Here is a 288358-nt window from a genome sequence, read left to right as displayed (position 1 = left end):
TATACATCGACCAGCTATTGATACAGTAATCCGGTATTAATATTGTATCGAATATTTATGAGTTTGTGAAGTCTTGAAGGTTACAGAACATGAGTGACGCCTCCTCACCGCCACCTTTGATAAAGGTAAGATCTGTAGACACACAGCACTCACTCACAACCAAATAACAGTGAAGTAGCTACAAGGAATGACTATGAATTAGTAGTCATTGCTTTTATTAGTGCCACAAAAAGAAGGAAAATACTTCAATCATGTGAAAATCACATCACAATGCTCACTTAAGTAAATATTATATTCAGCTAGCATTCTTTTTTGTTGTTTTGTAAGCCTTCTCAAATGCCATAATTAAAAAGTCAAATATTAATGTAGATTTTAAATGCAAATACGCTGCATTTAAAAATTGAAGCGACAGTGCAAAACTGAAAATAAAAACTGTTGTGCGTCTCAAATTTACTTTCACTTTTGCTGTGTGTATTGAGATCTCAGTGTGTTTTCATAAAGCAAGAGTTGGTTGTCTAGTTTCTGTACTTTCTGACTCATTCAAATAAACACTTTATTATATCATCGAAAACATGGATTCTGAAAGTAAAGGATTTCATTGTCTTTCATTTTCTGCTTTCCCTTCTAAGCTTCAGCAGAGTTGCAATGGGAGCGGACCCACTGCTTGCTCTCCGGTTCTGCATGAGCCTCAAAATGAACCTCCCTCCGTGTACGACACAGTGCCTGATGAACTTTGCAAGCTACCAGGAAGACTACGTAGGTTCCCACGTTTAAACCTTCTGTAATAGTTGCATATGAGTCTCTCAGTTGTTCTCAGTGTGAAAAGATGGATCTCAAAATCATACAGTCATTGTTGGAAAGAGTTCAAATACACAAAAATGCTGAAAAAACAAAGAATTTGTGGGACCTGAAGATTTTTCTAAAGAACAGCTTTAGAAAAAGCAGTTTAACTGTTCAGGACAAACTCATGAACAACTATCACTAAACAAAAACAGTTGTAGATCATTCAGGTAACAACACAACTTTTAAAGGCGGACATTTTTTATTTTCTCTTGTGGACTATATGTAAATGTCTTATTCAGGTCAGTACTAAATAAAAAAAAAAACATGAATTTTGTACGATCATTTTATTTTAGTAAAATAATTAACATTTTGCAGATTCTGCAAGGTGTACGTAAACTTTTGATCTCAGCTTTACATATATATATGCATATATAGGCTAAGTCTATATTATAGTCCAAAGCCATACAAAGTTTTGTAAGAGGAATAGACAGAAAATATTCAGTCTTAACAAAGGGATTATCTTCACCAAATTATGATCTAAATTTTGGTTTTCCTCACAGAAGCTATTGCAGGGCTAAGTCATCGATTATAGTTAGTCATGTGGACAACATTTATGGTGCTTATATGGTGTTTTTTTTATGGACATCTTTTATAGACAATTAGAGCCAATAGGCACTGTCTGCTTTCATTGCAGCCTGGACATTCTGCACAATTTGTTTCTCAAAAAATTATGAAAAGAGATATGAAATGACATGAGGGTGGGTCATTAAATGTTTAGTTCACTTCCAGAACATTTCTTGATAATTAACCCACCCCCATTTAATCATAGATGTATGTCTTTCTTTCATCAGTTGAAAAGAAATGTAGGTTTTCTCCATATAGTGGACTTTAATGGGTTGAACTTGCAGTTTCAATGCAGCTTCAAAAGGCTCTACGTGATCCTAGCCGAGGAATAAGGTCTTGTCTAGCAAAACGATCAGTCATTTTCTTGAAACAATAAAAATTGATATACTTTTGATTAGGGCTGTCGCGATAACCGCAATATCGCAATACCGCGCTATTGACGTGCATAACCGCAGAGGAATGCAACAACCGCAGCAACCGCGATATTTGCCTGTTTTCTTTTTTCCTAAGGATTTGCCTTTCTCACTTAATGCCTGTGTGCTGAATATTAAATTAGTAATAAGTTAGTAATGATAACATAATGTGTTTATTATGAGGCTCAGTAGATGTGCACTTAACAAGCCTAAACAGACAGCGAATGAGAGAGAGATCGACTGAGCTTGTGCGATTACCTGCGTCTGTCTTTCAGATCGAGTCGGGTATGTATGTGAAACTAGCTTGTCATGACCAAGGAAAGTGAAATCTGTCTTAACATCGATGCTCTGCTGGTCAGCTGAGCCTTTAAAAGTGGCGATTAAAGTTAAAATGATTTCAACATCGTTTTTCATTACGTCTCTCTTTGAATAAATAAGCGTTTTTGAACGTGCAGTTGAATGAACGGTTTAAAGACTTACTCAAAGATAGTCTCTTGCCTCCATCTTGTGGTGTAACAATGAAACTGCAGTGACTGACAGCTCGCCTAAAACACGCAGGTGAAATACTGACAGAAAGTCTCTTGTCCAGTCAGACTCGATCGGGTGCGCGCTAACTGTTATATACGAAGATTTCAGATGCAAAGCCTCTAAGTATGTCTGACATTTTTCTTCAAAATTTGCATTTCTTTCTGGCTAGGTTTCTATGTAAGTACTGTTTACTTCACTTCATGTATCAACGCGATTTGGTTTCGGTTTATTGATTTCTGAATACGACCTTACACCTTACATTGTAACAGCCTACACACAATTTTATATATATACATATATATATATGGCGGTAATACCGCATACCGCGCTACTGAGCCACTCAAAATTACCGCAAGGGAAATTCCTTAACCGCGACAGCCCTACTTTTGATTTTGAAATTGGAGGAGAAAATAAGATGGAGTTTTTCCACTGTACCCTACCTTTTTGAACCAAACTAACCACGTGTGACCTTTCCAACATGATTATGCAATGTGTGAAGACGCTCATGCACATTTGCAGAGCTAGTGCAAGATGAGCAGTTGTTAAAAAAGTGTATAAATAGTTTTTTTTTTTTTTTTTTTTTTTTTTAAAGAAAATGACCAATCCTTTCGCTAGATAAGACCCTTATTTCTTGGCTGGGATCATGTAGAGCCCTTAGAAGCTGAATTGAAACTGCAATTTGGACGTTCAACCCATTGTCCACCACTGACATCCAATATATGGAGAAAAATCTGAGAATGTTTTCTGTGACTGAAGAAATCAGTTGGGGTGATTAAATTATCTGGAAATTTTTATTCTGGAAGTGAATTTCTCTTATAACTAACCCTTTATTTTATGGTTGCAATGTACAGGCATCAATCCTTCCTTGTGGAATAAGGAGGATGTGAATCTCTGGCTGCGCTGGGCTCAGAGGGAATATTCTCTGCGACGTGCGGACCACCAAAAATTTGAGATGAACGGAAAGGCTCTTTGTCTTCTCACCAAAGAGGACTTCCGTCTCCGCTGTCCCAGCTCTGGTGTGTGATATTAAAACTATTAGTTATAGTTGTTAGTTTTGTCCAGACATGTCATACCAATTGCTCTGTGGATGGTAACTGCTGTGAACAGGTGACGTTCTGTATGAACTCCTTCAACATGTGAAGCAGCAGAGGAGATGTACCATCTTCAGTCCACTGTCCAGCTCCAACACACAGTCACAACAGATGCTCGACTCGCATAGGAAGACAGGTGATCTATCTATCTATCTATCTATCTATCTATCTATCTATCTATCTATCTATCTATCTATCTATCTATCTATCGTCTATCTATCTATCTATCTATCTATCTATCTATCTATCTATCTATCTATCTATCTATCTATCTATCTATCGTCTGTCTGTCTGTCTATCTATCTATCTATCTATCTATCTATCTATCTATCTATCTATCTATCTATCTATCTATCTATCGTCTGTCTATCTATCTATCTATCTATCTATCTATCTATCTATCTATCTATCTATCTATCTATCTATCTATCTAGCTATCGTCTGTCTATCTATCTGTCTATCTATCTATCTATCTATCTATCTATCTATCTATCTATCTATCTATCTATCTATCTATCTATCTATCTATCTATCTATCTATCGTCTGTCTATCTATCTATCTATCTATCTATCTATCTATCTATCTATCTATCTATCTATCTATCTATCTATCTATCTATCTATCGTCTGTCTATCTATCTATCTATCTGTCTATCTATCTATCTATCTATCGTCTGTCTATCTATCTATCTATCTATCTATCTATCTATCTATCTATCATTGTCTGTCTGTCTGTCTGTCTGTCTGTCTGTCTGTCTGTCTGTCTATCTATCTATCTATCTATCTATCTATCTATCGTCTGTCTATCTATCTATCTATCTATCTATCTATCTATCTATCTATCTATCTATCTATCTATCTATCTATCTATCTATCTATCTATCGTCTGTCTATCTATCTATCTATCTGTCTATCTATCTATCTATCTATCTATCTATCTATCGTCTGTCTGTCTGTCTATCTATCTATCTATCTATCTATCTATCTATCTATCTATCTATCTATCTATCATTTTCTGTCTGTCTGTCTGTCTGTCAGTCTGTCTGTCTGTCTGTCTGTCTGTCTGTCTGTCTGTCTGTCTATCATCGTCCGTCTGTCTGTCTGTCTGTCTGTCTGTCTGTCTATCTATCATCACCTGTCTGTCTGTCTGTCTGTCTGTCTGTCTGTCTGTCTGTCTGTCTGTCATCGTCTGTCTGTCATCGTCTGTCTGTCTGTCTGTCTGTCTGTCTGTCTGTCTGTCTGTCTGTCTGTCTGTCTGTCTGTCATCTGTCTGTCTGTCATTTGTCTGTCTGTCTGTCTGTCTGTCTGTCTATCTATCATCGTCTGTCTGTCTGTCTGTCTGTCTGTCTGTCTGTCTGTCAGTCATCTGTCTGTCTGTCTGTCTGTCTGTCAGTCATCTGTCTGTCTGTCATTTGTCTGTCTGTCTTTCTGTCTGTCTGTCATCTGTCTGTCTGTCTGTCTGTCAGTCATCTGTCTGTCTGTCATTTGTCTGTCTGTCTTTCTGTCTGTCTGACATCTGTCTGTCTGTCTGTCTGTCTGTCTGTCTGTCTGTCTGTCTGTCTGTCTGTCTGTCTGTCATCTATCTGTCTGTCTGTCTGTCATCTGTCTGTCTGTCTGTCATCTGTATGTCTGTCTGTCTGTCATCTGTCTGTCTGTCTGTCTGTCTGTCATCTATCTGTCTGTCTGTCGTCTGTCTGTCATCTGTCTGTCTGTCTGTCTGTCATGCATGTATTATTTGATGACTTGCATATTTTTATACAATCATTTGTTTGATTATTTAGGTTTTATTTACAAAATTCAGATAATTTTGGAGCAACTGTAGGTAACAAACTGAAAGGTCTCTTCCTTATTCAGGCTGTTTTTGCGTAATCTTCTGTTGTGGGCATTTTGATAAATGTCTGACTTCCTATTTGAACAAGATCCAGAGAATAAACGAAAATGACTTATCGAGGCTTGTAGCAAACACACCGTTGTTTTTGTTCCAATGTGCTTGTAAAGGGAAACATTTGGCATTTTATACTATATAGCAAGTCCATTGTTATTGATTCTGACTGGAAACACACTAATTGGTTAAACATGGGGTTGAAAAACAGCATTTATTTATGCCGAAGGGAATTTCCTGGTTGCATCGCAACTACAGCTGTTGCCAATAGGTGTGGCTAAATCAGACTTAGCTCCATTCAAACAATATTACACAATACGTTTCTTTCATATTTGCCCTTTTCCAGACTTCATGTTATGTTATGAATAAAATATTGAATTGTTTTGCAGTTACAACTGTAAATAGCATTTGATAATTGGTCTTGCAGGTCCTTATGTTCCCTCTAACAGAAGTGTTCCTGTTTGTTCAGTGAATCCAAACTCCTGGGTGTTAACAGCTGGAAGCAGTACAGATCACAGCCAGGAGAGGAAACCTTTGGCTGCTGATCCAGAGCATTCACATGGCATGCACAGAGGTCAGAACTTAACCCTTTATAGGGCACTCATTGAAATACTTGGAAATTCAAAAATTCAACCCCAGAGTGTTGTTGGAGGTTATTACAAGACTTTTGAACTTTTGTGACTTAAAAAAATATATGTTTTTATGATGAAAATTAGGTTAAATGAAGTGACCATATATGGTTCCTTGCCGGTCTATGGTAATCCCCCCCCCACCCCCCAAAAAAGAAGTTTATACATTTTAAATATATGGCATAAATAAATATATAAAACATGTATAATATTCATAGAATATTTATTTAGGAACAATTTACACATAAAAAAATAATATATATATATATATATACAGTATATATATATATATATATATATATATATATATATATATATATATATATACACACACACACACACACACACACACACAAAAACTTAACAGAATATTTGTTTAGGAAATTAAAAATCTGGCTGTCTTCCTTGTCAGAACCCTCGATGAGGTCAGCTGGCACAACAAAACCGACCTCTATCCATAGAATTGTTGAGTAAACAGCTGCAAAAGAAAACAAAAGGTTTCTGAGTCAGTATCAAGCCCGTGTTGATTTGTTTGTGAAAGAAAAGTGCAGATCTACTGAAAACATATAATTTTCATATAAATTGTAAATATATAATAAGAAGTGGAAAAAAATAGCAAAAAGTACTGGTGGAACCACTTATTTTAGCAGAAATAATAAACACCAATCTATAGGTACTAAAACTGACCAAAATTACACATTTATCTCTGGTTATTTCTTGATCATTTCAATAAATGGTTTAAGTTTGACACTGGATTACTGTATAATGTTATACAAGCCTGTGCAATATTCAGTGGACTAAAAACAGGCATAAAAACAGGCATACTATCACTTGCTTTACTATTACCTGAACAGGGCGTATGTCTAAAAATGGACATACTGTTGTCTTACCTGAATGGGGCGTATGATCAACTATGATCACACCATTTTTATACCACATCGTTCACTAATTTCTAGAAATCCTACGTAAACAACGTTTATATCAGCATATAACACAACTATTCAACCATATAATGTGTGAGTTTCATTGACTTACCATTGTGCATTTCGATGCTTTTTCTGTTTTTGTGGGAGTAGGTAGGAGCGTAAATCAGCATTCTCTCATTCCGGAAGCACGCTGAATTTTGAAATGCCCCGGGCAACTTCCGATTGGTCAGATGCCATGGTGTCGCTATCCGTGACGTAGACTAACATCCGTTGATTGGCTGGGACAAATCCATGTGCTTACAAGATCTCATGCAAAGCACGCAAACGCCATTGAAAATGTTCGATTAAGTGATCAAATATGGTTCTTCGCCCTATAAAGGGTTAAGCTATCTTTGTTGACCCCAAAACATAATGAATTCAAAAGCCTTCAAAAACTTGATGAAAATGTAATAACTTTCAAGTAGTACAAGACATGAATGAGATTGTCTTTCATCAGAACAGATTTGGAGCAATTTAGCACTCAATTACTTGCTCACAAATGGATCCTCTGCAGTGAATGGGTGCCATCAGAATGAGCTGATAAAAAAAAACATCACAATAATTCACAAGTAATCTACACGTCTCCATTCCATTAATTAACATCTTATGAAGCAAAAAGTTGTGTTTGTAAGAAACAAATCCATGAACATGTTTTAACTTCAGACTGTAGCTTTAGGTTAAGACGTTTTTAACCTAAAATTGCCACTTGCTAAAATATGAGTCCTCTATTCATAATATTGCATAGTACTCTCTTAAAAATAAAGGTGCTTCACGATGCCATAGAAGAACCTTTTTGTCTAAATGGTTCCATAAAGAACCTTTAACATCTGAAGAACCTTTCGGTTTCACAAAAGGTTCTTTGAGGCAAAAGAAGGTTCTTTAGATTATAAAAAGGTAAGAAAGATGGTTCTTTAAATAACCTTTGACTGAATGGTTCTCGGTGGAACCAAAAACGATTCTTCTATGGCATCGCTGTGAAGAACCTTTTAAAGCAACTTTATATTTAAGAGTGTATGTCTGAATTGGGAGAGAAATCGGCACAGAACAAGCATAAAATAATTCTGAACAAATATGTCTGATTTCAATTTCAGACGACAGGGAATTTTCACGGCACCCATTCACTACAGTAGATCTACAGTATTGGTGAGCAAGTGATGTAAAGCTACATTTCTCCATATCTGCTGATAATATATGAATATGTAGATTGTAGATGCATTTGTAAGGCTTTTGTGGTTCATCTTTGAAAGTCGCCACCTGGATTTAACTAAGCAAATAGGCAGTTGGTCAGGTTTAGGTTCAGCAACAGTATGTGCTCAAAGAATGAAGTCAGCTGACTACCTGAATATACTGAATGACCAGGTTATCCCATCAATGGATTTTTCTTCCCTGATGGCACGGGCATATTCCAAGATGACAATGCCAGGATTCATCAGGCTCAAATTGTGAAAAAGTGGTTCAGGGAGCATGAGACATAATTTTCACACATGGTTTGGCCACAGAATCTTTGGGATGTGCTGGAGAAGGCTCAGACTACCATCATCAATGCAAGATCTTGGTGAAAAATTAATGCAACACTCGATGGAAATAAATCTTGTGACATTGCAGAAGCTTATCGAAACAATGCCACAGCGAATGCATGCCGTAATCAAAGCTAAAGGCGGTCCAACGAAATGTGTATGACCTTTTTTTGGTGGCAACTTTTTTTTGGCCTGGCAGTGTAATAAGAAAGGCCTATTTTGTTTAGAATAAAAATCAAAAATCTTTTATTTTCAAACCCAGCACATGAAATGTAGAAGATTTTGTAGTTATGAATTAAGAATTTGATCCCATCATTTATTAATTAATTCCCTGGTTTTAGTTAAACTATGGGTTTTAGCTTAACTTAATCACTTAAGTGATTTTCTCTAACCATATTAAACGCATGCATCATCTTTCATTTCAAATTCTTACTAATACTTTATTAATAATTTTACTTAATTTAATAAGACACTATAGGGTTTTGCCAGTCAAATGAAATCGGTATTAAAGGAGTAGTTCATTTTTCAGAACAACAATTTACAGATAATGTACTCATCTTCTTGTCATCCAAGATGTTTGTGTCTTTCTTTCTTCAGTTGTAAGGAAATTGTGTTTTGGAGGAAAACATTTCAGGATTTTTCTCCATATAATAGACTTCTATGGTGCCCCTGAGTTTGAACTTCCAAAATGCAGCTTCAAATGGCTCTAAAATTTCACAGCTGAGGAAAGAAGGGTCTAGCAAAATAATCGGTTGTTTTTAAAAAATAAATACATTTATATAATTTTTAACCTTAAATGGTCACCTTTTCTAGCTCTGTGTGTACTCTAGGTAGAGATTAAAAAGTATATAAATTGTAAATGTTTTTAGAAAATAACCGATCGTTTCGCTAGATAAGACCATTCTTCCTCGGCTGGGATCATTTAGAGCCATTTGAAGCTTTTAAACTGCATTTTGGAAGTTCAAACACAGGAGCACCATAGAAGTCCATTATATGGACAGAAATACTGAAATGTTTTCCTCAAAAAACATAATTTCTTTATGACTGAAGAGAGAAGGCATGAACATCTTGGATGTTCAAGGGGGTGAGTACATTATCTGTAAATTTTTGTTCTGAAAGTGAACTACTCCTTAAACAAAAACAATCTTTCAACTGCAGAAGAAACAGAAGCAGCTGAAGTGCCATTTAGATGCATTTGTTTATTGAAGCTAAAATGTAGCATGCAAGCATTTACATTAAAAAACTGCAACAGTATGTTTTGAGCTTGGTGTTTAAAATCAGTTTTGATATAAAAACATGACATTTTGGAAAAAATGCAAAGATAAGCAACTTTTAAATATAAAAGTAAACTGCCAATAGGTGGCAGCAAGTGACTGTCTTAATGAATGAGTCATTGAGTCATGCCTTCAAACTATTCATTTAGACAGCTGATCCATTCAAGAATGAAGCAAGCGCCTGTCTTTATGAATAAACCACTAAATCATTGGCTCAAATGATTCATTCAGAAACACAGAATCATTCAATAATGACACACCACTGTGGTGTTGCTCAGAGATGTGTTATTTTTCTGCTGTGATATTTGTTTTGAACACTTTTCGTTAAACAAATCAAGCAAAATCAGTCAACACTGACAATATTGTTCTAAAATGATTGGGTCCCGGCTCTGTGACTGATACAGGAGTTTGTTTAGCATTAAAGTAAAATTTTCACTTCAGCCCTTGAGATTTAACAGCTCTCCTTCTATTCATATTTTTGCAGAGCTTTCACGTCATTCTCCCGAGGAAAAAAATCAACAGACATCTCCAGACAAACCCAGACAACCTGCAAATGTTTACACCACAGATGAGCCTCTTAATCTGTCCAATAAATCCGCAAGACCTACAAACAGCACACAAACCTCTGAGGCCAATGGAAAGATTGCAGGTGCTCATGCAAGTTGTTTCAGACACTATAAACTGGCATTGATCTAAAATATGATATCAGTCATTGTTCAAATTTGCTTTATTTACTTTATGCCATTTTATCTTTTCATTAGACTGCAAACTTTTATGGGACTATGTGTATCAGCTGCTGTCGGACAGCAGGTATGAGGCCTTCATACGTTGGGAGGATCCGGATACCATGATCTTCAGAGTGGTGGATCCTAATGGACTGGCTCGACTCTGGGGCAACCACAAGGTACAGCAACAGACAAGACCAGCTCACTTCTTAATTACTTTAAAGGGATAGCTCACCCAAAAATGAAAATTCTGTCAATAATTACTTACACTCATGTCTTTCCAAACCTGAAATACCTTTGTTTATCTTTGGAACACAAATTAAGATATTTTGGATGAAATCCCAGAGCTTTCTGACCCTACATAGACAGCAATGCGACTGACACATTCAAGGTCCAGAAAGGTAGAAAGAACATTGTTAAAATATCTTCTGACGCAGAAACTGGCGTTCTGAAAATATTTTGCGCACAAAAAGTATTCTTGTAGCTTCATAACATTACGGTTGAACCACTGATGTCACATGGACTATTTTAAAGGGGTCCTCTTATGCTCTTTTACAAAGTCTTTATTTAGTTTAAGAGGTGCAGGGGTAGAACATGCTCTCATGTTTGGTGGTTCAAAAAACATATTATTTTTCACATAATTTACATTATTACAATAGCTTTCTCCCCAGGCTGGCACAAATGGCTAGATTAGTTCTGGGTTTGATGAAGGTCTGCCGTCCAAAAAATTAAATGTGTTGTGATTGGTTAGCAGTCCCACTGCGGTGCAATTGGCGAACAGTTTAGACGGCGTTTCAGTCCTGCTACACCCCTTCCCAAAGCAGCAAGTTCCATGTACAACGGGCAAGCTAAAGGAGGTGTTTACTGACCCCTTCGGAGCCATGTGAGGCACTTTTTTATTATGGATCGACTTGTTTTGGACTGATGGAGAGAAACACTTTTCTGTGCCGTTCACATAAAATGGAACTGCCTGACAAAGTGAAGTAGACCAAAAGATCCTCAAAAGCTACACATCATGTTGAGATCCAAAGAAATTCAGGAACAAATGAGAAAGAATATAATTGAGATCTATCAGTCTGGAAAAGGTTATTAAGCCATTTCAAAAGCTTTGGGACTCCAGCGAACCACAGTGAGAGCCATTTTCCACAAATGGCGAAAACATGGAACAGTGGTGAACCTTCCCAGGAGTGGCCAGCTGACCAAAATTACCCCAAGAGCACAGCGATGAATCAAATAAAGGTCACAAAAGACCCCACAACAACATCTAAAGAACTGCAGGCCTCTCTTGCCTCAGTTAAAGTCAGTGTTCCTGACTCCACCATAAGAAAGAGACTGGGCAAAAATGGCCTGCATGGCAGAGCTCCAAGACGAAAACCGCTGCTGAGCAAAAAGAACATAAAGGCTCATCTCAGTTTTGTGAGAACACATCTTAATGTTCCCCAAGACTTTTGGGAAAATACTCTGTGGACTGACGAGACAAAAGTTAAACTTTTTTTTTTTTTGCTGCTTCTGGACCTGGAAGACTTGCTGTGATAAATGGAACCATGAATTCTGCTGTCGACCAAAAAATCCTGAAGGACAATGTCCGGCCATCTGTTGGTGACCTCAAGCTGAAGCGAACTTGGGTTCTGCAGCAGGACAATATTCCAAAACACAGCAGCAAATCCACCTCTGAATGGCTGAAGAAAATCTAAATGAAGACTTTGGAGTGGCCTAGTCAAAGTCCTGACCTGAATCCTATTGAGATGCTGTGGCATGACCTTAAAAAGGCAGTTCATGTTTGAAAACCCTCCAATGTGGCTCAATTACAACAATTCTGCCAAGATGAGTGGGCCAAAATTCCTGCACAGCGCTGTAACAGACTCATTGCAAGTTATCGCAAACGCTTGATTGCAGTTGTTGCTGCTAAGGGTGGCCCAACCAGCTATTACGTTTAAGGGGCAAACACTTTTTCACACAGGGCCATGTGGGTTTGGCTTTTGTTTTTCCTTCATAATAAAATACTTCAACCAAAAACTGCATGTTGTGTTTACTTGTGTTATCTTTGATTAATATTTAAACTTTTTTGATGATCTGAAACATTAAAGTGTGACAAACGTGCAAAAAAAAAAAAAATAAATAAAATCAGGAAGGGGCCAACACTTTTTTACACCACTGTACATCTAGAATGTTTTTTTATGCCCAAACATACACACCACACACTGACTATAATTCAAAAAGTGAAAAAGCATAATAAGACCCCATTAATAATGTCCTTACTACCTTTCTGGGCCTTGAACGTATCTGATGCGTCGCTGTCTATGCACGGTCAGAAAGCTCTCGGATGTCATCAAAAATATCTTAATTTGTCTTCTTAAGATGAATAAAGGTCTTCCGAGTTTGGAACTACATGAGGGTGAGTAATTAACGAAGTGTGATCAATAATATTTGGCTCTGTTTGTTTATTATTGCAGAACAGGGCCAACATGACATATGAGAAAATGTCCAGAGCATTACGTCATTACTACAAGCTCAACATTATCAAGAAAGAGACAGGCCAGAGGCTGCTCTTCCGGTAAGTGGAGGCACACAAATGCATTTTTTGTACTCAAACGTAGTAGATATGGGTTTTTCAGTATTAATTAATGGTGATGCTGATATAATTTAATATAACTCCATTTAACAATGGTAAATGAGATGTACTCTTTGTTAAAAAAAAACCGCACTTAATTATGACGATTTTAAAAAGTGCAGTTTTAATAATGTCGAACGCTTTAAAGTACATTTTAAATTATTATTTGTATTTAGCTTTAAACAAGTGTACTTATTTTGATGTGTTGACTAACATCCTAAAGCACTTGTAAGATACTTGATTAGAATTTTAACTGTATTTTTTTATACTACTTTATATAGTAATATTTATTTTTAGATAATTATGACATAACATGTAAATATCTACTTTAGTCCATTAAATTATTAGTTCACATCCAGAATTAAAAATCCCTGATAATTTACTCACCTCCGTGTCATCCAAGATGTTTTGTCTTTCTTTCTTCAGTCGAAAATAATTGAAGGTTTTTGAGGAAAACATTGCAGGATTTTTCTCCATATAGTGGACTTCAATGGGGATCAGTGGGTTGAAGTAGTGTTGCTTTCGTCAACAAAAATTATGACTAATATCGTCATCAACGAACCTTTATCACGTGACTAAAATGAGACGAAACGAAAAGTAAATGCTGGTCATGTGTCGATTATTATAATTAAATGTAGCAATATCGTTAACCAGTAAAAACGAGACTAAATGTGATTTATAAAATAAAATCTATGCTAAAATGTCTCTTTATTTTCATTGACGAAAACGAGATAAAAACGAAATGTTATAATGTTAGATTGATGTCCCTTCTAGCCTAAACCGCAGGCGACGTCTCTTTCTCAAACCCCACTCGCGGCATTATCTAGAAGACGACTACAAACTAAGTTAAGTCTGACACAGATGAAGGGACCAATGGCCAGCCAGCTGGGGTTCATCTTTGGGAAAAAAAGAAGAAACGACACACATTTTATTTGCACATTTTAGTAATGATGGGAAAATAAAGCTTTTCGAAGCACCAAGGCTTTCCCCTCAACTGTATCGTAAAAAGGTTCATTACTCGAAGCTTTTCAACATAACAGCTTTTCATAAGAAATAATACAAAAAAAAGTCATTTTACTTACACAAGGTATAAATGAATTAATCTGTAAATAAACTTATAAAAAAGAGACTAAAATACAATTTTCATTGACTAAAATGTTATCAGGTTTCGTCAACTAAAACTAGACGAAAATAGTCAAGTTCTGACTAAAATAAGACTAAAATGCTCAGACTTTTAGTTGACTGAAACTAGACTAGACTAAAAAAAGAGTATGAACGTGACTAAAAAACTAAAATGACAGCTTCACACAAAGACTAGACTAAAACCAAAATTAAAACCGGCCGCCAAAAACAACACTAGATTGAAGGTCCAAATTGCAGTTTCAGTGCAGCTTTAAAGGGCTGTACATAATCCAGTATAGGAATAAGGGTCTTTCCTAGCAAAACAATTGGTCACTTTCTAAAAAAATTTCAATTGATACTTTTTAACCACAAATGCTCGTCTTGCACTGGCTTCACAACTTCACGCATTTCTGTAAAATGTAGAGCCCTTAGAAGCTGCATTGAAACTACAAAGTGGACGTTTGACCAAAGTCCTTTTAAGACAAGTCATGTCACTCGGCGGCCATCTTTAAAACGCCTCTCGAGCATCCAAGTGCAGCTCCTATCTCTTTGAATGGGGAAACATCAAATTCTCCAAAACTGTTCGCCAAACTTACGATTAAATTTCATATTTGAAATCTCCAAAGAAATCCAACAAGAACTGCCTCATAAATATAGTTCCTTGTGCTTGAATAGCGTTAAAAAAAGCTTATTTTTCCGGCTAGATGAGCCAGTGCGCATGCGCAGTACTGAACGCACATCTTAGACACCGACTGTTTCTATAGCAACCGGGACTTCTAACTGCAGCTGCAGTGACGCGCTGACTTTACTCATCAACGATTGGCTCTTTCACTAAGAAGGCGGGGCTTCGCGGCCATGATGACCGTTGCATTTTTCCCCATTTAAAACTACACGAGTGACATGTCTTTGGTATTCTATAGTCTTTGCGTTTGACCCACTGGTCCACATTAAAGTCCGCTATATGGGGGAAAATCTAGGAAGGTTTTCTTCTTTTCTTTTCAACTGAAGAAAGAAAGACATGAACGTCTTGGATGACATGCACTCTTAAAAATAAAGGTGCTTTAGAAGCTTCTTCACAGCGATGCCATAGAAGAACCATTTTTGTGTTCCACAAAGAACCATTCAGTCAAAGGTTCTTTAAAGAGCCATCTCTTTCTTACCTTTTTAGAATCTGAAGAAATCTTTCGCCACAAAGAACCTTTTGTGAAAGAGAAAGGTTCTTCAGATGTTAAAGTTTCTTTATGGAACCATTTTGACAAACAAGGTTACTCTATGGCATTGTGAATCGTGTTCTGGAAGTGAACCAATACTTTAAGTATATCATATCTGTATCAAATTATATTACAATTCAGTTAAAACCATTGAAAACAGAAATTCTTTCTCATTAACAACAATCAGTAGATTTCTGAACTCACACAAGGGGGAGCTAAAACTGTTGATTCTGTTAAACTGGGCATGATCTCAAAATGGGCACTCATTGACACTCTCTGTGCTGCAGGTTTCTGAAGACCCCTGAGGAAATCATGCAAGGCAGGTCAGACCGTGCCGAACCGTCAGAGTCTCCCGATAGTCCTGCGTCTCCAGACTACAGAGAAGACACTCTGGAAGTATCACCTGTATCGACTCCTACTACCCTGAGCCCTAGCCCAGAACACAACTTCAGCATATCTCCAATCCCATAACATTCACTCCCACGTTCTGATCCAGGATCAGCCTTAGTAATTAATCAACATGACTTCTTAGAATGGGAAACTCGGAGCTCATCTTCTGTTAGAGAAAATGTCCAATCCAGCTCAGTGTGAAAAACCATCCGCAGAGGACTCAGTAATATTTTAGGAGCCACACCACATGATTTTGACTCAGGGTAGTAGTGTGCAGTTGTTTTCTGTTAGTATGTGTTAAAAGCTAAACGACACTAATTACTCATTACAACAATTCTGATTGATTCTCATAGTTGATAATTGGAGACATTTTCTCTCAGGTTGTAGAACTGTGCAATGTTATTTTTATAAATTAGTGAACTGTAGTGCATTACATTATACTGCATAACAGCATTACATTGTTGATTTGTACCATTAATCGAATATCAATCTGTGAATTCATTAATCAACTATTAATTGTGTAAAGGGAGTTGTAAAATAAGATGCTCATGAATTTTTTTGGTTAAAATGTAAGAATTTTATATGTGATTCAATTTTATTTTATTTTACACTTTAGTTCGAGGCTTTTGCAGTCTTCTTACAGTAAAATTTTTTACATGATGAATAATTGTTAATTGTTTTTTTGTTTTTTTTGGAAACCAGGGCCTGTATTCATAAATTATCTTAAGGCTAAAAGTACCTTTTAACCAAAACCATTAAAAATGGTTTTCTGTAGTGTGTTTTGGGACATGTTCCTTTAGGAAAAGCCACCAAAAGAAGGTGACCAATTACCAGTAGAGACCAACAGGGACTATTAAATTACCATTAAAATCAGTACAATTCCCATTATAACCAGTAAAATCATAAAAATTATTCTAAAAATGGTTTCTATTGTTTGTTTGTTTTTCAGTAGGGCTAAAATGTCTGTTGCAGACAATCTGCCTCGGAATGTAAAACTTTAAGAAAAACGCTGGATTTATTTGCATCTTTACCTTCGTTTTGAAGGTTACCTTAAATCCATATATTGCTTTGATTGGATTCTTGTTTTTATTAACAAGTTGGGCCAGAAACAGCTGTTCTTGCTTCCAGTTTGGTTTTCTTTTCAAGTTTGCATGTCTTAATATTAGCCATGATTATTCTACTCTGTTAACTGAAAGGCTCATAACTTGCCGATTTAAGAAAATCCTAGTCTCAGCCTCAGACGTCACGCCCAAGGAACGTTGGCTAAACGTCTGATGCATATGGTACACTTAACTGGAAACACTTCAGGAATGTCGAAGTCGTCATCTGATTAGTTGAATTTGATCGGATTTCCGGAACACGCGAGTGTCGCGTTTATTTTCGGTCCGCCAGGAAACAAAGCGCAGACTGATTTACTCGCGTTTTGCTAAAAGGTGCTTATGCAGACGCCATTGTTGTTATACACATTTGCGACATTCGCGAACAAATTACTGACTCACTGCTTGTTCTCCCTCTTCTTCGTTAACTTTCAATGCTGGTTATTTCAGTGACTGACTTGTTGCATGCCCGTCTGTTGTTGTAGGGGCAGAAACGTGACGCTGAACGAAACGAACTGTGATTGGTTGTTTGACATGTCGATCAAACGGCCTTATGGGCGGGCCTTGGCCAATGAAAGCTGCTATGAATACCAGACCTTCAGCCGTCAGTCTGAAGGTCTGGCTACGCGAGACTAAGAAAATCCTAAATTTAGGACTCTTACATTTTTGCTCTAAGAGTATTTCATAAAGCATTTAAGCTCTTAAATCTGTGAAACATTAGGAGAAATGAAGTCACTAAGACCAAATCACAAACAATACAAACCATCACAGAAATTCGAATGGTTTTCACTACAACTTTATTACAAACCTCACAGACCATCAACAATTAAGTAAGGCATAATTGACGACGGGCCGTAGAATTCTTTTCACCATTCCACCTCGGGTGTGCATTATTTTCGCAGAATTCTACGGCCCGAAGTCAATTATTCCGCTTATGCTACAGTTACCACACCTCAAGACATCGATCAGATGATATATTTCAAGACATTCGTCCGGTTTTTATCCTTAAAAAGCTATTGTGAGTAGGATTAATTTCTTACGCAGCTCATCCAACAGCTTCGTTGCTAGTTCCAAAACGTCATTTTAGACCTAGTAACGACGCTTGCGCCGTTGATAGCAAACTAATGCAGTTAATAATGAAGTTTAGACAGACCGACAGACAAGCAGACAGACGGCAAGAGAGGGGGGAGAGAGTTTAAGATCGTAAATTACCTCTCTCAAGTCTGTGTGTCTCTCAAAGGTGACTGGCAGCATCGTCTCTACTAACAGTTAAACTTTAAGTCAATTTTCTGTTTTGGGCTGTAAGGACCTTTGAAATAACTGAAATCGTGTGGTGAAGTGATATAGACATGTACTGCGGTCAAAAGCTGCCTGGAACTACGTTCGCCGTGCGTTTCCCTGAAAATAATGCACACCTCTAGAACGTTCGTCAGCCAATCAGATTCAAGCATTCAACGGCCCTGTAGTATAAGTAAGGGATAATGTACAGGCAGCCGGTAGTTATCGCAGAAATAAGCCCCGACAGTGTGATCAGGACCCGACGCGAAGCGGAGGGTCTTGTATCACACTGAAGGGGCTTATTTCGCGATAACTACAGGCTGCCTGTACATTATCCCGCTTATTACACGGCTACTTGCCACATAAGGAAAAAAACTGGACATGAATATGAATTTGAAATCTTTTATTGGCATATTTGTTTTAAATTAACATTTTTATCCTTCCGTGAAACGATATAGTACCACGTGACTAACATTCAAACTATGTACGTTAGTAAGACAATTTAAATAGATTAATGTCGAAATTTTCCATTGTTAATTGTGGTTGTCCAGTGTTTGTCACAAGATGGCGCCAAACGGTAATCTTTGTTGGCACGGAGTAGTACCGGCTATGCGTTATTACTTTGGAGCAGTGATTATTTGAAAAGAACGAACCTGCAAATGTCTCAACTGACCAATCAGAATCAAGCATTCCAAAGAGCCGCGTAATAAAACCATTCAAAAGTTTCCTATAGTGTGTTTTGGGACATATTCCTTTAGGATTTAGTGGTTTTAACAAACCGCCAAAAGGTGACCAATTACTAGTAGAGACCAACAGGCACTAGTGTTGCTTTAGTCAACGAAAATTATGACTAATCGTCCTCAATGAACCTGTATCACATGACGAAAACAAGACGAAACGAAAACGCTGGTCATGTGACGATGACTATAATAAAATGTATAATGCAATATAGTTGACGAATAAAAACGAGACTAAATGTGGTCTACAAAATAAAAACTATGCTAAAATGTCTCAAAATTTTCGGCGACGAAAACGAGACGAAACGAAATGTTATAACCTAACATTAGATTGATGTGCGCATGCCCAGTAGTCAGAGCTAGAAGGGATTAGCCTAAACCGCAGGCGACGTCACTTTCTTAAATCCCACCCGCGACATTATCTAGAACAGTGGTTCTCAATCCTGGTCCTGGGGGACCCCTGCTCTGCACATTTTGCATGTCTCTCTTATTTAACACACCTGATTGAGATCTTCAGCTTGTTAGTTCAGTTCATGGATCTCTCTCCTAATGAGCTGATCTCAATCAGGTGTGTTAAATAAGGGAGACATGCAAAATGTGCAGAGCAGGGGTCCCCCAGGACCAGGATTGAGAACCACTGATCTAGAAGACGACTACAAACAAAGTTAAGTGTGACACAGAGAAAGGGACCGATGGCCGGTCAGCTGTGGTTAGTCTTTGGGAGAAAAATAAGAAACGACACATACATTTTTCCTACTTTTTAGTAATGATGGGAAAATAAAGCTTTTCGAAGTACCAAAGCGTTCCCCTCAACTGTATCTAAAAAGCTTCATTACTCGAAGCTTTTCAACACGTTGTACACTAATGACATCTTGTGGTCAAAGGTGGAAAACGTTTCTTTTGCGTCCCAGATGTCAAAGTTTCACAAAATGAATCAATTTGTGCTACGAAAACCATAAGAAATATTTTACTTACACAAATAATTAATCTGCAAATAAACTTATAAAAGTACAAGCATGATTTGTGTAGCCATAGATGATCAAAGTAAATTAAGAATATTGTTAAATTGACTAATATTATTATTAATCAGAAGTGCTTTTGAAGTGGGAATTACTACTAAATGAACATGCACAAAACTACACCTACATATTTATTCATATTTTGATTTTTCTTAATAAAGAAGTGAATGGCACTTGAAACCTGCGCAAGGGGTTCGTGTTTGAATCAGAATACAAAGCAGTCACGTTTGTTAAATTTGAATATATACTTTTTTTTCTGGCATTGTCATGTGATGCTATTTTATTTTATTTTATTTATTGTTTTTATTTATTTTATTTCAATTTATGTGTGTGTAATTCTAACATGTTTGGTAGGTAAAATAAATGTTGTAATTTCAAATTAGAGCATCTTCAATGTCGGGAATGGATGTATTCTTAAGCTTATAAGGTAACAATAATATAATAAGATAACCTTGTTTGAAATGGGTTTGGCTAAAAGAAAACTTTGGTTTCTTCTATACTACTAGGTAGTTATACTATATTGACTGGGTTAAATAAAATTGCATTACTAAAAATAGACTAAAATACAATTTTCATTGACTAAAACGAGACTGAAATGTCATCAGTTTTCGTCGACTAAAACTAGACGAAAGTAGTCATGGGTAATTCTGACTAAAATAAGACTAAAATGCTCAGACTTTTAGTTGACTGAAACTTGACTAGACTAAAAAGAGTATGAACGTGACTAAAACTAAGAAAAACTAAAATGACAGCGTCACACAAAGACTAGACTAAAACTAAAATTAAAACCGGCCGCCAAAAACAACACTAACAGGCACCATTACAGTTACCAGTAAAACCATTACAAATTCTGTGATGGTTTCTATTGTTGATTTCAACAGGGCTAAAATGGCTGTTACCGGCAATCTGCCTTGGAACATAAACATTTTAGAAACACTCTGCATTTATTTGCACACGTTTTTCCCACTTATCTTTTTTTGGCTTTGGAGGTTATCCCAACTCCAAATTTTCCTTTGATTATATCCTTGTTTTCATTAACAAGTTGGGCATAAACTAACAGCTGTTCTTGTGTGCAGTTCGGTTTTCTTTTACGTCTGCATGTCTTACTATCAATCACCCATGTTTATTCAACTCTGCAATTAAAAGGTTGTTTATATGCATATCCACTAATTGATTATGAGATGCATTTAACATTTAAGAGGCTGCCAATTAGCTGGACATATACTTGTTTAATTTGTAATACTTAGGTTGCATTTAAAAAGCCTTATTTGAATGTGGCATTTTATTTTTAAACCTTTATTTGAATATGGAAACATAATATCGCACTCTACAATGTTTCTATGAATAAATCTCTGACAGAGACCCTTCCTCTATCAGCCAATCACTGTGTGCATAGTTACTAAGCATGCTGACATCATTCATAGCAACAAGGTCAACCCCGCCCTTTACTCTTAGTTTAAGACTTCTCTCTATTCCTTTGGTAAAAGTTATGCTGCGTCCCAATTCGCCTACTTATACTACACCCTAAAAGTATGTACTCTTTTTGTGAAGAAAAAGTACATACTTTTGAGTATGTAGCAGAATAGTAGGCAAGCTTCGGGACATACTACTTCGTCATAACTGCTTTTTTAACGGACGCTCTGTTGCTTAGTTACCTGAATCCTGTCACTGTTTAAACTGCCCTGTCAATCATCACAGTTAAAGTCCCCCTGAAATCAAAATTAAAGTTTTTTGGCTTTTAGTATGAATATATTATCCTTAAGATTATCTATAAGCTAGTGTGCTTCAAAACAACGACAAAATTCGCGTTTACAAGATATGGGCATTCAAAACTTACAGTCTCGTCACTTCCGCCAATATGAATCAACGATTTTGATGATATCACCGTGCACTTCAGTTTCTCATCAAACGTTCTGTCCAATCAAATGCTCTCTAGAGTCCGTATTGTCCCGCCCCCTACACAGAGATGCAATACACGGAGCAGATCATATGCGCTCATATGTGCAATCGGCATGTATTAAACTCAAAGACTATAGAATACCAAAGACATGTCACTCGTGTAGTTTTGAATGGGGAAAAATGCAACGGTCATCATGGCCGCGAAGCTCCGCCTTCTTAGTGAAAGAGCCAATCGTTGATTAGTAAAGTCAGCGCGTCACTGCAGCTACCGTGAGAAGTTCCGGTTGCTATAGAAACAGTCGGCGCTCTAAGACGCGTGTTCAGTAGTGCGCATGCGCACTGGCTCATCTAGCCGGGAAAATAAGCGTTTTTTTAACGCTATTAAAGCACAAGGAACTATATTTATGAGGCAGTTCTTGTTGGATTTCTGTGGAGATTTCAAATATGAAATTTAATCGTAAGTTTGGCAAACAGTTTTGGAGAATTTGATGTTTCCCCATTCAAAGAGATAGGAGCTGCACTTGTATGCCCGAGAGGCGTTTCAAAGATGGCCGCCGAGTGACATGACTTGTCTTAAAACGACTTTGATTAAACTACACAGCCTCAGTATGATTATGAGTTTCATATTGAATCTGTGGGGTAATTTATTAGTCTGTGGCTGTCATAAGCTACAAATGCGGCTTTACCGAACTTAACGGCTCTGGCCCGAAGAGATATAAATGAAACGCAGCCGTGATTTATTCATGATACAGCACGGCCTCTCGTACCTTATTGCTTAAATAAAGCTTGGAAGAGCCAGGACATTTTTTTTTTTTAAATATAACTCAGATTGTACAGTGGCATGCAGAAGTTTGGGAACCCCTTGCAGAATCTGTGACAATGTAAATAATTTGAACAAAATAAGAGAGATCATACAAAATGCATGTTATTTTTTATTTAGTGGCGTGGCCTAAGCTTTTGTCCTTAATGCCATTTTTTTTCCTTACATTACTTTTACTTTTATACTTTAAGTAGTTTTGAAACCAGTACTCTTACACTTTTGAGTAAAAAGCTTGAGTTGATACTTCAAACTTCTACAGAAAGCCAGTTCCAGTTCCTCCAGATTGTTCAGTTTTCCAACATCTTTTGGATATTTTAACCCTTTCCAGCAGTGACTGTATGATTTTGAGATCCATCGTTTCACACTGAGGACAACTGAGGGACTCAAAACAACTATTAAAAAGGTTCAAACATTCACTGATGCTCCAGAAGAAAAGATGATGCATGAAACATGAAGAGCTGGGGGGTGGGGGGGTTGTCCCTCAGTGTGAAAAGATGGATCTCAAAATCAAACAGTCATTGTTGGAAAGGGTTCAAATACACAAAAATTATGGAAACCGAAGAATCCACATGACCTGGAGTGTTCAGTTTAACTGTTTAAAACAAACAAGGGTCTCATGAACAACCATCACAAAAAAAAAAAAATTAAAAAAAAAAATTGTGGATTATCCAGGTAACCACACACAGTATCAAGAACCAAGGGTTCCCAAACTTTTCAAAGGGGTTATTTTAATAAATTCAGCTATTTGTCTGTCTTGTGGTCTATATGTAAACATCTTTTATGTGAAAAATCTTACTCAGGACAGCACTAAATAAAAAAAAAAATAACATGCATTTTGTATAATCCCTCTTATTTTGGTCTAATTCTTCACATTTTCACTGATTCTGCAAGGGGTTCCCAAACTTCCACATGCCATTGTACAATCTGAGTTGCTTTAAAAAATGTCCTGACTCTTCCGAGTTTTATAATGGCAGTAAATGGCTGTTGATATTTCAAAGTCCAATAAAAGGCATCCATCCATCATAAAAAGTGCTCCACACAGCTCACAGGGGTTAATAAAGGCCTTCTGAAGCTAGAGATTATGGTTTATGAAGTTTTCTTACACAAATGCATCGATTCACGTCAAAAGGCTTTTATTAGCCCCCTGGAGCCATGTGGAGCACTTTTTATGATGAATAGATGCACTTTATTTTGTTTAAAAATCTCAACACCCATTCACTGTCATTATAAAACATTTTTTTATATAACTCTGATTGTATTCATCTGAAAGAAGAAAGTCCGAATGGCTTGAGGGTGAGTAAATCATGGAATAATTTTCATTTTTGGGTGAACTATCCCTTTGAGTGAAATAAAATCTTGAATAAAATCTATACGTTTTTTTTTTTTAAATCCAAATAAAGCTATGGAAGCCCGTTTCCGCCAGGTCAGAAAAAAATCCATGCCTTAAAAAGTCGAAATGACATACTTAATTAAGTCATAATTACAAGATAAAAAGTCGAAATTATGACTTAAAAAGTCGAAATTATGACTTAACAAGTCGAAATTATGAGATAAAAAGTCGAAATTATGACTTAAGTCATAATTATGACTTACTTAAGTCATAATTATGACTTAAAAAGTCGAAATTATGACTTAAACACATTGATCACATGACCACTTCACGCCTTCCGTTTTGAATCATGATTCGCCATACGCCTTTGAAGTTCCGTTTCCAGGAGTGTTCTAATAATAAACGGGACATTCCAGAACGAATTACCTTGACTTAAAACTGTTTGGAGCTCAAGTTCAGTAGCTACACACCTTATTAATAAATGATATAACATTTACAGACAAGCAGAATATATAGTAAAATATGAACGCAACGCGCTGAGTTGCACGTTAAGCGTTTTCTTGGGGTAGAACGGGGCTTGTAAGTGAAACGTTGGAAAGGCCAGGGGCAATCATGCCTTTTAAATGTTAATAATCTGAATAGCCTACTTAGATGTGTTTGTGCCAAATTACTTGTACTTTAGGAGTAATAAAGAACCTGAACCCACCAGAAAGCCAGAGGCTCACAGCAGAACTGCCTGACAAAGAATATGCATTGACTACCAAAACATGTGCAGTTTTAGTCCTTGCAATTACTAAAAGATGATGGTTTGTGGAAAATAAGCTACCTAATGTTTTAAAGTACAAATTAATGTGAAAGCAAAATGTCTAAGATGCTGTGTTGAAAATGTGTTGAATGAAAATATTTAAATTCTAATCAATTATTAAAAAATATGAGCAAATTAAGCTAGTTTAATCCTGTCAAGTCTGTCTCCAATTGAAGGTCCAGTGATTCAATAATTCACTCAAAAACATAAAAGACATTCATTTGTCACCACCTACTGGCATAAAAATGTAATCAGCAGAAACTGTCAATAATTAATTAGAGAAAATCTCTTTAATGAACAAATTCAAAAGAAATATGTTGTAAAACGTTTAACGTATCTTAGTGGAAAGGAGAGTGATAATAAAAACACACACACATAGTATTCAGATTATATAATATAAACTGTGTACAGTGTACAGGCAAGCGGGTGAACCCGGAATATGAACGCAACGTGCTGAAATTAATATAATATTAATTAAATAAATATATAATATACTGTAGGTTAGGCCTAATAATTGTAATGATTGTCAAACAACGAATACATTATATAGAGAAATTGAGCAAAGTTTCAACGGAGCTTTCAGTAACCTCTGTTTTAAAGCGCTCCAATTGGATCTCGAGTCATTCAATTCAGAATGGGACTTCAATTATGAGCGTATCGTGAATCATTTGATTTCGATCGGGACGTATAGCGGCTTCGCAGGATGTGTGTGTGTGTATATATATATATATATATTATGTATGTATATATATATTATGTATGTATATATATATATATATATATATATATATATATATATATATATATATATATATATATATATATATATATATATCAACTGTATACAAGATTTTGACCTTTTTCATTTTCATTCTCATTCATTTCACTCTTTTTTTCCATTAAGCCACCCCCAATTTATTAATAAGGTGTGTAGCTACTGAACTTGGAGCTCCAAACAGTTTTAAACCAAGGTAATTCGTTCTAGAATGTCCCGTTTATCATTAGAACACTCCTGGAAACGGAACTTCAAAGGCGTATGGCGAATCATGATTGAAAACGGAAAGCGTGAAGTGGTCATGTGATCAATGTGTTTAAGTCATAATTTCGACTTTTTAAGTCATAATTTCGACATAGTAAGTCATAATTTCGACTTTTTATCTCGTAATTATGACTTAAGTATGTCATAATTTTGACTTAAGTCATAATTTCGACTTGTTAAGTCATAATTTCGACTTTTTATCTCGTAATTATGACTTAAGTATGTCATAATTTCGACTTTTTAAGGCATGGATTTTTTTCTGACCTGGCGGAAATGGGCTTCCATACATATGTGTATGTGCAAGTACGGTATGTGTGCTATATGGCCCTCAAAATTCTAGGGGGTGCTGTCGAGTCCCCTTGCCACACCCGGGTACCAGTGTCTGCCCGGCCCTAATGGCTGCAGATTCCAATGTGTGTGCCAATTTTCAAGAGTTTTTGAGCATGTTAAGGACCCCAAAAGCCCCCAAAACCTTGAACAAAAATAAGAGGAATAATAATAAGAAGAATATAGCTGCAAGCAGCGATGAAGGGCACAAGCCCTCTGCGCAATCGCTACCCTGGTGCCATCAGGAAAATGATGCACAGCGGAGACATGGATTTATAGTAGTGCTCTGGCAGTCTGGATTTAAGGGTTACAGCAATGAAAGGGTTACTCCATGAGATCAACACAAAGACAGACACACATATAGGGTAACATAAAATTTAAAATATTAATGATTGCTGTAAAAATAAATTGTTTATTGTTAGTTCATGTTAGTTTATGCATGAAATAATGTTAACAAAAGAGACCTTATTTTAAATTGTTACTGACACTTTTTATGACCACAATTATATTAGTAAATATTAAGTTATTTTATGTGTATTTTTCTTATTCTAATGAATTGTACTGAGCAACAAATGGTCAGACTTTGTTCTTATCCTATCAGTGAGAGACAAATAAAACATTTAATGATTTTTCTTTAAAAATTAAAAAATGATTTGGTAACACTTTCTATGAAGCCCCTATTTATAATACATTATAAGGGTATTTCTAAGGCATTATAATGAAAGCATAATGCATTATAAAAAACCTTATAATATATAATCTCATGAATAATCATAACAACAATTATAATACATTATAATACTTGAGTATTAGAGGAAAAAACTTTTAAGATTAGGATTATTTATAACACACAATGGACGCCCTATTAACTCTACTTAATTTATTGGACTATATCATATTACATTTATTTTGTACATTATATTATGTTTTATTTTGATGGTCCCCTTAGCTTATTGACTATAAGCTTAAACTTTCCAACTACATGTCAACTAACACTCCTTAGAGCATTAGTAGACTTAGGTTAAGATTAGGCTAGGTAGAAGGTTCACATACTAGCAAAGTTACTGACATGGAGTTGCAGAGTTACTTATCAAAGGCTGTCTAAAGGTTACCATCAAAATAATCAAACTGATAATACAAATGTGTCATTACACATTCATCTGATCTGATGCCTGATCTTAGGGTTCTTTGGGAAATATTATTATAATTACTTATAAGTGGTCTTTGTATGCTTTAGGTAAAGTGACATGAGTAACATGGCAAGATATGATACTTATAATACGTTAGAACTGTGAGGAGGTAATCATACTCTTAAAAGCTATAACAACAAATAAGTAAAAATTATAATATATTAAAACTGTTCTTATGAATACTCATGAGATGATATAACATATTATACGTTTTTTTTTTTATAATGCATTATGCATTCATTATAATGCCTTAAGAATACCCTTACAATGTATAATAAATACGGGCTTCATAGAAAGTGTTACCAATGATTTTAATGCTCTTTAAGCATTTATATAATAATTATGTAAACGTATTCTGACAGTACAGAACATAACAACTGGTTCTATGCATTAGTTTCATTCTTATACACTGAGAATGAGCAGAATTAGATTAGAGGTGAAAATGTTCCTTATCATACGAGGACCTCTGGTGGTCACCTCGTATTACAGTCTTCATCTCTCACTGTGACATCTTTGATACTTTTAATGTTTGTGGGGCCTCTGAGCATGATAAAATTTTGATACCAAGCGTATTTCCTAAGAATGATTGTTCTTTATATATAAAAAGTTTTGAAGAGTTAGAATAATGCACTTTGAAGAAATATGAAAATTACTGTTATCGTTTTTTACTGTTACTTTTATAAAATATCACGTCAACACCATTTGTTAATGCATTACCAATCATGTTTGTTAATGCATTAACTAATGTTAACAAAAGAGAGCCTATTTTAAATAGTTACCAACATGTTTTATGATCTACAACCATTTTTTTTAATGATCTATAAGCATCTGTGAAATAATTATAAACAAATATATTAAAAATAAATACATATTTACTTAGTTGATGTATTTGTTTCACATTCTAATTAAGTGAACTGAGCAGTATAGTGTCATACTTATAAGATTTTTTATCCTATCAGTGAGAGTGTATATATGTATGTAAATCATATAATTTTTCCTTTAAAGATTAAAAAAAAAGATTTTAATGCTCTCTAAGCATTTATACAAAATAATTATGTAAAAGTACACTGACAGTACAGTACAAATCAACTGATTCTATGCATTATTGTCATTCTTATACACTGAGAACGAGCTAAATAGCATTAGAGGTCAAGCGATTCCTTATCTTATGAGGACCTCTAGTGTTCATCCCTGGTATTAGAGCTTTAATCTGACAAACATATATGACACTTTTAATATTTTTGGGGCCTCTGAGAATGATAACATTTTGAAACTACACGTATTTCCTAAGAATTTCTTGTTCTTTATATGTAAAAAGTTTTGATGAGTTAGAATAATGCAATTTAAAGATATATGGAAATAACTCTTCATCTTATTTTATTGTTACTTTCATAAATCACCACATCAACACCGTTCAAGATATCCCAAAGCCGTTCACAATTTAGCATCTTCAGTATCTTGGCATCATGTTGACAAAGTTTGGTGTGAACTGTCTGATTCTGCTATGAGTGATATGAATTTATTCACAGCTATATTTTTTCCAAAAATACAAATACAAATCAAAATAGCCAACTTCCTGTTGGTCGTAGCTAATGGGTGTAAATTAGAAAGTTGTCCGGCTTGATGAGACCAATATACCAACTGAATTTGATGTCTGTAGCTACAACTAACCCTCCAACTTTTGTCAAAAGGTGGCGCTATAGAGTGTCTCCTCCACGCCCATTTATGAGCTTTTGCCAGTGTTTTACTGTCATTAATATTGCTGTGTGTGTTGAGTTTCATGAAATTCTAAGCATGTTATCTGCCTCAAAAACACAGGAAACAAATGTTAAAGTTTGACACGTTGCCACGGCAACAGCGTTTGATCTATCAAGGACCCCTTTACAGATTCTCATCGGTCGTGTTTTGATATTATTCTGATGAAGTTTGAAGCAAATTAAGTAAAATTAAGAGGCTGATTTAAAAGCGTTTTGCAAACAACACACTTCCTGCTGCCAGTTGGTGGCGCTATGACTCATAATAGTCACATCTCTGTGATTGGTATCAGACGACAAACAAACTGCTGAAGTTTAGTCAAAATCAGGCAAAGTGTGTCAACGTTATTAGACACTTCCTGTTTCTCATTTCTCACCATAATTTGTCGCCCCGCCAAGGCCAAACCGTTCAAGATATCGAAAATCCCCTGGCAATTTTGCTTCCCCAATGTCTTGAGGTCATGCTGACCGAGTTTGGTGGCCATCGGTGGAAAGGCCTAGGAGGAGTATTTCAAATTCCACAGCCTGATTTTTCCAAAAATCCACATTTATATAAAAATAGCCGACTTCCTGTTGGTCGTAGCTAATGGGTGTAAATTAGAAAGTTGTCCGGCTTGATGAGTCCAATATATGTACTGAGTTTGGTGACTGTAGGAGAAAGTAACCCCACAACTTTTGTCAAAAGGTGGCGCTATGGAGCACCCGCTCAGTGCCCATTTATGGGCTTTTATCAGTGCTTAATTGTCATTAATACAGATGTGTGTGTTGAGTTGCATGAAATTCTAAGCATTTTAAGTGGCTCAAAAACACAAAAATCTAAATTTAAAGTTTGACACGTTGCCATGGCAACATGATAAAAGTTATGGATAACGCCCTTCACAGATTCTCATTGGTCATGTTTTGACATTATTGTGATGAAGTTTGAAGCAAATTGAGTAAAATTAAGAGGCTGAGTTTAAAGCATTTCGAAAACGTCACGCTTTCTGCTGCCAGTTGGTGGCGCTATAACTTTGACTCATAATAGTCACATCTCTGTGATCGGCATCAGACGACGAACAAACTGCTGAAGTTTGGTCAAAATCAGACAAAGTATGTCAAAGTTATTAGGCACTTCCTGTTTCTCATTTCTCGCCATAATTTGTCGCCCCGCCACGGCCAAACCGTTCGAGATATCAAAAATCTGCTCGCAATTTTGCATCCCCAATGTCTTGAGGTCATGTTGACTGAGTTTGGTGGCCATCGATGGAAAGGCCTAGGAGGAGTATTTCAAATTCCATTGCATGCGCTTTTTAGACATCCCTGAATAGCTGACTTCCTGTTTGGCGAAGCACGGACTATGAGCGCGAAAGTTGTTCGGCCCGATGAGTTCTATATGTGTATGAATTTTGGTGACTGTAGGTCAGTTGGTGTGCACTCCAGAGCCCCTCAAAATTCGACATGGTTTTACAGATCTGGCCATTAAAAATGTGTCTATTTTCACGCTGCAGCCTGCAATTCAGCACACGTGGCCACGCGTCGGCCTGCAGGGGCTTTTTCTGATTTTTTTAAAACGTTGTTGCGCTTCATATAATATCCACCAGGTGGCGCAAGGAACAACATTCTGTGGCCAAACCCTGCACAAAGAGGGCTATTTGGACAGTATTTGTTATGTCTGTTGTTTCAATATCTGTCGCCATAATCGGTAATTCATTCTGTATGTAACGGCAAAGTATTTATAATTTCGTTTCCTTTTTATTAAGTAAATTTAGAAAAAAAAAATTTGGAGCATTTTTGTTCGTTAAACGTAAGCTTTTTGTTTCTTAAAGACCAAGCGGCAGACAGTGAGTTGACCTACTCTGTGTTTCAATTTGCCTTCTCAAATCACGAATTGGCTAAAATAAAATCCATAGATGTAAAATAAAAGATATAAATAATAATAGATATAAATATGCGCTATTAGGTGCATATCCAATCGTTTGTGCGAGAGTGCAAAACACATTTTTAGGACATGAAGGCTCAAGCTCGATCAGTTACATTTTTTTCAATGGAAAATATTTAACCGTTATTTTTTGTCAGACATGATAAATAAATATGTAGAAAGACTTAAATTACTACTCAACGAAAAAAACAAATAGAAAACAAAAACTGTTTTATTATGTAGCTAGTCCGTAGAGATGCATTTCTTTCTAAAGGAGCGTGTCCAACGAGGATATGAGGAGGACTGTTAACTGCATCATCACTGACTCAGAAAACAGTAGTTTCTAAATAAATAATTAAAATATCTCCTTACTATTAGACAGTCATGGTATTTACTTTTGCCAGTGTTTTGTGGTAAGCTTTAAACTCGGAACCCTTCCAAGCTGTGCTGAACGTGCGCTCAATGCTGCTGACAGGACCGTCCGAGCCACTCTTGAAAGTCATGGTAGCCTGGTCTCGTGTTTCCCCCAGCGCTGCAATTTTTTATTAAATCACCACTGAATGTCTAAAATATAATTTTAGCCCACATTTGATCTTTGACGGACTAAAATGCAGGGCTATAATACGTCTTCAAAGTGGAACATGGAAATATAATGGATGTACTGCGAAAAAAGTTTTATACTCGACATTGTTTCCAAATGGTTAAATGTGAGATTCTAGAAATGGGAATTAAATTTAGCGTGAAGGGTCGGGTCGGGAAGAAAATTATTCTAAGTGGGTATATATAGGCTATATATTCTAAGGGTGTACATATATATATATATATATATATATATATATATATATATATATATATATATATATATATAGCGGGAGCAGCGGAGGCGGAAGAAAACCTCGTGGGAGCGGGACTAGAAAAGCACTTTGTTACAGCCTATAGACTATTCAGATACTTCAACATCAAATAAAAAGTTATTCATAAGCAGAAGCAGTTTCATTATTGTTTTCTTTTCTTTTTTTCCTCATGAACTTTTATTAGACATTGTCCCCAACCGACAACCGACGTCGTTAAGTTATTATTAACCGACAAGATTGTTTAAATACATTTAAATTTGAACTGATTGGTGGCTGTGACACATTAAAAACAGCTAAATTCGTTTTCGGGGATTAATTTCACACAAGCAAAGAGCAGCATAAACATCAGAACGTCATGCGTAGAGCTTGTGCGCAGAGAAAAACCTAAGCTGTATATAAAAGAAATAAATATGCTCATATGTGAAATATATTTTTCTGAATGAATAATAAATTAACAAAACAAAAGAGAAAAAAATAACAAGTACAAAATTACAAAATACATTATAAATTTCAACATTTTAAACCAACAGCAAATGAAGATTTTGCATGTTTGAGAGGTAACTCGTCTTTTTCATACCATTTATACAATTTAAGATAAACTTTATTTGATTGATTTGTGTAAGAGGAGAAATATAAACTATAGTTTGGAGTGTTAATTTATTTTATGTATTAATATTAGTAGTAGTATTTTCTTTAGATTTCTTTTTGCGTTTTTTATGCTGTACATTATGGTGGCGCGCTGCCCATGCAGTTTTTTTATTTTTATTTTTATTTAAAAAAAAAAAAAATTAAAGGAAAGGAAACCATTTACATTTGGCCTTATGTCTATGTAAGTACTATTGCCTACCCTAATATTATATACTAATATTGAAAATAATGTAGACAAATAAACAGAAGGCTCATTTTTCAAAACAATAAAGATTTTTTTATTATATGACTGACAACGAATACAAAAGTATCACAAGTGCTAAGGACTAAGATATCAGGATTAAATGATATCTGTTTAAAAAACTGTTTAACATGAAAAATATAATTTTATTGCATGTCGCGGTGTTATGTGTTGAGACACGGTGTAAGACAAAGAAACAGGTAAGACAACTCTAGATCACAGAGTCTCAAGCCACCCCCTTCCCCTGGTTTGCATTTGTATAGCTCCACTCCAGTAATCATTTACATATAAAAGCTACACCGAGGCCAAGGTGACATGAATCATGGGGGGTGTCAGGTGCTAAGCCTTCCAAATCAATTTTTGGCAGTTTCCAACAATTAGACAATTTAGACAGTTTGCAAGAATATTTAGTATCACTGGTGTGGAAATGCTGTTAGATGCCGGTGGAGTAAACGGGAGTTGAGAAAGTTGAAAGTGAGGGACAGACGCATCCTCCACTGGACTGGATCGATCCAGCTATTTTAGGCTACTTTGAATTTAGAGTTAATAAGGTAAGTTGCATTGTCCGATAAAAAAAAAAAAAAAATTATCAGAACTATCAGCACAGTATATAACACTAATCTGGGTGCGTTTCCCGTACAACGACATAACTCGCTGGTTAACCTCCATAGTACGATGCATCGTTGTGGAAGTTGTGGAAGTTAGTTCAACAACTTAGGGCCGTTGTTAATGATGTCACCGAGTAATAACTTCTGCTATTTAACTGATTAGGGTCTCTCCAAAATGCAGCTATTTCAAATATTTTAGTTCCCTGTCATTTCGCTTTATTTGATCTTACGTCATACTCCGGGGTTCCCTCAGGCATTTGTGCACATGTGCACTATTCATAAACAACGCTTATAAAGGACGCACAAAAATACATAGAGTAAAACGCATTTATTTTTAGATAAAATTGAGGATATAGATTGTACTGCGTGTTAGCTTGCAAACTGTGACCAAGAACATAATTTATTAAGCCCACATGTGTTACTAAGAAGCAACAATGCTTCTAACCACAGGTCAAGAGCTGTAGTTCCAACCATGTAAGTTTGTGACGCTGTTTGTGAATGTTCGTTTGAACTATGGTGTTGGGAAACACCCAATCGTTGAACTATGTTGGTAACGACGGAACTTGCGACCATAGTTGGCTAACGATGCTTTTGGGAAACGCACCCCTGGTTGCACAATAGAAAGAAATATGCAAACACTAGCCATGAGCCGTGTCAATTTCAACACAAAAGTTTAAAGATCAGTCAGTTTTTTTTTCCGTTTTTTTTTTTTTCTCAGTTATCTTAAAAGTAGTAGTTAATGAGGCCATTCAGCGGCAGTATAAGGTGCGAAATGTTTATGAATAGCCGAATGGGGGTGGACCGGTCTTTCTTTGAAAATGCTATTGTAACAGAAACTGCTGCCCCATACATTAGGGAAAACATCGGAGCACATCACCACTTTTCCAAGACAATGACCCGAAGCACACTGCTGCAGGCAGACTCATTGAACAGGGTATAAACTGGGTTAATACTCCCGCCGAATCCCACGACATGAATCCCATTGCAATGTTGTGGAATGCTCTGATAGATTATATTCGAAAAGTAGCAAAACCAACTACAAAGTCTGATTTAATTGATGCCATAAATAAATTCTGGTTCGAGGAACTTACAGCAGTGGCGAGTTTAATGCATAAACAAACCTACGTGACCATATAACCCAGGATTATCAGAGATAGGTTTAATAATATTTTATTTTGAGTTAAGAAATTATTATATTAATTGTTATAGAAATTAATACAATATTAAATAATTATATAGGCGATGCTGTCTGTGCGCGATTTAGACTGCATTCACAAGTGTATCATGAATAAATATTACATGTACTTCAAATTAAATAGCCCTACAAGAAACATTTCATGCATCCCACACAGTCTTGTCCTTTAACTTATCCTCTTTTTTTCCGTATTATTCGTTTATATTCGTTATTTTCACCTTCATTTTGATCTCTTTACATAACATTCTGGGCTGCATTTCCCGATAACGATTAATCTTAGCGCTTAAGAGCGTTTTCTACGAGTCATTTTGCGAACGTTCGTTATTGTTTCACGTGCGTTTCCCAAAAGTGCACTTAACACAATTGCAAATTGCAATTAATAGACAAATCATTGAAGAGTGAATTATTCACGTAGTTTCATTTGGAAATAATTTAATCTTCACATAAAATAGGCCTACATTCCTTCTATTAACTGAAAGTCTTTTTTCTGTGTTTGTATTAATATTATTATAATTATCATTATTATTACTATTACAAATATTATTTTTATTAGCCTGTTATTTTTGTATATATTTTTATTTTCGTTTATATTCGTTTCCCCCCCTTAATTTGGCTCTCTTTACTTAAGGTTCATGTAAATGATTCTGTAAATGCTATATGTCATATATGTGCTATATGTCATATGACATATGCTATATGACTGATTTTTCCTGGAATGTAGTTTAAAGGTTGAATTGAACATATTTGATTTTGTTTCGTCTAATTAATACACTAGACTATATAAATACTAAACTGTTTTACTGAGGAATGAATCATTCACGTAGTTTAATTTTTAAATGAAAACATGCTCATTTATCGTCACACACGGGCATAAATACAATCAAAAAGGTCAAAACTTTATTGGCATAATTGTCAGGCGTTAAAAAATAAATAGCCCTAACCAGTTATTGAAATAATAATAACCTAATAATAATAATAATAATAAATAATAAGTGATTTAGAGCTATCTACTTTTTTCTTTATTGTGAATCGCTTAACCTAAATAACTTTCTGCATATGCTATTTGCCATATATTTAGCAAATATTGTAAAGGACAATTATGCCAATAAAGTTTTGACTTTATGATTGTATTAATGCCCGTGTGTGACCATACGATTTACAAATGGAACGTGAATGATTCACTCGACAATGAAACACTATATAGGTTATAATTAGACTAAAAAAATGAATATATATATATATATATATATGTATGTGTGTGTGTGTGTGTGTGTGTGTGTGTGTGTGTGTGTGTGTGTGTGTGTTAAATTCAACCTATACACTGCATTCCAGTAAAAATCCCAGCCATATAGCATAATCAAAGCTTTAATGGCATGTCAGCATTTATCATTTAGATTCAGAATGTTAAGAGATCGAAATTAAGGGGGAAATAATGAATATAAACGAATAATAAATTTATTACAGAAAAAAAGAGGATCAATTAATGGATAAGACTTTAGGATGCATAAAATGTTTCTTGCAGGGCTCTTTAATTTGAAATACTTTATGTAATATTTATTCAGGATAAACTTTTGAATGCTGTCTACATCGTGCACAGACAGCATTCGCATATACAGCATTGCCTATTGTTAATATAATAACTTAATATTGCATTAATTTCTATAACAATTAATATAATCATTTCTTAACTCAAAATAAAAAATATTAATAAACCTATCTCTGATAATCCTGGGTTATAGTCACGCAGGTTTTTTATGCATTAAACATAAGGATGTGGTTACCTCGACAAAATGATCTTGTGGCCACGACATAATATGACATTCCCAAGAATTAATATCTCGTGTAATATGGTAATATGATGTAAAAATGTAATATGACGTTCCCACGAGTTCATATGTTGTGGCCACGACAAACATAAGAGAACTGAAGGTGTCCCCTCCAGGTTACCGTACAAACGAGTCTTTGCAGCGATGTTTGCTGCCGCTCCAGTTCAGTGCGTTACATGACTGCCCCCTACTGATCATGTCTTTCCTGTGTCAGAGCATTTTCTAGGATCCCTCACAATACACCGGCGTCACGCGAGACCACTTTACTTCCCGCGCGCATTTTAAATGGCCAGATCTGTAGCTGTGCCACCCAAATTAATTAAAGCTGCAAGCAGCAATGAACGGGCCCTCGCACCCGGGTTCACCGCCGACCGGTGGCTTTAGGAAAACAGCAAACGGTGGGCAGTATGCTTTTAATACAGTAAATAAAGGAGAAATATGCCATAAGTCATTTAAATGTGCCAAACTTGCCGCTGCCAGCTGGTGGCGCTATGCCTATAACTGATTATTGGCATGTAGATGTGTTCAGGCCAGCACTATTATCAATCATATGAAGTTTGGTGCAGATTGACCATGGTATGTTTGAGTTAGTGAAAGATATGATATATCCTGCTGCCAACAGGTGATGATAATATCTGAATATTGGCCTTTTGGTGTCTTCAGGCCAGGACTCTTACCAAACCTGTGAATTTTGAGGCAGATCGGACATTTTATGGCTGAGTTATAACAACTTCTATGTCCATGGCGAAACAACAAACTTTGTCAGGCCACCACGGACACACCCTTTAACGAAAACTCAAGATCTTCGCAATTTAACATCTCTAAGGCCTCTAAATCAGACTGACCAAATATAATGTTGATATCATTAAATCTCTAGGATGAGTTTGCTATAAACCTAACCCCCTGCAAGGACTTCAGATAATGCCAACTGTGAACCAATATGCTACATGTTCCCTATATTCTGATGATGATGATGATGATGATGATAAGAACATGTAATTCATGATGATAACAAAATGTTATTATTGCTTGCATTACGTCCACCATTTCTGCTTAAATGTCATCGTTACCTATCTCTGTACAATTTGTGTGTGGATATTGCTTTGCTGGTGACTCCTGCTATAAGACATCACTCTTAAGCGCTACATAACTAAGAATCAATTAGGAAAACTGTGCCCAGTTGGCACATGCATTCACATTAACCCTCTGCCAGTTTGGATTTAAAGTTTACAGAATTGAAAGGGTTACACTTTAAAATCAACACACAGACACACAATATATAAAAGTTTGCCATCCAGTTTAATTTGTTAATATTAACTATATTAGTTAACATAAACAATAATTAAATAGCATTTATTAATGTTAATTAATATTAAGCTAAAAAAAGTATTCATATATTGTTTAAAGGTAAATTAGTATATTTTAACATTAGTTTATGTACTGTGAATTAACATGAACATGAACAGTTCATGTGGGTGTACAGCAATACACAATAAAGTGCTCTATAAATGCTTCATTCTTTCAAAATATCTTTAAAAATCAAGTTGAGTATTGCAATGGGGCGATATATATATAACTCATCTTAAAATGGTAAAACTTTCAGATGTTTTGAACAGATAATAGCAAAGTTTGTTTTGTTGTCAAAGTTTGTCTTGAAATTGTTAATTCAAATTTTATATTCAATAAATAACACTGAAAATAAATGTCTTTCAATGAAGATAAATCGTTCATGCTAAAAAGTTGTATTTTTCTTAATCTTTTGCTATGTGACTGAATAGGACAAGTTCATGGTACAGTTCAGTAAAAAATAAATAAAAAACAACAACTGCAAAATACAAACAATGAAAGACTTAGTGACCCTTTATATTTTCTCAAAATATCAGACTCTCAAAGATCAGACATATTTATGTCGATTACACTACATCAATGTGCATTTCTTCCTCAAAGATGGTCTATTGCAAAACAGCATGTTTCACTCTCTCTCCCTTTCACCCCTCCCCCCTTTAGTCACTCTTCAGTCACTCTGTAGTGACTCAACACAGACAGTCAGGCAGAGTGAGAGCAGGTTTCTGATTTCTTTTTTTAATTTTCTTTAATTCATAGAAGATTGTATAAAATTGATATTAACAGCACTTGCTCAGAATGATTAGATCTCTGTGTGAAAAAAAGTTTTAAAGAGTTTGGATGCTGCACTTTAAAGATATAAAAAATTACGCTTATCTTTTTTACTATATCTTTAAAAAATCACCACATCAACACCGTTCAAGATATCCCAAATCCGCTCGCAATTTAGCATCTTCAGAATCTTCTCTTCATGTTAAAAAAGTTTGGTGTGAACAGTTTGTTCTTCTTAGGAGGAGTATAAATTTGTTTACAGCCTGAATTTTCCAAAAATCTACATTTAAATCAAAATAGCCGGCTTCCTGTTGGTCTTAGCTAATGAGTTTAATTTAGAAAGTTTGATTGAGATTGATGAGAACAATATATGTACAGAGTTTGGTGACTGTAGGAAAACTAACCCCCAAACTTTTGTCAAAAGATAGCGCTATAGAATGCCTGCTCCACACCCATTTATGGAATCGGCATCATACAACGAACAAACTGGTGAAGTTTCATCAGAATCAGGCAATGTGTGCAACAGTTATTAGACACTTCCTGTTTCTCATTTCTCGCCATAACTTTGTCGCCTTGCCGTGGCCAAACCGTTTCAGATATCAAAAATCCCCTCGCAATTTAGCATCCCCAATGTCTTGAGATCATGCTGACCGAGTTTGGTGACAATCCCATGGAAATCCTGGGAGGAGTATATAATATTCCACAGCATGCGCTTTTTACACAGCCCTAAATATCTCACTTCCTGTTGCGTGGAGCCCATGACATAGAGTACATAAGTTGTTTGGCTCAGTGAGATCTATATGTGTACCGAGTTTCATATGAATACGTGTAAGTATGTGTGCGCAGTACATCAAGTTTTCTAAATGTGTTCCAGGGGGCGCTGTAGAGGGCCTGTACCACGCCCGGGTCCCAGCCTCTGTGGCGTCCTGATGGCCGCAGATTCCGATGTGTGTGCAAATTTTCAAGAGTTTTTGAGCATGTTAAGACCCCCTTAAGTGCCCGGAAGGTTTAAAAATAAATAAATAAATAAAATTAAAGCTGCAAGCAGCGATGAACGGGCCCTCGCACCCGGGCTCACCGCCGACCGGTGGCTTTAGGAAAACAGCAAACGGTGGGCAGTATGCTTTTAATACAGTAAATATATGAGAAATATGTCATAAGTCATTTAAATGTGCCAAACTTCCCATTGGCAGCTGGTGGCGCTATGCCTATAAATGGCATGTAGATGTGTTCAGGCCAGCACTATTATCAAACATATGAAGTTTGGTGCAGATTGACCTTGGTATGTTTGAGTTAGTGAAAGATATGATATATCCTGGTGTCAACAGGTGGCGCTATGATAATATCTGAATATTGGCCTTTAGGTGTCTTCAGGCCAGGACTCTTACCAAACCTCTGAAGTTTGAGGCAGATCAGACATTTTATGGCTGAGTTATTACACCTATGTCCATGGCAAAACATCAAACTTTGTCAGCCACGGACACGCCCTTTACTGAAAAACTCAAGATCTTCACAATTTAACATCTCTAAGGCCTCTAGATCAGACTGACCAAATATAATGTTGATTTCATTAAATGTCTAGGAGGAGTTTGCTATAAACCTAATCCCCTGCAAGGACTTCAGATAATGCCAACTGTGAACCAAATGTGAACATTTTCCCTATATTCTGATGATGATGATAAGAACATGTAATTCATGATGATAACAAAATGTTATTATTGCTTGCATTACATTCACCACTTCTGCTTAAATCGTTACCTATCTGTACAATTTGTATGTGGATATTGCTTTGCTGGTGACTCCTGTTATAAGACATCACTCTTAAGCGCTACATAACTAAGAATCAATAAGGAAAACGGTGCACAGTTGGCAAATGCATTCACAGTAACCCTCTGCTAGTTTGGATTTTAAGTTTACTGAATTGAAAGGGTTACACTTTAAAATCAACACAGAGACACATACACACAATATATAAAATGTTGCCATCCAGTTTCATTTGTTAACATTAACTATATTAGTTAACATGAACAATAATTAAATAGCATTTATTAATGTTAATTAATATTAAGCTAAAAAAAAAGTATTCATATATTGTTTAAAGGTAAATTAGTTTATGTACTGTGAATTAACATGAACATGAACACAGTTCATGTGGGTGTACAGCAATACACAAAGTGCTCTATAAACGCTTAATTCTTTCAAAATATCTTTAAAAATCAAGTTGAGTGTTTTAATGGGGCGATATATATATAACTGATCTTAAAATGATGGTTTTCGGATGTTTTGAACAGATAACAGCAAAGTTTGTTTTGTTGTCAAAGTTTGTCTTGAAATTTTTAATTATTATAATTTTATATTCAATAAATAACACTATGAAAATATTGTCTACAATGAAGATTATTCACTCATGCTTAAAAGTTGTATTTTTCTTAATCTTTTGCTATGTGACTGAATAGGACAAGTTCATGGTACAGTTCAGTAAAAATAAATAAAAAACAACAACTGCAAAATACAAACAATGAAAGATTTAATGACCCTTTATATTTTCTCAAAATATCAGACATATTTATGTCGATTACGCTACAGCAATGTGCATCTTCCTCAAAGATGGTCTTAAGCAAAACAGCATGTTCCACTGGTCTCTCTCCCTTACACCCCTCCCCCCTTCAGTCACTCTTCAGTGACTCAATGGTGACTGAACACAGACAGGCACAGGCAGAGTGACAGCAGGTTTCTAATTTCTTTTTTTAATTTTCTTTAATTCATAGAAGCTTGTATAAAATTGATATTTACACCACTTGCTCAGAATGATAAGATCTCTGTGTGAAAAAAGTTGTAAAGAGTTTGGATGCTGCACTTTAAAGATATAAAAAAATTACGGTTATGTTTTTTACTACATCTTTAAAAAATCACCACGTCAACACCGTTCAAGATATCCCAAATTCGCTCGCAATTTAACATCTTCAGAATCTTCTCTTCATGTTAAAAAAGTTTGGTGTGAATACCTTATTTTTCTTAGAAGGAGTGTGAATTTGTTTACAGCCTGATTTTTCCAAAAATCCACATTCAAATCAAAATAGCCGGCTTCCTGTTGGTCTTAGCTAATGAGTTTGATTTAGAAAGTTGTCCAGATTGATGAGAACAATATATGTACAGAGTTTGGTGACTGTAGGAAAAACTAACCCCCCAACTTTTGTCAAAAGATGGCGCTATAGAGTGCCTGCTCCACGCCCATTTATGACCTTTTGCCAGTGTCTAACTATCATTAATATTGACGTGTGTGTTGAGTTTCATGAAATTCTAAGCATGTTATCTGCCTCGAAAAGACAGGAATCAAATTTTAAAGTTTGACACGTTGCCATGGCAACAGCATTTGATTTATCATCGACCCCTTTACATATTCTCATCGGCCGTGTTTTGACATTATTTTGATGAAGTTTGAAGAAAATCAAGTAAAATTAAGAGGCTGATTTCAAAGGATTTTGAAAATGACACACTTCCTGCTGCCAGTTGGTGGCGCTATAACTTTGACTCATAATAGTCACATTTATGGAATCGGCATCATACAACGAACAAACTGGTGAAGTTTCATAAGAATCAAGCAATGTGTGCAACAGTAATTAGACACTTCCTGTTTCTCATTTCTCGCCATAACTTTGTCGCCTTGCCACGGCCAAACCGTTCGAGATATCAAAAATCCCCTCGCAATTTAGCGTCCCCAATGTCTTGAGATCATGCTGACCGAGTTTGGTGACAATCCTATGGAAACCCTGGGAGGAGTACGTTAAATTCCAGAGCATGCGCTTTTTAAACAGCCCTAAATATCTCACTTCCTGTTGCGTTCAGCCCATGACATAGAGTACAAAAGTTGTTTGGCTCAGTGAGATCTATATGTGTACCGAGTTTCATATCAATACGTGCAAGTATGTGTGCGCAGTACATCAAGTTTTCAAACTGTGTTCCAGGGGGCGCTGTAGAGGCCCTGAACAACGCCCGGGTCCCAGCCTCTGTGGCGTCCTGATGGCCGCAGATTCCGACGTGTGTGCAAATTTTCAAGAGTTTTTGAGTATGTTAAGGCCCCCAAAAGTGCCCAGAAGGTTTAAAAAAAAAAAAAAAAAAAAAAAAAAAAAAAGAACCCTTAGAAGAACAATAGGGCCTTCGCCCTTTTGGGCTCGGGCCCTAATAAGAATCCTTAGGAGAACAATAGGGCCTTCGCCCATTCTGGGCTCGGGCCCTAAAGAAGAATAATCCTAAGGAAAACAATAGGGCACTTCGCCCATTCTGGGCTCGGGCCCTAAAAATAAGAATCCTTAGAAGAACAATAAATTCCTAATTAGGAACACATGTGAGAGGAATAACAAAATAACATAACAAGAACAGGAAACTGACCATATAAGTAAACACAGGAACTAAGGCTGGGGGGAAAACAAGGAACATGGACTGTGACAGATCACCCCCCTCCCGGAAGGTGCATCCCGCACCGTAACAGTACTACCGGGGAGGGGGGGCGGGCGCCCTGGAGGCTGGTGCAGGGCAGGAACAGTGGAAAGGACAGGGAGCCATGGCGGAGCATACGGTTGAGGTGGCCATGGCAGATCAGGGAGTTCAGGGAGCCATGGCGGAGCATATAGTTCAGGAGGCCATGGCGGTTCAGGGAGTTCAGGAGGCCATGGCCAAATAGACAGTTCTGGAGGCCATGGTTGGTCAGGGAAATCAGGAGGCCATGATGGGTCAGGGAGATCAGGAGGCCATGGCCGAATAGACAGTTCAGGAGGCCATGGCGCGTCCGCCTCCACGGCCTTGGCCTCAGCATTCGGAGGCTCTGGAAGGCTGGGTGGAACCAGCAGTGACTCAGGAAGGCTGGACAGATCCAGCGGAGACTCAGGAGAGCTGGATGGAACCAGCAGAGACTTGGGAGACTCAGGAGATAGGATTGGGGTCGTAAACTCCATTAAGAGCGCCATGTCCATTATGTCCATAATCTCCATCTTGGCTGGAGACTCTTTTGAGCTGACTCTGGAAGGGCGGCCATCTCGTGAGCTGACTCTGGAAGGGCGGCCATCTTGGGTGCAGACTCTGGCGTGTTGGCCATCTTGGCCTGGGACTCAGACATTTCTGACTGACGTGACGTCGGAGAAGCCGGCGGGCTTGAGCGCTGAGTGGTCGGCTGGCTGGTTCTAAATTGGGGCCGGACACCAGACTCCGAAGGATCCCTTCCCTCCAGCTCAGTCCTGTGGTGTCTGGCAGGTCCACTGGTCGATTGTAATTGGCCCCAATCCAGAACAGAGAGTTTTTATTCCATGGGAATAAAAAAAAAGGAGTTTGTGAGGTAGGCTACTTTTTGATGTATTTGATGGGTAACACTCTTTGGATTATGCTTTTCCCTGTATAGGTTTAGCAGGGTGTACTTAACAGAATGCTCTGTTTGTTTGTTTTATTTTAGTTTGTTGTGTTGTATGGTGAACAAAGTTAGAGCATTGTCTTGGGAACACGTCCGTGTTTTGTAATGGTAACTTGTCACTTGGTTGCTATTGCAAACACTGGTTTACAGTGTATAAAAACTCGCTACAAGTAACTGTATGATAACTAGGGTTGAGTTTAGAAGTTTGCATAGGTAGAGGGAATCGCAAAAATTCATCGAAGAATTTTTGAAGCCTGTCAAATGGTAAATTGGTAAATCAGGACCGAATGAAATGTGTTTTTGGCCCCCGAGTGGAGCAACATTCTTTCCAATCGGGTGACCAGGTACTCGCATTGCTGCCCATTATTGGATCACCATTTCAAGCCACGTTCATGGGGCCATATACTGTTGCCTGTCAGATTTCTGTTCTTAATGTAGTGGGTTGTGTATTTTTGCATGACATCACGGAAGAATGTGTGTTGCGTAACTTCCGTTCTAATCAGTTAAACTGTGTATGGCGCCATACTGGGCATCTCGCACATGGTTGTTTGGCGTTGTACTGGTGTGAGTGTGGAGAGCAACGGCACAGAGTACATGGTGTGTTCTCTCCCGTGTCTGCGGTGTTGCTGATACTACTTGGGTAGGTCACTGATTTATTATGCGTAACAAATAGAATATGGTATGTTTTTGAGTGTGTATGTTTTGTTTTTGTTATAGTAAAAACATCCAGCATTTCGGTCATTTGATTTGGAGTAGTACATCTCTTATCGTGGCTTTTTCCTGTGTATGTGGCTGACAATACCCGGGTAGGTTGCTTAAATTTGTTAAATGCAATGAGCAGAACGTGGGTTGTTTTAGAACGAATGTTTTGTTTTTATTGTAGCAACAGACCTAATACCATGGTTGTTGATTTAGAGCCTTACGCCTCGTACTTTGGTTTCCCCTCGTTCGTGTAGTTGATGACATCAGGGTAGGTTGGTCGATTTTATTCAACGCCATAAACGGTGGTGTGTTTGTTTGTAACAATGTGTTTTGTGTATTCTATTGTAGTAATAAATTACGCAGCATGGTTGCTTAACGGGACATGATGTATTCAGTTGGATTTAGGAAACATCGTGGAGGTAATTGAATATCTTGTTTTAAGGTTTTATAAAGTATAATTCATTGAAATATACTTTGAAGTGTATGTTTTAATGTAAACGTAGGTGTATTTAAATGTGTAATTGTGTTTTGGCAGATTTATTTGGGAGTCGATCATATTAAGACCACTGTTTTTTCCCAGTACTGAATGTTTGTTTGGTTTAGTTTATTTTTCATTTGATTTGACCATTGTATGTGAATATTGTGTATGTTATTTGTTTTGAGGGTTTTTTTGTATACATGTGTGTGTATACCTGTATATTTGGCTAATGTAAAGGGGATTTATATTTGCTGAGATAGCACCTAAGCTATCATTCAGTGTGTTGTGCTGTGGTGATAACACTGTGGTTGATTTGCTTGATGGTGGTATATTGTATTACACATGTGGATGTTATGTATTTCTATGGTTGTAGTGGCGATAGCTGAGATTGTTATTTTCAGCATAAGACTTGTAGTCTAAGTAAATCCATCTGATCCCCTTATTGTTGCCATCTTGGTATTGTATGTTCCTGGTTTTGTATTTTGTTATTGTAATCTAGCTGAATTGTGTGTGTCTTTATATTTATTATATTATTGTTTTTTTTTTATAAAGGAGATAAATAAAGAAACCATGTACTGCACCAGTGCCTATATATTCATTTAGTTGAATATCCTGAGCGGATCCAGTGTCTCTAAGTATTGGTGGGTTGGCATTTTGCTGTCCCCGTAACATTTGGCGTAGTCGGCAGGGTAGAAATATTAAGGCCGTGTCTGTGTGGTGCATGTTTTCTTTGTTTGTTTTTTTCTTGTTTGTTGTGTACTGGGAAAAACAGTGGTTGAAGTCCTGGATCATCGTCAAGGGTTCTGAGCATCGGCCGGGAGCAGCAGTTTTTTTTTTCTTGTTTTTTTTGTGATTGAGAGATATTTGAATTATTATTATTATTATTATTATTATTGTTGTTGTTGTTGTTGTTATTATTTACTTCTTTTTTTTCTCTCTCTCTCAGTTTGTGTTTTTGTCTGGTTGTGTTTGCTTGTTTTTTTTTTCCTTTATTTTAGTATGGCGGAAGAAATGGCGGCACAACTGCAGACATTAACTGAGTTGGTACAACAACTGCAGTCAGAAAATGCCAGACTTAGAGAAGAAAGCACTCAAAGAGTGGTAACTGCCCCTACTAATGATTTGTTGGAGGGTTCTTCCTCTGTTCCGATTTCTTTGACTAACTCTCTTCCAACTCCTGTGTCTATGCCATCTCTTCCTGTGGTAACAGAGCGATATGTTTATGTTCCAAGGGAAAGGAAGTGTCCACGTTTTTCAGGCAAAGCTTCCCAGGATTCTTTGAAAGTAGAAGATTGGATAGAGGAGGTGCGTGGCTCTTTGACTTTACGCCATATGTCAGATGCTGAACAAGTTTTTTTTGTTTTTGATTTATTGGAAGGTGAGGCAAAGGCGGAAATTAAGTTTAGGACCCCTATAGAAAGAAATACTTCAGAAAAGATTTTTTCCATCCTCCGTGAGACCTATGGTTGTTCTAAATCTTATATAGGACTACAGACTCAGTTCTTTCAACGAAAACAGATGGAGGGAGAATCGTTGCGAGAATATTCTCATGCCCTTATGTCCCTTATTGAAGCAGTCCAGCGAAGGGACCCACAATGTTTTGCTAATCCTGATTCTGTTCTTAGGGACCAGTTTATTGAACACGTTAGAGATAACATGTTGAGACGAGAGTTAAAGCGACGGGTACGTATGGACCCCACTGTCTCCTTCTTAGATATTCGTATGGAAGCCATCCAGTGGGTAGAGGAAGGAGAACGTGTTGTGAGCCAAAGGCCTCGTGCTTATTCGTATAGCGCTCAGGGTATGGTTGGGGAGATTCAAACAAATGTAGCGGCAGTACAGTCAGTTGATGAGTTGAAAGAACTGAAGGAGTGTCTTCGTAAACAGAAAGTACAATTACACACTATTATGAGACATCTTGAACCCCCAGCATTCCATAAGAAGTATGATGGTCGTGTACGTGGCTCCAAGTTTCCTTATCAGCCAGATGGTAAACCTATATGTATTCGTTGCAATAAACCAGGTCATATTGCTAGGTTTTGCAATGTAGATTTGAGGTCATCCCACGAGGCTGTAGGAAGGGATGGTCCACAGAGTTCAAGACAGTCCACTGCTACAATTAGATCTACAGTTGGTCAATCGGAAAACTAGAACCCTCCGATGCTGGTGCCCAGGCATCGGAAGAGGAGTTTTTGGGTTTAAAAGGATACGGTAGTACCAAGCTTATAGGGAAATGTCCTACAGTGGAAATGATAGTTGGGGGGGTACCGGTGGCTTGTTTGCTAGATACCGGCTCAATGGTGACCACTATTACTGAACAATTTTTTTTGAACATCTTCAGCCGGCTTTGGGAACGGAGTTGCAGTCTTGTAGCTGGCTAAAGTTGAAGGCGGCTAATGGTCTTGCTATCCCGTATTTGGGTTATTTGGAGGTAGATGTCCAAGTATTGGGTAGATTACTCCCTAGGATGGGCATCTTAGTAGTGAAGAATCCAGAGGGAGTACAGGGTCAGGGGCAACATGGCCAGATTCCCGGCTTGTTAGGAATGAATGTGATCAATCAGTGTTATCAAGAATTATTTATACAGCATGGTGATTCTTTGTTTCAAGTTCCAGGTGTACAAGCTTTGGAAAAAGAATGGAAGAAGGCACTTGCAGAATGCAGACAACTTGACCGTGTCCTTGACACAGGGTTGATTGGCCGTGTTCGGGTTCGTCCTGGACCTGCTGTTCTGGTCCCAGCTGGCACGTTAAAGTTTGTTTCTGCTATTTGTCACACTGGTTTAGGCTCTACATTTTTCTCAGGTTTGTTAGAGCCCTTACCTTTGGAGAATTGCCACTTACCGTGTGATTTGATTATATCTTCTGCCTTTCTTCCAGTTACTCAGGGAAGGTTGGAGGTACCTGTTGTGAATGTAGGGACTCATGATCGGTGGATTAGGCCTAAGGTAGTTCTTGGAGAATTTCACTTAGTATCATTACAGCCAACAACACAGGTACAGTTTGATGCTCAGAGATCTACTGGAGAACAGGTAGCCATAGTTCAAGCGGTGGCAGTAGAAGAACTCCCTTCGGTAGATTTCTCACAGTTAGTTTGGCCGAATTTGTCTTCGCAGGAAGAATCGGAAGCCCGCAATCTCTTGAAGAGGTATAGTGATATCTTTAGTCGTGGGGAAGGTGACTTAGGCTGTACCACTTTGGTTGAGCATACAATACCTTTACTGGATGAGACTCCGGTGCGACAGCGTTATCGTAGGTTACCTCCTTCTCAGTACGATCAAGTAAAGCGGCATATTCAAGAGCTGGTAGATCAAGGGGTTGTAAAGCAAAGTTGCAGTCCATATGCTTCCCCAATTGTTGTTGTGCAAAAAAAGGATGGTTCAATTAGGCTGTGTGTTGACTATCGACAGCTAAATTTAAGAACTCGTAAGGATGCTTTTCCTCTCCCACGGATTGAGGAGTCCTTGGATGCTTTGGCCGGGGCTAGGTTGTTTAGCACTTTAGATCTGGCTAGTGGATACAACCAGGTTCCTGTAGCCAGGCAAGATCAGGAGAAGACTGCGTTTTGCACCCCCTTTGGGCTCTTTGAGTTTACAAGGATGCCCTTTGGGTTGTGCAATGCGCCAAGTACCTTTCAGCGCCTTATGTAAAGGATATTTGGCGACCAACGATTTCATGCTTTGCTTTTATATCTTGATGATATCGTTGTCTTTTCAACTACTTTTCAGCAGCATTTGGAGAGGTTAGAAATGGTGTTGGGACGTCTCCGGCAATATCACTTGAAATTGAAGCTACAAAAGTGTCATTTGTTTCAGACTGAGGTAAAATATCTGGGGCACATTATTTCAGCAGAGGGGGTAGCTACGGACCCGGAAAAGGTTAGTGTTGTGGCCCAGTGGCAAAGGCCTAGTAATGTGACGGAATTGCGTTCCTTTTTAGGTTTCGCTTCATATTATCGTCGATTTGTTGAAGGGTTTGCTTCGGTTGCTGCACCTTTGCATAAGCTGGTGGGAGCTTTGCAAGGTGGTAAAAAGCCGGTTCGTAGGGCTTTAGGCTCTTTCGAACAACATTGGACTGATAATTGTGAAAAAGCTTTTGTGACTCTTAAAGAGAAGTTGGTGCATACCCCTGTTTTGGGATATGCAGATTTTGCAAAACCGTTCATTTTGGAAATCGATGCGAGTCACCGTGGTCTCGGAGCAGTTTTGTCTCAAGATCAGGGGGGACAGATTCGGCCTATTGCATTTGCGCCCTCCTGAAACTAACATGTCAAACTATAGCTCGATGAAATTGGAGCTTTTGGCTTTAAAATGGTCAGTAACTGAGAAGTTCAGGGAATATTTAATGGGTAATAAGTTTGTTGTATATACTGATAATAACCCTTTGAGTTATTTGCAAACAGCGAAATTGGCAGCAATAGAACAGCGCTGGGCTTCTCAGCTGGCTCTTTTTGATTTTGAGCTTCGGTACCGACCGGGGGCAGCTAATCGTAATGCGGACGCATTGTCGCGTCTTCCCGCACCTATTGAGAGTAGTCAGGTGATTAGTGGTGCCGGGACTGTAGTTCCTACTGAGGTGATTGTGAACCAGCAAGTGTTGAAGTCAAATTTTTATGCTGTTGAAGTTCTAGCTGTAAATGCTGTACCAATGCGAGAGAAAGGCGATCTCTCTGTCTTGCAGGCGTCTGATCCAGTGATTGGAAATTTTTTGAGACACTGGAGGGGGGGAACACCGCCCTCAAAGGGAGAAATAGCCCAGGGACCTGAAGGTCTTAGGGAGTTAGTTAGGCAGTTAGCTCGGATTAGGGAGGATAAGGGAGTATTGTATCGAAAGGTTCAGCTTCCACCTGTAGGAGAGGTTGTCTTACAGTTATTACTTCCCATGGCGTTAAGGGCTGAGGTTTTTAGGAATGTGCATGACAATCATGGCCATCAGGGTGTTGAGCGAACCACGACCCTGCTAAGGGAAAGATGTTATTGGCCAGGAATGTGGAAGGATGTTAAAAAGTGGTGTAGTGAATGTGAGCGGTGTGTATTGGCTAAGGCCACACAGCCTAAATTTCGCACCTATATGGGAAGTCTTAGTGCATCAAGGCCGCTGGAAATCATTGCTATTGATTTCACTCTTATGGAACGAGCTAGTAACGGTCAGGAGAATGTTTTGGTGGTAACAGATGTGTTTTCTAAATTCACACAAGCCTTTGCCACCACAGATCAGAGAGCAAAGACTGTGGCTCATATACTTGTGGAAAAGTGGTTTTGTGTGTATGGTGTACCCAAGCGTATACATTCCGATCAGGGCCGTAGCTTTGAGAGTGAGTTGCTCAAACATCTTTGTGAGATCTACGGAATTCAGAAGAGTCGTACCACCTCATATCATCCCGAGGGAAATGGGCAGTGCGAACGTTTTAATCGAACGTTGCACGATTTGCTGAGAACTTTGCCCCCAGATAAGAAAAGAAAGTGGCCACAGTTCCTCTCGCAACTCTTATTTGCGTATAACACAACTGTTCATCAGTCAACACAGCACTCCCCTTATGAACTTATGTTTGGTCAGAAGCCACAGTTGCCCATTGATTTTCTTTTGGGTGTGGCTGGGGAGGAGCTGGTAGAAGGTAGTGTAGGTGACTGGATTCTTCAACATAAAGAGCATTTGTCTGTGGTCTATGATAGCGCCCGGAGGTATTTAGAGGAAAGGGCTCCATACCAGAGAATACCACCGAATGATGTATCTATCCTTGCTCCAGGCACATTAGTTTATTGTAGGAGTCATCCTTTAGGGCGAAATAAGATCCAAGATGCATGGGCCCCTAGTGTGTTTGAAGTTGTGGAATGTAAGGACGGCCTCGGTAATGTGTACGAGGTGCGCCGCCAAGATGGTGTGGGCCCTACTAAGTGCCTCCATAGATCTGAGTTAAAGCCAGTCCCTACTTCATATGTCATTCGGACCTCAGGGGCTGAGGGAGGAGTAGAGAATAATGAAGTAGTAGAGGAGGAGACTGAGGAGGAGCAAAGTGATGGATTGGTTGTGGAAGTTACAGTTTCCCATCCGAGGGCTTCGAATCCGATGAGTACAGGACAAACGGAAAGGGGAATGCAGTTATGTTCCGACCATGGTCCTGGAGATCAGGTTGATTGTGTTGGGGGGATTGGGGAACAACATTCTGCTACATCAACGGAAAGTTTGGTTTCATTAGGAGATACAGGGGGTGGTGGTTCATCAACTGTAAGCAGTAGTGGACAAGGTAGAGAGGATGGGATACCTCTCCTAATTAGACGTAGTACACGTCCTACGGCTGGACGTCACCCGAATCCATTTCGGCTACCCCAGGGGTTAAGTCGTAGTGAGGCAGTAGTGAAGTCTCAGGTTACTGTATTTAGACCATGGCAGTAAGAGTACTAAGGAGGTATTCACCGGGACGGTGAATTTTTAAAGTAGGGGTGTGTGTAGTGGGTTGTGTATTTTTGCATGACATCACGGAAGAATGTGTGTTGCGTAACTTCCGTTCTAATCAGTTAAACTGTGTATGGCGCCATACTGGGCATCTCGCACATGGTTGTTTGGCGTTGTACTGGTGTGAGTGTGGAGAGCAACGGCACAGAGTACATGGTGTGTTCTCTCCCGTGTCTGCGGTGTTGCTGATACTACTTGGGTAGGTCACTGATTTATTATGCGTAACAAATAGAATATGGTATGTTTTTGAGTGTGTATGTTTTTTTTTTGTTATAGTAAAAACATCCAGCATTTCGGTCATTTGATTTGGAGTAGTACATCTCTTATCGTGGCTTTTTCCTGTGTATGTGGCTGACAATACCCGGGTAGGTTGCTTAAATTTGTTAAATGCAATGAGCAGAACGTGGGTTGTTTTAGAACGAATGTTTTGTTTTTATTGTAGCAACAGACCTAATACCATGGTTGTTGATTTAGAGCCTTACGCCTCGTACTTTGGTTTCCCCTCGTTCGTGTAGTTGATGACATCAGGGTAGGTTGGTCGATTTTATTCAACGCCATAAACGGTGGTGTGTTTGTTTGTAACAATGTGTTTTGTGTATTATATTGTAGTAATAAATTACGCAGCATGGTTGCTTAACGGGACATGATGTATTCAGTTGGATTTAGGAAACATCGTGGAGGTAATTGAATATCTTGTTTTAAGGTTTTATAAAGTATAATTCATTGAAATATACTTTGAAGTGTATGTTTTAATGTAAACGTAGGTGTTTTTAAATGTGTAATTGTGTTTTGGCAGATTTATTTGGGAGTCGATCATATTAAGACCACTGTTTTTTCCCAGTACTGAATGTTTGTTTGGTTTAGTTTATTTTTCATTTGATTTGACCATTGTATGTGAATATTGTGTATGTTATTTGTTTTGAGGGTTTTTTTGTATACATGTGTGTGTATACCTGTATATTTGGCTAATGTAAAGGGGATTTATATTTGCTGAGATAGCACCTAAGCTATCATTCAGTGTGTTGTGCTGTGGTGATAACACTGTGGTTGATTTGCTTGATGGTGGAATATTGTATTACACATGTGGATGTTATGTATTTCTATGGTTGTAGTGGCGATAGCTGAGATTGTTATTTTCAGCATAAGACTTGTAGTCTAAGTAAATCCATCTGATCCCCTTATTGTTGCCATCTTGGTATTGTATGTTCCTGGTTTTGTATTTTGTTATTGTAATCTAGCTGAATTGTGTGTGTCTTTATATTTATTATATTATTGTTTTTTTTTTATAAAGGAGATAAATAAAGAAACCATGTACTGCACCAGTGCCTATATATTCATTTAGTTGAATATCCTGAGCGGATCCAGTGTCTCTAAGTATTGGTGGGTTGGCATTTTGCTGTCCCCGTAACATTAATTATTTGATTAATACTCCAAACCAAAAAAAAGAAGTCTAGAGTGTGTCATGTAAACATGTTAAAACCTTGCTGTTAGATCGCTGTCCCCATGCCTAGACAATTAAGATCCAGCCCCGGACACCAGATCCCATCAGAAAATACCAGTTTGCCCAGTAACAGAACCACTCGTCAGCAGTTATAGTAAAAACATCCAGCATTTCGGTCATTTGATTTGGAGTAGTACATCTCTTATCGTGGCTTTTTCCTGTGTATGTGGCTGACAATACCCGGGTAGGTTGCTTAAATTTGTTAAATGCAATGAGCAGAACGTGGGTTGTTTTAGAACGAATGTTTTGTTTTTATTGTAGCAACAGACCTAATACCATGGTTGTTGATTTAGAGCCTTACGCCTCGTACTTTGGTTTCCCCTCGTTCGTGTAGTTGATGACATCAGGGTAGGTTGGTCGATTTTATTCAACGCCATAAACGGTGGTGTGTTTGTTTGTAACAATGTGTTTTGTGTATTATATTGTAGTAATAAATTACGCAGCATGGTTGCTTAACGGGACATGATGTATTCAGTTGGATTTAGGAAACATCGTGGAGGTAATTGAATATCTTGTTTTAAGGTTTTATAAAGTATAATTCATTGAAATATACTTTGAAGTGTATGTTTTAATGTAAACGTAGGTGTTTTTAAATGTGTAATTGTGTTTTGGCAGATTTATTTGGGAGTCGATCATATTAAGACCACTGTTTTTTCCCAGTACTGAATGTTTGTTTGGTTTAGTTTATTTTTCATTTGATTTGACCATTGTATGTGAATATTGTGTATGTTATTTGTTTTGAGGGTTTTTTTGTATACATGTGTGTGTATACCTGTATATTTGGCTAATGTAAAGGGGATTTATATTTGCTGAGATAGCACCTAAGCTATCATTCAGTGTGTTGTGCTGTGGTGATAACACTGTGGTTGATTTGCTTGATGGTGGAATATTGTATTACACATGTGGATGTTATGTATTTCTATGGTTGTAGTGGCGATAGCTGAGATTGTTATTTTCAGCATAAGACTTGTAGTCTAAGTAAATCCATCTGATCCCCTTATTGTTGCCATCTTGGTATTGTATGTTCCTGGTTTTGTATTTTGTTATTGTAATCTAGCTGAATTGTGTGTGTCTTTATATTTATTATATTATTGTTTTTTTTTTATAAAGGAGATAAATAAAGAAACCATGTACTGCACCAGTGCCTATATATTCATTTAGTTGAATATCCTGAGCGGATCCAGTGTCTCTAAGTATTGGTGGGTTGGCATTTTGCTGTCCCCGTAACATTAATTATTTGATTAATACTCCAAACCAAAAAAAAGAAGTCTAGAGTGTGTCATGTAAACATGTTAAAACCTTGCTGTTAGATCGCTGTCCCCATGCCTAGACAATTAAGATCCAGCCCCGGACACCAGATCCCATCAGAAAATACCAGTTTGCCCAGTAACAGAACCACTCGTCAGCAGAGTAGTCTAATACCCAAACCCTGTTAACAGGAGGTCTTGTCTGGTACCCAAAAAAATACCCAAAACACTATTAACAGTCTTCTGTCAGCCAAGAAGTACGCCAAAATGTTATGCCATCCTGACGATTACACCAAAATGTTGACTGAGGAAAAACTAGTGAAATCAAAGAGCAGAAGCAGGAGACGAAGTTATGATGGTAAAAAGGAGCAGAGTTTATTGAATAGTCTTAGTTGCATATGTCTCAATGCTCAGACTTCGTCTGAAGAACACAGATCCAACAAGTATTGTTATACCAAACTGCTTCAAAACAGCATTCCATAAACCTTGAGGTTCATAAACATTCCCTCATATCTCTTATTATGAGGACAAACAGGCCATGAAACCACATAGTCATAAGACTAAACAACAATGGAAAAATAATAACATAATATAAATGACTAATCAATTAATAAATCAATGAAATGGATATATAAATGACTATAATGATTATTATAAATGATTATGATAAAATGCAATAATTAAATGATAAATGATAATAAATGAATGAAGAATAAATGAAGAATATGGAAAAGAAAGTAAAACAACACAAATGTATGGTTACTCTCTTGAAGCAACACACACACAGTTTGCATTTGAGGATCCTCAGATCATTCATTCCCCCTCGACAAAACTAAACGATTATTGCAAGCAAACCTTCATAATCTTAATGAAAAACATACTTTGAAAAGTTTGTTTCAGGGTTTCTATGAGAGAGGACTCAAATGAGATCCCTGACAGTTTGGGTGATCAGGCCGTACTCTTCCCTTCTACATGTTCAAAAGAACAGGTCAATTCTGTCATCCCGCGTACCAGCATCGGTTAGGGGAAATTTGTGTCTCTGACTGTTGTGTTGTCGTACAACAGTTAACAGTAATCTGACAAAGCAAATCAACACTCTTATGGAAATGTACAAGAGTAAGATGATAAACACTCCTGAAACAGGGACTAAAGCCTTTAAAATAATTGAAAAGTGGCCCCAATATTGATCCAAATTATGTGTCCTTAATGAAGTTTAGCTTGTTATCTTAGCATCTCAGCATCAAGGTTTCCATGCCCTAGTATTTGTTCAAGTTGTCTGGCAGGTTTATCAATTTAAAAGTAGAACTGTCAGGTGAAGTGCACCATTTAAAATCAAATTAGATACAGGTAATAAATGTGCATACCAATTCTATGATGTGCTGAACCAATGGAAAATTCCCTTAGGAGTCTTTTAAGATTTAACCAAAATCACATCACTATGACTTTCTAGTCATGACAAATCATTAAATTACATCATGTCATGTTTACCATATCTTGCAGCATGATGACAATAAATCACCCATGAATTGGTCTGATTGACTCTACATGACAAATATATGACTTAAAATGTCTTAAAAATGAAAGCACAAACTCAGCAATATAATATAAAATTACTGATATCTCTTTTGTAGCTCAAATTATGTGACATGCTTTTGTTTACTGATCTTAAAATGCTCTTCCAGTTGTTGTGTCAATGTTAAATATTTCATCATCTAGCTTAACATCTGACCATCTCCATAGCTGTAGAAATGATATCATCTGATCCAGTAGCTTAGCTACCCCCACGATACGTACCGAATTACCATGAAATGCCAGACAGAACACACTCACTACTTTGCAGCAGCTAAGCCAGGAGAAGACACCTGTGAGAGTCGTCCTCGTCCTCACTCGTGGCCCAGAGTCAGAAGCCCAGTGGTCTGGGACATTCTACCGTCTGGTCATGCGAGAAGCAACCCTGACTCCGCTCTTATGGAGATAACAGCTCCGTGTTATTCCATCCTGCCGACTACGCCAAAATGTTAGATCGCTGTCCCCATGCCTAGACAATTAAGATCCAGCCCCGGACGCCAGATCCCATCAGAAAATATCAGTTTGTCCTGTAACAGAACCACTTGTCAGCAGAGTAGTCTAATACTCAAACCCTGTTATTAAAAGTGAAGAGCAGAAGCAGGAGACGAAGTTATGATGGTAAAAAGGAGCAGAGTTTATTGAGTAGTCTTAGTTGCGTATGTCTCAATGCTCAGACTTAGTCTGAAGAACACAGATCCAACAAGCATTGTTATACCAAACTGTTTCAAAACAGCATCCCATGAACCTTGAGGTTCATAAACATGCCCTCATATCTCTTATTCATGAGGACAAACAGGCCATGAAACCACACAGTCATAAGACTAAACAACAATGTAATATATATATATATATATATATATATATATATATATATATATATATATATCGGGACAATCTGACCACCTTTCTTTGTTTCTCACCCCCAAATACTCACCCCTCATCAACCGTGTGAAGCCATCAGTGAAGACCATCAAGGTGTGGCCAGCAGGGGCAGACTTCACACTTCAGGACAGATTTCTACACACTGACTGGAGTATGTTTGCTTCTCAGGCCACCTGTGGCTCTCACACGGACATTGACAGATACACTTCCTCTGTTCTGGATTACATCAACACCACCATAGACAGTGTTACAACCCAGAAACAGATCACCACATACCCAAATCAGAAGCCATGGATGAACAAGGAGGTGCGTCTCCTGTTGAACGCACGCAACACTGCCTTTAGATCAGGTGATGCACAGGCCTACAGCACTTCCAGGGCTAATCTGAAGAGGGGCATCAAAAAGGCCAAGCACTGCTACAAACTTAAGCTAGAGGAGCACTTTTCTAATTCTGACCCTCGACGCATGTGGCAGGGCATTCAGGCCATCAGCGATTACAGACCCAGCCACTCCACCCCCACAGCCACTAATGTCTTCTTCCTGGATGAGCTTAATGACTTTTATGCTCGCTTTGAGAAAGACAATAAAGAGACTGCCACCAAGTTCACTTTGTCAACCGACCACTCACCCATCACACTAAACTCCTCTGACGTCTACACCGCACTGAATCGGATCAACGCGCGCAAGGCTGCTGGACCAGACGGTATCCCTGGCCGCGTACTGAGGGCATGTGCGGAGCAGCTCGCTGGGGGATTCACAGACATTTTTAACATGTCCCTTGCCCAAGCAACTGTACCCACATGTCTTAAATCCACCTCCATTGTGCCAGTGCCGAAACACTCCAACCCAACATGCCTGAATGACTACCGCCCTGTAGCACTCACACCCATCATTATGAAGTGCTTCGAGCGGCTGGTCCCTCTCACACCTCAAGAACTCTCTCCAATCCACACTGGACCCACACCAGTTTGCCTACCGTGGCAATAGGAGCACAGATGATGCAGTCTCCATAGCGCTGCACTCTGTATTCACACACCTGGACAATACAAACACTTATGCACGAATGCTGTTTGTTGATTTCAGCTCAGCATTCAACACTGTCAGACCTTCTAAGTTAATCACCAAACTTAGAGACCTGGACATTAACACTTCACTCTGTAACTGGATTATGGACTTTCTAACCAACAGACCTCAGCATGTTAGGTCAGGCCACATCTGCTCCACTACCATCATACTGAACACTGGTGTACCACAGGGCTGTGTGCTGAGCCCCTTCCTCTACTCCCTTTTCACCCACGACTGCAGGCCTGTGTATGGATCTAACACCATCATCAAGTTTGCAGACGACACTACAGTGATCGGTCTCATCAGCAACAACGATGAGACTGCCTACAGGGAGGAGATCCAGCATCTGGCCACATGGTGCACAGACAATAATCTGCTCCTTAACACCACCAAAACCAAGGAGCTCATTGTGGACAGGAAGGGAAGAAGAGGTTCACACGAACCCATCCACATCAACGGGATGGCTGTTGAGCCTGTTTCATCCTTTAAGTTCCTGGGGACCCACATTTCGGAGGATCTATCCTGGACCACCAACACCTCCAGCCTGGTCAAGAAGGCTCACCAGCGCCTGTTCTTCTTGAGAACACTTGAGAAGAACCAGCTGTCCTCAGCTATCCTGGTGAACTTCTATCGCTGCACGATAGAAAGCATCCTTACGAACTGTGTCACAGTCTGGTATGGAAGCTGCTCTGTTGCGGAGCGTAAGGCACTGCAGCGGGTGGTGAAAACTGCCCAACGCATCATAGGGACTCCACTTCCATCCATTGAGGACATTCAGAAGAAGCACTGTCTGCGTCGAGCACGCAGTATTCTTAAGGATTCCTCTCACCCCGCCCACAAACTGTTTTCTCTCCTGCCTTCTGGCAGGCGTTTCAGATGCCACAGGACAAGAACTAGCAGACTGAGGAACAGCTTCTTTCCCAGAGCTGTCTCCTTATTGAACTCTGACCCCCACTGACCCTTGGCCCCCACCCCCACCCCCACACACTCCCCACTACCATTGCACTACTTAATATTCATTGCACTACGCTGTACATACCCATTTGTAATGCACATTTCCATTGCACATATACATACTGTAAATTTGTGATAAATCTATATCTATACATGTCAATTTGTAAATTCCTGCTTCAGTAAACAGTAACCTGTATATTATGTTCTTATCTACCTGCAATTTATATTATAGTTAATAGCAACCTGTATATTGTGTTCATCTATTTGTACATTCTAATTGTAGTTAATTATCATCTGTAAATTATGCTCACAGTACTTCATCTGTAAATATTATCCATAGTTCTCCCTGTACATATTCCCTATAAGTGCACTTATAATTTATACTTTTATCCTGCACTTGCTGCTTATTGCACTCCTGGTTAGACCTAAACTGCATTTCGTTGCCTTGTACTTGTACATGTGTAATGACAATAAAGTTAAATCTAATCTAATCTAATATATATATATATATATATATATATATATATATATATATAACATAATACAAATGACTAATCAATTAATAAATCAATGAAATGGATATATAAATGACTATAATGATTATTATAAATTATTATGAATGAATGAAGAATAAATGAAGAATATGGAAAAAGAAAGTAAAACACAACACAAATGTATGGTTTCTCTCTTGAAGCAAAACACACACAGTTTGCATTTGAGGATCCTCAGGTCCTTCATTACTATGCTTGTAAAGTTCAAGTTGATACTATAAACTTGGATGTGGCTGATGCAAGCATTAAACCTGTTCCTTTGTCAAGTTCTTCTGATTAAACTATTGAGCCAGCCTCTGTTATTGTAGGTGGGGAGGTAGAGGAACTCGATCTTGGGGATTCCATTCTTCATAGGCGGTTGCGGAACTCTGAAGCATTAAATTCTTTGCATGCTCAGCTAAACTATTTAATGGTTACGCAGATTATTGATTTAATTAACTTAATTAAATAGTACACTTCATTATTTCCAGATACTCCTTCTCGCACAAATTTGATCAAACATGACATTGACGTTGGAAACTCAGCCCCAATTCGTCAGCGCTATTGTCAAGTGTTAGTAAATAAGAAAAAAAAAACTGTTAGGTGCTGAAGAATGATATTGCGGTGCCATCTTTTTCTAGTTGGGCTTCTTTGTCCTTGTTAGGTAATAAACCTGATGAAAAGTTTAGATTTTGTACAGATTACTGAAGGTAAATGCCATTATGAGGCCTGATTCCTTTCCGTTGCCATGGATTAAAGATTGTGCCGATCAGGTAGAGAAGGCCAGGTTTGTAAGTAAGTTTGGTATTCTAAAGGGTTACTGGCAGGACCCTCTAATGGAAAGGGCTCAGGAAATATTTGCTTTTGTGACACCTTCAAGATTATTTTCTTACAAGGTAATGAGTTTTGGGTTGCGAAATGCACCCACAACCTTTCAACGCTTGAAAGATGAATAGGGTTATATCCGGCTTGGAGGGTTCAGGGTTCTCACTCTTTTCCGGTGATCATTTTCCAGGACTTTTCCAGGACATTTCCAGGACATTTTTATTTGAATTATGCCAGAAATAAAAGACAAGAAGAACACCCTAAAGTAATACATTCCTTTCACAAGACGTCTTTAAAAACATCTAGTTTATGGCCACGACTTAATTATAAAATCAGCTCTTTAATATGAGCTCTTAATATTTTCAAAACCAATTTTAGTACCATAGCAAAATAAACAAAATATATTGTAAGTATTCAATTATTTTATTTACCTATTTGAAAATAAAAATTAATTAACTCAGTTCATTATTTATGCTAACAATAATATTAAAGAAAAAAATTATTTTTTTCAAATATTTTCGATTAAATGTTCCTTTAAAGGGGTCAAGTGAAAAATGAGTAGATTCTGACTAACACCTCTGATTGGTTATTGCATATCACTGTTCATAGAAAGTGACATAAATATTCACAGAAGTGTTTGAAAGCAGCTGCCTATCAACAAGTACTGAATTAAGTCTGTACTTGGTATGTTTTGCTAAGCAAGATATGAGAAAAAGAAAAGTTTCGATGGGATTTTTATTTTATCTGATAAAGTAGCATTCATGAGCGCAGTGCTGCTTTGTGTACAGCTGTTACCGGGGAAACTGATGTTTTTGCCGCTTCAAAAGTGCCTGAGTTTCTGATCTAATTTCAAAATCTGAAGCAAAAACAAAATGGTCTAACTTTCTTTGTGAAATTATGCTACATGAAAAAATATCTGCAGGAAACAAAAACAGCACACTGGTTGATGGAGAGCATAAATTCCCCCTCTGACAGCAGGTGGTGCTTATGGAACAGCAGCTATATAGTGTTTCCCTGGTTACCACTGTAAACAAAGCAACACTGTGCCTAAATACTTTAATATGGATAATACAGTGGCAAGATGAAAAAAAAATACCACCTTTATGGATTTTCCTCCAATATTTTGCACATCGTAAACAGTGAGCTCGTTTTGCCAGTATTTTCTCCTCTTTGCGTTCATCTTTAGCATCTCTGAGCTTTGTTAATGTCCCATTACATACTTCATAATATTTCCACACAAATGACATTTTGGAAAATGCTTGCAATACAGTTTGTGCACAAGTCCGGAACAGAGATCGGCTGAAATGAAATAAAAGTGCTGATTGCTAATTGTGTATTTGGAGCAGAAACTGGCCAGTAACAATTTATTTTAATAATAATTTTCCAGGACAATTACAAGATTTTCCAGGACACTTTCTATTTTCTGTCTTTTTCCATGTGTTTTCCAGGACTGGAAAGGTAGTCATACTGTACATTTTCCAGGTTTTCCAGGATGTGTGGGAACCCTGGGGTTGCACAGTATATTTAGAAGATTTTGTTGTTTTTCATACTTAGGAGGAACACTTCATATTCAAGCACTTTTTGATTGTTTTGTTAAAGCCAATTTGACAGTCAATTTATTAAAGAGTAAGTTCAGAAAAGCTACGGTTACTTATCTTGGGAAGGTGGTGGGTCCTGGTAAAGTGTGCCTCATCCACGCCAAGGTGGAAGCTATAGATAAGTATCCTACACTCACTACCAAAAAAGAATTGATTAGATTTCTGGGCATGGTTGGATTTTATTGTTGTTTTTGTAGGATTTTTTTCTACTGTTGCAGTGCCCCTTACTTATTTGTTGCGAAGGAGGAGTGGATTTTTGTTTTGTGGACTTCTGTTTGTCAGCAGGCAGTTGCTGCTTATGGAGGCACCTGGTTTAGCCACCACAAAATTTGACTGCCTTTTTCATTTGCTGGTGGATGCCAGTAATGTGGGTGTTGGTGCTGTCTCGTTAGAGATCTGAAGACAGCATCGATCATCCAGTGGGGTTCTTCTCTAGGAAGTATAATTCTTTCCAGCTTAATTATTCACTAAGAAGGTGGCTCTGATTTGGGCCCTGCAACACTTTGAGGTCTACGTAGGGTCATCTGAGGGACCTTTAGTGGTCTACACTAACTATAATCCTTTAGTCTTCTTGCATTTCCTACAAAATCCAAACCAAAGGCTTATGAAGTGGTGTTTATTTTTACAATGTTACCTAGATGTACGCCATATTAAAGACTCAGTAAATGTAACTGCTGATGCACTATCCCTTGTTCATTTGGAAATCAACATTACAAAGTCCATACAGTCCAAGTTTTGTCAACTGCCCAACTCCTTCCAGCAGCCTAGGAAGCAAAATTATGAAAGGAATAGGGAGAACAGGAGACAACCTCTAGAACATCTAGACCATGGGGTTACCGTGACCAATAAGACAAAAAGTAACTTTTGACTGGGCTTTTTTTTAAAACAGCAGCTGAACATGAACATGTTGGATTTGCTGTGTTTGGATGTCGATGCCATTGGTTATTCTGCAATTTTGTCTCTGCAGCACACTCTCTGATGAGCACCACCTGTGGGCAATTTGCAACTGCCAAGCAAGCAGAGTGCAAAAGAGATGCATGGGCGCAAAAGAAATGGGTTTCCATCCAAAGTTTTGAATTTAACTTAGCGCAAAACTGGAATATCACATAAAACATATAAGCACATCCAACGAGTCAAAAAGAAAAAAAAATCATCACTTCCTGATAAACTGGCAATACATATCACTAAGAAATGTAGAAGAAATCACTAAATCCTAAAAACAGCATCATGGAAACATAGCTAATGTTGTAAATGCACAAAAAGTGTGCACATGAACTTTCAAGCAAGTTTACATGTGATGTAGTAGGACTCCTTCAATTCCGAACAAATCCATGTTTGTGTTCTTAACCAGGAGAGGAAGAGGAGAAAAATATTTTTGAAAATCCTCTGCTTGTGTGGTTCTGATTTTAACCATCAGCCAGAGTGACACTAATAGCTTTCCTTCCATGTTTCCATTAATAGAGTGTGTAAGGCTTTGCTAAAGCTCCCAGCTTAGGGTGTACACAGTTCTGATGCATATGCAATTTCATATTTAATCTTTCAGCATGTTTTCTGTTTCTGCTGAAATACTTGGGGATTTTTATGGATCCAAAATGTTTAGCCTTCCCTAGTCAACAATAATAGGTGTATTTAATTAGAATGTTCTGGTTGATAAACATTAATTTCTATTAAATAACAAATATCCCAGAAAGCAATGTACCAAATATGGGTATCATGTCATAAAATATTTTTAATACAACTGAATTTGTACATAAACTGATCAAAATTAAAAAACAAAAATCAAAACTGTCACACATCTTTTGCTATGTGTTTGATTATGCATAGGTGAGTACCCAGTTTTAAGCTACAGTGATCTAACGCCACATTAAAGAGCTCCAAATCCGTATTTATTGCTTGAATTCCCTAATGTTTCATATCAAAAATAACAAAGCACAAAGATTAGCCTATTGCGATTTTATGGATGGGAGGTGCACTATGTATTGTTCATTCATCATCTGAAAACAGCATAGACCAAAAGAACGACTGGGATTTAAGAATTGATATTGGTTCATAAAAATGATAATCTATTCAAATCGAGAAATCTTTATTTATTTATTATTTTGTTATTTTTAGTGTCCACTGCTGTCACTGGTGTTAATTCAAAATAAATGCATAAAATAAGTTTGTTTTTCTTTCAGTGTGATGTCTGACCCTAACAGATTTTGGGGGATTATAGACAATACTTTTTTGAAGTCTTGTTCAAGGCAAGGGGCTGTGAAAGCAGAGCAAATGACATTGGCAAGGACATTAGCCGGAGGGCTGTTTGCTGCTCACAAGGAGACTTAGATGTCATATATACACTCTATAAGCAGGCATATGCAATCATTTTATCTGTGTCACTCTATTTTCCATAGAGTTTTTCTCTTATGCCATTTCCCACTCCTCTCTTCTGTGTTTTCTCATTCTGTCCTGCATCACCTGTGTGTAAGTGTGATGTTTCCTTGCATCTCTGCAGGGGTCTACTGCATGTCCTTGCCTGCTTATTATTATGCATGAGCACAGAGAGCTCCCATATGGTGAGGTGTATCACATGGAAACAAAGACCAACACTCTGGCATGTTGACGATGTCTTTCTTTCCATTAACATGCCAGCTGAAAATGTCCTGGTACTCTATCCAAGGGGCTAGAAGGCTGTCACACTTGAGAATTGGATGATTATTTAAACAATAGTAATATAATATTATCAGTGTATAAGAAAATGTACAAATGATTTTAAACCAGCATATTTAACTAGTAGATCAATACATGTTCACATAGTATGCATGTGAATCATCAAATAAAATCACAAAAGTTATTTTATATACATGAAAAGCTTTTTACATGCACGTGTCTGCTTTAATGTTTAAAATACATTTAGTGAAAATCGTCAAAATATGGGTTGAATAACCATTGTCTTTTGACATAACAGATATATTTGTGTAAATATGAAACAACATACTCATGCTGACCTGTACTGTATTAATATGTAAAATAAATAAGTGAAAATATAATACTAATTATTTCTTGAAGATTGGTAAAGCTTTTGTTTTTTAAAGTGGAAATGAAGCAGTCAGTCAAGTTTACTGTAAATACTGTATATTTAATAATAAAATATAATTATATAATTTTATATATATATATATATATATATATATATATATATATATGTATGTATGTATGTGTGTGTGTGTGTGTGTGTGTAACAATGTAACCAATAAAAAAAGGATGTTTTGTTATAGCTTTTGGAGCAAGGGTGCCATCTTGCCATACCACAGTAGCTGTGTTTCCATCCACCTATTTTTATGCGCATTTTGAAATATTGCATGAAAAACGCTGAATGGAATCGCCTAGATGTGCATGCATTTTAAAGATGCGCATAACAAAACTTATGTGCACAATTGAGTAGGATAAACTCAATTTTATCTGATAAGAAAAAAATGCACATAAATTATGATGGAAACACATTTACCGAATAAATTCCTCCATGCACATTAAAAAGTCGAGATCTTGTTGCATTGCAATTCTGTCATCAATGTATTTCTGTATAATTGTCTTACACGACTGCATTCCCAAACAGCAGCCATCCGCCTCCAAAAGCAGTGACTGCATTTATTGTGTTTCACATTCTCGGTGCAAGTAGTATAAAAATGATTATATTCAGTGGCTTCTCCTACTTTTCTTAGTGATATTTAGTGCCAGTTTTTCAAGAAGTGACAATTTTGTTCACTTTGGCTCGTTGGATGGAAACGGTGTTTTATTCGCAAATGTTTTATGCGATATTCCAATTTTGCACACCCCAATCATCTTTATCTTAAATGCAATCCTTATCCATCCAAACTTTACTAGAGAGAAGCTGGTTTGCCTTAGAAAATGTAGTTTGTGCGTCATACAGTGGTGGGATGTTTTGACATTCTGTTCAGTCTGTATTTCACACAGAGACATAATTTAGTAATTTTTGAATGAATCGCATGAGTTGATGCGCTAACACTGACAGCCCTAAAAATAATGTAATCTTGACTGACAGCTTCATTTCCAATTTAATGCCATATAATAATTCTTGTTCTAAATATGTCTAAACATGTAACTATTGTTACAGTGAATGACACTGAATGAATGTCTTCTGTAAATCATGGTAAAAATGTATGATAGTTTGACAGGAGAATCTAGGAAACAAACAAAGCAAACCAAAAGAATGATGACGAGAACAGACAACCAAGTAACATACAAACAGACCAAATGATAATCCAGTCGGCATTAATGTCACTGACAGTTTTCTCCAATTCCAGAATATCACCGATCAAACTACAGAGGATCTCCAACCAAAATCCTTGAGCTGATCTGTAGTAACATACTGTCACCTAAAAAATGCAGAGGCCAAGGATATGACAAGGCCAGTTCCATGAGTGGCATTTATTTCAGAGTGCAGATGCTAAATGGGAAAAATGGAGGCCAGAAGTGCCAAGGGAAACCGCTGAGTAAAGTCTGAGGGTGATTCATTGGTGACATAATAAATGTCCCACAATAAATTTGCAATTATTTTTTTTTAAATAATGATAATAATAGGAATGTTTCAGAAATATTTTAATAGCTCATTATTCTTAATATGGGAACAAAAAATACATCCTCTCACATTCAGCTGCTTTTTTTTGGTTGTTGTTCAAAATTCCCTTTATGTGTAAATATTTGTATTAACATAAGAAGTTCAACAAGTTAGACATAAACTGAACATTTTCGCAGACATTTAACAAACAGAAATGCAATAAGTGTCGGCAAAGGGACTATACATTTGTTGCCTGTACAATTTATGTTTCAGTTACTGAACAATATGTTAATATAAATATCTACACATTAAGACATTTATGAAAAAAGCAGCTGATTGTTAGAGGATGTTTCCTTCTTTCTTCCTTGCAAATATTAACCATGGTTTTATTATAGTAAAAGTATTGTAGCCTAACCATGTTTTTTTTTTTTTTTTTTTGCAGCAAATGGTTGATTTTTGGTTATCTTAGCTAAACTATATTCATCATGTTTTTTGTTTGTTTGTTTCATTTGTAGCAAAACCATGGTTAATGTTCGTAAGGGTTTCTTTTTTTTTTTTCAACAGGGCATGGTGGTTAAGCAGTAAATTACGTCGTTGTTTGGTAAACGCTCACCGCGGGTTCATAAAATAAAGTACGACTTTAGTTAAGATTATCTTAAGAGCTCGTAACGTACCAAGAACCTCAGCCTTGGATGACTATGGTGTTGATTATGGTTCCAGTGTGCTGAAGGAGGGGCTGCCGCTTCAGTCTACAGGTCCGCGGATGACTGAGCAGATGATAACGCGCCTCACAGCGCTGCGGATGCGCGTTCTTTTATATTATCCTTTAACGACATTCTCAGTTTATTCATGACGGGAAAAACGATGGGTTAACCTTTACGGAAGAGGAGAATATGCTCTCTCGGTCACAAACACATTGTCATGTAAGTGAATTGACATGGTAGTAACCGGTTCGCGCTCACATGTTTTAAATTGTACAGTACTTGCTTTTTTCTGGTCTTACACCTCTGATAAAAAAGTAAGGTATGTATTCTTCATCAATGCGAGCAACTGAAATGTTATAGGCTGCGTCACACTTAATTCGCGAATGCCATTTCACCATCAAATATTGCATGCTACTGAATGAAATTGAAGCTGTTTCCAAAAGAACTGTATGATTTATTTCAGAACTAGCATACGATCTATTTAAGAACGGCGTTTTATGATTATGATGATCAAATATTAAATTGTATTGAAATAGTTTATGACGCTTGTTGCTTTCGTTCTTATAATGAGTGAGGTGTTGTGATTTCAAGTGTTTAGACAACTGTTTTCTGTCAAATCACTATTGTTATAGTTACTACAGTAAAATTTTGGCATCTTAGCCATGGGTATCAGTCACCGCTGTGACCAGTCAACCAAGAAACAAACAAACAAACAAACAAACAAACAAACAAACAAATAAATATTGTTAACACCTTTTACATTGTTTGAATGATATTCCATAGTACTTTATACATGTTTTACAACAATACCTGGAGTACCTGGCATTTTGACAGATAACCACAAATGTTTGTAAAGTTTGGAAGTAAGGGTTTGAGAAGTTAATCGTGTGAAAGGCACTATTAAAGATAAACATTAAATGCAGTAATACATTAGTAACACTTCATAGCATCCAGTTACACTCAAAAAAAAAAGTTGTTGAATGAACGTAACTAAATTATGGTAAACTTTTCCATCCAATTGAATTGCGTTTCTCTAACAAAATCTAACCAGTTTGAAATGATTTGTTGTAATCTTGTTATGTGAACATAAATTTATTTAATCAAAACAAAAAACTAAAATTTGGTTATTCCTACTTGATAATGTTTTGCCATGCCTAATAGAGAAATTCTGGTCAGATTAACTACATTTAATTTCGCCATGGACTCAAAAAAAAAAGATGTTGAATGAACGTAACTAAATTATGGTAAACTTTTCCATCCAATTGAATTGCGTTTCTCTAACAAAATCTAACCAGTTTGAAATGATTTGTTGTAATCTTGTTATGTGAACATAAATGCAGAAGATCTTTAAGAATTAACAGGGGTTCAGTTGTTGATGTTTTATTGGTCAATAAATGATGCCACCATCATAGAGGTTGGTGCTTGCTGTAGTTGGACTCTTGTTCCTTATCCCTGCGCACGCTTGCATACTGTTGAATTGAAAGCTTATAGTGAAAGATTGCTTTGTCTGCTGACAAATTTTATTATATAAAGCCCAGCGGTTTTGCTTTTTTTAGGACATTTTTTGCAGTTCATGACACATCTGTAAAAGAAAAAAAAAAAATAATAAGCAAACTGCATCATACTACTTCAAGGACAAGGAATTTCAGTACAAGCTTTTAGACATGAACACTTATCATACAAACCTCAACAGTGGTGACAATAAATATTCAAACTGCAGAGCATGATAGGAGTTTTGTACCATGATGTTACCCAGCATGCATTGCAGTGTGAAGCATTTTGTTGATTGTCACCATTGTTGAGATTCATATGCTGATTCTTCATGTGTGTGTCTATATGATTTAGCTGTTCAAATAATTTGCATGTACATGGGTTGAAACTGATTTACGATAACAGATGAAATACATTACTCTGAAACTATGGTATCACAGAAACATTACACAGAACATATATATTAAAACAAAAATAACGAACATATGCAGTCAGTGATCAGAGAATTTACATTTGTCTCATCTCAAGCAATGAACAAATGCACAACATAGAGCACTGATCTCACTGTTGTACAACAATATATGTATCATTGCAGCAAAAAATCTAATATCGCAAGTTAAGGGTCAAGAGCCCAACCAAAGTAAACCCTGATCTCCACGATGGTGACATTGGTTTCTAAACAAAACATTTAAACTGACCATTCTCAATAAGATCTTCTGACAGAAATATGGTCAGACTGGTAATTAATGAGTGAAGCTGGTGCTACTATTTGACTATTTGTGGAGTGGTTTAATCCTCCTCTGCTGAGATCTTGAGAGATTTAGTATATTTTATTTCAGTTGATTTCATCTGAGGCTGTTGCTGAAGTCAGTTGTAGTTCTTGGTTCTTCGGTAATTCAGCTTGTTAACAGCAGGTGTTCATGATTAACAAAAAATGTTCATGTTGACTCAACTAGAAAAAATATTGTAAACCTATTTTTCTCTAAATTATGTTGACTAAATTAAATTCAATTAAGCTCAAATGATTTTAATCAATATTTAAGTCATATCTACTCATTTTAATTACTTAAACTGAACAAACAACAAAAATCAGTTTTTTGAGTGTATGTACTTTTAAAGGCACCTCCCTGCTGAAAAAAACAGCATATGCTGGTTAGGTATGTTTTGGTGCTGGGATGCTGGTTTTAGCTGGTTTATGCTGGTCCCTTGCTGGTTTATGCTGGTCCTTAGCTGGTTAATGCTGGTCCTTTGCTGGTTTATGCTGGTCCTTTGCTGGTTTATGCTGGTCATGTTGCTGGTCAAGGACCAGCATAAACCAGCAAAGGACCAGCATATACCAGCTAAAACCAGCATCCCAGCACCAAAACATACCTAACCAGCATATGCTGGTTTTTTCAGCAGGGCTGTATTTGTGTATGCTTAAAAAGAACAACAGCGATTAAAAAAAAGAAAGAAAGAAAGAAAAAGAAAAGAAAAAATAAGAAAGTGAGTCTTTAACAGTCATATCAATTTGTTAAGCAAACCTTTTTATCAACAAATGGCTTGGTCACTGGAGTTGTCCGGGGGACATCAAAACTAATTGTAGGAGTGGGGGGATTCATATTATTAATACACATAATAAGAAGCTTGATTTGTAAATATGAAGATGCTTTTCTGTAGCTCTGACTGATTCTGTACCTCTGACATCAGCCTACCTAAGTTCTTTACCTTAATGTTGTTGAGCTGAATGTATGAAGCAGACTATTAAAGTTGTTGTTACTATTAATAAAATCATGCTGATCCCCCCCTAAAAATCACTGTGTATTTGCACCCTACTCTTCGGCTGCATTGGCATACTCAGTAACTTCACATTTGGGTTTAGTTTAAACACACATACTGAGCAAGTTGGCAGTCATAGCAGCTGCACATACAGCCAATTGGTGGAATCCATCATCACTGTGCTTTGTGTGGTTAGAGAAAGATTGCTGTTTTTCCTTAAGGGCCTTCATACGAAAGTTAGCCACATCAACAGTTACGTTTATTATGTAAGCATTAAGAGCGGACACAACTGTTTGTGCATGTGTGTCATTCGATTTAAACAGCAAACATACAGATGTGTTAGTTTTTCCTAATTTCTTTATTGTCAGCGTGAATATTGGAAATCTGAATTTACAGTACATAATGGTCTTGTAAATTTGCCATTGAGACCATCCATCCATTCATTCTCTATATCATTTGTCCTATGCGCAGGGGAGCTGGAGCCTGTGTTAAGCCTTCCAGCCTTTTAATGAGATCAGTTAGTTATATTTGAGGTATATTAAAATACATATTATTTGAGGTGAGTTGTATTTAGAGTTAAATGAAAAATGCATATGAGTAAAATGTGAGAGACTGCAGGAATCAGTAAAAAAGGGAAAATCTTGCTGTTGACACTGCATGGTTGAGATATTGCTGTGTCTTGAGTGTAGTAGACTGTTAGATGCAGATGAAATTCTGCCCTTGAATGGCTGCCAGACATGCTTAAGCAGTAGATTATAGCTTTGAGCTTTAGGGGAAAACAGACTCCTGATGTAACATTCTTCTGAGCAGAAAAAAAAAAAATCTCAAAATGTACAGTACATTAACCTTTTGGTATGAGGATCTGTATCAATGACCTAATTAACATTTGTGCGATTAGGTGAAACAATTTGTAATGTCCCCCTACTTTTCACACTGTTCTTACACACCTGCAGTGTCCTGCATGTCTGCTACAGGTTTAGTAGAAACTTCCACGCAGGTTTTTTGGAGTCAAATGAAATCAGCATTAACAATTAATCTTTGCACGGCACAAAAGAGCACAAATGTGGAATATTTCCAAACTCAGAGATGACATTAAAACATATTATAAAAAATAATATTATGAGATTAATGTTTAAATATAAAGTTTTAAATATATAGACATTAAGCAATTTAAATTTATAATGTCACGTAATATTAGCTTTTGTATAAAATCAAAAATGTATAAAATTGTTGTATAAATTCAATTTCACTTTTGCAAACTCCCTTTATAATAATTAAAACGGTGTCACTGGTCTTAGTTCATTACAATCTCCCAAACTTCCATTTCAATGAATAAAACTCTCAACACTGCACACTGAATCTATTATTTACATTGTCTCTACACGTTGTTACATTTATTTAATCTGTTTGCAAGGATCTTAGTAAAAAAAAAAAAAAAAAAAAACAGAATTCAGAAGGGCTATGGGACAATATCATGCCAGATCGGTTTCATCTTTCCCTTTTTTAAGAATTAGAGAAATATTTGCATTATACATTGACTGTGAAAATTCCTGATTGTCAATAGAATGATTAAATAATCTGAGCATTAGAGGAGCATGTTTTTGGAAATACAGGTGCAGCTCAAAAATTAGAATATCATGAAAAAGTTCATTTTTTGTTTGTAACATATTTCAAAAACTGAAACTTTCATATATTCTAGATTCATTACATGTAAAGTAAAATATTTCTAAAGTTTTTTTGTTTTAATTTTGATGATTAGAGCTCATGAAAGTCAAAAACCCAGTATCTCAAAATATTAGAATATTTCCTAAGATCAATCAAAAAATGGATTTGCAAAACGTTAAAGTTGTTTAAAGTATGTTTATTTATGCACTCAATACTTGGTCAGCAGCACATATTACAGCAAATTGCTTGCTTCTAGCACAAATGACAGCATTAGTGAAGTGTGGCATGCTGCTGAGGCACTATTGAACCTTTAGATTGTCTGTATATTGTTGGATTGACTGTTTCTCATCTATCTCTTGAAAATATAATAACTCCGGTAAGAGCAGAGGAGGGGGGCTCTGTGTGTACATCAATAACAGCTGGTGTACAAACACAGTGACTGTAGACAGACATTGCTCCACAGACCTGGAGTATATTACTGTTAAATGCAGGCCCATTTATCTTCCAAGGGAGTTTACGGTAATTATGATAACCGCTGTTTACATTCCACCTGACGCTAATGCTTGCTCGGCTGTTGGTCTTTTACATGGGAGTATTAGTAAACAGCAGAGCATGCATCCTGATGCTGTGTTTATAATAGCAGGGGATTTTAATCACGCTGATCTGAAATCAGTACTCCCTAGATTCCATCAGCATGTTAAATGTGCTACTAGAGGGGCTAACACACTGGATAAGGTCTATTCTAACATCAAGATGGGCTTCAGGGTGAGACCACTTCCACACCTGGCCCAGTCTGACCACCTGTCTCTGCTTTTGATCCCTGCATACGCCCCCCTCTGTAAAACTGCCTCTATCAATACAAAAATCATCAAAACTTGGCCTGATGGGGCCTCTCAGCAGCTGCAGGACTGTTTCGACAGGACTAACTGGGAGGAACATAATGATCTAGAAGTGTTCACAGACAGTGTTCTGTGCTACATAAAGAACTGTACAGACATGGTCACAGTAGACAAACGCATCCGTGTTTTTTCCAACCAGAAGCCCTGGATGACTGGAAAGGTCAAGCGGCTACTTAGAGGGAGAAACACTGCTTTCAGGTCCGGAAACCGGGAGCAATATGGTGCTGCCCGTGCTAACCTGAAGAGAGGCATCAGAGAGGCCAAGATGGATTATAGGAGGAGGATTGAGGACTATCTGGACAGCAACAACAGCAGGCAGGTGTGGCAGGGAGTTCAGCATCTCATTAATTTCAAGACCAACCCTGGAGCTGCTGAGGGAGATGTTACTCTGGCAGAGGAGCTAAACCTCTTCTGTGCACATTTTGAGGTGGAGCCACCAGAGACTGCGATGCCACACATCAAGGCGCTCAGCAGCTCAACCCTCACAGTCAAAGATTGGGAAGTCAGGTATACGCTGAGGTCTGTGCATCCTAGGAAGGCTGCTGGACCGGATGGCGTCCCTGGCCGTGTACTGAAAGACTGTGCGGATCAGCTGGCTGGAATCTTCACCAAGATTTTTAACCAGTCGCTGGCCCTGTCCACTGTTCCATCGTGTCTGAAATCCTCTATCATAGTCCCATTACCAAAGAAATCTCACATCTCGAGCTTGAGTGACTATCGACCTGTTGCACTTACACCAGTGGTAATGAAGTGCTTCGAAAAACTGGTCCGCAGTCACATTACATCATTCCTGCCTCCAGGTTTTGACAATCACCAGTTCGCCTACAGGGGAAATAGATCCACACAGGACGCTGTGGCTACAGCCCTCCACTCTGCATTGTCCCATCTGGAGAAGCAGGGGAGCTACGTCCGGATGCTCTTTGTGGATTATAGTTCGGCGTTCAACACCATCCTTCCTGACAAACTGACAGTTAAACTTAAGGATTTGGGGCTTCCACATTCCATCTGCATGTGGATTAATAGCTTTCTGTCTGATCGCAGTCAGAGGGTCAGATTGGGACGACATACCTCTATGGCCCTTAGCCCCAGTACCGGCTCCCCACAGGGCTGTGTTCTGAGCCTCTTGCTTTACACTCTTTACACACACGACTGCACCCCCGCTCACCATAGCAACAAAATTGTGAAGTTTGCAGATGACACTACGGTGGTGGGACTCATATCAGGAGGGGATGAGGAAGCTTATAGGGACGAGGTGGAGCAACCTGCTCCTCAACACCACAAAGACCAAGGAGTTGATCATTGACTACAGGAGGAAGAAAACTGACATTATTCCACTTTCAATCAGTGGGGACTGTGTAGAGAGGGTAGCTGACTTCCGGTTCCTGGGAGTTCAGATAGAGGAGGGCCTGACTTGGAGCTCAAATATATCTGAGCAGTTGAAAAAGGCACAGCAGAGACTCTACTTCCTTAGGGTGCTGAGGAAGAATAACGTTACTCAGAGACTACTGGTGTCCTTTTATCGGTGCGCACTAGAAAGCATCTTAACCTACTGCATTGGCATATGGTTCACTAGCTGCACAGTGGCTCAGAGGATAGCGCTCCAGAGGATCATAAATACGGCCCAGAAGATCGTAGGCTGCCCTCTACCAACATTGGATGAACTACACAGTTCGCACTGTATTAAGAAAGCTCAAAATATAATCAAAGACACATCACACCCTGGATATCATCTGTTTGAATTGTTACCATCAGGGAGGCGATACAGGACAATTAGAGCCAGGACAAACAGACTTAAAAACAGTTTTTATCCAACAGCTATAACCATTCTAAATAATTCAAAAACATGGGTTTCGAGAGATGCATAACAAAACGGACAGATGGTGAATGGGACTGGGTACAATTTTTTTTAATGTCTATATTTACTTATTCATCTTATATACTTTTTTTATCTATCTATGTATGTATATATTTATTTTATTATTTTAGATTATTAGCATTTCTTTGTTGAAATGTATGACTGTTGCACTTTGACTGGTTGGCACTTTTAAATTTCGTTGTACATGCAAGTGTACAATGACAATAAAACTACTACTACTACTATATCCCATAGATTCTCAATGGGGTTCAGGTCAGACATGTTGGCTAGCCAATAAAGCACAGTAATATCATGGCCAGCAAACCACTTGGAAGTGGTTTTTGCACTGTGGGCAGGTGCTAAAGTTCTGTTGGAAAAGGAAATCAGCATCTCCATAAAGCTTGTCAACAGATAGAAGCATAAAGTGCTCCAAAATCTCCTGGTAGATGGCTGCATTGACTTTGCACTTGATAAAACACAGCGGACCAACACCAACAGACGTCATGGCACCTCAAAGCATTACTGACTTCAGAAACTTCACAATGGACTTCCACAATGGATTCTCTGCCTCTCCAGGCTTCCTCCAGACTCTAGGACCATGATTTCAACATGAAATGCAAAATTTACTTTTATCTGAAAAGAGGACTTTCGACCACTGAGCAACGTTCCAGTTAATTTTCTCTTTAGCTCAGGTAAGATGCTTCTGACGTTTCTGTTTCAGAAGTGGCTTGATAGTGCTTTTCCTGAAGACATCTAAACGTGAGGACTCTTGATGTGCTAACTCCGGCTTTATTCTACTCCTTGTGAAGCTCTCCCAATTGTTTGAATCGGCTTTACTTGACAGTATTCTCAAGCTTGCGGTCATCCCTGTTTCTTGTGCACCTTTGCCTACCCAATTTCTTGGTCGACTCAACTTAGCATTTAATATGCTTTGATACAGCACTCTGTAAACAGCTAGCCCATTCAGTAATGACCTTTTGTGACTTACCCTCTGTGTGGAGGGTGTCAATGATTGTCTCCTGGACCATTGCCAAGTCAGCAGTCTTCTCCATTAGTGTGGTTTCAAAGAACAAGAGATATCTAAAATGTATACTGTTTTTGGCTTTCATGAGCTGTACGCTCTAATTATCAAAATTAAAACAAAAAACATTTGAAATGTTTTACTTTACATGTAATGAATCTAGAACAAATGAAAGTTTAACTTTTTTTAAATAAATTACAATAAAAAAAATAACTTTTTCATGATATTTTAATTTTTGGAGCTGCACCTGTATTTCTTATAAACTTCAATTCCAAAGCCATCAGGTCTGGCCGCCTTACCACTAGAGAAAGATGTGATGGCTTTGAATATTTAGTCTAAAGTTATCTTTGCATTAAGGGCATCTTGATCTGCTTCGTTTAATTTGAGAAGATGTAGTGATTGTAAGTGGGATAGGGCTGTAGGGACAGTAGAAGTTCGAGATTCATACAAAGCCTCATAAAATTCCTTGAAAAGTTTATTGATGTAATTGGGGTTTGTCGTTAGTGTTCCATCCTCTTTCCTAATTTGGTAAATAGCTCTATTAGCTTGAATACTTCTCAATTGACGTGTGAGCAGCCTATCTGGTTTGTCTCCTAGCTCAAATTGCTTTTGTTTTATTTTTAATAGCATATTACTAACTTGGTTGGAAATAATTGAATTATACTCTAGTTTTAATGCTGCAATCTCTTTGAGCACATCAGGATCCACGATGTCTGCATGTAAATGTTCAAGTTGATTAAGACGAGCTTAAATTACTGACAGGCGTTTTTTCCTTTGTTTTTTTTTAAGTTGGATTCATATGAAATGATGTACCCCATATTACCGCCTTGAGTGACTCCCACAACGTTGAATCGGATACTTGCCTTATATTGGCAAATACTTCAGCGTCCTTGACTGAACTGAAGCTTCTCTTTTCTGATCCATGAGTGACAATCAGATGCATGGGGAACAGCAGTCCATACTGTATCTGACACAAGCCTCCTTCAATTTCTTTTTAACTGCGACAAGACCTCCAAGGCACTGTGACAAGACCTCCGCTGTGAAATCAGGATATACAGGAGTTCCGCATACCCTCAAACTGTAGGGGTGATTGTTGTCGGGACAGCCTCAGGATTAGTTCTTTAACTTTGTAGTGGTGGATTCTTGCAGGGGTCCAATACAATGTGCGCAATCCATATTTACTCCAGATGGAAAGTTTTGGCCTCAGGATGGCCGATATCAGCTTTTCCACAAATTCAATTCGACCATTTTCAACTTCTATTGTAGCCCCGCAATTTTTATATTTTGCAGACAGGAGCGGCCCTCCAGGTCATTAAGCTTGGCGTGTAGTGCTTTATTGGCGTCAACAATATCCTGTCAGAAAGCATCTAGCTCGGAAATGCGGCTGCCCCTTGCAAGTGTTTTATAATGGACACTCTGAAGCACTAAAGACATGTGTTTTTATAGGAGTTTGCAATAATCAGTGGTGTTTATATACGTACATATAAGCATCAACACTCACTCTGACATTCCACAGGCCACAATCAACAACCTGATCAACTCTATGCGAAGGAGATGTGTTGCACTGCGTGAGGCAAATGGTGGTCACACCAGATACTGACTGGTTTTCAGACTCCCCCAATGCAGTAAAACTGCACATTTTAGAGTGGCCTTTTTATTGTGGCCAGCTTATAAAAAATGGGGGCAAAAACAAAAGTGTTGTGTTTATAATTTTGGTCAGTGTGTAATATATTTGAGGAAATATGATGAGGAAATGCAATGCCTTGAATAGGCTACATTTAGCCTACTGTAGAATGAAATAAAGCAATAAAATCACTGTAAACCATGGCTTCATGGAGCTTATTACTTTTTTAAAACGGTTATTTTATATACGACCTATTTATTAACCCGTAGTAGATCTATACAGGTGGAGCTGGGAAAGGTGGAAAATTTCAGAGGAACTCTGAAAGCGTGCTGCAAAATGGCCAAGTGAATGCTACCAGCCATTTAAATGTTAAAGCTGCAAGCTCATTGAACGCAGCTCAACCAATCAGAATCAAGGACTGGAAATATTTTTTTATATAGTTTTATAATGAAAATTAAAATATACAAATAACTTGCACATTAACACATGAAATATTGATGTATAAAAATCTAAATAAAGTTTAATCTGGTAATTCTAGTGGTGTATAAATTACACATTTCAAACTTAAAATGTAAATTATAAAAAATGATGTTGACACACTCATGCATACTGCCAAAGCCATGAACCCATCATGAAAATAATTCAATGTGGGTGGGAAAAAAATGCATCTTAGTTAATTCCTGTCATGATCATGTCCCTATCACAAGCTAACCTTGTGCCCTAGTTTTTTCCCTCACCTACTGGTTCCATTCAACTGTTCTGTTAATTATCTTTTAAGTTATTTTTTCTATTTAAGCCTGGTTTTCCCAAGTTCATTGTCTGTGTTGTCATTTGTTAAAAGAAAAGCAAAATTGTTGTCAAGGTATTACTATAAGGTTACATAAATGTTCTGAGCAACAAACAGTTCTAGCACAACTCAGAACACCCCAATCTTCAGCTGTGTTCATTTGATTCTTCGTTGTTTTGATACAAAAGACCTTTTCTTCTTTTTCCCTCATATGTAATGAATAAAGGTCTTTGTTTTAATTGTTTGTTCTTGTACTGGTAATTCTAGCTATTGTAATGAAACAATACTGATACTTGTGAGCTCACAGGCCATAAATATTCCGTTATGGGCTTGATAAGTTGATATGCTGCCTTAAAATGAATGGCATACCACACATATGTGTGTGATAGGGTGTACAGCAGTAGGTACTGTATTTTATACTGCTTTCACTTACAACATAGATCTAGTATAAATATGCAATTTCTTTCCCAGCTGTTTACCTTCACAGACATAACCGACTGTGTTTTTGTAACTTATGTGTGTTTTTAAAATAGACTTGTGTGTATTTGACAGTAGCACAATAAGACATGACAGAAAACTTAACCTTCTGTGCGCATGCTTTGGAGATGGCGGAGCTGCCCAACCCATCTTGTTGGTCGATCCAGACAGTACATCTCGGCTACACTATTTAGTTCACGAGGCGTCCGCCCAGGTTTACAACTGTCCGCTCGGACACGGGTGCCTTTATCCTGCATGCAGAGATTGCAGTTCTCCTGGTGAAGAACGCAATCGAGCCGGTCCCTCCAGCCGGATGAAGTCATGTTATTACAGTCCTTACTTCATCGTGCCCAAAAAGAGTGGTGGGTTACGACCAATCCTGGACCTTCGAGTTCTGAACTGGTCCCTTCACAGGCTGCCATTCAAGATGCTCACTTTGAAGCGCATTCTTTCATGCATTCGTCAACAGGATTGGTTTGCAGCCATCGACCTGAAGGACACGTACTTTCATGTCTTGATTTTGGCTCGACACAAACCGTTTCTTCAGTTTGCTTTCGAGAATTGGGCGTATCAGTACAAGGTCCTCCCATTTGGCCTGTCCCTGTCCCCGTCCCCGCATGTTAACCAAACTCGCGGAGGGTGCCCTGACCCCTCTTTGGTGGAAGGGCATCCGCATCCTCAACAGCCATCTGGGATTTCGGGTCAACTGAGAGAAGAGTAAACTCTCCTCTGTGCAGAGTATCTCTTTTCTCAGCATGGAGCTGGATTCAGTCAACATGTCAGAGCGCCTCACCAACGAGCACGCGCAGTCGGTGCTGAACTGTCTGAAACTATTCAGACACAAGACAGTGATCTCTCACAAAATCTTTCAGAGGCTCCTGGGGCATATGGCAGCCGCAGTTACGCCATTCAACCTGCTTCATATGAGACCGCTTCAGTGCTGTCTACACGACCAAGTCCGAGATGGGGACATCTCGGACTTGGTCGTGTTACCCCGGGCGTGTTACCCCGGGCGTGTTACCCCGGAATCAGCCCTTGGTCAGACCCTGTCTTCCTACGGGCCGGGGTGCCTTTAGGACAGGTGTCCAGGCATGTTGTACACGGATGCCTCCATGATGGGCTGGGGTGCCGTATGCAACGGGCAAGCAGCCTCGGGCTCCTGGACGGGACCTCGACTGCAATGGCATATCAATTGCCTGGAGTTGCTAGCAGTGCTTCTCGGGCTGCATCGGTTTCTTCCGATGCTACACGACAAGCATGTGCTGGTCCTCACGGACAATACTGCGACCGTAGTGTACATCAACCGCCAGGGACCAGGTGGTGCCCCCCGGAGAAGGCAGACCCAGCCTTAGTGGTCCGTGTTTCCCCTCGTATATCTACAGATAGAATAGGTGTACTTTTCCCTCTATTCCACGTCTAATCCACATGTGCTCCGACCCCCCAACGGCTGCTTCAGTTCCAAAAGTAACTGGCACCCCTGGTGGGCCCCTTCTGGCCTACAGGGCATTGGACAGGTTACGTACTGAGACTATTTGTCCTGACACACTTGCCTGTCAGCATTTGGTCCTCATGCGTTACGCGGCTTCAGGATTGTGGCGTGTTCCATGGGTAAGTTCTCATATGTAACGTCGTAGTAAGTGACTGAAGGGGAACATCTAGGTTACATAGATAACCAACATTCCTTGAAGGAGGGAACAGAGATGTTATATCCCCTTGCCACAATCCTGAGCTGCGCTGTAGGCTGAGCTATGGCTCGGCTCCTCAGCAAAAATCTGAATGAGTGTTGCATGTTGCTATTGCTAGTGAAAACCGGGGTAAGATGTACTTCTTTTCAGATGTACCTGTACCTACCATCTATTTCAGACCTATTTCAGTGGAAGGGGATCCAAATGCTAGCTTTATTGTACAGATCGTAGTCAGGACCTGCAGGGTCAAACAACAGCAAACAGGAGCATCCAGGGCAAGGCAAAAGCGTAATCCAATGAGCAAGCATGGGCCAAAAGACTAGGAACAAAACCAGGGAAGGGAACCAGGGAATTAAACTAAGAAACTATGAAACACGGAAGCAAGGAAACTAGGAAACTAGGAAAACGCTTGGTAGAATTCGCTAGAGCAAAACAATACTTCGCAACCTCCTGTTTGGCATGGCCTGTTTATATGGCTGCCAAACAGGAGGTTGCGAAGTATTGTTTTGCTCTAGCGAATTCTACCAAGCGTTTTCCTAGTTTCCTAGTTTCCTTGCTTCCGTGTTTCATAGTTTCTTAGTTTAATTCCCTGGCTGCCAAACAGGAAATAACCAGCGAAGTAGCAGAGGGAGCAGCAACAGTCTGAACTGGGTAGGGGCTCCCTCTGCTTGCCTGGCGTAACACTAATATTAGTCTCAGACGTCATGCCCACGGAACATTGGCTAAACGTCTGATGCATATGGTACATTTAACTGGAAACACTTCAGGAATGTCGAAGTCGTCGTCTGATTAGTTGAATTTGAATGGATTTCTGGGAGACGCGAGTGTCGCGTTTATTTTCGGTCCGCCGGAAAACAAAGCGCAGACTGATTTACTCTGCTTTTTGCTAAAAGGTGCTTATGCAGACGCCATTGTTGTTATACACATTTACGACGTTTGCGAACAAATTACTGACTTACTGCTTGTTCTACCTCTTCTTCGTTATCTTTCAGTTCTGGTTATTTCAATGACTGACTTGTTGCATGCCAGTCTGTTGTTATGGGGGCATTTCCACACACCGAAATGTGACGCTGAACGAAACGAACTGTGATTGGTTGTTTGACATGTTGATCAAACGGTCTTATGGGCGGGCCTTGGCCAATGAAAGCTGCCATGAATTCCAGACCTTCAGCCGTCAGTCTGAAGGTCTGGCTATGCGAGACTACATTGATATTAAATTAGATCATCAATGACATTTTTAATCAGAGATTTTGGTTTTGTTATACAAGGCTAAAGATTAAATAAGCCTCATTTTATAAATTGTATCTCAACTATTAGGAACAATTTCTAAATGTATGGTGATATTTAGATATTTATCTTGTGTTTGTTTTTAGGTAGATGATCACACAGACAAGATTGGTATCATAAATGAGAAGAGTAACATCCTGATCACACTGTCCTGGATTGTCCTGGATCCTCAGATGTTTCGATGTGTCCACAAAGATCCTCTTGAAAAGATGACAGAAACGTATGAGATTTTTCTGGAGAACATTTTATGAATGAGGGCTCTATAATGGATACTTTTGGGGTTTCATCTTAACAAGGACTATTGTTTTAGGAATTTGGTCCTAAAATTATACGGTTACATGTTCATGTGGGTACCTGCTGGAGAGTGAAGAGTCTTTTTTTTTTTTTTTTTGTGGGAGAACAGAGAATGTGTGATATATCCCTTACTCTCCTTTGGTCTCTTTTGGGGTGAGACACAGACTTAACCTGGAAATGTCTCTCCTCACCCAGAGGAAAATACGTGCATTGACGGGACTTTTGTGTGCCATGACCTTCTCCATGTTTGTGTTCAGTTACACACTCAGAGAACCCTCGCTGTTCTTCTTCAGGTCCGTGCTGGGCCTCTCAGGAAGTACGTGTTCCTGTCAACATTGTATCAAACACCTTGATGATGAAGATGATAGCTGGTTTATGGAACGGTTTAACCGATCTTTCCATCCACTGATGTCCAGGAAAAACAACATGCTCTCAGACGAGACATACAGATGGTGGCAGGTTAGTCACATAATGCACTACTTATATCAGAATAGAACTTGGTCTTTACATGGGAGAAGTTGAAAGTGGGGAACTTGGAATCAGTGAACAAAAAAGTCAATTTAAAAGGGATGTTGTATTTTATTGAAAGGCTACAAAGAGAAACTTTTTTTCTTTAAAATAACATGCACAGTCATTAATTCAAGATCACCATGGAAGTTAAAGCAAATAATGGTGCAGCAATAGGCATTAAGTACACATAATCATGTCTGTAAATCATCTAAAATGAGTAAGCACAGAATATTTCAATGGCATATCATCAGATGATCCTGGTATAGATATGTTTGGAGCATGCATCTCATCAATTAGTGCCTATTGGTGGATTAACCATATGTGCTATTGGCATCCGGTCATTTTCCATATACTCAGTGTGGAAAACAAGAAATAGGAGCACAACATTTTAAAATTATTTAGTAAATGAAATATCAGAGAATGAGTTGAGGATGTTAGGATTCTGTCATCTGCCATTGACTGATTCTTGACTGTAAACAATAAGTCAAGTAACCAAAGTCATTTCCTCAGTCACTATGCTTTACAGGCATGATGTTTTTGTACTGATCTCTTACTAGATTGATGGTGTGTACTCCTCTGATACCCAGTAATGGCACAGTGGATTCCTCCTCCATGTCAATGAATTTTATTTGGTACAGTTTCTTGTTTACACATTTGTTCCAATTCAACATGTTCCATGATTTAGTCAGATTTTTTACTCTAGACAAATGGCTGGAGGCCATCTTAGTTCCAATGTATTCTCCATCCATGTCTATGCTCACCGTGTTGTACTCAGTCTACATGCTCTTCACTCTTCAGAAAGTGCCGCTACCACCATGTTTCAGTCTGTCTTCTACTTTTAACAGAATGGACAGTTAATGCTGACATAACTGCATATGTTTTCTCTGGCATAAACAGCAGGACTAAACTGGTGTCACACGCAATATGGTCCAACAAAACCATCACAACAATAATAACCTGATGTTAATTTTAGATTGAATTGATTAAACCAATGTGGTGGTTGTTGTCGTTGTTGTTGCAGCACCGAGCATTGTAAACAGAGATTTGTAACAGTTTCAGTGATTATAAACGGAGCGTTCTTTGATCACTTTTTGTATATAGTTCACCCACTTACTGTTATCCATGCTACTGAAAGGAACAATGTGAATATGACAATTTAGCTGATGGCTTAATTTTGCTAATGCATAAACTGAAGTAAATGATTTTGGAAAAGAATGGCAGACTGCATATGAAAACAACCATTTATCACAGATTAAGCTTTAGATTTACCTTTGTTTAGCATTATAGTCAGTAATAATATAGTAATAATTATGCCGTAGTGACACAACCATTTCCCAAATGTTAAAATCCTTGCACAGACAATGTTCTTCCAAAAACTGCACAACATTTGGAAAACTTAGCAGGTATCTAAATACTTTTTTAAATTTCAAGTGATCATGTTATAGCTTTTCTCCCTGTTTACTATTCCAAATTTAGATTTTTTTTTTTTTTTGTAATATTAATGATTTTGTTATTTATTCCTATATTGTGATCTCTTTGTATATTGAGTGTAGTGGCTACAGGCTGAAAGGAATCCATCCAACCTAACCATAGTGTTGGACAGATTATTCCAGCTGATCCCTGCTGAGGAACGCTATGTTGATGCACATCCGGATCGCTGTCGAACATGCTCTGTAGTCGGGAATTCTGGGAATCTTCGCGAGTCCCGTTATGGGTCCTACATCGACTCCAGTGATTTTGTCATACGGTAAAGGTTTGTTTATTTATTTTATTTTCCAACCATCAAGCAGAAATACAGATACAGGTAAGGGTGGAAATAAATTCAGAGTCAGAATTTTAGATGACTTAATGAATTTAAATGTTTAATGAATATGGCCATTCATAAGCAGGAAATTAAATCAAGGAACAGTCTGGGTATGATAAGAGATGTCCAAAAACTCACTGGTGTGGTCCTTGGGCGAGCGATTATCCTGGGTAAGGAGGAGGAGACGGCTGGCTGCTAGATTCATTTTGTGGTCTAGTATTCCAGATTGTTTTAGTGCAGTCAAGGGAAGCATTAAAACTTGGATCTGGTTGCAGCAGTTTATTTACAAAAATAAATAAGGCAATCCAAAGTAGCACTAATCCAAAAAAATGGCCAACATAAATGCTGAAGGTCTGCATTAAAGACAAAGACAATACTGGACAATGAATTTAGGAAAGTAAGCGGATTAAATTCACAGAAACAACCATGAACCGAGTTTAAGAGATTTTATGAAAGCTGACCAAGTTTTATTTTTACAACAACGTAAAGAAATCAACATAGCGGTTTCTATATTTTATAACTATATTCATATCCTGAGATTTTAGGCTTTTAATCATTCATCCTTGCAAATTTGTAATGTCTATAAACAGTGAAGAGAAATTCTGGCTGTCTGCAGAAAAGACATGTTTGGATATACTTCTTACAGCATTTGCTTCGAACTACTTGTGTTTGGTCCGTGTACGCACGGCTCATTAATTCGTTTTTTCATTTGTTCACAAAACGAAAAAACAAGATTTCGGCTCGATTTTTAGTTTTTTGATTCACGGGTAGAAAACGGATAAACGACTTCAAAATTCGTTTTTCACATGTGGGTGGTCACGAGACACCCCTTTACGCCGATTGGTCAACCGAATCTGGACCGGTGACGCCATCCATTGTTCGTTCAACAAAATAAAAGACTATTATTTATTTATTTTCATTCTTTATTTTCATTCTAATTGCAGTCTTTAAAACAACGAACAAGGGCAATAACATTAATTGCATCGAAATATAATAAAATAAGACACTTAAAAATAATAAAATAGAAAAAGCAATAAGAAAATCACATGTGCATATGTGTACAAATAGTTACTAATTATTTAAACAAATCATTTTAAGCTTTCAAATAATTTAAAGCTTGTGTCACGTTGTTTATTGTAAGATGTAAAAATAAGTTTAATTAATTTTTTTTTCAATAAAATTACGGCTTTCTTCTGTTCAACCTAACTCGTTTCACAGAAATATTTCTTTCATAGCTATTAATCTGCACCCTGCATGTTTTATTTTGCTGTATGGTTTATAATCTGAGAATCTGAGAATTACCGATGGTAAGTGCAAATACTGTAATGCAAATTTACGTAAGGAGGGTGGAGAATTTAATTTTTATTGTATATCATAGCCACGGGAACGTTTCATTTCGCCAGGATTTAAGTTATTATAAGTGCACAACCTTGATGCTTAAATAAAATGTTGATATTAGCTAGACAAAAAAAATTAAGCTTAGGCTTGCAAAGTCGGTGTTTCACGGTGTTCGGCCATCCACCGATTAAATTAATTGTCCACCCCCCACCTTTCGTTTTTTATAAAAATGTTATAAAGAAATATTTTTTTATAGAAATACTATCAATGTAGTTATACAATACAATCATTCGCTTCATACAGCACGAGCAACAGCGCAAGAGACGAGTGATTCAGCGAGATGATTGACACAACGATTAATACAGATAGATAGATAGATAGATAGATAGATAGATAGATAGATAGATAGATAGATAGATAGATAGATAGATAGATAGATAGATAGATAGAGTGTTATAAATTTGGTTGTCAAGTAAGATTTTTTTTATTGTAGATTAAAAAATGTACTAATTTGGTGATCCAGTGTAAATATAATACAGTAGGGTGAATAGTGGTAAAGTGGGACAATGGGTAAAGTGGGACAGTTAAGCTTAATAATTAATATCTTTGCATGGATATGTTTTTATTACTAAAAAATCAACAATGAGTTCATCATTAGCAAGTATGTGATAAAAAAAAAAAAAAAATCTGTGGCTATGACATCACTTCTGGGGTGTGGCACATCATATTTAACAACCTTGCAGTGAATTGTGATGGTAAGTAAAATGACATAGCATGCTGAGGTAAATAATGTTAAGGTTATAAAAATAATAAAACTCATGGATCATTTGTAATTCTTATATATTTTGTTATAGAATTATGGTGAATCAGAATTAGGGTTGGGCATAGATTCATTTTTTTAATCTAGATTAATCTAGATTAAATCTTGGAATTAATCTAGATTAATCTAGATTAAATCTTGGAATTAATCTAGATTAATCTAGATTAAAATGGCTAATTTGAATTCTGCTGAAGGCATTCAGAATATGTGTGCTACCCAAATAATGACTAAAAGTAAGTCTTCGAGAACGGGCCAGGTGGCGCATTAGATCAGGTGCTCATCTCCTGTTTCCAAAATGCATCACAAACAGCTTGACAATTGCATTTACAACATAATTACCGATACAAACTTGTGTAACCAAGTACTTCTGCACAAAAGGCTGCACGACGTGCGCGTTGCCGTTAAATACACAGACGCGCACGGGCATGGATTTCTGCGTGCATAGTCTTCCATTAAACTGCGTTGCTTTTAGAAGCGTCAATTCAGTTGTTGCATATAGTTTAATGTCTTTATTTCGGGATTATCAAAGTAAATTATAACTCAAACTTGAGATTTTACTGGGGCACAGCAGATTTTCACTGGGGCACGTGCCCCATTAAAAAGGGTCTAGCAACGCACCTGCCCTGAAGCGGCTTCATAGCTGCATCCATGTTTGCACGTCTCATTTGATGTGGTAATTTCACAGAAGTTGAAGACTCGTTCTCGCCCCCTACAGTGCAATTCGGCTAGGTATACATCATCCGCACTAAAATATCAAGGTGAAAGTCATCATAGCTTACGTAGTTTAGACCCAGCTCCCAACCCAACTTTGAGAATAGATTAACGGCGATATTTTTTTTATCGCCCGATAAGAGTCTCACGTTAACGCCGATAACGGCCCACCACTAATCAGAATGTTAAAAAATCACATTCATATGAATCTTTTTTTTTTTTTTTTTTTTAATGTGATTTTGACACTGTCCCAGCTTGCCAATAGTGTATTGTTAAACTGGGACAGGGTATTACTGGCAAACTGGGACAGCCATTCAAGTCATTTTAATGGAGGAATTGAGTTCCCTTTTTATATGTCCCTCATAAATTGAGTTAGTTAGCTAGATATTTCAACAAAGATTGACTTAAACTACTACTTAGTTCTCACGCATTCACCGTGAGACTCACGCGATTGACACTTTTCACACGCTCTCACACCAAGTGGCTGTTGGGGAGGATGCCACTAACAGAGGCCAAGGAGAGGTTTTAGAGGGAGTGTCTTTTGCCAGACTAATCCCAATTCCAAAGAGATAGAGAGGCAAGATGAGAAAGAGATCCAAACCACCCTCTTACCACCTAACCAGTGATGAACATTTTTCATACATTGCCTCAAAAAAAAAAAAAAAAAATAAAGCCTGCCAAACAAACAAAAAAAGATGGAGGGTACAAGCACGGATGGCCAGGATATTTGCAATATTTGTAAAGCCACATTTGGTGATGAAAATGATCCAAAGAAGACAGAGGACTGGATCATGTGCATTGTTTGCGAGGACTGGTTCCATGAGACGTGTGGCGAGGAGAATGGCCTCATTGAAGACAAGGAGGTGTTCACTTGCACTGGCTGTATTGACGTGTAGATTAACCTACTGTACCATACAGAATTGGAATTTAGCCTGTGTGCAATTAATTAGCCTACAAGAAGAGATGTTCATGAAGGTTACTGTTTTTTTTTATTTTTGTTTTTTTTATTAAATTCGTATGAAATAAATTAAACCCAGTATAAAATTTTGTGGGCAGGCAACGGAGGTGGTGGGTTGAATCTGTTGTACCTGCACTCCTTCTTAAAAAAGTGATGTTTATATGTGACCCTGGAGCACAAAACCAGTCTTAAGTCGCTGAGATATGTTTGTAGCAATAGCCAAAAATACATTGTATGGGTTAAAATTGTTGTTTTTTCTTTTATGCCAAAAATCATTAGGAAATTAAGTAAAGATCATGTTCCATGAAAATTTTTTGTAAAATTCCTACTGTAAATAAATCAAAATGTAATTTTTGATTAGTAATATGCATTGCTAAGAACTTAATTTGAACAACTTTAAAGGTGATTTTCTCAGTATTTAGATTTTTTTGCACCCTCAGATTCCAGATTTTCAAATAGATGTATCTCGGCCAAATATTGTCCTATCATAACAAACCATACATCAATAGAAAGCTTATTTATTGAGCTTCCATGTGCTGTATACATCTCAGTTTTGTAAAATTTAACCTTATGACTGGTTTTGTGGTCCAGGGTCACATATTATTGTTGTTTATACTGTAGTTTATATTGTTATTGTGTATTTAATTTATAAGGCCTACACTTGAATAACAATTGAATGGGTTTTAAGTGTCCCAGTTTGCCAATAAAGGTGTCCCAGTTTGACAGTAGCGCCTTGAAAATGTGGTTTGGGGTCATTGTGTGTTTGAGGAAGCGTCATCCATCCTGTGTTTAATGTTTCTTTCTTTTTTATTCTGTATAGTATAGTAGAGCTCCTAAGCTATTTAGAATAGTATCAAATGAGCGGCTAAGACATGTATGCATAATATACATTTTCAGAAAGTGTCCCACTTTACCACTATTCACCCTATAAAATGACAGTTTTTTTTTTTTTTTTTTTTTTTTTTTTACATTTTTTAAACTCTAATATTTTATTTCCCTGGGATAAATAAAAAGTTCCTGTGGCTATATACCTACATGCACCTATATATTTTTTCTTATTTAACAAAAGTTCACTTTGCGCTCTTGTGCTCCTGCCTCCGCTATGGTCCTGTCAATCATCTCGCTGTTGCTGTATTTGAAGCAGACGATTGTCTGTTGTCCCGCTGAACTACCTTGATATTATTTCTATAAAAATTATTTCTATGTAATATTTTAATAAAAAATGACTGTGGGGCAGTAATTTAATCATTAAATGTCCGAACACCGTGAAAAGCGACTTTTTAAACCGTTTTTTTTTTTTTATCTAGCTGATATCAACATTTAACTTAACCATCAATGCTGTGCACACTTATAGTAACTTAAATCCTGGTGAAATGAAACGTTCATGTGGCTGATATACAGTGCAGTAAAAAAATAAATTCTCCACCCTCGGTACCTTATGTAAATTTGCATTACAGTATTTGCACTTATCATCACTTGTCCAAACTGAGCATGTCTAAAAGAAAAGTTATGACTGCTGTGCATTTACACACTTGACTGAACATTGATCTGCTCTTCTTTGTGCTGTCTGTACCGCAGATACTCAGATTTAAAATCATTCAGCAAAATAAAACATGCTGGATGCAGATTAATATTTGTGAAATAAATATTTGTGAAATGAGTTAGGTTGAACACAAGAAAGCCCAGTCAGAGGACTATCATCTTGTTGACTCTCATTTTAATAGAAACAGCCAGGTATGCAATCCTTAAAAGAATCAAGAAATAACGCACGCGACACAAGCTGTAAATTATTTTAAAGCCGTAAATCTATTGTTTCAATAATTTACACTATTTGTATTTCTTGTGTACATGTGATTTTCTAATTGCTTTTCCAATTATTATTATTACAATGTTTTTAGTTATATTGTATTATATTTTGATGTAATTAATGTTATTGCACTTGTATGTTTGTTGTTTTAAACACTGCAAAAGAATGAAAACAAATAAATAATAGTCTTTTATTTTGTTGAACGAACAATGGATGGCGTCACCGGTCCAGATTCGGTTGACCAATCAGCGTAAAGGGGCGTCTGGGGACCGCCCACATGTGGAAAACGAATTTTGAAGTCATTTATCCGTTTTCTACCCTTGAATCAAAAAACGAAAAATCGAGCCGAAATCTCATTTTTTCGTTTTGTGAACAAATGAAAAAACGAATAAATGAGCCGTTTTCTTATTTTTGCTTATTTCATTTCAAATTGAAAATGAAATGAATAAAACGTACACGGACCGTGTTTCTCAAAATTTTCTTTGAATCACAAATGTCATTTGAGAGCCCAGAATTCAGTATAAACTGGAAATGTTTGTGCACGTATGGACATTTTATGGTTTTGTTACTGTATCTGGTTGTTCATTGTACCTGCTACCAGTTATTAGGTTGCATCATCCTGTGGCAAAAAAAGGCATTTCATTTCATCAAATTCAATATTATTACACAAATTTTGAGGAAGCTTTTATGTAGAAATTTTAAACAGAATTTGCCAATAATCTGTTGCTGAAAAATGTAGATGCATTGATAATTGGTCACAAACATGCAAATCATTTTTCACAAATCGTTTTCATACATGCAAGTCGTATTTTGTACTACTGACTTTAGTTATAGGAAAAGAGTATTTGTTAGAGTATATGACACAGTCAAAATAAACAGGACTTAATATATATATATATATATATATATATATATATATATATATATATATAAATATATATATATATATATATATATATATATGCCATACCTGCCTACTGTAACAGTCATACTGTAACCTACATAACAGTGTAGTACTTTATAACATAATCTTAAAGTGTGTACACTTTTGTGTATTAACAGAATGAACCAGGCTCCAACACAGGGTTTTGAAAAAGATGTCGGCTTTAAGACTACTCATCACCTTATGTATCCAGAAAGCGCCACCGATTTAGACAACTCCACAAGTCTGGTACTCATTCCCTTTAAAACTCTGGATCTAGAGTGGATCATCAGTGCTCTGACTACAGGAACCATCTCAAAGTTAGTGAATTATTATCTGATATTTTGAATGACATGTGAAATTCATCATTTAGTGCAGGGGTGCCAAACTCAGGTCCTGGAGAGCCACAGTTTTGCATAGTTTCATTCGACACACATACCTGCATTGCTCAGAAGATCATAAAGGACTTGGTTAACTGGATCAGTTGTGTTTAATTCTGGACTGCAGCACACCAGGAACTGTGTTTGGTTTATATTACCATGAAAGTCAGACAATAGTGTCATTGTTGTATTGCTTATTTAGATCATTATTCTTGCTTTGGTTTTCGAAGCCTTAATTAATAATTAGATTAGTAATAAAAATGTTACAGTGTAGGGAGCATTTTGTAAAATGCAATTAAAATAAAATTCTACTGACAAAACTGAAAACAACTTCATTGTATTGTGCAGATATAAACATTTTGATTTTGATCACTGCAACACACTCTAAAAAAGTTTGGACAGAAGCAAAATAAAAGTGGAATGATTATAGAGTATCTAAACTAAACTGTTTTGAAACATTCCACAATGAGCAGATGCATCGGTAATAGGTGAGGGTATCATGATTGAGTAAAAAAAGCATCCTCCAAACTCTTAGTCTTTGGGTCATAACCCTAACCTGAACACAATGTTAGCAACATTTTTTTTTTGTCAGCTTAGAGTTTGGCATCTGTGTGTTAGCAAATGGAGAGAGTCAGTTTGAAAGTCAGTGAGAAACGCTTAAAATTGGTACAAAATGCAGCTGCAAGTTCTTGACTGGTACTCAAAAGAGAGTCGGTATTAGCACTGTATTTAGCTCCCCGTATTTGGTGAGATTACTTAAAGGTGCCATAGAATAGAAAACATCTCAGGTTACGTATGTAACCCTAGTTCCCTGAGGGAAATGAGACGCCGCGTCTCGGACCATAATTCCCTGCGGCGCTCGCTTCATTCCTAAAAGAGCTGCCGCGGTCGTCAAACGCACGTGCTTTATACTTCCCGTTCGCTGACGTCACCGCGCCTGTGACGTCACTCCCGTCATTCATTGGTTGTAGACATGATTCAGAGTGCTGCCCGCCAATGGCGTTCCCCATAGCGTTCCATGACGCGGCTCGAGTTCCCGGAAGGGAACTGTATTTACCTTGGCATAGTTGAATAATAACAGTTTTGAAAATGGACATGACATACCATGAGTCTTAAACACCATAGTTTCCTCCTTCTTATATAAATCTGGTGTTTGCAAAAGACCTCTGAAAAATAGGTCAATTCCAACATAACATCAACATATTACGTAATAGTCGCGATCGTTAATAGTTACGCCCCCAACATTTGCATCCAATCATCAGAAGTTCTGCAGATAGGATATTGTGAAAAAAAACAAAGCGAGGACAATAGCGAAAATGGCAGATCACAGGAATAAATGTTCCAGGTTGTGCAGGAGATGTTAAGTGCAGGGATGGGTTGGTGTTTGTACTCAGAAAGGCATAGAATACAAATAACACGTTCTAATAAAATAAGGCAAGACACTAGGGACACAGTTAGCTTCTTGCTAACGCAAGCCTGTTACATTGCAGTACATAAGATTTCACTTACCACATAAACAGAGTAAGGAGAGATGACTGCGCGGACGATGGCAAATGATTTGCAGATCCTGAGCATCACTAACAAGCATCTGAACTTGTCAACTGTGGTAAGTACTGCCACTGTAGTATAACGTTAGACAGAGCACATGCGATCGTCAGTCTCAAAAGTGAAACTAAAAAGTTATTGTGCATTCAAAACGGCTGTTTCAAAGCCCTGCATATTAATAATGGCTTGAGCTCCGTAATTAAATATATATTTTCATCCATGTGTTTCCTTCCTGCTGTGTGAGAGCGAGCCGCTCTGTGCGACAGCCAATCAGAGCAGAGCTCCTCATTATTATTCAGGAGCCTTCCAAATAAGGCAATAACAGACCATTTCATTCTAGGGACAAATCCTAGGGTGCAAAACCGTTTCTGGAGAATTTTTGCCCTTACCATAACTTCTATGTAGATATCAGAGAACAATTTCAAATATTGTATAAATGCATTCTATGGCACCTTTAAGAAATGAATCAAAACTCAGCTGGCTGGTGTGCTGACCTTAACAATTCCAAGGATCAAACGTAAAATAAATGCAGGAGATTTCAAAGCTTTTAAAACTGTGAATCAATTGAACCAATTGGCTTACAAAATTATTTACTATTTCGAAGTGATTGAAACTACTGGTGCTGGTGACATCTGCTTGTCACGTGTGTGAATGCAACACAAACTCAGGCCAAATGGGCATACAGCTTTTACAAACCCTTTGGAAATGTTTTATTAAAAGAGTAATACAGCAAATGAAATTAACAAATCAGCTAATAATTAACTATTAACAATGTCTGTGTGTTGTGTTCTTTTAATGCATGCATTTATTTACTTACGTATTTGTTTGTTTGTCCAAGACTTCTATAGATTTATTTTCTGCTGTTTGTGGTTTTATTAGGGCCCGAGCACTGCAGTGCGAGGACCCTATTGGAATTGCTCCATTTATTATTAGGGCCCGAGCCCAAAAGGGCGAAGGCCCTATTGTTCTTCTAAGGGTTCTTATTAGGGCCCGAGCCCAGAATGGGCGAAGGCCCTCTTGTTTTCCTAAGGATTCTTATTTTTAGGGCCCGAGCCCAAAAGGGCGAAGGCCCTATTGTTCTTCTAAGGATTCTTTTTTTTTTTTTTGTTAACCTTCCGGGCACTTAAGGGGGTCTTAACATACTCAAAAACTCTTGAAAATTTGCACACATGTCGGAATCTGCGGCCATCAGGACGTCACAGAGGCTGGTACCGGGGCGTGGCAAGGGGACTCTACAGCGCCCCCTGGAATTTTGAGGGCCATATAGCACACATACTTGAACGTACACATATGAAACTCGGTACACATTTAGAACTCATTGAGCTGAACAACTTTTGTACTCTATGTCATTTTCTCAATGCAACAGGAAGTGAGATATTTAGGGCTGTATAAAAAGCGCATGCTCTGGAATTTAACGTACTCCTCCCAGGATTTCCATACGATTGTCACCAAACTCGGTCAGCATGATCTCAAGACATTGGGGACGCTAAATTGCGAGGGGATTTTTGATATCTCGAACGGTTTGGCCGTGGCAAGGCGACAAAGTTATGGCGAGAAATGAGAAACAGGAAGTGTCTAATAACTGTTGCACACATTGCCTGATTCTGATGAAACTTCACCAGATTGTTCGTTGTATGATGCCGATTCCATAAAGGTGACTATTATGAGTCAAAGTTAAAGCGCCACCAACTGGCAGCAGGAAGCGTGTCATTTTCAAAATGCTTTGAAATCAGCCTCTTAATTTTACTTGATTTTCTTTAAACTTCATCAAAATCATGTCAAAACACGGCCGATAAGAATATGTAAAGGGGTCGATGATAAATCAAATGCTGTTGCCATGGCAACGTCTCAAACTTTACAATTAGATTCCTGTCTTTTCGAGGCAGATAACATGCTTAGAATTTGATGAAACTCAACACACACATCAATATTAATGATAGTTAGACACTGGCAAAAGATCATAAATGGGCGTGGAGCAGGCACTCTATAGCGCCATCTTTTGACAAAAGTTAGTTTTTCCTACAGTCACCAAACTCTGTACATATATTGTTCTAATCAATCTGGACAACTTTCTAAATTAAACTAATTAGCTAACACCAACAGGAAGCCGGCTATTTTGATTTGAATGTGGATTTTTGGAAAAATCAGGCTGTAAACAAATTTATACTCCTCCTAAGAAGAACAAGCTGTTCACACCAAACTTTTTTAACATGGAGAGAAGATTCTGAAGATGTTAAATTGCGAGCGGTTTTGGGATATCTTGAACGGTGTTGACGTGGTGATTTTTTAAAGATGTATAACCGTCATTTTCTATATCTTTAAAGTGCAGCATCTTAACTATTTAAAACTTTTTTTCACACAGAGATCTTATCATTCTGAGCAAGTGCTGTAAATATCAATTTAATTCAAGCTTCTACGAATTAAAGAAAATTAAAAAAAGAAATCAGAAACCTGCTGTCACTCTGCCTTGAGTGTCTGTGTTCAGTCACCATTGAGTGACTGAAGAGAGACTGAAGGGGGAGGGGTGAAAGGGAGAGAGGGAGAGAGAGTAGAACATGCTGTCTTGCTAAAGACCATCTTTGAGGAAAAAATGCACATTGATGTTACATAAATATGTTTGATCTTTGAGAGTCTGATATTTTGAGAAAATATAAAGGGTCACTAAGTCTTTCATTGTTTGTATTTTGCAGTTGTTGTTTTTTTATTTATTTTTTACTGAACTGTACCATGAACTTGTCCTATTCAGTCACATAGCAAAAGATTAAGAAAAATACAACTTTTTAGCATGAGCGGTTTATCTTCATTGATAGACATTTATTTTCATAGTGTTATTTATTGAATATAACATTTTAATTAACAGTTTCAAGACAAACTTTGTCAACAAAACAAACTTTGCTGTTATCTGTTCAAAACATCTGAAAATTTTACCATTTTAAGATCAGTTATATATATATATCGCCCCATTACAATACTCAACTTGATTTTTAAAGATATTTTCAAAGAATGAAGCGTTTATAGAGCACTTTATTGGGTATTGCTGTACGCCCACATGAACTGTGTTCATGTTCATGTTAATTCACAGTACATAAACTAATGTACCTTTAAACAATATATGAATACTTTTTTTAGCTTAATATTAATTAACATTAATAAATGCTATTTAATTATTGTTCATGTTAACTAATATAGTTAATGTTAACAAATGAAACTGGATGGCAACATTTTATATAGTATGTGTATGTGTCTCTGTGTTGATTTTAAAGTCTAACCCTTTCAATTCTGTAAACTTTAAATCCAAACTGGCTGAGGGTTACTGTGAATGCATGTGCCAACTGGGCACCGTTTTCCTAATTGATTCTTTCTTAGTTATGTAGCGCTTAAAAGTTATGTCTTATAACAGGAGTCACCTGCAAAGCAATATCCACACACAAAATGAACAGATAGGTAACGATGACATTGAAGCAGAAGTGGTGGACGTAAAGCAAGCAATAATAACATTTTGTTATCATCATGAATTACATGTTCTTATCATCATCATCAGAATATAGGGAAAATGTTCCCTATATTGTGAACGGCTTTGAGATATCTTGAACGGTGTTGATGTGGTGATTTATGAAAGTAACAATAAAAAAGATGGAGAGTTATTTTCATATATCTTTAAATTGCATTATTCTAACTCATCAAAACTTTTTACATATAAAGAACAAGAAATTCTTAGGAAATACGTGTAGTTTCAAAATGTTATCATGCTCAGAGGCCCCAAAAACATTAAAAGTGTCATTTAAATTTGTCAGATTAAAGCTCTAATACCAGGGATGAACACTAGAGGTCCTCATAAGATAAGGAATCGTTTGACCTCTAATGCTATTTAGCTCATTGTCAGTGTATAAGAATGACAATAATCCATAGAATCAGTTGATATATACTGTACTGTCAGTGTACTTTTACATAATTATTTTGTATAGGTGCTTAAAGAGCATTAAAATCTTTTTTTTTATCTTTTAAGGAAAAATTATATGATTTAAATACATATATACACTCTCACTGGTAGAACAAAAAATCTTATAAGTATGACACTATACTGTACTGCTCAGTTCACTTAATTAGAATGAGAAACAAATACAAAAAAGCCAAAAAAAATCAACTAAGTTAATATGTATTTATTTTTAATATATTTGTTTATAATTATTTCACAGATGCTTATAGATTATTAAAATAATATTTAAAAATGCTTGTAGACCATAAAACATGGTAACTATTTAAAATAGTAACTATTTGGTAACAATGGTTAATGAACTTACAAACACGAACAAACAACAAACAATATATTTGTACTCGATTTTCTTCAAACTTCATCAGAATAATGTAAAAACACGGCCGATGAGAGTCTGTAAAGGCGTCCCTGATGCATCAAATGCTGTTGCCATGGCAAATAAATAAAAATAAAAAATAAATTCAAATATTTGTTTCCTGTGTTTTTGAGGCAGATAGCGTGCTTAGAATTTAATTTTCCATTTTCAATTTTCAATGATTTATTATATATTTAAAGTGCAGCATCCTAACTCTTTGAAACTTTTTTCAAACAAATAACTATTCATTCTGATCAAACACAGTTCATTTCATAATTATACAAAACTCCACGAATTAAAGAAAATAAAAAAAACATATCTGATCTCACTCTGCTCTGCACTCAATGTGTGTGTTTGTGTGGTAAGTGGTTGAGTGTAAGGAGGGGGGATGGGTGGTAAGAGAAAGAGTCAGAGAGGAGGAGAGACAGTTAGGGTTAGTCCAAAGGGTTACTGTGAATGCATGTGCCAACTGGGCACCGTTTTCCTGATGCTATCGGGATGGCGACTGCGCAGACGGCGAGGGCCCGGTCATCGCTGCTTGCAGCTTTAATTTTTTTTATTTTTTTTTTTGTTAACCTTCCGGGCACTTAAGGGGGTCTTAACATGCTCAAAAACTCTTGAAAATTTGCACACACGTCGGAATCTGCGGCCATCAGGACGCCACAGAGGCTGATACCGGGGCGTGGCAAGGGGACTCTACAGCACCCCCTGGATTTTTAAGGGCCATATAGCACACATACTTGAACGTACACATATGAAACTCGGTACACATATAGAAATTATCGAGCTGAACAACTTTTGTATTCTATGGCATGGGCTCCACGCAACAGGAAGTGAGATATTTAGGGCTGTGTAAAAAGCGCATGCTCTGGAATTTAACGTACTCCTCCCAGGATTTCCATAGGATTGTCACCAAACTCGGTCAGCATGATCTCAAGACATTGGGGATGCTAAATTGCGAGGGGATTTTTGATATCTCGAACGGTTTGGCCGTGGCTAGGCGACAAAGTTATGGCGAGAAATGAGAAACAGGAAGTGTCTAATAACTGTTGCACACATTGCCTGATTCTGATGAAACTTCACCAGTTTGTTCGTTGTATGATGCCGATTCCATAAATGTGACTATAATGAGTCAAAGTTATAGCGCCACCAACTGGCAGCAGGAAGCGTGTCATTTTCAAAATCCTTTGAAATCAGCCTCTTAATTTTACTTGATTATCTTCAAACTTCATCAAAATAATGTCAAAACATGGCCGATGAGAATATGTAAAGGGGTCGATGATAAATCAAATGCTGTTGCCATGGCAACGTGTTAAACTTTAAAATTAGATTCCTGTCTTTTCGAGGCAGATAACATGCTTAGAATTTCATGAAACTCAACACACACATCAATATTAATGATAGTTAGACACTGGCAAAAGGTCATAAATGGGTGTGGAGCAGGCACTCTATAGCGCCATCTTTTGACAAAAGTTGGGGGGTTAGTTTTTCCTACAGTCACCAAACTCTGTACATATATTGTTCTAATCAATCTGGACAACTTTCTATATCAAACTCATTAGCTAAGACTAACAGGAAGCCAGCTATTTTGATTTGAATGTGGATTTTTGGAAAAATCAGGCTGTAAACAAATTCACACTCCTTCTAAGAACAACAAGGTATTCACACCAAACTTTTTTAACATGAAGAGAAGATTCTGAAGATGTTAAATTGCGAGCGGATTTGGGATATGTTGAACGGTGTTGACGTGGTGATTTTTTAAAGATGTAGTAAAAAACATAACCGTATTTTTTTAATATCTTTAAAGTGCAGCATCCAAACTCTTTACAACTTTTTTCACACAGAGATCTTATCATTCTGAGCAAGTGCTGTAAATATAAATTTTTTACAAGCTTCTATGAATTAAAGAAAATTAAAAATAGAAATCAGAAACCTGCTGTAACTCTGCCTGAGTCTCTGTGTGTGTGTGCGTAGTTGAGTCACAGTAACTTAAGAGAGACTTAAGGGGGGAGGGGTGAAAGGAAGAGAGAGAGTGAAACATGCTGTCTTCTTAAAGACTATCTCTGAGTAAGAAATGCACTCTGATGTATAATCTAAATAAATATGCATGACCGATTTATCTTCATTGATAGACATTTATTTTCATAGTGTTATTTATTGAATATAAAATTTAAATTAACAATTTCAAGACAAACTTTACTGTTATCTGTTCAAAACATCTGAAAATTATACCATTTTAAGATGAGTTATATATATATATATATATATATATATCGCCCCATTACAATACTCAACTTGATTTTTAAAGATATTTTGAAAGAAAGAAGCGTTTATAGAGCACTTTATTGTGTATTGCTGTACACCCACATGAACTGTGTTCATGTTCATGTTAATTCACAGAACATAAACTAATGTTAAAATATACTATTTTACCATTAAATAATATATGAATACTTTTTTTAGCTTAATATTAACTAACATTAATAAATACTATTTAATTATTGTTCATGTTAACTAATATAGTTAATGTTAACAAATTAAACTGGATGGCAAAATTGTATATATTGTGTGTATGTGTCTGTTTGTTGATTTTAAAGTCTAACCCTTTCAATTCTGTAAACTTTAAATCAAAACTGGCTGAGGGTTACTGTGAATGCATGTGCCAACTGGGCACCGTTTTCCTAATTGATACTTAGTTATGTAGCGCTTAAAAGTGATGTCTTATAACAGGAGTCACCTGCAAAGCAATATCCACACACAAATTGAACAGATAGGTATCGATGACATTTAAGCAGAAGTGGTGGACGTAAAGCAAGCAATAATAACATTTTGTTATCATCATGAATTACATGTTCTTATCATCATCATCAGAATATAGGGAAAATGTTCCCTATATTGTGAACGGCTTTGGGATATCTTGAACGGTGTTGATGTGGTGATTTATGAAAGTAACAATAAAAAAGATGAAGAGTTATTTTCATATATCTTTAAATTGCATTATTCTAACTCATCAATACTTTTTACATATAAAGAACAAGAAATTCTTAGGAAATACGTGTAGTTTCAAAATGTTATCATGCTCAGAGGCCCCAAAAACAAATAAAAGTGTCATATAATTTTGTCAGATTAAAGCTCTAATACCAGGGATGAACACTAGAGGTCCTCATAAGATAAGGAATCGTTTGACCTCTAATGCTATTAAGTTCATTCTCAGTGTATAAGAATGACAATAATCCATAGAATCAGTTGATATGTACTGTACTGTCAGTGTACTTTTACATAATTGTTTTGTATAGGTGCTTAAAGAGCATTAAAATCTTTTTTTTTATCTTTTAAGGAAAAATTATATGATTTAAATACATATATACACTCTCACTGATAGAACAAAAAATCTTATAAGTATGACACTATACTGCTCAGTTAACTTAATTAGAATGAGAAACATAAAAAGTTACAAACAAAGTTAATATGTATTTATTTTTAATATATTTGTTTATAATTATTTCACAGATGCTTATAGATTATTAAAATAATATTTAAAAATGCTTGTAGACCATAAAACATGGTAACTATTTAAAATAGGGTCTCTTTTGTTAACAATGGTTAATGAACTAACAAACACGAACGAACAACGAACAATATATTTGTACTCGATTTTCTTCAAACTTTATCAGAATAATGTAAAAACACGGCCGATGAGAGTCTGTAAAGGCGTCCCTGATGCATCAAATGCTGTTGCCATGGCAAATAAATAAAAATAAAAAATACATTCAAATATTTGTTTCCTGTGTTTTTGAGGCAGATAGCGTGCTTAGAATTTAATTTTCCATTTTCAATTTTCAATGATTTATTATATATTTAAAGTGCAGCATCCTAACTCTTTGAAACTTTTTTCATACAAATAACTATTCATTCTGATCAAACACAGTTCATTTCATAATTATACAAAACTCCACGAATGAAAGAAAATAAAAAACATATCTGATCTCACTCTGCTCTGCACTCAATGTGTGTGTTTGTGTGGTAAGTGGCTGAGTGTAAGGAGGGGGGATGGGTGGTAAGAGAAAGAGTCAGAGAGGAGGAGAGACAGTTAGGGTTAGTCCAAAGGGTTACTGTGAATGCATGTGCCAACTGGGCACTGTTTTCCTGATGCTATCGGGATGGCGACTGCACAGACGGCGAGGGCCCGGTCATCACTGCTTGCAGCTTTAATTAGGGCCCGAGCCCAAAAGGGCGAAGGCCCTATTGTTTTTCTAAGGATTATTATTAGGGCCCGAGCCCAAAAGGGCGAAGGCCCTATTGTTCTTCTAAGGATTCTTATTTTTAGGGCCCGAGCCCAAAAGGGCGAAGGCCCTATTGTTCTTCTAAGGATTCTTATTTGTTTTTTTTTTTATTTTTGTTTTTTTTTCAACCGTTGGGGCACTTTTGGGGGCCTTAACATACTCAAAAACTCTTGAAAATTTGCACACACGTCGGAATCTGCCGTCGTCCAGACGCCACAGAGGCTGGGACCCGGGCGTGGTTCAGGGCCTCTACAGCGCCCCCTGGAACACAGTTTGAAAACTTGATGTACTGCGCACACATACTTGCGCGTATTGATATGAAACTCGGTACACATATAGAACTCATCGAGCTGAACAACTTTTGTACTCTATGTCATGGGCTCCACGCAACAGGAAGTGAGATATTTAGGGCTGTTTAAAAAGCGCATGCTCTGGAATTTAACGTACTCCTCCCAGGAATTCCATGGGATTGTCACCAAACTCGGTCAGCATGATCTCAAGACATTGGGGACGCTAAATTGCGAGGAGATTTTTGATATCTCGAACGGTTTGGCCGTGGAAAGGCGACAAATTTATGGCGAGAAATGAGAAACAGGAAGTGTCTAATAACTGTTGCACACATTGCCTGATTCTGATGAAACTTCACCAGTTTGTTCCTTGTATGATGCCGATTCCATAAATGTGACTATTATGAGTCAAAGTTATAGCGCCACCAACTGGGAGCAGGAAACGTGTCATTTTCAAAATGCTTTGAAATCAGCCTCTTAATTTTAATCGATTTTCTTTAAACTTCATCAAAATCATGTCAAAACACGACCGATAAGAATATGTAAAGGGGTCGATGATAAATCGAATGCTGTTGCCATGGCAACATGTCAAACTTTAAAATTACATTCCTGTCTTTTCAAGGCAGATAACATGCTTAGAATTTCATGAAACTCAACACACACATCAATATTAATGATAGTTAGACACTGGCAAAAGGTCATAAATGGGCGTGGAGCAGGCACTCTATAGCGCCATCTTTTGACAAAAGTTGGGGGGTTAGTTTTTCCTACAGTCACCAAACTCTGTACATATATTGTTCTCATCAATCTGGACAACTTTCTAAATCAAACTCATTAGCTAAGACCAACAGAAAGCCGGCTATTTTGATTTGAATGTGGATTTTTTGAAAAATCAGGTAGTAAACAAATTCACACTACTCCTAAGAACAACCAGCTGTTCACACCAAACTTTTTTAACATGAAGAGAAGATTCTGAAGATGTTAAATTGCGAGCGGATTTTGGATATCTCGAACGGTGTTGACGTGGTGATTTTTTAAAGATATAGTAAAAAACATAACCCTAATTTTTTATATCTTTAAAGTGCAGCATCCAAACTCTTTAAAACTTTTTTCACACAGAGATCTAATCATTCTGAGCAAGTGCTGGAAATATAAATTTTATACAAGCTTCAATGAATTAAAGAAAATTAAAAAAATAACTCAGAAACCTGCTGTCACTCTGGTGAATGTCTCTACAGTATGTGTGTGCGTTCAGTCAGGCACAGAGAAGCTCATTATTGCAGGGGGGAGGGGTGAGAGGCAGAGAGGGTGACAGAGTAGAGAGCCATCCTACAGACCATCTTTGAACAAAAAATGCACATATGTATTTTAATTACATAAATATGTCTGATCTTTGAGAGTCTGATATTTTGAGAAAATATAAAGGGTCACTTAGTCTTTCATTGTTCGTATTTTGCAGTTGTTGTTTTTTATTTATTTTTTACTTAACTGTACCATGAACTTGTCCTATTCAGTCACATAGCAAAAGATTTAAAAAAATACAACTTTTTAGCATGATCAATTTATCTTCATTGATAGACAATATTTACATAGTGTTATTTATTGAATATAAAATAATAATAATAAAAAATTATGACAAACTTTGACAACAAAACAAACGTTACTGTTATCTCTTCAAAACATCTGAAAACCATAATTTTAAGATCAGTTATAAATATATATATATCACCCCGTTAAAATACTCAACTTGATTTTTAAAGATATTTTGAAAGAATGAAGAGTTTTGTGACACTGCCACAGTAAACTGTATAATAGCTTCTTGTGTGAGGTAAAAAGTTTGTTTATAACAAGTTTGGCTGTAAAAAGTTCAGAAATGTTTAAATATGTCTGGATGCAAAGGGTTTATTATTTTTAACTGCATGATATGTTGATTTTGAATGTTAACATGTACATTTTGGTGAGGGGGAATTATGGGGACTTTTGGTTCGCTGCTAAGGACTCTTATTTTGATGGGCCTGTCTATAAGAGAGGAAGGGCGGCCATTTTGAAGAGAGGTATGTTTGGTGAGGTGGCAGGCTTTTGTTACCTGGGCCGGGCAAGGGTCCAAAATGATCTCTTAAAGGGAAAAAAGAGACAATTGTGTATTAGACTTGTGAGCTGTTTAATGAATTCACGCTCTTGTCTGAGATATACGCACACGGACCATACTCGGGAGAGCATTCTTTCAGCTGGAGGATAACCTGTTTTTGTGGGGCCTTGAACCAGCGGATTATTGTTTTTTCTCTTTTTGGGGACATCCTTTTTTTGTTTTTTTCTCTTCTTTACTCTTTTCCACCCGGATTTGGTTGTCAGACCCAAAGGAACTGTGCCAACGGACGGATGAGTACCATCTTTAATTATTATTTTTGTTTCTATGGACTGAGAGGCTGAGATGTTGTGGCTAACAAGCCTGTTCACGGACTTTCATGTTTTTGACTATATCATTTAAGTTTATGTGAAGGTATCAAAATATTGTTGAGAGTGCTAACAAGCAAGTAAATGGGAACAATACAGTCAAACTCTCCCTGTGGTAATGATTCAATTCTTTTGAATAGACTTGCAGTTGTTACAGTTTATAGAGCACTTTATTGTGTATTGCTGTACACCCACATGAACTGTGTTCATGTTCATGTTAATTCACAGTACATAAACTTTATATGAATACTTTTTTTAGCTTAATATTAATTAACATTAATAAATGCTATTTATGTATTGGTCATGTTAACTAATATAGTTAATTTTAACAAATGAAACTGGATGGCAACATTTTATATTTTGTGTGTATGTGTCTGTGTGTTGATTTTAAAGTGTAACCCTTTCAATTCTGTAAACTTAAAATCCAAACTAGCAGAGGATTACTGTGAATGCATGTGCCAACTGGGCACCGTCTTCCTTATTGATTCTTAGTTATGTAGCACTTAAGAGTGATGTCTTATAACAGGAGTCACCAGCAAAGCAATATCCACACAAAAATTGTACAGATAGGTAACAATGACATTTAAGCAGAAGTGGTGGATGTAAAGGAAGCAATAATAACATTTTGCTATCATCATGAATCATGTTCTTATCATCATTTGTAGCATACTGGTTCACAGTTGGCATTTATCTGAAGTCCTTGCATTGATTGCATTTAGTTAAATCAACATTATATTTGGTCAGTCTGATCTTGAAGCCTTAGAGATGTTAAATTGTGAAGATCTTGAGTTTTCATTAAAGGGCATGTCCGTGGTGGCCTGACAAAGTTTGATGTTTCTGCATAGACATAGAAGTGGTTATAACTTAGCCTGAAAATGTCTGATCTGCCACAAAATTCACAGGTTTGGTAAGAGTCCTGGCCTGAAGACACCTAAAGACCAATATTCAGATATTATCATAGCGCCACCTGTTGGCAGCAGGATATCTCATATATTTCACTAACTCAAACATACCAAGGTCAATCTGCACCAAACTTCATATGTTTGATAATAGTGCTGGCCTGAACACATCTACATGCCAATAATCAGTTATAGGCATAGCGCCACCAGCTGGCAGCGGCAAGTTTGGCACATTTAAGTGACTTTGACATATTTCTCCTACATTTACTGTATTAAAAGCATACTGCCCACCGTTTGCTGTTTTCCTGAAGCCACCGGTCGGCGGTGAGCCCGGGTGCGAGGGCCCGTTCATCGCTGCTCGCAGCTTTAATTATTTATTTATTTATTTTTTTTTTACACCTTCCGGGCACTTTTGGGGGCCTTAACATACTCAAAACCTCTTGAAAATTTGCACACACGTCGGAATCTGCGGCCATCAGGACGCCACAGAGGCTGGGACCCGGGCGTGGTTCAGGGCCTCTACAGCGCCCCCCTGGAACACAGTTTGAAAACTTGATGTACTGCGCACACATACTTGCACGTACTGATATGAAACTCGGTACACATATAGATCTCACTGAGCCAAACAACTTTTGTACTCTATGTCATAGGCTCCACACAACAGGAAGTGAGATATTTAGGGCTGTTTAAAAAGCGCATGCTCTGGAATTTAACGTACTCCTCCCAGGAATTCCATTGGATTGTCACCAAACTAGGTCAGCATGATCTCAAGACATTGGGGACGCTAAATTGCGAGGAGATTTTTGATATCTCGAACGGTTTGGCCGTGGCAAGGCGACAAAGTTATGGCGAGAAATGAGAAACAGGAAGTGTCTAATAACTGTTGCACACATTGCCTGATTCTGATGAAACTTCACCAGTTTGTTCGTTGTATGATGCCGATTCCATAAATGTGACTATTATGAGTCAAAATTATAGCGCCACCAACTGGGAGCAGGAAGTGTGTCATTTTCAAAATGCTTTGAAATCAGCCTCTTAATTTTACTCGATTTTCTTTAAACTTCATCAAAATCATGTCAAAACACGACCGATAAGAATATGTAAAGGGGTCGATGATAAAACAAATGCTGTTGCCATGGCAACGTGTCAAACTTTAAAATTACATTCCTGTCTTTTCGAGGCAGATAACATGCTTAGAATTTCATGAAACTTAACACACACATCAATATTAATGATAGTTAGACACTGGCAAAAGGTCATAAATGGGCGTGGAGCAGGCACTCTATAGCGCCATCTTTTGACAAAAGTTGGGGGGTTAGTTTTTCCTACAGTCACCAAACTCTGTACTTATATTGTTCTCATCAATCTGGACAACTTTCTAAATCAAACTCATTAGCTAAGACCAACAGAAAGCCGGCTATTTTGATTTGAAGGTGGATTTTTTGAAAAATCAGGTTGTAAACAAATTCACACTACTCCTAAGAACAACCAGCTGTTCACACCAAACTTTTTTAACATGAAGAGAAGATTCTGAAGATGTTAAATTGCGAGCGGATTTTGGATATCTCGAACGGTGTTGACGTGGTGATTTTTTAAAGATGTAGTAAAAAACATAACCCTAATTTTTTATAACTTTAAAGTGCAGCATCCAAACTCTTTAAAACTTTTTTCACACAGAGATCTAATCATTCTGAGCAAGTGCTGGAAATATACATTTTATACAAGCTTCAATGAATTAAAGAAAATTAAAAAAATAACTCAGAAACCTGCTGTCACTCTGGTGAATGTCTCTACAGTATGTGTGTGCGTTCAGTCAGGCACAGAGAAGCTCATTATTGCAGGGGGGAGGGGTGAGAGGCAGAGAGGGTGACAGAGTAGAGATCCATCCTACAGACCATCTTTGAACAAAAAATGCACGTACTGTATGTATTGTAATTACATAAATATGTCTGATCTTTGAGAGTCTGATATTTTGAGAAAATATAAAGGGTCACTAAGTCTTTCATTGTTCGTATTTTGCAGTTGTTGTTTTTTATTTATTTTTTACTTAACTGTACCATGAACTTGTCCTATTCAGTCACATAGCAAAAGATTAAGAAAAATGCAACTTTTAGCATTAGCGATTTATCTTCATTGATAGACATTTATTTTCATAGTGTTATTTATTGAATATAAAATTTAAATTAACAATTTCAAGACAAACTTGGACAACAAAACAAGCTTTGCTGTTATCTGTTCAAAACATCTGAAAATTATACCATTTTAAGATGAGTTATATATATATATATATATCGCCCCATTACAATACTCAACTTGTTTTTAAAGATATTTTGAAAGAATGAAGCGTTTATAGAGCACTTTATTGTGTATTGCTGTACACCCTTGTGAACTGTGTTCATGTTCATGTTAATTCACAGTACATAAACTATATATGAATACTTTTTTTAGCTTAATATTAATTAACATTAATAAATGCTATTCATTTATTGGTCATGTTAACTAATATAGTTAATGCTAACAAATGAAACTGAATGGCAACATTTTATATTTTGTGTGTATGTGTCTGTGTGTTGATTTTAAAGTCTAACCCTTTCAATTCTGTAAACTTAAAATCCAAACTAGCAGAGGGTTACTGTGAATGCATGTGCCAACTGGGCACCGTCTTCCTTATTGATTCTTAGTTATGTAGCGCTTAAGAGTGATGTCTTGTAACAGGAGGAGTCACCAGCAAAGCAATATCCACACAAAACTTGTACAGATAGGTAACAATGACATTTAAGCAGAAGTGGTGGACGTAAAGCAAGCAATAATAACATTTTGTTATCATCATGAATCATGTTCTTATCATCATTATCAGAGTATAGGGAAAATTTTGCATATTGGTTCACAGTTGGCATTATCTGAAGTCCTTGCATTAATTGCATTTAATTGAATCAACATTATATTTGGTCAGTCTGATCTTGAGGCCTTAGAGATGTTAAATTGTGAAGATCTTGAGTTTTCATTAAAGGGCATGTCCGTGGTGGCCTGACAAAGTTTGATGTTTCTGCATAGACATAGAAGTTGTTATAACTTAGCCATAAAATGTCTGATCTGCCACAAAATTCACAGGTTTGGTAAGAGTCCTGGCCTGAAGACACCTAAAGACTAATATTCAGATATTATCATAGCGCCACTTGTTGGCAGCAGGATATATCATATCTTTCACTAACTCAAACATACCAAGGTCAATCTGCACCAAACTTCATATGTTTGATAATAGTGCTGGCCTGAACACATCTACATGCCAATAATTAGTTACAGGCATAGCGCCACCATCTGGCAGCGGCAAGTTTGGCACATTTAAATGACTTATGACATATTTTTTCTATATTTACTGTATTAAAAGCATACTGCCCACCGTTTGCTGATTTCCTGAAGCCACCGGTCGGCGGTGAGCCCAGGTGCGAGGGCCCGTTCATCGCTGCTCGCAGCTTTAATTAGGGCCCGAGCACCGATGGTGTGAGGACCCTATTGAATCTGCTCCGTTTATTAGGGCCCGAGCACCGATGGTGTGAGGACCCTATTGGATCTGCTTCGTTTATTAGGGCCCGAGCCCAAAAGGGCGAAGGCCCTATTGTTCTTCTAAGGGTTCTTATTAGGGCCCGAGCCCAAAAGGGCGAAGGCCCTATTGTTCTTCTAAGGGTTATTTTTTTTTTTAGGGCCCGAGCCCAAAAGGGCGAAGGCCCTATTGTTTTTCTAAGGATTATTAGGGCCCGAGCCCAAAAGGGCGAAGGCCCTATTGTTTTTCTAAGAATTATTATTATTATTATTTTTTTTTTTTTTCAATGTTTTGGGGGATTTTGGGGCCCTTAACATACACAAAAACTCTTGAAACTTTGCACACACATTGGAACCTGCGGCCATCAGGGCCGGACAAACTTTGACATGGGGGGGTCACCTGGGGGGGGCGTGGCACAGCGTTAAACATTGCGACATTTTAGTGGCCCTGGAGCGCACACCGGTTGACCTACAGTCACCAAAATTCATACACATATAGACCTCATCGAGCCGAACAACTTTCGTGCTCACAGTCCATGCTTCACCAAACAGGAAGTCAGCTATTCAGGGATGTCTAAAAAGCGCATGCAATGGAATTTGATATACTCCTCCTAGGCCTTTGCACCGATGGCCACCAAACTCGGTCAGCATGACCTCAAGACATTGGGGACGCAAAATTGCCAGGGGATTTTTGATATCTCGAACGGTTTGGCCGTGGCGGGCCGACAAAGTTATGGCGAGAAATGAGAAACAGGAAGTGCCTAATAACTTTGACACACTTTGTCTGATTTTGACCAAACTTCAGCAGGTTGTTCGTCGTCTGATGCCGATCACAGAGATGTGATTATTATGAGTCAAAGTTATAGCGCCACCAACTGGCAGCAGAAAGCGCAACGTTTTCTAAATGCTTTTAAATCAACCTCTTAATTTTACTCAATTTGCTTGAAACTTCATCCCAATAATGTCGAAACATGGCCGATGAGAATCTGTGAAGGGCATTATCGATAACTTTTATCATGTTGCCATGGCAACGTGTCAAACTTTAACTTTAGTTTTTTGTGTTTTCGAGCCACTTAAAATACTTGGAATTTCATGAAACTCAACACACACATCTGTATTAATGATATTTAGACACTGATAAAAGCCCATAAATGGGCGTGGAGCAGGCGCTCCATAGCGCCACCTTTTGACAAAAGTTGGGGGTTTAGTTTGTCCTACAGTCACCAAACTCTGTACATATATTGATCTCATCAAGCCAGAAACATTTCTAATTTACACCCATAAGCTACGATTGACAGGAAGTCGGCTATTTTGATTTGAATGTGGATATTTGGAAAAATCAGGCTGTGGAATTTTATATACTTCTCTCGGGAAAACCAACCAATTCACACCAAACTTTTTTGACATGATGCCAACATTCTGAAGATTCTAAATTGCGAGCAGATTTAGGATATCTTGAACGGTGTTGATGTGGTGATTGATTGAAATCGGAGTAAAAAAAGATAGCCGTAATTTTATTATATCTTTAAAGTGCAGCATCCAAAGTCTTTGAAACTTTTTTCATACAGACTACTAGTCATTCTGATCAGACACCGTTCATTTCATAATTATACAAAGATCTATGAATTAATGAAAATTAAAAAACAAATCTGATCCCTCTCTGCTCTGCACTTATGTGTGTGCGTGGTAAGTGGGTGTGTGTTTTTTGAGTGTTAGGGTGAGAGTGGGGAGGGGGGATGGGTGGAAAGAGAGAGTCAGAAAGGAGGAGATAGAAGGGAATATTTAAACTCTTGGTTGTTTATTCATTAGGATGTGAATTAGGGCTGGGTATTGTGACCAATTTGGCAATTCGATTCGATTGTTATTTTTATGGTTTCGATTTGATTCAATTCGATTCGATATCGATTAGCTATCAATATTTCATTTAAAATGTTAGTTTTGCAGACATGGCATCCATATTTTGATATAAATGCTGGTAACTGAAACTCTCCTACTTAAGTTTATTACTGAAATACACATCTACATTAATAATAGGGTGCACACAGTTGTTTATTTTAAACAACTTTTATTTTAAATGAATACTGTAACAAGAAGTCATAAATATGTGCATCCAATGTACACCATGTAAACAAACTGCAAAATGCACATTACTGTAAAAAAATAAAAAGACTAAATGTGCAACAGTGAAATCTATTAAGAACTTCAAACATGTTTAAGAATTTTTTTTTTCTAAATTCAAATCAGGCCCATCATAAAGCCCTTGTCTGCATATACAAAACATTCTAACTGTCCATAAAACTAACAGTTCTTAACTACAGCCTAATAATTTTTGATCACCAGATTTTTTTTGCAAAAAATTTACACCCATTAGCTTCGACCAACAGGAAGTCAGCTATTTTGATTTGAATGTGGATTTTTGGAAAAATATAGCTGTGAATAAATTCATATCACTCATAGCAGAATCAGACAGTGCACACCAAACTTTGTCAACATGATGCCAAGATACTGAAGATGTTAAAATGTGAACGGCTTTGGGATATCTTGAACGGTGTTGATGTGGTGATTTATGAAAGTAACAGTAAAAAAGATGGAGAGTTATTTCCATATATCTTTAAATTGCATTATTCTAACTCATCAAAACTTTTTACATATAAAGAACAAGAAATTCTTAGGAAATACGTGTAGTTTCAAAATGTTATCATCCTCAGAGGCCCCAAAAACATTAAAAGTGTCATATAAATTTGTCAGATTAAAGCTCTAGTACCAGGGATGAACACTAGAGGTCCTCATAAGATAAGGAATCGTTTGAACTATAATGCTATTTAGCTCATTCTCAGTGTATAAGAATGAAAATAATCCATAGAATCAGTTGATATATACTGTACTGTCAGTGTACTTTTACAGAATTATTTTGTATAGGTGCTTAAAGAGCATTAAAATCTTTTTTTAATCTTTTAAGGAAAAATTATATGATTTATATACATATATACAATCTCACTGATAGAATAAAAAATCTTATAAGTATGACACTATACTGCTCAGTTCACCTAATTAGAATGAGAAACAAATACATCAACTAAGTTAATATGTATTTATTTTTAATATATTTGTTTATAATTATTTCACAGATGCTTATAGATCATTAAAATAATATTTAAAAATGGTTGTAGATCATAAAACATGGTAACTATTTAAAATAGGGTCTCTTTTGTTAACAATGGTTAATGAACTAACACACGAACGAACAACGAACAATATATTTGTACTCGATTTTCTTCAAACTTCATCAGAATGATGTAAAAACACGGCCGATGAGAGTCTGTAAAGGCGTCCCTGATGCATCAAATGCTGTTGCCATGGCAAATAAATAAAAATACAAAATACATTCAAATATTTGTTTCCAGTGTTTTTGAGGCAGATAGCGTGCCTAGAATTTCATTTTCCATTTTCAATTTTCAATGATTTATTATATATTTAAAGTGCAGCATCCTAACGCTTTGAAAAAATTTTCATACAAATAACTATTCATTCTGATTAAACACAGTTCATTTCATAATTATACAAAACTCCACGAATGAAAGAAAATTAAAAAACATATCTGATCTCACTCTGTTCTGCACTCTATGTGTGTGTTTGTGGTAAGTGGCTGAGTGTAAGGAGGGGGGATGGGTGGCAAGAGAAAGAGTCAGACAGGAGGAGAGACAGTTAGGGTTAGTCCAAAGGGTTACTGTGAATGCATGTGCCAACTGGGCACCGTTTTCCTGATGTTATCGGGATGGCGACTGCCAGACGGCGAGGGCCCGGTCAACGCTGCTTGCAGCTTTAATTCTTTTTATTATTCTTTCAATGTTTTGGGGGATTTTGGGGCCCTTAACATACACGAAAACTCTTGAAACTTTGCACACACATTGGAACCTGCGGCCATCAGGGCTGGACAGACTTTGACATGGGGGGGTCACCTGGGGGGGGCGTGGCACAGCGTTAAATTTTTTTACATTTGAGGGACTCTGGAGCGCACGCCGGTTGACCTACAGTTATCAAAATTCATACACATATAGACGTCATCGGGCTGAATAACCTTCGTGCTCAAAGTCGGTGCTTCGCCCAACAGGAAGTCAGCTATTCAGGGATGTCTAAAAAGCGGATGCAATGGAATTTGAAATACTCCTCCTAGGCCTTTCCACCGATGGCCACCAAACTCGGTCAGCATGATCTCAAGACATTGGGGACGCAAAATTGCCAGGGGATTTTTGATATCTCGAACGGTTTGGCCGTGGCGGGGCGACAAAGTTATGGCGAGAAATGAGAAACAGGAAGTGTCTAATAACTTTAACACACTTTGTCTGATTTTGACCAAACTTCAGCAGTTTGTTCGTCGTCCAATGCCGATCACAGAGATGTGACTATTATGAGTAAAAGTTATAGCGCCACCAACTGGCAGCAGAAAGCGTGACGTTTTTGAAATGCTTTAAACTCAGCTTCTTAATTTTAGTCAATTTGCTTCAAACTTCATCCCAATAATCTCGAAACACGGATGATGAGAATCTGTGAAGGGCATTATCGATAACTTTTATCATGTTGCCATGGCAACGTGTCAAACTTTAACTTCAGCTTTTTGTGGTTTTGAGCCACTTAAAATACTTAGACTTTCATGAAACTCAACACACACATCTCCATTAATGATAGATAGACACTGATAAAAGCCCATAAATGGGCGTGGAGCAGGCGCTCCATAGCGCCACCTTTTGACAAAAGTTGGGGGGTTTGTTGGTCCTACAGTCACCAAACTCGGTACATATATTATTCTCATCAATCTGGACAACTTTCTAAATCAAACTCATTAGCTAAGACCAACATGAAGCCGGCTATTTTGATTTGAATGTGGATTTTTGGAAAAATCAGGCTGTAAACAAATTCACACTCCTACTAAGAACAACAAGCTGTTCACACCAAACTTTTGTAACATGAAGAGAAGATTCTGAAGATGCTAAATTGCGAGCGGATTTGGGATATCTTGAACGGTGTTGACGTGGTGATTTTTTTAAGATGTAGTAAAAAACATAACCGTAATTTTTTTTATATCTTTAAAGTGCAGCATCCAAACTCTTTACAACTTTTTTCACTCAGAGATCTAATCATTCTGAGCAAGTGCTGTTAATATAAATTTTATACAAGCTTCAATGAATTAAAGAAAATTTAAAAAAGAAATCAGAAACCTGCTGTCTCTCTGCCTGAGTCTCTGTGTGTGTGCGTAGTTGAGTCACAGTCACTTAAGAGAGACTGAAGGGGGGAGGGGTTAAAGGAAGAGAAGGAGTGAAACATGCTGTCTTCTTAAAGACTATCTTTGAGTAAGTTTATAATTATACCATTTTAAGATGAGTTATATATCGCCCCATTACAATACTCAACTTGATTTTTGAAGATATTTTGAAAGAAAGAAGCGTTTATAGAGCACTTTGTGTATTGCTGTACACCAACATGAACTGTGTTCATGTTCATGTTAATTCACAGTACATAAACTACTGTTAAAATATACTATTTTACCATTAAACAATATATGAATACTTTTTTAGCCTAATATTAATTAACATTAATAAATACTATTTAATTATTGTTCATGTTAACTAATATAGTTAATGTTAACAAATGAAACTGGTTGGTAATTTTATATATTGTGTGTATGTGTCTGTGTGTTGATTTTAAAGTTTAACCCTTTCAATTCAGTAAACTTTAAATCCAAACTGCTGAGGGTTACTGTGAATGCATGTGCCAACTGGGCACCGTTTTCCTAATTGATTCTTTCTTAGTTATGTAGCGCTTAAAAGTGATGTCTTATAACAGGAGTCACCTGCAAAGCAATATCCACACACAAATTGAACAGATAGGTAACGATGACATTTAAGCAGAAGTGGTGGACGTAAAGCAAGCAATAATAACATTTTGTTATCATCATGAATTACATGTTCTTATCATCATCATCAGAATATAGGGAAAATGTTCTCTATATTGTGAACGGCTTTGGGATATCTTGAACGTTGTTGATGTGGTGATTTATGAAAGTAACAATAAAAAAGATGAAGAGTTATTTTCATGTATCTTTACATTAAATTATTCTAACTCATCAAAACTTTTTACATATAAAGAACAAGAAATTCTTAGGAAATACGTGTAGTTTCAAAATGTTATCATGCTCAGAGGCCCCAAAAACATTAAAAGTGTCATAGAAATTTGTCAGATTAAAGCTCTAATACCAGGGATGAACACTAGAGGTCCTCATAAGATAAGGAATCGTTTGACCTCTAATGCTATTTAGCTCATTCTCAGTGTATAAGAATGACAATAATCCATAGAATCAGTTGATATGTACTGTACTGTCAGTGTACTTTTACATAATTATTTTGTATAGGTGCTTAAAGAGCATTAAAATCTTTTTTTATCTTTTAAGGAAAAATTATATGATTTAAATACATATATACACTCTCACTGATAGAAGAAAAAATCTTATAAGTATGACACTATACTGCTCAGTTCACTTAATTAGAATGAGAAACAAATACAAAAAGGCCAAAAAAATCAACTAAGTTAATATGTATTTATTTTCAATATATTTGTTTATAATTATTTCACACATGCTTATAGATTATTAAAATAATTTTTAAAAATGCTTGTAGACCATAAAACATGGTAACTATTTAAAATAGGGTCTCTATTGTAAACAATGGTTAATGAACTAACAAAGACGAACGAACAACGAACAATATTTGTACTCGATTTTCTTCAAACTTCATCAGAATAATGTAAAAACACGGCCGATTAGAGTCTGTAAAGGCGTCCCTGATGCATCAAATGCTGTTGCCATGGCAAATAATTAAAAATAAAAAATACATTCAAATATTTGTTTCCTGTGTTTTTGAGGCAGATAGCGTGCTTAGAATTTCATTTTCCATTTTCCATTTTCAATTTTCAATGATTTATTATATCTTTAAAATGCAGCATCCTAACACTTTGAAACTTTTTTCATACAAATAACTATTTATTCTGATCAAACACAGTTCATTTCATAATTATACAAAACTCCACGAATGAAAGAAAAAAAAAACATATCTGATCTCACTCTGCTCTGCACTTAATGTGTGTGTTTGTGTGGTAAGTGGTTGAGTGTAAGGAGGGGGGATGGGTGGTAAGAGAAAGAGTCAGAGAGGAGGAGAGACAGTTAGGGTTAGTCCAAAGGGTTACTGTGAATGCATGTGCCAACTGGGCACCGTTTTCCTGATGCTATCGGGATTGCGACTGCACAGACGGCGAGGGCCCGGTCATCGCTGCTTGCAGCTTTAATTTTTTTTTTTTTTTTTTTTTTCTTTTTTTCAACCTTCCGGGCACTTTTGGGGGCCTTAACATACTCAAAAACTCTTGAAAATTTGCACACACGTCGGAATCTGCGGCCATCAGGACGCCAAAGAGGCTGGGACCCGGGCGTGGTTCAGGGCCTCTACAGCGCCCCCTGGAACACAGTTTGAAAACTTGATGTACTGCGCACACATACTTGCATGTATTGATATGAAACTCGGTACACATATAGATCTCACTGAGCCAAACAACTTTTGTACTCTATGTCATAGGCTCCACCTGACAGGAAGTGAGATATTTAGGGCTGTTTAAAAAGCGCATGCTCTGGAATTTAACATACTCCTCCCAGGAATTCCATGGGATTGTCACCAAACTCGGTCAGCATGATCTCAAGACATTGGGGATGCTAAATTGCGAGGAGATTTTTGATATCTCGAACGGTTTGGCCGTGGCAAGGCGACAAAGTTATGGCGAGAAATGAGAAACAGGAAGTGTCTAATAACTGTTGACCACATTGCCTGATTCTGATGAAACTTCACCAGTTTGTTCGTTGTATGATGCCGATTCCATAAATGTGACTATTATGAGTCAAAGTTATAGCGCCACCAACTGGCAGCAGGAAGTGTGTCATTTTCAAAATGCTTTGAAATCAGCCTCTTAATTTTACTCGATTTTCTTTAAACTTCATCAAAATCATGTCAAAACACGGCCGATAAGAATATGTAAACGGGTCGATGATAAATCGAATGCTGTTGCCATGGCAACATGTCAAACTTTAAAATTAGATTCCTGTCTTTTCGAGGCAGTTAACATGCTTAGAATTTCATGAAACTCAACACACACATCAATATTAATGATAGTTAGACACTGGCAAAAGGTCATAAATGGGCGTGGAGCAGGCACTCTATAGCGCCATCTTTTGACAAAAGTTGGGGGGTTAGTTTTTCCTACAGTCACTAAACTCTGTACATATATTAATCTCATCAATTTGGACAACTTTCTAAATCAAACTCATTAGCTGAGACCAACAGGAAGCCGGCTATTTTGATTTGAATGTGGATTTTTGGAAAAATCAGGCTGTAAACAAATGCACACTACTTCTAAGAACAACCAGCTGTTCACACCAAACTTTTTTAACATGAAGAGAATATTCTGAAGATGTTAAATTGCGACCGGATTTTGGATATCTTGAACGGTGTGGACGTGGTGATTTTTTAAAGATATAGTAAAAAATATTTTTATATCTTTAAAGTGCAGCATCCAAACTCTTTAAAACTTTTTTCACACAGAGATCTAATCATTCTGAGCAAGTGCTGGAAATAAAAAATGTATACAAGCTTCTATGAATTAAAGAAAATTTAAAAAAGAACTCAGAAACCTGCTGTCACTCTGGTGAATGTCTCTACAGTATGTGTGTGCGTTGAGTCAGGCACAGAGAAGCTCATTATTGCAGGGGGGAGGGGTGAGAGGCAGAGAGGGAGAGAGGGGTAGAAAGTGAAACATGCTATCTTGCTTATAGACCATCTTTGAGAAATGCACATATATATATATATATATATATATATATATATATATATATATATATATATATATATATATATATATATATAGTGTAATCGAAATAAATACGTCTGATCTTTGAGAGTCTGATATTTTGAGAAAATATAAAGGGTCACTAAGTCTTTCATTGTTTGTATTTTGCAGTTGTTGTTTTTTTATTTTTTTATTTTTTTACTGAACTATACCATGAACTTGTCCTATTCAGTCACATAGCAAAAGATTAAGAAAAATTAAACTTTTAGCATTAGCGATTTATCTTCATTGATAGACATTTATTTTCATAGTGTTATTTATTGAATATAAAATTTAAATTAACAACTTCAAGACAAACTTGGACAACAAAACAAGCTTTGCTGTTATCTGTTCAAAACATCTGAAAATTATAAAATTTTAAGATGAGATATATATATATATATATATATATATATATATATATATCGCCCCTTTCAATACTCAACTTGTTTTTAAAGATATTTTGAAAGAATGAAGCGTTTATAGAGCACTTTATTGTGTATTGCTGTACACCCACATGGACTGTGTTCATGTTCATGTTAATTCACAGTACATTAATTATATATGATTACTTTTTTCGCTTAATATTAATTAACATTAATAAATGCTATTTATTTACTGGTCATGTTAACTAATATAGTTAATGCTAACAAATAAAACTGAATGGCAACATTTTATATTTTGTGTGTATGTGTCTGTGTGTTGATTTTAAAGTCTAACCCTTTCAATTCTGTAAACTTTAAATCCAAACTAGCAGAGGGTTACTGTGAATGCATGTGCCAACTGGGCACCGTCTTCCTTATTGATTCTTAGTTATGTAGCGCTTAAGAGTGATGTCTTATAACAGGAGGAGTCACCAGCAAAGCAATATCCACACAAAAATTGTACAGATAGGTAACGATGACATTTAAGCAGAAGTGGTGGACGTAAAGCAAGCAATAATAACATTTTGTTATCATCATGAATCATGTTCTTATCATCATCATCAGAGTATAGGGAAAATTTTGCATATTGGTTCACAGTTGGCATTATCTGAAGTCCTTGCATTGATTGCATTTAATTAAATCAACATTATATTTGGTCAGTCTGATCTTGAGGCCTTAGAGATGTTAAATTGTGAAGATCTTGAGTTTTCATTGAGTTGTTATAACTTAGCCATAAAATGTCTGATCTGCCACAAAATTCACAGGTTTGGTAAGAGTCCTGGCCTGAAGACACCTAAAGACCAATATTCAGATATTATCATAGCGCCACTTGTTGGCAGCAGGATATATCATATCTTTCACTAACTCAAACATACCAAGGTCAATCTGCACCAAACTTCATATGTTTGATAATAGTGATGGCCTGAACACATCTACATGCCAATAATTAGTTACAGGCATAGCACCACCATCTTTCAGCAGCAAGTTTGGCACATTTAAATGACTTATGACCGATTTTTTCTATATTTACTGTATTAAAAGCATACTGCCCACCGTTTGCTGATTTCCTGAAGCCACCGGTCGGCGGTGAGCCCGGGTGCGAGGGCCCGTTCATCGCTGCTCGCAGCTTTAATTTTTTTTTTTTTTTTTTTTTTTTTCAACCGTTGGGGCACTTTTGGGGGCCTTAACATACTCAAAAACTCTTGAAAATTTGCACACACGTCGGAATCTGCGGCCATCAGGACGCCACAGAGGCTGGGACCCGGGCGTGGTTCAGGGCCTCTACAGCGCCCCCTGGAACACAGTTTGAAAACTTGATGTACTGCGCACACATACTTGCACGTACTGATATGAAACTCGGTACACATATAGATCTCACTGAGCCAAACAACTTTTGTACTCTATGTCATAGGCTCCACGCAACAGGAAGTGAGATATTTAGGGCTGTTTAAAAAGCGCATGCTCTGGAATTTAACGTACTCCTCCCAGGGTTTCCATAGGATTGTCACCAAACTCGGTCAGCATGATCTCAAGACATTGGGGACGCTAAATTGCGAGGGGATTTTTGATATCTCGAACGGTTTGGCCGTGGCAAGGCGACAAAGTTATGGCGAGAAATGAGAAACAGGAAGTGTCTAATAACTGTTGCACACATTGCCTGATTCTGATGAAACTTCACCAGTTTGTTCGTTGTATGATGCCGATTCCATAAATGTGACTATTATGAGTCAAAGTTATAGCGCCACCAACTGGCAGCAGGAAGCGTGTCATTTTCAAAATCCTTTGAAATCAGCCTCTTAATTTTACTTGATTATCTTCAAACTTCAACAAAATAATGTCAAAACACGGCCGATAAGAATATGTAAAGGGTTCGATGATAAATCAAATGCTGTTGCCATGGCAACGTGTCAAACTTTAAAATTAGATTCCTGTCTTTTCGAGGCAGATAACATGCTAAGAATTTCATGAAACTCAACACACACATCAATATTAATGATATTTAGACACTGGCAAAAGGTCATAAATGGGCGTGGAGCAGGCACTCTATAGTGCCATCTTTTGACAAAAGTTGGGGGGTTAGTTTTTCCTACAGTCACCAAACTCTGTACATATATTGTTCTCATCAATCTGGACAGCTTTCTAAATCAAACTCATTAGCTAAGACCAACAGGAAGCAGGCTATTTTGATTTGAATGTGGATTTTTGGAAAAATCAGGCTGTAAACAAATTCACACTCCTTTTAAGAACAACAAGGTATTCACACCAAACTTTTTTAACATGAAGAGAAGATTCTGAAGATGTTAAATTGCGAGCGGATTTGGGATATCTTGAACGGTGTTGACGTGGTGATTTTTTAAAGATGAAGTAAAAAACATAACCGTAATTTTTTAATATCTTTAAAGTGCAGCATCCAAACTCTTTAAAACTTTTTTCACACAGAGATCTTATCATTCTGAGCAAGTGGTGTAAATATCAATTTTATACAAGCTTCTATGAATTAAAGAAAATTAAAAAAAGAAATTAGAAACCTGCTGTCACTCTGCCTGTGCCTGTCTGTGTTCAGTCACCATTGAGTCACTGAAGAGTGACTGAAGGGGGGAGGGGTGTAAGGGAGAGAGACCAGTGGAACATGCTGTTTTGCTTAAGACCATCTTTGAGGAAGATGCACATTGCTGTAGCGTAATCGACATAAATATGTCTGATATTTTGAGAAAATATAAAGGGTCATTAAATCTTTCATTGTTTGTATTTTGCAGTTGTTGTTTTTTATTTATTTTTACTGAACTGTACCATGAACTTGTCCTATTCAGTCACATAGCAAAAGATTAAGAAAAATACAACTTTTAAGCATGAGTGATTTATCTTCATTGTAGACAATATTTTCATAGTGTTATTTATTGAATATAAAATTATAATAATTAAAAATTTCAAGACAAACTTTGACAACAGAACAAACTTTGCTGTTATCTGTTCAAAACATCCGAAAACCATCATTTGAAGATCAGTTATATATATATCGCCCCATTAAAACACTCAACTTGATTTTTAAAGATATTTTGAAAGAATTAAGCGTTTATAGAGCACTTTATTGTGTATTGCTGTACACCCACATGAACTGTGTTCATGTTCATGTTAATTCACAGTACATAAACTAAAAGATACTAATTTACCTTTAAACAATATATGAATAATTTTTTTCTAGCTTAATATTAATTAACATTAATAAATGCTATTTAATTATTGTTCATGTTAACTAATATAATTAATGTTAACAAATGAAACTGGATGGCAACATTTTATATATTGTGTGTATGTGTCTCTGTGTTGATTTTAAAGTGTAACCCTTTCAATTCAGTAAACTTAAAATCCAAACTAGCAGAGGGTTACTGTGAATGCATTTGCCAACTGTGCACCGTTTTCCTAATTGATTCTTAGTTATGTAGCGCTTAAGAGTGATGTCTTATAACAGGAGTCACCAGCAAAGCAATATCCACATACAAATTGTACAGATAGGTAACGATTTAAGCAGAAGTGGTGAATGTAATGCAAGCAATAATAAAATTTTGTTATCATCATGAATTACATGTTCTTATCATCATCATCATCAGAATATAGGGAAAATGTTCACATTTGGTTCACAGTTGGCATTATCTGAAGTCCTTGCAGGGGATTAGGTTTATAGCAAACTCCTCCTAGACATTTAATGAAATCAACATTATATTTGGTCAGTCTGATCTAGAGGCCTTAGAGATGTTAAATTGTGAAGATCTTGAGTTTCAGTAAAGGGCGTGTCCGTGGCGGCCTGACAAAGTTTGATGTTTCGCCATGGACATAGGTGTAATAACTCAGCCATAAAATGTCTGATCTGCCTCAAACTTCAAAGGTTTGGTAAGAGTCCTGGCCTGAAGACACCTAAAGGCCAATATTCAGATATTATCATAGCGCTACCTGTTGACACCAGGATATATCATATCTTTCACTAACTCAAACATACCAAGGTCAATCTGCACCAAACTTCATATGTTTGATAATAGTGCTGGCCTGAACACATCTACATGCCAATAATCATTTATAGGCATAGCGCCACCAGCTGCCAATGGGAAGTTTGGCACATTTAAATGACTTATGACATATTTCTCATATATTTACTGTATTAAAAGCATACTGCCCACCGTTTGCTGTTTTCCTAAAGCCACCGGTCGGCGGTGAGCCCGGGTGCGAGGGCCCGTTCATCGCTGCTCGCAGCTTTAATTATTATTATTATTAGGGCCCGAGCACTACAGTGCGAGGACCCTATTGGAATTGCTCCGTTTATTCTTCTTCTTCTTCTTCTTCTTCTTCTTCTTCTTCTTCTCCAAAATGAAAAGTCTTTTTGAGGGCCTAAACATGCCCGAAAACTCACGAAACTTTGCACACGCATCAGACCTGGCGAAAATTTACATCTGATATGGTTTTCAAAAGTGGGTGTGGCAAAATGGCTCGATAGCGCCACCTATAAAATTTCAACGGAGTGCCCCTCGAGCTACGTTTCACGTACATGTACGAAACTCGGTACACATATGTAACACACCAATACCTACAAAAAAGTCTCCTGGTGCAACATCCGAAACCCAACAGGAAGTCCGTTATATTGAATTTCCTGTACGATTTTTGTGCAGTTTTTGCCATTTTCAGGCCTCATACTTTAACGAACTCCTCCTACAGTTTTTATCCGATCATCTTCAAATTTGCTGAGTGTCATCATAAGGCCTTTGCGATGTTAAATTGCGAAGCTTTAGAGTTTTCGTCGAAGGGCGTGTCCGTGGCGGCCGGACAAACTTTGATGTTTCGCCATGAAAAAGGAAGTTGCTATAACTCAGGCATACGATGTCCGATCTGCCTCAAACTTCACATGTTTGATGACAGTCCGGTCCTGAACACACGTCAGTGCCCATATTCAGTTATAGTCATAGCGCCACCTGCTGACAACAGGAAATGACATGTTTAACACTGTTACGGACTCCTAGAAACATATTGAAAAGCGTTAACAAGTCTTAAATAGGCTAGCAACATGCTACAAACATGTTAAAACATGCTAGCAACACTTAGCTAAGAGCTAAAGCATGCTATTAATACAAATACAAAAGGAAATTGCTGTAACTCATGTATATAATGTTGAATCTAACCCAAACTTAATATTCAACATGCTACAAAAATAATAAAGCATGCTAGCAACACTTAGCTAATATGCTAAAGCATGCTAATAATACAATGAAACAGGAAGTTACTCTAACTCAGGCATACAATGTCCAATCAGCCCCAAACTTAACATGTTTGATAAGAATCCTGGCCTAAACACACGCCCATGCCCGTATTCAGTTATAGTCATAGCGCCACCAGCTGGTAACAGGAAGCCACATGTTTTATACTGTTGTGGATGCCTAGCAACATTTTAAAAAAATTCAACAACTGTTAAACAGGGTAGCAACATGCTAGAAACATGCTATAACATGTTAGCAACATTTAGCTAAGTGCTAAAGCATACTCTTAATGCAATGAAACAGGAAGTTACTGTAACTCAGGCATGCAATGTCCAATCAGCCCCAAACTTCACATGTTTGATAACAGTCCTGGCCTGAAGATATCTACATGCCAATATTCAGTTATAGTTATAGCGCCACCTACTGTCAACAGGAAGTGACATGTTTAACACTGTGACACACTATTAGCAACACACTAAAAAAGCCATTGAGTGCTAAACTAGTTTAAAACGTACTCAAACATGCTAGCAACACTTACTTAGTGCTAAAGCATGTTGTTAAAGACATAAAACAGGAAGTTACTGTAACTCAGACATGCAATGTCCAATCAGCCCCAAACTTCACGTTTGATAAGAGTCCTGGCCTGAAGATATATACATGCCCATATTCAGTTATAGTCACAGCGCCACCTGCTGACAACAGGAAGTGACGTTTAATGGTGTTACGGACTCCTAGCAACATAATAAAAAGCGTAAGCAAGTTTTAAATAGGCTAGCATCATGCTAGAATCATGTTAAAACATGCTAGCAACACTTAGCTGAGAGCTAAAGCATGATATTAATACAAAGAAAAATAAGTTGTAACTCATGCATACAAAGTCCAATCTGACCCAAGCTTAATATGTTTGATAAGAGTCCTGGTCTGAACACAAGCCCATGCCCATATTCAGTTATAGTCATAGTGCCACCTGCTGGCAACAGGAAGTCACATGTTTAATACTGTTGTGGATGCCCAGCAACATTTTAAAAATATCAACAAGTGTTAAATAGGGTAGCAACATGCTAGAAACATGTAAGCAACATTTAGCTAAGTGCTAAAGCATACTCTTAATGCAATGAAATAGGAAGTTACTGTAACTCAGGCATGCAATGTCCAATCAGCCCCAAACTTAATATGTTTGATAAGAGTCTTGGCCTGAATACATTTACATGCCAATATTTAGTTATAGTCATAGCGCCACCAGCTGGCAACAGCAAATTACTTGTTTTACACTAACTTAAGAATGCAATGTACAATTTGCACCAAACTTGACATGATTGCCAATAGTCCTGGCCTGAAGACATCTAAAAGCCAATATTTTGTAATAGCGCCACCTGTTGGCAGCAGGATATGTCATGACTTACACTCAAGCATGCCATGTTCAAGCTTCACCAAACTTCATATGTTTGATAAAAGCACTGGCCTGAACACATCTGCATGCCAATATTCATTTATAGGCATAGCGCCACCAGCTGGCAGCAGGAAGATTGGCACATATCAATGACTTTGACATATTCCTCCTACATTTACTGTGTTAATAGCATAGTGCCCACCATTCGCCACCGATCGGCGGTGAGCCCGAGTGCGAGGGCCCTACCATCGCTGCTTGCAGCTTTAATTATTATTATTCTTCTTCTTCTCCAAAGTGAATCGCATTTTAGAGGACCTAAACATTCCCGAAAACTCACAAAACTTTGCACACACATCAAACCTGGCGAAAATTTACGTCTGATTTGGGTTTCAGAAGTGGGTGTGGCAAAATGGCTCGACAGCGCCACCTTTAGACGTTCAGCGGTGTGCGCTTTCAGCTGTGATTCACGTACATGCACGGAAATCGGTACACACATGTAACACACCAAAACCTACAAAAAAGCCTCTTGGAGCAAAATCCGGAACCCAACAGGAAGTCGGTTAATATTAATATTCTCAACAAAATTTGTGTCATTTTTGCCTTTTTCAGGTGTTGTACTTGAACGAACTCCTCCTACAGATTTATTCGGATCAACGCCAAATTTGCTGAGTCTACTCTAAAGCCCTTTGTGACGTTAAATTGTGAAGATCTAGAGTTTTCATCGGAGGGCGTGTCCGTGGCGGCCTCGCAAATTTCGATGTTTCGCCATGAAAAAGGAAGTTGCTATAACTCAGGCATACAATGTCCTATCTGTCCCAAACTTCACATGTGTGATAACACTCCTGACCTGAAGACATCGACATGCCCATATTCAGTTATAGTCATAGCGCCACCTGCAGGCAACAGGAAGTGTCATGCTGTACTCTACAACCAACTCCTTCTAGAGATTTATTCAGATCAACACCAAAATCGGTCAGTCTAATATAAAGGCCGTAGCGATGTTAAATTGTGAAGATCTTGAGTTTTCGGTAAAGGGCGTGTCCGTGGCGGCCTGACAAATTTCGAGGTCTCGCCATGGATATAAAACTTGTTATAACTCAGCCATAAAATGTCCGATTTGCCTCAAACTTCACATATTAGATAAGAGTCCTGGCCTGAACACATCTGAAGGCCAATATTCTATTATAATCACAGCGCCACCTGTTGGCAACAGGAAATGACTTGTAGCAAACTCCTCCTACATATTTAATGATATCAACATTATATTTGGTCAGTCTGATCTAGAGGCCTTAGAGATGTTAAATTGCGAAGATCTTGAGTTTTCGTTAAAGGGCGTGTCTGTGGCAGCGTGTCAAAGTTTGATGTTTCGCCATGGACATAGAAGTTGTTATAACTCAGCCATAAAATGTCCATCTTCACAGGTTTGGTAAGAGTCCTGGCCTGAAGACACCTAAAGGCCAATATTCAGATATTATAATAGCGCCACCTGTTGGCAGCAGGATATATCATAAATTTCACTAACTCAAGCATACCAAGGTCAATCTGCACCAAACTTCATATGTTTGATGAAAGTGGTGGCCTGAACACATCTACATGCCAATAATCAGTTATAGGCATATCGCCACCATCTGGCAGCAGGAAATTTGGCACATTTAAGTGACTTTGACATATTTCTCCTATTTTTACTGTATTAAAAGCATACTACCCACCATTTGCTGTGTTCCTAAAGCCACCGGTCGGCGGTGAGCCTGTGTGCGAGGGCCCGTTCATCGCTGCTTGCAGCTTTAATTAGGGCCCGAGCACTGCAGTGCGAGGACCCTATTGGAATTGCTCCGTTTATTATTATTCTTCTTCTTCTCCAAAATGAAAAGTCTTTTTGAGGGCCTAAACATACCCGAAAACTCACGAAACTTTGCACACGCATCAGACCTGGCGAAAATTTACATCTGATATGGTTTTCAGAAGTGGGTGTGCCAAAATGGCTCGATAGCGCCACCTATAAAATTTCAACGGAGTGGGCCTCGAGCTACGTTTCACATACATGTACGAAACTCGGTACACACATGTAACACACCAATACCTACAAAAAAGTCTCCTGGTGCAACATCCGAAACCCAACAGGAAGTCTGTTATATTGAATTTCCTGTACGATTTTTGTGCAGTTTTTGCCATTTTCATGCCTCGTACTTTAACGAACTCCTCCTACAGTTTTTATCCGATCATCTTCAAATTTGCTGAGTGTCTTCATAAGGCCTTTGCGATGTTAAATTGCGAAGCTTTAGAGTTTTCGTCAAAGGGCGTGTCCGTGGCGGCCGGACAAACTTTGATGTTTCGCCATGAAAAAGGAAGTTGCTATAACTCAGGCATACAATGTCCGATCTGCCTCAAACTTCACATGTTTGATAACAGTCCGGTCCTGAACACACGTCAGTGCCCATATTCAGTTATAGTCATAGCGCCACCTGCTGACAACAGGAAGTGACATGTTTAACACTGTTACGGACTCTTAGCAACATATTGAAAAGCCTTAACAAGTCTTAAATAGGCTAGCCACATGCTAGAAACATGCTAAAACATGCTAGCAACACTTAGCTAATATGCTAAAGCATGCTAATAATACAAATACAAAAGGAAATTGCTGTAACTCATGCATATAATGTCAAATCTGACCCAAACTTAATATTCAACATGCTACAAACATAGTAAAGCATGCTAGCAACACTTAGCTAATATGCTAAAGCATGCTAATAATACAATGAAACAGGAAGTTACTCTAACTCAGGCATACAATGTCCAATCAGCCCCAAACTTCACATGTTTGATAAGAGGCCTGGCCTGAACGCACGCCCATGCCCGTATTCAGTTATAGTCATAGCGCCACCAGCTGGTAACAGGAAGCCACATGTTCAATACTCTTGTGGATGCCTACCAAAATTTTAAAAATATCAACAAGTGTTAAACAGGGTAGCAACATGCTAGAAACATGCTATAACATGTTAGCAACATTTAGCTAAGTGCTAAAGCATACTCTTAATGCAATGAAACAGGAAGTTACTGTAACTCAGGCATGCAATGTCCAATCAGCCCCAAACTTCACATGTTTGATAACAGTCCTGACCTGAAGATATCTACATGTCAATATTCAGTTATAGTCATAGCGCCACCTACTGTCAACAGGAAGTGACATGTTTAACACTGTGACACACTATTAGCAACACACTAAAAAAGCCATTGAGTGCTAAACTAGTTTAAAACGTACTCAAACATGCTAGCAACACTTACTTAGTGCTAAAGCATGTTGTTAAAGATATAAAACAGGAAGTTACTGTAACTCAGGCATGCAATGTCCAATCAGCCCCAAACTTCACATGTTTGATAAGACTCCTGGCCTGAAGATATATACATGCCCATATTCAGTTATAGTCACAGCGCCACCTGCTGACAACAGGAAGTGACGTTTAATGGTGTTACGGACTCCTAGCAACATATTAAAAAGCGTTAGCAAGTTTTAAATAGGCTAGCATCATGCTAGAATCATGTTAAAACATGATAACAACACTTAGCTAAGAGCTAAAGCATGATATTAATACAAAGAAAAATAAGTGTAACTCATGCATACAATGTCCAATCTGACCCAAGCTTAATATGTTTGATAAGAGTCCTAGTCTGAACACAAGCCCATGCCTATATTCAGTTATAGTCATAGTGCCACCTGCTGGCAACAGGAAGTCACATGTTTAATACCGATGTGGATGCCCAGCAACATTTTAAAAATATCAACAAGTGTTAAATAGGGTAGCAACATGCTAGAAACATGTTAGCAACATTTAGCTAGGTGCTAAAGCATACTCTTAATGCAATGAAACAGGAAGTTACTGTAACTCAGGCATGCAATGTCCAATCAGCCCCAAACTTAATATGTTTGATAAGAGTCCTGGCCTGAATACATATACATGCCAATATTCAGTTATAGTCATAGCGCCACCAGCTGGCAACAGCAAATTACTTGTTTTACACTAACTTAAACATGCAATGTACAATTTGCACCAAACTTGACATGTTTGCCAATAGTCCTGGCCTGAAGACATCTAAAAGCCAATATTTCATAATAGCACCACCTGTTGGCAGCAGGATATGTCATGAATTACACTCAAGCATGCCATGTTCAATCTTCACCAAACTTCAAATGTTTGATAAAAGCGCTGGCCTGAAGACATCTGCATGCCAATATTCAGTTATAGGCATAGCGCCACCAGCTGGCAGCAGGAAGATAGGCACATATCAATGACTTTGACATATTCCTCCTACATTTACTGTGCTAATAGCATAGTGCCCACCATTCGCCACCGATCAGCGGTGAGCCCGAGTGCGAGGGCCCTACCATCGCTGCTTGCAGCTTTAATTATTATTATTATTATTATTATTATTCTCCAAAATGAATCGCATTTTTGAGGGCTTAGACATACCCGAAAACTCATGAAACTTCGCACACACATCAGACCTGGCGAAAATTTACGTCTGATATGGGTTGCAGAAGTGGGTGTGGCAAAATGGCTCTACAGCGCCACCTTTACACGTTCCGCGGTGTGCGCATTCAGCTGTGATTCACGTACATGCACGAAAATCGGTACACACATGTAACACACCAATACCTACAAAAAAGCCTCTTGGAGCAAAATCCGGAACCCAACAGGAAGTCGGTTAATATTAATATTCTCAACAAAATTTGTGTCATTTTTGCCATTTTCAGGCCTCGTATCTTAACGAACTCCTCCTACAGATTTATTCGGATCAACGCCAAATTTGCTGAGTGTAGTCAAAAGCCCTTTGTGACGTTAAATTGTGAAGATCTAGAGTTTTCATCGGAGGGCGTGTCCGTGGCGGCCTCGCAAATTTCGATGTTTCGCCATGAAAAAGGAAGTTGCTATAACTCAGGCATACAATGTCCGATCTGTTCCAAACTTCACATGTGTGATAACACTCCGGACCTGATGACATCTACATGTCCATATTCAGTTTTACTCATAGCGCCACCTGCTGGCAACAGGAAGTGTCATGCTGTACTCTGCCACAAACTCCTCCAAGAGATTTAATCAGTTCAACACCAAAATCGGTCAGTCTAGTAAAAAGGCTTTAATGATGTTAAATTGTGAAGATCTTGAGTTTTCGTTGAAGGGCGTGTCCGTGGCGGCCTGACAAATTTCGAGGTCTCGCCATGGATATAAAACTTGTTATAACTCAGCCATAAAATGTCCGATTTGCCTCAAACTTCACATGTTCGATAAGAGTCCTGGCCTGAACCAATCTGAAGGCCAATATTCTATTATAATAACAGCGCCACCTGTTGGCAACAGGAAATGACTTGTAGCAAACTCCTCCTACAGATTTAATGATATCAACATTATATTTGGTCAGTCTGATTTAGAGGCCTTAGAGATGTTAAATTGTGAAGATCTTGAGTTTTCGTTAAAGGGCGTGTCCGTGGCGGCGTGACAAAGTTGGATGTTTTACCATGGACATAGAAGTTGTTATAACTCAGCCATTAAATGTCCGATCTGCCTCAAACTTCACAGGTTTGGTAAGAGTCTTGGCCTGAAGACACCTAAAGGGCAATATTCAGATATTATCATAGCGCCACCTGTTGGCAGCAGGATATATCATATCTTTCACTAACTCAAACATACTAAGGTCAATCTGCACCAAACTTCATATGTTTGATAATAGTGCTGGCCTGAACACATCTACATGCCAATAATCAGTTATAGGCATAGCGCCACCAGCTGGCAGCAGGAAATTTGGCACATTTAAGTGACTTTGACATATTTCTCCTATTTTTACTGTATTAAAAGCATACTGCCCACCATTAGCTGTTTTCCTAAAGCCACCGGTCGGCGGTAAGCCCGTGTGCGAGGGCCCGTTCATCGCTGCTTGCAGCTTTAATTATTATTATTATTCTTCTTATCCGGAATGAATCGCATTTTTGAGGGCCTAAACATACCCGAAAACTAACGAAACTTTGCACACACATCAGACCTGGCGAAAATGGACGTATGATATGGGTTGCAGAAGTGGGTGTGGCAAAATGGCTCAATAGCGCCACCTTTACACGTTCCGCGGTGTGCGCATTCAACTGTGATTATCGTACATGCACAAAAATCGGTACACACATGTAACACACCAATACCTACAAAAAAGCCTCTTGGAGCAAAATTTGACACCCAACAGGAAGTCGGTTATTTTTAATTTTCTCAGCAAATTTTGTGTCATTTTTGCCATTTTCAGGCCTCGTACTTGAACGAACTCCTCCTAGAGATTTATTCGGATCAACGCCAAATTTGCAGAGTCTAGTCTAAAGCCCTTTGTGACGTTAAATTGTGAAGATCTAGAGTTTTCATCGGAGGGCGTGTCCGTGGCGGCCTCGCAAATTTCGATGTTTCGCCATGAAAAAGGAAGTTGCTATAACTCAGGCATACAATGTCCGATCTGTCCCAAACTTCACATGTGTGATAACACTCCTGACCTGAAGACATCTACATGCCCATATTCAGTTATAGTCATAGCGCCACCTGCTGGCAACAGGAAGTGTCATGCTGTACTCTACAACAAACTCCTACTAGAGATTTATACAGATCAACACCAAAATCGGTCAGTCTAATAAAAAGGCTTTAGTGATGTTAAATTGTAAAGATCTTGAGTTTTCGTTGAAGGGCGTGTCCGTGGCGGCCTGACAAATTTCGAGGTCTCGCCATGGATATAAAACTTGTTATAACTCAGCCATAAAATGTCCGATTTGCCTCAAACTTCACATATTCGATAAGAGTCCTGGTCTGAACACATCTGAAGGCCAATATTCTATTATAATCACAGCGCCACCTGTTGGCAACAGGAAATGACTTGTATCAAACTCCTCCTAGAGATTTAATGATATCAATATTATATTTGGTCATTCTGATCTAGAGGCCTTAAAGATGTTAAATTGCGAAGATCTTGAGTTTTCGTTAAAGGGCGTGTCCGTGGCGGCGTCACAAAGTTTGATTTTCGCCATGGACATAGAAATTGTTATAACTCAGCCATAAAATGTCCGATCTGCCTCAAACTTCACAGGTTTGGTAAGAGTCCTGGCCTGAAGACACCTAAAGGCCAATATTCAGATATTATCATAGCGCCACCTGTTGGCAGCAGGATATATCATATCTTTAACTAACTCAAACATACCAAGGTCAATCTGCACCAAACTTCATATATTTGATGAAAGTGCCGGCCTGAACACATCTACATGCCAATAATCAGTTATAGTCATAGCGCCACCAGCTGGCAGCAGGAAATTTGGCACATTTAAGTGACTTTGACATATTTCTCCTACTTTTAATGTATTAAAAGCATACTACCCACCATTTGCTGTGTTCCTAAAGCCACCGGTCGGCGGTGAGCCCGTGTGCGAGGGCCCGTTCATCGCTGCTTGCAGCTTTAATTATTAGGGCCCGAGCACCGATGGTGTGAGGACCCTATTGGATCTGCTCCGTTTCTTATTATTATTCTTCTTCTCCGGAATGAATCGCATTTTTGAGGGCCTAAACATACCCGAAAACTCATGAAACTTTGCACACACATCAAACCTGGCGAAAATGTACGTCTGATATGGGGTTTAGAGATGGGTGTGGCAAAATGGCTCGATAGCGCCACCTTTACACGTTCCGCGGTGTGCGCTTTCAGTTGTGATTCACGTACATGCACGAAAATCGGTACACACATGTAACTCAACAATACCTACAAAAAAGCCTCTTGGAGCAAAATTTGACACCCAACAGGAAGTCAGTTATTTTTTATTTTCTCAGCAAATTTTGTGTCATTTTTGCCATTTTCAGGCGTCATACTTGAACGAACTCCTCCTAGAGATTTATTCGGATCAACGCCAAATTTGCTGAGTCTAATCTAAAGCCCTTTGTGACGTTAAATTGCGAAGATCTAGAGTTTTCATCGGAGGGCGTGTCCGTGGCGGCCTGGCAAATTTCGATGCTTCGCCATGAAAAAGAAAGTTGTTATAACTCAGGCATAAAATGTCCGATCTGCCCCAAACTTCTCATGTGTGATAACACTCCTGACCTGATGACATCTATATGTCCATATTCAGTTATAGTCATAGCGCCACCTGCTGGCAACAGGAAGTGTCATGCTGTACTCTGCAACAAACTCCTCCTAGAGATTTATACAGATCAACACCAAAATCGGTCAGTCTAATATAAAGGCTTTAGTGATGTTTAATTGCGAAGATCTTGAGTTTTCGTTGAAGGGCGTGTCCGTGGCGGCCTGACAAATTTCGAGGTCTCGCCATGGATATAAAACTTGTTATAACTCAGCCATAACATGTCCGATTTGCCTCAAACTTCACATATTCGATAAGAGTCCTGGCCTGAACAAATCTGAAGGCCAATATTCAATTATAATCACAGCGCCACCTGTTGGTTACAGGAAATGACTTGTAGCAAACTCCTCCTAGAGATTTAATGATATCAACTATATATTTGCTCAGTCTGATCTAGAGGCCTTAGAGATGTTAAATTGTGAAGATCTTGAGTTTTCGTTAAAGGGCGTGTCCGTGGCGGCGTCACAAAGTTTGATGTTTCGCCATGGACATAGAAGTTGTTATAACTCAGCCATAAAATGTCCGATCTGCCTCAAACTTCACAGGTTTTGTAAGAGTCCTGGCCTGAAGACACCTAAAGGCCAATATTCAGATATTATCATAGCGCCACCTGTTGGGAGCAGGATATATCATATCTTTCACTAACTCAAACATACCAAGGTCAATCTGCACCAAACTTCATATGTTTGATGAAAGTGCCAGCCTGAACACATCTACATGCCAATAATCAGTTATAGGCATAGCGCCACCAGCTGGCAGCAGGAAATTTGGCACATTTAAGTGACTTTGACATAATTTTTCCTATTTTTTCTGGATTAAAAGCATCCTGCCCACCATTAGCTGTGTTCCAAAAGCCACCGGTCGGCGGTGAGCCCGTGTGCGAGGGCCCGTTCATCGCTGCTTGCAGCTTTAATTAGGGCCCGAGCACTACAGTGCGAGGACCCTATTGGAATTGCTCCGTTTATTATTAGGGCCCGAGCCCAAAAGGGCGAAGGCCCTATTGTTCTTCTAAGGGTTATTAGGGCCCGAGCCCAAAAGGGCGAAGGCCCTATTGTTCTTCTAAGGATTCTTATTTGTTTTTTTTTTTATTTTTATTTTTATTTTTTTTCAACCGTTGGGGCAATTTTGGGGGCCTTAACATACTCAAAAACTCTTGAAAATTTGCACACACGTCGGAATCTGCCGTCGTCCGGACGCCACAGAGGCTGGGACCCGGGCGTGGTTCAGGGCCTCTACAGCGCCCCCTGGAACACAGTTTGAAAACTTGATGTACTGCGCACACATACTTGCATATATTGATATGAAACTCGGTACACATATAGAACTCATCGAGCTGAACAACTTTTGTACTCTATGTCATGGGCTCCACGCAACAGGAAGTGAGATATTTAGGGCTGTTTAAAAAGCGCATGCTCTGGAATTTAACGTACTCCTCCCAGAAATTCCATGGGATTGTCACCAAACTCGGTCAGCATGATCTCAAGACATTGGGGACGCTAAATTGCGAGGAGATTTTTGATATCTCGAACGGTTTGGCCGTGGCAAGGCGACAAAGTTATGGCGAGAAATGAGAAACAGGAAGTGTCTAATAACTGTTGCACACATTGCCTGATTCTGATGAAACTTCACCAGTTTGTTTGTTGTATGATGCCGATTCCATAAATGTGACTATTATGAGTCAAAGTTATAGCGCCACCAACTGGCAGCAGGAAGCGTGTCATTTTCAAAATGCTTTGAAATCAGCCTCTTAATTTTACTTGATTTTCTTTAAACTTCATCAAAATCATGACAAAACACGGCCGATAAGAATATGTAAAGGGGTCGATGATAAATCAAATGCTGTTGCCATGGCAACGTCTCAAACTTTACAATTAGATTCCTGTCTTTTCGAGGCAGATAACATGCTTAGAATTTCATGAAACTCAACACACACATCAATATTAATGATAGTTAGACACTGGCAAAAGATCATAAATGGGCGTGGAGCAGGCACTCTATAGCGCCATCTTTTGACAAAAGTTGGGGGGTTAGTTTTTCCTACAGTCACCAAACTCTGTACATATATTGTTCTCATCAATCTGGACAACTTTCTAAATTAAACTAATTAGCTAACACCAACAGGAAGCCGGCTATTTTGATTTGAATGTGGATTTTTGGAAAAATCAGGCTGTAAACAAATTTATACTCCTCCTAAGAAGAACAAGCTGTTCACACCAAACTTTTTTAACATGAAGAGAAGATTCTGAAGATGTTAAATTGCGAGCGGTTTTGGGATATCTTGAACGGTGTTGACGTGGTGATTTTTTAAAGATGTATAACCGTCATTTTCTATATCTTTAAAGTGCAGCATCTTAACTATTTAAAACTTTTTTCACACAGAGATCTTATCATTCTGAGCAAGTGCTGTAAATATCAATTTAATTCAAGCTTCTACGAATTAAAGAAAATTAAAAAAATAAATCAGAAACCTGCTGTCACTCTGCCTTGAGTGTCTGTGTTCAGTCACCATTGAGTGACTGAAGAGAGACTGAAGGGGGAGGGGTGAAAGGGAGAGAGGGAGAGAGAGTAGAACATGCTGTCTTGCTAAAGACCATCTTTGAGGAAAAAATGCACATTGATGTTACATAAATATGTTTGATCTTTGAGAGTCTGATATTTTGAGAAAATATAAAGGGTCACTAAGTCTTTCATTGTTTGTATTTTGCAGTTGTTGTTTTTTTATTTATTTTTTACTGAACTGTACCATGAACTTGTCCTATTCAGTCACATAGCAAAAGATTAAGAAAAATACAACTTTTTAGCATGAGCGGTTTATCTTCATTGATAGACATTTATTTTCATAGTGTTATTTATTGAATATAACATTTTAATTAACAGTTTCAAGACAAACTTTGTCAACAAAACAAACTTTGCTGTTATCTGTTCAAAACATCTGAAAATTTTACCATTTTAAGATCAGTTATATATATATATATCGCCCCATTACAATACTCAACTTGATTTTTAAAGATATTTTCAAAGAATGAAGCGTTTATAGAGCACTTTATTGGGTATTGCTGTACGCCCACATGAACTGTGTTCATGTTCATGTTAATTCACAGTACATAAACTAATGTTAAAAGATACTAATTTACCTTTAAACAATATATGAATACTTTTTTAGCTTAATATTAATTAACATTAATAAATGCTATTTAATTATTGTTCATGTTAACTAATATAGTTAATGTTAACAAATGAAACTGGATGGCAACATTTTATATAGTATGTGTATGTGTCTCTGTGTTGATTTTAAAGTCTAACCCTTTCAATTCTGTAAACTTTAAATCCAAACTGGCTGAGGGTTACTGTGAATGCATGTGCCAACTGGGCACCGTTTTCCTAATTGATTCTTTCTTAGTTATAGCGCTTAAAAGTTATGTCTTATAACAGGAGTCACCTGCAAAGCAATATCCACACACAAAATGAACAGATAGGTAACGATGACATTGAAGCAGAAGTGGTGGACGTAAAGCAAGCAATAATAACATTTTGTTATCATCATGAATTACATGTTCTTATCATCATCATCAGAATATAGGGAAAATGTTCCCTATATTGTGAACGGCTTTGGGATATCTTGAACGGTGTTGATGTGGTGATTTATGAAAGTAACAATAAAAAAGATGGAGAGTTATTTTCATATATCTTTAAATTGCATTATTCTAACTCATCAAAACTTTTTACATATAAAGAACAAGAAATTCTTAGGAAATACGTATAGTTTCAAAATGTTATCATGCTCAGAGGCCCCAAAAACATTAAAGTGTCATTTAAATTTGTCAGATTAAAGCTCTAATACCAGGGATGAACACTAGAGGTCCTCATAAGATAAGGAATCGTTTGACCTCTAATGCTATTTAGCTCATTGTCAGTGTATAAGAATGACAATAATCCATAGAATCAGTTGATATATACTGTACTTTCAGTGTACTTTTACATAATTATTTTGTATAGGTGCTTAAAGAGCATTAAAATCTTTTTTTATCTTTTAAGGAAAAATTATATGATTTAAATACATATATACACTCTCACTGGTAGAACAAAAAATCTTATAAGTATGACACTATACTGTACTGCTCAGTTCACTTAATTAGAATGAGAAACAAATACAAAAAGGCCAAAAAAAATCAACTAAGTTAATATGTATTTATTTTTAATATATTTGTTTATAATTATTTCACAGATGCTTATAGATTATTAAAATAATATTTAAAAATGCTTGTAGACCATAAAACATGGTAACTATTTAAAATAGTAACTATTTGGTAACAATGGTTAATGAACTTACAAACACGAACAAACAACGAACAATATATTTGTACTCGATTTTCTTCAAACTTCATCAGAATAATGTAAAAACACGGCCGATGAGAGTCTGTAAAGGCGTCCCTGATGCATCAAATGCTGTTGCCATGGCAAATAAATAAAAATAAAAAATAAATTCAAATATTTGTTTCCTGTGTTTTTGAGGCAGATAGCGTGCTTAGAATTTAATTTTCCATTTTCAATTTTCAATGATTTATTATATATTTAAAGTGCAGCATCCTAACTCTTTGAAACTTTTTTCAAACAAATAACTATTCATTCTGATCAAACACAGTTCATTTCATAATTATACAAAACTCCACGAATTAAAGAAAATAAAAAAAAACATATCTGATCTCACTCTGCTCTGCACTCAATGTGTGTGTTTGTGTGGTAAGTGGTTGAGTGTAAGGAGGGGGGATGGGTGGTAAGAGAAAGAGTCAGAGAGGAGGAGAGACAGTTAGGGTTAGTCCAAAGGGTTACTGTGAATGCATGTGCCAACTGGGCACCGTTTTCCTGATGCTATCGGGATTGCGAATGCACAGACGGCGAGGGCCCGGTCATCGCTGCTTGCAGCTTTAATTATTTTTTTTTTTTTATTTTTTTTTTTTTTTATTTTTTTCAACCTTCCGGGCACTTTTGGGGGCCTTAACATACTCAAAAACTCTTGAAAATTTGCACACACGTCGGAATCTGCGGCCATCAGGACGCCAAAGAGGCTGGGACCCGGGCGTGGTTCAGGGCCTCTACAGCGCCCCCTGGAACACAGTTTGAAAACTTGATGTACTGCGCACACATACTTGCATGTATTGATATGAAACTCGGTACACATATAGATCTCACTGAGCCAAACAACTTTTGTACTCTATGTCATGGGCTCCACGCAACAGGAAGTGAGATATTTAGGGCTGTTTAAAAAGCGCATGCTCTGGAATTTAACGTACTCCTCCCAGGAATTCCATGGGATTGTCACCAAACTCGGTCAGCATGATCTCAAGACATTGGGGACGCTAAATTGCGAGGAGATTTTTGATATCTCGAACGGTTTGGCCGTGGCAAGGCGACAAAGTTATGGCGAGAAATGAGAAACAGGAAGTGTCTAATAACTGTTGACCACATTGCCTGATTCTGATGAAACTTCACCAGTTTGTTCGTTGTATGATGCCGATTCCATAAATGTGACTATTATGAGTCAAAGTTATAGCGCCACCAACTGGCAGCAGGAAGTGTGTCATTTTCAAAATGCTTTGATATCAGCCTCTTAATTTTACTCGATTTTCTTTAAACTTCATCAAAATCATGTCAAAACACGGCCGATAAGAATATGTAAAGGGGTCGATGATAAATCGAATGCTGTTGCCATGGCAACATGTCAAACTTTAAAATTAGATTCCTGTCTTTTCGAGGCAGTTAACATGCTTAGAATTTCATGAAACTCAACACACACATCAATATTTATGATAGTTAGACACTGGCAAAAGGTCATAAATGGGCGTGGAGCAGGCACTCTATAGCGCCATCTTTTGACAAAAGTTGGGGGGTTAGTTTTTCCTACAGTCACTAAACTCTGTACATATATTAATCTCATCAATTTGGACAACTTTCTAAATCAAACTCATTAGCTGAGACCAACAGGAAGCCGGCTATTTTGATTTGAATGTGGATTTTTGGAAAAATCAGGCTGTAAACAAATGCACACTACTTCTAAGAACAACCAGCTGTTCACACCAAACTTTTTTAACATGAAGAGAATATTCTGAAGATGTTAAATTGCGACCGGATTTTGGATATCTTGAACGGTGTGGACGTGGTGATTTTTTAAAGATATAGTAAAAAATATTTTTATATCTTTAAAGTGCTGCATCCAAACTCTTTAAAACTTTTTTCACACAGAGATCTAATCATTCTGAGCAAGTGCTGGAAATAAAAAATGTATACAAGCTTCTATGAATTAAAGAAAATTTAAAAAAGAACTCAGAAACCTGCTGTCACTCTGGTGAATGTCTCTACAGTATGTGTGTGCGTTCAGTCAGGCACAGAGAAGCTCATTATTGCAGGGGGGAGGGGTGAGAGGCAGAGAGGGTGACAGAGTAGAGAGCCATCCTACAGACCATCTTTGAACAAAATGCACATACTGTATGTAGTGTAATTACATAAATATGTCTGATCTTTGAGAGTCTGATATTTTGAGAAAATATAAAGGGTCACTAAGTCTTTCATTGTTCATTTTTTGCAGTTGTTGTTTTTTATTTATTTTTTACTTAACTGTACCATGAACTTGTCCTATTCAGTCACATAGCAAAAGATTTTAAAAAATACAACTTTTTAGCATGATCAGTTTATCTTCATTGATAGACAATATTTACATAGTGTTATTTATTGAATATAAAATAATAATAATAAAAAATTAAGACAAACTTTGACAACAAAACAAACGTTACTGTTATCTCTTCAAAACATCTGAAAACCATAATTTTAAGATCAGTTATATATATATATATATATATATATATATATATATATATATCACCCCGTTAAAATACTCAACTTGATTTTTAAAGATATTTTGAAAGAATGAAGCGTTTATAGAGCACTTTATTGTGTATTGCTGTACACCCACATGAACTGTGTTCATGTTCATGTTAATTCACAGTACATAAACTTTATATGAATACTTTTTTTAGCTTAATATTAATTAACATTAATAAATGCTATTTATTTATTGGTCATGTTAACTGATATAGTTAATTTTAACAAATGAAACTGGATGGCAACATTTTATATTTTGTGTGTATGTGTCTGTGTGTTGATTTTAAAGTGTAACCCTTTCAATTCTGTAAACTTAAAATCCAAACTAGCAGATGGTTACTGTGAATGCATGTGCCAACTGGGCACCGTCTTCCTTATTGATTCTTAGTTATGACAACAATTGATTTTATACAAAAATATATTATACAAAAATTGTACAGATAGGTAACAATGACATTTAAGCAGAAGTGGTGGATATAAAGGAAGCAATAATAACATTTTGCTATCATCATGAATTACATGTTCTTATTTGTAGCATACTGGTTCACAGTTGGCATCTATCTGAAGTCCTTGCATTGATTGCATTTAATTAAATCAACATTATATTTGGTCAGTCTGATCTTGAGGCCTTAGAGATGTTAAATTGTGAAGATCTTGAGTTTTCATTAAAGGGCATGTCCGTGGTGGCCTGACAAAGTTTGATGTTTCTGCATAGACATAGAAGTGGTTATAACTTAGCCTGAAAATGTCTGATCTGCCACAAAATTCACAGGTTTGGTAAGAGTCCTGGCCTGAAGACACCTAAAGACCAATATTCAGATATTATCATAGCGCCACCTGTTGGCAGCAGGATATCTCATATATTTCACTAACTCAAACACACCAAGGTCAATCTGCACCAAACTTCATATGTTTGATAATAGTGCTGGCCTGAACACATCTACATGTCAATAATCAGTTATAGGCATAGCGCCACCAGCTGGCAGCAGCAATTTTGGCACATTTAAATGACTTATGACATATTTTTTCTATATTTACTGTATTAAAAGCATACTGCCCACCGATTGCTGTTTTCCTGAAGCCACCGGTCGGCGGTGAGCCCGGGTGCGAGGGCCCGTTCATCGCTGCTCGCAGCTTTAATTATTCTTCTTCTTCTTCTCCAAAATGAAAAGTCTTTTTGAGGGCCTAAACATGCCCGAAAACTCACGAAACTTTGCACACGCATCAGACCTGGCGAAAATTTACATCTGATATGGTTTTCAAAAGTGGGTGTGGCAAAATGGCTCGATAGCGCCACCTATAAAATTTCAACAGAGTGCCCCTCGAGCTACGTTTCATGTACATGTACGAAACTCGGTACACATATGTAACACACCAATACCTACAAAAAAGTCTCCTGGTGCAACATCCGAAACCCAACAGGAAGTCCGTTATATTGAATTTCCTGTACGATTTTTGTGCAGTTTTTGCCATTTTCAGGCCTCATACTTTAACGAACTCCTCCTACAGTTTTTATCCGATCATCTTCAAATTTGCTGAGTGTCATCATAAGGCCTTTGCGATGTTAAATTGCGAAGCTTTAGAGTTTTCGTCGAAGGGCGTGTCCGTGGCGGCCGGACAAACTTTGATGTTTCGCCATGAAAAAGGAAGTTGCTATAACTCAGGCATACAATGTCCGATCTGCCTCAAACTTCACATGTTTGATGACAGTCCGGTCCTGAACACACGTCAGTGCCCATATTCAGTTATAGTCATAGCGCCACCTGCTGACAACAGGAAATGACATGTTTAACACTGTTACGGACTCCTAGAAACATATTGAAAAGCGTTAACAAGTCTTAAATAGGCTAGCAACATGCTACAAACATGCTAAAACATGCTAGCAACACTTAGCTAAGAGCTAAAGCATGCTATTAATACAAATACAAAAGGAAATTGCTGTAACTCATGTATATAATGTTGAATCTGACCCAAACTTAATATTCAACATGCTACAAAAATAATAAAGCATGCTAGCAACACTTAGCTAATATGCTAAAGCATGCTAATAATACAATGAAACAGGAAGTTACTCTAACTCAGGCATACAATGTCCAATCAGCCCCAAACTTAACATGTTTGATAAGAATCCTGGCCTAAACACACGCCCATCCCCGTATTCAGTTATAGTCATAGCGCCACCAGCTGGTAACAGGAAGCCACATGTTTAATACTGTTGTGGATGCCTAGCAACATTTTAAAAAAAATTCAACAACTGTTAAACAGGGTAGCAACATGCTAGAAACATGCTATAACATGTTAGCAACATTTAGCTAAGTGCTAAAGCATACTCTTAATGCAATGAAACAGGAAGTTACTGTAACTCAGGCATGCAATGTCCAATCAGCCCCAAACTTCACAGGTTTGATAACAGTCCTGGCCTGAAGATATCTACATGCCAATATTCAGTTATAATTATAGCGCCACCTACTGTCAACAGGAAGTGACATGTTTAACACTGTGACACACTATTAGCAACACACTAAAAAAGCCATTGAGTGCTAAACTAGTTTAAAGCGTACTCAAACATGCTAGCAACACTTACTTAGTGCTAAAGCATGTTGTTAAAGACATAAAACAGGAAGTTACTGTAACTCAGACATGCAATGTCCAATCAGCCCCAAACTTCACGTTTGATAAGAGTCCTGGCCTGAAGATATATACATGCCCATATTCAGTTATAGTCACAGCGCCACCTGTTGACAACAGGAAGTGACGTTTAATGGTGTTTCGGACTCCTAGCAACATAATAAAAAGCGTCAGCAAGTTTTAAATAGGCTAGCATCATGCTAGAATCATGTTAAAACATGCTTGCAACACTTAGCTGAGAGCTAAAGCATGATATTAATACAAAGAAAAATAAGTGTAACTCATGCATACAATGTCCAATCTGACCCAAGCTTAATATGTTTGATAAGAGTCCTGGTCTGAACACAAGCCCATGCCCATATTCAGTTATAGTGATAGTGCCACCTGCTGGCAACAGGAAGTCACATGTTTAATACTGTTGTGGATGCCAAGCAACATTTTAAAAATATCAACAAGTGTTAAATAGGGTAGCAACATGCTAGAAACATGTTAGCAACATTTAGCTAAGTGCTAAAGCATACTCTTAATGCAATGAAACAGGAAGTTACTGTAACTCAGGCATGCAATGTCCAATCAGCCCCAAACTTAATATGTTTGATAAGAGTCTTGGCCTGAATACATTTACATGACAATATTCAGTTATAGTCATAGCGCCACCAGCTGGCAACAGCAAATTACTTGTTTTACACTAACTTAAGCATGCAATGTACAATTTGCACCAAACTTGACATGTTTGCCAATAGTCCTGGCCTGAAGACATCTAAAATCCAATATTTTGTAATAGCGCCACCTGTTGGCAGCAGGATATGTCATGACTTACACTCAAGCATGCCATGTTCAAGCTTCACCAAACCTCATATGTTTGATAAAAGCACTGGCCTGAACACATCTGCATGCCAATATTCAGTTATAGGCATAGCGCCACCAGCTGGCAGAAGGAAGATTGGCACATATCAATGACTTTGACATATTCCTCCTACATTTTCTGTGTTAATAGCATAGTGCCCACCATTCGCCACCAATCGGCGGTGAGCCCGAGTGCGAGGGCCCTACCATCGCTGCTTGCAGCTTTAATTATTATTATTCTTCTTCTCCGGAATGAATCGCATTTTTGAGGGCCAACATTATATTTGGTCAGTCTGATCTCGAGGCCTTAGAGATGTTAAATTGTGAAGATCTTGAGTTTTCGTTAAAGGGCGTGTCCATGGCGGCCTGACAAAGTTTGATGTTTCGCCATGGACATAAAAGTTGTTATAACTCAGCCATAAAATGTCCGATCTGCCTCAAACTTCACATGTTTGGTAAGAGTCCTGGCCTGAAGACATCTAAAGGCCAATATACAGATATTATTATAGTGCCACCTATTGGCAGCAGGATATATCATATCTTGCACTAACTCACACATACCAAGGTCAATCTGCACCAAACTTCATATGTTTGATGAAAGTGCTGGCCTGAACACATCTACATGCCAATAATCAGTTATTGGCATAGCGCCACCAGCTGGCAGCAGGAAGTTTGGCACATTTAAGTGACTTTGATCTATTTTTCCTACATTTACTGTATTAAAAGCATACTGCCCACCGTTTGCTGTGTTCCTAAAGCCACCGGTCGGCGGTGAGCCCGTGTGCGAGGGCCCGTTCATCGCTGCTTGCAGCTTTAATTATTATTATTCTTCTTCTTCTCCAAAGTGAATCGCATTTTAGAGGACCTAAACATTCCCGAAAACTCACAAAACTTTGCACACACATCAAACCTGGCGAAAATTTACGTCTGATTTGGGTTTCAGAAGTGGGTGTGGCAAAATGGCTCGACAGCGCCACCTTTAGACGTTCAGCGGTGTGCGCTTTCAGCTGTGATTCACGTACATGCACCGAAATCGGTACACACGTGTAACTCACCAATACCTACAAAAAAGCCTCTTGGAACAAAATCCGGAACCCAACAGGAAGTCGGTTAATATTAATATTCTCAGCAAAATTTGTGTCATTTTTGCCTTTTTCAGGTGTCGTACTTGAACGAACTCCTCCTACAGATTTATTCAGATCAACGCCAAATTTGCAGAGTCTAGTCTAAAGCCCTTTGTGACGTTAAATTGTGAATATCTAGAGTTTTCATCGGAGGGCGTGTCCGTGGCGGCCTCGCAAATTTCGATGTTTCGCCATGAAAAAGGAAGTTGCTATAACTTAGGCATAAAATGTCCGATCTGTCCCAAACTTCACATGTGTGATAACACTCCTGACCTGAAGACATCTACATGCCCATATTCAGTTATAGTCATAGCGCCACCTGCAGGCAACAGGAAGTGTCATGCTGTACTCTACAACCAACTCCTTCTAGAGATTTATACAGATCAACACCAAAATCGGTCAGTCTAATATAAAGGCCTTAGCGATGTTAAATTGTGAAGATCTTGAGTTTTCGGTAAAGGGCGTGTCCGTGGCGGCCTGACAAATTTCCAGGTCTCGCCATGGATGTAAAACTTGTAATAACTCAGCCATAAAATGTCCGATTTGCCTCAAACTTCAAATATTCGATAAGAGTCCTGGCCTGAACACATCTGAAGGCCTATATTCTATTATAATCATAGCGCCACCTGTTGGCAACAGGAAATGACTTGTATCAAACTCCTCCTAGAGATTTAATGATATCAACATTATATTTGGTCATACTGATCTAGAGGACTTAGAGATGTTAAATTGCAAAGATCTTGAGTTTTCGTTAAAGGGCGTGTCCGTGGCGGCGTCACAAAGTTTGATGTTTCGCCATGTACATAGAAGTTGTTATAACTCAGCCATAAAATGTCCGATCTGCCTCAAACTTCACAGGTTTTGTAAGAGTCCTGGCCTGAAGACACCTAAAGGCCAATATTCAGATATTATCATAGCGCCACCTGTTGGCAGCAGGATATATCATATCTTTCACTAACTCAAACATACCAAGGTCAATCTGCACCAAACTTCATATGTTTGATGAAAGTGCCAGCCTGAACACATCTACATGCCAATAGTCAGTTATAGGCATAGCGCCACCAGCTGGCAGCAGGAAATTTGGCACATTTAAGTGACTTTGACATAATTTTTCCTATTTTTACCGGATTAAATGCATACTCCCCACCATTAGCTGTGTTCCAAAAGCCACCGGTCGGCGGTGAGCCCGTGTGCGAGGGCCCGTTCATCGCTGCTTGCAGCTTTAATTATTATTATTATTCTTATCCGGAATGAATCGCATTTTTGAGGGCCTAAACATACCCGAAAACTAACAAAACTTTGCACACACATCAGACCTGGCGAAAATGGACATCTGATATGGGTTGCAGAAGTGGGTGTGGCAAAATGGCTCAATAGCGCCACCTTTACACGTTCCGCGGTGTGCGCATTCAGCTGTGATTATCGTACATGCACAAAAATCGGTACACATATGCAACACACCAATACCTACAAAAAAGCCTCTTGAGATAAAATCCGAAACCCAACAGGAAGTCGGTTATTATTAATTTTCTCACCAAAATTTGTGTCATTTTTGCCATTTTCAGGTGTCATACTTGAACGAACTCCTCCTAGAGATTTATTCCGATCAACACCAAATTTGGTGAGTCTAATCTAAAGCCCTTTGTGACGTTAAATTGTGCAGATCTAGAGTTTTCATCGGAGGGCGTGTCCGTGGCGGCCTCGCAAATTTCGATGTTTCGCCATGAAAAAGGAAGTTGCTATAACTTAGGCATAAAATGTCTGATCTGTCCCAAACTTCACATGTGTGATAACACTCCTGACCTGAAGACATCTACATGCCCATATTCAGTTATAGTCATAGCGCCACCTGCTGGCAACAGGAAGTGTCATGTTGTACTCTGCAACAAACTCCTCCTAGAAATTTATACAGATCAACACCAAAATCGGTCAGTCTAATATAAAGGCTTTAGTGATGTTAAATTGCGAAGATCTTGAGTTTTCGTTGAAGGGCGTGTCCGTGGCGGCCTGACAAATTTCGAGTTCTCGCCATGGATATAAAACTTGTTATAACTCAGCCATAAAATGTCCAATTAGCCTCAAACTTCACATGTTCGATAAGAGTCCTGGCCTGAACACATCTGAAGGCCAATATTCTATTATAATCACAGCGCCACCTGTTGGCAACAGGAAATGACTTGTATCAAACTCCTCCTAGAGATTTAATGATATCAACATTATATTTGGTCAGTCTGATCTAGAGGCCTTAGAGATGTTAAATTGTGAAGATCTTGAGTTTTCGTCAAAGGGCGTGTCCGTGGTGGCCTGACAAAGTTTGATGTTTCGCCATGGACATAGAAGTTGTTATAACTCAGCCATAAAATATCCGATCTGCCTCAAACTTCACAGGTTTGGTAAGAGTCCTGGCCTGAAGACATCTAAAGGCCAATATTCAAATATTATCATAGCGCCACCTGTTGGCAGCAGGATATATCATATCTTTCACTAACTCAAACATACCAAGGTCAATCTGCAACAAACTTCATATGTTTGATAATAGTGCTGGCCTGAACACATCTACATGCCAATAATCAGTTATAGGCATAGCGCCACCAGCTGGCAGCAGGAAGTTTGGCACATTTAAGTGACTTTGATCTATTTTTCCTACATTTACTGTATTAAAAGCATACTGCCCACCGTTTGATGTTTTCCTAAAGCCACCGGTCGGCGGTGAGCCCGGGTGCGAGGGCCCGTTCATCGCTGCTTGCAGCTTTAATTATTATTAGGGCCCGAGCACCGATGGTGTGAGGACCCTATTGGATCTGCTTCGTTTATTATTATTATTAGGGCCCGAGCACTACAGTGCGAGGACCCTATTGGAATTGCTCCGTTTATTCTTCTTCTTCTTCTTCTTCTTCTTCTTCTCCAAAATGAAAAGTCTTTTTGAGGGCCTAAACATGCCCGAAAACTCACGAAACTTTGCACACGCATCAGACCTGGCGAAAATTTACATCTGATATGGTTTTCAAAAGTGGGTGTGGCAAAATGGCTCGATAGCGCCACCTATAAAATTTCAACGGAGTGCCCCTCGAGCTACGTTTCACGTACATGTACGAAACTCGGTACACATATGTAACTCACCAATACCTACAAAAAAGTCTCCTGGTGCAACATCCGAAACCCAACAGGAAGTCCGTTATATTGAATTTCCTGTACGATTTTTGTGCAGTTTTTGCCATTTTCAGGCCTCATACTTTAACGAACTCCTCCTACAGTTTTAATCCGATCATTTTCAAATTTGCTGAGAGTCATCATAAGGCCTTTGCGATGTTAAATTGCGAAGCTTTAGAGTTTTCGTCGAAAGGCGTGTCCGTGGCGGCCGGACAAACTTTGATGTTTCGCCATGAAAAAGGAAGTTGCTATAACTCAGGCATACGATGTCTGTTCTGCCTCAAACTTCACATGTTTGATGACAGTCCGGTCCTGAACACACGTCAGTGCCCATATTCAGTTATAGTCATAGCGCCACCTGCTGACAACAGGAAATGACATGTTTAACACTGTTACGGACTCCTAGAAACATATTGAAAAGCGTTAACAAGTCTTAAATAGGCTAGCAACATGCTACAAACATGCTAAAACATGCTAGCAACACTTAGCTAAGAGCTAAAGCATGCTATTAATACAAATACAAAAGGAAATTGCTGTAACTCATGTATATACTGTTGAATCTGACCCAAACTTAATATTCAACATGCTACAAAAATAATAAAGCATGCTAGCAACACTTAGCTAATATGCTAAAGCATGCTAATAATACAATGAAACAGGAAGTTACTCTAACTCAGGCATACAATGTCCAATCAGCCCCAAACTTAACATGTTTGATAAGAATCCTGGCCTAAACACACGCCCATGCCCGTATTCAGCTATAGTCATAGCGCCACCAGCTGGTAACAGGAAGCCACATGTTTAATACTGTTGTGGATGCCTAGCAACATTTTAAAAAAATTCAACAACTGTTAAACAGGGTAGCAACATGCTAGAAACATGCTATAACATGTTAGCAACATTTAGCTAAGTGCTAAAGCATACTCTTAATGCAATGAAACAGGAAGTTACTGTAACTCAGGCATGCAATGTCCAATCAGCCCCAAACTTCACATGTTTGATAACAGTCCTGGCCTGAAGATATCTACATGCCAATATTCAGTTATAGCACCACCTACTGTCAACAGGAAGTGACATGTTTAACAATGTGACACACTATTAGCAACACACCAAAAAAGCCATTGAGTGCTAAACTAGTTTAAAACGTACTCAAACATGCTAGCAACACTTACTTAGTGCTAAAGCATGTTGTTAAAGACATAAAACAGGAAGTTACTGTAACTCAGACATGCAATGCCCAATCAGCCCCAAACTTCACATGTTTGATAAGACTCCTGGCCTGAAGATATATACATGCCCATATTCAGTTATAGTCACAGCGCCACCTGCTGACAACAGGAAGTGTTGTTTAATGGTGTTACGGACTCCTAGCAACATATTAAAAAGCTTTAGCAAGTTTTAAATAGGCTAGCATCATGCTAGAATCATGTTAAAACATGCTAGCAACACTTTAGCTAAGAGCTAAAGCATGATATTAATACAAAGAAAAATAAGTGTAACTCATGCATACAATGTCCAATCTGACCCAAGCTTAATATGTTTGATAAGAGTCCTGGTCTGAACACAAGCCCATGCCCATATTCAGTTATAGTCATAGTGCCACCTTCTGGCAACAGGAAGTCACATGTTTAATACTGTTGTGGATGCCAAGCAACATTTTAAAAATATCAACAAGTGTTAAATAGGGTAGCAACATGCTAGAAACATGTTAGCAACATTTAGCTAAGTGCTAAAGCATACTCTTAATGCAATGAAACAGGAAGTTACTGTAACTCAGGCATGCAATGTCTAATCAGCCCCAAACTTAATAAGTTTGATAAGAGTCCTGGCCTGAATACATTTACATGCCAGTATTTAGTTATAGTCATAGCGCCACCAGCTGGCAACAGCAAATTACTTGTTTTACACTAACTTAAGCATGCAATGTACAATTTGCACCAAACTTGACATGTTTGCCAATAGCCCTGGCCTGAAGACATCTAAAAGCCAATATTTCTTAATAGCGCCACCTGTTGGCAGCAGGATATGTCATGACTTACACTCAAGCATGCCATGTTCAAGCTTCACCAAACTTCATATGTTTCATGAAAGCACTGGCCTGAACACATCTGCATGCCAATATTCAGTTATAGGCATAGCGCCACCAGCTGGCAGCAGGAAGATTGGCACATATCAATGACTTTGACATATTCCTCCTACATTTACTGTGTTAATAGCATAGTGCCCACCATTCGCCACCGATCGGCGGTGAGCCCGAGTGCGAGGGCCCTACCATCGCTGCTTGCAGCTTTAATTAGGGCCCGAGCACCGATGGTGTGAGGACCCTATTGGATCCGCTTCGTTTATTATTATTATTATTATTATTAGGGCCCGAGCACCTATGGTGTGAGGACCCTATTGGATCTGCTTCGTTTATTATTATTATTATTATTATTAGGGCCCGAGCACCGATGGTGTGAGGACCCTATTGAATCTGCTCCGTTTATTATTATTAGGGCCCGAGCACCGATGGTGTGAGGACCCTATTGGATCTGCTTCGTTTATTATTATTATTAGGGCCCGAGCACCGATGGTGTGAGGACCCTATTGGATCTGCTCCGTTTATTATTATTATTATTATTATTATTATTATTATTCTCCAAAATGAATCGCATTTTAGAGGACCTAAACATGCCCGAAAACTCACAAAACTTTGCACACACATCAAACCTCGCGAAAATTTACGTCTGATATGGGGTTCAGAAGTGGGTGTGGCAAAATGGCTCGACAGCGCCACCTTTAGACGTTCAGCGGTGTGCGCTTTCAGCTGTGATTCACGTACATGCACGGAAATCGGTACACACATGTAACACACCAATACCTACAAAAAAGCCTCTTGGAGCAAAATTTGGAACCCAACAGGAAGTCGGTTAATATTAATATTCTCAACAAAATTTGTGTCATTTTTGCCATTTTCAGGCGTCGTACTTGAACGAACTCCTCCTAGAGATTTATTCGGATCAACGCCAAATTTGCAGAGTCTAGTCTAAAGCCCTTTGTGACGTTAAATTGTGAAGATCTAGAGTTTTCATCAGAGGGCGTGTCCGTGGCGGCCTCGCAAATTTCGATGTTTCGCCATTAAAAAGGAAGTTGCTATAACTCAGGCATACAATGTCCGATCTGTCCCAAACTTCACATGTGTGATAACACTCCTGACCTGATGACATCTACATCCCCATATTCAGTTTTACTCATAGCGCCACCTGCTGGCAACAGGAAGTGTCATGCTGTACTCTGCAACAAACTCCTCCAAGAAATTTAATCAGATCAACACCAAAATCGGTCAGTCTAATAAAAAGGCTTTAGTGATGTTAAATTGCGAAGATCTTGAGTTTTCGATGAAGGGCGTGTCCGTGGCGGCCTGACAAATTTCGAGGTCTCGCCATGGATATAAAACTTGTTATAACTCAGTCATAAAATGTCAGATTTGCCTCAAACTTCACATGTTTGATAAGAGTCCTGGCCTGAACCAATCTGAAAGCCAATATTCTATTATAATCACAGCGCCACCTGTTGGCAACAGGAAATGACTTGTACCAAACTCCTCCTAGAGATTTAATGATATCAACATTATATTTGGTCAGTCTGATCTAGAGGCCTTAGAGATGTTAAATTGTGAAGATCTTGAGTTTTCGTTAAAGGGCGTGTCCATGGCGGCCTGACAAAGTTTGATGTTTCGCCATGGACATAAAAGTTGTTATAACTCAGCCATAAAATGTCCGATCTGCCTCAAACTTCACATGTTTGGTAAAAGTCCTGGCCTGAAGACATCTAAAGGCCAATATACAGATATTATTATAGCGCCACCCATTGGCAGTAGGATATTTCATATCTTGCACTAACTCAAACATACCAAGGTCAATCTGCACCAAACTTCATATGTTTGATGAAAGTGCTGGCCTGAACACATCTACATGCCAATAATCAGTTATAGGCATAGCGCCACCAGCTGGCAGCAGGAAGTTTGGCACATTTAAGTGACTTTGATCTATTTTTCCTACATTTACTGTATTAAAAGCATACTGCCCACCGTTTGCTGTTTTCCTAAAGCCACCGGTCGGCGGTGAGCCCGGGTGCGAGGGCCCGTTCATCGCTGCTTGCAGCTTTAATTAGGGCCCGAGCACTACAGTGCGAGGACCCTATTGGAATTGCTCCGTTTATTCTTCTTCTTCTTCTTCTTCTTCTTCTTCTTCTTCTCCAAAGTGAAAAGTCTTTTTGAGGGCCTAAACATGCCCGAAAACTCACAAAACTTTGCACACGCATCAGACCTGGCGAAAATTTACATCTGATATGGTTTTCAAAAGTGGGTGTGGCAAAATGGCTCGATAGCGCCACCTATAAAATTTCAACGGAGTGCCCCTCGAGCTACGTTTCATGTACATGTACGAAACTCGATACACATATGTAACACACCAATACCTACAAAAAAGTCTCCTGGTGCAACATCCGAAACCCAACAGGAAGTCCGTTATATTGAATTTCCTGTATGATTTTTGTGCAGTTTTTGCCATTTTCAGGCCTCATACTTTAACGAACTCCTCCTACAGTTTTTATCCGATCATCTTCAAATTTGCTGAGTGTCATCATAAGGCCTTTGCGATGTTAAATTGCGAAGCTTTAGAGTTTTCGTCGAAGGGCGTGTCCGTGGCGGCCGGACAAACTTTGATGTTTCGCCATGAAAACGGAAGTTGCTATAACTCAGGCATACGATGTCCGATCTGCCTCAAACTTCACATGTTTGATGACAGTCCGGTCCTGAACACACATCAGTGCCCATATTCAGTTATAGTCATAGCGCCACCTGCTGACAACAGGAAATGACATGTTTAACACTGTTACGGACTCCTAGAAACATATTGAAAAGCGTTAACAAGTCTTAAATAGGCTAGCAACATGCTACAAACATGCTAAAACATGCTAGCAACACTTAGCTAAGAGCTAAAGCATGCTATTAATACAAATACAAAAGGAAATTGCTGTAACTCATGTATATAATGTTGAATCTGACCCAAACTTAATATTCAACATGCTACAAAAATAATAAAGCATGCTAGCAACACTTAGCTAATATGTTAATGCATGCTAATAATACAATGAAACAGGAAGTTACTCTAACTCAGGCATACAATGTCCAATCAGCCCCAAACTTAACATGTTTGATAAGAATCCTGGCCTAAACACACGCCAATGCCCGTATTCAGTTATAGTCATAGCGCCACCAGCTGGTAACAGGAAGCCACATGTTTAATACTGTTGTGGATGCCTAGCAACATTTTAAAAAAATTCAACAACTGTTAAACAGGGTAGCAACATGCTAGAAACATGCTATAACATGTTAGCAACATTTAGCTAAGTGCTAAAGCATACTCTTAATGCAATGAAACAGGAAGTTACTCTAACTCAGGCATGCAATGTCCAATCAGCCCCAAACTTCACATGTTTGATAACAGTCCTGACCTGAAGATATCTACATGCCAATATTCAGTTATAGTCATAGCGCCACCTACTGTCAACAGGAATTGACATGTTTTACACTGTGACACATTATTAGCAACACACTAAAAAAGCCATTGAGTGCTAAACTAGTTTAAAACGTACCCAAACATGCTAGCAGCACTTACTTAGTGCTAAAGCATGTTGTTAAAGACATAAAACAGGAAGTTACTGTAACTCAGGCATGCAATGTACAATCAGCCCCAAACTTCACATGTTTGATAACAGTCCTGGCCTAAAGATATCTACATGCCAATATTCAGTTATAGTTATAGCGCCACCTACTGTCAACAGGAAGTGACATGTTTAACACTGTGACACACTATTTGCAACACACTAAAAAAGCCATTGAGTGCTAAACTAGTTTAAAACGTACTCAAACATGCTAGCAACACTTACAACTTACTTACTAAAGCATGTTGTTAAAGACATAAAACAGGAAGTTACTGTAACTCAGACATGCAATGTCCAATCAGCCCCAAACTTCACGTTTGATAAGAGTCCTGGCCTGAAGATATATACATGCCCATATTCAGTTATAGTCACAGCGCCACCTGCTGACAACAGGAAGTGACGTTTAATGGTGTTACGGACTCCTAGCAACATAATAAAAAGCGTCAGCAAGTTTTAAATAGGCTAGCATCATGCTAGAATCATGTTAAAACATGCTAGCAACACTTAGCTGAGAGCTAAAGCATAATATTAATACAAAGAAAAATAAGTGTAACTCATGCATACAATGTCCAATCTGACCCAAGCTTAATATGTTTGATAAGAGTCCTGGTCTGAACACAAGCCCATGCCCATATTCAGTTATAGTCATAGTGCCACCTGCTGGCAACAGGAAGTCACATGTTTAATACTGTTGTGGATGCCCAGCAACATTTTAAAAATATCAACAAGTGTTAAATAGGGTAGCAACATGCTAGAAACATGTTAGCAACATTTAGCTAAGTGCTAAAGCATACTCTTAATGCAATGAAACAGGAAGTTACTGTAACTCAGGCATGCAATGTCCAATCAGCCCCAAACTTAATATGTTTGATAAGAGTCTTGGCCTGAATACATTTACATGCCAATATTTAGTTATAGTCATAGCGCCACCAGCTGGCAACAGAAAATTACTTGTTTTACACTAACTTAAGCATGCAATGTACAATTTGCACCAAACTTGACATGTTTGCCAATAGTCCTGGCCTGAAGACATCTAAAAGCCAATATTTTGTAATAGCGCCACCTGTTGGCAGCAGGATATGTCATGACTTACACTCAAGCATGCCATGTTCAAGCTTCACCAAACTTCATATGTTTGATAAAAGCACTGGCCTGAACACATCTGCATGCCAATATTCAGTTATAGGCATAGCGCCACCAGCTGGCAGAAGGAAGATTGGCACATATCAATGACTTTGACATATTCCTCCTACATTTTCTGTGTTAATAGCATAGTGCCCACCATTCGCCACCGATCGGCGGTGAGCCCGAGTGCGAGGGCCCTACCATCGCTGCTTGCAGCTTTAATTAGGGCCCGAGCACTACAGTGCGAGGACCCTATTGGAATTGCTCCGTTTATTATTATTCTTCTTCTTCTTCTCCAAAATGAAAAGTCTTTTTGAGGGCCTAAACATGCCCGAAAACTCACGAAACTTTGCACACGCATCAGACCTGGCGAAAATTTACATCTGATATGGTTTTCAAAAGTGGGTGTGGCAAAATGGCTCGATAGCGCCACCTATAAAATTTCAACGGAGTGCGCCTCGAGCTACGTTTCTCGTACATGTACGAAACTCGGTACACATATGTAACACACCAATACCTACAAAAAAGTCTCCTGGTGCAACATCCAAAACCCAACAGGAAGTCCGTTATATTGAATTTCCTGTACGATTTTTGTGCAGTTTTTGCCATTTTCAGGCTTCGTACTTTAACGAACTCCTCCTACAGTTTTTATCCGATCATCTTCAAATTTGCTGAGTGTCATCATAAGGCCTTTGCGATGTTAAATTGCGAAGCTTTAGAGTTTTCGTCGAAGGGCGTGTCCGTGGCGGCCTGACAAACTTTGATGTTTCGCCATGAAAAAGGAAGTTGCTATAACTCAGGCATACAATGTCCGATCTGCCTCAAACTTCACATGTTTGATGACAGTCCAGTCCTGAACACACGTCAGTGCCTAAATTCAGTTATAGTCATAGCGCCACCTGCTGACAACAGGAAATGACATGTTTAACACTGTTACGGACTCTTAGCAACATATTGAAAAGCGTTAACAAGTCTTATATAGGCTAGCAACATGCTACAAACATGCTAAAACATGCTAGCAACACTTAGCTAAGAGCTAAAGCATGCTATTAATACAAATACAAAAGGAAATTGCTGTAACTCATGTATATACTGTTGAATCTGACCCAAACTTAATATTCAAGATGCTACAAAAATAATAAAGCATGCTAGCAACACTTAGCTAATATGCTAAAGCATGCTAATTATACAATAAAACAGGAAGTTACTCTAACTCAGGCATACCATGTCCAATCAGCCCCAAACTTAACATGTTTGATAAGAATCATGGCCTAAACACACGCCCATGCCTGTATTCAGTTATAGTCATAGCGCCACCAGCTGGTAACAGGAAGCCACATGTTTAATACTGTTGTGGATGATTAGCAACATTTAAAAAAAAAATTCAACAACTGTTAAATAGGGTAGCAACATGCTAGAAACATGCTATAACATGTTAGCAACATTTAGCTAAGTGCTAAAGCATGCTCTTAATGCAATGGAACAGGAAGTTACTGTAACTCAGGCATGCAATGTCCAATCAGCCCCAAACTTCACATGTTTGATAACAGTCCTGGCCTGAAGATGTCTACATGCCAATATTCAGTTATAGTTATAGCGCCACCTACTGTCAACAGGAAGTGACATGTTTAACACTGTGACACACTATTAGCAACACACTAAAAAAGCCATTGAGTGCTAAACTAGTTTAAAACGTACTCAAACATGCTAGCAACACTTACTTAGTGCTAAAGCATGTTGTTAAAGACATAAAACAGGAAGTTACTGTAACTCAGGCATGCAATGTCTAATCAGCCCCAAACTTCACATGTTTGATAAGACTCCTGGCCTGAAGATTTATACATGCCCATATTCAGTTATAGTCACAGCGCCACCTTCTGACAACAGGAAGTGTCGTTTAAAGGTGTTACGGACTCCTAGCAACATATTAAAAAGCGTTAGCAAGTTTTAAATAGGCTAGCATCATGCTAGAATCATGTTAAAACATGCTAGCAACACTTAGCTAAGAGCTAAAGCATGATATTAATACAAAGAAAAATAAGTGTAACTCATGCATACAATGTCCAATCTGACCCAAGCTTAATATGTTTGATAAGAGTCCTGGTCTGAACACAAGCCCATGCCCATATTCAGTTATAGTCATAGTGCCACCTACTGGCAACAGGAAGTCACATGTTTAATACTGTTGTGGATGCCAAGCAACATCTTAAAAATATCAACAAGTGTTAAATAGGGTAGCAACATGCTAGAAACATGTTAGCAACATTTAGCTAAGTGCTAAAGCATACTCTTAATGCAATGAAACAGGAAGTTACTGTAACTCAGGCATGCAATGTCCAATCAGCCCCAAACTTAATATGTTTGATAAGAGTCCTGGCCTGAATACATTTACATGCCAGTATTTAGTTATAGTCATAGCGCCACCAGCTGGCAACAGCAAATTACTTGTTTTACACTAACTTAAGCATGCAATGTACAATTTGCACCAAACTTGACATGTTTGCCAATAGTCCTGGCCTGAACACATCTGCATGCCAATATTCAGTTATAGGCATAGCGCCACCAGCTGGCAGCAGGAAGATTGGCACATATCAATGACTTTGACATATTCCTCCTACATTTACTGTGTTAATAGCATAGTGCCCACCATTCGCCACCGATCGGCGGTGAGCCCGAGTGCGAGGGCCCTACCATCGCTGCTTGCAGCTTTAATTAGGGGCCAAGCACCGAAGGTGCGAAGGCACCTATTGAAACCGTTAGAATTCTTATTATTATTATTATTCTTCCGCCGCAAGTCTATGGCAGCCCATAGAACCGCTTGCGGGAAAGTTGTATAATTTGGCACACTGATAGAGGGCCGACTCAACATTAACCATAGCAAGTTTGGAGTCTCTAATTCAAACTCTCTAGCGCCACCACTTGTCCAAACTTTCACTTTCTTTTTGCTAATAACTTTTGAACCGTAAGCCATAAAATCAAAATTCCAATTTTCACTGAATCCTTGGGTTATGCCGAGTCGAATGAACACCAAATTTCAAAAATCCTAAGGTTTAGTTTTTTTTCTATAATTTTTTGTTTATAAAACCTACTTTTTCGAACTCGTCCTAGACGGTTTGTCTGATTTACACCAAAATTGGCTCAGATCATCTTAAGACCATGCAGGCAAAAAGTTATGGAATTCAAGTTGATTAGTCAAACCGTTCTCGAATAACGCGCTAATTAATTCTACGAAAAGCGTTCAAAAATGGACGTGAGGCCGTATCTCCGCAACGCTTTGGAATATTGAGACCAAACTTGGTGTGTGTTGTAACAAGCATGACCTGAGGCTACCTGCAGTGTTTCGTCACAGTGCCACCTAGTGGTCAGGAGATATGAAAAATGGCTGTTTTTGCTTATAACTTCTCAGTGGTTTGACCAAAAATCTCAAAACTGGTCTTGTTAGATTCGGAGGAGCATGCCGAGTCGACCCATATCCAATTTTCCCATGTCAGCCATTTTGGGTGTCGGCCATTTTGAATTTAGATTTAAAATGCTGTATCTTGAGAACGGATTAACGTATCGTTTCGACAATAATTACAAAAATGTTCGGCACCATGCCCTGAATGTACATACCAATTTTGGGGCCAGCGCCACCTTGTGGTCAAAAGTTATAACGAAATTTCGAAAAATGCTAATAACTTCTGAAAAATGTTTTTGAAAAAAATGGCTTATTGTAATAAAAGTGATCTCAAAATATTCCTTGGGTCAGGCCGAGAACATTGATACCAATTATGCCAAAATTGGCCTAACTTCCTGTTCGCCATTTTGATTAATGTATAAAACCTACTTTTTCGAACTCCTCCTAGACCGTTAGTCAGATTTTCACCAAATTTGACTCGGATCATCTTCAGACCATGCTGACAAAAAGTTATGGATTTCGTGTCGATATTCGAAACCGTTTTCATTTAACGCATCAACGAATTTGCAGGTAAGATGCCAAAGCGCATCGGAAGCTGCATCTCTGCAAAGCTTTGAGATATTTGCACCAAATTTGGTATGTGGCATTACCACCTCACACTGATTACACCACATCAATTTGGTAGCAGCGCCACCTATTGGTCAAGAGTAATGAAGCATTCATTGACCATTAGTTTTTAAATGAACAAAAATGCTAATAACTGTAGATAGCATTAGCCTATTGTAATGAAGCTGGTCTCAAAATATTCCTTGGGTCATGCCGACAACATAGATACCAATTATGCAACAGTTGGCCAAACTCCCTGTCCGCCATTTTGATTTATGTTGAAAACTTACTTTTTCGAACTAGTCCTAGACCGTTTGTCCGATTTTCACCAAAATCGAGTCAGATCATCTTCAGACTGTGCTGACAAAAAAGTTATGGATTTCATGTTGATAGATGAAACCGTTTTCGTACAGCGCCTCTATAAATTTCAGGCTTGATGTGAAAATGACTCTAAGGCTATATCTTTGGAAAACTTTGACATAATGACACCAAACTTTGTGTGAACGTTTGTCATCTCACACTAAACACACCACATGGATTTGATAACAGCGCCACCTGTTGGTCAAACCTAATAAGCCATTAAATCATATCAGTAGGCGTTCTACATCACTTTTCTGTCGTTTTGACTAAAATCATCCTAAAATGGCTTCTTTTTACTTATTGTTGCAGTTGGTCTGCTGTTCCTGCCATCGTTAGCTCCTCATTTTCCGCTTTGAGTGCTTGGCCCCGTAATTGCTGCTTGCAGCTATATTTATTATTATTCTTCTTCTTCTCCAAAGTGAATCGCATTTTAGAGGACCTAAACATTCCCGAAAACTCACAAAACTTTGCACACACATCAAACCTGGCGAAAATTTACGTCTGATTTGGGTTTCAGAAGTGGGTGTGGCAAAATGGCTCGACAGCGCCACCTTTAGACGTTCAGCGGTGTGCGCTTTCAGCTGTGATTCACGTACATGCACCGAAATCGGTACACACGTGTAACTCACCAATACCTACAAAAAAGCCTCTTGGAACAAAATCCGGAACCCAACAGGAAGTCGGTTAATATTAATATTCTCAGCAAAATTTGTGTCATTTTTGCCTTTTTCAGGTGTCGTACTTGAACGAACTCCTCCTACAGATTTATTCAGATCAACGCCAAATTTGCAGAGTCTAGTCTAAAGCCCTTTGTGACGTTAAATTGTGAATATCTAGAGTTTTCATCGGAGGGCGTGTCCGTGGCGGCCTCGCAAATTTCGATGTTTCGCCATGAAAAAGGAAGTTGCTATAACTTAGGCATAAAATGTCCGATCTGTCCCAAACTTCACATGTGTGATAACACTCCTGACCTGAAGACATCTACATGCCCATATTCAGTTATAGTCATAGCGCCACCTGCAGGCAACAGGAAGTGTCATGCTGTACTCTACAACCAACTCCTTCTAGAGATTTATACAGATCAACACCAAAATCGGTCAGTCTAATATAAAGGCCTTAGCGATGTTAAATTGTGAAGATCTTGAGTTTTCGGTAAAGGGCGTGTCCGTGGCGGCCTGACAAATTTCGAGGTCTCGCCATGGATGTAAAACTTGTAATAACTCAGCCATAAAATGTCCGATTTGCCTCAAACTTCAAATATTCGATAAGAGTCCTGGCCTGAACACATCTGAAGGCCTATATTCTATTATAATCATAGCGCCACCTGTTGGCAACAGGAAATGACTTGTATCAAACTCCTCCTAGAGATTTAATGATATCAACATTATATTTGGTCATACTGATCTAGAGGACTTAGAGATGTTAAATTGCAAAGATCTTGAGTTTTCGTTAAAGGGCGTGTCCGTGGCGGCGTCACAAAGTTTGATGTTTCGCCATGTACATAGAAGTTGTTATAACTCAGCCATAAAATGTCCGATCTGCCTCAAACTTCACAGGTTTTGTAAGAGTCCTGGCCTGAAGACACCTAAAGGCCAATATTCAGATATTATCATAGCGCCACCTGTTGGCAGCAGGATATATCATATCTTTCACTAACTCAAACATACCAAGGTCAATCTGCACCAAACTTCATATGTTTGATGAAAGTGCCAGCCTGAACACATCTACATGCCAATAGTCAGTTATAGGCATAGCGCCACCAGCTGGCAGCAGGAAATTTGGCACATTTAAGTGACTTTGACATAATTTTTCCTATTTTTACCGGATTAAATGCATACTCCCCACCATTAGCTGTGTTCCAAAAGCCACCGGTCGGCGGTGAGCCCGTGTGCGAGGGCCCGTTCATCGCTGCTTGCAGCTTTAATTATTATTATTATTCTTATCCGGAATGAATCGCATTTTTGAGGGCCTAAACATACCCGAAAACTAACAAAACTTTGCACACACATCAGACCTGGCGAAAATGGACATCTGATATGGGTTGCAGAAGTGGGTGTGGCAAAATGGCTCAATAGCGCCACCTTTACACGTTCCGCGGTGTGCGCATTCAGCTGTGATTATCGTACATGCACAAAAATCGGTACACATATGCAACACACCAATACCTACAAAAAAGCCTCTTGAGATAAAATCCGAAACCCAACAGGAAGTTGGTTATTATTAATTTTCTCACCAAAATTTGTGTCATTTTTGCCATTTTCAGGTGTCATACTTGAACGAACTCCTCCTAGAGATTTATTCCGATCAACACCAAATTTGGTGAGTCTAATCTAAAGCCCTTTGTGACGTTAAATTGTGCAGATCTAGAGTTTTCATCGGAGGGCGTGTCCGTGGCGGCCTCGCAAATTTCGATGTTTCGCCATGAAAAAGGAAGTTGCTATAACTTAGGCATAAAATGTCTGATCTGTCCCAAACTTCACATGTGTGATAACACTCCTGACCTGAAGACATCTACATGCCCATATTCAGTTATAGTCATAGCGCCACCTGCTGGCAACAGGAAGTGTCATGTTGTACTCTGCAACAAACTCCTCCTAGAAATTTATACAGATCAACACCAAAATCGGTCAGTCTAATATAAAGGCTTTAGTGATGTTAAATTGCGAAGATCTTGAGTTTTCGTTGAAGGGCGTGTCCGTGGCGGCCTGACAAATTTCGAGTTCTCGCCATGGATATAAAACTTGTTATAACTCAGCCATAAAATGTCCAATTAGCCTCAAACTTCACATGTTCGATAAGAGTCCTGGCCTGAACACATCTGAAGGCCAATATTCTATTATAATCACAGCGCCACCTGTTGGCAACAGGAAATGACTTGTATCAAACTCCTCCTAGAGATTTAATGATATCAACATTATATTTGGTCAGTCTGATCTAGAGGCCTTAGAGATGTTAAATTGTGAAGATCTTGAGTTTTCGTCAAAGGGCGTGTCCGTGGTGGCCTGACAAAGTTTGATGTTTCGCCATGGACATAGAAGTTGTTATAACTCAGCCATAAAATATCTGATCTGCCTCAAACTTCACAGGTTTGGTAAGAGTCCTGGCCTGAAGACATCTAAAGGCCAATATTCAAATATTATCATAGCGCCACCTGTTGGCAGCAGGATATATCATATCTTTCACTAACTCAAACATACCAAGGTCAATCTGCAACAAACTTCATATGTTTGATAATAGTGCTGGCCTGAACACATCTACATGCCAATAATCAGTTATAGGCATAGCGCCACCAGCTGGCAGCAGGAAGTTTGGCACATTTAAGTGACTTTGATCTATTTTTCCTACATTTACTGTATTAAAAGCATACTGCCCACCGTTTGATGTTTTCCTAAAGCCACCGGTCGGCAGTGAGCCCGGGTGCGAGGGCCCGTTCATCGCTGCTTGCAGCTTTAATTATTATTAGGGCCCGAGCACCGATGGTGTGAGGACCCTATTGGATCTGCTTCGTTTATTATTATTATTAGGGCCCGAGCACTACAGTGCGAGGACCCTATTGGAATTGCTCCGTTTATTCTTCTTCTTCTTCTTCTTCTTCTTCTTCTCCAAAATGAAAAGTCTTTTTGAGGGCCTAAACATGCCCGAAAACTCACGAAACTTTGCACACGCATCAGACCTGGCGAAAATTTACATCTGATATGCTCGATAGCGCCACCTATAAAATTTCAACGGAGTGCCCCTCGAGCTACGTTTCACGTACATGTACGAAACTCGGTACACATATGTAACTCACCAATACCTACAAAAAAGTCTCCTGGTGCAACATCCGAAACCCAACAGGAAGTCCGTTATATTGAATTTCCTGTACGATTTTTGTGCAGTTTTTGCCATTTTCAGGCCTCATACTTTAACGAACTCCTCCTACAGTTTTAATCCGATCATTTTCAAATTTGCTGAGAGTCATCATAAGGCCTTTGCGATGTTAAATTGCGAAGCTTTAGAGTTTTCGTCGAAAGGCGTGTCCGTGGCGGCCGGACAAACTTTGATGTTTCGCCATGAAAAAGGAAGTTGCTATAACTCAGGCATACGATGTCCGTTCTGCCTCAAACTTCACATGTTTGATGACAGTCCGGTCCTGAACACACGTCAGTGCCCATATTCAGTTATAGTCATAGCGCCACCTGCTGACAACAGGAAATGACATGTTTAACACTGTTACGGACTCCTAGAAACATATTGAAAAGCGTTAACAAGTCTTAAATAGGCTAGCAACATGCTACAAACATGCTAAAACATGCTAGCAACACTTAGCTAAGAGCTAAAGCATGCTATTAATACAAATACAAAAGGAAATTGCTGTAACTCATGTATATACTGTTGAATCTGACCCAAACTTAATATTCAACATGCTACAAAAATAATAAAGCATGCTAGCAACACTTAGCTAATATGCTAAAGCATGCTAATAATACAATGAAACAGGAAGTTACTCTAACTCAGGCATACAATGTCCAATCAGCCCCAAACTTAACATGTTTGATAAGAATCCTGGCCTAAACACACGCCCATGCCCGTATTCAGCTATAGTCATAGCGCCACCAGCTGGTAACAGGAAGCCACATGTTTAATACTGTTGTGGATGCCTAGCAACATTTTAAAAAAATTCAACAACTGTTAAACAGGGTAGCAACATGCTAGAAACATGCTATAACATGTTAGCAACATTTAGCTAAGTGCTAAAGCATACTCTTAATGCAATGAAACAGGAAGTTACTGTAACTCAGGCATGCAATGTCCAATCAGCCCCAAACTTCACATGTTTGATAACAGTCCTGGCCTGAAGATATCTACATGCCAATATTCAGTTATAGCACCACCTACTGTCAACAGGAAGTGACATGTTTAACAATGTGACACACTATTAGCAACACACCAAAAAAGCCATTGAGTGCTAAACTAGTTTAAAACGTACTCAAACATGCTAGCAACACTTACTTAGTGCTAAAGCATGTTGTTAAAGACATAAAACAGGAAGTTACTGTAACTCAGACATGCAATGCCCAATCAGCCCCAAACTTCACATGTTTGATAAGACTCCTGGCCTGAAGATATATACATGCCCATATTCAGTTATAGTCACAGCGCCACCTGCTGACAACAGGAAGTGTTGTTTAATGGTGTTACGGACTCCTAGCAACATATTAAAAAGCTTTAGCAAGTTTTAAATAGGCTAGCATCATGCTAGAATCATGTTAAAACATGCTAGCAACACTTTAGCTAAGAGCTAAAGCATGATATTAATACAAAGAAAAATAAGTGTAACTCATGCATACAATGTCCAATCTGACCCAAGCTTAATATGTTTGATAAGAGTCCTGGTCTGAACACAAGCCCATGCCCATATTCAGTTATAGTCATAGTGCCACCTTCTGGCAACAGGAAGTCACATGTTTAATACTGTTGTGGATGCCAAGCAACATTTTAAAAATATCAACAAGTGTTAAATAGGGTAGCAACATGCTAGAAACATGTTAGCAACATTTAGCTAAGTGCTAAAGCATACTCTTAATGCAATGAAACAGGAAGTTACTGTAACTCAGGCATGCAATGTCTAATCAGCCCCAAACTTAATAAGTTTGATAAGAGTCCTGGCCTGAATACATTTACATGCCAGTATTTAGTTATAGTCATAGCGCCACCAGCTGGCAACAGCAAATTACTTGTTTTACACTAACTTAAGCATGCAATGTACAATTTGCACCAAACTTGACATGTTTGCCAATAGCCCTGGCCTGAAGACATCTAAAAGCCAATATTTCTTAATAGCGCCACCTGTTGGCAGCAGGATATGTCATGACTTACACTCAAGCATGCCATGTTCAAGCTTCACCAAACTTCATATGTTTCATGAAAGCACTGGCCTGAACACATCTGCATGCCAATATTCAGTTATAGGCATAGCGCCACCAGCTGGCAGCAGGAAGATTGGCACATATCAATGACTTTGACATATTCCTCCTACATTTACTGTGTTAATAGCATAGTGCCCACCATTCGCCACCGATCGGCGGTGAGCCCGAGTGCGAGGGCCCTACCATCGCTGCTTGCAGCTTTAATTAGGGCCCGAGCACCGATGGTGTGAGGACCCTATTGGATCTGCTTCGTTTATTATTATTATTATTATTATTAGGGCCCGAGCACCTATGGTGTGAGGACCCTATTGGATCTGCTTCGTTTATTATTATTATTATTATTATTAGGGCCCGAGCACCGATGGTGTGAGGACCCTATTGAATCTGCTCCGTTTATTATTATTAGGGCCCGAGCACCGATGGTGTGAGGACCCTATTGGATCTGCTTCGTTTATTATTATTATTAGGGCCCGAGCACCGATGGTGTGAGGACCCTATTGGATCTGCTCCGTTTATTATTATTATTATTATTATTATTATTATTCTCCAAAATGAATCGCATTTTAGAGGACCTAAACATGCCCGAAAACTCACAAAACTTTGCACACACATCAAACCTCGCGAAAATTTACGTCTGATATGGGGTTCAGAAGTGGGTGTGGCAAAATGGCTCGACAGCGCCACCTTTAGACGTTCAGCAGTGTGCGCTTTCAGCTGTGATTCACGTACATGCACGGAAATCGGTACACACATGTAACACACCAATACCTACAAAAAAGCCTCTTGGAGCAAAATTTGGAACCCAACAGGAAGTCGGTTAATATTAATATTCTCAACAAAATTTGTGTCATTTTTGCCATTTTCAGGCGTCGTACTTGAACGAACTCCTCCTAGAGATTTATTCGGATCAACGCCAAATTTGCAGAGTCTAGTCTAAAGCCCTTTGTGACGTTAAATTGTGAAGATCTAGAGTTTTCATCAGAGGGCGTGTCCGTGGCGGCCTCGCAAATTTCGATGTTTCGCCATTAAAAAGGAAGTTGCTATAACTCAGGCATACAATGTCCGATCTGTCCCAAACTTCACATGTGTGATAACACTCCTAACCTGATGACATCTACATCCCCATATTCAGTTTTACTCATAGCGCCACCTGCTGGCAACAGGAAGTGTCATGCTGTACTCTGCAACAAACTCCTCCAAGAAATTTAATCAGATCAACACCAAAATCGGTCAGTCTAATAAAAAGGCTTTAGTGATGTTAAATTGCGAAGATCTTGAGTTTTCGATGAAGGGCGTGTCCGTGGCGGCCTGACAAATTTCGAGGTCTCGCCATGGATATAAAACTTGTTATAACTCAGTCATAAAATGTCAGATTTGCCTCAAACTTCACATGTTTGATAAGAGTCCTGGCCTGAACCAATCTGAAAGCCAATATTCTATTATAATCACAGCGCCACCTGTTGGCAACAGGAAATGACTTGTACCAAACTCCTCCTAGAGATTTAATGATATCAACATTATATTTGGTCAGTCTGATCTAGAGGCCTTAGAGATGTTAAATTGTGAAGATCTTGAGTTTTCGTTAAAGGGCGTGTCCATGGCGGCCTGACAAAGTTTGATGTTTCGCCATGGACATAAAAGTTGTTATAACTCAGCCATAAAATGTCCGATCTGCCTCAAACTTCACATGTTTGGTAAAAGTCCTGGCCTGAAGACATCTAAAGGCCAATATACAGATATTATTATAGCGCCACCCATTGGCAGTAGGATATTTCATATCTTGCACTAACTCAAACATACCAAGGTCAATCTGCACCAAACTTCATATGTTTGATGAAAGTGCTGGCCTGAACACATCTACATGCCAATAATCAGTTATAGGCATAGCGCCACCAGCTGGCAGCAGGAAGTTTGGCACATTTAAGTGACTTTGATCTATTTTTCCTACATTTACTGTATTAAAAGCATACTGCCCACCGTTTGCTGTTTTCCTAAAGCCACCGGTCGGCGGTGAGCCCGGGTGCGAGGGCCCGTTCATCGCTGCTTGCAGCTTTAATTAGGGCCCGAGCACTACAGTGCGAGGACCCTATTGGAATTGCTCCGTTTATTAGGGCCCGAGCACTGCAGTGCGAGGACCCTATTGGAATTGCTCCGTTTATTATTATTAGGGCCCGAGCCCAAAAGGGCGAAGGCCCTATTGTTCTTCTAAGGATTCTTATTTTTTTTTTTTTTTTTTTTTTTTTGTTAACCTTCCGGGCACTTAAGGGGGTCTTAACATACTCAAAAACTCTTGAAAATTTGCACACATGTCGGAATCTGCGGCCATCAGGACGTCACAGAGGCTGGTACCGGGGCGTGGCAAGGGGACTCTACAGCGCCCCCTGGAATTTTGAGGGCCATATAGCACACATACTTGAACGTACACATATGAAACTCGGTACACATATAGAACTCATTGAGCTGAACAACTTTTGTACTCTATGTCATTTTCTCAACGCAACAGGAAGTGAGATATTTAGGGCTGTGTAAAAAGCGCATGCTCTGGAATTTAACGTACTCCTCCCAGGATTTCCATACGATTGTCACCAAACTCGGTCAGCATGATCTCAAGACATTGGGGACGCTAAATTGCGAGGGGATTTTTGATATCTCGAACGGTTTGGCCGTGGCAAGGCGACAAAGTTATGGCGAGAAATGAGAAACAGGAAGTGTCTAATAACTGTTGCACACATTGCCGGATTCTGATGAAACTTCACCAGATTGTTCGTTGTATGATGCCGATTCCATAAATGTGACTATTATAAGTCAAAGTTATAGCGCCACCAACTGGCAGCAGGAAGCGTGTCATTTTCAAAATGCTTTGAAATCAGCCTCTTAATTTTACTTGATTTTCTTTAAACTTCATCAAAATCATGTCAAAACACGGCCGATAAGAATATGTAAAGGGGTCGATGATAAATCAAATACTGTTGCCATGGCAACGTGTCAAACTTTAAAATTAGATTCCTGTCTTTTCGAGGCAGATAAAATGCTAAGAATTTCATGAAACTCAACACACACATCAATATTAATGAAAGTTAGACACTGGCAAAAGGTCATAAATGGGCGTGGAGCAGGCACTCTATAGCGCCATCTTTTGACAAAAGTTGGGGGGTTAGTTTTTCCTACAGTCACCAAACTCTGTACATATATTGTTCTCATCAATCTGGACAACTTTCTAAATTAAACTCATTAGCTAAGACCAACAGGAAGCCGGATATTTCCATTTGAATGTGTTTTTTTGGACAAATCAGGCTGTAAACAAATTCACACTACTCCTAAGAACAACCAGCTGTTCACACCAAACTTTTTTAACATGAAGAGAAGATTCTGAAGATGTTAAATTGCGAGCGGATATTGGATATCTTGAACGGTGTTGACGTGGTGATTTTTTAAAGATGTAGTAAAAAACATAACCGTCATTTTTTTTATATCTTTAAAGTGCAGCATCCAAACTCTTTACAACTTTTTTCACACAGAGATCTAATCATTCTGAGCAAGTGCTGTTAATATAAATTTTCTACAAGCTTCAATGAATTAAAGAAAATTAAAAAAAGAAATTAGAAACCTGCTGTCACTCTGCCTGTGCCTGTCTGTGTTCAGTCACCATTGAGTCACTGAAGAGTGACTGAAGGGGGGAGGGGTGTAAGGGAGAGAGACCAGTGGAACATGCTATTTTGCTTAAGACCATCTTTGAGGAAGATGCACATTGCTGTAGCGTAATCGACATAAATATGTCTGATATTTTGAGAAAATATAAAGGGTCATTAAATCTTTCATTGTTTGTATTTTGCAGTTGTTGTTTTTTATTTATTTTTACTGAACTGTACCATGAACTTGTCCTATTCAGTCACATAGCAAAAGATTAAGAAAAATACAACTTTTAAGCATGAGTGATTTATCTTCATTGTAGACAATATTTTCATAGTGTTATTTATTGAATATAAAATTATACTAATTAAAAATTTCAAGACAAACTTTGACAACAAAACAAACTTTGCTGTTATCTGTTCAAAACATCCGAAAACCATCATTTTAAGATCAGTTATATATATATCGCCCCATTAAAACACTCAACTTGATTTTTAAAGATATTTTGAAAGAATTAAGCGTATATAGAGCACTTTATTGTGTATTGCTGTACACCCACATGAACTGTGTTCATGTTCATGTTAATTCACAGTACATAAACTAAAAGATACTAATTTACCTTTAAACAATACATGAATATTTTTTTTTTAGCTTAATATTAATTAACATTAATAAATGCTATTTAATTATTGTTCATGTTAACTAATATAGTTAATGTTAACAAATGAAACTGGATGGCAACATTTTATATATTGTGTGTATGTGTCTCTGTGTTGATTTTAAAGTGTAACCCTTTCAATTCAGTAAACTTAAAATCCAAACTAGCAGAGGGTTACTGTGAATGCATTTGCCAACTGGGCACCGTTTTCCTTATTGATTCTTAGTAATGTAGCGCTTAAGAGTGATGTCTTATAACAGGAGTCACCAGCAAAGCAATATCCACAGACAAATTGTACAGAAAGGTAACGATTTAAGCAGAAGTGGTGAATGTAATGCAAGCAATAATAACATTTTGTTATCATCATGAATTACATGTTCTTATCATCATCATCATCAGAATATAGGGAAAATGTTCACATTTGGTTCACAGTTGGCATTATCTGAAGTCCTTGCAGGGGATTAGGTTTATAGCAAACTCCTCCTAGACATTTAATGAAATCAACATTATATTTGGTCAGTCTGATCTAGAGGCCTTAGAGATGTTAAATTGTGAAGATCTTGAGTTTCAGTAAAGGGCATGTCCGTGGCGGCCTGACAAAGTTTGTTGTTTTGCCATGGACATAGGTGTAATAACTCAGCCATAAAATGTCTGATCTGCCTCAAACTTCAGAGGTTTGGTAAGAGTCCTGGCCTGAAGACACCTAAAGGCCAATATTCAGATATTATCATAGCGCCACCTGTTGACACCAGGATATATCATATCTTTCACTAACTCAAACATACCAAGGTCAATCTGCACCAAACTTCATATGTTTGATAATAGTGCTGGCCTGAACACATCTACATGCCAATAATCATTTATAGGCATAGCGCCACCAGCTGCCAATGGGAAGTTTGGCACATTTAAATGACTTATGACATATTTCTCATATATTTACTGTATTAAAAGCATACTGCCCACCGTTTGCTGTTTTCCTAAAGCCACCGGTCGGCGGTGAGCCCGGTGCGAGGGCCCGTTCATCGCTGCTTGCAGCTTTAATTCTTCTTCTTCTTCTTCTTCTCCAAAGTGAAAAGTCTTTTTGAGGGCCTAAACATGCCCGAAAACTCACGAAACTTTGCACACGCATCAGACCTGGCGAAAATTTACATCTGATATGGTTTTCAAAAGTGGGTGTGGCAAAATGGCTCGATAGCGCCACCTATAAAATTTCAACGGAGTGCCCCTCGAGCTACGTTTCACGTACATGTACGAAACTCGGTACACATATGTAACACACCAATACCTACAAAAAAGTCTCCTGGTGCAACATCCGAAACCCAACAGGAAGTCCGTTATATTGAATTTCCTGTACGATTTTTGTGCAGTTTTTGCCATTTTCAGGCCTCATACTTTAACAAACTCCTCCTACAGTTTTTATCCGATCATCTTCAAATTTGCTGAGTGTCATCATAAGGCCTTTGCGATGTTAAATTGCGAAGCTTTAGAGTTTTCGTCGAAGGGCGTGTCCGTGGCGGCCGGACAAACTTTGATGTTTCGCCATGAAAAAGGAAGTTGCTATAACTCAGGCATACGATGTCCGATCTGCCTCAAACTTCACATGTTTGATGACAGTCCGGTCCTGAACACACGTCAGTGCCCATATTCAGTTATAGTCATAGCGCCACCTGCTGACAACAGGAAATGACATGTTTAACACTGTTACGGACTCCTAGAAACATATTGAAAAGCGTTAACAAGTCTTAAATAGGCTAGCAACATGCTACAAACATGCTAAAACATGCTAGCAACACTTAGCTAAGAGCTAAAGCATGCTATTAATACAAATACAAAAGGAAATTGCTGTAACTCATGTATATAATGTTGAATCTGACCCAAACTTAATATTCAACATGCTACAAAAATAATAAAGCATGCTAGCAACACTTAGCTAATATGCTAAAGCATGCTAATAATACAATGAAACAGGAAGTTACTCTAACTCAGGCATACAATGTCCAATCAGCCCCAAACTTCTCATGTTTGATAACAGTCCTGGCCTGAAGATATCTACATGCCAATATTCAGTTATAGTTATAGCGCCACCTACTGTCAACAGGAAGTGACATGTTTAACACTGTGACACACTATTAGCAACACACTAAAAAAGCCATTGAGTGCTAAACTAGTTTAAAACGTACTCAAACATGCTAGCAACACTTACTTAGTGCTAAAGCATGTTGTTAAAGACATAAAATAGGATGTTACTGTAACTCAGACATGCAATGTCCAATCAGCCCCAAATTTCACGTTTGATAAGACTCCTGGCCTGAAGATATATACATGCAGTTATAGTCACAGCGCCACCTGCTGACAACAGGAAGTGACGTTTAATGGTGTTACGGACTCCTAGCAACATAATAAAAAGCGTCAGCAAGTTTTAAATAGGCTAGCATCATGCTAGAATCATGTTAAAACATGCTAGCAACACTTAGCTGAGAGCTAAAGCATGATATTAATACAAAGAAAAATAAGTGTAACTCATGCATACAATGTCCAATCTGACCCAAGCTTAATATGTTTGATAAGAGTCCTGGTCTGAACACAAGCCCATGCCCATATTCAGTTATAGTGATAGTGCCACCTGCTGGCAACAGGAAGTCACATGTTTAATACTGTTGTGGATGCCAAGCAACATTTTAAAAATATCAACAAGTGTTAAATAGGGTAGCAACATGCTAGAAACATGCTATAACATGTTAGCAACATTTAGCTAAGTGCTAAAGCATGCTCTTAATGCAATGAAACAGGAAGTTACTGTAACTCAGGCATGCAATGTCCAATCAGCCCCAAACTTCACATGTTTGATAAGAGTCCTGGCCTGAAGATATATACATGCCAATATTCAGCTATAGTCATAGCGCCACCAGCTGGTAATAGGAAGCCACATATTTAATACTGTTGTGGATGCCTAGCAACATTTTAAAAATATCAACAAGTGTTAAAATAGGGTAGCAACATGTTAGAAACATGTTAGCAACATTTAGCTAAGTGCTAAAGCATACTCTTAATGCAATGAAACAGGAAGTTACTGTAACTCAGGCATGCAATGTCCAATCAGCCCCAAACTTAATATGTTTGATAAGAGTCCTGGCCTGAATACATTTACATGCCAATATTTAGTTATAGTCATAGCGCCACCAGCTGGCAACAGCAAATTACTTGTTTTACACTAACTTAAGCATGCAATGTACAATTTGCACCAAACTTGACATGTTTGGCAATAGTCCTGGCCTGAAGACATCTAAAAGACAATATTTTGTAATAGCGCCACCTATTGGCAGCAGGATATGTCATGACTTACACTCAAGCATGCAATGTACAATTTGCACCAAACTTGACATGTTTGGCAATAGTCCTGGCCTGAAGACATCTAAAAGACAATATTTTGTAATAGCGCCACCTATTGGCAGCAGGATATGTCATGACTTACACTCAAGCATGCCATGTTCAAGCTTCACCAAACTTCATAAGTTTGATAAAAGCACTGGCCTGAACACATCTGCATGCCAATATTCAGTTATAGGCATAGCGCCACCAGCTGGCAGAAGGAAGATTGGCACATATCAATGACTTTGACATATTCCTACTACATTTTCTGTGTTAATAGCATAGTGCCCACCATTCGCCACCAATCGGCGGTGAGCCCGAGTGCGAGGGCCCTACCATCGCTGCTTGCAGCTTTAATTATTCTTCTTCTTCTTCTTCTTCTTCTTCTTCTCCAAAGTGAAAAGTCTTTTTGAGGGCCTAAACATGCCCGAAAACTCACGAAACTTTGCACACGCATCAGACCTGGCGAAAATTTACATCTGATATGGTTTTCAAAAGTGGGTGTGGCAAAATGGCTCGATAGCGCCACCTATAAAATTTCAACGGAGTGCCCCTCGAGCTACGTTTCATGTACATGTACGAAACTCGATACACATATGTAACACACCAATACCTACAAAAAAGTCTCCTGGTGCAACATCCGAAACCCAACAGGAAGTCCGTTATATTGAATTTCCTGTATGATTTTTGTGCAGTTTTTGCCATTTTCAGGCCTCATACTTTAACGAACTCCTCCTACAGTTTTTATCCGATCATCTTCAAATTTGCTGAGTGTCATCATAAGGCCTTTGCGATGTTAAATTGCGAAGCTTTAGAGTTTTCGTCGAAGGGCGTGTCCGTGGCGGCCGGACAAACTTTGATGTTTCGCCATGAAAACGGAAGTTGCTATAACTCAGGCATACGATGTCCGATCTGCCTCAAACTTCACATGTTTGATGACAGTCCGGTCCTGAACACACATCAGTGCCCATATTCAGTTATAGTCATAGCGCCACCTGCTGACAACAGGAAATGACATGTTTAACACTGTTACGGACTCCTAGAAACATATTGAAAAGCGTTAACAAGTCTTAAATAGGCTAGCAACATGCTACAAACATGCTAAAACATGCTAGCAACACTTAGCTAAGAGCTAAAGCATGCTATTAATACAAATACAAAAGGAAATTGCTGTAACTCATGTATATAATGTTGAATCTGACCCAAACTTAATATTCAACATGCTACAAAAATAATAAAGCATGCTAGCAACACTTAGCTAATATGTTAATGCATGCTAATAATACAATGAAACAGGAAGTTACTCTAACTCAGGCATACAATGTCCAATCAGCCCCAAACTTAACATGTTTGATAAGAATCCTGGCCTAAACACACGCCAATGCCCGTATTCAGTTATAGTCATAGCGCCACCAGCTGGTAACAGGAAGCCACATGTTTAATACTGTTGTGGATGCCTAGCAACATTTTAAAAAAATTCAACAACTGTTAAACAGGGTAGCAACATGCTAGAAACATGCTATAACATGTTAGCAACATTTAGCTAAGTGCTAAAGCATACTCTTAATGCAATGAAACAGGAAGTTACTCTAACTCAGGCATGCAATGTCCAATCAGCCCCAAACTTCACATGTTTGATAACAGTCCTGACCTGAAGATATCTACATGCCAATATTCAGTTATAGTCATAGCGCCACCTACTGTCAACAGGAATTGACATGTTTTACACTGTGACACATTATTAGCAACACACTAAAAAAGCCATTGAGTGCTAAACTAGTTTAAAACGTACCCAAACATGCTAGCAGCACTTACTTAGTGCTAAAGCATGTTGTTAAAGACATAAAACAGGAAGTTACTGTAACTCAGGCATGCAATGTCCAATCAGCCCCAAACTTCACATGTTTGATAAGACTCCTGGCCTGAAGATATATACATGCCCATATTCAGTTATAATCACAGCGCCACCTGCTGACAACAGGAAGTGACATTTAATGGTATTACAGACTCCTAGCAACATATTAAAAAGCGTTAGCAAGTTTTAAATAGGCTAGCATCATGCTAGAATCATGTTAAAACATGCTAGCAACACTTAGCTAAGAGCTAAAGCATGATATTAATACAAAGAAAAATAAGTGTAACTCATGCATACAATGTCCAATCTGACCCAAGCTTAATATGTTTGATAAGAGTCCTGGTCTGAACACAAGCCCATGCCTATATTCAGTTATGGTCATAGTGCCACCTGCTGGCAACAGAAAGTCACATGTTTAATACCGATGTGGATGCCCAGCAACATTTTAAAAATATCAACAAGTGTTAAATAGGGTAGCAACATGCTAGAAACATGTTAGCAACATTTAGCTAAGTGCTAAAGCATACTCTTAATGCAATGAAACAGGAAGTTACTCTAACTCAGGCATGCAATGTCCAATCAGCCCCAAACTTAATATGTTTGATAAGAGTCCTGGCCTGAATACATTTACATGCCAATATTTAGTTATAGTCATAGCGCCACCAGCTGGCAACAGCAAATTACTTGTTTTACACTAACTTAAGAATGCAATGTACAATTTGCACCAAACTTGACATGATTGCCAACAGTCCTGGCCTGAAGACATCTAAAAGCCAATATTTCGTAATAGCGCCACCTGTTGGTAGCAGGATATGTCATGACTTACACTCAAGCATGCCATGTTCAATCTTCACCAAACTTCATATGTTTGATAAAAGCGCCGGCCTGAACACATCTGCATGCCAATATTCAGTTATAGGCATAGCGCCACCAGCTGGCAGCAGGAAGATTGGCACATATCAATGATTTTGACATATTCCTCCTACATTTACTGTGTTAATAGCATAGTGCCCACCATTCGCCACCGATCGGCGGTGAGCCCGAGTGCGAGGGCCCTACCATCGCTGCTTGCAGCTTTAATTCTTCTTCTTCTTCTTCTTCTTCTTCTTCTCCAAAGTGAAAAGTCTTTTTGAGGGCCTAAACATGCCCGAAAACTCACGAAACTTTGCACACGCATCAGACCTGGCGAAAATTTACATCTGATATGGTTTTCAAAAGTGGGTGTGACAAAATGGCTCGATAGCGCCACCTATAAAATTTCAACGGAGTGCCCCTCGAGCTACGTTTCATGTACATGTACGAAACTCGGTACACATATGTAACACACCAATACCTACAAAAAAGTCTCCTGGTGCAACATCCGAAACCCAACAGGAAGTCCGTTATGTTGAATTTCCTGTACGATTTTTGTGCAGTTTTTGCCATTTTCAGGCCTCATACTTTAACGAACTCCTCCTACAGTTTTTATCCGATCATCTTCAAATTTGCTGAGTGTCATCATAAGGCCTTTGCGATGTTAAATTGCGAAGCTTTAGAGTTTTCGTCGAAGGGCGTGTCCGTGGCAGCCGGACAAACTTTGATGTTTCGCCATGAAAAAGGAAGTTGCTATAACTCAGGCATACGATGTACGATCTGCCTCAAACTTCACATGTTTGATGACAGTCCGGTCCTGAACACACGTCAGTGCCCATATTCAGTTATAGTCATAGCGCCACCTGCTGACAACAGGAAATGACATGTTTAACACTGTTACGGACTCCTAGAAACATATTGAAAAGCGTTAACAAGTCTTAAATAGGCTAGCAACATGCTACAAACATGCTAAAACATGCTAGCAACACTTAGCTAATATGCTAAAGCATGCTAATAATACAATGAAACAGGAAGTTACTCTAACTCAGGCATAAAATGTCCAATCAGCCCCAAACTTAACATGTTTGATAAGAATCCTGGCCTAAACACACGCCAATGCCCGTATTCAGTTATAGTCATAGCGCCACCAGCTGGTAACAGGAAGCCACATGTTTAATACTGTTGTGGATGCCTAGCAACATTTTAAAAAAATTCAACAACTGTTAAACAGGGTAGCAACATGCTAGAAACATGCTATAACATGTTAGCAACATTTAGCTAAGTGCTAAAGCATACTCTTAATGCAATGAAACAGAAAGTTACTCTAACTCAGGCATGCAATGTCCAATCAGCCCCAAACTTCACATGTTTGATAACAGTCCTGGCCTGAAGATATCTACATGCCAATATTCAGTTATAGTTATAGCGCCACCTACTGTCAACAGGAAGTGACATGTTTAACACTGTGACACACTATTAGCAACACACTAAAAAAGCCATTGAGTGCTAAACTAGTTTAAAACGTACTCAAACATGCTAGCAACACTTACTTAGTGCTAAAGCATGTTGTTAAAGACATAAAACAGGAAGTTACTGTAACTCAGACATGCAATGTCCAATCAGCCCCAAACTTCACGTTTGATAAGAGTCCTGGCCTGAAGATATATACATGCCCATATTCAGTTATAGTCACAGCGCCACCTGCTGACAACAGGAAGTGACTTTTAATGGTGTTACGGACTCCTAGCAACATAATAAAAAGCGTCAGCAAGTTTTAAATAGGCTAGCATCATGCTAGAATCATGTTAAAACATGCTAGCAACACTTAGCTGAGAGCTAAAGCATGATATTAATACAAAGAAAAATAAGTGTAACTCATGCATACAATGTCCAATCTGACCCAAGCTTAATATGTTTGATAAGAGTCCTGGTCTGAACACAAGCCCATGCCCATATTCAATTATAGTGATAGTGCCACCTGCTGGCAACAGGAAGTCACATGTTTAATACTGTTGTGGATGCCAAGCAACATTTTAAAAATATCAACAAGTGTTAAATAGGGTAGCAACATGCTAGAAACATGTTAGCAACATTTAGCTAAGTGCTAAAGCATACTCTTAATGCAATGAAAGAGGAAGTTACTGTAACTCAGGCATGCAATGTCCAATCAGCCCCAAACTTAATATGTTTGATAAGAGTCTTGGCCTGAATACATTTACATGCCAATATTCAGTTATAGTCATAGCGCCACCAGCTGGCAACAGCAAATTACTTGTTTTACACTAACTTAAGCATGCAATGTACAATTTGCACCAAACTTGACATGTTTGCCAATAGTCCTGGCCTGAAGACATCTAAAAGCCAATATTTCGTAATAGCGCCACCTGTTGGTAGCAGGATATGTCATGACTTACACTCAATCATGCCATGTTCAATCTTCACCAAACTTCATATGTTTGATAAAAGCGCCGGCCTGAACACATCTGCATGCCAATATTCAGTTATAGGCATAGCGCCACCAGCTGGCAGCAGGAAGATTGGCACATATCAATGACTTTGACATATTCCTCCTACATTTACTGTGTTAATAGCATAGTGCCCACCATTCGCCACCGATCGGCGGTGAGCCCGAGTGCGAGGGCCCTACCATCGCTGCTTGCAGCTTTAATTATTATTATTATTATTATTAGGGCCCGAGCACCGATGGTGTGAGGACCCTATTGGATCTGCTTCGTTTATTATTATTATTATTATTATTATTCTTCTCCAAAATGAATCGCATTTTTGAGGGCTTAGACATAACCGAAAACTCATGAAACTTCGCACACACATCAGACCTGTCGAAAATTTATGTCTGATATGGGTTGCAGAAGTGGGTGTGGCAAAATGGCTCGATAGCGCCACCTTTACACGTTCCGCGGTGTGCGCTTTCAGTTGTGATTCACGTACATGCACGAAAATCGGTACACACATGTAGCTCACCAATACCTACAAAAAAGCCTCTTGGAGCAAAATTTGACACCCAACAGGAAGTCGGTTATTTTTAATTTTCTTAGCAAAATTTGTGCAATTTTTGCCATTTTCAGGCGTCATACTTGAACGAACTCCTCCTAGAGATTTATTCGGATCAACGGCAAATTTGGTGAGTCTAATCTAAAGCCCTTTGTGACGTTAAATTGCGAAGATCTAGAGTTTTCATCGGAGGGCGTGTCCGTGGCGGCCTGGCAAATTTCGATGCTTCGCCATGAAAAAGGAAGTTGCTATAACTCAGGCATAAAATGCCCTATCTGCCCCAAACTTTACATGTGTGATAACACTCCTGACCTGATGACATCTACATGCCCATATTCAGTTTTACTCATAGCGCCACCTGCTGGCACCAGGAATTGTCATGCTGTACTCTGCAACAAACTCCTCCAAAAGATTTAATCAGATCAACACCAAAATCGGTCAGTCTAATAAAAAGGCTTTAGCGATGTTAAATTGCGAAGATCTTGAGTTTTCGTTGAAGGGTGTGTCCGTGGCGGCCTGGCAAATTTCGTGGTCTCGCCATGGATATAAAACTTGTTATAACTCAGCCATAAAATGTCCGATTTGCCTCAAACTTCACATGTTCGATAAGAGTCCTGGCCTGAACCAATCTGAAGGCCTATATTCTATTATAATCACAGCGCCACCTGTTGGCAATAGGAAATTACTTGTACCAAACTCCTCCTAGAGATTTAATGATATCAACATTATATTTGGTCAGTCTGATCTCGAGGCCTTAGAGATGTTAAATTGTGAAGATCTTGAGTTTTCGTTAAAGGGCGTGTCCATGGCGGCCTGACAAAGTTTGATGTTTCGCCATGGACATAAAACTTGTTATAACTCAGCCATAAAATGTCCGATCTGCCTCAAACTTCACATGTTTGGTAAAAGTCCTGGCCTGAAGACATCTAAAGGCCAATATACAGATATTATTATAGCGCCACCTATTGGCAGCAGGATATATCATATCTTGCACTAACTCACACATACCAAGGTCAATCTGAACCAAACTTCATATGTTTGATCAAAGTGCTGGCCTGAACACATCTACATGCCAATAATCAGTTATAGGCATAGCGCCACCAGCTGGCAGCAGGAAGTTTGGCACATTTAAGTGACTTTGATCTATTTTTCCTACATTTACTGTATTAAAAGCATACTGCCCACCGTTTGCTGTGTTCCTAAAGCCACCGGTCGGCGGTGAGCCCGTGTGCGAGGGCCCGTTCATCGCTGCTTGCAGCTTTAATTATTATTATTATTCTTCTCCAAAATGAATCGCATTTTTGAGGGCTTAGACATACCCGAAAACTCATGAAACTTCGCACACACATCAGACCTGGCGAAAATTTACGTCTGATATGGGTTTCAGAAGTGGGTGTGGCAAAATGGCTCGACAGCGCCACCTTTACACGTTCCGCGGTGTGCGCTTTCAGCTGTGATTCACGTACATGCACGGAAATCGGTACACACATGTAACACACCAATACCTACAAAAAAGCCTCTTGGAACAAAATCCGGAACCCAACAGGAAGTCGGTTAATATTAATATTCTCAACAAAATGTGTGTCATTTTTGCCATTTTCAGGCGTCGTACTTGAACGAACTCCTCCTAGAGATTTATTCGGATCAACGCCAAATTTGCAGAGTCTAGTCTAAAGCCCTTTGTGACGTTAAATTGTGAAGATCTAGAGTTTTCATCGGAGGGCGTGTCCATGGCGGCCTCGCAAATTTCGATGTTTCGCCATGAAAAAGGAAGTTGCTATAACTCAGGCATGCAATGTCCGATCCGTCCCAATCTTCACATGTGTGATAACACTCCTGACCTGATGACATCTACATGCCCATATTCAGTTTTACTCATAGCGCCACCTGCTGGCAACAGGAAGTGTCATGCTGTACTCTGCAACAAGCTCCTCCAAGAGATTTTATCAGATCAACACCAAAATCGGTCAGTCTAATAAAAAGGCTTTAGCGATGTTAAACTGCGAAGATCTTGAGTTTTCGTTGAAGGGCGTGTCCGTGGCGGCCTGGCAAATTTCGAGGTCTCGCCATGGATATAAAACTTGTTATAACTCAGCCATAAAATGTCCGATTTGCCTCAAACTTCACATATTTGATAAGAGTCCTGGCCTGAACACATCTGAAGGCCAATATTCTATTATAATCACAGCGCCACCTGTTGACAACAGGAAATGACTTGTATCAAACTCCTCCTAGAGATTTAATGATATCAGCATTATATTTGGTCAGTCTGATCTAGAGGCCTTAGAGATGTTAAATTACGAAGATCTTGAGTTTTCGTCAAAGGGCGTGTCTGTGGCGGCGTGACAAAGTTTGATGTTTCGCCATGGACATAGAAGTTGTTATAACTCAGCCATAAAATGTCTGATCTGCCTCAAACTTCACATGTTTGGTAAGAGTCCTGGCCTGAAGACATCTAAAGGCCAATATTCAGATATTATCATAGCGCCACCTGTTGGCAGCAGGATATATCATATCTTTCACTAACTCAAACATACCAAGCTCAGTCTGCACCAAACTTCATATGTTTAATGAAAGTGCTGGCCTGAACACATCTACATGCCAATAATCAGATATAGGCATAGCGCCACCAGCTGGCAGCAGGAAATTTGGCACATTTAAGTGACTTTGACATATTTCTCCTATTTTTACTGTATTAAAAGCATACTACCCACCATTTGCTGTGTTCCTAAAGCCACCGGTCGGCGGTGAGCACGTGTGCGAGGGCCCGTTCATCGCTGCTTGCAGCTTTAATTATTAGGGCCCGAGCACCGATGGTGTGAGGACCCTATTGGATCTGCTTCGTTTATTATTATTATTATTATTATTATTATTATTATTCTCCAAAATGAATCGCATTTTTGAGGGCTTAGACATACCCGAAAACTAATGAAACTTCGCACACACATCAGACCTGGCGAAAATTTACGTCTGATATGGGTTTCAGAAGTGGGTGTGGCAAAATGGCTCGACAGCGCCACCTTTACACGTTCCGCGGTGTGCGCTTTCAGCTGTGATTCACGTACATGCACGGAAATCGGTACACACATGTAACACACCAATTCCTACAAAAAAGCCTCTTGGAACAAAATCCGGAACCCAACAGGAAGTCGGTTAATATTAATATTCTCAACAAAATGTGTGTCATTTTTGCCATTTTCAGGCGTCGTACTTGAACGAACTCCTCCTAGAGATTTATTCGGATCAACGCCAAATTTGCAGAGTCTAGTCTAAAGCCCTTTGTGACGTTAAATTGTGAAGATCTAGAGTTTTCATCGGAGGGCGTGTCCATGGCGGCCTCGCAAATTTCGATGTTTCGCCATGAAAAAGGAAGTTGCTATAACTCAGGCATACAATGTCCGATCCGTCCCAAACTTCACATGTGTGATAACACTCCTGACCTGATGACATCTACATGCCCATATTCAGTTTTACTCATAGCGCCACCTGCTGGTAACAGGAAGTGTCATGCTGTACTCTGCAACAAACTCCTCCAAGAGATTTTATCAGATCAACACCAAAATCGGTCAGTCTAATAAAAAGGCTTTAGCGATGTTAAACTGCGAAGATTTTGAGTTTTTGTTGAAGGGCGTGTCCGTGGCGGCCTGGCAAATTTCGAGGTCTCGCCATGGATATAAAACTTGTTATAACTCAGCCATAAAATGTCCGATTTGCCTCAAACTTCACATATTTGATAGGAGTCCTGGCCTGAACACATCTGAAGGCCAATATTATATTATAATCACAGCGCCACCTGTTGGCAACAGGAAATGACTTGTATCAAACTCCTCCTAGAGATTTAATGATATCAACATTATATTTGGTCAGTCTGATCTAGAGGCCTTAGAGATGTTAAATTACGAAGATCTTGAGTTTTCGTCAAAGGGTGTGTCTGTGGCGGCGTGACAAAGTTTGATGTTTCGCCATGGACATAGAAGTTGTTATAACTCAGCCATAAAATGTCCGATCTGCCTCAAACTTCACATGTTTGGTAAGAGTCCTGGCCTGAAGACATCTAAAGGCCAATATTCAGATATTATCATAGCGCCACCTGTTGGCAGCAGGATATATCATATCTTTCACTAACTCAAACATACCAAGGTCAATCTGCACCAAACTTCATATGTTTAATGAAAGTGCTGGCCTGAACACATCTACATGCCAATAATAAGATATAGGCATAGCGCCACCAGCTGGCAGCAGGAAATTTGGCACATTTAAGTGACTTTGACATATTTCTCCTATTTTTACTGTATTAAAAGCATACTACCCACCATTTGCTGTGTTCCTAAAGCCACCGGTCGGCGGTGAGCCCGTGTGCGAGGGCCCGTTCATCGCTGCTTGCAGCTTTAATTATTATTATTATTCTTCTCCAAAATGAATCGCATTTTAGAGGACCTAAACATTCCCGAAAACTCACAAAACTTTGCACACACATCAAACCTGGCGAAAATTTACGTCTGATTAGGGTTTCAGAAGTGGGTGTGGCAAAATGGCTCGACAGCGCCACCTTTAGACGTTCAGCGGTGTGCGCTTTCAGCTGTGATTCACGTACATGCACGGAAATCGGTACACACATGTAACACACCAAAACCTACAAAAATGCCTCTTGGAGCAAAATCCGGAACCCCACAGGAAGTCGGTTAATATTAATATTCTCAACAAAATTTGTGTCATTTTTGCCATTTTCAGGCGTCGTACTTGAACGAACTCCTCCTAGAGATTTATTCGGATCAACGCCAAATTTGCAGAGTCTATTCTAAAGCCCTTTGTGACGTTAAATTGTGAAGATCTAGAGTTTTCATCAGAGGGCGTGTCCGTGGCGGCCTCGCAAATTTCGATGTTTCGCCATGAAAAAGGAAGTTGCTATAACTCAGGCATACAATGTCCGATCTGTCCCAAACTTCTCATGTGTGATAACACTCCTGACCTGATGACATCTACATGCCCATATTCAGTTTTACTCATAGCGCCACCTTATGGCAACAGGAAGTGTCATGCTGTATTCTGCAACAAACTCCTCCAAGAGTTTTAATCAGATCAACACCAAAATTGGTCAGTCTAATAAAAAGGCTTTAGTGATGTTAAATTGTGAAGATCTTGAGTTTTCGTTGAAGGGCGTGTCCGTGGCGGCCTGACAAATTTCGAGATCTCGCCATGGATATAAAACTTGTTATAACTCAGCCATAAAATGTCCGATTTGCCTCAAACTTCCCATGTTTGATAAGAGTCCTGGCCTGAACCAATCTGAAAGCAAATATTCTATTAAAATCACAGCGCCACCTGTTGGCATCAGGAAATGACTTGTACCAAACTCCTCCTAGAGATTTAATGATATCAACATTATATTTGGACAGTCTGATCTAGAGGCCTTAGAGATGTTAAATTGTGAAGATCTTGAGTTTTCGTCAAAGGGCGTGTCCTTGGTGGCCTGACAAAGTTTGATGTTTCGCCATGGACATAGAAGTTGTTATAACTCAGCCATAAAATGTCCGATCTGCCTCAAACTTCACATGTTTGGTAAAAGTCCTGGCCTGAAAACATCTAAAGGCAAATATTCAGATATTATCATAGCGCCACCTATTGGCAGTAGGATATATCATATCTTGCACTAACTCAAACATACCAAGGTCAATCTGCACCAAACTTCATATTTTTGATGAAAGTGCTGGCCTGAACACATCTACATGCCAATAATCAGTTATAGGCATAGCGCCACCAGCTGGCAGCAGGAAGTTTGACACATTTAAGTGACTTTGATCTATTTTTCCTACATTTACTGTATTAAAAGCATACTGCCCACCGTTTGCTGTTTTCCTAAAGCCACGGGTCGGTGGTGAGCCCGGGTGCGAGGGCCCGTTCATCGCTGCTTGCAGCTTTAATTCTTCTTCTTCTTCTTCTTCTTCTTCTCCAAAGTGAAAAGTCTTTTTGAGGGCCTAAACATGCCCGAAAACTCACGAAACTTTGCACACGCATCAGACCTGGCGAAAATTTACATCTGATATGGTTTTCAAAAGTGGGTGTGGCAAAATGGCTCGATAGCGCCACCTATAAAATTTCAACGGAGTGCCCCTCGAGCTACGTTTCATGTACATGTACGAAACTCGGTACACATATGTAACACACCAATACCTACAAAAAAGTCTCCTGGTGCAACATCCGAAACCCAACAGGAAGTCCGTTATATTGAATTTCCTGTACGATTTTTGTGCAGTTTTTGCCATTTTCAGGCCTCATACTTTAACGAACTCCTCCTACAGTTTTGATCCGATCATCTTCAAATTTGCTGAGTGTCATCATAAGGCCTTTGCGATGTTAAATTGCGAAGCTTTAGAGTTTTCGTCAAAGGGCGTGTCCGTGGCGGCCGGACAAACTTTGATGTTTCGCCATTAAAAAGGAAGTTGCTATAACTCAGGCATACGATGTCCGATCTGCCTCAAACTTCACATGTTTGATGACAGTCCGGTCCTGAACACACGTCAGTGCCCATATTCAGTTATGGCGCTTTTCCACTACACAGTACCAGCTCGACTCGGCTCGCCTCGGCTCGACTCGACTCGGCTCGACTCGACTCTGTTTGGTTTTCCACTGTGTAAAAGTTGTACCTGTACCTCCACAATAGTACATGGTTGTCATAGCGACGCTGCAAGAAACTGCCGTGATGTAATCTTCTACGCGACACACACCCGCTGTCTGCACCTCCTCGTTTGACCACGGCGTATTCTTCCGAGTTGCCATAATATGTAATGGATTGGATATGTCACGCAATCTCTGGCCGAACTTTTTAATAATGGCGGGGTTATTCTGGATACTATTGCTGGCGCGTGCAATGATGACGCAGTGAATAGTGACGATTCTCTCTGACCAATCAGCAGTCTGCTGTGTTTTCACGTCACATTTTAGTATCGCCTTAGCTCGCCTCAGCTCGCTTGGAACCTCGCCGGAGGTGGTACGAAAAAAAGTACCTGGAAGCCGGTACAGGTACAACTTTTACACAGTGGAAAACCAAACAGAGCCGAGTCGAGTCGAGCCGAGGCGAGCTGAGGCGAGCTGGTACTGTGTAGTGGAAAAGCGCCATTATAGTCATAGCGCCATCTGCTGACAACAGGAAATGACATGTTTAACACTGTTACGGACTCCTAGAAACATATTGAAAAGCGTTAACAAGTCTTAAATAGGCTAGCAACATGCTACAAACATGCTAAAACATGCTAGCAACACTTAGCTAAGAGCTAAAGCATGCTATTAATACAAATACAAAAGGAAATTGCTGTAACTCATGTATATAATGTTGAATCTGACCCAAACTTAATATTCAACATGCTACAAAAATAATAAAGCATGCTAGCAACACTTAGCTAATATGCTAAAGCATGCTAATAATACAATGAAACAGGAAGTTACTCTAACTCAGGCATACAATGTCCAATCAGCCCCAAACTTAACATGTTTGATAAGAATCCTGGCCTAAACACACGCCAATGCCCGTATTCAGTTAAAGTCATAGCGCCACCAGCTGGTAACAGGAAGCCACATGTTTAATACTGTTGTGGACTGTTGTGTTGTGCATTTTAAAAAAATTCAACAACTGTTAAACAGGGTAGCAACATGCTAGAAACATGCTATAACATGTTAGCAACATTTAGCTAGGTGCTAAAGCATACTCTTAATGCAATGAAACAGGAAGTTACTCTAACTCAGGCATGCAATGTCCAATCAGCCCCAAACTTCACATGTTTGATAACAGTCCTGGCCTGAAGATATCTACATGCCAATATTCAGTTGTAGTTATAGCGCCACCTACTGTCAACAGGAAGTGACATGTTTAACACTGTGACACACTATTAGCAACACACTAAAAAAGCCATTGAGTGCTAAACTAGTTTAAAACGTACTCAAACATGCTAGCAACACTTACTTAGTGCTAAAGCATGTTGTTAAAGACATAAAACAGGAAGTTACTGTAACTCAGACATGCAATGTCCAATCAGCCCCAAACTTCACGTTTGATAAGAGTCCTGGCCTGAAGATATATACATGCCCATATTCAGTTATAGTCACAGCGCCACCTGCTGACAACAGGAAGTGACGTTTAATGGTGTTACGGACTCCTAGCAACATAATAAAAAGCGTCAGCAAGTTTTAAATAGGCTAGCATCATGCTAGAATCATGTTAAAACATGCTAGCAGCACTTAACTGAGAGCTAAAGCATGATATTAATACAAAGTAAAATAAGTGTAACTCATGCATACAATGTCCAATCTGACCCAAGCTTAATATGTTTGATAAGAGTCCTGGTCTGAACACAAGCCCATGCCCATATTCAGTTATAGTGATAGTGCCACCTGCTGGCAACAGGAAGTCACATGTTTAATACTGTTGTGGATGCCAAGCAACATTTTAAAAATATCAACAAGTGTTAAATAGGGTAGCAACATGCTAGAAACATGTTAGCAACATTTAGCTAAGTGCTAAAGCATACTCTTAATGCAATGAAACAGGAAGTTACTCTAACTCAGGCATGCAATGTCCAATCAGCCCCAAACTTCACATGTTTGATAACAGTCCTGGCCTGAAGATATCTACATGCCAATATTCAGTTATAGTTATAGCGCCACCTACTGTCAACAGGAAGTGACATGTTTAACACTGTGACACACTATTAGCAACACACTAAAAAACCATTGAGTGCTAAACTAGTTTAAAACGTACTCAAACATGCTAGCAACACTTACTTAGTGCTAAAGCATGTTGTTAAAGACATAAAACAGGAAGTTACTGTAACTCAGGCATGCAATGTCCAATCAGCCCCAAACTTCACATGTTTGATAAGACTCCTGACCTGAAGATATAAACATGCCCATATTCAGTTATAGTCACAGCGCCACCTGCTGACAACAGGAAGTGTCGTTTAATGGTGTTACGGACTCCTAGCAACATATTAAAAAGCGTTAGCAAGTTTTAAATAGGCTAGCATCATGCTAGAATCATGTTAAAACATGCTAGCAACACTTAGCTAAGAGCTAAAGCATGATATTAATACAAAGAAAAATAAGTGTAACTCATGCATACAATGTCCAATCTGACCCAAGCTTAATATGTTTGATAAGAGTCCTGGTCTGAACACAAGCCCATGCCCATATTCAGTTATAGTCATAGTGCCACCTGCTGGCAACAGAAAGTCACATGTTTAATACTGTTGTGGATGCCAAGCAACATCTTAAAAATATCAACAAGTGTTAAATAGGGTAGCAACATGCTAGAAACATGTTAGCAACATTTAGCTAAGTGCTAAAGCATACTCTTAATGCAATGAAACAGGAAGTTACTGTAACTCAGGCATGCAATGTCCAATCAGCCCCAAACTTAATATGTTTGATAGGAGTCCTGGCCTGAATACATTTACATGCCAGTATTTAGTTATAGTCATAGCGCCACCAGCTGGCAACAGCAAATTACTTGTTTTACACTAACTTAAGCATGCAATGTACAATTTGCACCAAACTTGACATGTTTGCCAATAGTCCAGGCCTGAAGACATCTAAAAGCCAATATTTCCTAATAGCGCCACCTGTTGGCAGCAGGATATGTCATGACTTACACTCAAGCATGCCATGTTCAAGCTTCACCAAACTTCATATGTTTGATAAAAGCACTGGCCTGAACACATCTGCATGCCAATATTCAGTTATAGGCATAGCGCCACCAGCTGGCAGAAGGAAGATTGGCACATATCAATGACTTTGACATATTCCTCCTACATTTTCTGTGTTAATAGCATAGTGCCCAACATTCGCCACCGATCGGCGGTGAGCCCGAGTGCGAGGGCCCTACCATCGCTGCTTGCAGCTTTAATTAGGGCCCGAGCCCAGAATGGGCGAAGGCCCTCTTGTTTTCCTAAGGATTCTTATTTTTATTTTTTTTATTTTTTGTTAACCTTCCGGGCACTTAAGGGGGTCTTAACATGCTCAAAAACTCTTGAAAATTTGCACACATGTCGGAATCTGCGGCCATCAGGACGTCACAGAGGCTGGTACCGGGGCGTGGCAAGAGGACTCTACAGCGCCCCCTGGAATTTTTAGGGCCATATAGCACACATACTTGAACGTACACATATGAAACTCGGTACACATATAGAACTCATTGAGCTGAACAACTTTTGTACTCTATGTCATTTTCTTAACGCAACAGGAAGTGAGATATTTAGGGCTGTGTAAAAAGCGCATGCTCTGGAATTTAACGTACTCCTCCCAGGATTTCCATACGATTGTCACCAAACTCGGTCAGCATGATCTCAAGACATTGGGGACGCTAAATTGCGAGGGGATTTTTGATATCTCGAACGGTTTGACCGTGGCAAGGCGACAAAGTTATGGCGAGAAATGAGAAACAGGAAGTGTCTAATAACTGTTGCACACATTGCCTGATTCTGATGAAACTTCACCAGATTGTTCGTTGTATGATGCCGATTCCATAAATGTGACTATTATGAGTCAAAGTTATAGCGCCACCAACTGGGAGCAGGAAGCGTGTCATTTTCAAAATGCGTTGAAATCAGCCTCTTAATTTTACTTGATTTTCTTCAAACTTCATCAAAATAATGTCAAAACACGGCCGATAAGAATATGTAAAGGGTACGATGATAAATCAAATGCTGTTGCCATGGCAACGTGTCAAACTTTAAAATTAGATTCCTGTCTTTTCGAAGCAGATAACATGCTTAGAATTTCATGAAACTCAACACACACATCAATATTAATGATAGTTAGACACTGGCAAAAGGTCATAAATGGGCGTGGAGCAGGCACTCTATAGCGCCATCTTTTGACAAAAGTTGGGGGGTTAGTTTTTCCTACAGTCACCAAACTCTGTACATATATTGTTCTCATCAATCTGGACAACTTTCTAAATCAAACTCATTAGCTAAAACCAACAGGAAGCCGGCTATTTTGATTTGAATGTGGATTTTTGGAAAAATCAGGCTGTAAACAAATTCACACTCCTTCTAAGAATAACAAGGTATTCACACCAAACTTTTTTAACATGAAGAGAAGATTCTGAAGATGTTAGATTGCGAGCGGATTTGGGATATCTTGAACGGTGTTGACGTGGTGATTTTTTTAAAAACATAACCCTAATTTTTTATATCTTTAAAGTGCAGCATCCAAACTCTTTAAAACTTTTTTCACACAGAGATCTAATCATTATGAGCAAGTGCTGGTAATATCATAGTTATTCAAGCTTCTATGAATTAAAGAAAATTAAAAAAAGAAATCAGTAAACTGTTGTCACTGGGCTGACAGTCTGTGTTGACACTAAGAGTGACTGAAGGGGGGAGGGGTGAAAGGGAGAGAGACCAGTGGAACATGCTGTTTTGCTTAAGACCATCTTTGAGGAAGATGCAATTTGCACATTGCACATTGCTGTAGTTTAATCTGCATAAATAAGTCTGAACTTTGAGAGTCTTATCTTTGAGAAAATATAAAGGGTCACAAACTCTTTCATTCTTTGTATATTGCAGTTGTTGTTTTTTTTATTTATTTTTTACTGAACTGTACCATGAACTTGTCCTATTCAGTCACATAGCAAAAGATTAAGAAAAATACAGCTTTTTAGCATGAGCGATTTATCTTCATTGATAGACATTTATTTTCATAATTAAAATTTTTGATTCAATAAAAAAAAAAAACACTAACAATTTCAAGACAAACTTTGACAACAAAACAAACTTTGCTGTTATCTGTTCAAAACATCTGAAAATTGTACCATTTTAAGATGAGTTATATTTATATATCGCCCCATTACAATACCCAACTTGATTTTTAAAGATATTTTGAAAGAATGAAGCGTTTATTGAGCACTTTATTGTGTATTGTTGTATACCCACAACTGTGTTCATGTTCATGTTAATTCACAGTACATACACTATGTTAAAAGATACTAATTTACCTTTAAACAATATATGAGTACTTTTTTAGGTTAATATTAATTAACATTAATAAATGCTATTTATTATTGTTCATGTTAACAATGTTAACAAATGAAACTGGATGGTAAAGTTGTATATTTAGTGTGTATTTGTCTGTGTGTTGATTTAAAAATGTAACCCTTTCATTTCTGTAAACTTTAAATCCAAACTGGCAGAGGGTTACTGTGAATGCATGTGCCAACTGGGCACCGTTTTCCTAATTGATTCTTAGTTATGTAGCACTTAAGAGTGATGTCTTATAACAGGAGTCACCTGAAAAGCAATATCCACTAGGGGTGTAAATATTAATCGATTCGTATCGATGCATCGATTATGCAGCCGCCGATTCAATGCATCGATTCGTCCGCAAGAATATCGATTAATGTGTTTATTTTGCCGCCTGTTTGTTCACTTGTCTATTTTTAGAATCCGTTCCGACCTTTCTTTTACTGTCTGCTCCGATGTATTAAGCGCACTACCTACTCCTAAGCTGCGGGTGGCACTAACCTCACTGTCTTCTTCTTCACACGCCTTACTTTCGTTTCACAGTCCGTCTATGATGTTGTTCATGTTCTCAGACCTCACGTTGTTGTCTGACTTTCAAGAGCGATGATTTTGAACTGATTTTGTGGATTAGTATTCTATTTGCAGTTCATCTACTGCAGAGGATGTGTGACCATTACCTCTTAATAAGATGCAAATTGTATTTTCAAAATTTAACCAATTTTGTATGAAAGAAACTTTTTTAAAACGATGAATAGGCTAATTGGCAATAGTAGACATGCACTATAAGTTTTTTTTTTATTATTACAATTTATCTGATTGCACTTTGTAGATGCAGTAACTTATATTTGCTGTTCTATTTGCAGTGCATTGAGCACAACTGCTTTAGTGGAACATACACATTATGTGAATAGAATACTGTTTCTGTATTCTCAATAAAAGGCAAATTATTTACCATTTTTGTTGATTTATTTGAAACTTAATAGATATCATGTAAAAATATCTAATATTGAATCGAATCGGATCGAATCGCATCGTATCACAGGGAATTCTGAAGTATCGAAAATAATCGAATCGTTGGCTTAAGAAATCGGTATCGTATCGAATCGTCTTGAAGGCTCCGATTTACACCCCTAATATCCACACACAAATTGAACAGATAGGTAACGATGACATTTAAGCAGAAGTGGTGGACGTAAAGCAAGCAATAATAACATTTTGTTATCATCATGAATTACATGTTCTTATCATCATCCTCAGAATATTGGGAAAATGTTCCCTATATTGTGAACAACTTTGGGATATCTTGAACAGTGTTGATGTGGTGATTTATGAAAGTAACAATGAAAAAGATGAAGAGTTATTTTCATATATCTTTAAATTGCATTATTCTAACTCATCAAAACTTTTTACATATAAAGAACAAGAAATTATTAGGAAATACGTGTAGTTTCAAAATGTTATCATGCAAAGAGGGCCCAAAAACATTAAAAGTGTCATATAAATTTGTCAGATTAAAGCTGTAATACCAGGGATGAACACTAGAGGTCCTCATAAGATAAGGAATCGTTTGACCTCTAATGCTATTTAACTCATTCTCAGTATATAAGAATGACAATAATCCATAGAATCAGTTGATATGTACTGTATTGTCAGTCTACTTTTACATAATTATTTTGTATAGGTGCTTAAAGAGCATTAAAATCTTTTTTTTTATCTTTTAAGGAAAAATTATATGATTTAAATACATATATACACTCTCACTGATAGAACAAAAAATCTTATAAGTATGACACTATACTGCTCAGTTCACTTAATTAGAATGAGAACAAATACAAAAAGGCCAAAAAAATCTACTAAGTAAATATGTATTTATTTTTAATATATTTGTTTATAATTATTTCACATAAAGGCGTCCCTGATGCATCAAATGCTGTTGTCATGGCAAATAAATAAAAATTAAAAATAGTTTCAAATATTTGTTTCCTGTGTTTTTGAGGCAAATAGCGTGCTTAGAATTTCATTTTCATTTTTAAATTTTCAATGATTTATTATATATTTAAAGTGCAGCATCCTAACTCTTTGAAACTTTTTTCATACAAATAACTATTCATTCTGATCAAACACAGATCATTTCATAATTATACAAAACTCCACGAATGAAAGAAAATAAAAAAACATATCTGATCTCGCTCTGCTCTGCACTTAATGTGTGTGTTTGTGTGGTAAGTGGCTGAGTGTAAAGAGGGGGGATGGGTGGTAAGAGAAAGAGTCAGAGAGGAGGAGAGACAGTTAGGGTTAGTCCAAAGGGTTACTGTGAATGCATGTGCCAACTGGGCACCGTTTTCCTGATGCTATCGGGATGGCGATTGCACAGACGGCGAGGGCCCGGTCATCGCTGCTTGCAGCTTTAATTCTTCTTCTTCTTCTTCTTCTTCTTCTCCAAAGTGAAAAGTCTTTTTGAGGACCTAAACATGCCCGAAAACTCACGAAACTTTGCACACGCATCAGACTTGGCAAAAATTTACATCTGATATGGTTTCCAAAAGTGGGTGTGACAAAATGGCTCGATAGCGCCACCTATAAAATTTCAACGGAGTGCCCCTCGAGCTACGTTTCATGTACATGTACGAAGTTCGGTACACATATGTAACACACCAATACCTACAAAAAAGTCTCCTGGTGCAACATCCGAAACCCAACAGGAAGTCCGTTATATTGAATTTCCTGTACGATTTTTGTGCAGTTTTTGCCATTTTCAGGCCTCATACTTTAACGAACTCCTCCTACAGTTTTTATCCGATCATCTTCAAATTTGCTGAGTGTCATCATAAGGCCTTTGCGATGTTAAATTGCGAAGCTTTAGAGTTTTCGTCGAAGGGCGTGTCCGTGGCGGCCGGACAAACTTTGATGTTTCGCCATGAAAAAGGAAGTTGCTATAACTCAGGCATACGATGTCCGATCTGCCTCAAACTTCACATGTTTGATGACAGTCCGGTCCTGAACACACGTCAGTGCCCATATTCAGTTATAGTCATAGCGCCACCTGCTGACAACAGGAAATGACATGTTTAACACTGTTACGGACTCCTAGAAACATATTGAAAAGCGTTAACAAGTCTTAAATAGGCTAGCAACATGCTACAAACATGCTAAAACATGCTAGCAACACTTAGCTAAGAGCTAAAGCATGCTATTAATACAAATACAAAAGGAAATTGATGTAACTCATGTATATAATGTTGAATCTGACCCAAACTTAATATTCAACATGCTACAAAAATAATAAAGCATGCTAGCAACACTTAGCTAATATGCTAAAGCATGCTAATAATACAATGAAACAGGAAGTTACTCTAACTCAGGCATAAAATGTCCAATCAGCCCCAAACTTAACATGTTTGATAAGAATCCTGGCCTAAACACACGCCAATGCCCGTATTCAGTTATAGTCATAGCGCCACCAGCTGGTAACAGGAAGCCACATGTTTAATACTGTTGTGGATGCCTAGCAACATTTTAAAAAAATTCAACAACTGTTAAACAGGGTAGCAACATGCTAGAAACATGCTATAACATGTTAGCAACATTTAGCTAAGTGCTAAAGCATACTCTTAATGCAATGAAACAGGAAGTTACTCTAACTCAGGCATGCAATGTCCAATCAGCCCCAAACTTCACATGTTTGATAACAGTCCTGGCCTGAAGATATCTACATGCCAATATTCAGTTATAGTTATAGCGCCACCTACTGTCAACAGGAAGTGACATGTTTAACACTGTGACACACTATTAGCAACACACTAAAAAGGCCATTGAGTGCTAAACTAGTTTAAAACGTACTCAAACATGCTAGCAACACTTACTTAGTGCTAAAGCATGTTGTTAAAGACATAAAACAGGAAGTTACTGTAACTCAGACATGCAATGTCCAATCAGCCCCAAACTTCACGTTTGATAAGAGTCCTGGCCTGAAGATATATACATGCCCATATTCAGTTATAGTCACAGCGCCACCTGCTGACAACAGGAAGTGACTTTTAATGGTGTTACGGACTCCTAGCAACATAATAAAAAGCGTCAGCAAGTTTTAAATAGGCTAGCATCATGCTAGAATCATGTTAAAACATGCTAGCAACACTTAGCTGAGAGCTAAAGCATGATATTAATACAAAGAAAAATAAGTGTAACTCATGCATACAATGTCCAATCTGACCCAAGCTTAATATGTTTGATAAGAGTCCTGGTCTGAACACAAGCCCATGCCCATATTCAGTTATAGTGATAGTGCCACCTGCTGGCAAAAGGAAGTCACATGTTTAATACTGTTGTGGATGCCAAGCAACATTTTAAAAATATCAACAAGTGTTAAATAGGGTAGCAACATGCTAGAAACATGTTAGCAACATTTAGCTAAGTGCTAAAGCATACTCTTAATGCAATGAAAGAGGAAGTTACTGTAACTCAGGCATGCAATGTCCAATCAGCCCCAAACTTAATATGTTTGATAAGAGTCTTGGCCTGAATACATTTACATGCCAATATTCAGTTATAGTCATAGCGCCACCAGCTGGCAACAGCAAATTACTTGTTTTACACTAACTTAAGCATGCAATGTACAATTTGCACCAAACTTGACATGTTTGCCAATAGTCCTGGCCTGAAGACATCTAAAAGCCAATATTTTGTAATAGCGCCACCTGTTGGCAGCAGGATATGTCATGACTTACACTCAAGCATGCCATGTTCAAGCTTCACCAAACTTCATATGTTTGATAAAAGCACTGGCCTGAACACATCTGCATGCCAATATTCAGTTATAGGCATAGCGCCACCAGCTGGCAGAAGGAAGATTGGCACATATCAATGACTTTGACATATTCCTCCTACATTTTCTGTGTTAATAGCATAGTGCCCACCATTCGCCACCGATCGGCGGTGAGCCCGAGTGCGAGGGCCCTACCATCGCTGCTTGCAGCTTTAATTAGGGCCCGAGCACTGCAGTGCGAGGACCCTATTGGAATTGCTCTGTTTATTATTATTCTTCCGCTTCTTCTCCAAAATGAAAACTCTTTTTGAGGGCCTAAACATGCTTGAAAACTCACGAAACTTTGCACACGCGTCAGTCCTGGCGAAAATTTACATCTGATATGGTTTTCAGAAGTGGGTGTGCCAAAATGGCTCCATAGCGCCACCTATAAAATTTCAACGGAGTGCGCCTCGAGCTGCGTTTCACGTACATGTACGAAACTCGGTACACATATGTAACACACCAATACCTACAAAAAAGTCTCCTGGTGCAACATCCGAAACCCAACAGGAAGTCCGTTATATTGAATTTCCTGTACGATTTTTGTGCAGTTTTTGCCATTTTCAGGCCTCGTACTTTAACGAACTCCTCCTACAGTTTTTATCTGATCGTCTTCAAATTTGCTGAGTGTCATCATGAGGCCTTTGCGATGTTAAATTGCGAAGCTTTAGAGTTTTCGTCGAAGGGCGTGTCCGTGGCGGCCGGACAAGCTTTGATGTTTCGCCATGACAAAGGAAGTTGCTATAACTCAGGCATACAATGTCCAATCTGCCTCAAACTTTACGTTTGATAACAGTCCAGTCCTGAACACATGTCAGTGCCCATATTCAGTAATAGTCATAGCGCCACCTGCTGACAACAGGAAGTGACATGTTTTACACTGTTACGGACTCCTAGCAACATATTGAAAAGCGTTTACAAGTCTTAAATAGGCTAGCAACATACTAGAAACATGCTAAAACATGCTAGCAACACTTAGCTAAGAGCTAAAGCATGCTATTAATACAAATACAAAAGGAAATTGCTGTAACTCATGTATATAATGTCGAATCTGACCCAAACCTAATATTCAATATGCTACAAACATAGTAAAGCATGCTAGCAACACTTAACTAATATGCTGAAGCATGCTAATTATACAATGAAACAGGAAGTTACTCTAACTCAGGCATACAATGTCCAATCAGCCCCAAACTTAACATGTTTGATAAGAGTCCTGGCCTGAACACACTCCCATGCCCATATTCAGTTATAGTCATAGCGCCACCAGCTGGTAACAGGAAGCCACATGTTCAATACTCTTGTGGATGCCTAGCAACATTTTAAAAATATCAACAAGTGTTAAACAGGGTAGCAACATGCTAGAAACATGCTATAACATGTTAGCAACATTTAGCTAAGTGCTAAAGCATACTCTTAATGCAATGAAACAGGAAGTTACTCTAACTCAGGCATGCAATGTCCAATCAGCCCCAAACTTCACATGTTTGATAACAGTCCTGACCTGAAGATATCTACATGCCAATATTCAGTTATAGTCATAGCGCCACCTACTGTCAAGAGGAAGTGACATGTTTAACACTGTGACACACTATTAGCAACACACTAAAAAAGCCATTGAGTGCTAAACTAGTTTAAAACATACTCAAACATGCTAGCAACACTTACTTAGTGCTAAAGCATGTTGTTAAAGATATAAAACAGGAAGTTACTGTAACTCAGGCATGCAATGTCCAATCAGCCCCAAACTTCACATGTTTGATAAGACTCCTGGCCTGAAGATATATACATGCCCATATTCAGTTATAGTCACAGCGCCACCTGCTGACAACAGGAAGTGACGTTTAATGGTGTTACGGACTCCTAGCAACATATTAAAAAACGCCAGCAAGTTTTAAATAGGCTAGCATCATGCTAGAATCATGTTAAAACATGATAGCAACACTTAGCTAAGAGCTAAAGCATGATATTAATACAAAGAAAAATAAGTGTAACTCATGCATACAATGTCCAATCTGACCCAAGCTTAATATGTTTGATAAGAGTCCTGGTCTGAACACAAGCCCATGCCCATATTCAGTTATAGTCATAGTGCCACCTGCTGGCAACAGGAAGTCACATGTTTAATACTGTTGTGGATGCCCAGCAACATTTTAAAAATATCAACAAGTGTTAAATAGGGTAGCAACATGCTAGAAACATGTTAGCAACATTTAGCTAAGTGCTAAAGCATACTTTTAATGCAATGAAACAGGAAGTTACTGTAACTCAGGCATGCAATGTCCAATCAGCCCCAAACTTAATATGTTTGATAAGAGTCCTGGCCTGAATACATTTACATGCCAATATTTAGTTATAGTCATAGCGCCACCAGCTGGCAACAGCAAATTACTTGTTTTACACTAACTTAAGCATGCAATGTACAATTTGCACCAAACTTGACATGTTTGCCGATAGTCCTGGCCTGAAGACATCTAAAAGCCAATATTTCGTAATAGCACCACCTGTTGGCAGCAGGACATGTCATGACTTACACTCAAGCATGCCATGTTCAATCTTCACCAAACTTCATATGTTTGATAAAAGCGCTGGCCTGAAGACATCTGCATGCCAATATTCAGTTATAGGCATAGCGCCACCAGCTGGCAGCAGGAAAATTGGCACATATCAATGACTTTGACATATTCCTCCTACATTTACTGTGTTAATAGCATAGTGCCCACCATTCGCCACCGATCGGCGGTGAGCCCGAGTGCGAGGGCCCTACCATCCCTGCTTGCAGCTTTAATTATACTTCTTCTTCTCCAAAGTAAAAAGCCTTTTTGAGAGCCTAAACATGCTCGAAAACTCATGAAACTTTGCACACACGTCAGACCTGGCGAAAATTTACATCTGATATTGGTTTCAGAAGTGGGTGTGGCAAAATGGCTCGATAGCGCCACCTATAAAATTTCAACGGAGTGCCCCTCGAGCTACGTTTCACGTACATGTACGAAACTCGGTACACACATGTAACACACCAATACCTACAAAAAAGTCTCCTGGTGCAACATCCGAAACCCAACAGGAAGTCCGTTATATTGAATTTCCTGTACCATTTTTGTGCAGTTTTTGCCATTTTCAGGCCTCGTACTTTAATGAACTCCTCCTACAGCTTTTATCCGATCATCTTCAAATTTGCTGAGTGTCATCATGAGGCCTTTGCGATGCTAAATTGCGAAGCTTTTGAGTTTTCGTTGAAGGGCGTGTCCGTGGCGGCCGGACAAACTTTGATGTTTCGCGTGAAAAAGGAAGTTGCTATAACTCAGGCATACAATGTCCGATCTGCCTCAAACTTCACATGTTTGATAACAGTCTGGTCCTGAACACACATGTCAGTGCCCATATTCAGTTATAGTCATAGCGCCACCTGCTGACATCAGGAAGTGCAATGTTAAACACTGTTACGGACTCCTAGCAACATATTGAAAAGCGTTAACAAGTCTTAAATAGGCTAGCAACATGCTAGAAACATGTTAAAACATGCTAGCAACACTTAGCTAAGAGCTAAAGTTTGCTATTAATAAAAATGCAAAAGGGAATTGCTGTAACTCATGTATATAATGTCGAATCTGACCCAAACTTAATATTCAACATGCTACAAACATAGTAAAGCATGCTAGCAACACTTAACTAATATGTTAAAGCATGCTAATAATACAATGAAACAGGAAGTTACTCTAACTCAGGCATACAATGTCCAATCAGCCCCAAACTTAACATGTTTGATAAGAGTCCTGGCCTGAACACATGCCCATGCCCATATTAAGTTATAGTCATAGCGCCACCAGCTGGTAACAGGAAGCCAAATGTTTAATACTGTTGTGGATGCCTAGCAACATTTTAAAAATATCAACAAGTGTTAAACAGGGTAGCAACATGCTAGAAACATGCTATAACATGTTAGCAACATTTAGCTAAGTGCTAAAGCATGCTCTTAATGCAATGAAACAGGAAGTTACTGTAACTCAGGCAAGCAATGTCCAATCAGCCCCAAACTTCACATGTTTGATAAGAGTCCTGGCCTGAAGATATATACATGCCCATATTCAGTTATAGTCACAGCGCCACCTGCTGACAACAGGAAGTGACGTTTAATGGTGTTACGGACTCCTAGAAATATATTAAAAAGTGTTAGCAAGTTTTAAATAGGCTAGCATCATGCTACAATCATGTAAAAAATGCTAGCATCACTTAGCTAAGAGCTAAATCATGATATTAATACAAAGAAAAATAAGTGTAACTCATGCATACAATGTCCAATCTGACCCAAGCTTAACATGTTTGATAAGAGTCCTGGTCTGAACACAAGCCCATGCCCATATTCAGTTATAGTCATTGTGCCACCTGCTGGCAACAGGAAGTCACATGTTTAATACTGTTGTGGAAGCCCAGCAACATTTTAAAAATATCAACAAGTGTTAAATAGGGTAGCAACATGCTAGAAACATGTTAGCAACATTTAGCTAAGTGCTAAAGCATACTCTTAATGCAATGAAACAGGAAGTTACTGTAACTCAGGCATGCAATGTCCAATCAGCCCCAAACTTAATATGTTTGATAAGAGTCCTGGCCTGAAGACATTTACATGCCAATATTCAGTTATAGTCATAGCGCCACCAGCTGGCAACAGCAAATTACTTGTTTTACATTAACTTAAACAAGCAATGTACAATTTGCACCAATCTTGACATGTTTGGCAATAGTCCTGGCCTGAAGACATCTAAAACCCAATATTCCATAATTGCGCCACCTGTTGGCAGCAGGATATGTCATGTATTACACTCAAGCATGCCATGTTCAATCTGCACCAAACTTCATATGTTTGATACAATCGCTGGCCTGAACACATCCGCATGCCAATATTCAGTTATACACATAGTGCCACCGGGTGGCAGCAAGAAATCTGGCACATCTAAATGACTTCCACATATAACTCCTAAATTTACTATGTTAAAAGCATAGTGCCCACCATTCGCCACAGGTCGGCGGTGAGCCCGATGCGAGGGCCCTCCCATCGCTGCTTGCAGCTTTAATTATGGTTATGATTGTCTTTGTATGTGGTTCTTAAATTAAGAAATCGTTCAAAAATCAAAAGACATTTGCCATGCAAGAAACATTTGAGCTGGCAGCTAAATAAAATATCTCAACTGATGTGATTCATTCAATCAATGCAACTGAATCAACTTACAACTTAGCTTTAAAACAAAGAAAAAATAATAATCTGTTATTTTGAAAGCTTTATATATCTTTAAATATACACATGAAAGAAAAATAATATATAGTTTAAATTAAAGCGTAATATTAAGTGTCAGTACATTGTGTTAATGCATTATATAATTATAATAGATAGTTCATATAAAATAAATATAATACATATTTTGTGTACATGAGGAGTAACCTTATTGCTTCAGACAGTCACTTTGCTTACAGATGAACACTGCTAAAATCTAATACACCTTTCTGAGAAAGAAAAAAAAAACAGAATTTGTTAAAAAAAAAGTTTGGGTCTGAGGTATCCACATAAACCATGTTCATGTCATAAAGCATTTAAATTACACATTTGTGTCCTTGTCAACCATATAAACTAGTTATCTTAATTATCATTAAAAATATTTTTTTTAAAGAAGCAAACAGATAACTGTGAATGTATGTATGCATTTATTTATTTATTCGTTCATTTATTTATTGTATCATATTTTGACCCATATGTACATTTTAGAGGGAAAACGTAGCTATATAGGGAAGGGTTAAAATCATATACTACAGGATAATTTAATTAGTGCAGTCAAGCATTGTTTTTTAATCAGTATGTTTGTATCTCTCTTTCAGGACATATGTACCAGTCAAGTCATGGGTCAAAGCCAATAAAGACAAGGTTAGTGGACTATTTTTCTAACAGGTTACCATAAATAAAAGTTACATTTGTATTTTTAGAGATTTGATTTATGATCTTTCTACAGGTGTTAATCTACAACCCAAGCTTTTTAAAGTATGTATATGATTCATGGCTAGAGGGTCATGGGAGATATCCATCCACTGGATTCCTTTCTCTGATGTTGGCAGTTCACATCTGTGATGAGGTAATGTTCATTTTAGTTATTTTCTTATTTCTGTGACAAGTGTATTTCACTCCCATTCAAAAAATTCCACATGAAAATATCTCCACCTTGTGGACGCAGCCCTCTGCTGCAACTGTGTGTTGAGAAGGATGTTTGTCATTTTATTTTATTTTATTTTATTTTATTTTATTTTATTTTATTTTATTTTATTTTATTTTATTTTATTTTATTTTATTTTAATGAATAAACACTGATTAACAGGAATCTATTTGTCCGTATAATAAAAAACAATAATAATGAATAATAAATAATACATCTAAAGGAACTGCATAACAGTCTTAAAGCTCTGCTCTGTTACATGTAGGTGAATGTGTTTGGATTTGGTGCTGACCAGGATGGAAACTGGCACCATTACTGGGAGGATAACATGCTGGGAGGAGCATTCAGACACACAGGTGTCCATGATGGAGACTATGAGTACAACATCACACTGCTCTTAGCAGACAAACACAAGATCACACTCTACAGAGGAGGCTGAGCTCACACAGCCTTAACAGAACACAACTACCACAAGCCAGGGGCCATTTGAGCACTTATTGTCATTTATGTACGAACTGAAAGTGTTAGAGATTTTATTTTTTAAATTTACCTTTAGAATGTAGATACAAATGGTGGTTAAATACAGATTAGAACTTCAAAAAAGACTTTGAGGCTGTTTACACATTTTGCCAATATGCTGCAGACATGGATATTTCAGTTTCGCTGACTGATTACATATTATTATTATTCAAAGCTAATTTTGCACATCATTCCTGATTTATTTGATACTGTACTTCTTTTTCAGCAGGTTTCATCAGTTGTTTATGTTTGTTTTTTCTTTGTGTGTGTGTGAGTGTGGGTGTGGGTGTGTACCTGGTATTCATCACGTTGTGGGGACCAAATGTCCCCACAAGGATAGTAATACCAGTAGATTTTGACCTTGTGGGGACATTTCTCAGGTCCCCATGAGGAAACAGGCTTATAAATCATACACAATGAGTTTTTTTGATGAAGTAAAAGTGTGCACAATCTCCTGTGAGGGCTAGGTTTAGGTGTAGGGTAGGTGTAGGGTGATAGAAAGTACGGTTTGTACAGTATAAAAACCATTACGCCTATGGAATGTCCCCATAAAACATGTAAACCCAACATGTGTGTGTGTGTGTGTGTGTGTGTGTGTGTGTGTGTGTGTGTGTGTGTGTGTGTGTGTGTGTGTGTGTGTGTGTGTGTGTGTGTGTGTGTGTGTGTGTGTGTGTGTGTGTGTGTGAGTGGGTGGGTGTGGGTGTGGGTAAATGTTTAATTGAGACATTTTGGTGTCATTAAATGGTCTCCAACCCTGCTCCTGGAGCGTTACCATTCTGCAGAGTTCAGATCCAACCGCAATCAAACGCACCTGAACCAGTTAATCAAGTTGTTCAAGCTGTATAGTCTAGTGTGTTGGAGCAGGGTTTCAACTGACATCTGTAGGGTGCCAGCTTTCCAGGAGCCAGTTTTTTTTTTTTTTTTGTCAAATAGTATATTTCTTTTAAGTATAATTATTCAGAATAATAATACTGAGTCAATTTGGTACAGTATAATAATAAATATAATAGTAATAATAATAATAGACATTCTGTTAACTTTTACATTTTTTGTAGTAGAGTATGAGTCTTTTATTATTTTAGTCAAACATGGTGTTATGTTGTTGTTGTTGTTGTTGTTGTTGTTGGAGATAGTATGCACAATCTCCTGTGAGGGCTAGGTTTAGGTGTAGGGTAGGTGTAGGGCGATAGAAAGTACGGTTTGTACAGCATAAAAACCATTACGCCTATGGAATGTCCCCATAAAACATGTAAACCCAACATGTTTGTGTGTGTGTGTGTGTGTGTGTGTGTGTGTGTGTGTGTGTGTGTGTGTGTGTGTGTGTGTGTGTGTGTGTGTGTGTGTGTGTGTGTGTGTGTGTGTGTGTGTGTGTGTGTGTGTGTGTGTGTGTGTGCTTGCATTTGTTAACCACAGTGAGCACAAATGTCCAGCATTGTGGATGTAGAATAGTTTAATTTCTTCATTTCTATGCCTAAATGTTTTGCATTGTGGCTGATTTAGGCTGATTCACATACAATTAGATAATTTAAATTATATATATATATATATATATATATATATATATATATATGTATGTATACACACACAAACATAAGCAAACATCATTTGGGGTCTGATTTAAGGTCTTGAACTTAACTGAATCCAATAATTAAAATTAAACTAATTGTTTTATATGGTCTGTTCAATGTAGTGAAAACATTAAAATACATTAATAAGTTAATAGTGTTGTCTGTTAAAAAAAGCGTTTCTTTATAAATCACATTAAATGTATTAATGTATCAATAAATGTAAATGTTTGTTGATGGGCTATATGGATATATTTCATATTCATATAATTGATATAATTGCTATAATTCATATTTTAAGTGCCTTCCTTTGCCAAATAACAGTGCCTTGTTTTAGAACAAAATCAACATAATGATAATAATTCATTTTTAATTAATTTCTAAAACACCATGTCTGTGTTTTGTAGATAGTGTACATTAATTCAGTGGTAATTTTTCACCAAAGATATGTTTTAATCTATGACAGTCTGCAAATAAATCAATAAACAGACCGTTTTGATCTGGTTTTGTGCTGTCATAATTTGATCATCATTATGTGAAAATTTCATCCATTTTATTATTATTTTGCCTGCAGAAAATGACATACTCTGTAGTGTATAAAAAAAAAAACAATGTTAGACTTCACTGTGAATTTAGTTTATACTGAAAACATGAGACAAGAACAAGACAAAGTCTGAAGCATGTGTGAAATCATGTCAAGTATATTGGCCAATGTTAGGTCTGTTGACGTAGCATGGCATTTAAGACAATAAATTGGCATCTAAAGTCTCAATAGGAGGAAGCTACTAATCTCCTGGTTACGTCAATAGTAGGCTGACTCTAAGGGCTCAAATTTAGCTTTTAATAATCTTTCTAGGACCACTGAAAGGTAGGTCCTGCAGATAGGCACTGTGCGGAAATCGAGAAACTAGGATGTCCCCCCAAATATGCTCCAAAAATAGGATGTGGCTAGTGGAGAGAGCAGCCACATATTCCCTAAGCGCAGCAGGGATTAAACCTGCTGAAAGGCATTCTCGTAGGAAATGCAACACTGTATCACCCAAACAGACTGGGTTTGAATTTGAATTTGAATTTATTTAATTAATAAGGGACAGTACATACTAATGAACATTAGAAAATGTAAGTATGTGGGAGTTAGCCAAAGGCTAATTTACATCCCTTGTCCCTTGGCAGATAACAATTTAAGACAGACAGAGACAGAATCATCAAAAATGCATAACATTAAAATGAATGAATAAAATAACATAAACATCAGTTTCTGCCATTGTGGTCAGTTACAAAAAGCCAAGTCCTCAGGTTGAAGAATGAGTGCATATTTGATTGTTTTTTAGCCATTCCTTTAGATGAATTTTAAAAGTGTAAAAAGTGGTGCATTCTCGAATAGTTATGGGTAGACTGTTCCAAGTAGTGCAACCTTTGACGGATAACACATTTTGACTAAATACTGTGCGTCTTCTAGGCACCCCACAATCCCCTCTGGAAGCTGCTCTTGTTCAGGTACCATGAGTAAAGTTTTATTGATGTGTGTGTGTATAAGTGTGTGTCTGTGCGCGCCTGTGTGTGACTGGATGTGTCTAAATTACACTCCTGATGTTTTATAGTATCATCCCTTCACTGCTGTGTACTTTTTTTTAGTTTTGTGTCTGATTTGTCGATTGTGCACACAGTTAATCTCTGAATTGCTGTGTTTTTGTCTTTTTCCCATTCATTTCCTATGGTCGGTCATTTCTGACCGAAGAGCATGAGTGTGACTATTTTTTTTACGCCCACTTAGCCTTTTCGAATCATGTCGTAATTTTTTTTCTGTGTTCACATTCCCAGTGCCATAAAAGTCACCAAGTTTCATATCATTCCGATGAAGCTGTGATTTTTAAAAAATCTAAATGTAAAATGTTCCGGTCAGAAATGACCGAGGAGCGCACAAGGGTTAAATTGACCTGTTAACCGTTTAAGATGTTTTTTGTCACCCTTAATGTCCCAATTTACATTGAAATCCCCCATTATAATAACCTCTCTTTTACAGTTTTTTTCAGTCGCTAACAAGCGCTTACCCATACTTAAGATACTTTTTCTAAACTCTTAACACAGACTCGCATCTACAAAACACAATTGGCCAAATGGATAATTTTCTTCTCAAAAATACATTTTGTTAAATATATACTAACTCTTCATTTCAAAATAGAACACATCTTTCTCTGCACACACTAACTTTACCAAAACACTGGAAATCTGACTCAAAATGAAATTATTCTGTCAAAGAATAACACTTTTTTTCACTTCACAAGGTACATGCAGTCAATCAAAGTACACCAGGTTTCAAAATACTAGCTATTGTTGATATTACAAAAACTGCATAGACTTTTATGTTTCAGTTTTACAGGTATTTGCATGCAAAACATGCTATCCACCATTTTGACACTAAATTTATTGGTTGGGAACTGTATGTCCACATGTACAGTAATGTTCACATTCAAAAGCATTCCAGTAAAAAGTAAATAAGTACAGGTACAATAGAAACACGGTATGATAGAACAGAAAACGTTTTACAGTTTTGCTTACAGTAAACAAAATATCCATGAAACACACAAGAGCATTCTGAACAACAACAACAACAACAACAACAACAACAACAACAACAACAACAACAACAACAACAACAACAACAAAAAAAAGCCCAGATAAAAAAAGGGTGGGGTCTAAAAAAAAGCACAAACTTACTGTATCTAATCTCTGCGATCTTCAGGGTAAGGCCACATGTTTCCAAACAGGGTTGGGGCCATTCATGAATTGAATTGAGAATGAATGGTAAATTCCAATTCACTTCCTGGAATGGAATTGGATTTGGAATTGGAATGTCGGGAAACAGAATTGAAATCAAATAAATTCCACTAAATTCCACTTGAGTTGCTAAATAAAATAATTTGACTTGATTTGCTTACAGTTTTTTTCAGTCGCTAACAAGCGTTTGTCCAAACAGTTGTCACATTTTCAAAACTCTAAACACAATTAGCACAGCATCGGTCTTTTGTGGCCATACCATTTCCACATTTCATGTCGTTTTCACCCAATATGCAATCAGTGAACACATTTCCACAATGCTTACATTTTCTTAACAGACAAGCTATACCTCCCAACAAAATTATGGATTGTTTTTGTAGTATTTCCGAATGTTAACACACAACATCCCACAATAGCAAAAACAATATTCCAAACCTTAGATACAGTATAAAAACCTCTGCTTCTGCAATGATATCAGTTCAAAAACAATATCAATATCAAAAATATATCTCAGCTGATAATAAACAAACAATTAAATAATTGACACACAGCTGATTTATGTTTATGTCTGGCTTAGACTCAGAGGCAGTGGTTATTTTTTTCTATTACATTTACACTTATACAGTAAAATGAGGACTTTGAGGAGTGATGTTTTGGAAACAGGGTTGGGGTCAATTCAGGAATGAACTCAACAATTCCAATTCAAAGAAGGAAAAGGAATTGGAATTGGAATTCAACAACAATTACAGGGAAACAGAGTTGGAATTGAATAGGAATTATAGGAAGTGGAATTAAATTCAGAGAAATTCCAATGAATTCCATTTATTGCTGTTTCTGAGCATCTATGTGTGATTGCATTTAGAGACATACATTTTAACTTTATTTATGATGCTTTACAAATACCAAGTAATGTATGAAATAGAGTTGATCAAATGCAAGTAAATAAAATGAATGACAGTGGTGATAAGTTTCTCTATGCACTATACATTCAATATATGATTACCACATAATATATGTCTGAGTCATGTTCATTCATGTATTTCATTCACTTTTTATTGCATCGAATTATCATAAATTCATTTGGCATGTGAAATGATCATGCTTAACCAACTAAATATACAGTACTTTGTATTTCTTTTATATGTTTGTTGTTTATGTGATTTACAATATTTAATGTATTATAAACTAGCAACTCAAGTGGAATTTTTTGGAATTTGATTTCAATTCTGTTTCCTGGCATTCCAATTCCAAATCCAATTCCATTCCAGGAAGTGAATTGGAATTTACCATTCATTCTCAATTCAATTCATTTCAAGATCGCAGAGATTAGATACAGTAATTTTGTGCTTTTTTTTAGACCCCCCCCCCCCCCTTTTTTTTATCTGGGCGTTTTGCTGTTGTATTTTTTTTTTTTTTTTTTTTTTTTTTTTTTTTTGTTCAGAATGCTCTTGTGTGTTTCATGGATATTTTGTTCACTGTATGCAATACAGTTAAACTTTTTCTGTTCTATCATACCATGTTTCTACTGTAGCTCCTGTAATAAACAGAAAAACAAACTTATTTGCTTTTTACTGGAATGCTTTTGAATGTGAACATTACTGTACATGTGGACAGACAGTTCCAAACCAAGAAATTTAGTGTCAAAATGGTGGATTGCATGTTTTGCATGCAAATACCTGTAAAACTGAAACATAAAAAGTCTATGCAGTTTTTGTAATGTCAACAATAGCCAGTATTTTGAAACCTGGTGTACTTTGACTGACTGCATGTACCTTGTGAAGTGAAAACAAGTGTTATTCTTTGACAGAATAATTTCATTTTGAGTCAGATTTCCAGTGTTTTGGTAAAGTTAGTGTGTGCAGAGAAAGATGTGTTCTGTTTTGAAATGAAGAGTTAGTATATATTTAACAAAATGTATTTTTGAGAAGAAAATTATCCATTTGGCCAATTGTGTTTTGTAGGTGCGAGTCTGTGTTAAGAGTTTAGAAAAAGTATCTGAAGTATGGGTAAGCGCTTGTTAGCGATTGAAAAAAACTGTAATAGTTTGTAGTACATTAAATATTGTAAATCACATAAACTACAAACCTATAAAATAAATACAGAGTACTGTATGTTTAGTATGTCAAGTATGATCATTTCACATGCCAAATTTCAGGAAATGATGATAATTCGATGCAATAAGTGAATGAAATACATGAATGAACATGACTCATTTTTTTGTGAGTTGAGACATATATTATGTGGTAATCATATATTGAATGTATAGTACATCCAGAAACGTATCACCACTGTCATTCAATAATTAATTCATAATGTACAGTTCTCATTTTTATTTACTTGCATTTGATCAACTCTATTTCATACATTACTTGGTATTTGTAAAGCATCATAAATAAAGTTCAAATGTATGTCTCTAAATGCAATCACAAATAGATGCTGAGAAACAGCAATAAACGGAACTTCCTATAATTCAAATTCAATTCCAACTCTGTTTCCTGTAATTGTTGTTGATTTCCAATTCCAATTCCATTTCCTTCTTTGAAATGGAGTTCATTCCTGAATTAACCCCAACCCTGTTTCCAAAACATCACTCCTAAAATTCCTCCTTTTACTGTATAAGTGTAAATGTAATAGAAAAAAATAACCACTGCCTCTGAGTGTAAGCCAGACTGGAATCAGCTGTGGTTGGCCCAATTTACCCAACATAAATCAGCTGTGTGTCAATTATTCAATTGTTTGTTTATTATCAGCTGAGATATATTTTTGATATTGATATTGTTTTTGAACTGATTTCATTGCAGAAGCAGAGGTTTTTATACTGTATCTAAGGTTTGGAATATTGTATTTGCTATTGCGGGATGTTGTGTGCTAACATTCGTAAATACTACAAAAACAATCCATAATTTTGTTGGGAGGTATAGCTTGTCTGTTAAGAAAATGTAAGCATTGTGGAAATGTGTTCACTGACTGCATATTGGGTGAAAACAACATGAAATTTGTGAATGGTATGGCCATAAAAGACCGATGCTGTGCTAATTGTGTTTAGAGTTTTGAAAATGTGACAACTGATTGGACAAACGCTTGTTAGCGACTGAAAAAAAACTGTAAGATTACATGAATCTAGCAGCATTTTCAGTTGGTCATAGAAGTCTACTGCAGATTTAGGGTTACGATATAAACAAATGACACTAAATTGCATTTCAGTAGAGAGGATAATATCAACACCAATACATTCCAATGCCATATTAGTTGGCCATTCAATCAGTTTACATTTCAAAGTGTTCTTGACATACAGCAATACCCCCCCTCCTCGACCTATAGCTCTATCCCTTCTAAAGGTTGTGTAGCCAAGCATATTTTCAGCTGCTTCAGGTGACTGACAACTTAGCCAGGTTTCAGTCAGACCTAAAAAGTCTATGTTAGAGTTCATCAATAGATGTTCAAGCTGTTCACGTTTTGGAACCATGCTGCGAATATTTAAATGTCCTCCTAATAATCCTCTTGGTTTATAGCGTGGATCCCAAATTATTTTTGCCTGATTTAAAGTCTGAAATATTTTCGTAGATCTATATTTTCTCATGATCGGGTTCCGATGCTTTGTTACTTTCGCCGATTGTACATGAAGCAAAGTCTGAGACTCACCCATGTTGTTAGCAAACCTATTTGTTTGCGAAATCGGGTCCGTTAAAGTGCAAACAGGCTGTTCAGCCTTCCGCTGAAGACCCTGCGCTCTTGTCATCGACTTTGGTGGAGCGGCAATTCTACACCTGGAAGTCCGAGCTGGAACGACAAGGCGACGGGTGCACACTCGCCGACCGGTCTCCAGACCGTCCTCCTGGACCTCGGCCCGCACAGGGCCATCTCCGAGTGCGAGCCCCGGGCAGGCCTCCAAAGGCTGAGTCACCAATCGATCAGCGATCCCTGCTGACGAGGCCAGCACGCCACGCTGCACACCGCAGAGCAGCACCTCCTCGGCCATGGCCTCAGCGCTCGTCAACGCCACGCCCGCTGGCTGGGCCTCCCCAGGGCTGGAGCCCATCAAAGTCACCGACGCATCCACACACCGCGGGTCCAATCCGCCGGAGCTCCCCCCCAGGCAGGGCTGACCAAGATCGGCCCGCCATGGAGACAACTGAGCCCCGGAGGTAGGCCTACCCGTTAGTTGATTACTTTGTGGATATGAAGCTTGGCTAGGTGAGCTGATTACAGTGATCGGCTGTGGACCAGGGTTTAGTTCGACATCCCCTGCGAGGATTACTATTAGCGTTAGGTGCCAAAGTCTTGAAGTTAGATTGTTAGAGTTTGTTTGCTTTAACGATGCTGGACACCTGACGTGGCCTCTGTCCAGATACGCAGAGTAGAGAAGATGTTGACTTTCAGTAATTGGATGGCTTTCGCTGATCATTTGACTTCGTGTCAAAAGTATCAGTAAACAGGCAATAGCGACTGCGTTAGTTATCCAAATTCGAAAAAAAGGTTGATGTATCATTACTGGAATCGATAGAAGCTTTACACACGGCATCTGCCAGACCGTGCGTATGCCTCGCTGCCATCTTGGATCCAGAAATATGTTCAACTGGTGTTCAACACAAAAAGCTGCCATTTGAGTGCATACAGCTTACAGCTCTTATGGTGGGAGATCTGAATCTCAGAATTGTCTCAAAAACCTCAGTTGAGGCAGGAATTTATTAGCTGGTGCCCCTCTGGGTCCAGACCCAAAGTTTCAAAATTCCGGCCAGGGCCGAAAGACCAACCAATGTATTTGAGACAGAAAGTCTTTCTAAATGTGAATTTCGAAAGGAGCGCCATCTAGGAGAGATGACAGATGTGAGAACCAGACTCTAGATGGTCAGAACAGAGCTACAAATAATCAATGAACTCTCTCTTGGCAAACCCTCACTAGAAAGGTGTGCAGATGAAGCCACAGCCATGTCTGTACCATGGCATTCAGCCTTAGTGGAGCTGAAGGTGTGAGGGTAAACCAGAGGGGATAGTAGGTCAACTCCTTGGAGGTGAACAAGTCCACTTCTGATCAGACATACCACTGCTATATGGACATCACCAAGGTATTATCCCCTGCTCTCGAGTCAGAACTGAAACAGTCTTATGTGCAGTACAGCCAATGGAATATTGCTGGCTGCTGCTGCCATGAGACCCAGCAGTCTCTGAATTTGATTGAAATATCTTGACCTGGCCTGATGCTGCAAGGATCAAATATACATATGCAGGAGACAAGTTTTGTGATCAAATCCAATAGTTTACACCGCGTTCCAAATTATTATGCAAATTGTATGTAAGTGTCATAAACACACAGTTTTTTGTTTTTCAATTAAACTCATGGATGGTATTGTGTCTCATGGCTCTTTGGATCACTGAAATGAATCTCAGACACCTGTGATAAATATTTTGCCAAATGAGCCCAATTAAAGGAAAAGTACTTAAGAAGGATGTTCCACATTATTAAGCAGGCCACAGGTTTCAAGCAATTATGGGAAAGAAAAAGGTCTCTCTGCTGCCGAAAAGCGTCAAATAGTGCAATGCTTTGGACAAGGTATGAAAACATTAGATATTTCACGAAAACGTAAGCGTGATCATTGTACTGTGAAGAGATTTGAGGCTGATTCAGAGCTCAGACAGGTTCGTGCAGGTAAAGGCAGAATGAGGAAGGTTTCTGCCAGACAAATTCATCAGATTAAGAGAGCAGCTACTAAAATGCCATTACAAAGTAGCAAACAGGTTTTTGAAGCTGCTGGTGCCTCTTGAGTCCCGCGAACATCAAGGTGTAGGATCCTCCAGAGGCTTGCAGTTGTGCATAAACCTACTATTCGGCCACTCCTAACTAATGCTCACAAGCAGAAACGGTTGCAGTGGGCCCAGACATACATGAAGACTCATTTTCAAACAGTCTTGTTTACTGATGAGTGTTGTGCATCTTTGGACGGTCCAGATAGATGGAGTAGTGGATGGAACATGTCCCAACAAGGCTGCGACCACAACAAGGAGGTGGCGTTTTTGGCCGGAATCATAGGGAGAGAGCTGGTTGGCCCCTTTAGGATCCCTAAAGGTATTAAAATGACCTCGGCAAAGTAGATCGAGTTTTTGACTTACCACTTTCTTTCATGGTACAAAAAGAAGAACTGTGCCTTCCGTAGCAAAAACATCTTCGTGCATGACAATGCACCATCTCATGCTGCAAATAATACCTCTGTGTCATTGGCTGCTATCTGCATAAAAGATGAGAAACTCATGGTGTGGCCACCATCCTCCCCTGACCTCAACCAGATTGAGAACCTTTGGAGCATCCTCAAGCAAAAGATCTATGAGGGTGAGAGGCAGTTCACATCAAAACAGCAGCTCTGGGAGGCTATTCTGGCATCCTGCAAACAAATTCAATCAGAAACTATCCAAAAACTCACAAATTCAATGGATGCAAGAATTGTGATAGTGATATCAAAGAAGGGGTCCTATGGTAAGATGTAACTTGCCCAGTTAGGATGTTTTTGATTGAAATAGATTTAGATTTCAGTAAATATGACCACCTAATGCTGCAAATTCAGAAAATGCCCATTTTCAGTTCTTTACAACCTATACAATGTTTTAACTCTGTTGTGCATAATAATGTGGAACAGTGCATTTTCAGTTTTTTATTTTTGAAATAAATACTGTTATCATTAGGAGGTTTGTTCAATTATTCGAATTATACCCTAATGGTTGATGACTTAAAAATTATACTGACTGTCATTTGCATTGACTAATTATGAAAACCAGAGAAAGATATCATTTGCATAATAATTTGGAACGCGGTGTAGTGTCAAAAGCAGAGCTTAATTTAAGTTGTTGAACACTGAAAATACTATCCTAATCCACTCTGTGAAGGTGCGCATTTCCCATTTAAACACATCACCGGAAACATGACATGCCACAATCTGTGTTGAAACCAATCCAATGAGCGTTTAATATCACTGTCATAAAACTTGTCGTAAAGGTTCTTAAGACGGCAGATTTTGAATTTGTAACTATAGCTGAGTGGCCAGATGCCACTGTGAATGGACAGAACTTTCAAGCTCTGAGCATCAAATTCACTTAATTAGGATAAATTTGAATTACGTTAAGTGAAAGTCTACAGAAGGGGTCTCTAAAGTCGTTCCTGGAAGGCCGGTGTCCTGCAGAGTTCAGCTCCAACTTCCCTGCCTAAAAAAAACAGCTAAAACCAGCCTACCCTGGTTTAAGCTGGTCTCTCAGCCTAAGACCACCAGCTAAAACCAGCCTGGATGACCAGCTTAAACCAGCTAACCAGCCTAGGCTGGTTTTAGCTGTTTTTTTTTTTCTGCAGGGTTGCTTCAACACACCTGCCTTTGATTAGCTGGTTCGGGTGTGTTTAATTAGGGTTGGAGCTAAACTCTGCAAGACACTGGCCCTTCAAGACCAAGTTTGGTCTCTGGTCTACAGTTTTTGTGGCATAGCTTTTACATTACTATGTTAAAGCAAAATGGCTAAATCTGCACAAAAACAACCAAGTATTAGCAAAGCAGTGAACAGTGATGGCATGGTGGCTAACAGTAATCACAATTACGAAGATAAAATGATTTATGATCTGGAGAGCGAAGACGAATTTCCCAGTAAGTGGAGTAAAAAAAAAACTAAAAAAAAACTAAAAAAAAAAAAAAAAACTTTCCCGCTTTCCCAATTTAGTGTGGACAAATTGAAGACTGAAGAGTGTGCCCTAAAAGACACATTTAAAGCTACACAAGGAGAAATTAAGGACTTAAAACAAATGATGGGTTGCATTGAAAGGCGTGTAGAGATAAATGAACAATCTACTCAGACATGCATTAATCGTGTAGCAGACATTGAAACGTTACGGCAGAAGATGGAACTTGAATCTTGAACATTTGCAAAGTGGTGACTTGTATTTGTCAAGAAGTGTTACCATTAGAAAGAGATCAGCTGCCAGCTGGGATTAACGTAGCGCACCAGTTGGGGTTCACGTGTTTGATGAGTCAAAATAGGAAAATCTGCTTACTTTGTTGGTGGCTGAGGTTTTGTTGACAGCGTCAAACTGTAAAAGCAGTATCAGCATGCTGTGGTCCACTTGAACCTTGAGGTTTGACATTCCATGTTTCTAGTGAAAGTGGACATCAGAAACAATTTCCTTGTGATTTTAAGGTGGAAACTCCAATTGTGAGATGTTAATCTCATTTTAGGGTTAGGGTTAATTTTTAATACTTTTTATTTACCAAAAGCTTTACTTTATATTATATTTTTTTCCACTCTGTTCTGTTAATCTGTTGAATTTTTCTGCTTTCTATTTAACGCTGGGTGGTTGCGTAATAATATTAAAAGAAAATTATTATTTTTATTTACTAAACAATACAGGTCTGCTCATTCGGGTTAATGATGATGGCAAATTTTGGAATGCTCAATGGGGTCATTCAGTATGGTTTCCCCATGGTTCTGAACATTCAGCTAGGGCAGGGGAGATATACCTACCTGCAGACTTTAGCTCCAGCCCTGCTCCAACACAGCTGCCTGTAATTATCAGGTGCTACCTAATAGAGTAATTAGCTGGTTCAGGTGTGTTTGATTAGGGTTGGAGCTGAACTTTACTGTAGGATGGTAGATCTCCAGGAACAGGGTTGGGCACCCCTGAGTTAGAGTAATAACACTTAAGAATAGTTTTAATGGTGAAGTTGTGCAATCTGTAAGTAATCCTGAAGGTCATTTTGTTTGTTTGTTATTCAATTGTAATGATAAGTTTATTATTAGAACTCAACAAACACTGACATCAAACATTTTATATATTTATTTAATCTTATAGATACCTGGAGGGTTAAACCTCTTAATAGCATAGTTTTTGGAGTAAGAAGTCAGGCTCTAGTCTAGTCAAGTCACCTTTATTTATATAGCGCCTTTTACAATACAGATTGTGTCAAAGCAACTGCACAGTATTTAAACAGCACAATAGTGTGTAAGTAACGCATTATTGTAACAATCAATTTTCAGTTAAAAGCAGTTCATCAATGAATTCAGTGATATCATCGTCAGTTCAGTTCAAATAGTGTACGATATCGCTGGAAAGTGTCCCCAACTAAGCAAGCCAGAGGCGACAGCGGCAAGGAACCAAAACTCCACAGGTGACAGAAATGGAGAAAAAAACCTTGGGAGAAACCAGGCTCAGTCGGGGGACCAGTTCTCCTCTGGCCAGACCAAACAACAGTTTGTACCAATGTCTGATTGTAGAGAACTCATCAGGATCCTGTGGTGTAGTGCCGATGGCCGTCAAGGTTGGCGAGGTCTTTATTGGTGATCCGCCTTGGAGCTCATCTGGTTGACATCCACGGCTATTGAAGTCATCTCTAGGTGGTGATCCATGATCTAAGCTGGGTACGGACTGGATCCGGGGGACTGGAGTGACCATCTGATCCGGATACAGGCTGGATCTGGTGGCTACGGTGACCTCGGAATAAGAATGAAACAGACTAATATTAGCGTAGATGCCATTCTTTTTACGATGCAACGAGTGCATCAGGTGTTATGGGAGGTGTTTTCGGTTCCGGTTGACCTAATTAATGCAGCCTAACAATCCTTTAACGGATTTGAATTATAGAAATGTGTTAATGATTTTATGTGTAAGCCAGGTTAAAGAGATGTGTCTTTAATCTAGATTTAAACTGACAGAGTGTGTCTGCCTCCCGAACAGTGTTAGGTAGATTGTTCCAGAGTTTAGGCGCTAGATAAGAAAATGATCTGCCGCCGGCAGTTGATTTTGATATTCTAGGTATTATCAAATTGCCAGAATTTTGAGAACGCAGCGGACGTGAAGGACTATAATACGATAGGAGCTCGTTCAAGTACTGAGGAGCTAAACCATTGAGGGCTTTATAAGTAATTAGCAAGATTTTAAAATCTATACGATGTTTAATAGGGAGCCAATGCAGTGTTGACAGAACCGGGCTAATATGGTCATACTTTCTGGTTCTAGTAAGAACTCTAGCTGCTGCATTTTGGACCAGCTGGAGTTTGTTTATTAAGCGTGCAGAACAACCACCCAATAAAGCATTACAATAATCTATCCTTGAGGTCATGAACGCATGAATTAATGTTTCAGCATTTGACATTGATAGCATAGGTCGTAATTTCGATATATTTTTAAGATGGAAAAATGCGGTTTTGCAGATGCTAGAAATGTGGCTTTCAAAGGAGAGATTGCTATCGAATAGGACGCCTAGGTTCCTAACTGATGACGACGAATTTACAGAGCAGCCATCTAGTATTAGACTGTGTTTTAGGTCATTACTTGTGGAGGTTTTAGGTCCAATAATTAATACCTCTGTTTTTTCAGAATTTAACAGTAAGAAGTTATTCGCCATCCAGTTTTTAATATCAGCTATGCATTCTGTTAGTTTTTCGAATGGATATGTTTTTCCGGGCTGCGAAGAAATATAGAGCTGAGTATCATCAGCGTAACAATGAAAGCTAACACCATGTTTCCTGATGATATCTCCCAAGGGTAACATGTAAAGCGTAAAAAGTAATGGCCCTAGCACTGAGCCTTGAGGTACTCCATACTGCACTTGCGATCTAAATGATACCTCTTCATTTATTGCCACAAACTGATGACGGTCAGATAAGTACGATTTGAACCATGCCAGTGCACTACCACTAATGCCTACATAATTTTCAAGTCTATTTAAAAGAATGTTGTGGTCAATAGTATCAAATGCGGCACTAAGATCCAGTAGCACTAATAGAGAGATGCAACCACGATCGCTTGACAATAGCAGGTCATTTGTTACTCTAATTAGAGCAGTCTCAGTACTATGATATGGTCTAAAACCTGACTGGAAATCCTCGCAGATACCATTTTTCTCTAAGAAGGAGCATAATTGTGAGGATACTACCTTTTCTAGTACCTTTGACAGAAAAGGGAGATTCGAAATTGGTCTGTAGTTAATTAATTCATAGGGGTCAAGTTGTGGTTTTTTAATGAGTGGCTTAATAACAGCTATTTTGAAGGTTTTGGGGACATATCCTAATGATAGTGACGAATTAATAATATTCAGAAGAGGATCTATGACTTCTGGAAGTACCTCCTTTAGTAGCTTAGATGGAATAGGGTCTAACATACATGTTGTGGGTTTAGATGATTTAACAAGTTTATACAATTCCTCCTCTCCTATAATAGAGAATGAATGGAATTGTTCCTCAGGAGATCTACAACGCACTATCTGATGCGATACTGTAGCGGGCGGCTGTATGGTTACAATTTTATCTCTAATAGTGTCTATCTTGGAGGTAAAGTACGTCATAAAGTCATTACTGCTGTGCTTTTGGGAAATGTCTAAACCTGTTGCTGCTATATTTTTAGTTAATTTAACCACAGTATTGAACAAATACCTAGGGTTATGTTTGTTTTCTTCTAAGAGAGATGAAAAGTAATCCGATCTGGCAGTTTTTAATGCTTTCCTATAAGATAAATTACATTCACGCCAAGCAATACGAAAAACCTCTAGTTTTGTTTTCCTCCAGCTGCGTTCCATTTTTCGTGCTTTTCTCTTTAGGGCGCGGGTATGATCGTTATACCACGGTGTTAGACTGTTTTTCTTAATCTTTTTTAGGCGCACTGGAGCAACTGTATCTAAAGTGCTAGAAAAGAGAGAGTCCATAGTTTCTATTACATCATCAAGTTTTTCTGAGCTATTGGATATGCTGAGGAATTCAGATAAGTCAGGAAGATTACTTACAAAGCGGTCTTTTGTAGTAGAAGTGATGGTTCTACCGTATTTGTAGCAAGGAATTGAATTAACAGTTTTAGCTATCTGGATTGTACAAGAGACTAGATAATGATCTGAGATATCATCGCTTTGCTGCAGAATTTCAACGCCATTAATATCAATTCCATGTGACAGTATTAAATCTAGAGTATGATTTCGGCAATGAGTAGGACCTGACACGTGTTGTCTAACCCCAATCGAGTTCAAAATATCTATAAATGCTGTTCCTAATGCATCTTTTTCATTATCAACATGGATGTTAAAATCACCCACTATTAAGACTTTATCTGCGGCCAGCACTAATTCGGATAGAAAATCAGCAAATTCTTTAATAAAGTCTGTATGGTGCCCTGGTGGCCTGTATACAGTAGCTAACACAAACGTCACAGGGGATTTATCATTAGTACTTGTTTCTCTGGATAATGCTATATGAAGCACCATAACTTCAAACGAGTTATAATTGAAGCCCGTTCTCTGAGAGACATTGAGAATACTGCTATAAATAGTAGAAACACCTCCTCCTTTACCTTTTAGACGCGGTTCATGTTTATAACAGTAATCTTGGGGGGTGGACTCGTTTAAAATAATGTAATCGTCTGGTTTTAGCCAGGTTTCTGTCAAACAGAGCACATCTAGGTTATGATCAGTGATCATATCATTTACAAAAAGTGCTTTCGTAGAAAGGGACCTGATATTCAATAAGCCAAGCTTTATCAATTGTTTCTCTGTATTATATATATTTTTTATTTGTTGAACATTAATTAAATTGTTGGTCCTGATTTGATTCAGGCGTTTTTTGTATTTTCTAGCTCGGGGAACAGACACAGTCTCTATAGAGTGATATCTAGGTGAAAGGGTCTCTATGTGCAGAGAATTAACTGATTTCTGTGACGTGAGGCGGCTAGCAGACGGTCGGTTTAGCCAGTCTGTCTGCTTCCTGACCTGGGCCCCAGTGAGTCAAGTGCAAACTCTAAGACTATCTAGAATAATTTCTGAAAGTCTTGATAAAGATAGGTTAATATTATAAGAGTTTAGGAGCTTTGTCAGGTCGTGGGGAAATCAGTGTAACAGTAAAAAAAAAAAAAAAAAAAAAACAATTCTGATAATAGACCTAATACAGATAGAGATTTTCACTTGGCAGAGTATTTTGGATGCAACATTTCTAGTGTACAAGCTACTGGACTGTTTGTCTGAATTTTTCTTGAACTGATTATAAAAAACTGCCTTTGGGCAAAGAAATAATTTGAAGACAGACCTAAATAGTTCACACACTTTGAACATTGATGTAAATAAGCTTAATAAGTGAATAAGTGGGATAAGTGAATTTCAGCCCTCAGGCGCGGACAGGACGACAGAGCGTAAGTGACTACTTAAATTCTGTAGTTTAAATAGGCGGTTGTTACATTTGTTGCTGCTAGAGAATCACGTCCTTGTTTTCTAACTATTTGATTTATTCGTTTCTATTTGCATTTTGTTGCTGCTAGACATTATTTATTCGTTTCTGTTTATTTGTTTTCCTGGTGATTTCGTTGTAAATTGTAGTTTTGATTGCTCTCATTCTAATTGAAATACTGAGCGGACGGCCAAGGGAAGCTTTTGTTTGTGAGATCGCTCCCTTCCTGAGCGTGCTTAAAAGTGCAAAGGGTGTTAGTTTTTCATTTCGGTCTGACCCATTTGCGTACCATCCATTTGGGACTGACTCAGCCGAGTGGGCGTCCCCAGCTGCTATCACCAAAGTATTGATTGGTGGTGTATTTAACTGTGTTGTATCAGCGGAAGCGTTCAGCCTCCTCGCGTGAAGACCGATGAGAGTAAAGACCTGCGACTTTTCCTGCGCGACTTTGAAGACCAACGACACCGACAACGCACTTAAGTACTGCTTTCCTTTATTTCACTCTTCTTTCTGTCCTCCTCTATCATGTGTTTCCAACTCATTCCGGTGCTCTCTTCACACCGCACTAACATCACACGCACACGCCGATGCAATCTCTCTAACCTGCTTCCTATCGACACCTCTTCCACTGAACCTTTCTCTTTCACGGTTGGACTCTGGAACTATCAGTCAGCTGTCAACAAAGCTGACTTCATTTCGGCATTTTCTTTGCTATCTGGCCTGAGCATCCTAGGTTTGACTGAGACCTGGATACGTCCAGAAGACTCTGTAACCCCAGCCGCTCTATCTAATAAATTCTCCTTCTCTCACACCCCGCGTCAGACTGGAAGGGGTGGGGGTACGGGACTTCTTATTTCTAACAACTGGAAATACTCAACTCATTCAAAACTCAATTATAACTCATTTGAATCTCATACAATCACTATAACATCTCCTATCAAACTCCATGTTGTGGTAATTTACCGCCCTCCTAGTCAACTTGGCATCTTCTTAGAAGAGCTGGATGGGCTGCTATCCTCTTTTCCAGAAGATGGCAGCCCACTTCTAGTCTTTGGGGATTTTAATATTCATCTGGACAAACCCTATGCTGCAGACTTCCATTCACTCCTTGCTTCATTTGACCTAAAACGCATTACCACTGCATACACTCATAAATCCGGCAACCAACTTGATCTCATTTACACACGAAATTGTACTTCAGACAACATTGTGGTCAAACCCCTACACATCTCTGACCACTTCTTCATTACACTTAACCTACATCTTGCTACTTGTGCACCCCCATCCCCCCTACCTGTTACTTTTAGACGAAACCTACGCTCTCTCTCACCCTCCCACATTTCTTCCTCAGTATCCTCCTCTCTTCCCTCTCCTACCCACTTCACATCCCTGGATACTAATGCAGCAACCGACACGTTATGCTCCACTCTTACTTCTTGCCTAGATGATATATGCCCTCTCTCCTCCAGGCCAGCACGGGCTGCTCCTTCGAACCCTTGGTTATCCGATGTTCTTCGTGAGCATCGGTCCAAACTTAGGGCAGCTGAGAGAAAATGGCACAAATCTAAGGATCCATCTGACTTGAGTATGTATCAGTCTCTGCTTTCATCTTTCTCTACCCAAGTCCATACTGCCAAATCTTCATACTTCCACAACAAGATCAACAATGCTCCGGACATACGCAACCTTTTCAAAACTTTTAATTCACTGCTCTGTCCCCCTCCACCACCTCCCACCACTTCTATAACAGCTGATGATTTTGCCACATTCTTTACAGACAAAACTACATCTATCAGTAATAAGTTCTCAGCTCCACACATACAGGAACTAAAACTGACCACACCCATGGCTGAAACTCCCCTCTTCTCCTTCCGTCCCCATTCTGAGGCAGAAGTAACCAAACTTCTCCTCTCCAGCCATCCGACGACATGTCCTTTAGACCCCATCCCCTCACACCTTATCCAAGCAATCTCCCCTACAATCCTACCAGCGCTCACACACATCATCAACACATCTCTTCTCACAGGCACTTTCCCCACTACATTTAAGCATGCCCGGGTAACCCCACTGCTCAAAAAACCTACACTTAACACTTCACTCATAGACAACTACAGACCTGTCTCTCTCCTTCCGTTCATAGCAAAAACACTGGAACGAGCTGTTTTCAACCAGCTATCTTTATTTCTCTCACAGAACAGTCTATTGGATGCTAACCAGTCAGGGTTCAGGAGTGGCCATTCAACTGATACGGCGCTACTGTCTGTCACAGAAGCCTTGCGGACTGCAAAAGCTGATTCCAAATCATCAGTACTCATCTTGCTGGACCTATCTGCAGCTTTTGACACTGTGAATCACCAGATCCTCCTGTCTACCCTCTCATCGTTGGGCATCACAGGGACTTCACTTCGCTGGTTCAAATCCTATCTCTCTGGTAGGTCTTTCAGGGTGGCCTGGGGAGGGGAGGTTTCCAAAACTCATCAACTGGTCACTGGGGATCCTCAGGGATCAGTTCTTGGACCCTTCCTCTTCTCCATATATACCACATCTCTGGGCCCCATCATACAGGCACATGGCTTCTCCTACCATTGCTATGCTGATGACACACAGCTCTATCTTTCTTTCAAACCAGATGATCCATCAGTAGCTGCAAGGATCTCTGGCTGCCTGGCGGATATCTCTGCATGGATGAAGGGACACCATCTTCAGCTCATTGTAGCTAAGACTGAGCTCCTTGTCTTTCCCGCCACTCCAACTTTACAACATGACTTCTCCATCCAGTTAGGTTCATCAACAATTACCCCATCGGCTTCAGCCAGAAATCTTGGTGTAATCTTTGATGACCAATTGGCTTTTAAAGACCACATAGCTAAAACTGCTTGATCCTGCAGGTTTGCATTGCACAACATCAGAAAGATCAGGCCCTTCCTAACAGAGCATGCTGCACAACTCCTCGTCCAGGCCTTGGTCATCTCCAGGCTGGACTACTGCAATGCTCTTTTAGCCGGTCTTCCAGCATGTACAATCAGGCCTCTACAAATGATTCAGAATGCAGCAGCACGGCTGGTCTTCAATGAGCCCAAGAAGGCCCATGTCACACCTCTCTTCATATCCCTGCACTGGCTACCGGTTACGGCTCGCATCAAATTCAAGACACTGATGCTGGCCTATAGGACAGCCACCGGCTCATCACCGGCCTACCTCCATTCACTACTACGCATCTACACTCCCTCCAGAAGTCTGAGATCCTCTAGTGAAAGACGCCTCATTGTACCACCACAGATAGGCATGAAATCACTTTCCAAAACATTCTCCTTCAACGTCCCTGCCTGGTGGAATGATCTTCCCACCCCTATCCGGAACGCAGACTCCATAACTGTCTTCAAGCGACTGCTGAAAACGTCTCAGGTTACGTATGTAACCCTAGTTCCCTGAGAATAGGGAACGAGACACTGCGTCCTCTAGAGGGCGCTTTTGGGGAACGCTGCAGCGTGCCTCGAGTCTGAAGAATGCATAGAAAAACTACATGAAATGGCCGGCGCCAGCGTATGACGTCACCGCGGCGCGTCAGTCGCTGCCGTTGCGTCACTACCGGGCGACCATAACATAAAAGAGGCGCCCGTGCAACACAATACATCTTCAAAGTCTGAAGCTTTACCGTCCGAAGCATGGCGAGGAAGCCTAGAGGACGCAGTGTCTCGTTCCCTATTCTCAGGGAACTAGGGTTACATACGTAACCTGAGACGTTCCCTTCCGAAGGGAACTCTCACTGCGTCCTCTAGAGGGCGCTTTTGGGGAACGGTATACCAACACTGCCATGCTGAGGGGAGTGCATGCTAAGCCAGCGAGCACTAAGCAACAATTCTGAGAGGAATTGCCCCTACTAGGACGTGGTGACGGCTGTCAAAACGTTACCCCTCCCGGCCAGAGGCCTGACCTGTTACCCACTTACAGACTGGGTAGAACCCAGGGCACAGCTCAGGCTTGGAATTATAGTAATTCCTTCTGAGGGAAACGGCTAAGCTTCGATGGAAACTTAGACTTGTCAGAACCAGAAACTACCGCAACATAGGGCCTAGTTCCCTCAGGAACTGGCTCCCATAAGAGGGCAGAAACCTGTCCTGGGTCCGTTCAAAGGGCCACTAGTAGTGGCGCGCCCCAATAGTGGATGGTCAGCAGACATCAGCTAAGATATCAAAGGAGTCGAACCCAGGGAACCGGGGTTGTAAGCCGACTTCAATAGATGGGAACAAGGCAAAGCGTGTGACCCATACCAAAAAGGATTTAAAAGAGGAACTCAAACTTGGTGGGAACCTACCAACACGTGGATTTTATAGAAGTGCCCCAGGTGTGTGTGCACTTACCACACTTGTGGTTTTAACTGGAAGACGCCCAGGCATAGCGTGGGACGCTTACCGACATGATCGGATTTAAGGGGAGTGTTTTCCCAGGGGGTTTCACTATCAGCTCCATGCCGTCTGAAGAGACAGAAAGGGTATGACCCTGATGGTGAGGGGATTGCCACACTAACCCTCCCCTGGACAGAAGCTCGCAAGCTATCTGTCAACAGAGATGAACATGGAGCTGAGACCATCCTGAAATGGTGGACGATAGTAGAGGACAAAAATCCTGACCCTGATCCACAGGGAGGATCGCTTCTCCAGAAGGGGGCACTGCTGTCTTTTAGGGAACCCTTAATGAAAAGGGGGGAAGCGTGCACAGCCCGGTCCACGCGACCTGTATGAAGGTCTGGCAATCTCACGAAGGTGGGTTGGCGCTCATAGAAGACCCTTCCCAGAAGGGGAGCTGCACAACCGAACAGGAGCGAATGCTCTCACTGTTACCCTTCATAGAGGGGAGCATACATCCAGAATAAAGGCTGGAGAGTAGAAACCTGAAGCATGAAGGTCAAGCTCCTACCCTGGGAAACAGGGAGGAGAACTTGGCCACCAAGGAGTGGTGCTCTTATAAGTGAACCCTGGAAAGGGGGCACGCCAACATCCTTGTAGCAGATTCATAACTCTCAAGGGTCTGTCCCTGGTAGATTCCTACCCTCAGGAGGGAGGAAACATTCCGTCCTAGGAAGTTGCTCTGAAGGAAACCCTGAATTAGGGGAGGTCAGGTCCGTTCCAGCAATCCTGCGCACAGGGAGGAACGCGAGCTCTTAACCTTAACAAAACCCATTCCTCAGAAGGGGGAGCACTCAGTCCTGGGAAGTTGCTCTGAAGGAAACCCTGGATTAGGGGAGCTCAGATATGTTCCAGCAATCCTGCGCACAGGGAGGAACGTGAGCTCTTAACCTTAACAAACCCTTTCCTCAGAAAGGGGAGCACTGTTTGCCTTGAAAGTTTCTGGGAAGCTCCGGAATGAATAAGGGCAGCTTCCTAGTTCAGACACTTCGTAAACCTTTCCTCAGAAAGGGAAGTGGAACTAGGCCTGGGGGGCGAGAATCGATCCTAGAGTGACGGCTTTCTAAGGTGTTAAACACCGAAAGATGCTCAAACCCTCTGTAGGGGAGACATTCGTCAGCCTGGGTGTAGATCCTACATCAAGTGCTGCCTCAGCCCTCAGGCTTAGAATGAGGCGACTTGAAGAGAGTCACAAAGTGGCACTCAGATTTACATAAAAACCCCTTCCTCAGAAAGGGGAGCGCACACCAAATGGACCGAGAATCAAGACCCCAGCTGGAAAGCATGTCACCAGGTGGAGCTCAAATAAGAACCTTTTCCGCAGAAAAGGGAGCAACCAAACCTGCTCCGGGTTCGCAGCGAGCACTCCGGTCTGCTGCACTCCTATTCAAGTGAACGCCTGTCTCAACAGGTGTAGACACTCAGTTTCCATGGAAACCGTATTTAGGAGAGGACACGAAGCGGATCCTCGCACGCAGGCCGTCTGCAACAGAGTTAAACATACTAGTGCAATCTTAACCATAAATATCTTAAGATGCTTACCTAGGGAGAAAGGAAAATTTCCTTTTGCTCGTTTAACCACTGAAGGGGGAAGCCTGATAGTGCTGGAACAAGTGTTGTGTAGACGGACACCACCATACAACCGTTTGAAGGGAGGGGTGCTCCGTCGAGATGTTTCCACCTTTTTCTGAGGGAAAAATACAACACGCAACCTAACCCTGCAGGCAACACGCCTATCCAGCCATAAGGGGGGGCGTAACTAGGGAGTTATGCTCCTGTCTCAATAGGGCATAAGTCTACACTAGGCCTGCAAAGGACAGCATAACCATATCAAGGGCAAACCCAGGAAAGACTTAGGGAGCTTACCTTGAAGAGGACAAGGTCCTATGTGTAATGTATGCTGTAAGGGTTGGTTTACCGCACAGCCTGTGGAGTGGAGAGGGCAAAACACTGCCGTAACCTTAATCCATAGGATCAGAGGGGGGCGTCTGCCGTAGACTCGTCGTATTTCTTCTGTGGAGAGAGAAAACATACACAGGCCTGAGACAGTATGAAGTTCCTTCAAAGTAAAAAACGGATCATACTCACCCATTTAAGAGCATCCTGCTTCATAGAAAGAGGCGGGACTCTCCTCAGAGACCGCCTGATTCCAGACCATCAGTAAATTAGGGTTCTATACAGGTAGAACCACCAAAGAACATCATAGGTCCGGGGAGTGCAGGAAGCTTAAATGGCGACAGGGGAATTAAAATGGCGACCCGACTGGACCGAGGGAAGGAGAGGTTTTATTAGGTATTACTCTGACCCCTGCGAGAATTTTGTCTCGCTTGGATGACTTCCCTTAAATCCTGTCTGCCACCTCTCGATCCGCGTCGCCTCCTAGACCTGCTCGCAGGGGGAGGAGGAGCGCGGGATGCAACACTAGCCTTCTGCACCTGCCTCTGTTCCTCAGAAGGAGGCGGCGCAGGACCCCTGTGGTGTTCGGGCTGAGACCTGGGCCTTCGAGGGATAAAGGACTTGAAGGCAGCTGAGCGCGTCTTCGCTTCTCTGAACTTTTCAACCACCGTCTCGACGGAGGCACCGAAAAGCTCAGATGGCGAAACCGGTGCGTCGAGAAGAAAGCCCTTCTCTTTCCTCCCGACATCAGCCAGGTTCAACCACAGATGTCTCTCCGTAGCCACCATAGCCCCCATGGCCCTGCCCATATGGGTAGCGGCCTGCTTGGTGGCACGGAGAGCGAGATCCGTGGTGCGACGGAGCTCAGCCACCTGGTCAGGGGAAAGACCCTGACCGTTGTCCAGGTCTTTCAGCAGATCGGCTTGGTAGGCTTGGAGCACTGCCATGGTGTGCAGTGCACCCACCGCCTGACCTGCTGCTGCATATGCTCTGCCGTTCAGCCGGGATGTTAAATGCAGGGCCGGAGAAGGCAGAGAGGGAGTCTTGAGAGAGGAGGCCCGCCCTGTGGAGAGATAGCAGGCTACCCAGGTGAAAAAAAAATATACTTAAATGCAATTAAAATACACTTAAATACCCGCAAATACATTTTTAGTACATTGTTTTTTTTTGTGTTAAATAAAAGTTTGATGGTTATACACTATAAATTTACTAATTAAAAGTATGTTTATACTTCAGTAGGACTTTAGTACACTTGACAAAAGTATACTAAATACCAGTAATACTTAAATATTTTTTTAGTGTACTACAATAAAGTACACTACAGAAAAAACATCCAAAAGAGTTTTATTAGTGTGTTTTTCAAAAGTGTGCTTTAAATGCTTTAAACATTAGTTGATTTTTAGTACACTGTTTACATACTAATCTTGAGTTTAAAATAAGTTAATATATAAAAAATCTATTAGTAATGTATTGTAGTAGAAGTACATTTTCCCAAAAGTTGTACTTAAGTACACTTAATATGAATGCATTATTATCACTAACACTTAAATTGATTTTGAGTGTGGTAATTTTAAGTTTACATTAAATTGATTTTATTAAAAATCTATTAATAATGTACTGTAGTAGAAGTACATTTTCCCAAAAGTTGTACTTAAGTACACTTAATGTGAATGCATTATTATCACTAACACTTAAATTGATTTTGAGTGTGGTAATTTTAAGTTTACATTAAATTGATTTTATTAAAAATCTATTAGTAATGTACTGTAGTAGAAGTACATTTTCCCAAAAGTTGTACCTAAGTACACTTAATGTGAATGCATTATTATCACTAACACTTAAATTGATTTTGAGTGTGGTAATTTTAAGTTTACATTAAATTGATTTTATTAAAAATCTATTAGTAATGTACTGTATTAGAAGTACATTTTCCCAAAAGTTGTACTTAAGTACACTTAATATGAATGCATTATTATCACTAACACTTAAATTGATTTTGAGTGTGGTAATTTTAAGTTTACATTACATTTATTTGATTAAAAATCTATTAGTAATGTATTGTAGTAGAAGTACATTTTCCCAAAAGTTGTACTTAAGTACACTTAATATGAATGCATTATTAGCACTAACACTTAAACTGATTTTGAGTGTGGTAATTCTCCCAGGTTAAAAAAAGTGCACTAAAATACACTTTATTTAAGTATACTTAGTACACTTTTCAGTAATGTACTAAAAGTACTCTATTTTCGCACACTAATTTTGTACTTATTGTACTAAAAAATAGTATTAAGTATATGTTAAGATAAACTTAATACCATCTAAGTGTACTCAACTGTGCTATTTTGAGACACCATGAAATTGAACTAAAATGTGCTTTTAACATACTATATCTGTATTTAAAAATATATATTTAGTTACAACTAGAAATACACTTGAACCCTACTTTTGAACATTTATAAATATATTTATGACTAATTTAAAGTATAGCAATAATATATTAAAAGAATATACAAAGTGTGAAAAAAGTGTGCTAAAATACAATTTAAGTACACTTAGTGCACTTCCCTAATGTACTTAAAGTGCTCTATTTTCGCACACTAATTTTGTACTTATTGTACTAAAAAATAGTATTAAGTATATGTTAAGATAAACTTAATACCATCTAAGTGTACTCAACTGTGCTATTTTGAGACACCATGAAATTGAACTAAAATGTGCTTTTAACATACTATATCTGTATTTAAAAAAATATATTTAGTTACAACTAGAAATACACTTGAACCCTACTTTTGAACATTTATAAATATATTTATGACTAATTTAAAGTATAGCAATAATATATTAAAAGAATATACAAAGTGTGAAAAAAGTGTGCTAAAATACAATTTAAGTACACTTAGTGCACTTCCCTAATGTACTTAAAGTGCTCTATTTTCGGCCACTAATTTTGTACTCTATATACTAAAAGTTATTCTTAAGTATATGTTAAGATAAACTTAAGATCATCTAAGTGTACTCAACTGTGCTATTTTGAGACACCATGAAGATGAACTAAAATGTGCTTTTTACATACTATCTCAGCATTTCCAAAAAATGTATTTTGTTACCACTTCTAATAGGATTGAAACATATTTCATAAACCTTTAAATATACTAATTACACATAAAAAATAAACTTACTGATTATTTAAAATACATGAATAATATATAACAAATGTATACAAAGCGTATTTATAATGTATTGCCCAGATATTTTTATCAATAAAAAATACACTTGTTGATTATTTAAAATACATGAATAATATATAATAAATGTATACAAAGCATATTTATAATGTATTGCCCACATATGTTTAATAATAAAAAATACACTTCTTAATTATTTAAAATACATTAATAATATATGATAAATGTATACAAAGTGTATGTCACGCCCTTGGACTGTTTGTCTTGGTTTTTCCCAGTGTTTCCCCCATTGGACTGTCTGTTTGGTTTCTCCCATGCCCTTTTTTGGTCTTCCTGCTCATTAGTGTGATCCCCTCCACCTGTTGTTGTAATTATCTCCCCTTTATAAGTTTGTTTGATTTCCTTGTTTCTTTGTCCGGCTACAAGCGTTACACCTATGCTCCTTCGTTGTGTGCACGTCTTCTCCCGCCATTCCTGTCTATTGTTACTCTGCCTGAGGATTTATTGAAGACTTTTTATTGAAGACGTTATTTTTTGCTTTCCTACACGTTTCGTGACAACGTATTTATAATGTATTGCCCATACATTTTTATTCATTACACTTATTAATTAATTAAAATATATCAATTATATATAATAAATTTATTCAAAGCGTAATTATAATGTCTTGCGCACACATATTTTTATTAATAAAAAATACATTATAAATACGCTATGTATACATTTATTATATATTATTCATGTATTTTAAATAATCATCAAGTGTATTTTTTATTAATAAAAATATTTGGGCAATACATTATAAATACGCTTTGTATACATTTGTCATATATTATTCATGTATTTTAAATAATCATCAAGTGTATTTTTTATTAATAAAAATATTTGGGCAATACATTATAAATACGCTTTGTATACATTTGTCATATATTATTCATGTATTTTAAATAATCAACAAATGTATTTTTTATTAATGAATATATGTGGCCAATACATTATAAATACGCTTTGTATACATTTTTTATATATTATTCATGTATTTTAAATAATTAATAAGTGTATTTTTTATTAATAAAAAACATGTGGGCAATACATTATAAATACGCCTTGTATACATTTGTTATATATTATTATTGTATTTTAAATAATCAGTACGTTTATTTTTTATGTATAATAAGTATATTTAAAGGTTTATGAAATATGTTTCAAATGTATTATAAGTGGTAACAAAATACATTTTTGGAAATGCTGAGATAGTATGTTAAAAGCACGTTTTAGTTCATCTTCATGGTGTCTCAAAATAGCACAGTTGAGTACACTTAGATGATCTTAAGTTTATCTTAAGGAGTACTTAAGAATAACTTTTAGTATATTAAGTACAAAATCAGTGCCCGAAAATAGAGCACTTTAAGTACATTAAGGGAAGTGCACTAAGTGTACTTAAATTGTATTTTAGCACACTTTTTTCACATTTTGAATATTCTTTTAATATATTATTGCTATACTTTAAATTAGTCTTAAATATATTTATAAATGTTTAAAAATAGGGTTCAAGTGTATTTCTAGTTTTAACTAAATATATTTTTTTAAATACAGATATAGTATGTTAAAAGCACATTTTAGTTCAATTTCAGGGTGTCTCAAAATAGCACAGTTGAGTACACTTAGATGGTATTAAGTTTATCTTAACATATACTTAATACTATCTTTTAGTACATTAAGTACAAAATTAGTGTGCGAAAATAGAGCACTTTTAGTACATTACTGAAAAGTGTACTAAGTATACTTAAATAAAGTGCATTTTAGTGCACTTTTTTTTTACCTGGGTAGCGTCTCTTCCACAGGGGGCATCTTCTCATAGCCGTGGTCACGCAATCCCTCGATATTAGCATAGTTCGCCATAGACGAACTATGAATGCGCGCCGAGTACGGCTTTTTCCAGCCCTTCTCGATCTCAGTATGAAGATCGGGAAGGAATGGGAGACTCACCGGAGCTGGGTGGTTATGGCCTGAAAGATACCGCTCGTCGAGGCGACCCCGCGGCGTTATCTTTCTAGCCCGCTTCCACGGCAGGTCGAGCCTGGCCGTGGCGCGGTCCATAACCTCCAGCAGCTCTTCATATGCAGGGCAGGAAGGTAGAGAGGATTCAGCCTCAGCGTCTTCATCCATCTCTAGCACTTCCTGTTCTTCTTGGGTGGAACCCAAAAGAGCACTTGCTCCTGGATCTGACGACGTCAGCGATAACGCATCATCATCAGCTAGGAGCCTGTCATCGTCTCCGGCTGGCGAGAGAGAGAGACCCTTCTCAAGTTCGTCAGCCAGTTCCACTTGCGAGCCCCACGAGCTCAGTTTCCTCCGTGCCTCGGCAACGGCAGGACCCGAACCGCGAGGGGCAAGTGAATGCTCATCTTTCCTCAGAAAGAGAGACAGACGAGACCGGAGCTTCTTCATAGGGAAGCGCTCACAATGTACACACAATGCCCCCTCAAGGACATCGCGTGTGTGCTCTTCGCCCAAACCGAATACGCAAAGCTCATGTGTGTCATCAGGTGTCAAATAACGAGGACACGGATGAACACACCGCTTAAACGACTTGCTAGTGCTTGCCATGATAGTAGTTTAAAGAAAGGATTCTTACCGTTTCTTCCAATGCACATCCAAACCGGGAAAGCTGAAGACAGCGAAGATGTATTGTGTTGCACGGGCGCCTCTTTTATGTTATGGTCGCCCGGTAGTGACGCAACGGCAGCGACTGACGCGCCGCGGTGACGTCATACGCTGGCGCCGGCCATTTCATGTAGTTTTTCTATGCATTCTTCAGACTCGAGGCACGCTGCAGCGTTCCCCAAAAGCGCCCTCTAGAGGACGCAGTGAGAGTTCCCTTCGGAAGGGAACCCATCTTTTTCAACACTATTTGACTCAATAAAAAAAAAAAAAAAAAAATTCTTCTCCTCTCTTTCCTGATCTTCCCTTTCTAGCCCGTACTCATCTAACAACGCCTGATATATGGAATTTTTGAGCACTTCCTATGTCGATCTGCCTCCTCAGGATCAATCACTTGTTGTATTCCCCAATTGTAAGTCGCTTTGGATAAAAGCGTCTGCTAAATGAATAAATGCTTAATGTTGCACCACAAATGACAGGGAACATAATATTAATGTAGATAATAATAAATAATAATGCAGATTATATGGACCACATTCCTAAATCATCAGAAAACATATTGTTTTCAATAATTTACAGCCAAGCTAAATATCAAAACAGTATTTTACAAAGAAAAGAGAAATACATTTATAGAAGTACATATCAAAGGCTTTTGATCGTTTGAATGAGTTCATGTTTTTTGTTTGTTTCTTTTTTAGAAATGTCTTTTAGTTTCCTATGATACCTAATTGTCAAAAGACATACACCCTGTTTGCACACATCGCTGTACCTTTTTGCGAAATTACGATGGACAGATGATAGAAAGTAAACAGTGTCCTGCCCATACAGTGACTCAGTAATGTATCTCCCTACCTCTCCCTCTCTTCCATGTCTCTCTTTTGTATGTTGTGTTTAATTTCATGGAGCCACGCCATGTGTGCTACAGCAATTTTTGTGAGGGACTGCAGGGGATTTGTGAATTGATGAAAAACTTATAATTCAATAAATCAAATGTAAAACTAAAATAAACAATTATTTGCAATTAAATAGAAATAGACATTAGGATTTAAAACATGTGTTCCATATAAACATATAAACTGTGTGTCAATCAAGTTTTTTTTTTTCAGAACCTCATTATGACAAAAAATGTACTTGGATAAAATATCTTTGCAACAGCCAATATCGTCCCACAGGAACCATTTCACCATTTGTATCCCTCCGCTTGTAACCTTTCTCACAGTGAGTGTCATTGCGGACGACCACATCCACTCATTTTACAAATACAAATACTCTTAAAGTTTTAGGTGAGAATGTAGTTGTTTAAACATCAGATATGTGTTTTGTTTTTTAAAGATTGCAACTGAAACTTTGACAAGCATTCGACGTCAGAAATGGCACCCACAACAGCAGCAGAAAGACAGTGTTGTAGTGTGTATAAAACTGTTATAAATAAAAATAAAAAAATGTCTTAAAGAAAAAGAAATGTTGAAATATTACCAATTCCCAGTGTTACCTTCTCATCTGATCAACTCCAAATCTGATCAACAGCAAATGTTCCTAAATTTTCATTCCTTTTAACCTTTGAATGCAAGTCAGTGGTTATATAAGTACATTTATATGAATATATCACGTGTTTCTCTCTGACTTCCTCTTATTCAGTCTGTGTGACCCAAATAACACAGGGCACAGAATGTGATTTTGTCTGAAACAATGTGCATTAGGGACAAGCATTGTTTAGACAGTGGATTTTTTTTTTTAGTGACAAACAAAGAGATCATTTAATGCAGCCTAAGAATGCTGTCTCCTCATTGTCTTCTTTTTCATATTACTCCTACACTTCAAAACTTTTCCCTTTTCACACATTGACAAAAAATAAACTCTTTCCAAAGTGCACTACACAGTAAATATACATTGTCCTAAAGTAATCTTCAAATGATATTTACGGCTGTATGTATGATCAAATATTGTAGATGTTGTGAGTCATGATGGTTCAGATAATCCGATGATTGGTGTGATCTTTGTTTAGGCAACATAGTTTGTCCCACCCATTAGCAGCACACGAAGACTCTAGGGACAGATTAAGCCTTTATTTGGCACCTGCACATGGATCAGTAAAACAGAGAATGTGGTAAGTTGTGACAGGTCCACCTATTCTGAATGCATTTCACCTCATTAGAATCACACATAGAAAAAACTGGTGAACCTTCAGTGAGCACATGGATTGTTAACGGGGTCCTATTATGCTGTGTATGTGTATGTTTGGGCATAAAAAAACATCTACAAAGTTACAAATCTCAAAATCCAAGTTTTTTAAAAATCCCTTTTCAAGAACTACAAAGAACGGCTCCTTTGGACTACAGCGTTTGTTTTCCGGTTGCTATGATGTCAATCTCATAAATCCCGCCTACGGAAATTCAAATCGAGGGGCGAGGTGGGGGATTCACCTAACTTTAGCGATGTAGCATGGATAGCCACTTCTGGGATGCTTCAGCGAGCCACAGGGCGGCTTGTATATATGCGAGCATTGACTAAAGTGTCTGCGAACTGCTCCGGTAGTCTAAGATGTTGGCCAATCGCGATGCAGTGGGACTGCTAACCAATCACTAACCAATCACAACACATTTCATTTTTCGGAAGGTGGGCCTTCTTCAAACCCGGAACTAAGGGGAGAAAGCCATTGTAATAATGTAAATTATGTGAAAAATAATGTGTTTTTCGAACCACCAAGCTTGAGAGCATGTTGTAGTGCAACCCCAAAACAAAATAAAGACTTTGTAAAAGAGCATAATAGGACTCTTTTAAAATGGAAATTAAGCTATCAAAATGGTCTGTATATCAACGGAAAACACCTTCTAAAAATCAATCAGTGTCTACTATGTCTAATCCTTCCCTTACAAAATAGAAGTACAATCAAACTTGGGCTATATGTTCCATCAAGGAAACTACTATTGTGTACTAAATTGTGGTCGTTGCATCACCAAATGGTACTCTAATATTTACCCAAATCGTTTTAAATTTGGTCGGAATATCAATACATCTGGTGTAAAATTGCAAAGGATTTTTGACAATATATGTTGCTATGGAAACACATCAAACATTAATGCATTTTTATGATGTTTTTAGCACACATATAGAGTTGTTTTTGAGAAATGTGTGTAACTACAGAGTAGCCCCCGTCCACTCCTCTTCTGACTAAATTGCTGGGGTTAGTTTTACTCAAATTTCACCACACTTATCAAGACAAACTACTTACATTACAGTCATTACAACAAACAACAGTCATGAAAAGACTACAGTCATTAACTTCACCTAACAGGAAGTGTTTCAATTGCCAAGAAGTATTGTCATTACTGAAGCCACTTTTTTTCAAAACTTCATGAATCATGGCCAAACAGAGTGGAGGAAGATGTGGTGAGAATTCACTGGAGGGAATCCACAATGTCCTGGAAGGGGTCCTGGAGCGCTCATTATGCTGTCTGTTCTGTACCAGTCTGCTGTTATGGAATGTAGACTCAGAAACAGATCAAAGCTGCAAACCGACAATTCTTTTTCAGCTTAAGAAAAATCAATGACATATTAATAATATGAATATTAACTTTTGCAGGTGCAGGAATTTGTGGATGATAGAGCAGGAGGATGGAAGCACACACCTTGTCATGAGGGGTAAGTATCCAGGTAATATTTTCTCATTTCCACAGGGATAGAGACAGGAGGAGATACAAAGGAGGGAAGGACATGCTGGTGATATTCGCTTAAGATAAATGCTGGAGTTTGCGCTGGAGATCAGTGCCCGTATTCACAAAACATTTTATCTTAGCACTAAGAGTTCTCCTAAATAGCAGTAAAAGTTTTTAGCTAAGAGTTTTCTCCGAAAACCTACAAATCTGCTGAGGCAAACTTTTACTAAGTAATAGAGAGAAGTCTTAAACTAAGAGTTAGGGCGGGGTTGACCTCGTTGCTACGGATGATGTCAGCATACCTACTATGCACACTGTGATTGGCTGATAGGGAAGGGGTCTGTGTCAGAGAGTTCTTCATATAAGTATTGTAGAGTACGATATTATTTTGCCAAATTCAATTGAAGGTTTAAAAATAAAAATGTGTGTTTAAAAATAAAGCATTTAAAATGCAGGCTAAGTGTCAGTAACTAAACAACTATATGTTCAGCTAATTGTCAGCCTCTTAAATGTGTGCTTCTCATAAACAATTTGTGGATATATGAACACCCTTTTAGTAATAGTAGAATGATCATTGCTGAATGCATGCAAATGTAAAAGACAACCAAACTGGATGCAAGGACAGCTGTTACTATACTTGCCAGACCCTTGCACACTGAGTCAGATTTTTTATTTTTTTTTTGTATGCATTTTATTGTATTCATCATTCTAAAAATTTGCCACGCACCGAAATATTGCACACTACTCGCGTAGTAATTCATCTGTTGCAAAAAAATACATACATATATATATATATATATATATATAAAGTCATATAAAATCAGTGAAAATGATTTTGTTGTCCACTTTCTTCTTAAAAAGAGAAAAAAAGAAAGTACATACTGGGTCCATCCAGTTATTAGATATATAGAGAGGAAGGAGATAATACTTTTTGTGTGCACCATCTCAAAGGATCTCCGGGATTATCCCAGGCAATTCAAAGTTTACTTAACAATATCGGTCATCTTTGATGCTTTGCCAGAATTACTGGGGCCACATATTATAAAGAAGATCACTAATTTCTGTGAATTCAAGTGTTCAAGGATCTTTACACTGCTTTGTGCTGCAAGACAAAGTGGATGAACTTGTCAGACGCAATTCTGGATTTTGATGTTCGCTTGTATGGTGGCTCTAAACTGTCAAAACACCTCTCAAAATGCTTGCTACAGATGAAAAAAAAAAAATGCAGATAATCAAACCCGATCCTATTTTTTTGTTATGACGGACGAAAGTTCTGGAGGCAGTATGTAAATGTGATTGGACAAATTTGGAGATAACCTCCAAAAGCAAAAAAAAAAAAAAAAGATGCATGGAAAAACAGCCTATGTGTGCAAATAAATGCAGTGTGTTTATAAAAAGTTTACGTTCTGAGGCAGATTACCGGCAATAGCCAATTTAAGATAGTTTGGGATTTAGTCTTAGTGATTTGGGAGTCCTCTTCACTACTCCTAACATTGCACAGGTTTAGGAGCTAGTTTTAACACTAAAATGCTTTGTGAAATACTCTTGAAGCAAAAATTTAGGAGTCCTAAATTTAGGATTGACACGCCCCTTATTTTTAAGATTTCCTCCTAAATAGGAGCTACTTTTAGCCTTAAGATGTTTTGTGAATACGGGCCCAGGAGAACAGGTAGGTAGTCCACTATGCACAAACAAGACCACACAATGAGGCCAGATGAAGTAGCAGTCTTGATGAGTGGCCGGGTGTGGTTAGTATTCTGTTATATGTGTTTATTTGATATTCATTAATGATGTAAGAAGGTGGGCTAAACCTGTCCGGTCTATGTGTTTTAGTTGGGCAGTAGTCAGGGGAAGAGGTGCAGCCTAAGTTGGAGGGAGGAGACACAGATTTGAGACTGTGTTGGAGTTTGTATTGAGCTCCTTCTTTTTTGACTTAATTTTTGATGTTGTCCGATGGTTCTTTAATAGACTATATGAATAAAGTCTACAGAACACGAGTCTACTGTAATCACTCCACAGATCAACTGTGTGTAAGCTCAGAAAGCATACACTATCACTCATAACACACTAACCTAAAACACTAACAACAGGGAACATTACAAACTTTTATCTTTGTAGTTAAAGTATAATGATTTTTCACAGTATGCCACTATAGAATATGAATAACACAACCACAATTAAAACTTTACATACCTGATGTAAGGTCATTATTTTTTGAGTGACAAAGTGTTTTTTTGTTGGGTGAAATCTTTGCTATTGTTACAGAAGAATGTATTAAGTGTATCAAGACATGCAGTGTTTTGGTAGTTCTCTTTCAAATGGAAAGCAATGCTGCATCATGCTGTTGAGGCTTTGGGAATGCTTTTGCATGAACCTGTGTCTTAAGCACATGTTTGCACAGCATGTCATTAAGACCATAAATAGACAGCTGAAATGCACATCATAAGCTTCTTTGTCTTCAGTAGCCATATGTTTGTTAAGTGTGTGGGTCTGTGAAAAAAGAAAACTCTATTTATGCTGCTTTCACATGCTATCAGAAATTTCCCACTTATGAAGTTGTGATTACGAGCTTGTTGTATCCAAGTGATTTAATGTCAGAAAGAATAAAATGCAGCATGCCACTGGTTGACAGTTTGATGACAATTCTGGAGTTCTGGTCTGGTCAAATACATGCTTATTTCACTGCTTATGAAACATAAAATATGCTTCAAATGATCGTTCATATCTAGCCTATAAATACACTACTATAGCGACAAGACAAAGGGATGTTGTTGTGAGAACAGCATTGATAGCAGCAATGGTTATCTCCTTCACCATGTTTAAAGTTTATGACATGCCCAACTGGGAAACTTTGGTTGAAAATTTCCCAGTTGTAAATATGACTTGAGAGGCTGTTCATGTCCAATTTCTGATTAGAGAACTCATATTTACGATAATTCTGATAGCACGTGAAGGCAGCATAAGTGTTTTAATGGCAGGAAAAAGCTTTAGGAGGTGTGTTCCCCAACTACAGACTGCGGATCTGACCACCATCTTCTTTGTGCATGAATGCAGCTTAAATTGGCGAGCCTTAAACAGCACAAACTAAAGCTAAATGGCACTGGTCCAAGCTTGATGATTGAATCTGCAGGCACATGATTTCCAAATAACACTAATAAATCGAAGACACCAAAGCAAACCAGATCTCCAGTGCCATCTGTGAAAGCACAAAGAGCGTTTGTTCAATTATGCGCCACCAAATATTTTGATTCAAAGACTGTACTCACTGCTACAGCTTGTCTGGTGCACTGAGAAAGTTCCTACTGTGTGGAAGCATGCAATCATTGTCTCAATCTGGAAAAAAGGTAACAGTCATGAGTATAAGAATTACCACGGCATCAGCCTACTTTCAGTTGTTAGAAATGTCTTCATGCACCTCAATTTACAAGTTTTTGTTGGTTGAATACACAATTATACACAGTATGAAATGTAGTGAAATGCTTGGTATGAGACTCCACACAGAATGCAATAGACTATATATTAGAAATAAAAATATAAAGTGAAGAGGAAAGAAAAGAAAATCTGCATCTGAAGAAACAAAGTAGATAATTAAGTAGTATTAAAAAGAAACAAGAACTGTGGCACACTAATAGAATTATATAGATCAGAAGAGTATACAAGGTTTACTAGAATTTGACAAAACAAGAAAAGGAATAAATTACAAAACAAATAAAATCGGAAGAAGAAGAAGAATATATGTACAAAATGAACTGGGTATATATGAGTGCAAAAGTGGTAGCAGCAATGGTCCTGGTAGTATGTGTATTATGCAGTAAAGTGCAATTGTGCAGTAATGCAATAATTACGTATAAATAAATAAATACATCTCCTACACACATCCCTGGATCATCTGGACGAGAGAAAGGAAAATTATGTTAAAATGCTGTTTGTCAATTACAATTCAGCCTTTAATACTATAATTGTCTTAAAACTCACATCAAAGTTGGAGAGCCTAGTATTTAGTCCAACACTGCATCAGTGCATCTAAAACTTTGTGTCTAAAAGGCCACAAGCAGTAAGGGTGGGCAGATTTGACTCACTCTCAGCACACAAACCTGTGTTCTAAGATCTCTGCTGTACTCACTGTACACTTACGACTGTGTTGCCATATCCAACTCCGCCACCATTGTCAAGTTCACTGATGACAAAGGAGCTGATAGTGGACTTCAGTACAAATAAGGAGAGGAGCCACTAACTCATTATGATCAATGGGCCTCAGTGAAGAGAGTAGACAGTTTTTGATATCTTGGAATTCTCATCTCACATGACTTAGTCAAGGACCATGGACCATTATAATATGGATCATATTACCACCCTGGTGAAGAAAGGCTATCAATGTCTTTACTATCTCGGGAGCTTAAAAGACTTTAAACTGCTCTCCAAAGTGCTAAAAAAAGTATACACCTGCACCATTAAGAGCATCCTGACAGGAAACATCACAGCCTGGTTAGGAAACAGCACAAAGCATAATAGGCGGCTCTAACAGAGAGTGGTGGGATCAGCTGAGCACAATATTTGCACTCTGAGGGTTCTAGTTCTCTTTTCACTGCCACTTCGTTGATCTATGTTTCCAGACATAATCACTTTAAAGTTGATAGATGAAGAAAAAAATGGGTATGAGTGTATCCAAAGTTTTTAGCTGAAATTACCATTAGCTGTGTTTGGAATTATTATTACTGTAATTCATTCTATTGTAAATTTTCATGCAATGTTACATGAAACTCGGTGAGTACAAATATAGTGATTTACAGGAGGTGGTGCAGACAAGAGAATGACGGTGGATGTGGTCACTGAATGCATTTTGTGTAAAAGCAATACAAATAATTCACAGTTTAATCATATACCTTTGTTAACTGTGTGAAGAGTTTTGATAATGTGACTAATGTTGTGACTAATGTTTTGACAATGTAGCTACCAAATCATATTTTTGCAGACAAATTTATACCCAAGCGTTATATTTAATTGTACCAAAATGCAGGAAGTTTTATGTTAGTGTTAGAGTGTGGGTTACACCTGGGTTATAGTATTTATAACATAAAAGCTGTGGATTTCATTGGAATGTCCCTAAATACATGTGTGCCTACATGCGTGCTGGGGTGTGTGTGTGTGTGTGTGTGTGTGTGTGTGTGTGTGTGTACTTGCTTGAACATGCCAGAAGCTTGCAGTCATGTAGAAATGTCTGCTCAGACATGCCTTATTGTCTGAGCCAAAAGCCAACTCAGCCAGTGCATACTTTAACATATTTCCCACAGTAATGTGTTGCCTGTTTTTTTTTTTTTTTTTGAGAAACACACAAGGATGAGCCAGGTTGTGTGTGTTTTGAAGTGTATTATGTTGTTCAGTTTTTACATGCATTTGTTAAAACTAAAGTCACATTGTCAGAACTCTCACATAGTCAGCAAAACAGAATCATATTTGGACTGAACTGTGAATCATTTTTTTAAATTGGTTTCAATGACCACTTTTTCTAAATAAATAATCATCTTTTTGTCATTCAGAAACTATGAATTCACATGTAAAATGCTATATATTACACATTAACACTTCTTTGAAAGCTGTTAAAACACATTTTACACACAGTAATTCTATTGAAATATATAGAAATAACATAACAATAATAAAAATAAATATGAAAAACAGCTAATTGTAATTTCAATTGAAATCCTCCTCAGATGTCCTGTGTTTAGTCTCCTTACCATGTTTTTTTCTAAAAAGGAATTGCTTTGAAATAAGTTTTCCCAGGTTGGTGAGGACATATTAGTGGGATGACTCACATTACTCTACATACAGTATAGATGCATATCGATTGGCGGGGTCCCAACACAGTGTTCACTGCTCCCGTATGGAACATTCTTTAAGGTTCACTTGACTTGATAGAATGCATTAATTCAAATCACTATGTATTGTCTTCACATATAGACAGAACTCTAGTAGCACAGATTAGGAAAGTTTAAGGTATGATGATGCACATACTTCCATAAATAAATACAATAACACATTTTTACACTCTTCAACTCTTTAGCTGGTTAGTAGACACTAGCAGAGAGTTCTGAAATGGATGTGTCAGATAAGGGAGACATGCAAAATGTGTACTATTGGTGTGCCTCCAGGAAAAGGGTTGGGAAACACTTGTATAGAGGACTGTAAGGTGATAGCATCCTGGGATGGGCTAACATGCCCTGTGCTTGGGAGTGGTAAACTCCCACATTGTCCCATTCAGTTGCTCAAATGATGGCCTATATTTTAATTACCTGTCTTTCTTTACCTGACACAGGTAAAGAAACATGACCACTTTTAAAGAGATGGAACAGATGGTGTGCTTGTATTTAGTTCACTGCAGCTAAAGGAAAGGAGGTGAAGTGAGGCCAAGTATGGTGACCCATACTAGGAATTTGTGCTCTGCATTTAACCCATCCAAGTGCGCACACACACACACACACACACACACACACACACATGTTGGGTTTACATGTTTTATGGGGACATTCCATAGGCGTAATGGTTTTTATACTGTACAAACCGTACTTTTTATCACCCTACACCTACCCTACACCTAAACCTAGCCCTCACAGGAGATTGTGCACACTTTTACTTCCTAAAAACTAATTGTGCATGATTTATAAGCTTGTTTCCTCATGGGGACCTGAGAAATGTCCCCACAAGGTCAAAATCTACTGGTATTCCTATCCTTGTGGGGACATTTGGTCCCCACAACGTGATGAATACCAGGTACACACACACACACACGGAGCAGTGGGCAGCCATTGCTGTGGCGCCCAGGGAGCAGTTGGGGGTACGGTGCCTTGCTCAAGGGACTCACCTCAGTCGTGGTATTGAGGGTTGATATAAGAGGGTGCTGGTTATTCACTCTCCCCACCTACAATCCCTGCCGGACCTGAGACTCGAACCTGCAACCTTTGAGTTACAAATCCAACTCTCTAACCATTAGGCCACGGCTGCCCCTATTAGGCTCAAATGGAACTAATGGTTGTAGAACTTGGTTGCTGATATCAGGACATCTGCATGAAGAACATTGCTATCTACTTCTGTCTTAAATTAACTGTTAGTTCACATTCATATTCAGGGATTGTTTCAAACTTTCAGTTTTTCTTCAGTTGCTAACACGCATTGGTCAGTACTGATGTCACGTTTTAAAGGTAGGGTAAGTGATTTCTGGTAGCCAATGTTGATATTTGAAATCACCAAAACAAACACGTCCTACTCTAAAAGGGCCCCTATTTTAATAGCTCCACCCCACACATATGTACGCAACCCATGCAACAATTATGGCGGAATCTGCTGTGCCAGCCCCAATTGCAGATTAACTAACGAGCGAACATGACACATGAGCATATTCAAGCAAAAGCCAGCATATACAGTATTAGTTCTGTGAAACAAAGCAAAACCAATGTTACTCACCTACTGAGAAGAAACAAATCAACCTCAGCATCCAATCACAGGCCTTCCCACTCCTTCAGTTTTCTCTAGTGCTTTAAAGCTGATTCGATATTTACACGGGTCCTACTTCTTGCCTTATCTCAGTGTTTCCCAATCCCAGCCCTCGCATATTTCGTATGTATCACAAACAACGTTTACGCTAATGTCAGTCCTGTGCACTGAGCGCTCTTCCCTCTTAATCACAAGTAGACAAGCCCCTTACTGCTGCTTGGCTATAAGTTTGTTTTGGTACTCAGCCCAACTTAGTTTTCTAACTGTTCCAGTGTTGAGGAGAACATTATTCCAGAGAGCTTGCTAGTCCTACCAGTCCAGTGGGATATTCTGACCGAGACTGACCTATCTAATGCTCAATGTCCCCCACCACCTAAATGTTCTCCCAGACTCACATTCATTCCCGAGTCCCATAGAGACAAACTTCTCCACCAAGTTCATGTTTCACTGTATGCAACACTTCCAAACATTCACGACAACTACCCGCCGACCTACTTCAACAACTACCTGTTCCTCAATGCCTCTGGTCCCATATTGCAGTAGACTTTATTACAGATCTACCAAACTCACAAGGCAATACCACCATGATTAGTGTCATAGACCATTTCTCCAAGTCCTGCCGCCTCATCCCTTTTCCCTGAGCTTCCGTCTGCCTTCGAAACAGCTGAGACACTATACAATTATGTGTTCCAGTTTTATGGTCTACCTGAGGACATTGTATCCGATACAGGGCCTCAATTCACCTCTCGAGTCTGGTCAGCCTTCTTCAGACTTCTCAGTGTAAATGTCAGTCTCACCTCTGGTTACCATCCACAATCCAATGGACAGACAGAGCGATTAAACCAGAAAACTCACCGCTTCCTTAGAGCTTACTGCCAGTGTAATCAACCAGACTGGAGCAAATACTTGATGTGGGCCAAGTATGCACAAAACTCCCTTTAAAAACCTGGCACTGGTCTGACACCTTTTTAAGTGGCTACCAGCCACCTCTGTTCCCCTGGTCATGCAAGCCATCAAATCTTCCCTTAGTCAGTGAATGGTTATGGCGCAGTGAAGAGACCTGGAATCGAACACACACTCTCCTATAATGAGCCATAAGATGGCAAGAATAACAGGCTAACCGTCATGGTCACCCTGGTTGTGATTACACTCTGGGTCAGTGGGTTTGGCTATCCACCAGAGACATTCGCTTTAGACTTCCCTGCAAGAAACTCAGTCCTAAGTATATTGGCCCAATCACAATTCTCAGATAAATTACACCAGTTTTATTCCATCTAGATTTGCCTGCTATTTATTGTATTTCTTCCACTTTCCATATTTCGCTGTTGAAACCCACTGGTGGTCCTAGAGATGAACAGGAGGGTGGAGCTGTGGTCCATACGCCCCCACCCATTCTGGTGGACGACGAGGAGGCGTTTCAGGTCCGAGAACTACTTCATTAAAGATGCCGGGGCGGTGTACTGCAGTACCTGGTAAACTGGGAGGGGTATGGTCCGGAGGAATGGTCCTGGGTCAATGCAAGGGTCATCCTTAACCCCACACTCACAGAGGAGTTTAATAGGACACATTATACAAACACACATTAAAGTCAGGCAAAAGGAACAATTTGGCACTTTCAACCCAATTTGAGGAGCCTATATCTATGGCCTCCTGACTCTGCCCATTTTGGTAGGCCGAAACGCCATTGGTTTGTACAAGCGTTTTCAAATAAGTAGATATGCACGATATTAGAAGAAGAAGAGCACTAGTGCAGAGCTGAAGAGCACCACGGCGGAGCAGGCAGGACAGGAACAAAAAGTACAGAGAGGTTAACAACGGCCTTTGCAGCCTTAACAGGGCCAGGTTTTTAAGCCTTTTGGTTTGGAAAACCAAAATAAAGAAAAAAGATAAAGAATAAAGAAAACCTCATAAACCATCTTTATGTTGTAATATGTCATTCAGACACACACAGTCAGGTTTGGTGGTAAAGAAGAACATAAACAGAACTCCAGTAGGCTTTTTAATTAATCATAAAACAAACCAAACAAACAAAACAACACGGTGGGGTGAAAACACAGCTGCAGGACAGGCTTTAGCTGCACAGACACAAGTGGAGCAGACACAGACAAACATAAAGATGTCATGAGATGATTAACTGGCACAGGACAGAAGACACTGGAAGAATAAATAAGGAATGTATTACTCACACCAAACATGACAACACAAGAACCAACAAAGACATAAGACCCCATGTTTTGTACATCTCCCTAACAAAACACGCCTAACTCAACTCATCAGCTCCTTAAGAGTTTTTTTTTTTATTTAATTCACATAATGATTCATGAAAAAGTAATCTAGAGTAGGATTAAGAAATCTGCCAACATCATTTTTTGAGCTCTCTTTTCCAGTTTATCAGTGCTCTCTTTCTTGGATTTTGGGATGTAGTGCTTTAGCAAATGTACATCCAAAATACACTCAAAATCAGAGTGCATTGTGGGTATAAATGAGAGAAAGTATGCAGAAAGCGTAGTTGTTCACAGAATTCAAACACTACTACTGTAATGATGGGTTGAATAAAAGTTAGATGAGGCGGATCCACCAGCAAGCTGGGTTTAATAATTAAATAAAGAAACAAACACAATCAGGAACATCAAGAAATCTACGAGAAATCTACGAATTCTCTAAGAGAATTTACAGGGAACTAACCATAACTGACACTAAACAAGGCAAACACAGGGGTAGGGGAGAGTGGGGGAGAAAGTAACAAAGCGATTTTCTCAGGACACTGACTACAGTCGCATTTTAAGCTGTGACAGCACGTTCAGCACACAACCCTTGAGGTAGCTGCAAAATGTTACATGGTTTCGTCTTTCCCACGGTCAGGTCCGGAAAACGAAAAGTTTTCAAGTACAGTAAGTAAATTACTGAAGCGGTACTTTTTTCTAATTACAAGTTGTGTTTCTCGTTCTCTGCCTTGTCAGAATTTTTAAGTAGAAAAGTAAAAACTTTTACTTTAATTTTTCAGTATAAAAGTCCCTGTTTTTGAATCTTTGCACTGTCAGGTACCATATTGATTTTAAAATCCTTATGTTAACATATAAGGCTTTGCATGATCTGGCTGCTCAGTACCTAACTGACCTTTTAAACCATAACACCATGTCGTAATCTGTGTTCCTCTCATAATGGTCTTTTAGTTGTTCCCAAGACACGGCTTCGTTCTAGGTGTGATCGAGTATTTTCTTCTTATGCTCCTAAGCTTTGGAATTGTGGACTAAATGTATTAATATTATTATAAATTGGGTTTAAATGTCAGGAGTTCCTGTCCGGACGAAAGTAACACTTGTAACATTTGTCCCACTACAGTTACAACAAATGTTTCTTTTTTCCCCCACTGCTAATGTGGTGACTTTATGTGTCTTGGAGCATTTATTAATCTGTGTTTTTATCATATTACACCAACAGAATATGCCAAGATTGAGGGTCAGAAAGACAGACGTCTGATTCAGCCAAATGTTTATGAGAGGGCGTTTCTAGACATATCTGTCAGGAACATAAGTCTCAGGTCAGCTGCTAAGTCACATTTACCTTAGTCATATTTAGGTTATAGCCATACCCTTAGCTTTTCCACCTCCACCTATGAATTTGCAGTGTTTCCAACCAGAATATATATATTCTAAACAACAACATTGACGCTCAACAGCAGACAAGGAAACGTGGGGCAGACAACACTTTAAATACTGAACTAAACCCACTAAAATGTCATTCAGTGTAACAATCTTTTCAGGCATATTTACAACAAGGTAATTAATGAGATAAACAAACAGGGGAGAAACTAGGTCACGGGGAGTACATGGACGTTACAGTTATTTTTTATGGAAAGTAATGCGTTACTAAGTAGCGTACAGTCAAGCCCGAAATTATTCATACCCCTGGCAAATTCTGACTTTTATTCAACCAGCAAGTTTTTTTTTTTTTGAGCGGAAATGACTATGCTACACAAGAGGCGTCATTGGGGAAAAAAATATTACTCATCTTTTATTTACATTTGAACAAAAAGTGGCATGTCCAACATTATTCATACCCTTCTCAATAATCAAGTCAAGTCAAGTCAAGTCAAGTCAAGATTATTTATACAGCACTTTTTACAATACAAGTTGTGTCAAAGCAACCTTACAGTATTAAAATAATAAAATAAAATGTCAATAATAATGCAAGAGTTCCATATTGCAAGTCAAATTGGGGAGGACTCATCTGGTTCTCATGGCCTTGTGCCGGTGATGATCTGTCTCTGGGGCTCATCTAGTTGACACGGTATCCGCTGACATTCGGCTGTAGGTGTTGATCCACCATCTGCTCTAGGTTTGGACTGGATCCGGGGGACTGCAGTGACCATCTGATCTGGATACGGACTGGATCTGCACTCAAAAAAGTCAACTAGCCACTTATTTGATTTGCAAAATACAAATATGTCTGATTAATACGATTATAACGAGTTTACTTATGTTAAATGATTGATTCTTGTTAGTTGTAACTAAATTAAGAAATAATCAAATGAATTAGATCAGCGCTTGTTGATTCAATGAGCCTGAGTCGCTTCATATCAACAACTCTCTCTGATGAGTCACTGCGCATGCTCAGCACTGCGACGGAATCACGTGGGTACACACGGCTGGAAGAAGAGGAGTTGTGTGAGCGCCAGCGGTTTGAACTGCTGCATTTAAACGTTCTTCATCCTTGATATTGAGGGTAAGTACTTTATTGATATAATGTACCAGTTTGCACTTAGTAACATGGGATAATAAGTAATTAGACACTGTAGCGATGTTTCAAAGTAGGTTTATGTAAATTCCGTTGTTTTTGTCGATACAAGTTTCACCTTAACGTTAATATATCCGCTTCAATTTGTGCATTTCTGTCACAATTTAATGCTAACCACGCCTAACTATTAACTACATAACCTACGTTAAACCTGAAGTCTACACCAACATTGGGAGAGGAAAACTGGAGGAAAGTATGCACAGTCGAACACACACTATGCACTCGTTTTTTTTTTCTGTTTCTAAGTTAATGTAGTTAGCGTAATGCTATTTATACGCTTTACTTTTACGTAACTTGTCCTCTGTTGAATCAGTGTGCACTTCTCATCGCTCTTTTCAGTCTAGCTAACGTTTATAGAGCTGTTTTTGTATGTTTTTCTTGAGTTCCAAAATGTTACATATTGCTACCCAGTTTATTGAATACAGTTTGCAAAAAATTGTCAAGTAAAATCTATAATGCAGTCGACCATATATATTAAATGTCCTAACAAATTGCAGTTAAAGTTATGATTGAATAGGTTTGCATGGTTTTATTCGGGAAATATAGTATATAACTTGTATACACTTTGTTTGTTTTGTTTTTCACAGCAGAAAAAAAAATACATCACAACATATAGCTGTCCCCATGCTCTTCTGGTGTGAACCTCAGCTTTACATGGTAAGTAGTTTTTTTTTAACACTCACATACACTAATGTATAACTAACTATCCTTGAATACTGAACTTTTCTTTTCATTCTCTTTCAGTGACAAGTTGTAGGTACAAATTACTTAAGCATTATAAACTAAACATTGCTTTGGAAGCAGCAGTCATTATGTTTGTGTACAGCAGTCAACATTTGAAGTGGAATAAAACCTTTAATAAAATTTGGGTCACACTTTATATTAGGTGGCCTTCACTACTATGTACTTGCAGTATAAAATAAGTACAATGTACTTATTGTGGTCATTGTATTGCAAAACACTTGCTTCTATTAAGGTGGGATATGGGTAAGGTTAGGGACAGGTTTGGTGTTAAGGTTGAAATTTTGCATGCACATTGAAGACATGGGCAGGACTTAAAACCCATGTGTATAGAGTTCACCCGTTACATTCTACACAGACAGTAACACGTTCAGTACTCTTAAGCTGTGCCGCCACTGAAGTTGATGTAATCTTGTCTCCTCCCTACAGGTTGACACTGTACATACCATACCAGAGAAGCCTGTGTCATCAAGTCTCTGTGCATCTACTTGAATGAAGACCCTGAAAAACTAGTCAAGGCGTATTTGGTGAGTTTATGAGAAAATAATTTCAAAAGCCATTCTGTACTTGGGTCATGTTTTTCCCTGTTTGCTACAACAAAAATGTGACATGAGAGAACACTTAACTTTGTCAAATAATTGACCTGGACAGAAAACTATACTTGCATGTTTTTTTTTTTTTTTTTCATTGGAGTGCTTTATATTCTATGGTGGTTATAATGTTTTATCCGCCTAAGTAATTTTAAATATGGTTGCCAGATAAATTATAACTTTTTTTAATATAATGCACTGCAATAACACACCAGCACCCACTGTGACCTCAATAATAAACAGAGAAGAATTATCACTTTTCTGACAGTTTCAACTTAAAAACTTAGAAATTATAACCTCTGATTCACATCAGAGCTCCTGTATTGGATTTAAGTTTACTTTAAAGGTGTCATTAATAAAGTGGCCAATAAGTGTATAAGCAATTCTTGTAATAATTATTTTTGTTTGTGATCTTTTATGTGTTTCTCCTCACAGGATTCAGACATCGAGTCAAAATGTACCATGGAGCAAACTGTGATGGGAGTGTATGTCATACTGAAGGAGGGAACGCTTCCTAACAATGACCCACAGGACATTGGTGTCCTAACTGAAGGTGTGGAAGTCAGGCTTGTGCTGTTATTTGGACTGATATGCTGTTTGAATCCTGTTTTACAAACACTCAAATTGGAGACTTAAAGTGAAGAAAGCAGTTTAAACTTATTTGTATGTGTATGTTAAAACTGAATGAAAAAATAAAAATATTTAATTGTTTGCATGTTTTATGTGGTTTTTCTGTAGATGTAATGTTTTGGTTCTTAGTTCTTTCACTTAAAACAAATCTAATTGAAACAACAAGATGGGTATTAATTAAAGTACCCAAACTATACATGAACAAGACATTAACTAGTAGATGTAACAAGGCAGAATTTTGTTGAATTGAAGTGCTTTTACTGACATATTTGACTAACACGATTCAAACATTTTGATTCAATTCGTTGGAAAGAAGCTACACTGACATGGTAAAACAATGTTAAATCTACAAGTTTAAATCACATTCATATAACATATTCAAACCTTTCCAAGTTTATTAGATTGGTTTAGATGCGTTTTGGGTGCTACGATTAAATCATGTTCATTGAACAATTTATTTTTTTGAGTGTGGTGGCTATGGTGACCTGGGAATAAGAAATAAACAGACTAATATTAATGTAGATGCAAGAGTTCCAAGTTGCCACAAAATCAGATTGGAGAGGACTCATCTGGTTTAATCAATAGAAAAGCACTTTTTTTTTTTTGGCTATTACAGAAATCCAATGCTTCCTATAATTGCTGACCAGCATTTAGCATGTCTCCACTGGTATATTTGCCCATTCATCTTTAGCGATGAGCTCCAACTCTTTCAGGTTGGAGGGTCTCCTTGCCATCAGCCTGATCTTTAGCTCCCTCCACAAATTTCTCATTTGTATTTAAGTCAGGACTCTGGCTGGAAACCACCTGAAAAACACCCCTAAAACATTAGCTTCCCACCACCATGTTTGACAGTGGGGATGGTGTTCTTAGGGTTGAAGGCTTCTCCTTTTTTACGTCAAATGAAGGCTACATCATTGTGGCCAAACAATTCAATTTTTGTTTCATCTGACCATAAAACAGAAGACCAGAAGTCTTATTTGTCCAGATGAGCATTTGCAAAGGCCAAGCGGGCTTTTGTGTGCCTTATCTGGAGAAGTGCTCCTTGGTCTGCGTCCGTGGAACCCAGCGGTGTGCAGTGTCCGTTGGACTGTCTGCCTTGAGATGTTGCCACCAGCAGAGCCCAGATTCATCAGGATGGCCTTGGTGGTGATCCTTGGATTCTTTTTTTTTTTTTTTTCAATAATTTTAATATTTTTTTAATAATACTTTAGCCACTGGAACTTCAAAACATTTAGATATAGTCTTATAGACAGTCACTTTCTACTCCTGTTAGTGATGCTTATGCGGTGTTTGCACTCTATCACAGATTAAGTGACTTAAATACAATATTTGTCATATACAGTTTAGAAACGTTTTCATACGCAACAGAAATACTTTTTAAATACTGATTAATACACCGCCATCTGTTCAAGAATAAAGTTCAGCATAAACATACTGTTTAAATACTAATAAAGTTTATAAAGTATAAAAAATGTGGTTATATATGCTTTCATCAGTGTTTTATGATAAAAGGGACTCAATATAACATTACGATTACAGTAAAAAAAAAAAAAAAAAAAGCTTTTACTGTTCTAAAAACACAGATGTGTGTACATTATTTGAATTAAAAATGTTAGAATAAACCAGATACACACATGATTGTTGTCATGCGTTGAATCTGGTCAATCGTGAAACAGCTGTCATCATCAAAGTTCCTGCAACTGCTCCGGAGAAGCTGTGACTGGCTGAGTCACCTGTCTACTCTCTAAGCGAAACAACTAATTCTGGGTACACACTAAGATCCTCAAAATGTGACCACAAACATGAAGACAAAAAAACTCTTAACAGTTTTGCTCCTGTAGTGTGTGGTGTGCCACGATGTGACAAAGACAGCACAACACACACCAACAGAATTTCAACCAGAGTTCCGACTGTGAACACAGGAAATCTCACAAAATCTTTCGAGACTTGAGAAAAAACAAGATTTTTTTTATTTTTAATTGCAATCGGGGCCCCTCCGATGTTCTTCAGAGGAGATTCAGTCACTCTTAACACGCCTCACACCACAGGAAAATCTGATAAATCTAAAGATAATCTTTAGAACCACCAAGGCATTACCTTGGATTGTCGGAAGGGTAGAAATCAGCCCAAAATCAGCCCGATTATCTTGTGGTGTGTACCCAGTATAACCGGCATCCACTGCTTCAAACCAGATTTTGATTGAGCCGTGCAGTGCCACATTAAGTCGAACACATCTCTTGATTAACTTTTTCAGGTGTGATTAGGGTTGGAACTGAACTCTGCAGGAAAATGGATCTCACAGGCCAGAGTTGAGAACCCCTGGCCTAAACCTTCTTAGACTCTAACATTCTTACATCCAACCCTGTTCCTGGAGATGTACCATCCTACAAAGTTCAGCTCCAACCCTAATCTAACACACTTTAACCAGCTAATTCATCTCTTAGGTAGCACTTGATAATTACAGACAGCTGTGTTGGAGCAGGGCTGCAACTAAAGTCTGCAGGTATAGATCTCCAGAAACAGGGTTGGGCAAGGCCTGGTTTTACAGACAGGGCTGATTGCCTTGTTGTTAGTGTACAACAGGGATCCTCAAATCTGGCCCATAAGATCCATTTTCCTGCAGACTTTAGCTCTAACCCTAATCAAATACACCTGAGTATGCTAATCAAGGTCTTCAGGATCATTAGAGAATCACATGTAGTTGAGTTTGATCAGGGTTGGAGCTAAACTCTGCAGCACATTGGCCCTCCAGGGAAAGATTTGAGGAAACCAGGGGCCTGTTTCAATAAGGAGGTTCAACCAATTCTGAATTTCAACTTGAACTCTGAATTGACTTACCCTGAGATGGGAAACTCTGAGTTTTTGGTTTCAGAACAGCTGAACTAAGTTAGTTTAATCTACTCTGAGTAGGTTGACTCTGAGTTTAGTGCTTGCACCATGACTATGAAAAGCCCTGATCAATAGAGCTCCGAAATTATGATTCACCATGGCAACAGCTCCCGCCAAAAAGACCTCTGCATACTTCGAGCCAATGCTTAACTTTAATTCTTAATAATTATTAAGAATATAATAATTTAATTATTAATAATTAGAATATCAAAGGTAAAAACTGACAGAACAATAAATAGAGAAAGAAATATTAATTTTCATGGTATCCCACAGGCAAAAAAATAAAATAAAATAAAATAAAATGAAAAATAAGAAGAATGAAACAGCTAAACATGAAGTATAAAAACATAATTCAACCAGGTAAAGCTTTAAGCATAAAGGGTTGATGGGTGTAGGCTACATGACTTTACTAATATTTGACATTAAAATATAATTCTGTGTCTATTTCAATTTGCAGCAGCTTTTTCCACATAGTCTAATGCTCTTTTCACATAATTAAATGTTCTCTAATCCAAACAGTTGCATTTCTTAATTAGATTAATGAAATGAACATTTGACGCCTACTCAGCCAACAGCAAGAAGGCTCAGATGAAGAGGAGATGGAAGTACTGGAAGAATGTTAAAATCCAACATGAAAAAGAATAAAAGTTGCATTTGTGCATTTAGAAAAAAAAAAAAAAAAAAAAAAAAAAAAAAAATATATATATATATATATATATATATATATATATATATATGAAAATATGTGCAATAAATTAATGCACCTAAAAAATGCTTTTCTTACTTAGTATTATTGTCTTGTTGTTCCAATTTAAAAAAAATCTAAAGATTCTTAAAACAAGATACATTTCTAAGAAAAAAGTCTTTCTTTTTTCTGTCAAAAAGGTTTTTGAGGAATTCCAGGATTCTTCTCCATATTTCGATGGGAGCCAACAGGCCAAATTTCAGTTTCAATGCAGCTTCAAAGGACTCTACATGATCCCAGCCCAGGAATAAGGGTCACTGGAAACTTGTAAAGCCCTTTGAAAGCTGTATTGAAACTGAAATTTGAACCTTCAACCCATTGGCTCTCATTGAAGTCCACCATATGGAGAAAAATCATGGAATGTTTTCCTCAAAAACTTTAATTTGTTTTTGACTTGAAGAAAGAAAGACATGAACATCTTGGATTACATGGGGGTGAGTGAATTATCAGAAAATATTTTCTCTGGACGTGAAGTTGTCTTATATACTTAATTAAACATTTTGATTAAACTGTTCCATGTTCTTCATCATCACAGTATTTTAAATGTAATTGTGCTGTATTTCTTAAAAAAAAAAAAGAGCTTAAATGTTAAATGTAAATTTAATATGGCATTTGTGCAGACTTTGTATTTTGTCTTTTAAATAAAACTGTTTATTTTTCACCTTGAGCATGCTTTGACACTTTATTGAAGGTTTTTTTTATTGTAATGATTTGTAAATTAACAGTGTTTCTCTGCAGAACATTTAGTGCTTTCATTGTAATAATCTAGGTAAAATCTGTCAAATAAGGGTTTTACACTGTTAAAAAAAAAAAAAAAAAAACAACAACTGGCAGCTACGGCTGCCAAACAAAAACCATAAAATTAAAGTAATATATCCTGATTGAAACAAGGAAAAAATCTGTAAAACAATGTTTTTTTTTTTCTTTCTGTAAAACCTTTAATGAAAATCTCTGTAAAATTACTGTTTTTGCACTTTATTTCAATAATTTTATTTTTTTAAAAGGTGTTTATTTAATCTTTGTAAGTGTATTTTTTGTTATTTTGCATATTATTTGCCAGTTGGGTAAGAAAAATAATCTTGTTTCCATGTGCATTAAGATTATTTTTCTTGTTTTAAGTAAAATGCACTAAATTTACATTCCAAAACACTCACTAAGAAAAGCATTTTTGAAGCATAAATGAATGAATGATGTATTTAAACATCACTTACACTTTAAAAAGGGGGAGGAGACCGAAAGAAACTCTGGGTTTACCGAAGAAAACCTGCTCCTGACCAGGTTTGATTCACAGAGTAAGTTACCAAGGTTACTGACTCTGAGTATGAGTTACCTCTCTTTCAGAAACAGGCTTGACTTACCCAGGTTTCACAGGTTTGTTAAACCTCCCATTCTGAAACGGAAAACCTAGAGTTTCCCTTATTTCAGGGTTGACATACTCAGAGTTTTCACTTAACCTTCTTTCTGAAACGGGCCCTGGTGTACACTTTTGCTCACTTTTTAAGTTTTGGACAGATGTTGTTACTTTGTTTTACTTGGGTAAATTCACAATATGAGACTTATAATTTAAAACTTTATAATTGTAATTTTTGGAGCAGCAGGGAGGTGGATGCCTTTTTTAATTGACTTAATTCAATTTTGTTTTGGGAGTTCAGAAAGTACTCTCCCCTAAGATAGACCTTTTATGTTTGCTGTTTTGGCCTGGTCCCCTCCCAAAGCTTTATTTGTTCCTTTCTTTGTACCATTTTTTGCACTTGCCCAAACAAACCATTCAAATAAAAATCTGTGTGATTTTGACAGTGCTGAGTTTTGGTTCATTTATGTGATGCATTTCAAAAAGAAGTTCACAGAGACAGAGATGTCAGAAACATTAAGTAAATTTCAGATATATTGGTTAAATGAGCTAGTACAATGAAGTCCCGCATATAGTCCTCAGTGTGCCGATCTTCTTGTTTGAGACACATTATTTTTATTGCTTCTGGATACATGTTTGGTCAGTCGCTCGGTAATGATGGGTCGAATGAAAGTGAGATAAGGTTGTTTGTTATCATTATATATGTATATTAGGGGTGGGCATAGATTAATTTTTTAAATCTAGATTAATCTAGATTAAATCTTGGAATTAATCTAGATTAAAATGGCTAATTTGAATTCTGCTGAAGGCATTCAGAATATGTGTGCTACCCAAATAATGACTAAAAGTAAGTCTTCGAGAATGGGTCAGGTGGCGCATTAGATCAGGCGCTCATCTCCTAAATGCATCACAAACTGCTTGACAATTGCATTTACAACCTAATTACCGATACAAACTTGTGTAACCAAGTACTTCTGCGCAAAAGGCTGCACGACGTGCGTGTTGCCGTTAAATACACAGACGCGCACGGGCATGGATTTCTCCGTTCTTCGATTAAACTGCGTTGCTTTTAGAAGCATCAATTCAGTTGTTGCATATAGTTTAATGTCTTTATTTCGGGATTATCAAAGTAAATTATAACTCACATGCCCCAGTAAAAAGGGTCTAGCAACGCACCTGCCCTGAAGCGGCTTCATAGCTGCATCCATGTTTGCACGTCTCATTTGATGTGGTAATTTCACAGAAGTTGAAGACTCGTTCTCGCCCCCTACAGTGCAATTCGACTAGGTATACGTCATCCGCGCTAAAATATCAAAGTCATCATATCTTGCGTAGTTTAGACCCAGCTCCCAACCCAACTTTGAGAATAGATTAACGGCGATATTTTTTTTATCGCCCGATAAGAGTCTCACGTTAACGCAGCACGTTAACGCCGATAACGGCCCACCACTAATGTATATATATATATATATATATATATATATATATATATATATATATAGAATAATGAGGTAACAAGCAGGGAAGAGCTAATGGAGTCACTATGTTAACTATAGCTATGTTTCCATTACCATGTTTTATGTGAATTTTGTGCCTGTTTCTGAGGTACTGCATCCGAAACGAGGGATGGTCCAAAAAAAATAAAAAATAATAATAATTCAAATAAGTCATGTGACTTTGCGCAATGAGACAGCATAACCTGACTAACCACTGGACCGATCTCATTGCACAGCATCTGAAAGTTGTTATGGAAATGCCTGAACAAAGTCTGTTGTCAAAGTATTTCTGTATAATTGCCTCCCAGAACTGTCTTACATGACTGCGTTCCTAAACAGCAGGTATCTGCCTCTGAAAGCAATGACCGCATTCATTGTGTTTTATCTGCCTGCTCTGAGGCACAAGTAATTTATTATATAGGAAAATGATTATATACAGTGGCTTTTCCTACTTTTCTTAGTGATATTTAGTGCCAGTATATCAGAAAATGAAGATTTTGTTCTCTTTGACTCATTGGATAGAAATGATGCTTATCCGTAAATGTTTTATGCAAATATCCAGCTTTGCGCACAAGTTAAACTTTGGATGAAAAAGTTGCGGGAGACCATAGAGACACTGGAGAAATACATTTCAAAATAAGAGTTAAAAATACAAGACCAAGACAAGGTGACCAACAAACAAAATGACCAACACTATATAGTGCATATGCATGACTTCATTAATCATCTTCATTAGTCTTTTCTGTTATTCATTGTAAAAAGTGATACACTAAACACTAAATTTACTCAATAAAATTGTGGCCACAGATTGCAAGCAATATTATTAATTACATGTAACACATAATAATTAATTAGAATTAATCAAATGATATGCTTATAAATTAGCCAGTCAAAATGAGTAAAATTGCACAAAAAATTAAGTAAAATTTAAACAAAAATATTGGTTTCATTGGAAACCAAAAAAAAAAAAAAAAAAAAAAACATTGTGCTAGTAGATACTGTTATGCATGCCAGGCCAGTAGTTGGTGATCATGAAACACCCTGAAAAAACATAATACACTTGCACATAATGTAATATTGTTCACAAATTCAAATTGTGTTTACATGGAGATGATACAGGCATCATGTTGTGTTTTCAGGCCCCCAAAACAGATTTGTTGAAGACACCAAATGTTAACAAACAGAATCACTGAAAGAGAAAATATTTTTTAGGTTACATTACAGTGGTCAGTGTTTGCTTCAGTTGAACTCTGGACATTTTCATTACATTTACATTTAATCATTAAGCAGATGCTTTTATCCAAAGTGACTTACAAATGAGGGCAATGAAAGCAATCATTCCAAATAATTCTTATGTTTTGAATGGAATTAAATATATTGCTTGTAATCTGTTCACACGATTTTATTGAGTAAATAAAGTGTATCGCTTTTTACAGTGTGTCTTTCTCATGCTTCAGTCAAGGTTATTAGTCAATTTTTGTTACCATGTTTGTTTTAAGCTGCATTTGGATTTTTTAAAGTGTATGAATATGACTAATACTGATAAATAAACAACCTATAAGGTTAGGCTATTAATTAGCAGTCCCAAACTGCTTTTTGTTGATGCAATTAAGTTGGTATGAACAACCATAGTAATTTAAACATACAAAATAACACAAAGTGAAAAGAACATGCAATTTTTCATGCCAACAATAACATGAACTTTTATTGAAACATGGAAACTGCTCCTAAATAGAATAAATATCATACCTTCATGAAAATCCTTCCCAGCTAACACACAAAGTAGTGATATGACTTATTGGTATTTCACTTTTTTCACACATTGCATGCTTGTAGTTTCTTTGGCGCATTAGTGAAATGCAGGGTGCTACCACATTTGCGTGTGCAATTAAAGAGTGTGCGCTACGAGCCAGGTATAACGTCTGACAGGATAGAATAGTGATAGAATAATGACACTGAAATTAGACCTGACAACATCTCATCCGACTGCAGATACTGAATCTGGATTTTCTTACTTAAAGTGCACCTGACATAAATGTCAACCGTATTTATGCATGTTTTTTAAATAAAAGTCTTTCATCAGAAAAACAATTAGTATGATTTTTTTTTTTGTTGTTGATGTTTTTTTTTTGTTTTTGTTTTTTATTGTACACTCCGCAACCCAGTCGCAATGCGACCCACCTGATGGGAAACACTGATCTATAGGACACTCAATATTTAGAAAAGCATGTAAGCATGTAAAACTGCCAAAAAGTATTATATCCAATATCAATAGTGTCTGGTTCAAGCTAGTGAACCTTACTAGTGTTTGCTATGGCAGATATCACTTTCATCATGCATTTAGCAGTTTGTTCACATAATTCCAATAAATATTACATTTTAGGGTGTAACTTGTCCTACAACATTTGTACTACATTTGTGAATGATGCAGCTTTTTTGTAGTGGTGTGCTTTTACTTTAACATATTGAAAGGTTGACTGAGCCACATCTAGAGTGGCATGTAGTAGGTTCTTTAACTTTCCTCCACTGCCAATCAGTTATTATTACTAGGTTTGTATTGTGCAAGACTGCTCAGTTTTTTTGCTGAGCTGCCGAGTGGTTTGTGTTTTTAGCTCTCTGTGATTGTAGCTTTCTGGAGCTTGTTTTTCTCTAGAAATCTTTATCTTATTATTACTCTCTGCTGTTTAAAGTAATTAAAAACAGCTTTACTCCCAACAGACTTGTGAAATTATCCGTCACACTAATCTGACCGCTCACTTTACCGGTTAATCCGCAACTGCAGTGGGTTAGCTATTTAGCTTAGCTATTTAGCTAACCACTGGCGACTTGCATTTACATTTATGTTCTCTACTCGCGCCTACTACCGCTCTCCTTTTTCTCTCGCGAACCGTTTTGCTTTTATTCCACAACCACGATTTGCAACAAGTTAACATTCAGTTAGCCAATTCGCTTGCGAATCGCGATTCCTTTTACGTCCTATTCACTCCGTTGTTCCTCCTCACATCCCTCTCTTCAAGAGTTCATCATAACAACAGTGGTAAGTTGGAACCATTCTACAAAAACGGTGAGTAATGGCTTCTTCTCTTGCTATTGTTGTCTGCACAACCTGCCACATGTATAGCTTATCTATCTCTGTCGGCAGTGAGCCTTATACATGTGATAAATGCAAGGAAATAGCTAGGCTGACAGAGAAGATTTCAGAACTAGAGACACACAACCAAACTTTAATGGAGGATAGTAAGAATGTGAGGGCCTTAGATACGGTTTAAATGCGACTAGCTCAGAAAGCCCTGTACATTGTTCGGTTCCGGTAACAACGCCCGTGCAGCAGGGCAACTGGGTGACTGTGAGACAGCATAGTCGCGGGTCAAAACACCGCTCTTCCGTTCCGATCAGAACATCAAACAGGTTCTGCCCACTCAGTGAAGCACCCACTGAGAAACCTGAGGAAAGTGCTCTAGTAATTGGCGATTCTATTGTACGGAACGTGAAAATAGAGACTCCAGCCACCATAGTCCAGTGTTTACCGGGAGCCAGAGCGCCTGACATCTTGGCAAATTTAAAAGTGCTGGCTAATGCTAAACGTAAATTCAGTAAGATTGTTATTCACATCGGCACTAATGATGTTCGACTTCGCCAGTCGGAGATCACTAAAAATAATGTTAAAGAGGTGTGTGAACTTGCAAGTACGATGTCAGACACTGTAATATGCTCTGGTTCCCTCCCTGCTTACCGTGGTGACGAGATACATAGTAGATTGTCATCATTAAACGGCTGGATGTCAAAGTGGTGCCCGCGAAATAACAGGTTTCATAGACAATTGGACAAGTTTCTGGGGCAGACCTGACCTGTTGAAAAGAGATGGTCTTCATCCCTCCGGATGTGGAGCATCTCTCCTATCTAGAAATATGGCACATAGTCTTAGCGTTTGCACTTGACTAACTGGGGCCCAGGTCAGGAAGCAGACAGACTGGCTAAACCGACCATCTGCTAGCTGTTTCACGTCACAGAAATCAGTTAATTCTCAGCACATAGAGACCCTTTCACCTAGATATCACACTATAGAGACTGTGTCTGTTCCCCGAGCTAGAAAATACAATAAACGTCCAAAGCAAGGTAAGAGTAACAATTTAATTGATGTTCAACAAATAAAAAATGTATATAATACTGAGAAACAAACGATAAAGCTTGGCTTATTAAATATCAGGTCACTTTCTACGAAAGCACTTTTTGTAAATGATATGATCACTGATCATAAGCTAGATGTGCTCTGTTTGACAGAAACCTGGCTAAAACCAGATGATTACATTATTTTAAATGAGGCAACCCCCCAAAATTACTGTTATAAACATGTGCCACATGTAAAAGGTAAGGGGGGAGGTGTTTGCACAATTTATAGCAATATGTTCAGTGTTTCTCAGAGAACGGGCTTTAAGTATAACTCGTTTGAAGTAATGGTGCTCCATATAACATTATCCAAAGAATCAAGTATTAATGATAAATCTCCTGTGACGTTTTTACTGGCTACTGTATACAGGCCACCAGGGCAACATACAGACTTTATTAAAGAATTTGCTGATTTTCTATCTGAGTTAGTGTTGGCCGCAGATAAAGTCTTAATAGTGGGTGATTTTAACATCCATGTTGATAATGAAAAAGATGCATTGGGATCAGCATTTATAGATATTCTGAACTCAATTGGGGTTAAACAACACGTTTCAGGTCCTACTCATTGCCGAAATCATACTTTAGATTTAATATTGTCACACGGAATTGATGTTAATGGCATTGAAATTCTGCATCAAATCGAGGATATCTCAGATGATTATCTAGTCTCGTGTATACTCCAGATAACTAAAACTGTAAAACTAACTCCTCGCTATAAGTACGGTAGAACCATTACTTCTACCACAAGAGACTGCTTTGTAAGTAAACTTCCTGATTTATCTGAACTCCTCAGCATATCCGATAGCTCAGGAAAACTTGATGATGCAACAGAAACTATTGACTCTCTTTTTTCTAGCACTTTAGATATACACAGCAAAATCCTGAGTGTTAATATAACACTCTGAGTGTGGACACATATAGACACTGAAGCAGTGTTAAAGTTAACGAGATAATTAGGTGATTAACGAAGTGATGATTGATCATTATTGAAGACACCTGCTGTTAATAAGCAGATTCACCAAAGGAGAAAAACAAAATTTTTAAGCAACCATTATAGTGGTCAGTGTTCGCATTAGTTGGGCTCTTGACCCTTAAATCTTTAATATTAGATTTTGTTTGGCTGCAATTATTGAATTACAGCAGCCGGGCAAGCCAAGAGCAAAAGTCATAAGGGTGCATTGCCATAAACATCATATAGTGACTTGAGTATTTGACATAGGATTTCTTTACTACAAGAAGCTGTGAATAAAAGAGCAATCAGTTTGGGCATAATCAGACAGATGATGAGATAAAAGCTTACTTTAATTTAGACACACAGACATGAAGAATCAGCGTGAGAACCACAACAACGGTGACCATCAAAAAGCGTGTTGTAGCCAATCAGAACTCATCCATGACTCCCATCATGCATTGCGGCATGAATAAATTATGAGAGTTCAGAGTTGATCTGTTTATCTGAATATGCCGTTTGTCACCATTGTTGAGATTCATGGGCTGGTTCTTGATGTCTATGTGTGCCGATGTGGAACACTTTTTTTAAAACAGGTTGTAAAGAAATTTTTCCAAAAAGTATAGGAGGTGCTGGATCTTCTGTGGCTTGTCAAGGTTATTACAGTGAGCAAAAATAAAAAACTAACTTAGAGATTAGACACTAGGTGATTCATGTCAAACAATGAAAATGTTAAAACATAATCATCACCTGATGACATGAGCTTATGTCTGGCTGTTTTAACTCAAATACCACAGCGAAACTAAATTTAGCATTAAAGATTTAAGGGTCAAGAGCCCAACTAATGCAAACATTGACCACTATAATGGTTGCTTAAAAATGTTCGTTTTCTCCTTTGGTGTATCTGCTTATTAACATCATGTGTCTTCAATAATGATCAATCATCACTTCGTTAATCACCTAATTATCTCGTTAACTTCAACACTGCTTCAGTGTTAACTTTAACACTGCTTCAGTGTCTATATGTGTCCACACTCAGAGTGTTAAATTAACACTGAGGATTTTGCTGTGTAGTTGCTCCTCTGCGGTTAAGAAAAATTCAGGAAAACAGTCCGACGCCGTGGCATACTGAACACACTCACACACTGAAGAGAGCACGACGAAAAATGGAACGCAGCTGGAAGAAAACAAAACTAGAGGTTTTTCGTACAGCCTGGCGTGAATGTAACATATCCAATAGAAAAGCATTAAAAACTGCTAGATCAGATTATTTTTCATCTTTCTTAAAAGAAAACAAACATAACCCTAGGTATTTATTCAATACAGTGGCTAAATTAACGAAGAATAAAGCACCAACAGGTGCTGAATTTTCCCAACAGCACAGCAGTAATGACTTCATGAACTATTTTACTACCAAGATAGATACTAATAGAGATAAAATTGTAACTATGCAGCCATCCGCTACAGTATCCAGTCAGGTTTTAGACCGTATCATAGCACTGAGACTGCTCTTATTAGAGTTACAAATGATCTTCTCCTGTCATCCGATCGTGGTTGCATCTCTCTATTAGTACTACTGGATCTTAGTGCTGCATTTGATACTATTGACCACAATATTCGTTTAAATAGACTTGAAAATTATGTTGGCATTAGTGGTACTGCACTGGCTTGGTTCGAATCGTACTTATCTGACCGGCATCAATTCGTAGCAGTGAATGACGAGGTATCATATCAATCACAAGTGCAGTATGGAGTACCTCAAGGCTCAGTACTAGGGCCATTACTTTTTACACTTTTTATGTTACCCTTGGGAGATATCATCAGGAAACATTGTGTTAGCTTTCACTGTTATGCTGATGATACACAGCTCTATATTTCTTCACGGCCTGGCGAAACATACCAATTTGAAAAACTAACAGAATGCATAGTTGAAATAAAAAATTGGATGGCAAGAAATTTTTTGCTGCTAAATTCTGAAAAAAACAGAGTTGTTAATTATTTATTGGACCTAAAACCTCCACAAGTAATAACCTAAAACACAGTCTATTACTCAATGACTGCTCTGTCAATTTGTCATCATCAGTCAGGAACCTAGGTGTGCTATTCGATAGCAATCTTTCCTTCGAAAGCCACATTTCTAGCATTTGCAAAACCGCATTTTTTCATCTAAAAAATATATCGAAATTACAACCTATGCTCACGATGTCAAATGCAGAAACGTTAATCCATGCGTTCATGACCTCAAGGATAGAATATTGTAATGCTTTATTGGGTGGTTGTTCTGCACGCTTAATAAACAAACTCCAGCTGGTCCAAAATGCAGCAGCTAGAGTTCTTACTAGAACCAGAAAGTATGACCATATTAGTCCGGTTCTGTCAACACTGCACTGGCTCCCTATTAAACATCGTATAGATTTCAAAATCTTGCTAATAACTTATAAAGCCCTCAATGGTTTAGCTCCTCAGTACTTGAGCGAGCTCTTATCATATTATAGTCCCTCACGTCCGCTGCGTTCTCAAAATTCTGGCAATTTGATAGTACCTAGAATATCAAAATCAACTGCGGGCGGCAGATCTTTTTCACATTTAGCACCCAAACTCTGGAACAATCTACCTAACACTGTTCGGGAGGCAGACACACTCTGTCAGTTTAAATCTAGATTAAAGACCCATCTCTTTAACCTGGCCTATACTTAATACACATTCCATAATCCAAATCCGTTAAAGGATTGTTAGGCTGCATTATTTAGGTCAACCGGAACCAGGGACACTTCCTATAACACCTGATGTACTCGTTGCATCAGAAGAAGAATGGCATCTACGCTAATATTAGTATCTTTCCTTCTTATTCCGAGGTCACTGTAGCCACCTGTATCCAGATCAGACGGTCACTGCAGTCCCCCGGATCTAGTCCGTGCCCATCAGCACCCAGAGATATCCTCTACAGATCCAGTCTTCGGGTTTGAGTCGTTCGTTCATCACGTGACAGCCCCATACGCTTTACCTATGCTGCCTGAGCCGGAAACAGAATTGATTAGTTAATTTCTCGAGTCTTCGGGTTTGAGTCGTTCGTTCATCACGTGACAGCCCCATACGCTTTACCTATGCTGCCTGAGCCGGAAACAGAATTGATTAGTTAATTTCTCGAGTCTTCGGGTTTGAGTTGTTCGTTCATCACGTGACAGCCCCATACGCTTTACCTATGCTGCCTGAGCCGGAAACAGAATTGATTAGTTCATCTCTCGAGTCTTCGGGTTTGAGTCGTTCGTTCATCACGTGACAGCCCCATACGCTTTACCTATGCTGCCTGAGCCGGAAACAGAATTGATTAGTTCATCTCTCGAGTCTTCGGGTTTGAGTCGTTCGTTCATCACGTGACAGCCCCATACGCTTTACCTATGCTGCCTGAGCCGGAAACAGAATTGATTAGTTCATCTCTCGAGTCTTCGGGTTTGAGTCGTTCGTTCATCACGTGATAGCCCCATACGCTTAACCTATGCTGCCTGAGCCGGAAACAGAATTGATTAGTTCATCTCTCGAGTCTTCGGATTTGAGTCGTTCGTTCATCACGTGACAGCCCCATACGCTTTACCTATGCTGCCTGAGCCGGAAACAGAATTGATTAGTTCATCGCTCGAGTCTTCGGGTTTGAGTCGTTCGTTCATCACGTGACAGCCCCATACGCTTTACCTATGCTGCCTGAGCCGGAAACAGAATTGATTAGTTCATCTCTCGAGTCATCGGGTTTGAGTCGTTCGTTCATCACGTGACAGCCCCATACGCTTTACCTATGCTGCCTGAGCCGGAAACAGAATTGATTAGTTCATCTCTCGAGTCATCGGGTTTGAGTCGTTCGTTCATCACGTGACAGCCCCATACGCTTTACCTATGCTGCCTGAGCCGGAAACAGAATTGATTAGTTCATCTCTCGAGTCATCGGGTTTGAGTCGTTCGTTCATCACGTGACAGCCCCATACGCTTTACCTATGCTGCCTGAGCCGGAAACAGAATTGATTAGTTCATCTCTCGAGTCATCGGGTTTGAGTCGTTCGTTCATCACGTGACAGCCCCATACGCTTTACCTATGCTGCCTGAGCCGGAAACAGAATTGATTAGTTCATCTCTCGAGTCATCGGGTTTGAGTCGTTCGTTCATCACGTGACAGCCCCATACGCTTTACCTATGCTGCCTGAGCCGGAAACAGAATTGATTAGTTCATCTCTCGAGTCTTCGGGTTTGAGTCGTTCGTTCATCACGTGACAGCCCCATACGCTTTACCTATGCTGCCTGAGCCGGAAACAGAATTGATTAGTTCATCTCTCGAGTCATCGGGTTTGAGTCGTTCGTTCATCACGTGACAGCCCCATACGCTTTACCTATGCTGCCTGAGCCGGAAACAGAATTGATTAGTTCATCTCTCGAGTCTTCGGGTTTGAGTCGTTCGTTCATCACGTGACAGCCCCATACGCTTTACCTATGCTGCCTGAGCCGGAAACAGAATTGATTAGTTCATTTCTCGAGTCATCGGATTTGAGTCGTTAGTTCATCACGTGACAGCCCCATACGCTTTACCTATGCTGCCTGAGCCGGAAACAGAATTGATTAGTTCATTTCTCGAGTCTTCGGTAAAGACTAGAAGGGAGACATGATTCGCTGCTGGGCATGCGCACATCAATCTAACGTTATTTTTATCACACTGTACAACAATAATACTGTTTTTTTTATTATAGTAAGGGCTAAGTTTAGGGTTGGGGTAGGTGTAGACGTTAAAAAAACACAATCTAATAGCTAGAACAATTAATTTCATTATTAGTTTCCGGTCATAGATGTATCCCTTCTATCCACAACCCGAATGGTTTGAGTCGTTCGTTCATCACGTGACAGCCCCATACGCTTTACCTATGCTGCCTGAGCCGGAAACAGAATTGATTAGTTCATTTCTCGAGTCTTCGGGTTTGAGTCGTTCGTTCATCACGTCACAGCCCCATACGCTTTACCTATGCTGCCTGAGCCGGAAACAGAATTGATTAGTTCATCTCTCGAGTCTTCGGGTTTGAGTCGTTCGTTCATCATGTGACAGCCTCATACGCTTTACCTATGCTGCCTGAGCCGGAAACAGAATTGATTAGTTCATCTCTCGAGTCATCGGGTTTGAGTCGTTCGTTCATCACGTGACAGCCTCATACGCTTTACCTATGCTGCCTGAGCCGGAAACAGAATTGATTAGTTCATTTCTCGAGTCTTCGGGTTTGAGTCGTTCGTTCATCACGTGACAGCCCCATACGCTTTACCTATGCTGCCTGAGCCGGAAACAGAATTGATTAGTTCATTTCTCGAGTCTTCGGGTTTGAGTCGTTCGTTCATCACGTGACAGCCCCATACGCTTTACCTATGCTGCCTGAGCCGGAAACAGAATTGATTAGTTCATCTCTCGAGTCATCGGGTTTGAGTCGTTCATTCATAGTTGCGCAATTGCGCATGCGCGACTGAACGAATCACTCCCCGAGACGACTCGTTCTTCCCGAGTCACATTAAAGATTCGTTCAAAATTAACGAATCGTTCAAAATTAACGAATCGTTCAAGAACGACCCATCACTAGTTCTCCTAACTCAATGTAGCTTGTTGGTTAAACATAATTTCATTAAAGTTTTCTTATTAGTTGTCAATCAAAACCACAGCTGTTTGTCAATGCCCAAATGCAGTATCAGGTCACTGAAAGCTGTTTCAGTGAAACCTTTTTGAAAACTCTTGCTAGGGTGAAGATTTTCAGAAACCACAATTGCGGTGAAACTGGAGATTTTGGCTTGTGACGTCGAAGTGCATGTTTTTTTTTCAGGCTTCTGATTGGCCAGCATGGGTTTATGGTTAGGGTATACACATGCTATTACTAGTGCTTCATAACTTGTTTTTGTGTATTCATGTGGACAAGTTTTTTTTTTATAAGTAAAGGAAGAAAAATAGGCTTAACTATGCAACTCTTCAGGAGTACATGATAATTCCAGACAGGTGCATTAAATCAGGGTTGGATCTGAACTCTAGGTAGATCTCCAGAAACAAGACAGGAAAACCCCGTAATAAAATAACCAAAAACATGTTGTCAATTAAAAAAAAAAAATCTAATCTAAAGTAACAATTTGCCAAATAATTAGCTGAAGTCATGTGAATCAATGCAGTTAACAAATATATAAATAGTGGAATTGCTTTGCTTACTTTACAGTGTTAGCCAATCAGCACACTTTCTATTTGGCTATTATAGGCTATTATAACTACCTCATTAATAAATTAAATAGATTGTTTACCCAAGAAAGAAACATGTCACAATTTTGTTCCAAACATGATGACAATGATCCTTCCGTGGAACACAAAATCAGGTGACAGCCTCAATCAGCATTTACCTAGCATCATTCCATCTTTTGTTTTTCTATTAAATAGGAACAAATGATGAAAAAGACTGAACAGTCTGTCTGCTTTTGTTTTCCAAAATATCAACATTAGTCATTCTAAACACAACAGAACTCACATAGAGACATGTGGCTCGTTGCTACCACAAATTTGTAACAAATTTTTGACAAATGAAAACAATGTGTCAAAATATCAAACACATCTGATGTCTTTGACTGGATAAACTCATAGCCTGAATTTTAAAAACCATTACTATGAGGGTGTTTAATCCTGCTCCTAAAGGGCCACCTTTCCGCAGAGCTTAGCTTTAACCCTATTTAAATACATCTGAACCAGCTAATCTGTCATGTCTGTTTTAGGTTTTGTTTTGCTTATATTTCATGTCTTTTATTTTGAAGTTTAGTCACTTTGCATGGCAACTAGCTTTTTCTGCAGCAGTTTACTTCTTCCACAAAATGCGTGATACTCCCTGCTGCAGGGCACTATGTCTTATGAGTTTTGCCTTTACTCACCCAAACTTGTCAACAAGGCTTCTTTATTTAAATGCCAGTTCATTAGCAAGTAGCTGTGAATCACAGGTGTTTTTTTTTAAATGACTGCAGCCAGTGCAAGAAGACTTTTGACTTTTTAATTTTACTTAACATTATTTTATCTATCCGTTATATTGAAGAGACCTTTTTGAAGGATAATGTTTTTTGTTTGGTTTTTGTTTTTTGTTTTTCTGCAATTTTGAGGTGTTCGGTCTTACTAATTTTGTTACATATTTTCTGTGCCTTGTCTTGGACTTTTATGTCACCTCCTGTCTCCTGTGGTGTTTGTAGTCCATTTGTTCATTGGTTGCCTTTGATTAGTCTCCCTCATGTGTCTTGTTATCCTGTTATCTGGTATCCCTGTGTTTACAGTATATAGTCCTAGGCCCCTGTAACCTCATTCCCTATTCCCTACATTAGTCCACTAATATTGTCCACTTGGATCAAAACGGGATCTCCAGTAGTAAGATTAAAGGATTTATCTTGAACTATCATGGAAATTATGTATAAACTCTAGTGTACGACTCTCTGGGCATTATGGGTATGCTCTAGCCGTTGGGTGTACATCATTGTATGCTCATTTTTGCAGTGCATTGTGGGATTGAATGAGTACACTCGAGAACGTCCACTTTGGTTTCGGACACCACTACAAATGGCTGCCCCCTCGAACAGTGCCCTATTTAAGGGTAAAGGGCGTGATTTCAGATACAGCCTAGTGTTTTTTAGTCGCTTGTGGTAAATGTAACAGTTGTCTGTTTGCCCATCATTCTGTTCTTTGTTCCCTGTGGTATTTGGTTTTAATGTTTTATGCTAGTTTTTGCATTAAATACCTGCACATAATTAAGAGTAGAGTTAGAGTTCCTCTAATACTGACCAATATAAACACAATATTACTGACTCTTACACAATTATTTGACTTTATTAACCACTATCAGTCCAAAAATAAAACTATACAGAAAATGAAATTTCGATATTAAATCAAATAAAAATATAGACTACTGTCACACCCCTGGACTGTCTTGTTGGTTTCTCCCATTATCTCCCCCCGCTGCTCTGTGTGCTTTGGTTCCTCCCTCATTCCCTACACCTGTGTGTGCTAATCAGTGTATCTTTAATAGTGTGTGTCTTTACCCTGATGTTTGCCGGACGTTGATGTTGCTACCCTGTGTTCCTGTTCTTATCTGTGGATTATTAAAGACTTTTCGTTTACTATGTCATTGTTTGTCCATTCATCATCTCCAGCTTGACAGTACGTCCGGCCAACACAGTTCTCCGAGTTTTCCCCTGTTTTTGTTTATCGTTCTGTTTTCAGTCTTTCGTTTCTGTTGTGTTCACAATGAATCCTCTAATCCGCCCGGAAATTCATCCTCCTTCGGCTGAAGCAGGGGGATCTACCGCTCGAGGGATATACCATCATGTTCCAGCTAGTAGCTCACACCACCAGCTACCCAGACGACGCGCTCTGTGCATTTTATGAGGCGAGCCTAAACGCGCCATGCAGAGTGCCGTCGTCCGAGGACGGCCCTCAAGCCAACTTCGCTGCATTTGTGGAGTGAACACTGCCGAGAAACCAATCCTACTTTCCCGCCTGTTCCACGATGAACCAGATGTGATTTTCTCTGAGGATATAAATATTGAACTTCCTGTATACTCTGAACTTGTCAGGGGTGCGTGCAGGAGTAGACGAGACGATAGACAATATTTACAAAGTTCAATATATTTAATATAAATCTCCGAATGGAACAAGGCTGGAACAAGGCAGGAACATTCACACACGTCTATTAGACAGAAGGACCGACAGGGAACTGAAATCAAAGACAGACTTTTAAAGACAGACTAATTAACAAACACAGGTGACACAGATGACTAATTACTACAAGGACAGGTGCAGGGAATCACAATAATGAAGGGCTAAACCAAATGACAGATCAACGGGGGGAAGACAAATGGGAAAAACCAATGACAAGACAGACAGAACTGTGACATTACGCCCCCCTCCGGAAAGGCGCGTCCTCGCGCCGTGGAAAAAACAAAAAACGAGAGGGGCGGAAAACCAGGAAACCAGAGTCAATGAGGGAGGGGGCTCCGGCGGAGGACGCAACCCCCGGAGGAGGACCAGAACAAAAGTCCAGGTAACACAAAAGACAGTCCATGGGGGCGAAGATGGAGGGAGGAGCCAGGGAAGACACAGGAGGGACCTGAAGCAGGAGAGCAGGACCCAGATCGCAGCCAGGATGACGGCCCACGGAGGAGCCGACGGAGGGAGGAGCCATGGTGGAGGAAGGACCGCCGACTCCGTGGGGCCGACCGACAGAGGCAGAGCAGCTGGCAGAGGAACCCGAGGCGGAGGTGGAGAGCCGAAGATCCAGGGCGACACCGCGGATCCGGAGGGCCAAGGCGGAACAGGAGGCTCTGGCGGCCGAGGCGGAGGCGGAGATCCGGAGGTCCGCGGCGGAGCCGGAGCGACAGAGGACGAAGGCGACGCTGACGGGAAGGAGGAGCCTGACAGAGCCGGAGGGACAGAGGGACGAGGCGAAGCCAGAGGAGTGGAGTCCCGAGGCGGCGGATGGTCGACGACTGACCAAGGCGGAGCCGGAAGGACGATGGAGCCCGGTGGAGCTGGTGGGCCGACGGGCGACGGTGGAGAGGAGGGCGTCGAGAGCCGTGGTGGAGCCGCAGGGTCGGAGGGCCGAGGTGGAGATCTGGACTCGTAGGCTGGAGGCGGAGCTGAGGGATCCTCCAGCCATGCCACCGATGTTAGCTGGCATCCCTGCGGCGAGCCCACTGCAGAGATGGTGGGCTGAGGGTGAGCAAGGGGACTGACTGATGACCTGGGAGACTTCGGACGGCTGGGCGGAACCAGCGGGGACTCAGGACGGCTGGGCGGAACCAGCGGGGAATCAGGACGGCTGGGCGGAACCAGCGGGGACTCAGGACGGCTGGGCGGAACCAGCGGGGACCAGGCAGTTTCAGACAGAAGAGGGTGGGTGGGAGGGAAGTCTATGCAGGTCAGTGGCTCAGAGAAAAAGTCTATTAAGTCATATGATATTATATCCTCGACTTCGGAAAAGTCGATCAGGTCCCCAGAGTGTTCCATCTCACCCCCAGCGGAGTTGCAGTGGGCAGTGCTCTCCATTTCCCTCACTTGCTCCACGTCGCTCTCCACCGTCGCAGATGTAGAATCCAGCTCACGCACCTGGTCAGCCGGAGAGGGATCTGGCTCTGTCGCTCGCGGCTCTAGTCCCTCATCCGCGGTGCACTCGGGTTCCCGCTCTGCATGTCGGGGCGATGATTGGCTGCTCTCTGGGTCGTGAGTGGGGCTGACGTCCTCCTCGACGAAGCCGACAGTCCAGGAAGATCCACTGGACGCCAGCACCCACTCGATGTATCCGGCAAGGCTCTCTCGAGGACCCTCCCCGGACAGCTGCGTCTTGATGTTTTCATGTAATCCATTGCGGAAGAACGTGCACAAGCAGCTGTCCGGGTAATGAGTAGATGGCACGAGGAACAGAAAGTCTCTGATGTGGTCCTCGAGAGAGCGGTTCCCCTGCTTCAGGAGGATGATGAAAACAGCAGGGTCATCCATGAGGAAAAAAAAATAAAACACTGATACAAAAAACGGAAAATAAACGCAGGGAGAGGTGCCGGGTAAACTGTTTTAGGTCGGTCCTTATGTCAGGGGTGCGTGCAGGAGTAGACGAGACGATAGACAATATTTACAAAGTTCAATATATTTAATATAAATCTCCGAATGGAACAAGGCTGGAACAAGGCAGGAACATTCACACACGTCTATTAGACAGAAGGACCGACAGGGAACTGAAATCAAAGACAGACTTTTAAAGACAGACTAATTAACAAACACAGGTGACACAGATGACTAATTACTACAAGGACAGGTGCAGGGAATCACAATAATGAAGGGCTAAACCAAATGACAGATCAACGGGGGGAAGACAAATGGGAAAAACCAATGACAAGACAGACAGAACTGTGACAGAACTGTTCGCCTGCGTGGATTTCCCTGGGTCTGGGTCTGACCTGGCTCCTCCTGCTCCAGATCCCTCCTGTCCCCTCCTGTTTCGTCACCACCCTGAATTCCGTCTATTGCCCTCCTCCCGGAAATCCGTCCTCCACCGTCCTCCACCAAATCCGTTTTCCCTGTTTGTCGGCACGAGGATGCACCTACCGGGAGGGGGAGGTAATGTCACACCCCTGGACTGTCTTGTTGGTTTCTCCCATCATCTCCCCAAAAATTATAACTTCAGATGATTTTGCTTTAACCAGCACTTCACCTCCTCAAGACATAATAACAAAGGCAAATAAGAAGTTGGTCTTCCAGATCTAATAGGCAAGTAAATCTGAATATCATCAGCATAAAGATGTTTTTTCAAATTAGAATAGGCCCCAAAATAGAGTCCTGGGGAACTCTACAATCAATAGAAACTGAAGAGGAATGAGAATTCCCCAGTCCTCACTGAAAAGGATCTTTCCTTCAAATAAGAAAACCATTTTAAAACAGTCCCTCTCAAACCCAAAACATGCTCTTAACGTCTATTGAGAATATTATGATAGGCAGATATGTCGATATGTCACATCAATTTAGGTTTTAGTTTTGCTTATTGCTTTCCAGGTCCTTTATTTTGAAGTGAAGTCATAGTGTTGTTTCTTATTTGTCATGTGTTTCCCATGCCCTCATGTGATCTTGCAATGTGCTTCCCCTATTCATATGTCATGTTCCAGTTCAGTCATCATAGCCACGTGCTCCCTTGTATCCTGTATTTAAGCCTTCATGTTTGCTTTGTCTAGTTGTTGTGCATTGAACTACGTATTGCTGTTTCCACATTTCATATGTCAGGTTTTAGTTATAAGTCATGTCACATTCTTAGTTCATGTTTTGTTGTTTTTTTATCCTTTTTTCATTTTAAGCTTGTTTGAAGTTAATGTTTCACTTTTCAACTGCATCTTGGTCCTTTACACCACTGTCTTCACCTGCTTTCATGTCAGTGCTGTTACATAATCAAGGTCTTTAGACATATGGCCAATTCATCATGGGTCAAGATAAACGATGAACAGTGGTTCTCAAAGTGTGGTCTGAGTACCACTAGTGGGGAATCACTCAATTAAATATAAATTAATGTTAAAACACAATACAATTAATTGAATATTTGAGTAAAGTTTTTATTTTATTTTTACATTTAAGTACAGCAAAGTTTTAGGTGCAACACATTTTAATTTAAACATTAGTTTTCATTTACCTGTTTATAAGCACTGTGCAATGTTAATGCTCAAACTGTGTATTTACAATGTTAAAGTGGCTGACAACAATAAATATTCTTATTAGGAATAAAACTGCCCCGCTTTTGAACGATGCATAGCTGTAGCTGAATAGTTAGGCCTACTACACGCCTGTATTTTAATGTTGTTCATTATGTAGGGCCGGAAGGTCCAAAAATAAGGCTAATGATTTGTCCCGGGAATTCACTATACAATTCGCAAGTCGCCACTCATAGGCCGGCGGTGCACTGTCCTCACGCGGCAGGCGACTCTCCTTCCTCACTCAGCGGACCACTGACTCTCCTCAGCTGGCGACTCACTTTCCTCACACAGCGGACCACTGACTCTCCTTAGCTGGCGACTCACTTTTCTCACGCATGGATGACTGAAGAACCAGTTGTAAATTCCATTTAAAGTATAGCTAATGCATTAATCTTCACATTCAAGTAATGGACAAATTAGTACATTCACGACAATACAAGAACAGTAACATGACTCTACCAAATGTTTAATAAAACTAATAAGCTTATATAAAAGAAGTAATAAAACAATAAAAATAAACGTCTAATTTTTTTTGGTCCAGCAAATTTCTTAAAGTGCAAATATTTGTATGGACACAATATTCACTAAGACAAAAACTGATTGATTCTTTAAAAATCTTTGATATACAGAATGAGTCACTGAACAAATGGATCACTATCAAAAGTAGTAGTCATTATCTTGTGTCCAGCATCTGCTTTACTACATGTGTTTTGGCATTACACGGATGATCAACCGTCCTTCCTGTAGCTATGCCTTATGCCTCTTTACATTACAGACATTGTAGTTTATTGTTTTGGCCACATCTACAGCAGGACTAAGGCATGATAACACAGGTGATCAGGAACTCTGGTCATATTTTTTTTTTTCTGGTGTTTTACACCAGTCAATAGAAAAGTATCTTTACTGTCCTAAGTTACTGGAACTGTGACATAATGTTCAACTGTATAACTGTTAGTGTGTTAATGACTGTTTAACAGGTACTTGTGCAATAATTGTTTATGGTTCATCAAACAAACGTTAGCACACTTTAGCATAAAGAGCTGTAAAGTTATTTTTAGATTTTCCAAAATTATCTTTAAAATAAGGTAAGACAGAAAGAACCTAAAATTCTCTTAAATCTTCATATATGGAATATATAAACAGTGTCTATATACAGACATCTGTCTTAACATTCTTGTGGATTTCTAGGGTATGTGGAAGCATCTGTTGTTTTGTTTATTTCTTAATTTGTGTTTTGGAAATTCTGTACAGAAAATAGCGCCCCTAGCGTATAACAATGAAAACACGGATTCTCTGAGCACAAGTAGCGCTCAAATATACGTAGACTTTTTCTAAGTATAAGTTAAGTACAATTAAATGTCATTTTAAGTATATTTCTGAGAAGTATATAAAGAACATTTCTGAGAAGAACATACAGAGTACGCAGAAAGTATACTTTCCCATTTTTTTAGTTTAAAAGAAGTATACTAATTGCACACTTGAATAAACTTATTTTTCGTAAGGGTTGGTCTTGGTTTAGGTGGTCTTGACTACAATACTAACTTTTACACACTAAGTAGTCCAAACAGAATTCCTCCTTTTCTTAAACAGATGACATCCATTGTTATAAAAGCACAGACAAAATTATATTATATGAAGAATAACCCATTTTGCCCAAGTTTTTCATTTGTTTGCTAACAATTTAGTAGTATGTTTTCGAGTGAATGAATATGTTGGTGTGGCACTAATACCTGCCCCTAGAAAGGAAATAGCGGCTGAACAGTCCATCGTCGAATATCTTAATGAAGTTGACAGCACTACGGTTGGTAACGTTTTATGCCCATTTCGACAATCCCACATCAAAATGGAACGTCTGGGCGATTTTTTAGACAATAGCTGCGTTATGGGGATATGTATTAATTTACACCGCGCCCTGGAGACTCAGGTAGCCGCAGGCGTGCTCCATCGCTTCCTTGTTTGGAAGAGTAACGGGCGGCGCCATGGGTGTGGATCTATAAATCTAGCGGATCTCAGCAGTCCGCTACTCACAACAGTCTGACTAGAGTCTAGCGGTCCTCTACTTGAATTCAGCTCACATACAACAGGAAAAATGAACAAAATCCTTCTCGGACTCTTTGCAGTTGCTCTTTGTTTCGCAGCAGGTAAGATACAATTTTTGTATTATTTTCCTTCGTGCCAAAGCTTACTAAATGACATTTAATAAGTTCACACTATAATTGTGGATTATTTGTTGCTTATTTCTGGTTGGTTTATTTGTGCGATGAATGGGCTACCCTCATTCCTTATTATTCCAGTCATTGTGGAACACTGGGATCTATGAGTCACGAACATATTTAATTTAGAAGCCTGTGGCTTATGAGTCATTCTCATGTGAGTATTAAAGTATTATTGCTTTTAGCTCCCGAAAAGAAATGTTCTGGACTTTTTTTTCACTCTTTGTTATTGTATTTATATTTTCTATCTACTTTATTATATTATATTGGAAAAGCTGCTTTATTCGTGCTCTTGCCCACTTGTCGATATGTGCTTGTTTATGAGAGAGACACAGGTTTTAGCTTGAGGCAGAGAGACCCACCCAGTTCGCAAAAGAACTTGGCAGAACTTGCTCACTGATGAACCAGTCAGTTTGGCTTTAGACCACAGCTCTGAAGGTCTGGCCCGTCTCTGATGTTATTTTATAGCGTACATAGATTGGAGAAACAATAAAGTTAAAGTTAATTTTGTGTTTTACACAGAAAATAAAAGAAAATAGATAGATAATGTAATGTAGTCGCACTTATATAACATTGGTGCCTGCTTCTTTTCTTGTCTGAGAGGTCTAAAAAAATCTACCTAGCTGCTGGTTATCACACACCCAACAGCAAATAACATTTCCATACATTAGGACTAAGTACACTCCATCATTTGCACTCCATTAGAGCAAACACTAAAACCTTTCAGTGCTAGTCATTAATAGCGATTTCGTTAAAGATAGAGACATGTCCCCATCAATTAGAAAAATCAGCACCACAATATTCCAGCAAATACTGGCTTGATAGATTAGAGAAGAAAAGCCGAAGAAAATGTAATTTGTATTCAAACAAATCAAGGAGCAAGGTGTAGTGAGGATTTTAAGAGAGAAAAACGTTCCAAATATTCCCATGAAACCAAATGACCCCTTAAAATACCAAGCGATGCATTATTTTCCTGACAGATAAAAATAAAACATGATAAAAAAAATGTACAGCTCATTTAGTCAAACTGAAGGATTATTCGTAGCGCATCCTTATAGGAAAATGGGTTCAAACTAACTTCCAATATAACGATATAGCGAGTGTTTACCAGAGGGCGCTGTTGTTTCAACTATCGGATAAAAATACAATCAAGTTACTCTTTAGAAAAAAAAAAGAGTATTTACACTTCAAGATAGTTTAGCGTGCATTATAATTATAATGTTTGCTTTATTTCAGTAACTATAATTAAAAATTAAATTAAATAATGGCGCACTGTTTGCTCACTTCTCCAATTTACAGCCTTTTAAAAATAATATTATAGTTTTATATTCTAAACAATAACATAAAGTCACTATGGAAGTGGTTGGATTGCTTTTCCAATACAGTCATGTGTTTTATTTCATAGTTCCTGCATATTCTATCATAAAGAACTATTAAACTATAGAACATTTGTTCATATTTGGAATGTTATCTTCAATATATATTGTATATTTAGTGAACCAGATTCCTTCCTTTGTCTGATGCTTCTGATAAAGTTCAGCTTCCGAAATGCAAGCAGCAACTTCAGGCCTCAGCCTGGGGCCACACGATTACAACCAACCTGCATTCTTGTCTTATCTGCACACTTTCACATATTTAGGTATTTGTTATCATATTTCATATGAATGTCAGTTGTCCTGGAATGTACAACAATTCCATCATCCAAGCAATCTAGGTCCGTGTAGGCTACGTTTTATTCATTTCATTTTCAATTTGAAACGAAATAAGCAGAAATAAGAAAACGGCTCCTTTATTCGTTTTTTCATTTGTTCAGAAAACGAAAAAACGAGATTTTGGCTCGATTTTTCGTTTTTTGGTTCACGGGTAGAAAACGGATAAACGACTTCAAAATTCGAGACGCCCCTTTACGCCGATTGGTCAACCAAATCTGGACCGGTGACGCCATCCATTGTGGTCCGTGTACTTTTTCGTTCATTCATTATTCAATTTCGGAATGAAAGATGAAATTTAAAAAAGGGTGCAGCTTGGTTTTTTGTTTAAAAGAAAAAAAGCAGAAATGGCTGTATTTTGTTTTCCAAATGAATTTTTGTCATCAAATAATAGTAATAGAAAATTGGACGCATTTCCGATCGTTTTTTAATTTGTAATATTTATTTGTACATTTATTGTATTTCATTTGACTGATCATATCTTTACCCGGAAGTAAATTACACCGTCGAGCGGGTATCAATTATTATTGTCTAGTATCACTAAAAATGCTACTAAGATCCATTACTATCACACGAGCCAATGGCAATTAAATGCACGGATGCATAGTCAGATAATGAATGAAATACAACTGTTCACGAACAGAAGATTGTGACTCATGCTGCATACGCAATGACAATTATGCCTACTGTAAATATAGATATACAACTACGATTAGAGTTGTTTGCATAAAATGCACCGTGAATTTCACACGTTTGCCTAGATGTGATAGGCTACAATTTATCTCCATTAATACTATTTTCTCAATTCTGCGCATATATTTTCATTTACCTTACATCAATTGCTCGATCAATATTATCATCACATATTTTACATTTGTAACTGTAGGTACCACAAACAATTTAATATAGCTAAGTTTGTGTATTTTTACAGGTAGTAAAATACTGTGTGTGCTGCTTATAAACACCAGAGAGATAATGATTCATGAAAAAGATGGTCTTTCTTTACTCATCTCACTTGCACAAAATAAATGCAGTAATAGAAAGTACAGAAACGCACAAAATACACTGAAATACACTGGGAATTATATGCATTTAAAAATTTTGTTGAAATCATCCCCCCGGATCTTCTGCATCCACTCAGCCTGTACGCATGCAGCGTCAACGGGGAATGCGAAGAAACGGTACAAAAATGCACACAACGATGAAGTGCTGAGTCTCCTCTCTTGAATCCTAAAAACACTCAATGTGAAAAAATATCTCTGTGACGACAAAATCATGGATCAGATTCATTACATGTTGTTTAAAGGGCCAAACGGGTCAGCCTCCGAGAAGAGGACATGACCTCCATGAAACTGTGTTTTATTGACAAGTGGTTAGGTTTAGGGGCAGGGGTTGGGTTACGTGCTCGTAAATGTGTCTGTTGTGACTGTTTGCATTGAAAAATCACACCCCAATACATGCAATAATGGCAATATTATTACCCAATAGATCATTTAATCATGACGATAAAATTCACAGTGCCTTTCGCGTCAGCTTATTGACGCCAAGGGTTTCTTATTTAAAGTAGTGAGGACCCTGCACGTCCAAAAATGACGCTGAAGGGGTACCCTGTGCGTCAAAATGCGACGCCAAAGGCCAAACGTCAATATGTGACGACTTGGGAGTGAGACTGTGTTGCGCGAGCGCACATTCAGCTCTGCAGGCCTGGTGCTATGCGTATTTAAATCTCCTCTGATGCGCATTTTCCTGCATTAGCCAAAATCATGACAGTCAACCACATCCAGTCATATGTGAATTAATGTAAATATTCGCTAAAAACACACAATAAAGACAGCAATGATGCAGTCAGGACTGTGGCACCGGCTTGCTTTGAAATGTATTTGGTTATTGCACCTGATGCGTGTGCGCCCGCTGCGTCTCCCGCACCGAAGTCATTTTAAAAAGTACATAATAACGAAAACAATACCTTACAAATAAAAAGGAGCCGATTTTTATGATCAGAACTTCCTTAAACCAGTGAACCTGTAAACCTTTCAGTCCAAGTAAACGAATGCGTTCAAATAGAATTTCATATTGCGGGACCCACGGGTTGAAAAAAAAATTCAACCCGCGCATCAGTATGGGCCAGTAGCCTACTTCAGGTGAAAACATCCGGTGATCTGACAGCGAGAGCGAGAGACAACAGCGACCGAGTTCCATTACCACAGAGATATTTTTTCACATTGACTGTTTTTAGGATTCAAAAGAGGAGACTCAGCACTTCATCGTTGTGTGCATTTTTGTACAGTTTCGTCGCATTCCCCGTTGATGCTGCATGCGTACAGGCTGAGTGGATGCAGAAGATCCGGGGGGATAACTTCAACCCCACCAAATTTTTAAATGCATATAATTCCCAGTGTATTTCAGTGTATTTTGTGCGTTTCTGTACTTTCTATTACTGCATTTATTTTGTGGAAAAAGTGAGATGAGTAAAGACCATCTTTTTCATGAATCATTATCTCTCTGGTGTTTATAAGCAGCACACACAGTATTTTACTACCTGTAAAAATGCACAAACTTAGCTATATTAAATTGTTTGTGGTACCTACAGTTACAAATGTAAAATATGTGATGATAATGATCGAGCAATTGATGTAAGGTAAATGAAAATATATGAGCAGAATTGAGAAAATAGTATTAATGGAGATAAATTGTAGACTATCACAGCTAGGCAAACGTGTGAATGTTCACGGTGCATTTTATGCAAACAACTCTAATTGTAGTTGTATATCTATATTTACAGTAGGCATAATTGTCATTGCGTATGCAGCATGAGTCACAATCTTCTGTTCGTGAACAGTTGTATTTCATTCATTATCTGACTATGCATCCGTGCATTTAATTGCCATTGGCTCGTGTGATAGTAATATGGATCTTAGTAGCATTTTTAGTGATACTAGACAATAATAATTGATACCCGCTCGACGGTGTAATTTACTTCCGGGTAAAGATATGATCAGTCAAATGAAATACAATAAATGTACAAATAAATATTACAAATTAAAAAACGATCGGAAATGCGTCCAATTTTCTATTATTATTATTTGATGACAACAATACATTTGGAAAACAAAATACAGCCATTTCTGCTTTTTTTCTTTTAAACAAAAAACCAAGCTGCACCCTTTTTTAAATTTCATCTTTCATTCCGAAATTGAATAATGAATGAACGAAAAAGTACACGGACCAGGTCGGACCCTTTTCAATTTTGTATTTTTGATCCAAAACGAAATTTTTAAATATGAAAAACACGACAATTTTCATTTTTCGTTTCTGATTCAAAATCAAATAACAAAAAAAAAAAACAATCAGATTTTCATTTTTTGATTTTCATTTATCAATTGAAAATGGAAAGGACGACTGATACGCGGATTGTTTTCACATAGAAGAACCATTTTGGTTCCCCAAAGAAAACATTCATAAACATTTTTATTTTTCTATGTGAGCATTTTAAGCATCTAAACCAGGGGTGCTCAACCCTGTTCCTGGGGATCTACCATCCTGCAGAGTTCAGCTCGAAGCCTGATCAAACACACCTGTCTGGTTCAGGTGTGTTTGATCAGGGTTGTAACAAACTCAGGAACAGGGTTGGGCACCCCTGATCTAAACAATCTTTTTCTACTATAAAGAACTGTTTACCCAGTGCAAAGGTTTCAGATGTTAAAGATTCTTCATTCAAGTGCAAAACCTGGTTAATTTCTGACCTCGCTCTTATGTCACAAAGTCATAGTCAGATACTTTCTCATCACGCTGTTCTCTCGCCTTCTGATTCGGCTGCTCGTGGCGTCTTCAATCTCACAGTAATTAGGATTAAATAAGCGAAAGCTATATGCAAGAGCAAAAGCACATTATATATCTATGCCACGAACGTGGCCTGTGTATAAATATCTCTCCACCCCACATGAAAGCCATATGAAGGGGTGACTCGATAATCACATCACGGCTATCTTTCAGACGTGAATGTACGAGATGACCCCGGTCGCCTTTGCATGGGTGCGTGTTATGAATGCAGTCTGGTTTCCCCTCCTCCTTTCACTGTTAGTGGCCAAGAGAATGAGAGGCACACCGATACTCCTTAAGGAGCTTTGCTCTTGGGAGGAAACCTAATCTTCTTTTTTAACGCCATCCCAAAGCTCCTCGCAGACTCTGAAAAGAAGGGGGCGGAGTCCCGTGCTGAGTATCTCTGTCCCCACGAGACAGCGTCGCCCCAGTGGTCACACTCGGGGGAATTAAGCGCTCTATATGAGGGGTTAATCCTTCCGTCCCACCGCTGCAGCGCCTCCTACAGGCTGGGTATTTATTCAACTTTCTCATTGGTTTTATAAACAGCTACCTCAAGAGAACCAGGCAGTATGCTGGAACAGTACATACTTTTTTTTTTAAGATTTTCCAAAATGCAACACACAACAAACAAACAACATTGTACCAGACCTCACATGTACTCACAAAGAAAGAAAGAAAAATAAATAAATAAATGAAAATAAATACAGAAGGAGAAAAAAAAGTACAATACCTACATACATAAATGATAGTGCTTACAATAATAAATGCAAGTTCGATAACTAGAACTAAGAGATGCAATAGAGTCAATCACTAGGAAACACATAGGGAACATTAGACATTGGTTTATCAGCTAGTTTGTAGTACCCAAGTATCCTAGAAATGATCCCCAAACAGCGGAAAACTTTTCAGTGGAGTTAGTTCTCAAAAATCTGAGTCTCTCCATTTGTATCAGTACATACTTTTGAGTAAGTATAGGCAGTATGTAAGACATAAAGTGCAACTGTTTCACTAACTTACACACTGCCAAAAATGCTGTTCTTACTTAGATTTTTTTTGCCTTGTTTCCAGCCAAAATATCTAAAAATTCTTAAATCAAGAAGGATTTTCTGGATGAGTAAAATTATTTTCTTGTTTTCAGAAAAAACAAGTCAAAATTAAGTTTTAAGAGTTAAGAGTTTTTGCTTAGAACAAACTAAATAATCTTCCAATGGGGTAAAGAAATAATCTTGTTTTCGGTTTGAAATAAGATCTTTTTCCTTACCTCATTGGCAGATTATTTTGCTTGTTCTAAGCAAAAACCCACTTAATTTTGACTTGTTTTTTTTTTTTTAAACAAGAGATAATTTTTTACTAGTCAAATCCTTCTTGATTTAAGAATTTTTAGACATTTTGGCTGGAAGCAAGACAAAAAATCTAAGTAAGAAAAGCATTTTTTTTTTTTGCAGTGCATACAAATTAGCCACATGCTGTTTCTGTTTGCTTAAGTTAAAATTATTACCATAAACATTTTTTTTTTTTTTTTTTTTTTTTTTTTTTTTACAATTGCACAGTTGCAGCTGTAATTGTAATTGCAAATTGCAACTTGACTGTTCACAAATTATTTTACCAGTTGCAAAATTATATACAATATTGAAACAGGAAAAAAAAAACAATCAATCAATCAATAAATAAAAAATGTCATTTTAAGAATACTCAAATAAGCTAAATTTAAAAAAGACTGTTTTTGAACAGTAAGATTTTTAATATTTTTAAAGAAAGTCTCTTCTGCTCACCAAGCTTGCATTTATTTAATTTAAAGTATAGTATAAAACAGCAAAATTTTGAAATATTTTTACTATTTAAAAAAACTGTTTTCTATTTGAATATATTTTAAAACGTAATTTATTCCTGTAATTTGAAAGCTGCATTTTTAGCATCATTACTCCAGTCACATGATCCTTCAGAAATCATTCTAATATTCAGATTTTGTGCCCAAAAACTTGCCCAAAAACATCTGAGTAGAGTTTTTTGATTAATAGAAAGTTCAAAAGAACAGCATTTATAGTAATCTTTTGTAACATTAAAAATGCTTTTATGATCACTTTCGATCCATTTAAAGCACCCTTGCTAAATAAAATTGGTCATTTTTATAAATAATAAAGTCATTTTAAACAGTAAAAATATTTCACAATATTACTGCTTTTTGTTTATTTTGGTTCAAATAAATGCAGGCTTGGTGAGCAGATGAGACTTTTTTTTTTTTAAATCATTAAAAATCTTAAAAAACTTTTGACTGGTGTATACATGACTGTTTAAAAGTTTGGTAAGATTAAAAAGAAGCCTTTTATGCTCACCAAGGCTGCATTTATTTAGTTAAAAATTCTGTAAAAACTTTAAAATTCTGAAATATTAATTTGAAATAACTATTTTCTTTTGATATATATTTTAAAATGTAATTTATTCCTGTGTTCAAACTTGAATTTTCAGTCGTCAGTGTCACATGATCCTTCAGAAATCATTCTAATATGCTGATTTGCTGCTTTAGAAACATTTCTGATTATTGTTGATACTAAACATCTTTTTTACAATTACAGTTGTAAGGCAACTTGACCGTTCACAACTCATTTTACCAGTTGCGTACTGATATACAATATTGAAACAGGAAAAAAAAAATACAATCCATCAAGAAATAAAAAATGTTGACGTCAAACTTAAAGATTTTGCATAATAAATGACACATTTTAAGAATGCTTAAAGAAGCTAAATTTAAAAAAATGCTTTTTATTAAATATACTACCATACAAAATTTAATGTTTTTCTCTTTATATATTTTAAAATGTAATTTATTCCTGTGATCAAACCTGAATTTTCAGCATCATGAAAGTGTCACACGATCCTTCAGAAATCATTCTAATATGCTGATTTGCTGCTTTAGAAACATTTCTGATTGATGATACTTTGATCCTAATCTTGCACACTATGTAAAATGGAAAGTACGTGAATCAGAATCAGTTAAAGTATGTGAATTAGGATACATCAATAGCAGAGTTTCTAATTTGGTTGAAGCACTTTTAAGTGTGCAGGACTGTAATTTCTACAAAAAAAAAAAAAAAAAAAAAGACATCAGTAATAATAGAAAGACAGAAAAACAGCCTAAAAATGTGTGTTGACAACACAAGTGTGTTTAAGACACGTGTAGACTGTGCTTAAAGATACAGAGACAGTCCACAGCTCTCTCGCTCTCTACAAGAGGTCACGGTAAATATTAACTCTAACAGAGCGGTGTGAGAATCTCAGGCGGTTTTATGGGAAGAAGGTGTGAGAGATTACAGATCCAGAGATTCCTGTGAGGACAGACAAGTGACATAACTTTTCATCTCTCAAACTCCTGGACTGACTTTCTGACCTCCTCTTTAAGATTCCTCCCAGTATTCACAAAGCAAACACACAGTATTCAGAAATCACAGACTCTAGTGTACTTTACCCTTTACAGCTGTTTAAGTAACTTTAGGTGTGTTAGTTCTTCTGTTAAACACAATGTGGTCCATCTGAACATATGGCTCAATGCTTTTGACCCGACATTTCTCAAATGAAGATTAAAGTGACCATCCTTCTAGCACGTCTGTGTGAAAGAGAGCGAGAAAGCGTGTTTGGATGATGCCAGAGCAGGTCAAAGTGAAGGCAAACTGCAGGTATTTTTACTAAAGGTGTGACATTCTGACAGGTCCCTGATAATACAGTCCTCACACTAGCTTAAGACAGACAGGAAGTATATAAGGAATTTAAAACCAAAAGAATTAACCGAGAGCAAAAGCTTTGACAGCTCAACCACAGCACTCTGGAGAAAACTCTATTTCCAGCACAGTGTTTTATGCACTAAATATATTTTATCAAGTGCTAAAGTTTCAGAAAGCACATGAAAATTCTGAAATATTATTACTATTTAAAATAAATGTTTTCTATGTTAATACATGCTAAAAATGTAATTTATTTCTGTGTTCAAAGCTGAATTTTCAGCATCATTACTCCAGTCTTCAGTGTCACATGATCTTTCAGAAATCATTCTTATAAGCTGATTTGCTGCTCAAGAAACATTTATAATTAATCTTAATTTAAATCTGTATATCTGTATATAATCTATCTGTATATTATTTTATAGACCTGAGATAACAGCTGTATTTTTATTAATTTAACAAAGATTAATAAATACTGTAACAAATGCTCACTGTTAATTAATTTATGGTAATGCGTTAACTAAGGTTGACTACCTTATTGTAAAGTGTTACCAAGAATCATTAAATAATCTTTTTTTTTTTTTTTTTAACAATGATTGATTACTTTTATGCTCATTGCTATATTTATTTGAAATTTACGTTTTCATTGTTGTTTATATTTATTTGTGACCCTGGACCACAATATTTGGCTGAAATACAACTATTTGAAAATCTGAAATCTAAGGGTGCAAAAAAATCTAAATATTAAGAAAATCACCTTTAAAGTTGTCCAAATGAAATCCTTAGCCATGCTTATCACTAATCAAAAATTTAATTTTTATATATTTGTGACCCTGGACCACAAAACCAGCCTTAAGTCGCTGGGGTATATTTGTAGCAATAGCCAAAAATACATTGTATGGGTCAAAATTATTGATTTTTCTTTTGTGCCAAAAATCATCAGGAAATTAAGCAAAGATCATGTTTCATGAAGATTTTTTGTAAAATTCCTACTGTAAATATGTCAAAATGTAATTTTTGATTAGTAATATGCATTGTTAAGAACTTAATTTGGAGAACTTTAAAGGTGATTTTCTCAGTATTTTGATTTTTTTGCACCCTCAGATTCCAGATTTTCAAATAGATGTATTTTGGCCAAATATTGTCCTATCCTAACAAACCATACATCAATAGAAAGCTTATTTATTGAGCTTATTTATCTCAAAGTTTAACCTTATGACTGGTTTTGTGGTCCAGGGTCACATTTATGGTAGATAATTTACAAAATGTCTTAATGGAGCATGATCTTTACTTAATATCCTAATGATTTTTTATATTTAAATATGAAAATGTATAATTTTGACCCACACAATGTATTGTTGGCTATTGCTACAAATACACCCGTGCTACTTAAGACTGGTTTTGTGGTTCATGGACACATTTTTATCACATTTTTAGGTATATTTCCAAAGTAAAAAAACTTTACCATTACTTTTTGTTAAATCTGATCATTTCCTCCCCAGTTTATTTTCCTGTGAATTATTGATGACATTGTTTTCATGCTCATTACTATATATGAATATTATTTATTTGTAAATAATTACATTTATTTGCAATTTACTTTCTCATTGTATTACATATGTATGTATGACCCTGGACCACAATATTTGGCTGAAATACAACTATTTGAAAATCTGGAATCTGTGCAAAAAATCTAAATATTGAGAAAATCATCTTTAAAGTTGTCATTTCTTAGCAATGCATATTACTAATCAAATATTAAGTTTTGATATATTTACAGTAGAAAATTTACTAAATCTTCATGGAACATGATCTTTACTTATCCTAATGGAAAATCCATAATTTTGACCCATTCAATGTATTTTTGCCCATTGCTACAAATATACCCATGCTACTTAAGACTGGTTTTGTGGTTCAGGGTCACATTTTATCCCATTCTTAGGTATGTTTCCAAAAATAAACCAACTTTACGATTACCTTTTTTTAAATCTGATAATTTCCACCTCAGTGTACTTTCCTCTTCCAGGTTTCAGGTTTGGTCTTGTCCTGAATGCGTTTCCTCTTCATCTCCAGTGCCACCCTCTGAGACAACAGCAAAATAGGACAAATGAATGATTATCTTTACAATAAAAGAGTTAAACAGTCTGTTAAATTAATTAGGAATTTCACAGCTGTGAATTTAATGGCGAGTCAGAGTGCTAAGTTCATCAAGTGATCTCTAATAGCTCTCAATCTGTTCAGTGTATACATCAGAAGGGCTGGGGTGGGGCGAGTTCCTCATATACATTATATCTTGAGACGTCTTAGACACACTTGTCACGAAACCAAAAGTAAAATACACACTGTACAGTGAGGGGCCTGGGATTCTATTTTGGGAGAATAATAGTATTTTTCCCCCCCGCCTGAGCCTTTCATGTCATTTAGAGAGGTGTTTAATAAGGATGGGCACTAAGAGGATTATGATCCCATTTGGCCATGGCCCCGTTGAGATGGGGGGTTGTGGGGGGCATCCTTCTCACTGTCAAAACTCATTTCCCTCATAAATGATCAGCAAGATGACAATCCCATATTCTGTGCTCCAGCCTCCTCTCTTCACTTGGTTAATGAAAACAGAGAGAGAGGTGTTTTGATCAAATATGTCTTGATATTTGCATTGCAAAACATATACAAATATGATCTTAATTATCATTAATGGAGAAGTTCACTTTCAGAACAAAAATTTACAGATATTTACTCACCCACTTATATAGTGGACTTCAATGGTGCCCCCGAGTTTGAACTTCCAAAATACAGTTTAAATGCAGCTTCAAAGGGCTCTAAATGATCCCAGCTGAGGAAGAAGGGTCTTATCTAGCAAATAATCAGTTATTTTCTAAACAAAAATGACAATGTATGTACTTTTTAACCTCAAATGCTCGTCTTGTTTAGCTCTGTTTCAACTCTGTGTGTTCTGGTTCTCAACAGTTAGGGTATGTCTAAAAACTCCCATCTCATTTTCTTCTCCAACTTCAAATTCATCCTACATCGCCTTTTTTGTAAAGAGCGTATGATCTCCTTTGCATGCTCACTTTGTAAACTGAAAATGAGATGGGAATTTTTCAACATACCCTAACTCTTGAACTGGAATACACAGAGTTCACACAAAGCTAGACAAGATGAGCATTTGAGGTTAAAAGTATATAAATTGTAAATTAAAAAAATATATATAAATAATTGTTTCGCTAGATAAGACCCTTCTTCCTCAGCTGGGATCATTTAGAGCCCTTTGAAGCTGAATTTAAACTGTATTTTGGAAGTTCAAACTCGGGGGCACCATAGAAGTCAACTATATGGAGAGAAATCCTGAAATGTTTTCCTGAAAAAAAAAAAACTATTTCTTTACGACTAGAGAAAGAAAGACATGAACATCTTGGATGACAAGGGAGTAAGTTATCGGTAAATTTTTGTTCTGAAAGTGAACTTCTCCTTTAGAGACAGGCCTGTTTCACTCATAATAACAGGTTGCAGTATTTACATTGCAGCAGCTCAACGTAATTTTAATTGCAAATAGAATTTTGCTACTGGGGATATTTTTTTGCCAAATAAAATGTGTTGGACTATTGAGAAAATACAGAGAAAATGTTCTGTAAACATATTTATTAACACAATCATTTACACTATGAATTATGATAAAACAGAGAAGCAAACTGCTCATCTGCATTTATGCTTACATTTAATCATTTAGCAGATGTTTTTTTCTTGAGAATGACAAATTAAAGACTTTCAACTATTTTTCAATGTACCATAACATTTAACACAATAACAATTTCCTTATAGAAATGCCACATTGCATCACTTGCTTACCAATGGATGCTCTGCAGTGAATGGGTGCCGTCAGAATGAGAGTCCAAACAAACATCACAATAATCCACAAGTAACCCACACCACTCCAGTACATTAATTAATATTTTGTGAAGTGAAAAGCTATGTGTTTCTAAGAAACAATCCATCATTAAAATGTTTTTAACTAAAATATAAGTCTATAATCTATTATAATACTTCATCCAGTGAAAAAGTCATCTGGTCTGAATCAGGAGAGAAATCTGCACATGAGCATGCACCGTTTACAAGCTAAAACAGTTCAAAACAGCTTCAAACAAATATGTGATAGGATTTTGATGTGAGAGACAACATGAGATAAACCTTTTCATTGGAGGAAGCGTTATTATGGATTATGGACTCAAATTCTGTCCGGGAGAGATACATTCTATAGAGGAGTCCAGTTTAAAGTAAAAAAAAAAAAAAAAAAGATTTTGGCTTTACAGAATACAGTGAATGGGTACCATCAAAATGAGAGTCCAAACAGCTGATAAAAACATCACAATAATCT

At 38.2% G+C, this 288358-nt stretch overlaps 2 protein-coding genes across 3 annotated transcripts in view; both read left to right on the top strand.

Moving 5' to 3' along the window:
• Positions 1-16425, top strand: part of etv7 (ETS variant transcription factor 7) — a 16517-nt gene extending 92 nt beyond the window's left edge. Inside the window, exons 1-9 of one of the 2 annotated variants that reach the window (XM_073852403.1) lie at positions 1-125; positions 630-756; positions 3200-3364; positions 3456-3575; positions 5791-5895; positions 10191-10355; positions 10468-10610; positions 12885-12985; positions 15663-16425. The exon at positions 1-125 is cut by the window's left edge and continues 92 nt beyond it. In XM_073852403.1, the coding sequence (XP_073708504.1) occupies positions 90-125; positions 630-756; positions 3200-3364; positions 3456-3575; positions 5791-5895; positions 10191-10355; positions 10468-10610; positions 12885-12985; positions 15663-15846 (1146 nt within the window). In that variant the 5' untranslated portion in view covers positions 1-89 and the 3' untranslated portion in view covers positions 15847-16425. Of the gene's footprint in view, positions 126-629; positions 757-3199; positions 3365-3455; positions 3576-5748; positions 5896-10190; positions 10356-10467; positions 10611-12884; positions 12986-15662 lie in introns of both variants that reach the window. The other variant, XM_073852402.1, reaches the window with a different exon arrangement.
• Positions 16426-81873: 65448 nt separating this feature from the next.
• Positions 81874-201806, top strand: LOC141347150 (CMP-N-acetylneuraminate-beta-galactosamide-alpha-2,3-sialyltransferase 1-like). The gene is made up of 6 exons (XM_073852143.1): positions 81874-82212; positions 83817-84010; positions 90764-90943; positions 200273-200318; positions 200404-200523; positions 200867-201806. Exons 1-6 carry the CDS (start codon positions 81931-81933, stop codon positions 201038-201040), a joined length of 996 nt encoding a protein of 331 aa, XP_073708244.1. The 5' UTR covers positions 81874-81930; the 3' UTR covers positions 201041-201806.
• Positions 201807-288358: the final 86552 nt, after the last annotated feature.

The sequence above is a fragment of the Garra rufa genome, chromosome 12 (genome assembly GCF_049309525.1).
Source record: "Garra rufa chromosome 12, GarRuf1.0, whole genome shotgun sequence".
Taxonomy (NCBI): domain Eukaryota; kingdom Metazoa; phylum Chordata; class Actinopteri; order Cypriniformes; family Cyprinidae; genus Garra; species Garra rufa.
This window is presented reverse-complemented; position numbering and strand designations above follow the sequence as displayed.

Coding starts and splice junctions, on each gene's coding strand:
- LOC141347150 (XM_073852143.1), top strand. CDS start 81,931: ATGTCTCTCCTCACCCAGAGGAAAATACGTGCATTGACGGGACTTTTG. Junction 84,011..90,763: donor TCCAGTGATTTTGTCATACG/GTAAAGGTTTGT, acceptor GTGTATTAACAG/AATGAACCAGGCTCCAACAC. Junction 90,944..200,272: donor ACTACAGGAACCATCTCAAA/GTTAGTGAATTA, acceptor TCTCTCTTTCAG/GACATATGTACCAGTCAAGT.